The sequence below is a fragment of the Parasteatoda tepidariorum genome, chromosome 8 (genome assembly GCF_982258835.1).
Source record: "Parasteatoda tepidariorum strain Cologne lab strain chromosome 8, Ptep-v5.0, whole genome shotgun sequence".
NCBI lineage: Eukaryota > Metazoa > Arthropoda > Arachnida > Araneae > Theridiidae > Parasteatoda > Parasteatoda tepidariorum.
Window position 1 is genome coordinate 13,308,870 of NC_141762.1, and position 288,358 is coordinate 13,597,227.

The 288,358-nt window shown below is 29.1% G+C and overlaps 9 protein-coding genes and 1 non-coding gene across 16 annotated transcripts; 4 read left to right on the plus strand and 6 right to left on the minus strand.

Annotated features, from left to right (window-relative positions):
• Positions 1-7,198: 7,198 nt before the first annotated feature.
• Ada3 (transcriptional adaptor 3) lies at positions 7,199-42,071 on the minus strand. Of its 5 annotated transcripts, none has more exons than XM_087149857.1 (11): positions 41,660-42,071; positions 38,458-38,588; positions 36,742-36,902; positions 34,380-34,481; positions 33,040-33,177; positions 29,846-29,966; positions 28,071-28,164; positions 27,309-27,433; positions 17,311-17,412; positions 10,886-11,079; positions 7,199-8,752 (listed from the first exon to the last, which is right to left on the minus strand). In XM_087149857.1, exons 1-11 carry the CDS (start codon positions 41,710-41,712, stop codon positions 8,618-8,620), a joined length of 1,356 nt encoding a protein of 451 aa, XP_087005983.1. In that variant the 5' UTR covers positions 41,713-42,071; the 3' UTR covers positions 7,199-8,617. The 5 variants fall into 5 exon arrangements, with proteins under 5 accessions (XP_087005983.1, XP_087005984.1, XP_087005987.1 ...); XM_087149858.1 differs by having other exon boundaries at positions 41,611-41,786; XM_087149861.1 differs by lacking the exon at positions 41,660-42,071 and adding an exon at positions 41,421-41,623.
• A 16,247-nt stretch (positions 42,072-58,318) lies between these two features.
• LOC107442180 (uncharacterized) lies at positions 58,319-60,851 on the minus strand. The gene has a single exon (XR_011636746.2). It is a non-coding gene; the product is annotated as an uncharacterized LOC107442180 (transcript).
• A 191-nt stretch (positions 60,852-61,042) lies between these two features.
• LOC107442181 (mitochondrial S-adenosylmethionine carrier protein) lies at positions 61,043-75,542 on the plus strand. Its single transcript, XM_016055674.5, has 9 exons — positions 61,043-61,225; positions 62,455-62,611; positions 64,222-64,331; positions 65,410-65,514; positions 68,955-69,047; positions 70,507-70,576; positions 71,701-71,765; positions 74,056-74,129; positions 75,250-75,542. The coding sequence occupies exons 1-9, from the start codon at positions 61,181-61,183 to the stop codon at positions 75,350-75,352; spliced, it is 822 nt and encodes a 273-aa protein (XP_015911160.2). The 5' UTR covers positions 61,043-61,180; the 3' UTR covers positions 75,353-75,542.
• A 4,655-nt stretch (positions 75,543-80,197) lies between these two features.
• LOC107442182 (tetraspanin-7) lies at positions 80,198-109,785 on the plus strand. Its single transcript, XM_087149863.1, has 7 exons — positions 80,198-80,452; positions 87,228-87,416; positions 91,921-92,091; positions 95,322-95,459; positions 99,546-99,629; positions 100,994-101,072; positions 105,345-109,785. The coding sequence occupies exons 1-6, from the start codon at positions 80,375-80,377 to the stop codon at positions 101,063-101,065; spliced, it is 732 nt and encodes a 243-aa protein (XP_087005989.1). The 5' UTR covers positions 80,198-80,374; the 3' UTR covers positions 101,066-101,072; positions 105,345-109,785.
• Positions 109,786-116,940: 7,155 nt separating this feature from the next.
• LOC107442185 (fatty acyl-CoA reductase 1) lies at positions 116,941-145,212 on the plus strand. 2 transcript variants are annotated; one of them, XM_087149864.1, is made up of 13 exons: positions 116,941-117,218; positions 121,632-121,736; positions 124,227-124,343; positions 126,353-126,528; positions 127,389-127,461; positions 131,295-131,401; positions 131,474-131,651; positions 132,994-133,038; positions 133,708-133,826; positions 136,217-136,492; positions 137,794-137,923; positions 140,166-140,293; positions 144,902-145,212. In XM_087149864.1, the coding sequence occupies exons 1-13, from the start codon at positions 117,216-117,218 to the stop codon at positions 145,056-145,058; spliced, it is 1,614 nt and encodes a 537-aa protein (XP_087005990.1). In that variant the 5' UTR covers positions 116,941-117,215; the 3' UTR covers positions 145,059-145,212. The 2 variants fall into 2 exon arrangements, with proteins under 2 accessions (XP_087005990.1, XP_087005991.1); XM_087149865.1 differs by having other exon boundaries at positions 117,213-117,352.
• Positions 145,213-150,827: 5,615 nt separating this feature from the next.
• Positions 150,828-156,040, minus strand: LOC107442184 (U6 snRNA-associated Sm-like protein LSm8). Its single transcript, XM_016055678.4, has 4 exons — positions 155,892-156,040; positions 153,594-153,634; positions 152,718-152,845; positions 150,828-151,031 (listed from the first exon to the last, which is right to left on the minus strand). The coding sequence occupies exons 1-4, from the start codon at positions 155,920-155,922 to the stop codon at positions 150,941-150,943; spliced, it is 291 nt and encodes a 96-aa protein (XP_015911164.1). The 5' UTR covers positions 155,923-156,040; the 3' UTR covers positions 150,828-150,940.
• Positions 156,041-156,110: 70 nt separating this feature from the next.
• Positions 156,111-156,897, plus strand: mRpL13 (mitochondrial ribosomal protein L13). Its single transcript, XM_016055677.5, has one exon. It carries the CDS (start codon positions 156,237-156,239, stop codon positions 156,786-156,788), a length of 552 nt encoding a protein of 183 aa, XP_015911163.2. The 5' UTR covers positions 156,111-156,236; the 3' UTR covers positions 156,789-156,897.
• Positions 156,898-159,660: 2,763 nt separating this feature from the next.
• mTTF (mitochondrial transcription termination factor) lies at positions 159,661-176,977 on the minus strand. Of its 2 annotated transcripts, XM_016055670.4 has the most exons (4): positions 176,682-176,977; positions 171,363-171,519; positions 163,203-164,173; positions 159,661-161,010 (listed from the first exon to the last, which is right to left on the minus strand). In XM_016055670.4, exons 3-4 carry the CDS (start codon positions 164,148-164,150, stop codon positions 160,798-160,800), a joined length of 1,161 nt encoding a protein of 386 aa, XP_015911156.3. In that variant the 5' UTR covers positions 164,151-164,173; positions 171,363-171,519; positions 176,682-176,977; the 3' UTR covers positions 159,661-160,797. The 2 variants fall into 2 exon arrangements, with proteins under 2 accessions (XP_015911156.3, XP_015911157.3); XM_016055671.4 differs by lacking the exon at positions 171,363-171,519 and having other exon boundaries at positions 176,682-176,976.
• On the minus strand, positions 168,691-176,682 carry Ocrl (Oculocerebrorenal syndrome of Lowe). The gene has a single exon (XM_016055669.5). The coding sequence runs from the start codon at positions 176,500-176,502 to the stop codon at positions 173,788-173,790; it is 2,715 nt and encodes a 904-aa protein (XP_015911155.2). The 5' UTR covers positions 176,503-176,682; the 3' UTR covers positions 168,691-173,787.
• A 107,474-nt stretch (positions 176,978-284,451) lies between the features above and the next one.
• On the minus strand, positions 284,452-286,179 carry LOC147805741 (uncharacterized). Its single transcript, XM_087149406.1, has one exon. The coding sequence runs from the start codon at positions 286,177-286,179 to the stop codon at positions 284,452-284,454; it is 1,728 nt and encodes a 575-aa protein (XP_087005532.1).
• Positions 286,180-288,358: the final 2,179 nt, after the last annotated feature.

A 288,358-nucleotide genomic window follows, 5' to 3' on the forward strand; every position in this document is an offset into this window, starting at 1 on the left:
TTCCACAAACCACAGAGAAAGTAAAAATAAATAAAACGTAAGAAACTAATTCTCTTCAACAGCAATTTTAAACATAATTTTCTTAATAGCTAATTGTAATTATTTTTTCATAAGAAGGACATTAAGTTCAAATGATAAGATAAATAAGCAATGATAAGATTAATTATTTGGTGGTTTCAGATTAAAAAAAAATTTAGTTTTTATGCAGGATCATTACTATAATTACTGTTAAATTAATGCTTCTCACACATTCGCTTGAAATCGCAAAAAATTGTGTTGGATACATTGCATGCTGATCAAAAGACTCAGATCATAGTTAATAAAACCAGAACGTATGATGACGATGAAGTTAAATACTAGAAGTTAAAAGCATCAGCGAAGTTGTATACACGTCGGTACATCTAAGAAATCGCTGACAATTTTGACCAAAATACTATTCGTTACAAAATAATAAGATTTTCAATGAATTTAACAAAAAGCAATCAGTTACTACATCATTAATTCTTTAAAAAAATCATTTAGGTAAATACAGACATCATGTCCCTGAAGTACTTTCTTCATTTTTTAAAACTTAGTTTTTAATACAGTTATACGAGTATGTATGAAAGTTTTGTCAGTTTAGCGTCTATTACCAATTTCAGCTTTTGTGGCAATTAACTCTATATTTCAATAACCGATCTCATATTGTTGAACTAAATCAATAATAAACACTTTAAATAAACACGACTAACGCTACGCTTAGGTAAAGTTCCATCTCCCTTTCAGTCAAACTTAGTTTAGAGTACCGTTTTAACAGCTCACCTCTAATGGGGATAGAGCGCTCGCCTCCCAAAGACATGACCCGCTTTCGATCCCAGCGACGGGGCACCCGGCTCGCATCAATCACAGTGCTGACGTAAAATATCATCAGTCGTAAACGGATCATGGGTTAGAGTCCCCTTTACGTTTTGATAATCGTGGGGGGTTTACATGGTTTTTTTCTTCATGTAACGCAAATGCGGGTTAGATCCATGAAAAAGCCCAAATGCAAATCTCTCCCAATACTTGATCCAAGAGCTCCCTTCTCCTCGGTATTGGGTTCAAAATTACAAGGCTAGGTAGTTGAACATTGATAGTTGTAAACTCAAAATTGGGTCGGCTGTTCAACAACGGTTCTAAAATAAAATAAATAACTATTCTGGGCAACTGAATTTTTTGTAATGCACTAATTGACTAACTAATGCAGGTCTTCAACAGCAATTTGTAGCAGGGTCTCCCGGTTGATTCTCTCCTGTTATGCAATCGGGCTGTTACTGTTACGAATTAATTCTATTACGGCGGAGCCAATCCATCGCCATTCAAAATATTCTTCGTTTAGTTGTTCTTGATACACTCACGAGGAAGGAGCAAATCGCGAAAGCTCCTCTTGTTTTTATTTCTCATGAATATTATTTTCGTTTTCAATTATTTCAGTCTAATTGTTATGTTTTTTTTAAATTATGTTTTGAAAATAAATATAAAAAGCACATATTGACTGTTTTTTTATACTAACCAGGGCAGATAATGGTAGGTAATAGATTGCGTATATCTTGGCAGTACGCATATCCGAACCTCGAATTAAGTTTTCTATCAGTTACTGCTCGCATAGCAGGTTCAGAAGAGATATACGTTTTGGCACACTGCGAATGGCCGACAGCAAGTTGCGTGCGCATACTAATTTTCATCATGCCCAGCGGCCAACTCCGAAGTTTTGAACTTCATCACTCTAACTGCTCAGAAGTTTGACGATTTTATATCATGTTGATCAATAATTGTCACTCGGTATTTATGATTATGAAAACAAAAATATTACTTGAATGACTATTTGGGGAATTATATAAAGCATAAGTTATCACAAAGTTAAATTACTGCAGTTACAGTCAAACCTCGATATCTCGAACTTGAAGGGAGAGGAGAAAAAATTCGAATTATCGAAAATCGCATGTTTCTGATGGTAGACTAAAGAAAAATGCTCTTTACATACCTTATTTACTATTCCATATTTATTCTAAAAGTACTTTTTACACTTTCATTAAAAAAAAGAAAGATTCAATTGTTGTTTGCTTTAAAGATGTGTCAGAAAGTTTGTCCATAACACTTTCTAAGTGGACTATAGCTTTAAATGTCTCCTCTGACATATTCGGCTGCCTCTCAATGAATCTCCTTACAGTGTCCACTGCAGAAAGTTTTTAGTGACATTGGGCAGTAAATCTTAAATTTTCTCATCCTCTTCTTCTGATAGTTCACAAGAAGCTTTCGTTTGAGCGATGATATCATTGTCATCCCACTGACCACACACTGTTACTGCATCATCTACGCTTACGAAGTCATGAAATTCCATGTCATCGAGTTTCACGAGTTCGGTCAATCTGTCCCAATAATTTTCGGTGTAGTTTTCAGCAGAATTAACGATATTGATTGTTTGACTACTTTCGTCATCTTTAATGAATCCAGCCTTCTTGAAACCATTCATTATCGTATAGAAAGACACATCATTCCATGCCACTGACGTCTTTATGTCCATTTTTTTTTTTAAAGTTTATCATTATGAGAACTGGTTTTCAATTCTTAAAATTTTAAATTTTTTTTTTGAATATTTTTTTTTATTTTCAGAAAAAAAATCTACACTATTTATGGAGAAAAAAAAATTCAAGTTATCGAGGGATTAGAAAAAAAAATTCGTGAAATCAAGTTTTTTTTAACATTGAGTGTATAGGAAATTTGAAGGGAATTTTTTTCCCTTCGAGATATCGAAAAGTTCGTGAAATCGAGGTTCGACTGTATTAGCAGGGTGCGTAGCGAAATCTTTCAACAAAAAATAAGTATCTTTTAAGCACTCAAAAAATATTTTTAAGCACTATATGCTTGAACAAAATGCAAAATAATTTTACACGATCGAATTAAAATAACTAGTTTCTGATGAAGAACTCTTTTCTTGATCATATTAGTCATTATAAAATTATCAAGAAATTTTTCGGTTCGATTTCAGAGGGTGGAAAATGAAGCCTGAAATTGAGAATATCTTGTAAAATGCAGCAGAGTTGCACAGGAGAGTGCTATAATCTCACCGAACCCAGCTTAGTAGACGCACATGTGGTTTCCCAAGTATTTCATCAAACATGTAAAATAATTGATGTTTTCATACGCTATGGACCGACGGTACGCCAAAATAGATTGTGGTTGAATGAATTGTGAAAACGTTGAACAATGTGAAAAGCACGCTTTTGCGTAATGTGTGGATAAAATCGACATGGTAAAAAAAAAATTCTCATTTCGGAAAAATCAAGCACTTTTAAAAAACACCCAAGGAAAAAAGCACCTTTAAGGGCTTTTAAGAACAAAAATCGATAATAAGCACATTTAAGTTGTACCTTTTTAAAACGCTACGCACCATGATTAAGTAAACAAAACTACTTAAGTTTAAAAATAAAACACAATTTTAAGTTAAATTTCATTCTAATCATATATGAAAATAGCATAATTAAATAGTATAATTTATTATAGAGGTATTAAATAGTATAATTTGATACAAATAATTACTTAGTTAGCAATAATATTATATTCAATGTAAAGTTTAACAGAGCATAAGTCCCAATTAGATTCTTATAAGTCCGATAAAATTTTCAGCAAATATTTCTTGAACAACCGATTTCACAGTTCTGTTGTAAGCTTTGATGGTTGATTTTAAGTGCTTACATTCTTCTCATAAGTTCTTGACAGTACTTTTAAGTGTAAAAGGTTGAAAACCTCTAGTTAAAATATTCTAGAATAACATAGCATTAAAAAAAAAAATAAGTAGGTCATTATAAATCATGTTGGAATAGAACAGTTTCTGATAGAGAAATAAAATTGTATGCCATTTGAAAATTGAAACTAATGAATTTATTAGCATAATATATACAAATGCAATAGTGAAAGTAAATCAAGGATTTGCAATGAAAGGCATAATTTGAATAATATACAACTACATGAATGAAAAATATATAAACAAAACACATAAATAAAATCTTACAGGAAAAAAACAAGCATTTATGATAGATAGTATAGTAGACTCCCTATTAACTGGGATTGGATTATCTGGGTAGCAGATTATCCAAAGGCTGATAAAAAATAAATAAATAAAAAAGAGAGAGAGAAATATGTATTGCCACCATGGAAATATGCAAAAAACACACATTCTTCTTGACATTTCCTTCCTATTGTATTGGACTCATCCATCTGAGCTTTAGTACTACCAATTGGTTTTGCTTTTGCTCTGGAATGCTGGAGGGGTGGTACGAAGCAAGATATGATTCAACTTTCGTCGAATTATGAGCATCATTCAGGTTAAAAAATTTCCCCATGCTTTATATTCTGTTTGTAACGTTAACATGTTTAAATACAAATGAGCCATTCTTAGTATAAATCAAAAGATGACAATAATTAAAAATTTGGAAAAAGGACAAACAGTTAAATCATTAATGTATGAATATTAGTTTGACGATCAAACTGTATGTGACATTAGATAAAAAAGTTTATACGTTTTCTATTATTCTTTTCCAGCGACATTGGTATAAATTACATTATTTGGGATAGACGCTTATCCTTATCCCTGACAAAGCATTTCTCGACCTCCCTAGTTAATCAAGAGTCTAATGAATTATAAAAGCATATCAAGGGATGATAAATACTTTACTTCAATTATAAGCCTTATAACATATCATCATGTTTCATAAAAATGTTAACTTATTCTTTGACTATTACTAGAAATTTACTAAAAGTAAGGAACTAAGAAAATTATTTGTGCTATTCTTGCAATTTGAAAATAAAATGGATAAAAAAAAAAAACTTTGTTATATCATTTTAACAAAACAGAATAATAACAATAAATGCAATTAATCTCTATTTCTTAGTGTATTTAAACAGAACTGATGTGTGATATTAATCATTAATTTGATTATCATTTACTTAATAAATTAGCATTCACAAAAAAATATTTATGGGGTTTATAAAGTTAGTAAAAAAACTAATACAACATAAAAAGTTTTACATCTGTCCTTATAATAAAAAAGTAAGATAATATTCACTGCATGCAAAATTTTTCAAACCAAAATATACAAGTATCAAAACCTTGATTGCCCAGTGTATAAGGCATATAGTAATTGATTTTAAATCAATTAAACTATTTTTTTTTTTAATTTAGAATAATTACAATAGCAAAATTGTAAATAGAAAAGCTGATGTTAGCACATTAAAAAAATTAAGTAAACAAAAAAATGAATAACAATTATTGCTTAAGCAGAGCAGGAATCTAACTATTATAAATAATAGCAAGGTTTATTTTTTTTTTTTTTTTACTGTCATGTTTTAGAAAGGTTTAATCAATTAATGCCATTTACATCCATGCAAAACTTACATAAATGGAAACATACAAAAAATAAAAAACTTGGCTATCTTTTGTTTAAAACTAATAAAAGACTTAAAAGTTTTTTTGTTTACATTGACTAAAGTTGAAAAAAAAAATGCAAATAATATATTTTCTGGCTGCTATACAAAGACAGGTGAATTCCAAACAGACACATTGATGTTAGTGTGATGTCACAGGAGAAGAAATGTACCACACTTGATTCTTATCTTTGCTTCTCGTTTCAATCCTGACACATATTTTAACCCTTAAAGGTCAGGGTAGCATTTCAAATTTACTTCTCACCAGTTATAATTACATTAATTAATCATAATTAATTATTACAATAATCATAATTAATTATATCAATAATCATAATTAAATATAACAATAATCATAATTAAATATAACAATAATTATAATAATTAATTATTATAATTAATCATTATAATAATTAAGTATAATAATTAATTATTATAATGATTAATTATAATAATAATTGATTATTATAATCATTAATTCTAATTAAATTAATAGAATATATGGCAACAATAAGATAATATATAATAAAATACGGTAACAACAATCAGCTGAGAAAATACACCTTATTATTATTCAGGATAGCAATGTTTGGAAAATTATAATGAGTATAATATACAAGGTCCGGCTATTAATTTCCAGGACTCATAGAATAACTCAGAAGAAAATAAAATTAAACGCATAGCCATTTAATATTATTCGAAGTAATCCCCATCAGCCGTAATGCACGTCTGTGCTCGGCTGTTCAAATTTCGGAAAGAAGTTTTAAAGTCCTCTTTCGGAATGCTCTTTAATAGTGACGTTACAGTCTTCTTGATGGCTTCGATATCTTGAAATCTTGTCCCCTTCAGCGAATTTTTCAGCTTAGGAAACAGTCTGCGGGTGCTAGGTCTGGAGAGTATGGTGGATGCTGCATCTCAACGACACCATGCTGGGTTAAGAATAGCCTCACAGGCAGCGCAATGTGTGGAAGCGAACTTTTTCAATTGCTTCGGGCGTGCGTAACGACTGCGGCCAACCTGTGTGTGGATCATCTTCCATGCTTTCGCGCAGTCCCGAAAGCTTTTAAACCATTCAAAAGTTCTTGAGCGACATAATGCTTCCTCGCCGTAAACTTGTTTTAACAATTTGTAGGTTTCCGCAGCTGTCTTGCCCAATTTGAAGCAACATTTAATGTTTATTCTTGCTCCATTTTCACTTCGACAACAGGAATTTAAGAGCTACGTTTCAATGCGCCTTTCTACAAGAACCACTTACTTCAGCATGGTGCTGATTGCACTGCACATGCGCAAGAAAGCACTCTTCAATATGCAATCATTAGCGCCATCTTCCGGCTTTTCGTTCTCCTACAGTTACGTCAGTCCTGGAAATTAATAGCCGGACCTTGTAATTTACATTAAGGTAAAAAAAATAATGGCGTTGAAGAATAGTGTCATTTATATTAATGTAAAATCCGCGATTGGCACAGTGGTCAGCTGACATTGTGAACTGGGTTTCTATTTCTTGTGCGGCTTAAAACCCATCGATCTTCAAATTTACGGGTACCAGCTTGTCTGAGAAAGGAAGCCGATTACATTACTACAGTTGGTTTGCAAATTGCGAAGCCATAATTTCCATTGACTGAAAACTGGCTGTTGTGAGACTTACTTTTTATATTATATTTAACTTTTATACAATATTTGCTTTCTTTGCATTAATGCAAAACTTGTATAGTTTGTAACAAACTATAAACCAAAATTTAAAAAATGTCACACTCTCTGTTGTCTTTACATTTGGATTTTATTTTATTGTTTAAATAGAGCAATATCACTGTGCTGTTGCAAAAATGACAGTAAAAATAACCTGAAAACAAATTAATAATAAAAATTTAAAATTTTTTTATTGAAGGCTCGCTCAGAATTGAGGCACTCTCTGTGCATTTTAATATAGAAATATTGTCTTCCTTTTAACAAAACTAACACTTTTCAATGAAAATTCTATTAACAGACAGCTTTTATTCAGAAAAAGTTGCTCTACAACTTAATATTTGCTTCCGTTAGAAAGGTTTCACAGACATTTTTTAAAAAAAATTACACAATACAGTTTTTATTAATCATAATATACATAAAAGACTACTCAGGAAGAGAAAAATCACAGAAGTGTGTCACCATATACAGGGTGCATCAGCAGATCATTGCCGAAATAATCAGGCATACAAAAAGAATTAAAAAAACATAGGGACATGGGATTGGAAATGCTACCCAGAGCTTCTAGGTAAGGATTGCAAATTACAGATAATGTATGACGAAAATAGACAAAATCCTTCAACATAGGTTACAGATTTACATCCCAAAGCTACAACAGGTGATGGTCAAAATTATTTTTCAACTGTTATGCCAATAGGATGTGATCCAGATATAACTTGTAACAGAAGGTGCACCATACTATGTAACATTGATAGCTATATAGTATGTCTTAAGGCAAACAGTTTGAACAACTCCGGCAGCACTGGTCGTAAATGAGTAGGAAAATATTAATGGAAAAGTTGATGGGTGTGGACCAATTCTGGGTCCAATGCCAGCCATTACTGAATCCTGGCTTGAGTGTAGGGCATTTCCTCCTATTCTACTTATAGACTGATTCAGGCCTTCCAACCAAACTCTTGATGCACTGATGTCTTGTGATGATTTTTTTTCTGAGGGTGACAAGGTCATTAACTGACAAGGGTAAAGCCCCAGGAAACTCTTGTCTCCCAAAGAAAAACAAAGAGTTAGAATATGGAACATTAGAATGATGTATCCATGATGAAAAGTCAAAGAGGTGCTCAAAACAAATGCAAATACATTTTAAGGGGTCAAAATTTAAAGGAATGGGGGAAACCTGATCAAAATCCAAAGACCAGAAGGGCATGGAGAGGTATGTCGGATGCTTTATGCACGAAACAATGTGAAGAACCTAACTAAGTAAGATGATGTAGAACATGTTTATTTATATTTTAGTACAATATATATATTTTGTAACCCCTCTAGTTATTCCAGACAACATTTGGATCCCTGTGCTCCAAGAAAAAAAATTTTTTTCCAATTCTTTTTATATGCCAGCTTAATTATTATTTTAAAGTACCCTGTATATTAAAAAAAAGCAAGGATGACACTTAAAAGTTAATCATGAAAGCTCTCAGCATTCAAAAAGGATCCTTTAAGTCATGTCTTCCAACTGCTTGAGAATCAGTTGTCTCTCTGATATTGTTTTTCTGATTTGTGCAGCATATTTCTTTGGTGGGGCTTTATTTTCACACCTTGCAGCATAGATCTCTCGATATATTTCCATCAACTAAAGAGCAAAGTATAAATTTGATTAACTATGATATCTCGCGAATAAGAAAACAAAATTATACAGTTTTTGGGTCAGGGAAAGTGTTCTACCTTGAACCAGTTTCACTTTTTTATTTTTATAAAAAACTAGTTCAGACATTTTTCGAATACAATTTTATCTGTTAATATAATTTTTCTTTTGTGAACAATCTCTGTCATACAATTGCTCAAGAATGGTGATATACTTTAGAACTGTGAAAGGATCACAAGGGTTCTACTAGTTATGAATATAATAAAATTATAATTACCAGTTATGATTATAATTAAATTTATATCCAACCAATTATCCATCATATTGTGCACAAATACGACACCAAACGAAGCCAAAGTTGTACTTTTCGTTCAATTATGACACCTATTTTAGAACAGCTTGGCACATTTTATAAAAATTATATGGCATTTTGGAGCAGAAAAAGCAGAAATTTTGTTTCGGAGCAGTTTGGTGCAATTTGCGTAGGTGATCCAACTCTAAATGTAAGGACTTTATTTTACCAGTATATTGAATGAAAAAATTACTCAGAAGCTAGAAATTCAGAAAAAGTTTTTTTGCACACACTTGGGAAACCATAAATGGTCACCGACACAGGTATCAACTACATATACCGATTGCAAATTTCCCTCAACTGGGTGGCACAAATACAGTGGAAAGTCTGGACTTCACAAAATTAAATTGATTTTTCAAAATAAAATTGATTTTTCCGGATAATTGACTTTTAAGGTAAACAAACTATTATATATAAACAGTATAAACTCAGGTGGTTTGATGGTTGCACTATTTTTAGTTCAGATTTCCATATGGTTATTAAAATATCGATATTTAATACACCAGAAATTTCAAATCACGCATTTCGCTTGGTTATAATTTCTCGATCCACTAGATCAGCGACGATTCTACAGTGAATCCGTATGGTTTTGTCAACCGTCTTTTCAGAGTTATTAAGATGGATTTGTACTTGGCTTTTTAATTTCTCAATGCTTTAATATGGTATTATTTTGTTCGGCAAAATTTGAATTTAGCATTTCGCACTTGTTAACGAATCACTCTGAATCCCATGGGGTTTTACGATAGCATTTTTGTTAGTTATTGTATGGATTTTCAGAGTTTTTTAATGTTCCATTATCATACATGGGAAATTTTGAATCTTGCATTTGAAGAATTACTTTTTGATTCACTGGATTTGTGATGATTTTATAGCCAGGTGATGTTGTCGATCACATTTTCAATAGCTTGGGATTTTCACATAGTTTTAAAATCTCAATTTTATTTTTAATTCGGATTTCTACGATCCACAAATTCCGAAACGCGCTTTGGAATAATCACTTTTTGACCCGCTCAAGTCGGGACGATTCCCTCACGAATCCTTTATTTTTCAAAATGTTAAATTTTTGCGCACTCTAAAATGGAGAGCATGATTCTTGCAGTAATAATCCTTTTATGTGAGACATGAAAAAAAAATACGCGATTTTTTTCGCACTAAAATGAAATGCCGGGTTTTGTTTTCGAGATATCCAATTTTTTTAAAAATATTATTGCAGAAATTGGCTAAAAATCATAAAGAAGTGGAAAAGCAGAGAACTTTCATCCGTGCATACTTTTTTAACAGGTCGAAAAGAAAAAAAATTATTTATTTTTTTTTCTAAAAAAGGAAAAGAGTTTTGTGTATTTTGATTATTGTGTCTGGAAAAGAGACCCTTCCGGTAAACAAACATCTGGATATGGGACTTTGTACTGTATTTACATATATTTGTATAAATTTTAAAGACATTTTTACCACTTAGACATTTTTCACCAATTAATAATTGTGCACAAATTCATGTATTCAAGTCCAATTAAAATTGAAATAATATTTTTTTTAAATACCATACAATTAAAATATTTAATAAAAAAGTTAACTCTATTTAGTTTAATGCAGATAAATTTTATGCCATAAAATAACACTGCTTGTCCTTTTTCATTTTTTTTTTCACCCTCAGTCCTAAATGTAGGTTTGGACAATCTTCGATATTAAAAAAACCAACTTAGATATTATTTAGTTATGGAAAAATGCTAGAGTGAAACACATCAAGGTAATGAATTAAATGTTGGAAGTACCTTTGCATCTATTTCTTTTAATTTCTTTTTAACATCTTGTTTCTTTATTTCAGCTTTCGCCATTGCTAAAAGGTGTTTTTTCTGTCTTAAATTTCTGTTGCATACCGGTATAAGCTCCTTTTGGAGTCGTTTCAGCTCAGCTAAAATTTCATCTTCTGGTTCATCTAAATTTGATTCACTAAATTCCATAGCACCTTTAAAACAAATAAAAAAGTTTTCACCACTCATCCATTGATAGAAAATATTCAAATATATACAATAAATGTAAAATTTTATGGGAGATTAAATACGAATGTGAAAACAAATATCAAGACAAAAAAAAAAAAAAAAAAAAAAAAAAAAAAAAAAACAGAAATTTTTAATGCAGGGGAGACTCAAAATTAACGTTGGGCTGAGATCACTGAAATTACACTAGGATATCCATAAAATAATTATTAAACTGCTGTTTGTAGAAAATGCAACACCATGAAGGAATCATCAGAATCAAATGAAATTCGCAGCAAATGTCAATTATAGGATATTATGCAAATTAATAAAGTTTCAGAGCCATCGCGCGTGCGTGGCGCGCGCAGCGCCCTCTGAATTGATGCTGAAAGCGTATAAATAAAGTGCTGTAGCGGGACGTTGAAAATAGTCTATGATTATTTGTTAGTGGCAAACGTTTAGTGAGACCTGAGTATGCCTCCACGACGGAAGAATAAGAAATTCAAGCAACTTACGGAGTTTGAACGAGGGAGGATAATCGGCCTTCGAGAAGGAGGATTTTCCTATCGCGCAATAGCAGCTCGTATGCAGCGGAACAGTTCCACAGTGATGCGAGTTTGGAAGCAGTGGACCGACGAGCACCGAACAACTCGAAAAACAGGCACTGGACGACAGAAGGTGACGTCAGAGCGCGATGATCGACACCTGCTCCGCATGGCGGTGAATGATCGCACAGCTTCCTCCAGGCTGCTGGCAGCACATTGGTCTACTGCTACAGGTGTACAATTGTCGGCTTCGTCAATTCGTCGTCGTCTGCTGCGCCGTGGATTGCGTGCAAGGGTGCCATTATACAGGATTCCCCTCACGGCGGATCATCGACGGCTGCGTCGGCAGTGGGCTCTTGAGCACAGAGACTGGCGAGCTGATTGGCACCAAGTTGTCTTTTCAGATGAATCACGCTTCAATTTGTGGACCCATGATGGCCGTGTTCGTGTTAGACGTTATGCCGGTCAACGCTGCCTTCCTGAGTGTATTATTGAACGACATAGTGGTCGAACACCCGGAGTTATGGTCTGGGGTGCGATTTCGTATCATGGACGATCCAATTTGATACGAATTGAGGGTAATCTCAATAGCAACAGATACGTCCGTGAAGTGCTACAGCCCGAAGTCGTTCCTTTCCTTCAAGGCATCCCTGGAGCTATCTTTCAGCAGGATAATGCACGCCCACATGTTGCGCGGACTGTTAGAGACTTCTGTTCAGCACAACGCATGCAACTTCTTCCTTGGCCTGCTTATTCGCCGGATATGTCGCCTATTGAGCACGTGTGGGATATGGTTGGTCGGCGTCTCACTCGTGATCCGCGTCCTGCAGTTTCCAAAGACGAACTTTGGTTGCGCATACAAGCGATATGGAATTCTCTTCCTCAAGCAGATATTCAACATCTGTTTGACTCCATGCCACGTCGTATAGCAGCACTTATTGCAGCGCGTGGTGGCTGCACCAAATACTGATTTCGGACGCTTAATTTGTTTCTTTTGTTTTGAAAATTTCATCATTTATTTGTATCAGTACAAGTCGTTTCTGCATTAAATTTCATTTGATTCTGATGATTCTTTCATGGTGTTGCATTTTCTACAAACAGCAGTTTACTTCTCTCTGTACAGCAATTGATGTAAAGAAATGGTATATTGTTTTGATTTTTTATATTTTCAATCAAGTTTTGGTATGTGTTTTTGTTACAAGATAGCATATTTAATCACAATTGCGATATTATAAATTCTTTGCATTGCAGTTTTTTTTTTTAAATACCTGTAGCTAAACCTACAGCTGTCAAAAAAAAAAAAAAAAAAAAAAACTGGATTTTGGATTTTAAGAAATTATAAATATAAAATATTTCAAATTGGAAATTAAAAAAAATAATTCTACATTGGAAATATAAAATAGTTCCAATGTAGAGAATTTATATATTTTTGTGACGGATAAAGAAAAATGAAATACAAAAAGTATGAAGCTGCACAGTTTAGACAAACAAGTGGCATTTTATCTACAATATCAGTATCGAATCTGCGAATTTATAACTTCTGGTGTACTGGCATAGCGGGTGTATCATCATTGACTGACGCAAGACCCTTTTGTCGAGGAATTACTGTTCCAGTTTTATCCTAAGAACCAAGAGCAACGGCAGAATAAAATAAAGGAGGGTGCAACCCTCTAACAAACCCCCCTCCCCCCCCAAAATTTTTTTTTTTTTACAAATATTCTGTTATTAGGGGAGAGTTGGATAAAACGGGATAGTCGGACAAAACCGGATATGTCGCCTAGGGACCAGACTATTGCACCTATCTAGTGGACAACGACAGAAACGTGTTAGTCGACCGTGATTATATCATTCTCGGTGTGTCACACCTCGAGATCACTATTTCATAGAAAGTTGTAGGTCTTAGAACTTTTCTACTCTATTTTTTGCCATTTTCTACATTTATGTGTGTTGTTTTTTACATTGTACTGCCTACATATATGGGAATAAAATTCCGGTGAGCATTAAATTTAATTAACCATTTATTTACCAATATTTTTCTGTGCAGTCTATTTAATTTTCTTTTCACATTTAGGCAGCAGCCATGTTTGTTTCAAAAAGTGTCGGAGTCGGACAAAACGGGATAGAGTTTTTTATGTCCCGTTTTATCCACCTATTTATTTGTTGGATTATTACATTTTAAAATAGCCATATATTAATGTAGGCCTATTAATGTAGACCAACTTATTTATATTAGCTATATATATTTTTGAAAAATTTAGTCTCTTTATATAGTAATGCAAAATTTGTTTATTAACGTTCATTATTAAGCATTTTATTTTCGACTCTAGGATTTCACATCTTTCTTTAGAACTAATTGTAATGTATTTCTCTGATGAAGACTTGAGCTTTTTTATATATAAACAACATTATTTATATATTTGCATTATTTATAATTATATATATGCAAAAAATTAAACATTGTAAACCCTATCCCCTTTTATCCAACCCAGGTATGCTAAAACAGGATATGTAAGAGTTTGGAAATAAAAAATTTTTTCTATTTCACAGTCATTAAAATTAGTTTAAAATATGTTTTGGTATGCTTCAGTAAATGTTGTAGCTACAAAAAAATAATGTATGGTTTTGCTTAAAAGATATTCCATAGTAAATAAACACAATAATGGTATCCCGTTTTATCCAACTCTCCCCTACATTTTGTTTGTTATTACATATACTTTCATCTGTTAATTTTTTTTTCCAAGATACATTTCTTCATTGTTAACAAGATATTTTTTAAAAAAAGTATGAATTTCTTGTACTTGCAAATTTTGCCATGAGAAACTGTATTGATGGGGCTGGCATAGCTACTGACTTTGAAGCACAAATAACTACAAACAATAGTTTCGTATACTAACATGTTTGTGCACGCTTAACATTTGCATATATTGTGTTGATGAAGTTTAACAGTTGAGAGAAGTCAGTTTGTGTCAGTTGTAACTAATAGAAAATATAATATTATTAATATTTTATTAATTAAATGAAATTTAAAAATATAGCTTAGATATCTGCCCAAGAAAAAAATCTTTTTTTGACAGTTTAGATAAAAAATTACTTTTGAGTGTTCGACTTGTGAATAGATTTTACAAATTAATTGCATTCTGATATTTTTTGTAGAAAAAAGTAACTTTACGTAAGTATTTTTTTACAGATTTATATATACAATTTTTAATAGAATTTTCTTAAGTATTTAATCAGTATTTACAATAATGAAATTCCGAGAGGAGTATTTTTTAATGCTGAATGAGTGTTTGTTCAATACTTAATTTAATTTTTTTCTTACAGGAAAGTATGGCATGCTTGTAAAAAAAATTAAAAGTGATATCAGAAGTTATTTTTGCAAAAAGCGTAAAGCTGACGATACTAGTCTAAACTCTAGTATAAGCACTAGTTCAGATTTTATTTCAAAGACTAATCCTGGTACTAGTGCAAACAGCAAACAAGACGATTACAAAACTTGTTTGATTAAACAATTTTTTAATTGTTATGTATCAATAATTACTTAATTATTTGTTTTTGAATAAAAATATTTTTAATAAAAATATTTTATAACAAAATTGTTTTTCTGTAGCTATTTAATTGTTTAAAAAAAAAAAGCCAGGGGGGTCACCCCGCTGCCGGCACCCTTGCTAGGGACATTTCAATACGTGAAGATGATGGAAAAGTTTTTGGATAATGAAATATTTGGCTCACCTGGATTGTTACATTATAGTTGGGATTTTGCGTAAATTGCAGCATGTTGTTCGATTTGTTTTCTTAGTTTATAATGTTATTTTTTATTATTTTAACAACCATTTAATGTTCCTTAATATCTACAAATCCTCACTTATAAAAGTCAGAGTGGACATTTTATCACTCCAAATGGTAATCCTTTTTTGATACATTAATTTACAAACTTGTGGCATCTGGATCTAATTAAGTAGTTTCATACTAAGCTAAACAAATTAAAGGAACCTTGTATATAGAGAAACATACACTAAATGATACTAATAACTAAAGAAACAATTTTCTACAAAAAACAACCTAAAAATTATATACTTTGAGAAGCAGCAATATTTATATAAGAAATAACCAGCATTAATTAAACTTATATTATTGTACTGTATATATATGGGTCATTCTCACGAAAACTGTCATTTTTCAGTTCATAAAATCCCAAAAAAGTAAAGTGAAAAAAAGCTCTGAAACTTTTTATATTAATAGAAATATGTAATGGCATTATAAAGAAAGTATATATCCTATAAATTATACTTAATATTTAAATAATTAATTTTTTAAATAATTAATTTATAATTAATTAATTTATAATTAATTAATTTATAATAATTAATTTAATAAATAATTTAATTAATTTATAATAATTAATTTAATAAATAATTTAATTAATTTAATAAATAATTTAATTAATTTAATAAATTAATTTATTAATTTATTTTTCAAGTTAATTAATAAGTAAATTAATTATTTTCACTATTTAAAAAGTGAGGGAATGACGCTAATAGTGAGGGAATGATATTTTTTTTTAATACATGTTTTTATCTAAGTTACATCTACCTAAAGTTTGAAAATGATAACATACTAAGTATATCTAATATTTATTATAATTTAGTCTTATATAATTAATAGTTTTTACAGGTTTGGGAAATAAAATTGACTGGCACGATTGAACAAAAAAAATTTGATAATATACTCATCTTGAATCATTCCCTCACTTCAGCGTCATTCCCTCACTTTATACACTAGTGAGGGAATGACGAATTCAATAAAATTTAAAAATAACAGTTACGCCTAATTAATTTCTGAAGTCAATCACATACAATTATATTCATACAAGAAAGCAGCATATAATTATCCACTTTCTCGATGAAGTTGTATTTTATTTTACTCTAAAAAATGACATGAGGGAATGATGAATGTAAAAAATTTTACCTGGTTTGATTCATTCAAATTTATTCCACAGCAAAGCTTCGTTATGTTGAAGATGGAAACATACTGCAATTTTGTTCTATGATGCCAGTTGTCAACTTCTGAAGTTTTTATTAAAATATTTTTATTCTAAGAAGATTGCAGGTGATTAGAACGTTGTTGAGAGGGAATGGCGCGAAACACTGGGGACAAAGTTTAAAATAGTGCTGTGTTAATATTTTTATCAGAAATTAAATTTAAAATTGATTTTCTGAATTCTATATTTCAGTATACTGAAATAAAAAACACGAATTTGTAAAAAAAAAAAAAATTTTTATTTCAGAAACAATTTTTTTCTTTTTTTTAATTCAGCAGCGGGGACAAGTGAGGGAATGACATATTGGTATATTTTAATTACCTAAAATAAATAAAAAATAAAAATTGATAATTTTATTTTTATTCTTTTGTTAGCTTTCATTCTGAAGGACACTTTCCCTGAATTTTTTTTTTTCGTAAGCTGTAAAACAAACATAAAATATACTGGGGACATGAAAATGACTGTTTTTGTGAGAATGACCCATATAAAAAAAAACATACACATTATGGCTAAATAGAAGAAAACATTGGAATTTTCTATATTAGTCACTTAAAAGTTAAAATTTTTTGGGGGGAAGCAATATCATTACATTATTAAAACAATTTAATTAATTTTTAATTTAAATAAAAATGACAAACCTATTTCATTCAATCCTCTGCATAATTTTTTATGCAAACTCTCTTTGGAAGGAGAATTCTGTTTAGAAGGTGTTTTTGGTTTAGATACCTGAGGTGCCTCATCTGCAAAAAGAAAATTGTTAATTAACATATTGGTTTAAGTTTTTTTAATTACAAATAATAAAGTTTCTTATAAAATTTCTTAATTATGTCTATTATTTAATATATACAAATGCAACTTTGTAACTTATGATTATAATTACCCAGCAAAGAGACAACTACAATCACTTTGATGGCATTTGCACTATTACTCTTTTGCTCAGCTCATTGCCCTAGCTCATTTTCCCTAGCTCATTGTTACGATTTCCTAAAATTTTATTACAGTTGTACCGTTTAATGCAGCACAGTTATGAAAAAAATATGACCCTTGTCCACCACTGAAAGCAGTGAATAAGTATCAGAAATGGACATTAAGAGAAGACAGGACACAAGAACATCGAAATTCAAAATATTTCCATAAACGCCTGTACTTAATGGGAAACTCATTCATGAATACTTAGTATCCCATATCAGCCTAAACCGTTGTAAATCGGTTTGGAAGGCTTAAGTGCAGTTGACATGCAGTTTAATGATAAAATAATACAGCATGTTTAAGAAAATTTTTACATTGCAACCCTCTATATCTTACAGCTTGTAGGAGAGTGCCATTGTGCATAGAGTGTTCGCATCCCAATGAGGTCCACAGATTTGAATCCCAACGGCGTCCGGTTGATACGCATCAAGTGGCTATCACTGACCACAGTAATGACGTAAAATATCCTCACAAGGTATCTGCTACATTTAAGACTTTCAAATTCCGAACTTTTCATGACTTTCCATGACTAATTTCAAGAACTTTTTATAGCTTAATGAAGTTTCTATAATCCCGACAAAAACATAACAATAAATTAAAAAAGGCATTATAATAACATTTATTGAAATGATAGGTATAATCAAAACTGTTATACTCTGCTTCTTCATATTAATAGATTTTAAATTTAAAAAACAGAGCAAAGAAAGAGTTGAAGCAATAAAATAGCTGGAAAAAAATACAAAAGCAAATAATTTTTTTTCTGCAGAATTATATTCTAAAAATACTTTTCCTCTTCATCGGAAAGGAAAGAAATACTCCTGATTTTTCTGTTCTCATTTCGGAATATAAAAAAAATGTGCCAATGACTGACTTGCTTCAGCGAGAATTAATTAATTGATAAAATAAAAAATAATAAATAATAACAAAATTTCTGAAATCACAGAAGTTTAAAAGATAATTAACTCTAGAAATGCTGTTTTTTCATTAATTTTTTGAAAGAACACCATAATTTTTAAAGAACCCGATAAAAAAATTTTATATTTTAATAAAATATGACTTTGAGTGGGGATTTTGTTACAAATTCGGATATTCGGAACACCACGAAATTGGGGGGAGGGGTAAATTCCATTTTAAAAATTTTATTTTTCGGCAACCTAAATCCATGACTTTCCATGATTTTTTTTAAAAAATAGTTAAAATCATGACATTTCATGACAAATCTTGTTCAATACTGAATTTCATGACTTTCCAGGTGTGCGGATACCCTGTCCTCAGTTATAGACGTATCATGAGTTAGAGTCCCCTTAGTGTCAGGCTAACCATGGGAGGTTTTCATGGGTTTTCCTCTCAATGTAATGCAAATACGGCTTAGTTCTATCAAAAAGTCCTCCACAAAGGCAAATTTCTCCCAATACTTGGTCTAAGAGTTCTTTTGTTTTCCAAATTGGGTTCAAAATTACAAGGCTACGGAGTTGAACATTGGTAATTGCACACTCAAAATTGGTTTCGCTGCTTAAAAACAGTTATGAAATAAAATACAGTGGAACCTGTCTAAATTGACCACCCTCGGGACCAAGTCAAATGGTCACTGTATAGAGGTGGCCACTTTACGAAGACTCTTTAAAAAGGACTCTTGAAATAAAACTTGTAGAAAATGGTCACCTTACTCAGGCCTTCACTTTACCCAGGTGGTCACTTTTACAGGTTCCACTGTAATATTTTTAAAAAAAACTTGCGGAAGAATATTTCTGATTTCCTCGAAAGTATGTTTTCTACTGGCACAGTAATTACTAAGTGAGCCACTACCGCTTATTAGTCAAGGTACTGAGCAGTAATAGTGAAAGACCAGGTTGTATCCCCTGTGGCAGCTAGAAGGGCACACAGATTCAGATAGTTAAGGTATTAGCTAGTCTGAAAAATAAAGGTGATCGGCACAATGTTCCCATATTGTTGAAATCACGGTGTCAAAATCGCTCAGCCTTGACCACCATGACTCTTGCGGCAGCGATTTACTTTTCTACATGAAACATAAGTTGCATTTGAAAAATAAATCTACTGTTACACAGTATATAAAAAACAATAAAAATACACATGCTTTTAAACTTATTTAAACAAAAAAGTAAGCATATCAACACTTGTTTAGACACAGAAACTCTTTCACAAGATCAAGGAAGGCATTACTATCTAAAGAATTATGTTAGGGTTTTTTTTCCTGCAGTTCCCTTTTATTTTAGCATTTACAATTCATTAAAATTTTATTGAGAATCACATCGCAATTTCTGTAAATATTTTTAGTTTAGTACAATTGTATGTTATATGAAAATTTAAAGGGAAAATATTTTAGATTGAAATTTTTGTTTAATAGTAAATTTTTTTTCTTCTTCTTGATATTGAGAGCACTTATTGATATTTTAGATAGTACTTTTGATGTATTTAAAACATTATTTATGCTATTAAAATCTGTGCTCAAACAACATCAGTGCAAAGAAAATATATCAACTAGCACGTTTAAAATAACAACAAGGCATTGAGCAAATTTTAAAAGAGAAAATTTTGTCACTGTTAATTATACTTAATAACATGAAGTGAACTTGAGAAAAAAAGATGCCTCATACTTCAAATAGATATCACTTTGAAAATTATATACTTAGCTGAAATTGTAAAGAAAATTTTAAAATTGCAATAACTTCCAATTGCAAATGATGAGTTTGGTTAGCAAAAATGTTTCTTTGTCACACATAAAAAAAAAATTAAAATAATAAAAAAATTGAAAGTATCAAATTTAAAAAGATAATAAAATATAACTAAATATAAAAAGACAAAAAATTAAAAAGATAATTATCAATTTCTATTGTTACATCAATAGCATTCTAAGAAAAGTTTGTTTCAAACAAAACAATAAAAAGAAATTGCTAAATAGTTTAATTTTTTTTTAAAGGAATAAACTGTTCATTTAGAAATAATTTAAACAAGCATGCTATTAAATACGGTGATATGATCTCAGATCTCGGGGTTTCAATCATAACAAACGCCTTTTAACATAAAATATATTTAATAACAAGAAGGATGATGATAATGGTACAGTGTCATGGAGGAAACTGATTAGAAACTGATTTTACATTACTGCGCAGAGCGCCATCTATTGAGCTTTAGAAATTATAATTAATATGGAGAAATAATATTAACAAACTTCCCCCCGATTCATAAAAATTTAGTCATTTCATATATTAATCAAAGTTATTTTTCTCAAATGTAAGGTACCAATATTTAAAATATAATATAATCCTACCTTTTTACAATATGAACCCTTCTTAATTATATAAAGATTATAATGCAATACTATTAATCGAATTCTTAAAATAATATGTTTCATGAGCATTAGTTCAAACCTTTAACAAATTATTACCTTATAAATGAAATCATTGAAATTTAAGTAAATATCAATTGATGAAATTAAATTATCATATCATGAATAATAAATCAAGCAATTTTCACAACACAAATTCTTTCACATGCAAAATATTTCAATTTTAAACAAACATGCATTTAAACAAGAAAATATATATGTATGCATATTTTCTTTAAATCAAAAAAGTTCAAATAATATCTTAAGATAAACTTAATTTGTAAGTTAAATGATTATCTTAAGTAATATATTAAAATAAAATGTTCAAATAATAATAAATGTGAATTTAAAGTTCAAATAGAATGTTCATATTAATTTAATTGTTCCCTTCTAAATTATATAATAAATTTATAGGACGTTTTATTATTGACGTATCTGTTTTCAAGGCACATGCTCTTATTTTGTTATCACGTCCTTGAAATGTTTCCACAATTTTTCCAAGTTTCCACATGCTCCTTGGAAGTTTGTCATCATGAATCAAAACAATATCATTTACCTTAAAATTTTGATTACCTTTATCCAAATTTACATAATTGACAGCTCTTAAATTTAAAAGATAATCCCTTTTCCATTTCTTCCAAAATAGATTTATAAGTCTTTCTCGATATTTAAATTTTTTAATTATCATTTTTTTGTCAATCATGCAGTCAATACCGGATAATTTGACTGACGGTAAACTTATTAATCGTCTTCCAAGTAGCATGTGGGATGGCGTTAGAGGAAAAGTATCTGGAGAGTCTGTAGTCACGTAAGTAATAGGCCTCGAGTTAATCACAGCTTCTATTTCACATAGAACTGTTTCGAGTTCTTCACTAGTCAAAGATGTTTTCCTCAGTAATTTCCGAAGAATGATTTTCATTGAACGAACCATTCGCTCGTAGAATCCACCCCACCAGGGTGCTCTTTCAACGATGAATTTCCACCTTATTCCCCTTGAGGAATAAAACTCACTCACTCCAGAACTGCTCAAAATAGTCCACATTTTTTTCAATTCAAACTCTGCTTGTTTGAACATTTGAGCATTGTCTGAATAAATAACAGAACAAAGTCCTCTTCTTGATATGAAGCGACGAAAAGCAAGTAAAAATGCTTCAGTTGTTAAACTGGAAACAATTTCCAGGTGTATCGCTCGTGTAACTGCACAGGTGCATAGCATGATGTAAAACTTACTGTCAGAATCTTTCACAAATAAGGGTCCAGCAAAATCCAGGCCTGTAACTGAAAATGGAGGTGACTGTTCTATTCTGTCCTTAGGAAGAGGTGCCATAATTTCACTTCCTGAACGAACATTGAATCTTTTACATAAGACGCATCTTCCAATTATTGACTTAATAAATTGCCGACCTTTCGGAATCCAAAACTTCTCTCGTACCTGCGTTAGTGTGTCTGAAATACCAGAGTGTAGGGTCTTTTCGTGTGCTTCTTTCACTATCAGTTCTGTAAATTTAGTTTTTGATGGTAATAGTATTGGATGTTTTTCATAATAGTTCAAATTGGAGTGCTGTAGTCTTCCACCCACAAGTAGAATCCCTTTGTCAGAAATGAACGGATTTAAGTCTCTGATTTTAGAGCACTTCTGTAAATAATGTCCTTCCTTTAAGCAATGTATATCCTTACTGTAGTTCTTTGCTTGTACGTGTCTCAACCAAAGGTTTTCAGCTTCTTCTAATTCTTCTGCAGTTAAAACATTTTTGATTCTATCTTCTTTCTTCAGTCTCAAATTTGTTATAAATCTTCTAATCCAGGCTGTTATTCGGAAAACCTTCTTAATAGAACTAAATTTGTGGATATCGAAAATTGAATCGTGAACATTATTTTCACTTGCATAATTAACTGCAATAAATTTCGATCTCTTTTCTTCATCTACATCTGCTCTTCTAAAATTTTCTTCATTTTTCGGCCATTTTTCTTCGCTTAATGTCAACCATGTTGGTCCATTAAAAATAATTGCACTTGAGAGCAAATCATTAGCACTGCATCCTCTTGATATGATATCAGCTGGATTATCATTTCCCTTTATGTACTTCCAATTAGAAGGATCTGTTAAAGTTTGGATCTCACTTACTCTGTTTGAAATAAATGTCTTCCACTGATTTGCATTTCCTCGAATCCAACTAAGGGCTATGGTTGAGTCAGAATATAGTATATAGTTATTTATTTGAAACACTTTCCTTAAAGTATCCAATGATCTGGAACCTATAAGAGTGGCCATCAGTTCTAATTTCGGTAGACTCAACTTCTTCAATGGTGCAACGCGTGCCTTTGAAGTAACGAAGCTTACGTAAAAATTTTGATTTTGAATTGCTCCATACGCCTTCTCACTTGCGTCACAAAATATAATTATCTTATAATTCCCTACTTCAGAACAGCTATCTTCTTCATGAAAATAATATCTTGGTAGTGAAAGTTCCTTTAATACATTTACTTCCTTATACCATTTTTCCCATTTCAGTCTTAAAATATCTCCGAATTCCTCATCCCATTCTAAGCCTTGTTCCCATATTTCTTGAAGAAGAATTTTAATTCTAATCGTGAATGCTGTTATATATCCCATTGGATCAAATAATTTCGATGATATGCGTAATACGCTTCTCTTAGTATTTTTCACATTTTCCAAAGAGTCAATTAAAGAACTTAAATCTAAATTAAATTCATCCTTTAAAGTATTCCAAATTAATCCTAAAACCTTTAAAGGTACTGTTTCTTCACTAGGATATTTTTCAAATTTCGTGTCTTGCCATTTTTGGCATAAGGCCTTAGAATTACTCTTCCACTTCCTAAGATTTATTGATGCATCCTTTAATATTAATTTAGTGTCCCTGGATAATAGTAGTCCATCTTCAATCGTATTTGTTCCAGTATTAAGATCGTCGACATACAAATTTTCATTTAAAACCTTACACGCCAAAGGATGAGATTCTTTATAATTTTTGATATGATACTTTATTGTTCCAGCCAGTAAAAATGTTGATGATTTTACTCCGAAAGTTACGGTTCTATTGCGAAAAACCTCAATTTTCTTGGGAGGGAATTGCTCTGACCAAAGAAATCTAAGATAGTCCCTATCATGTTCATCAATTAACAATTGTAGGAAAGCCTTTTCACAATCAGCAATTATTCCTATCTTAAACTCGCGAAATTTTAATAGTAAAATTAAAAGATTAGGGCTTAGATTGGGACCTGATAATAAGTTATCATTTAGAGAGAAGCAATTTTTTTCTTTAGCCGAAGCATCAAAAACTATCCGTAACTTTGTAGTTTGTTTATCATTTCTAATGACTGGATGATGAGGTAAGTAATAAACCATATTTGGAACTATTGATTTATCATTAACAGGTTCTATTATTCCTTCCAATAATTGTTCTTTAAAAATACTAGTATAATTATCATGCAAAGAAGGATTTTTATTAAAAAGCGATGTTAAACTAATTAACCTTCTTTTAGACAAATTAAAATTGTCAGAAATGTTTACCTCATCTTTAAATGGTAATTTAACTACGTATCTGCCATCCTGAAATTTTATATTTTGTTCAAACTGTTTTAAAGTTTCTTGCTCTAAAGGTGTATTCTGAATTTTATCATTTATGCCTAAGCTTTCAATATCCCAAAATTTCCGTAACTGTAAATTTATATCATCACAAGAATTATTTTCACTAGTAAATTCCTCACAATTAAATTTTTCCTTACAATAACACAAATTTTCAATGATAGAGTCATTTTTTAAATCTGAATGAGTAATCCCAGTTACGCTTCCGCCGAGTAATGTTTCGATATAAAACAAATCTTTAGTCAACTCCTTTATGTACCCAGTGTGGAGTTTCCAATAATAATCTGCTCCAATTAATATATCAATGGAATTTATTCCTTTTGAAAGGCATAAATCAGTAAGAGCAAAATCCTCAAGCAGCAACTTTATTTTATTATTATGCGGTGGGAAAGAAGCACGTGTTATGGTACTTGAAACCAATAATTCGAACTCTGACCTTCGAGTAGGATATTTTTTATTGCTTATACTCGCCTTTACTATATCAAATGTTTTTTCTTGCGGTTCACGGCTTCCAAAAGTATAAACTAATAAATTTTCTCTCCTAATTATCGGGAGATGAAGCTTTTGAGCTAATTCTCTAGTAATGAATGACCTCATCGATGCGGAATCAAATAAAATATTTATCTCCTGCGTTCTGTCTGCCAAATGCAAATTCGCAACACATGTTTGTAAAAACACTGATTGAAATTCCCCTTTTTGTCCCTCTTCGACATGAGAAACACTGGCTACAACTGTATTTTTCTCTGCGGTTTCTTGCGAACTTTCGTTTTGAGTTTTCGGAATTCCAAAACAAATTATTTCGTGATGAGATTTACTATTACATTTTTTACAAGGACTAATTTTACTCCTACATTGTGAACTTAAATGTGATTTTCGGAAACATTTAAAGCAACGACCATCGCGCATTAATCTATCTCTTTTTTCAGAAACCGATATTTTTTCACAAATAAATGAATCATGTTCTGATTTACAAAATACACAATTAAATTTTACATTAGTAGCCAATGCTGAAGCTGTGGGAATATTCGATCTGAACTGTTTTTTGTTATTTATTACTTCCCTGGGATTATAATAGTTATAGTGTTTATTTTTCTTAACATTATCATGGAATAATGTAGATGATTCGCGTACTTAAATTTCTTCCTTAATAAATTGAATTAATTCCGAAACATCAAATTCTGATTTTGATTTTCGTTTGCGGTTGTATTCTAAAGTTAAATCTTCTGGTATTAGTTTTAATAATATAAGGCATAATAAGTGTCCATATGTTCCAGAGACTACATTTAAGCTTTCTAAAGATCTAATGTTTACTTCTAAATTATCATATAAATTCCGTAATGCTCTAATATCGCTAGAATTTTTTACGGGATCAAGATTTAATAGACGATTCATATGACTATTAATCACTAAATCTTCGCGCCCAAACCTATCTTTTAACAATTCTATACTTTTCATATAATTTTCTTTAGTCAAAGCAAACCCTTTAATAGCATTTAATGCAATTCCACCCAGTAAGGTTTTTAAATAAGTAAATTTTTGTACCTCAGTTAAACTTTCATTTTCATGGATCGCGATTTGAAATTGATTCCAAAATTCAAGCCATAATGTTGTTTCGCCGTAAAATTTATTTATGCTTAGTTTTGGGAGTTTAACTGCATTACTGTCTTTAACAAATTTAGATTTTTCATATTGTGCGCTGTTAAATGATTCTTCTCCTCCTCTACTTTCTTTATTGTTTTCTTTCAAAAATCTTGCGATTCGAGATTGCCACTTTATTATTTTTTCAGAATATTCTTCAATTCCAGTAATTTCAGTTTCTATTTCCTCACTTTTAATTAGTGGTTCAATTCGATTATTTATTGCTTTCAAACTTTCATTTTTATCAATTAATTGTTCCTTACAATCAATTAATTCTTCGATCTTTTCTTTAGTTTCAACATTATCATCATTCATCAAATTTTCAATTTTTGTTATCAATCGAGTGGTTAAAGAGCGAATTGTTTTCCTTTTATTCTTCAAATCATCGTATGAATCCATTATTTAAACCAAGTGCACTCACCTTTAATCAAATTCTTAGCTCCAGGTTGGAGCGCCAATTTTAAATACGGTGATATGATCTCAGATCTCGGGGTTTCAATCATAACAAACGCCTTTTAACATAAAATATATTTAATAACAAGAAGGATGATGATAATGGTACAGTGTCATGGAGGAAACTGATTAGAAACTAATGATTTTACATTACTGAGCAGAGCGCCATCTATTGAGCTTTAGAAATTATAATTAATATGGAGAAATAATATTAACACATGCCTTTAATACAAAATTTTGATATTGTTATTAGTAATTTGCATTCAGTTTATTTTTGCTGTCGTTTTTGTTAAAAGCCCGTAAGTTTTGCTCTATCAAAACTATAAAATCGAATTCAAATAACAGAGCTTTTGACATTTTTATATTATAGTTTATAAACTGTTTTTTCCTTCAAAATAGTTTCAAAATAACTGTACAAACTAACAAGAAAATTAATTTTTTTCTAAAATTAAATTATAATCTAGTAACATATTTTTAATTTTAATTTTCTTAAATTATCAATACATTAATAACAGTGAAAAGCAATTAAAAAAATTATTTTCCCTTTAAACTAAGTTTCAGAATAATTGCACTAACTATGATTGACAACTCAAATTGGATTTTAGACTTTTGAATAAGTTTACCTTTGGAAGACTCAGACAAACATACATCTAGAGGTGTCATAACATTCTCCTGCACTAATGTTGACACAAGACGCTTTATCAATGAATTATTTTGATGGCTATTATTTTTCCTTTCCATCTGTTTGCTAAAACAGCAAAGAATAAAAAATGAGAACCACATAACACATAAGCATTAAATACATGTCTAACCTAATAAACATGCCTTAACCTTCTAGAACAGTGTTTCTTAACCTTTTTGCGCCATGGTCAGTGGCGTAGTTTAGGGGAGTGTTTTGGGGACAAAACCCCCTCTGAAATTATACATTACTTGATTAATGAGCTAATCGGGTAAGTAAGATGTAGACACAAAAAATGCTCATTATTCATTTTTTTCGTAATTTAAACATTTAGAATATATATATATAGCTGCAAACATGTACAGCCATTGAGAAAAACCTTCTAAGTAGTAGCAACATTATAGCAGTTTGACATATTAAATCTTCAATTTAAAGTTTTAAAAAAAAATTCAAATTAATGTGACAATTTATATTTTAAACTGTGTGGATGATGCGGCTCGCGCAGAAAAAAAAAATTATTTGGCAAAGTACTAGTCAGATGCAAATTTTATTGGGTTGCAGTCGCAATAAAAGTTACTTAATTGTCCTATTAATCACTACAGAAAATATATTAAGAAAATAAAAGTTTTGTTTTGGGATTCGGCAATTAAAGGCTGGATTATTAAAAACATTTATAACACTGTAAAAAATAATCAATAACCTTTACCATTCTTTTTCACCTAATTTCAAGACTTTTTCCTTAGTCATAGAAGCTAAATCTGTATCTAAAGATCCCTTTTGGTTTTCAACACTTTTAGAACCTAAAACAAAAGAAAAAATAATATTTACTTTTAAATGTTATCATACAGATCTTTCCCATTCATCACTATTGTAATGTGCTACAATTTCTAAACTATAAAACTTACATTTTGAAGCAACAATAATATACATATTAGAATAGACAATAATTATAAAAACCTTCAACTTTTGTAATGAGACACTAAATATAAAACCAGCTAGATCTATTTTAGAAATTGTCAGTTAGCCAACAATTATTATTATACAAATTTTTTTAAAAGCATTTCTGCTTAAAGCCAATAATTTCAAATGGTAGTTTATTAGTTCAATTTGTTTATACATTAAATAATTATTTGTTGATGGCAAAATTGTTCATTTAATGAATATGTGGAATTTTTATTACAAAAGCTAAATGTATACGATTTCAAACATATTTAACAAAAACTATAAAATGAGAATTGAATAATTGGATTCACTGGGTTTAGGTAAAATAAAAAAAAAAAAGCAGAAATTACTCATAGGCTAACAGTATTAAGAAAGAAATTGTTCTAAATATGAATTTAAAGCAAAAATAATCAACTAGAAATTAGCTTCTATAAGAAATTGCAATAAAAAATAGTTTAAAAAACATAAAAGGGAAAAAAATAAGTCAAAATAAAGATATTTAATCACAAACTCACATGAATTTATTTTAAAATAAGGAAAAAAAATGTGCATAACATAAAATCTATTACTGTTGTTTTAATAGAATTACTAAACATATTAAAACATGTCGTTTTAATAGATTTACTAATAAAAATAAATAAATATTTGCTATTGCATTATAGATTAAGGGACTGGTTTTGCTGTTTCACACTTTATTCATTGAATAGATATTTATAAATAAATAGCATAATGTTCTACTTTTACATTATTAAAAAAATAGATTTGTAGATTATATATATAAAAATAGATTTATGTACTTTAAGGTTCAATCCTTATTTTCCCCTTCTAAATCATATTACACGCAACTTGATTTAAAGTGTTTAATAAATACTACAGCAATTGCATATATCAAAGTCTCCATTAAACAAATCATGAAAGCAAAAGCTTAATATATATTTGTGTAATGAATAATTTCAGCAGTTATTACAATAAGTCCATTTAAGAAATAAATAAATTGTATTTCATTATGCAGCAGGAACTCTCAACTATCTGAAAAAACTGAGACTGACTTTACTTTAGAAAATGTACATATTCAAAGCGTTCAAGATAATTTTTTTAATTGCGATTTCAAATCAGCCATGACATTTTAACAAAACTACAGACACTAATAATTTTTTTTTAAATGTATCAACATTTATAGAGAGTTAAAAATCTGTAAAATACAGAAATTTTTTCAAACAGAATTTTTAACTTTCAGATATTTTTTACGCAAGGGCATTCTTCTATATATCAGCTAAAAAATAGCAAAAATGAAACCGAAAGCATTACAAGTTTAACTTTCATCTTCCAGCACATTAATTACAAAGTCTTTGAATTACTTAAAAATTAATTATTTGAAATTACAGTAAAATAACTTAACAATACTTTTCTGACCTAAATTATTTGTTTCAAATTAAAAAAGCAAAAGAATAAAAAACTATGAATAAATCACTTTGGATATCAATTTGAAAAACAATTCTACACAATAAATATTACAGAAGCAAATGAATTTTCCCATACCTTCTTTTAATTCTTCACTCATTTCATCTTTTGGCCACTGTTCAGCAAAATGATTTCCCAATTCAGGTATTTTTTGGTACTCTGCATCCTCTTCGTGTGAGTTAATCCAGGTTTCAATCGACTAAGAGAAATAAATATATAAATATGTCACTGTAGATAGTTGAAATCTTAATAGACTGCCTAAAGTTACCTGATGAAGTATAAAATGATTAATATTTTTAACATTGCCAAGGCATTCTATTGACAAACCATCTGAGAAATATTTCAGACATTGCCTAGCATTTTATAGACATGAAAATCCTACAGACTTTCTATACTATGAATAGCAAAGAATATAATAATTTTCATGATTCATTTTTTTTTTTTTTTTGCCTAACTATGATAGGCATTCTAAATAATGACTAGATATTTTGTAGAATGTCAACATCTCATACACTGATGTTAACATATAGACAAGGAAAAGCTTTTTAATAAAAAAAAAATTATTAACATTGTGTAAACAATTCAATAAATATTTCCATAAAAGATTTAAATGTTTGCGTTTATTGACAGATTTAACATTTCCTAGAATTACTACAATAGATTAAGTGCATTGAAAATACTTTCTAAAATAGCTAATGTAAAATTTTAATAACTGATATATGAAACATGATAAAATAATTTTAAAAAAAATGATATAAAGCCTTTTTAACAAGCTAAAAACAAGTTGTAAATATATTTAAGCCTAAGTGAGGCATTGTGAGGATGTTTCAGAAAAATATGCTAGTAATAAGGGGATAAATAAGCCAGAATTGCATTGTTGTGAACCAATAAATACAGTTTCATTGATAAATGCTAATTATACAAAAGTTTTAGCACACAATTGAACATAATATTTAAAATTTATTTATCTAAATTTAGCCCAGGCCTCATTGGGTATATGTCCTCCTCATTAATTAAAAATCTCTTAAAGCACCACTCAATATAATATTTCAGACAAATAAAGGAATTTGAGGTAAAATCACGAGAGCTAAAATCAAAAAAGATATTAATCTTTTTACAGATGTTTAGCAAATTGAAAAATTGTAAAATTTAGAGAACTAGTGTGGCTGTGTATTTTAATTTTGTCTTCCTCAAAAATTGGACTCAATAATTTCTTTTGAGTTACACATTAAAAAGAAAATTAGCGATAAAAGTCGTTCTAAACAATTGAATTTTGAAAAATATCTTCACTATGGAAATAATAATTTCAGCACAATAAAAGGAAGGAAAAAAATACTGTACTTGTTTGCAAAAATGCGAGCAAACAGTGATACAGCTGTAAAATCAACTGTAAATAATTTATTTATTTTAAAAAATAAATAATTTTTAAAAATCTTTTTTTTTTGTACTCCTCACACTATTGTATTGATATATTTTGCTTGGTTGCATCCAATATTAGAAAGTACTCTTTTTGTGAATATAATGGTGTGAGCTGACAACGAGATTACAGCTCTTCCTTATGTTGTTTTACAACTTTTTTTTTTTTAAATTTTTCAAAAACAATTTATTGAGTAATAATTTTTCCTCTTTAAATTTTTTTTCTTGTTTTAGTTGTATCTTTAACTTACACATGTATATATATACACACACACATGTATATGTATCCAGGAAGGTTTTGGTGCTTAAGAAATTACTATTTATTGAAGAAGTTCAATGAATTACCATGATTTGAAAATGTTGATGAATGTATTTTCAATTTCTCATATATTATTCCAGTGTGATGTAGGCAAGAGTGATGTGCATATTAAACAATAGGAATTGCTTTAATGAAGAATTAAATTCGATAAATAATGAAAGTATTTTATTTCAGAAATATGGAATTATATGGAACTCCAAAGTAAAAAAAAATATTCATGTACATAAAAACTAATATATTTTGAAAATAGTCCAGAGGGTGTGCCTGCAGGGTTAAACCCCACAGGACACCTCCGTCCACCAAGAAATCAAAAATATGTGTCTCTTCTGGCATGGTTTTTGCCAAGAAAAGTACAAGAATCCGTATTGACTATTAGTTGATTAAATCTAATGCCAAGGCACATTTTTTTAGCCTCACGCATTCAAATGTGTTGGCGTAAAAGAAAGCGTGAGAAATAATAGAGAGTTTTAATGAAATCAAGACATCAGCAACCATATAATGGTTTTCGAATTCTATTGTTTTAGGTAGATGTAGAGGAAATCTCTCAAAATAGATTTTATTCTGCACTCAATTCAAGGTTGTGGTATAAAAATAATAAAAATTATACTGATGATGATTTTTATTTATAGAAAAAAAAAAATGAAATAGGAAAATAATTTTGTTTTTAAATGTTTGAAATATGTTATGCATAGTTCAGCATGGTAATATATAAAAAATTTAATTGCTTATGAGACTGGAGCGAGGGGAGCAACAATAAAAAAAGAACTCGTGCACAGAGTAAGAAATAAGGATGAGTTCAAAACTTTAAAGGTCAAAAATATAGACATGTCAGATAATGCCTTGATCTAACCACTTAGACTTTGAAGTCGAAATAAGAAAAAGAGTAAATTAAAAACTTTTCCTACTATTAGTATTAAAAAAACTAGAAATTTTTTTTTAATGGTCCCAAATCAATAGGGCAGCCTGCTCCATAGAGGATGGTAGAACATTTATAGGCAAGCAAATACAGAAATTAAATGCAATATAGCAATCTAGACAGGATAAAGAACAATACCAAACATGTAGCAAGACTTGAGAATAAAAGACACGCTACTTATCTTCAGATTTCGCAAAGTAATCTCTCTTAAATTCAAAGAGTATACGGTTCCAAAAGCAACCCTATTTGTAAACAACTGGACCAATACTTAAGATCATTTTATCTGCATTTGGTTAGTCCATTTGCTTTTAAAAAAACAACCTAATTAAAACTACAGCTAGAAGCTACACAAGCATATCTTTCTAGTTCATAGTTTAATCATGTTAATATTTTGTTATAAACAGTTACATTTTACTTAACAAATGATCCAGTGACAATGACCTTGGCTTTCCAGAACACTACAGTACTACAAACTAATTTAGCTAATGAGTAACAGCAACTGACAAACTATTGTCAGTTATAAGATATACTAATTGCTTCAATAAGATATACTAATTGCTTCCTTAAAACATTAAAAAAATTCCTGATTTTATAAATATTAAAAGAGATGTACTTAAATACCTTAATATCATCCTCAGTGATGTCAGCACAGTAGGGTTCAATGAAGGACCAAAATCGAGAAGGACCATCATTTTTTGTGGGTTTAGGAGTTTCAACTAGGGCATCCGTGACCCCACACTCATAAGACCTTGGTGGAGGCTGTAATGAATTAGCTTTTAATCTATTTTATTAAAAAATTATCATATTTGAAAGAACAGTAGAAGAAAGATTAAAAGCATATGTACCAAATGACATTACCAAAATTAAACTATAGGGTATAGCCACGGTTCCCAAATGATGTTCCATTGAAGAGTTAAAGGGGTTCCGAGAGTTTTGAGTTAGTACTTTTTATAACCAGTGAGGGGTTTTGAAACCTCAAATTATGTTTAGATCCATCTTATAATTCAAAATTAATTTAATCTTTAGGTTGCCTTCATGAAATTCCTTCAAGCAAAATGCCAAAAGAAATAGAAATGGCACTTTTGTAAAAGAAAATATAATATTTCTAAGGACAAATAAACATTTTCAACCTAGTTCTGCAAAGTTTTCATTTTCAGACCATAATTTGCCTTATTTTATTTCTTCTCAGCTTATTTATGTATCTACACCAAAAACAAATTCATAACAAGACTAGATCTAGCACAATGATTGAAAATTCACTGCCTGATAGAAAACATAATTTAAGATTATTAATAATAAAACAGTTAAAAATCTTCATACCACTAATTAAATATTTAAAATAGTCTTTTATAAGTTATAATGTTCACAATTAACTTAATAAACTTTATTTACCAAATTTGTCATGAGAAGACTGATTATTTAGGGCAGTGTAGTTGAAAAAAATTGGGAACCTCTGTGGTATAGTATATACTCAATAAAAAAAAATTAAATACTTATTTTGCTTTTAAGCCTTATTTAGGCTACATTAATTATCTTATAAATTTATAAGTTAATTGTTATTATTATTATTACAATTATATTAATGTTATTATTATTATTACAATTATATTAATGTTATTATTATTATTACAAATTAAGTTAATTGTGATAAATTATATTATCACAATTAACTTAATAAACTTTCTTTACAAAATCTGTCATGAGAAGACTGATTATTTAGGGCTACGTAGTCGAAAAAAATTGGGAACCGCTGTGGTACAGTATATACTCAATTAAAAAAAATTCAATACTTATTTTGCATTTAAGCCTTATTTAGGCTACATTAATTATCTTACAATTCTCTTTTCTTAATTTAATTAAAAATTTGTAACAGTTAACCAGAAAAAGAGTAAGCTGTTTCATTATAACAATATAACCTGGAAATAAAAAAGCTTTTTATTGAGCAAAACTAAACTAATTACCTGAACAAATTTGTTCTTTGGTCGACAAGGAGTGGAAGCTTTTTTACCATTGCCTTTACACTTTTTTGATTGTTTGGCATTCTTCCCACCAGAATCGGAAGACTAAAAAGCAAGAAAAATTTAATTCATAAAGGAATTTGTTAAAAATAGTTAATTAAGTATTAAATACTTATTAGTAGGAGTAATATATATTCAAAGTATTTTTCTTTAGAAAAAGATTTATTCCAAAAATTTTTTCATCATTTGAGTAAAATATATTCAAAGTACTTTTCTTCAGAAAAAAAATTATTCCAAAAAATTTTCCTCTCCCTTCACATTATCTTCACATCTGCAACATGAATATTACTTTCCTAATGCAAGCAATCATTGAACGGGTTACAAAAATAATAACCTTTAAAATTTCAAGTAAAAAATGGAGAGCTAAGAAATTCTTCAAGCAATCAGGAACAAGCATTTAATTTCAAGTTTACCAATTTATTATCCAGAAAAATTCAGGAGACTTGGTATCTCAGCTAGACATAAAAAATTAAAATTTTCAGTTAGTAACCAGTGGACAGTAGACTTTAATGACTCAGTAACTACTTTTTCCTACAATCTAATGAGTTGGCGATAGGATCTGTTTCATTTAATAGGCAATTTTTGTAAACTTTCTTGCTTGGATTAAAATATATTTTTAAAAAATTTATGTTCAATTTAATCAATGGCTATAAAAAGTAAATTAAACAATAAAAATAAGATAAATATGTGAGAACATTTAATTAAAGATACTGACGTACTGAAGAACTTAATGCAGGGGTAGCAGCAAAGTTTTTAAAAATTTTAGGGTAATTTTAGGAGCTTTTTTCAAAAAATTTTAGGTAAATTTTAGAAGTAATATATGATTTTGCTAGGATAAAAACAGATCACACGGTAGTTTATTACATAACAGAAGATTATTACAATTCATCCACACATATCATAAATAATTGCAAGCCATAAAATAAAGCTCTGAAATTTATTAAGTCAAGAATGAAATCTCTAAAGTGTAAAAATGAAATTTCAACTTTACACATTACCTATCAGAAATTAAGTGCATAATTGGGTATAATATGAAAAAAACACAACTACTTCGATTTAGTAGGAACAACATATGACGCAATGCTAAACGAATGGAATTTAGTTGTTGTTTATTTAGTTATTGTTATTAGTAGTTGTTGTTATTTGTTTTAGTTGTTGTTGTTTATTTAGTTGTATTTAGTTTCAATAACTTTTCTTTATAATGCAATAAAATCTGGCGAGCAGCTATTTAAACGATCGAACACTTCGTTTGTTTATTTGTGGCTTGAAGTTAGGCTCGCAGAAAATGCCGTTCATGGGTTAAATTTAGTAGGAACAACACAACCTGTGACGTAGGCTATATTATACCCAATTCAGGAACAGGCAAAAGTGAGAATAAATCAAGAAAAAAAATAAATTAACACCAACTTGGATTTCTATATAATTTTTACCTTCTTAATCAAAACTTTATTATTACCCTTTAACTTACTTCATTAAGAAAAATTATTATGTCATATTATTAGATTTCAAATCAGCAATTTATATTAGAAGTTAGAGAAAAGCAAATTAATCATGATCATTTTTCTAAAATATTCTTGATATGATTTGTGTGATTCTTTTACTGCCCTCAATAGTGTTGTGGTGATATTCAACACTCCTCCATAATTTCGAATGGTATCTTTGATTAGTCTAAGAGACATAATAGTATTCTCATGGTGACTCACATTAAGCATTGCTTTATTTATCGAAAAACCTCTCTCAGGATCAGAATTCCCATGTGGCAAAATTAAAACAGTTTTAATTAATGTAGTTTAATTCTTATATTTCAGATTATTGCTTTCTTATTTATATTTAGCCTATAACTCTAATTTTTTAGGAACACCAACAAAATTTTATCAGATTTTTAGGAATTTTAGGGTTTGCACATAGTTTTAGGAATTTTATGAATTTTAGGGGGAATGCGACCCCTGTTAATGTAAAAATATTTGGGCAGGCAAAATACATTACAACTTTGAAAAATGTGAATTGTTCAAAAACTCTGCTTTCACGTGAATCTTTCCACCATGAATTCTCAAAATTTTGAATGGAAACATTTCACATTTTAACGAAAATTCTGCTTTCCAGAGTATCTTTCTACATTGATGTATTTTTCTCATTAAACAATTTTTTAAAATAGTGATGAGAAAATAAAAATACCGGTAGTTTATTTTATTTAAGGCACCACTTTCTTTTGTTGACTCGCCATGTGACCAGTGCTTAGTTTCAGGTCTAATCTCAGCTATAGGTAGCATAAAATCATTAGAATAAAATGAATGTATTTGCATACTCTTGATCTTTTGTTTCTTTTAGCTGCTGGATTTTCAAGATTGGAGATTTCAACCTTAAGCTTCTCTTGTCTCCTTAACATACAAACTTGCATGTATTCCAGTTCATACTGTAGAGATACTAAATCTTTAAACAGTACACCTTTGCCTTCTTTCTTCACGCCTGCAACATGAATATTACTTTTAGATACGAACAATCACTGAATGATTAAACATGCAAAAATAATAACTTCAAAAAATTAAAACAATATAAATACTAAATCATTGGTGCAGAATACGTCAAATAATATGAACAAGATTTGGGGGAAATTAAGGCAGCTTTGAACAAATTTAATTAATTTAAATAAATTGATGAAATTTTTTTATCATTAAAAAAAACATTTCTAAGAAATGTGTAAAATCAAAAAAAAAAAATTTTCATTGTTAAAGAAAAAAAATTATAATCAATAAATTTTAGCAATATATGCACAAACTTTACTTTAAAAAAGTTTAAAAATAATAATAATAATTCTACTTTCAGGGGATTTTAAACAAAAGAAAAACTACCTTCAAAGGAACTATTAAGTTCTGAGAATTTTCTGCCCCCAGCTTATAATTAAGGGATTAAAAAAATCAAGGTTTTAAAAATGTTAATATATCGTTTTCTTAAATTGGGTTTCTTCCTCCAAGTTGAACTAAAGGTTCTTAAAGTAATTAAATATTCATTAAATTTAACTAGGAGACCTAAATTATAAATTAAGTGATAATTTTTTTAATTAGGCAATTAACAGAATGCAAATTAGTAACAATAAAACATGACTTTTGTGTGGTCAAACAATTAGTAACAAAATACATCTAACTATAATTTCAATTTACATACTTTTTGAAGTTTTTAAAATTATCAATGTTACGATTATTGTTAGATAACTGTTTGTTTCCTCTATTTTCCCAATTGCAAACTTCAAATTATCCGTAGGTTGAACTTGTAAAGGATGTAAAACAAGCAAATTTTAATGGAACTTTAATATTCTTATCAGTATTGTGCTCTCCTATTAAGTGTTACTGATTTTATTGTAATTAGTCTCATCTACTTTAATGAAAACATTTCATTTCATCCAGATCATCTGCAGTTCTTTCCATTTGTAATTTTTTTTATTCATATTATTATTTTCTATCATTTATTCCAAAAAATATAATTCTATAATGAACATTACCTCTGATTTCCTTTTATTTAAAACACAAAATTGGATGGATCTAGAACTGCAAAAAGGAATATAAAATGGATCATATTTAAGTGATTGATTAGATTATTTGTTTTATACAGTGTTATCTATTGTTAATCAAGATATTTTATAAAAACTTTGGTTTATATTTTATAATAATTTCAATATACTCCTGCTTTTTTGTGTGGAACATAGATTTTTTTTCCTATAATTTTACATCTTATTATGATTATGGCTTTAAGGAAGGGATTTTACTCATGCATAAAATTATGCAAACAAAAGAGTGCTTAAAATTCTGTCTGAATTAGAAAGGTTAAGTAAATCATCCTAGAATTCTAAAAACTGTAAATTCTAATGTAGAATCTAAAATTCTAAAATCAGCAAAGCTTCTAGTATCAAAATATGCAGATTTCAGAGAGTCAACAACATATGATAAAAATATATTTTACATAACATAATTTTATATTTCATAAGGGAAAAAAAAGGAACAGTATTGTAAGTACTTCTTTTTATTACCTGCATTATAAATCGGACAATTATTGATGTCAGCAATAGGAAGCTCAGGTGCTTTAGCTGGAAGATCGTAAACAGCTTCTGTTTTGACTTTCACTTCACTCTTGCCTTTTCCTTTCCCCTTCATGGTTTTACTTATAAAATGTAAATAAATAAAATTAAAAGTATTTGGCATTATTTATAACTTTTGTTTCAAATCAGGGATATCAACTTTCACTTTCAGTGCATATGTTAAAAATTATTTTTAGAAACAGAATTTACACAGTGATTCTCATTTATTATATAACTTTTAATTATATAAAAAAATGTTTGACGTTTCTTTGAATAAAGGGTTGATTTAGAGTTAAAAAAATAATATAAAACTCTCTTATTACAAACATTACATGAATTTATAGAGAAACTTTTCATAATATCGTCATAGAAATTTTTTTCCCTATCTAGAAAGAATAAAACATTTAGTAGTCGATATGATGATCAAGACAAAACCCCTTTTGTCCCCTTCCTTTGAACGCCCCCTAGCCCAATGGTATAAAACTGTTACATGTAATCATGGTTATATGTAATTATGGTCACATATCATTATGATTACCTGTAATCACATTACTTTGATTACAAGTAAATTATATTTTTGTATAACTTTGACACCTATGCATTAATGTTTAAGTCAATAATTATTTAAAAATCATATACTTCAAATATGCATAAAGCATGAATAGGAATTCTCAATTAAACAGAAAACAATTCAAAGCTTTTAAATATTTATAAACACTTAGCAGCATTTAGAATTGCATCGAATTTCTTGATCAGATTATTCTAAATCTGTCTTTACATGCACAAGAAATGTTCACTAGAAAAAGACTCTTGAGTATTATTTAAAGTAATGCAATAAATTGGGTGTAAAATCTGAGAGGTTGAAGAAAAAAACTGGAATAATATGTAAATATTTGATTACTGAATTACCATCCTCATTATTTTTGTACCTTTCAACATTTCATTAAAGCTTAAATTATTTCTTTAACATATTTTTTTTTGTTTAGTTACATAGTTGTTGTTAATTTATTGCTCATTTTTAAATTTTTTAATAAAACACGTTACTTCTCATTGATGGATGCTTTAGCCTTCCCTTAGCAAATTCTTGTTTCACATGATCAATTCAGCATAGATGAGTCAATGATCAATTCAGCATAAATACATAAGTGTGTAGATATTAAAAAAAAAATTGTGCATCTTACTAACATTGGGAAAAATCATCTGATTTGAAAGTTTAAAAACAAGTGCATGGATATTTTGGTTATAATTATTTGTCAAATTATTACTAAATCAATTGATTATTGTATTTTAATGATTTTATTTGAGCCATAAAGGATAACTTTTCATGTAAAAATATTTTAAAAATAGGATTTATATTATATTAAAATGGGACCCACTTTAGGTGAAAAAAAGTGCACAAAATTAAAAGTTATGAGTTCCATGAACCATAGTTTCCAAAGTCTAGTGGAAACACTGGTTATGTTGGATAATTTCAATGTTATCCTTTTGAAATGTTAAGTTATTGAAATTGATCGCTATATTTTTGTATTTGATGTTTGATGTATATAGTTATTATTAAAGATAGCAGTATTATTTGATACACTTATATGAAATATCACTTGCCAGTGACATTTGTAAACCAGAATCTGGTGTTGTTTCTAAATGTTGTCGAACTTGGCTTTATGGTTCCGATAACCAAACAGTACCATATTTATTATAAAAATGTTCATGAATAATATGTGTAATTCACTTTTCATTTTATTAACACATAACTTTATTTATAACAAATTATAAAGTGGATGCTATTAAAAAATATATATATATATATAAAAAAAAAAAAAAAGAATTTTGCGAAAAAGAAAAGAAAGCAGGGTTTCTATTGCTCAACAAAGTATTGCTTTTGTCAATAAGTATTAGTAAATGATGTTTAACACCTTGAGTCTAGAATTTTCAACATTTTTTTGAAAAAAAGGTGAATAAAAAACAAAAAGCATTTTATAGCCCATTTATATAGTTTTCATTTTTGAAACTTTTGGCAATTTTGAGTTTAAAAAGCACTCTGATTTAACATGAAAATTGTCTAGGGAAGATTTTCATATTTATACCTGGGCAAAATAACCACCAAATATTGGCGGCTATAGTGCAGTGGCACATCATATTCATAGAATAGAGCCAACTCCAAGGCTATAACTAGTAGTCAATACCAGGCAAACTTCCATGCATTTATTTTTAATAATTTTACTAAGTTTAAAATCTTTTTAGCACTTTGTTGATTGTAGTGAGTGTGCAACAAATTTTCAAGATAAAAATATCCCTATAATTTTGATCACTATTATTTCTCCATTTTGACAAAATTATAAATTTTAATTGCAAATAAAACTATTAACTACATCCAAATAATATTTGCCTTCAAAAGTTTTTTAAATCCTTATTTTGTTCATGTTTTAGTCTAATAAGTTTAAATAAAAAAAATTAAGGAAAAAATCATAATAAACATTACAAGATAATGTTTGTCAATTAATGTCAATTGGGGAAGAGAAATATATAAAAAATCTTAACTTGAAAATGGTAAATACATAAACCAATGAAAAAAAGAGAGATATTTTGATCCGTCACGCCAAGGTATCAAGTGGATTTTAAACTTGCAAATTAAAAAAAGAAAAAAAAACATGTGGAAGTCAGCCTTCAGGTGGTTACTTTCCCACAAAAAAAAAAAACAAAAAAAATTGAACTTAATCACCCTTCCAAAGATCGCCAAATTCTCCGCGCACCGTGTACTAGGATTAAGCCAAATTATTAAGCATATTTCAGAATGATTTGAAAGTATGAAGAACAGTATTTTTTGCGATATCACATGATAATCAAGCGTCTCTACCAATGGTATATGATGATCTAAGCATTTTAAGCAAAATAAATAAACATAGAATTTTACCAACACAGATAAATAAAACGTTACATTGCCGTATAAATGTAATTTCTGATTAGACCCTATAACAGATGCGCCAAAATAAACTATGATTTCATATTCGCTACAATAGGGGGAATAGATCCAAAAAAGTTCAGCTAAATACGATAATTAAGATTATAAATATGTCAATAAATTAAGAGAACAAAATCATAACTCACTTTAATGAAAATCAACAAACATCAACAACTACAAACCACCAACACTCACCTCACTAACAAATTTTTCGAACTTTTGAGTTGATTTCGTTTGCTCCTTGGCATACAAGCTGAATAAAAGGGAAACCTGGAAAGCTTTTTACGAACTTGTCTTGTTAAAACACATCGTTTAGAATGTCTTTCTTGATGAAAAAAATTCCCTGCTTGAAAAGGAAAAAGGAAAGGGAAATTGTGTAAAATTCCCTACTACAAGGAATAGGCGATCCATGGCCAAAGCATGGAGTCATGGATCCATGAGGCGATCGCAATGCTCGAATACGCCATCTGGGGAGAAGACCGATTCCATGACTTTGGCCCATGGATCCTAAAGCGGTAGGATATTCAGCTCGCGCTTAAAAAACGGAAGCAGATCTTTTTCACCCTCCCAAACAAACTTTGTACCTAGCTACAGAACTCCGCCTAACGGCCAGAGTAAAAGCTCTGGCAAAAACAAGTTCTGGGTGAGGGGGAAGAAAAGTCTCCGTCCCTCTCCTCATCAGGGGATGATTACTAATTTTAAGTACTGTAAAAACGTTTAAAGAAATAGTCCGTTTCATTTAAATAATAATTAAAGAATCTGTTGATTTTCTTTTTTACGTAATTGATTCGATTGATTTTTCAGTGATTTCAAAGAATTTACTTAAGATTAAGCAGGCCAATATATTTTTTTGAGATACATTTTTTGATGATTATTTTATTGAAATTTTTTGAAATGAACCTATAAAATCATGTGCCAATTTCATTTTTATTATTTCAGACTAGTCAAAATTATTATTAAATATTGCTTGGTTTTTAGCTTTGAGACTTTGTTTTATAGTGATGTTATAGAATTTTCTCAGGGCATACATCATGCAAAAGCAAACATTTATTAATTTAGTTTTTTGGTAAAAGAGAAGTTATCTTTCAGACATTATTTCCTTTTTTTTTTACATTTTTCTAAAACAAATTCACAAAGTTAAATGCTATTTTAGTAGTTCTAAAATTAATTAAACGTAAAATAAAAATTAATTATAAATTCAATTGGATAGCTATTGATTTTAATTAATTGAATGTTAAACTTTGAAGGAACTGTATTAAAATTGTTTTTCCCTTAATACTTTTTAAATAAAAATTATGCTTTTATTGCCCTTTGATGCAATTTTTTAGGAAACTCTGCCTCTGTTCAAATAGTTAATTTTAGAAACTTTTTTAACAACTTTTAATAAACTACTTTGTCAAAAAAATAATAATAAATTTCTGTATAATAAAAAGGCAAGCATAAAAAGTTTAGGAAAACATGACTGAAACAATTAAATACCTTTAACAATAATTAAAAAAAAAAAGAAATATCAATCTTTAAATTTGGACTAATATGCTGGATAACTACATATTAATAGATAAAAAAAGTCATACCGTGGCAATTATCATCGGAAGAACACTCTTGCTTCTGCTTCATTAACTCTTGGCCAAATATGACTGACCCCAAAGAGCTGCATAGTTTCACTAAACATCAGCTTCAATGGAGTCAATTATTTAGCAATACATTTTTTGATGATTCAAAGGATGATACTTCACACATTATTCATGAGGAAAAAAAGCTCTAGGATCCAAAACATTTAGAGTAATTTCAAATAAACTTAAGAAAATATATATTAATTCACCACACTATAATTTCTTCATCTTTAGAGATCACTAGCTATAAAAATAATTAATACTTCAAACATGAAATCTATGAATGGAATGGCAAAAAATAGAAAATATTTAAATTTCAGGGCAATGTCAGAAAAATCTAAAGAAGCAAAAAAAACTGCAGGTTAATATATCCTATTACAATTTATTCTTCACGTTTAGGGAGCACTAGCTATAAAAATAAACAACTATATTGATTTAATTTCTGAAATATATCTTTAAAGAATTAATTAATAAGTCAAACATGACATGTAAGAAAATGAAAAAAAAAAGTTCCTGGCAAAAGCCAGAAAAGAAATCATCTGTAAAGACTATCAGCTGGAAACGGAAATTGATTAATACTTCAAGCATAAAATTTATAAAAGCCAAAAAATAATAATGATAAATAAATTACTTATGCCAGAAGAAAATTTATACACCATATTACAATCTCTACTTCATCTTAAGAGTAGGTATAAATTAAAACCAGTAAATGTGTTAAACAAGAAATTTATGAAGGGCAAAATAAACATGAAATGTAAAATGTCCAGGCAAATGCCAGAAATTTTTTTTTTAACAGATTACATTACAATTTCTTTTTCATGTTTAGAGACCATTAGCCATAAATTAAAATTAATAAACACACAAAAATATGAAATAACACATTCTTTCTGTTATCACAGAAGAAGAACACATGAATTGTATTAAATTTGGGAAATACTGGAGAGCAGCAGGTTAATAAATCCAATAAATAAATTACATAAATCAATGAAATGGATTACAGGGTGCAGAATAAAAAACCTGGCAACTATTTTCAATTTTGGGATCAAGGATAAATCAATTAACAAAATATAAGTACCTAGAAAAAACACATTTTGACATGAAACATTCATATTATATCTTAACGATTGACATATCATTACATGGCCCAAAATTAAACTAACATGAAGCTTACCCCGCCAGGTAATGTAACTTGATAATGGGCCTTTCGATAGGTACATTAAAAGAAATTAACATTAATATGTGATTAAAAAATTATTTAATTTCTAAATACTGGCAAAGAAGTCATACAATGGCAAACAAATACTTTGTCATTCAAACAAGTAAAATTATATCTGATATGAGTTGATAATAACATTACTTTGATGAAAGAATGATAATGTGAAGTAAATATTGTTACACACAGATATTTCATTAAAATATATAGAACATTAACTATATCTTTAATTTCTAAAAATCGTAATAATCTCTTCTACAACAACAGAAACTCTAATGTAGTATTCTTTAATGGATAACATTATCACATATTATTGAACAATTATTCGTTTAACATACACTTTATTAGCACGCAACAGAACTATATCTGATTCCTCATCGTAAATTAGAATCTTCATTTCATAAATAATACAGAATTAATTAAAATAAATGTCATTTACTTAAGTAATACAAAAAAACTTGCTTAAAAAAATTATGATCAAATTATTCTAAATAGTGATATCACACTTTAATTTTGTATCAAAACTTATGTGAACACTTTCTTAAAATATTAAACAGACTCATCTGAATTACTGCATTTAATTATAAAGCAGATAAGTACAAAAATTTCAAAATAGAAATTATCATAAACAATCTTCATCCTCAACGATATAATATTTTTTTCTGCTTAGAAAATAAAAACAATCAAACATTCAAAGGGCAATAAATTCTACAACAATAATTGAGTTGATTAAATATAGTGACCTCCCTCAATAAAATATAAATTATGTAAACATTCAACACAATAAATTCTTTTCAGATAATCTCATGTAATTTTTTGGTGTATAAACAATATACATGAAGTGTGTTGATATTTACAAAATATTTTTTAATGAAATAGATGAAATGATAAGAGATAGAGTTAACAGTATTCTATATTACAATTAGCAACTATAACAATAAATTTTACCATAACATAAGGAAAATCAAAAACCTTAGATCCTTTACCATAATTAATAAATAAATGATATCACAATATGTTTGTCTGATTCAGTTCATTTATTATTAAGTGAAAGCCATACAAATCCATATAAATGAATGTTCCTTATAATTCAAATTAATGAGTATAATTATTCTATTTTTAACAATGTGTTTCATAACTTTCAATCTGTTAACTACCCATATAGCAAAAATTCTTCCGTAGTAGCTCCCACGGAGGAATCGTTCAACCTCCCCCGGAGCTCCCGACTTTTCCCGAATTCCTCCCGCGGAGCTCCTCAGTAATGCAAAATGTCCGCACCTTTCAATTCCTCAGTTCCTCCGGCGGGCTTCCCGAAAGTCGCTCCATAGGAGGAACCGAGGAAGAATGATGAGGAAGTTTCAAGGTCTCATACTTTCCGATGGCTTTCCCCGGGCAGTCTCCTAAGGAAGAACTGAGGAAGTTTCAAGGTCGCATACTTTCCTCGGGTACTCTCTTTAGGAAGTGCTAAGGTAGATTTGAATCTTATGGCTTTCCCTTAGGCTACTAATACATATAATTATACTTACTAATACATCTACATTATTAGATTCCCAAAAACTCCAAGTTGTTTGTGGAAATCAAACGATGCGGCTTAGAAGAGGCAATAGAAGGAAAGACTTAATATCAAAATAATAAACAAGTTCCCTCACTAAAGCCCCACTGAGCCAAACAAAATAATAAACAAAATACAAACAAAACACATACAAAATAATAAACTATCGTATCTTTAAAATAATACTCTTTTTATTAACAGACATTTCTTATTATATCAAAGATAAAATCGGAGAACAAGTATGTTACTAGGCCTAACTCAGTAACGTGGAAATCATTAACTACTTTAACACAGATAATTAGAATTATAAAATGTGGTAAACGTTTAAAATACATAGATACAATATTATAAACTGAAAAAAATTGTTCAAAACGATTAACTTACTTTATTTACTGAATCATAAATGAAGAGCTCAAAATTACAACAGTCAACATAGCTACACTTGATTACACCTGTAAGCAACAAACTATGTATACTTCCGCGCAATTTCTTCAGCAGAGTTACTTTTCAAAAATTCTTTGGTGAGAATTAAATTCTAGTCAAGCACATCTAGCGCATGCGCAATTGCTCAGCCGGTTGCACGCAGAGACATAAGTAATTGTGATGCTCCTACGGAATAACCAGGGAGAAAAATCCATTGGATTGATTTCTAACGGATGACCGGTGGAGGAATATCCGTAGGCGATGTTTCCGAAGGACTTCCTACGTATCGTTATCCGTAGGAATGTTAGAATGGAATTTCCCTCGGCTTTCCCCTATTTATCCGCGCCTTCCCTCGGAAGAAAGGGATGCATTTGGGAGGTCCTAGGGAAAGGTTTCGGAAGATGAGTGCTATATGGGTATATGTTCTAATAAAAATCTGCAAGTATTTAGAATTACTTTTTATAATCTCTAATTGTTTAGAAATCACCAACTGATAAACAAATTAAATAGATAAGAAGGAAAGAATACACTTGTGGATCAAATTGGAAGATTTAAAACAAAATTTATTTACATTGATGTTTAAAAAACCATTCTAGAAGAGAATATCCTTACGATGTTATTGAAAGCATAAAATAAGTAAAAGTTTAATAGCATAAAAGTCAAACAAACGAAATCATAATTAAAAACTTACATTTAGGGACTTAAACAAGCTGATACTAGGATGCTGCTAAAAAACAATATTAATATAAGCGATTAAACAATAAATTTATAATTAACACGTGCAGTAATAACATGCACGTGTATTAACAACAAGTGAAAAATTCCAACACCTGGGGATTGAGATGCCACCTAGCGGCAGTTTTGCATCCGCTATCCATAAAATTCTGACGAATCACATTGTGGGGGGAATTTTACATTAAGCTGGGTCTCCATAAGATACTCTAGACTCCATGCTTTGGCCCTTCCTATTCTTTTCAGTTGTATAGGAATGTACTATGATATTTTTCCTTTTCTTAATATTTTTCATTTTTAATTAATAAAAATATTTTTTTAAATTTCCATGATGCTTTCTTTCAGGACAATTTTAATGTAGTTTTCAGTTCCATATAGTTTCACAACTTAAAAGATTTTGATCTATATTAAAATCAAGACAGAAACTTACGTACTTCCTTCTTCTATGACTCTCCACACGCTAGTGGTGAAAGCAGGTGTTGCCATAGGCAGAGAGTCCTGCTCTACGCCACATGTAGCCCATTTCGATTGCCAATAATCAGAGGGACTAAGTTGTCATGATGGCGTACTAATATATTTGTACTCCAATGTATGTTAAAAGGTGTACTGTGGGGTCGGAGCGCACCGGAAAGATGTCCCGTTACTATAATTCGAGTATTACACGTTTTTCAGTATCGTGATCTGTGGTAGAATTTTTTTTTAATGAACGAAATTTTAAGTTGAAGGTTATGATCTTTCGAATTAGGGAGCTAAAATATGCTTAATAATTACTATTAATTAAATTATGTCATCTGTCAGAAAAGCATGACATTCAAAAAATCCTTTCAATATTAGTTTAGTTTGGAGAAAATTTAATTATTTACATTTTGTGTAACATCCCCAATGCTAATTATATGTGAATACAAAAGCTTATAAAACTCACTCGCTAATAAAACTCATCGTTCACTTCTTTTTTTTTTACCTAATTTCTTTTTAAAAAAAGACTCTTAATAACTATTTATCATTTTTATGAATTTAATTAAATTATCGATTTTATTTATTTATATTTTTGAATCACAGAATTCAATTTTTCTAACTTCATTTTTGCATGAAAACTTTTTGCACACAATTATAAAAAAATCCAATCCAAAATATCCGAGATATTCCAAGCAAAAAAAAAAATTTTTTTTTCAGTAAATATTTATTATTTTATTTAATAATAGTTGAAAAATTTTGAATTGTAAGGTAGATAATTTTTTACATCATTACCAAATTTGAGCGAAATCGGTTGAATAGTGCCGGAGAAATCGAATTTTAAAATAATCGTATAATTAAAATTCGATTTCTCAGGAACTATTCGACATATTTCGCTCAAATTTTGTATTTTGCTGTGTAAAAATAGTTATTTTAAAAAAATGTAAAAAATTGTATACTTCACAATTCAAAATTTTTTCGACTATTATTAAATAAAATAATAAATATTTACTGGAATTTAATTTTTTTGCAAGGAATTACCTTTGGATAAACGAATTTCATTATTGTGTGGCAAAATTTTTCCATTCGATTAAAAAGTTCTCGAGATATGGCGAAATACTCAAAAAGTAAAATTAACATTATGGGGTCCGGACTTTGGATCGTTCTCCTGACCAAAGTATGGGGGGGGGACCATATTCATAGTCATATTTCCCAGAGTGAGGCTACCACCTATGTTTTGGGAATCAGAAATCCGAATCAGTCGGGGAAAAAAAAAGAAAAAAGATATTTTTATTCAGAGAAAATACATTTTGTTGTTGTCTGATTTCGTAACTTTAAATATCGTGTGCACTAATTAATTAGCATATTTGAGGTCACCCCCTAGAGCCATCAAGTTTCGGTCCTAGAACGAGAAGATGCAATCGTTAGATCAAAAGTTATTATTAGTATTATTTTTTTGGCATTCTGTACACAATTGTAGTAAAAATTTAGAAAACTACACTTAGTTTTAAAATACTTCTCAAAAATAAATTCAAAATTAGATTAATTTTCTTTCATTTCTTGACTAATCTTATTGTCATTTATTTATTTTTGCACCCACCAATTTTGTAGGCGAGGAAAAACAAAAATGCTATTAAAATCTATTATGCGATTGCCTATTCTGTAACTTTCTACAGCCCAACTTGATAAAAATTTTAATCTTGAATAATTTTTTATTTTTACTTTAAGAAGACGAACAAAGCACATACTGCATTGCACGTGGAGTTCTTTATGTTCTTATCACCTTTTCTGCTCTTGTTCTACAAGAACGTATTATTCCATCATTTGCAATATGTCATGATTTATGACATATGGCTGAACAAATATTTTCTTTTGATATTTCACCTCAAACATTCTCACTTGCTAACCTTCTTGTTTTTTTAACAAATTAGTTAGAATAAAAATTTTTTTAAACAAACGTTATTGAGACTTTTGACTTTTCGGGCCTCCTGATGAGCTAGGGTCCACTGCGCCCATCCTTAAAAATGGCTCTGAGTTCAACTTTTTTTAAGTGTCACTCATTGGTTTTATTCTTGATATAATTCAGGAAACGTCTAATAACAGCGAACTTTTTGATGTTGCTTTTTTTTTTCAGTCTTACCATTGGTTGCGAAAATTGGGAAGAGCGGCAAAAACTTTCCTCAAAAAGATTCATTTACGGCTATTCACTAATATTCACCGCCATTTTTTTTTCATATTTAGTTTTCAACAGCATTTGTTATCAATGTTTTATTTGTTTAAAGTTAAATTACATTAAGTTAAATCGTTTATCAGTGCTTTATTTACACACAAATTGTTATTCAGAACAGATCCTGAAATATTTTTATTTTATGTATTTCTATTATAATTTTCTAACCATTAACTAACTTGTAATTGCAAATCTATAAAAATTTATTAACCTCGTAGAATTGCAGTTGTCTTAAACTACATTAAGTATGCTGACACATAAGTTATAAAAGAAACTTTCAAAAACATAATTTTACTGTAGTTTTAATAAATTTAATTAAATTATCTAGAATTGACACTTATCTTATCACCAATTCCACAGTTAAAAAAAAATATTTGAGTGAGCTCACATTTTTATTGCGTTAATGTCTAAGGTGCTTAAATTTTTAAAGCTATAAAACTGCAAATTTAAATAATTAGACAGCTGACATTTATAATTTTTATTTAAAAATAAACTTTCAATTTTTTTACAAACTAACGAAATTATTTTAAACATTGACCTGCTGAAAGTATTTAACACCTAACTTGGAAGTATTGGAACCTAAAAACGAAAGTATATGAATTAATAAGAAAGTCATGTTTTGAATAAAAATGGCAGATTTTAAAATATTAGAATCTTTAACAGAGTTAATTAAACAAAATAAATTGCATTTTTTTTATGAATTAAATTAACTGTTTGCAAATTCTACGTCTTTTTCAGGTAAATGACATTCCACTTCTGTCATTTCTATTCAATCCTCATAGCTAGAACTAAAAGCGTTTAAAATTGTGACAGAGGTACCACAGCAACAAAATATAATACACTGAAGAAAGAACTATCACTAACAACCTTTACAGCGATTTAAACACATAATTCCGATCTTATTAGGAAATTTTACCACATTTTTTCAAATAATTGAACCTACTATCCTTTTAATACGGTACTAAGAAGTTTGAAAATTAGATTTTCTTACAAATCCTTACATAAACTAAATAAGATTATTATATTTTTAAACTTTTAGTTAGATTTAAAAAAAAGAGTTCTTTAATCGATTTTTGACGCTGATTCTGAAAAGGACTTCTGTTATGGTCAATCACGTCAGGTTTTCACGAAAATAGTAATTTTTATTATTTTAATTAATGTAATCAAGTATCGACTATCGTTTAATAAAATAAAAATTTTAAAGTTAGGCATTCTTTACACCCAATGACCCAATCGATGGAATAAAACAAACCACAAGTTGATAGGATGATTTGTCTCAAAGTTATGAGCAATTTTAAGAGAGGAAAATGTCTAATAAGAGAGAACGATTTGAAATAATGGTTTGAAAAGAGATTGAGTAAAATATTTATGCAACTTTTAATACTGAGTAATAATAAAACTAATTGCTAGTTGATACAATAATTTGCTTAAATATAAAAACATATTTCGTAAGATGAAATTCAACTTATAAAAATGCATACAACTTTCAAACAATAAAAGCTTTTACTTGTAATCAGGGCTGAAAGCACATATATATCAAGACGGAAAAGAGAAAAAACTGGTAACAAATAAATTAGTATGTATTTTCGAAATTTGCTTACTTTTTAAATAGTGAACCACAAGCAGCTGCATAAATATGCTCATCATAACCATAGGCATAACGTCGGGGGGGGGGGCACCTGCCCCTCAATAAGTTTTCATCAGAATTTTCTTAAAAATTATTCTTTAAAAGAATACACCAAAAAAAAAAAGAAACTATTTTTGATTTAACAAAAACTTTAGATAGTTTATTAATAGTTTAATGAAATTATTCTATATTTATCCCTTTTTTTAAGATACTATAGTATCTTAAAAATCATTTAATGAATTTTTTTAGAATTATTTCGATTATTACTTACCGATTTTATTGTTGAAATCAATAAGTATTATTATAGATTATAAACGTGCTTATTAGTTATTTAGTTTAATTTATACACAATAGAATTTTTTTTAATTACAATTGTTTTCTATTAACGTTGTATAAATTTTTTAAAGACATTTATTTTTTGTAGTTGTCAAAAGATTTTCGTATCATTTGAAGTTACTTTTGTCTTATATAGCATTAAACAGCTTTTAGCATGTTTGGAACTTTAACTTTAGATTCGGATTTATTTGAAGTATAAATATTTAGGTAAAATGTGATAAAATACTTATGTTTATTAAACTTTCTAATTTTTAACCAATAAGTTTCATTTCATACGAAATATTCCTTTTACATTATTGATCAATTTTAAATGTAACGAACTAATTTTCGGTATGTTTCAATGGAATGTGTTTTAAACTACCAAAATACCAGACATGCAGAAACTTGTACTTCTTATTTACGTCGTACTAGATCTGCACAATGGGCTATTGGCGACGGTCTGGGAAACAACCCTGGGGATGATCCAGAGACAACATACATACGTCACATCCCGTTTTACAGGAAAGACCCATTCACACACCATCCGACTTTTGGTTCAGAGGCCCGCAGTAAACTTCATTCCAAAGTCCGTAAAATCTGTGGTGTTCCGCTTTTATGTACCAATCCTGTAATTTTGTACCACCCGATTTGCGACTGGAAGGCACCGATTTTATCCCTACAATGCCATCTACAGAAAAAAAGACTAAGCATATTTTAAACTTGATGGGACACCTGCTTTACTAATTTAAAATATAATTGCTAAAAATAGCATCTGCATTTGATGAGCACTTGAACCTTCAATCAAGCAATTAGAAGCTACGTAGTAAAATCGTTGGGATAAACATTAAAACTTTTCTAATCAAATTTTTTAAAATTCAGTCGTTGATAAAATAGCTCTCATTGTCTTTAAATCGGAAAAACATACTGAATATTTACAACTGTTTTCGTGTGATTTTTGCTAAATAATAGTCAGAAGGTCAAATTCAGATTTTATTCACTGACTTAGATCTGTTTAACTATCTCCCATTACTTAATCAGAAGGGTTATATTCTTTGTAAATAGAATAGGCGTATCAAGATTAAGCAATTTTCCCACTCTCCACATTTTTCCTTTATCCGTTTCCATGGTTGCCGTAAATCTTATCTCACCTCCCCCTACTGCATTTATCGCAACTTGTTTTCACGTTAGTAATAATTTTTTTTCTTCTTTTTTAAGAATTAAATTTAGTTTTAAATAAGTAATTTCTGAAGCATAGATTGCACTGACATATGTGGAATGGACTTAATACATCTCAAGATGCATTTGAAACTGGCTCCATATGGAAGAAAGGAAGTCATATTTTCTAAAAATTACCTGTACGCACAGGTATTTAACATTAAAACATGCGCATGTTTAAAAATATTAATTAAAAAATTGAATTTTGTTTAAAATAAGAGGACGTTTCTGCATAGGTTGTGCTAACATAGTAACAAAAACTAAATGTTATTTTTAAACCTGGTTCAAATATTTAGCGCCAATTGCAGCATATTCTTCATTTTAACTGATTTACACGTTTAAAAATATTCATTAAAAAATTGAATTTTGTTTAAAATAAGAGGATGTTTCTGCATAGGTTGTGGTATCATATTTGGGAACAAAATAACGAAAACTTGGTGATTTTTCTATAATTTTGGCTTTGCAAGACACATTTAAAAATGATCTCATCTGAAAAAAAAAAAAAAAAAATGAAAGTTAAAATTTCTGAAAACACCCCCTGTCCCGCAGTGGACTGGTCGTTAAGACATGGTTCCCAGCAGATCACCGAAGTCAAGCATCACTGGCTGCGATCAGTCTGCGTAGGGACCGAGGGTGTGCGGTATTGGTCCTCGTTAAACTGTGCTACCGTAAAGTGCTCGACTTCGCGTGCAGGTCGTTGGGCTACCGAAGCAGGGGTGCCATCCCCTCTGCTGAGGATCAAAATTGTGATGGCATGTCTTCGGATCATCCTCAGGGATGTTTCCCAGACCGTCGCCAATAGCCCATTGTGCAGCTCTAGTGCGACGCAAATGAACTACAACAACAACAACACCTGAAAACACCCACATCTAAAATAATTCAACTCAAAAAAATGTACTTTCTCCAAATATACACTTCACGATCTCGTAAATTTTTGTTAGTGAACCAAAACATTTTTGCACGCAATTATAAAATTAGCTTATTTAAAGATAATTCCACGTAAAAAATAATTTTTTCAATTTATTAATTTTGAATTGTAATTGAAATTTTTACGCCAATTCAATCTGTAATTTTAAACAGCAAAATACTAAGTTGGTCCAGTCATAAATTTTAATTGAATCGTATTTCTCTTCTTCTTCCTATTTTGGTCGATTAAGAATCAAGCCAAAATATTTTTTATCAAGAAAATCATGATAACTATGAACTTTGATATTTATATACAACAGTATTTTAAATAAAATACTGAAAAAAAAAAAAAAAACACTACATACATTGACTTTTAGCATAACTTTTTAACCAGTTTTCCATCCAATTCTTAATGCTTTTCATTTTGATATCAAAAATAAAATCCAGCCTAGGGATAAAAGTTAAGAATTCTGACACGCAGAAAATGGAGCAAGCTTTGAATTTGATAGTTGACAGTCAAGACTGCAGAACTATTGAACATTTCAGTTTCTCTGTTCCCTGTGGCATAATTTTTTCCATAAATTAAAAATTCATAAAATAGTTGGCAAATATTAATCTAATTAGTAACAAAAACTAAAGGTTATTTTTAAACATGGTTCAAATATTTAGTGCCAGTTGCAGCATATTCTTCATTTTAACTGAGTTTTTGTAATAGTGAAAGAGAAATATAAAATACAACAGTCAGTACATTGTTATAAAACATATATCATTACAAATCAAAACTTATTTAACAGGCTTGGAAAAAACTGAGTTTTTTCTATAAAAAAAAAATGTGGAAAAATATTTTAAGCCCGTAATTGAAATTAACCAAACCATTCCGCGGAATTTGGCTTTTAACTAGTAATTAATGTTTTCATTTAACAATTCAAAAATATCCTCTCTTTTTTTTAAATACATTAACAAAATAATAAAAAAAGAAGAGGAACTGAATACAATAAGTATGCTTTTATGATACTTTAGAACTAAATTTAACATACAATAAGCACTCAACATTTAAATTTTATTTTAGTAATGTAAGTTAAAGAGTGATCCGTCCTTGCTTGTGTGTAACATAAAAATGCTTTTTTTTTAGTATTATTTAATTAATATCATTATTTAGTTGTATATAATTTATAATAGTATTTAATTACATTTTATGAAACATACATTTCTTAAATCCATTGAATCAATACAAATTTTAACATATTTAAGGTAATATATCACATATTTTATATTAATAATTGATTTATATTAAATTGATGAAACGATGCAGAAATGACAGATTGCATGTATAAGTTTTAATACCAATGGTTTAATAACAAATGAAGTATAAACTACTTTGATTTATTTTAACAAAATAGACGCTTAAGTTTAATAATATCAGAGGGTGTAGCTGTCTTGAAATTTCTTATTTTCCTGATGAAAAATATTTCATTGTAATTTGACCTTTATTTTTAGCTTCTTGCCCGGATATTTCTGATTTGTATGTGTCAAGAACATCTCATTTTCTATGAATACTAATGTAGTTCCTAAAATAATCAGCTTGAATAATCGAAAGATTTGGATTTTCCATTTAATATCTTTGTTTGAATTAATAGTTCATAAATAAAATTTCTTTCGAATACAAATGCTAAAATGCATAATTACAGTGATTTCTTTTCAAAATTATTGAAATCCCACTTTAAAGCAATTTTTTGACAGGGTGCGTACTCAAATCTTTCAAAAAAAAAAAAAAAGCACCTTTTAAGCACTAAAAATATATTTATAAGCACTATATACATTAGCAAAATAATTTTTTTAGACTTTACATGATCATGATAAAATAACTAGTTTCTGACAAAGCATTATTTTCTTAATTATATTAGCCACCATAAAAAGATAGGGTGATTTTTCGGTTCAATTTCCGAAGGGTGGAAAATGAAGAAGGAAATTGAGAATTTCTTGCAAAATGCAGCAGAGAGAGCAAGAATCTCACCAAACCCTGCTCAGTATACGTACATGTGGACCGCCAAGTATTTAATCAAACATGTAAAATGATTGGTGCTTTAATATGCTACAGTCAAACGGAATACATCATGTTACAAGGAATTGTGAAAATGTTAAATAGCTTTTGAATAATATGTGGCGAAAATCCACATGGTGAAGAAAGAAACCCTCAATTTTGAAAAAGGAAAATTAAGCACTTTTTAAACACACCCAATAAAAAAAAAAGTATCTTCAAAGGCTTTTAAAAAACAAAAATAAGCACTTTTTAAAAAGGCTACACACCACGATTGAAAAATTAATGAACTTAATTGCAACTTTTTTAATAAATATTGGTATGAAAGAATAATAAATAATTGATACTGATTATTTTTAATGCAACAGTACCAACCAATAAAATTTCCTAATAACTGATACTCAAACTGCTATGAATTGCTTATTAACAGAATTCTACTGGAAAAATGGTCAAAACTTTTTTTTTTTAGAAAAGTAACTTTGGAATCAAATATATATACATATTATTTTGTTGTCTGTTTTCTTTTAAAGTAAATTAGTACATGTATACTGTACCAAAAATGTGCAGGTTTCTTTTCTTTAACCCACATGTATAATGCGCCAAAAAATTTGGTCGATTTCTTCCTTAGCACACATGTATACTGTACCAATAAATGTTCTGGTTTTTCTTCAAGGCCTGCAATTTGGTTATTAACATAATGCAACAATAAATTAGTTGAATTCCAGGATTGGCAAAAATTATGATTTTTTTTTCAATACTCAACATTATTACAGCTAAATTAGTTCATATTTCCTACTCAAATGGTTAAAATTACTATTAAATTAAAAAGTAATCATTGAATAAATAAAATCTTAATTACACTTTTCAAGTTCCACTTACTAATAATTGGGATACTATTTGTTTGATATCTAATGAAGATCAAATTAGTTTAGATCAGAAAACATTGCAGTAAAAAAAAATTTACAAGTTACTTTGGACTAAGGTAAATATGCTTTCTGGCTGCAAGCTATTTTACATACATTTAATGGAAAATTATAATATAAGAGATTAATGCCACTCTTGCCTACATACTTTGTGTTTCATTTATTTAGAAATTTAATAATTTACTTGCATATCCCTTTCATTTCTTAGTAAAATACCATCATTATCACTGAAATTAGACTTTTAATAATATTTAAAAAAAAAAAATCTAAGTGATTTAAAACATTCTGAATATTTTTGTTAGAACTATTATAAACAGGGTTGGCAAGGTTTAGGACAGAATGGTTTAATCCATGGCTTAAACCGTCCTGTCCAAAACCCCTTTACTCTAATTATGTCACAATTTTATCTGAACAATATTCAAGAGGTAAAATAAACATAGAACTAATAACATATTGATAATTAAATATACTAGAGAATATTTGTTTTTAAAAGTATAATGTTTCATTAATATTGTTTGACTCTTCAATTTAAACAAAGGAAGATTAATCAGTAATCAAGTTCAATTGGTCCTCTCATTCAATAGTACATAACTGAAGTTTGGCCTCGCCATACAGGTTAAAATATTAGGGACTAAGTGCTTGGTTACAAATATTGTGAAAAATAAAAGGTTAATTTTTGAACAAATTAAGTATTTTTTTAAGAAAAATTATTATTTTTTAATATTGCCATATTTATCCTTATGCAAAAATATTATTTATCAGTATTAAAAGCATATTTATATTTAAAGGATTAGGTATTCACTTTTGTTGTTCAATGAATTGTGGAGCTTCAAAAATTATAAACCTTTTCCTATTATATTATTTTCTTTTAATAAGTTATAGTAAATTGTATAAAAAATATCAAATATTTATTGATACATGTAATTATTATGTGTACAATGGTTACACCTATAGAATTTTTCCTTTTACCAAAGTTCAAGGTTTTGGACACTTTAAGACAGTAAAACCAACGTGTCCTGTCCAAAACCAGTTTAGGAGGTCCAAAACCCCAACCCTGATTATAAAATATGAAAATTTTATTTTGAAAATATTAAAAAAAAAAATTCATAAAAAGAACATAACTTTTTATTTTAACGTGATCAATAATTACATTATATAACTGAATGTCAACTTATCTTAAGTGATTAGAAAATTAATCTGGTGATGCTGTTTGTTAAATTAAGCCTTCTTAGAACATTTTCACACTCATCAATTTATTTAAACATATTTAAAAGAATGTTATATCTAAACATTTAAAAATTATATATTTATTTAGATAAAAATAGATTGGTTCGATTCAAACTAAAACTATTAATATAAAATTAAACCTATCAGTTTAAACCAATCAACAATCGTTATTTATCTCAAATCAAGTGTTTATATATATAAAAAAAAAGCAGATCTTTCTTTTCTTAGATATTATAAATAATGAAAACAAATGCTCTGCATATGATGTTGCAGAATTAGTTTTGAAATAGCTGTAAGCATAATTTGTAAGGTATAAGTGTAAACTGAATTTTTAAAATAGTTGATATAATTATAAGTTTGCAAATATTCAAAAGAAATATTCGGAGAGCGTAAAGCAAATGCTAGTTTATTGACTTAAAATGAACCTTCTTCAAATGACATTATGAAAATACACAGATATGTTCACAATCTTAATTATCTATATCCACAATAGTATTACATAAATAATAATTCACCATTCAGTGTAACATCAAGAGAGAGGCGAAAACAATTTGTCAACTCCCAATCATAATTCCTTCAGGTAAACAAATACATACTAAATACTAAAGTAGACAATAGAAAGTAATAGATACACTAAAAATAAGTACAAATATAAAAAATATTTAGTAAAAATAAATCAATTAACATCTTTATGGTCTGAAACTGGTAAAACCGTGTTTAAAAATGTGACTATGATTAAAATTCAACTTTAAAGTTCAGATGATTTGAAATAAATCTTACTAATATGAAGGAACTATAATAGAAAGTTAGGTATATAGCCCTAACGTAGCACAAATTTTACAGCATACATCACTATAATTTCAAAAGTTTAAAATGCGCTTATCCTTATTCAACAAATTACACAAAAGGTAGATTTCTAATGTAAAGCATAGTTTCTTTATGATGTGAAGATAAATATGTTATTTGGTAAAGTTAAAATTAACTAAGCTTAAATTTGGATAGTTAAGATGAATAGTGTAACTATTTTAATCTAATTATTGCACTTTCAAAATAAAGAGCTACATGCTTTAATTGTACATTCGTAAAATTTTGATTTAATGATCCTTTTTAGGCCTAATATAAACATAATATTTATATTAGTGAGGAAAAAAAGTTATGTGTTAATAGGACCGGTAATAGATTAAAATATGTATGGAATTTAAAAGATTTCTTTAATATCTTAGCAATATTTGTCAACAAATCATAAAAAAATGCAATGCCAACAGTTATTGTTTACCATTTGGTTAACAACACTGCATATAATTAAAAGAAGTTTAAATTAGAGTCGGGTCTTTAAATACAAGCCAGTTGATCTGGCTTTCTCACAACCATCTTTATCACATTTAGCTGTACATTTTTCATTTTTAACATTTATGAATACTGAATAAAGGCTTCCTTAAACACATTAAAATCAAGCTTTTACATATATTGAAAAAATGAGAGTAAAAACACAAATTGTCATCGAACGACTAAATAAAATGAACAGTAAAGATAAAATTATATCTTAGCACTCAGACGCTTGATAATTTCTTCATGATCGGGAAACTTAAGTTTTCGAGGAGGACCCAATTTTAAACCACTCCACAATGTAATTTGGTCCTTTCCTTGTATTAAAACACATTCAAAACTACCACGAAGAGGCTTTTCCGGATTTATCTTTACATCCAGATTTACAAAAACTTTACACAAAGCCTCTTTTAAAGCTACAGCATTGCGACGATAAACTTGTCAGGAATTGCAATGCTGCAAGACAACACTGCAATCTTTCATGTCATCCTCAGAATCCTTCACCTTCTTGCTACTAGTTTCTTCTTCCTCTTCATCATCATCTTCTTCCTCCTCTGATTCAGAGGCCTGCTTCTTCTTCGGTGGTTTGGACGATTTTTCTTTCACTCCATTCTGGGCAGCCTTCTTTGGAGGCAACTTCTTCACTTCTTTCTCAGAATCTGACACTTCCATGACTTCAGAATCGGAGTCTTCGGCATATTTGGTTGCTGACTTTTGTCGACCACTCTGCCTCACAGGAGATTTGGGAGGTTTTTTTGATTTGGCGGCTTTGGACTTGACAGGTTCCTTAGCTTTCCGCTTTGGCTTACTCACTTTCTTAACTTCAGGCTCAGAATCTTCTTCAAAATCTTCCGAATCAGTATCTTTAGCTTTACGACCCCGCTTGCCTTTCTTTTTTTCATCTTCGTCAGAGGTATCATCGGTGTATTTGACGGCTTTCTTAACTCGTCCTCCGCGACGAACAGGAGATTTGGGTGGTTCTGCAGCCTTCTTCTTGGGTTTAGCTTGTTTTTTACCCTTCTTAGGTTTGGCATCTTCCTCTGAATCCACTTCTTCATCCTCAGATTCTTTCTTAGGCTTCTTTGCTGCCTTACCTTCATCCTCTTTGTCAGAATCCTCATCCTCCGAAACTTCCTCAGCTTTTGCACTCTTCTTTTGACGACCTCTCTTGGCATTCGCTTTGGTTTCAGGCTTCTTTGCTTTCTTTTCATCAGCTGATTCTTCATCACTTTCAGATTTCACATTTTTTTCATCCTTAGCTACATCATTAGAGACTTTCTTTTTCTTCTCATTCGTATCTGATCCAGAATTGACATCATCTTCAACATCGGAGAGAGCTTCTTTTTGGTTGACATCTTTCTCAGCTTCGGCTTCTGATGCTTTGCCCAGTTTACTACGAGCACCTTTTTTAGTACGCATATTTGCGAGGGAAATAAAACTGTTCAACTAAGATAAACTTTTGAAATAAAATAAATTAAACTTTGTACTAAAATTTTAGGAAATATAATCCGCTTTCTCAAATTTGTTACTGTACAATGGCGGGAACGCTAAAAACCAGAGCTTACCGGTTTTTAGAAAGCGGCATGTTTAGTGATGCCAAATTAATTTTACAAAATATTCATTACAAAAATGAAATTTTTACATAATTAAGAATATAAAAGGTTTGCGTTTTAGATATCTGTTGTAAATACATAAATATTTTCTGCATGAACTAATCCAGTAAAATTTTTTTATATAAATTGTATGTAAAACTGAATTAGTGAAGAGAAGTGAAACAACTTGGAAATATTAGCCTTGTTTACAAACATTTACTTTTGTTTTCGGCAGAATACGAAGATGTGATGAAACATGCTATAATTTTTTTAATAAAAATTATTATGCTTTTCTTTCTTTTCCCCCCTTCAAAATATTGAAGTTTTCAGCAAAATGCAAACCAAAAAACAGAGACATCCTTTTGTTTCTACATTAATGGTTAATATTAAGTACTATTTTTTGGAAGTGTTTTTAACAAAAATTTAAGAAACACGTGAATGCTTTCATAAGAAAGAATATTGAGAAATTAGGAAATAGAAAATATAGTTTTGGGACATTTAAAAAATATGAACAAGTTTTTAAAGCATTTATTTAATTACAGCAATTTTTATATTATGAAATAGAAGTAATATTTCAAAAACTCCTGAAAATTTAAGTTAACTACTGTAAATATCTAGTTTATTTGTTTTAAGACTTTCAGTCTTGTAAGAGAGTTTGAATAGACTAATCGTGCTCTTTAAAATTTTTAATGAATAAATAATGTATAGCATCTAAGGGCAATCTAATAAGAAATATTTGTTTATCCGATATACATTCGGACACACTGATGTATTTGTAATAGTGATGCAATGTTAAAAATAGGTCTCAATTAGTCCCGTAGTGGACTGATCGTTAAGACACTTTTCCCAGCAGATCACCGAAGTCAAGCATCACTGGCTACGGTCAGAGTGCGGGTGGGTGTCCACTTGGATCAGCCTGCATAGGGACTGAGGGTGTGCGGTATTGGTCCTCGTTAAACTGTTCTAGCGTAAAATGTTCGACTTCGCATGCAGGTCGTCGGGCTACCGAAGCGGGGGTGCCATCCCCTCTGCAGAGGATCTAAATTGTGATGGCATGTCTTCGGAACATCCTCAGGGATGTTTCCCAGACCGTCGCCAATAGCCCATTGTTCAGCTCTAGTGCGACGTAAATGAACAACAAAAAAGATCTCAATTGAGGTCTTATAATTAGCTACTTAAGTACAGCATAGTAAATGCCTATATTAGGTGACGAGTTCTTTAAATAAAAGATATATTTTTAACTTATTTTTCCTAAAATTCTATTCCTGAAAAGATCAATGGTTGTCTCAAAATTAATAGAACATTTTTCACATACTTTTTAGGACCTGGTTTAAAGCTCAATCTAAACCATGGGGATATGTCCCCATGGTTTAGATTAAGCTTAGATTCTCTTATTAGCTTTCAATATAAATATTTGTTTTAGTTTTTTTTTATGCCAATTAAACTCACATTTAAATGATTAGACTAGATCGTAGTTTTAAATTTTTTTTACCATCTCTTGAAATGCAATACTATACTTTTTTTGTTGCCATATTGCATATATCTCATTTGTTAAAAAAAAGTGGCTTGCATATTTCATCAGCAATAATTGTCTGCTGTTTTTTTTAGGCTGGAGCAGTGGCCGGTTTATCTGTAGATTTATCACTTTATCCTCTAGACACAATTAAAACGCGCCTACAGAGCTCTAATGGTTTTTGGAAGTCTGGTGGTTTTCGTGGCATTTATGCAGGAATCGGCTCAGTTGCTGTTGGATCTTCACCAGGATGTTAGTTAATCTAAAGGGTTTTTTGAATTAATATTTTTGATGTGATCATGTCAACAGATGTGATAATTAAATGCAAAGTACATTAATTTGGAAGTTTCCACTATTATGCATTCTTTGTCTAAAGAAATTTGTTTTTATAATTCGGAGTAATAATGAGTAACCTAATGATGTCCAAAGTTAATTAATCTAACATCTATTACAAGAATAGAAATAAAGAAAATGTAATCATTAATCTAAATAACTAGTAACTAAAATATTTCACTAGTTCCTTGACATTTTCCCAAGTTTGTTCACATGTTTCCATTAGATATATATTTAGATATATATATTCCATTAGATATTGCATATTTATGAAACAAAATAAATTAAAGGAATTGAATTAAAATTTTTGTAAACCAATTAAAAAAAGTAAATGATACTTTATACAGAGTGCTTAGGTTTTTTAAAAAGTGCTTAAAGGTGCTTATTTTCGTTTTTTAAAAGCCCTTAAAGGTGCTTTTTTTTATTGGGTATTTTTAAAAAGTGCTTAGTTATCCCTCTTTCAAAATAGGAATTTATCCTGTACTATGTTGATTTTCACTTCGAATTATGCACAAAGACACAGTTCACATTATTCTATTCAACGTTTTAACACTTAATTTAACCTTACTCTATTTCAGCGTATTGTCAGTTCAAAGCGTATGAAAATGTCATTCGCTTTACAAGATTTAAAAATTTCCTGATTTTTGACCATTGTCAAAAACAGTGCCAAAAGGTTCTTTGACGTGACAGTTAAGACGAGATAAAACTGTCACTTGTCAAAAACTTTCCGACCCTGCCTAACTATCTTTTTTTTTAAAAGTGCTTAAAAATATTTTTTGAGTGCTCGAAAAGTACTTAAAAGGTGCTTATTTTTTGTTGAATAATTTGGCTATGCACCCTGCTATATAAATCAAAAATTTGTCATTGCATTTTAATAAATAGATTAAATGTTACATATTTACTATAAGTAGATCATTAGATTTAATATTAAAAGTAAAGTTCAAGCAAAATTCAATATGCAGATGTGTATTTTTCTCAATTGTCATGAAGTATACTATTTTGTGTCAGAAGCACAGAACAAAGCATAAAACCAAGTTAGCATATAATCTCTTTACACTCCATTAACCATGATGAGTTGCATCTCTTACTGTTCCCAACAAACCATCATTAATTTCGAGCCCTGTATTATAATTATTTCTTATAATAATTTTACTACTACATTGTTAAATTTTCTTATATTTATTAAACCTCGATTATAGATTTGTTATAATATAACAATTTCTTGCTTGAAATGTTTTTATTAAACATAATAATCATGTTTGTAGTTTGGCAATATTATTTGAAAGTTCGGTAGTAATTTATTTCGAAATTGAATCTTTCTCTTCTGTATCAATTAATTTCGGTGCTTAATTTAATAACAAGTGATATTTGATTATTTTATAGGTTCAGTGGTATCTAGTTTTACAATTTCTTATTAAATAGTGATATTTATGAATTTTAAATTGCAACTACGAAATTATTGTTGTCACGATAATAACTAAACATAGATTTGTTGGCAAAAAATGTTTACATAATTTACTATTTTACAGCTGCTGTTTTCTTTTGTACCTATGATGCCATGAAATGTTTATGTCATCATTTAGGAGCAAGTAGTAAGAATAGTTTTGTGCATATGTTTGCTGCCTCTTGTGGTGAAGTGGTATGAGGTTGCTTTAATATTTTTTATTGTATATTTATTCATTTTTTTTTTAAATTATAGAAATGTTGTAACTGTGTTTAAATTTGCATTTATTTCTTTTTAACATTTTTCTTTAGTATCCCATCTATTTGAGTCTTACCAACTAAGCTAGTGTTGCCATCTAAATATTTCTTAATTATATTAATATTTTTGTGTTAAAATTTAATCTTGCTCAATTAAAAACTATGTTTGTTAGAGGATCATTTCATTATTCTAAAATCATTTTAATATTTTTTTTAAATGCTTTATTTTCTGACATGTTTTGATCTATTAGCGATATGTTACTTCTATTGTCTTACAGTAAATTATTGAAAGCAAAAAAACTTTTGGTAAACTATTATTACATGTATATAAGTTATATACTTTTTTTATTTCATGAAGTAGTATTTGACAAAATGTATCATTAGTTAATACGAAGTGAGGTGCATTTGCCCATCAAACATGATGTTTGATGTCCATTGCCTGACAGATTAATTTGTTAGATAACTCACTTGCCCTGCAATTAAGAAGACTTTAACTGATTAGCATATAATACTAGTAAAGATGATAAATAACTTATTAAAAATAATTATATGTTAAATATATATACTATGATATAATATAAATCTTATAAACAGCAGTGAGTAATATCTAAACATTATTAAAAAAATTATAATCTCTAATGATCTACTGAAAAATATTTAGAAAAATGAGAATTTTGCAAATTACAACGATTAGTAACTTGCTACCATTACAAAAAAATCTATGCATATTCTTACCTCATATTTTTCTATAATTTATGTCTTAATGTACTATTATCGTTGTACTATTGTAAAAATGTACCTGTTGACAAAAATATACCTCTTCATTTTCTCTCATGTTTGCTATTATTTTAAGGGTAAAAAATCAAATTCATGTTGGAATAGTTTTTCGAAGAAAATATATTTTATGTCTAGTTTTGTAACTATATTTAATGTTGCTAATTATTTTGCATAAACTCTGCTTAAAATTATATTTTTAATCTTTTTGTAATTATATTGAGAGATATTTTATTATACAGGCATCTTGCATTGTGCGTGTCCCCACTGAAGTTGTGAAGCAGCGATCTCAAATTAACTTAAATCTCTCAAGCTGGGCGATTTTGAAAGCTACTTTACAATCTGAAGCAAGTTGTCTTTTAAATTTTTTGTTTAAAAATACAGTAGAGAACCAATTATCCGGGATGCTCGGGACCATCGCTATCCCGGATATCTGAATTTCCCGGTTTTCTGGATCGACCAAAAAGTGTCGTTAATCGATGTTTTATCGAACCCGAAGTACAAGGAAAAAGTGTAATGCATAAAGTAAGAGAAAAAAAAAAGGTACTCCTAACTTCAAAAAGAAAAAAAAATGGTAGAAATATAACATTTAAAAGAAAAAAAAAATTTGCAAGTTTAGACAAGAAAATCAAGTTTAAAAAATACAAAATTCTCATATTTATTTTTTAAAAATAATTACAATTCCTAAATTAAATAATATAAACAAAACCAATGATTAAATAACGCAATAAATTTCATACCTAATTATACGGGGAGAAACGATAAAATAAAAAGAAAACTTATTAATCTAAATAAAAACACTTGAAAATTATCGAACCGAAACGATAGTTAAAAAAGGCAGTAGCATAAATATTAAAACCCGGAACAAGGCAAGATCAACGGAATTCGAAAAAAAAAAAAAAAAACCTAATGATAAAATTTATGAATAAAAAGAATTAATTTATTGAGTGCGAAATTTATCGCGAAAAGAAAAAAAATCAAACGTAGTGGAATCAGAAAAACAAAACTGTAATCTGCTTCATAAAATAATCCTATGTTTAAATTAATAAACAATTCTCCTTTTATTTTATTTTTTTTTGTTGATAAAAACAAGATTTTTAATTACAGCAGATGTGATTCCACACCAAGAAAAACTTGCAATTGATACCGCACTTCCAAAGAATGAGAATTTATTCAAAAGAAAAAGATTTTATTTTTATTAGTCGATGTCAAATAAATATATTTTTCTCTTTTCTTTTTCTGTTCACTGATATGCTTGCAATGCATTTTCCCCACCCCCCTCGTAAATCAAGCAGAAAACGAAATCAGCATGCCACACCCTTGAGTTTGATTGACGGCCTAAAGTAAAAAATAAAGCATTTCTCCCTTCCCTGCCTTCAAGGTCACGGAGGAAATGACGTTTCTCTGGGAAAACGGGGAAAAAAATTTTTCCCCTTCCTTACATTTTTTCCTCTACTCAACTTCAAGGAGGAGTCCAATTTCCGCTTTTTTCGTTCTAGATTAAAATGGCGGGAAAATCGAGCAAAATTTTTCCCGGTTTTCTGGTTTCCCGGTTATCTGGATACCGGATAAATGGTTCTCTACTGTATATTACCATTTTAAATAAATAATCCCAATAAACTGCGGAAGTAAAATATTACCTGATTAAAATTTTCAACCGCTTCAAAAATATACAAATAGGAAATAATAGTCGACGGTATCAAGCTATTCAAAAGTAGGCGCTCTTTTTCAAGACTTGCTGGAAGTGAAGGGTTGTTCACGCCTGGTAACTCTGGAAAATAGGTGTCTATTTTTGAAGCGCTTGAAACATCTCACCTGTTTTATCCATCTTATTTGTATATTTTTGAAGCGAATGTAGTTTTCAATCAGGTAATCTATATTCAGTGGTTTCTCATTAATATAATCTGTCATTTTTGCTATTTTCTGATTGTAATTAATAAGAAGAACAATTCCATTGGTGTGTCTCAGACGTTTAAATTTTGAAGGATGTGAAATTGAAAAAAACACAATTACAATAATTCTCAAAATTTTTACCACCTGAAAAATAAATTTTTTCCGTCTGATAATTGTCTGCAAAATTATTATTTTTTTTCCCAATTTTTTAGTTTGTTTGTTAAATTTGCAAAATTGAAATTGGAGAAAGTGTATGATTTATATTAATTGTCACAAATATTTCGAGGGGACTTTTTTCAGATTTCTAATTATTAAGTAGACAAATACGCACAATCCCCCATGCTGCCCATAATACAATTCATTTTAATAATATGGATGCATTTCATGGTACTTTACTAAAGTTATTTTTAATTGTTATTTCTTTCCATAACAATTGAAGAGCTAAATGAATAAAAAAAGTTCTAAGCAACATTTTATGCAGTTTGAATAATTTATTTTTTTACGTTTTTACTTTAACTATAGGAAATAAAGATTATGCCATGTTTTATTTCGTGTTTGCAAGCTTCTAAATAGGGAAATATCTAACTCACATTTAAACTGATTAAATCATAGTGTTCATATGTCTCGGTGATCTGAGTTTAATGGAAGTACTAAAGGACATTGTATTACACGTTTTTCCGGTGAACACTTGAGTTTCTCATGTGAACAAGAGCAGAAATTTTTAGAACCGGTATCAAGAGTAAGGCATTACCTATAGATAGTTTAAAATTCCTAAGTTTTATCTTCTGAGTCTAAGTTTTCAGAATCCCTTCTTCTTTTAGAGGTATCTATATTTATGGTTGCATGTAATTGAAGAATGTCTTTTGAAGATCTTTTACCAAGCAAAATAAAAAAAGTAACTTAAAATCAAAGTAAAGCTATAATCTTAAACAATATATACTCTTTTTCCATCAGAAATTGCATGGACAATAGCTTAAATATTAAAAAAATGACTAAAATATGACTTATAATTATTAAAATTGATGAATAATTCTCAATTTTTGCAAATTTTTATAATCTCAAGTTAGGCAGCATTAGATTGCAGCTTTTCATTTTCATAAAGTTGAGGTTTTTCTGCAAATGGACTTTTTTTTAACCTTTTTTCTTATTTATGTGAAAAACGCTTGCTAAACTTAATACAGCGATCATGAATAATCGTTACAAACTTGCAACAGTTAAAAAAATAGCATATTATTCGCCCAAAAAGTGTTATTTCATGAAATGACATAGTTTTCAAAAAACAGCCATAAGTAGATCATTTGAGGGATTAGAAAGAACTGCAACAATGCATGACACTTATAGTTTTTTTAGAGTGGAAGAAGGCTAAAGTTTAGTTAGTTTGTGTTTAGTTACAGATTTGACAACAAACAATTGATGAATGACCATAGATAGAAAATCAGTGATTTTATCTGAAATTCTTTTTAAAAATGTTTCCTAGTTTATTTGACACAAAATTAATCTCTTTCCTGGTGAGGAAAGTTTCGAGATTCACGCCCCCCTTCTGCACCACAAATTCTCACAGAGACTTGCATAGTTTGGGGCATATTGGAGAAAAAGAAGAGGCAAGGCTATTTGAATTCTTCTGAAATTCTTTGAAAATAGTCTCAAAGGCTTTATTGTGCTCCAAAGCTATGGGAGTAGTTTTACCGATAGCAGTGCATAGCAAAGAACATTGCGTACTTCAGAAAGGCGTATATATACACCAGGGGAAATTTAAAAATTGGCTTAGCAAATCATGTATATATGCCAGCACTAGGCAAGGAGTTAAAATAAGACTGCTTTTGAAGTTAAAGTCTTTAATTTTGTTTGGCAGTTATTATAATTTTTTTTAAAAAAATTATTCTTGTATTTTTAGGGAATTAAAGGACTATATAGAGGCTACTCTAGTACTGTGTTCAGAGAAATTCCCTTTTCACTCATTCAGTTTCCCATATGGGAAAAACTTAAAGTAAGATTTTCCAAAGTTTGTTATTAATTATTGTAAATTTAATAAATAATGTGTTAATTTTTATGTAAATTATTACAATAATTGAAAGTGCTGATCTAACTTTTCAAAATATTATTTTAAAATGTACAACTTTCCCTAGTTTATTTGATACAAAACTGAAAATGACATTGTTTTTTGAGTAGTTTTTAATTTTGTTATGCAGTTATTATTTAAAATATTGATCATAATTAGTTTACATAGTTGTAATATTTATTTTACTTAATGAAAAGATATAATTTTTCATGAAAATTACAATAATTATGAAAGACTTTAGACACTTTTCACTGCTTCAATATCTGTAACCATTTAAAGTTAACAACTCTGTTCTGTCATTGTAATTCAGTAGAAACATATTATATGGATTTTACTTAAAATGAGAACCATTGGAATCAGATGCTAAAATGAATTTACTTTATCTTTTAAAGAACTAGAGTTATCGAAATGAATATTAAATATCATAAAAAGCAAGATGCTTGAACACTTAAAAATTTAATTAAGTTATAAAATATTCATTTATCATGCTTATTTTAGTGCATGTGTGTCAGAGTTGTTCAGTCATGAATCTTTGTTAGTGTATTATTTTCTCTTTATTCTATAAAAAAAAGGAAGAACAGAATTCATTGTCTTGTTAATTCTGTTAAAGAAGTTATTTTCACTTAAATTTCTTTAGAAAAGAAAGTAACTGCTCATAGTATTATATATATTTTCAGTTTATTCATAGTATATATTCATAGTCATATTCATAGTCATAGTATTATATATATTTTATGATGCTGTTGCAAATCTTAGTAAGTGTCATTTAATTTCTTTTTTTAAGGTAAAATAACTTTTGTAACTAAACTTATTTTCACTGTTTAGAACATTAAATTTTTATCTGTAATCATCAAGGTTTAAAATGCAACATAGTTAGCATTTAGCATCTTTTATTATATGTAATAACATGTTAAATCTGTAAAAGAAGTTTTTCCATTTAAAAGTAAAAAATTCTGGGCATTAGATGGCACATATATAATTTCATTACAATTATCTTGAATATCAAGTTTAGGCACATAAATTCTCTTTATTTAATAATAGCTTACTTGTTCAACAGAAAAAAAATGATCAAGTTTAATTTAATTTTTTGTTTTTATTTACTAATGGATGTATTAACAATATGCTAAGAAACAAATTTAAAAAAAATATTAGCAATAAAAAATTTTTTTTTTAAAAAGGAAAATATTTTATATATAATATCATTTTACTTATTATCATTCTTGATTTTTCTACTCCTTTTTTTTATTTTCAATGGTAAAGTGATGAATTTTTCCATTTTTGATGTTTTTCTCTAACTTAGATACTTTGTATATTTACAATAAAATTAGATTTAAACTATTTTCACGAAGTTTTAATTATTGTATTACTTTTGAATTTTTATTTTTAGGTTGAATGGTCAGCAAGACAAAAATATCCTGTTAAACCATGGCAATCTTCCTTTTGTGGTGCCATTGCTGGTAAAAATAAATATTGTTTTTTTCTATTTAAATGGTATAATAATATAATACATACCATATATACTGGATACTGGAAGGAATTATTAGCCAATATGAGAGAATTAAACTAATTGTCTTCAATAATAATGATCACTTTTATTCAAATCTAAGTACGGTAATAATGTTTTTGTATATGACACATTTATTTTCTCTATACTGTTGTCAAACCTTTGATTTTTAAAAAAAAACTGGTTTTGATTAATTTTTATTATTATTGTATTCTGCTAGATTAAAAGTTAAACTCTATTTGGCAGAAATTTGATATTGGTTACCTTATTTTTTCAAAAAATTACCAAGTTAATAAAAAAAATGCTGCATTATAACATCAATATTTAAAATATGTTAGCTTCTAGGAAAGTTGCAATAATGGTATTGTTACTTAAGGTCCTTTTGAATTAATATGATTTTTTTTAATAAAATAAATCAGAAAAAATTAAATTGTTGAAACATAATTAATTTACTTTCATTATAAATTATTTGTATTTAATAATTTCAAATTAGAATTTTTGAATCCTGGGAACATTTTATTAAAAGGAAATTCTGTAAATTATAAAAAGCTTGAATGATTATAACTAAAACTTTGTTTTCTTATTAATATGATACCATATAAAGAAATTTAAACTATGGTACTTTTAACTCGTATTTTGAGAACTGTTTTAGGTCATCTTAAAGAAAGAGAAAAACAAAGTTGAATTTCATAATATAAAAAGAATGATTTTCATCTTTTTTTCTCATTATTGTTCATATTTTCATTATCATTACTGTTTTTGATATTCCAAATCTTTAATAATTATTTTTGTTGTCAAATTTAAAAGAATATTTCTTCTTACTCACTGTTTTTTTTGTTTTATAACATGGAAAGAACTGGTTTGCTGTGCAAAAAAGTAAAAATATGACACGTGTGTTGAACAAGAGGGTAAAATGTTTGTTATTTGATTAAAAAAAATTCCTAGTTTCTAACCGCCAGAATAGTTTTGCATAAAATATTATTTTATCATAATAAATACTTTGAAAAAAATTATAAAAATTTATGTTGTATTTTTTTTTTTTGTGAATTGTAAATAATGTGTATCTTTAATTTTTAGGCTCTGTAGCAGCAGCCATGACCACACCATTAGATGTTGTTAAGACAAGAATAATGCTTGCCAAAGTATGCATTTGTTTCAGTACTCACAATTATAAATGGTTAAAAAATATTTTAATAATAATAATAAGATAATTGCATTTGTAGAAATTTTAATTAGGATCTTGTAAATATTTTTCAGAGAAACATTTTAATACATAAAAAATTCCTTTAGTTCAAAGTATACTCTCTTATAATCATTTCACTCCTAATCATGATAATCTTACTTTTAAATTTACACATGAGCTTTTAATTCTTATTAACTTTTTTTAAGGGGTCTAAAAGGAGAAAACCCTGAATAGTCAGAGAATTTAATTTCGCCAAAAAATTTAGAGAACTGTAAAAGAATATGGAGTTTTTTAAAACGAAAATCTGGAAATTCCAGTTACGAACCAGGAAAATAATAACAAGGCTTAAACTTTCATGTTAGTGGCAAGTGAGGTTGAGGAAAAATTTAACATCTGATATTTTATTTTTCTAAAAATTCTGCTTCAATCTGGTTAAATATTCTTATATATATATTAAAATTATAAAATTAATTTGCATGAAATACTTTTTTCTAAACTCAATTTTTTTAGCAGAAGTAAGATATATGATGGCTATGTGACTCTAGAACGTAACTTTATGACATAATGAGTTTTTAAATTGTTTTAATTTTAGTGTAAAATATTGTTTCTGCTTATAAATTTATACTTGTGTTTATACTCCTGTTTATAAATTTATACTTGTGTTTATACTCCTGTTTATAAATTTTAGTGTAACTCTAAAAAGTAGGGAAAGTTGCAATGTTTTACAAAAAACCTGGAAAATTCCTTTCTCTGGAATTTTTCCTCTCTCTGATTTTAATATAAATTTCGGTTTGGCATAAATTTATTTTGTTCTTCTTATTCATTGTTTATCACAGTTAAAATTAAATTTCAGCCTAATAAGTGTTTTCTAGGCTGAATGATAAAAACTTAATCAATTTTAAAAGTTTTTTATTAATTAAAAGAATTCCTCTTCAAAGATGTTATCCTATTTAAGTTTCCTTTGTTATTCACGTTATTCCTATTTATTAAAATTATACTCTTTTTTATTGATCTAATGTTAATCATAGTTTAAATTTTGTGCAATAAAAAAAAATAAAAGTTTGTTTCGGTAGCTAAAATTTATTCTTAGCAATTCAATTTCAGGAAGTTCTGAATTATAAAAGGTTATAGAACTTTAAAGAATTTTTTCTGTTATAAATTCATATTATATAACTGATCAACTTTTATATTCAACTTAAATTTTTGTTCAAGTTCTAGAATACTTCTTTTATTTTTTCATGCTTTGTTGCCATGTTTTTTTTCTTTCCATTCTCTTGTCTTATTCTTTGTTTTTTCTACATTTTACCCATTTAAGAATTAAGAATTATGCACTAAGAAATTATGCATTAAGAGTTAAGAATTATGCACATAAGAAAATTCTGTGAAATGTTTGTTATATATGTAATTTTTAAATAGGATTGACATGTATATAAATCAAATCAGAATATATATAAAATGAAATAAATGGATAGAAATCAAAGTATAACCATGTATGAAGTGTATATCAATCGAAGGTTTCACAGGATGCATATTTTTATAACATTAAGATAAATTGATTGCCATCATTCATGCAAAGCTAGACTAAAATATTGCAGATTGTGAAATGATTTGAAAGAAACTGTTTAAGTAGCTTAGGGTCTGGGAAGCACAATTTAATGCCTCTTAGCCTTTTTAACCTAAAAATATATTTTATAATGAAAATTTTGAAACTGAAAAGAGTTTTATGTTTTTGCTTATTGAATTTGTAGCATTTAATTATTGAATTTTAGCCTGTTGACACATCTAAAATTTATGGGAATATTATTACTTTTTATTCATTGAGCATTATTTTATGAATGTGCATTCACTATTAACCAAAGTAAACATTATTAAATAGCGTTCATGGCTTTGTCGGTAGAAATTACTACTATATTTAAAATTTAGTTCTGCTTCTGGTTAAAGAAAATTTCAATAACAAATAATCTTTATTGTCTGAAAACAACTATTTTTGATTAGATTAAATGCCATAGAAGAAAAGGGTTTCGCTAATGTATTAAAAAGTTTCTTTGCAGAAGTTTTTAATTTATTTAATTATCATTTTTCACCATTAGGAATGTAAATGAATCAAAATTATTTATTCTCAAAATGATTTAGACTTATTATTATCATTTCATATCAATGAATTGTTTAATAATTCACTTTTAACATTTCATTATTTAGAAATAATAAAATATTTATATTGAGTGAATAATTTTTTATTTTTATTTTAGAAAGGTACCCATACAGCTAAAGGCAGTATAATTTTGGTAATGCAGGATGTATGGGTTGAAAGTGGAATTCGTGGGTGAGTTTCATATCATGATTAATCATTATTATCCTTTAATCGTTTTATAAATGTCATGCTAATTACGTATCATCTTTATCTAATTTAAATTTATGAAAATAATATTAAATAAAAATCTTCCATCTTTTGTACTTTTTGTAATAGTTATTATCTGTACAAAAAACTTGATGTCCAATTTATTATGTGAAAAGGAATCTAGAAATTTTTTTTAATTTCCAATGGCAGAGAACTTGACATAAAGGGGAAAAAAGACATGAACAAAAAAAGAAAAAAAAAAAACTAAGAACAACCAACTGCTGAAGAGCCATGCAAATAGCTGAAACTTCCTTATCAAATGCGGTTTGGAAACTTCCGATTGGGGCATAAAAAGAAAACAGTTCGCTAAAGACACCCGCTCCAGCATTAGGTTGGTTATTTGAAAAAGAGCCATCAGTATAAACCCGCAGCCATTCAGGTTCTGGGAATCTGTTATCTAGAGTCTCCAGAGCAAGGGAGAGAAGAACTTCAGGAGCGGTATCGCGTATGAGGACCGAGAGTTGCAGGTCCAGATACTTCCTAATCTCATGGACTAGTAGTGGGTGGCTTCATAATTTTATTCACTGTTACAGGAAGTTGAAGGGAATCTAGAAATTAGCTGCTGAAATGCATCAAATTTTTAATGTAATTTTGATTTTTAGTTAAATTATCAAAGCTAGACTGTATTTACTGATAAATAACAATTATCGAGTCAAAATAAATTGTAATATTTCATTTAAATTTAATTATAAGTTTCATTTTAAGTAAATCCAGCTAATAAGAGTTCCATATTTGTTTGGAGTTTATGTAGAATGCAATTATTAAAAAAAAATTGATATGGGATAAGGTAAGTATTTGTTTATTTTTGATGACAAAGAAATGTGCAGGATTGAAAATTCCCCATAGCATGCTAAGTAATATTTGAACTCCCTCTATTTATTTTATGAACATGGAAATTTTGTTACACTTTGATTAAATTCCGCTAAAGCTTGGACTTCAACTTCCCACATAGAATTCTTATTTTATTTCAAAAATGTAAAATATAAACTTTTATTACATTTGTAATCAATGCTTAGAGATACCAGGTAACAAATTATATTTTCAGATTATTCTCTGGAATATGCCCTCGAGTATTGTGGATTTCTATTGGAGGAGCAGTATTCTTTGGTGCTTATGAAAAGTCAAAAGAAATATTCTCATCTTTATGATAGTCAATGAATATTAGGTTTTCTATGAATTATAACATATGTGATCAAAGAAAAGAATAGTTACTTTGTGGTGTCATCAAATATTATGGAAAGTTTAGACAATGTCATGAAATGTATACATAGTTAAATAATTTATCATATTGTTCAATCATTTTAGGTGACAAATAAAATTTTTTATTATTCATATTTATTTACTAATGAGTGTTTTATTCTAAATTTAAACTTATAAAAATTTGCATGCTTTGTGTTACATATTTATATAATGCATTAAGAATTTACGTATAATTGAAGAAAAATTATCAATCAATTGTATTAATTGCGAATTTAATTAGAAATAAGTTTGTGAATTATCAGGGTTCCCATTCAATTTCAGAAAAAAATTCCCCTACTTTTTTCCGGCATATTGGGTACATTTCAGTGAAAATCCAGACACTATTTTATCGATACCATTCAATTTTTCATCAGAAAACTTTGATTTTTTTAAAATTTGTAATACCAAATATTAGATTTTGCGAGCAAAAAAATATCATCGAATGAGGATGAAACATGTCAGCTCGACTAAAATTTGGAATTTTACAACAAATAATTTTAATAGATATTAGAATTTTTTAACTCCAATCTCAATAGCTAACTACGGTTACTGACAGTTCTGAAACTGGTTGTTTTCCTGGAATAATATTGGAATTTTCCAGGTTTTTGTAGAAAATTTTAATTTTCCCTAACAATCCTTTGCTTTTTAGAGCCAAAATAAAATTCGCTGACAATTCCAGGTTTTCCGTGACCCATGGGAACCTTGACATGCATTAAACCTTTTACTTATATGATGACCTAGCTGCTTTTCATCTTCCAGTGTGTAATCAATCAATGATTATCTCTAAAATTTAAAAATTATAAAAAGAAACAACAGACTTAGCTCATTATAATTTTTTAGATTTTGTGAAAACTCTAAAGATGTTCCTTATAAATAACATAGTGTGTATGAGATAAAAATTAAGAAAAAATACTTATTTAAAAAAAGCTCAGGCAAAAAAGGGTTAATCTGACACCACATCAATTTCCTATAAAATATCTGTGTATATATATACATATATATTGAATTTATACTTCAAAATTTATAATGATTATTTTATGAATTTATTATTATAATTATTTATTTTTTTTAAAAATTTATCTTTTAAAATTATGATAACCATTCAGCAAAGATATTCCATTTTTGAATAAAAAAGCCAATTTTATAAAAAAATAAAAAACTTTTCTAAAGTAAAAATAAAATTATTTTTTCCTTTTGAAAAAACAGTGAGATAACTCATGCAAATAACAGGTCGTGCAGAGGTAAAATGTTTGTTTTTTGTTGATAATTTATTGTTAGTAAAAAACTGAACTGCTCTTAAGAGATTAACTAATTTTTAGATTCACTTGTCAAGAATTATCACCATCACACTCTAGGCATTTCTGACTGTCCTCTCCCTGTGTACCTCAGGAGGAGCTAGGAATTTTTATTACTTGACAGTTTGTCCATCCCTAAGCAACATTAATAATTCTTTGAAATAAAATGGCCAATGCAGCAGGCACTTCAACGTAGGAAATATATATGTCAGGAAATCACCCTAAGAATTACAGTTTAATGCCCGAGACAAAACTTCTCCCAAAACCTCTTTCCATTCCATAAATTTGTTCCAGAGACATGTTAATCAATTATAGGTATATCAAACAGTGGTGGGACGAATTTGTTTTTAATCACACTCCAATTTTAGTTCTCTTTGGTTGCCTAATCTACAAGATAATATATTGAATTATTTTATATTATAAGTACCTCTAAATCACTCAGGTTTCTTGCATTTTCCTTGACAAAATTTAGAAAAACATCAATTCTGCCCTGGTGCAGAATTATGTCTGATTTTCTGAGCAAGACCTAATAACTACAAATACTCTACAGTTTACAAATACTCAATACTTAGCTGCTATTTTTTTAAAATTATGATTATTTCAGTTTGTTACATGAAATTGCTAAAAAAATAATCTTAGTTAAAAAAAATATTGAATTATGTGTAGATGCACACGTAATGAAACAAAAATTATTAAAACATATACATTTTTATCGGGATTTAGATTGCTATCTACTGAGATGGGTACATAAATAGTTCTGTGACAAACTTTGCAGCTTTAACAGGAGGATGTGTATCTTCTTTAAAAAGTGCTTAGGTTTGATTTACGTTTTTTAAAAGCCCATAAAGGTGCTTTTTTTTTACTCGGGGTTTGCAAAAAGTGCTTAATTTTCTATCTTTTAAAAAGACATTCTTTCTTTGCCATTTCTATTGTCGTTTTAAATTACAAAAAATGCATGGTTTTCACAATTTTCTCTGCACTAGTTACTAGCACAGAAACTAGTTATTTTATCATGATTGCATAAAGTTTTCGAAAATGTTTTTGAATTTTATTGATTTCATATTTATAAATTAAGAACTTTAAACGATAGAAATTTTTTTTATTGCTGCATAGATCCTAATTATGATTTTCTTTGGAAAGTGATTAAAAATATTTTTTGAGTGCTTAAAAGGCGCTTTTTTGAGGAAAAATCTGGCTATGCATCCTGTTTAAGCACTTTCTGATTTGTGGCAATCTTGAACATCATTTGAAGAAGTACAAAAATGAATGCTATGTTTTAGCCGTCCCTTTCTGCTGACAGATACTTTAACCTTATCCACGTAGAAATATTTTCTTCTTGAAACTTATTTAAAATTAGATTGAGAGCTCAATTTATATATTTCAATCAAATAGGACTTGATATAAACATTTAAAAAACTAGCTTAGGTTTCAAATGAGTATTGTTGAAATTGGTATTTTTTGCCACCTAGTGCTAAGTAAAATGAGTTAATTTAATAATTTTCTTTTTTAAAGTAAATAAAAAAGTGAAAAAGTAAATTTTTTCTCTCCCTTTTATTTTCATTGATGAATGATAAAGGAATCATCTGTTCTTTTGAAATCTGACACACAAAACAACTTCATCAGACAAGTACAGTACTTTGATAACACAGCTGCAGATACTTAAGTTTGAAGATAAAGTTTTCATAATGGACATTGGTATAATTTAATTCAATAAAATATATTCACAAGGGACAAATGCATATTTAAAATAAAAAAAGAGGAGAAAAATATTTAAATGCTAAATTTTAAAAAGCTACTGCTCTAGTTTTGAATCAGTGATAATCTGGTTTGATATTCTAATCTGATTTTATATCTGGAATAATCTGATTTGTTAGATAGAAGCTTTACCTTTGGGTTTGTTTATTTTTTTTATATAGAATTGTAAGTTTCAAATTAAATTAACTTTTTTTTTATCTATCCTATTTTTTGTTTACAAGTGCATATAATGCTATCAGGGCCGGATTAAGCGTACGCGGGGCCCTAGGCCATTCAAATTTTTGGGGCCCTTCGATTACATTTTCTTTCTTGTATATTTTTTATTTATTCAAATATAAAAGTATTTATATATCTTTTCACTTAAGAAAGCATATTTAAAATAAAAAATAATTAACTAAATTTTACTTTATTTTGTTAAATTAGAACTAAAAATAATCATACCAGTTTGAAAAAATTCGAATATATATTTGAAATTGATTTTCTAAAAAAAAATCATTGTTTTTCTTAATTTTTTAAAATTTATTTTCAAAAAATCCATTTTAAGGAGGCACTTAATCATTGGGGGCCCCAGGCCATGGCCTAATGGGTAATCTGACACTGGTTGCTATGTGTAAAGTTTGGGTTAAACTTTTCCAATAATAGTTTTAGAAAGTTTTATCTTGAGTGATATATCATAAACACATTTATTCCATAAATCCTGAACTTTATATCATTTTTTTTCCACTTAAGTTTATTAGATGTTTAAGCTATGTAAGATGTTTAAGCATCTGTCTTTTAGGCAACATTAAATTGTCAATTTGAACACACAAGATATGTATGTTTAAATTTAATATACACATACATTTCTTGATTTAATTTTTATCTACTATTTTGCAAATTCAAAATTTACTTTAAGTATGGGTAAGCCTAATTTGTACGATATTAAGTCTTACATTTAATTGCATTTAGGCCACAGAGAAATTATGATTTTGAAGAATCTGCAGCAGATTAGATCTGAAAATTCTGCTGCTGAGCTGATGAATAGAAATTTTTACCCAGTTTTTTAACAGAAAAAAACATTTGTGTAATATTTTGTCAGTGGTTCGGTTTTATCATTTAATTAAAACAAGAACTGCAGAAATAACATTTTTCTCTCAATTTCATATTACATTGATAACCATTTTTAATGTTTCCCTAATTTTAAAAATCCTAAATACTATAAAGTGTATTTTATTATACTTTCTATTCACATGACCAAATCATTAATTTTTAAAAAAACTTGATCTTATAAAGTGAAATATTTTTTTTAAAAATTAATTTTATTAAATAAATTACAAACTAATAACAAATCTATGTGTCTCTGTCCTAGGGAATGTACAACACATATAGTAAGAATAAAGTTGTTCTCAAGAATTAACACGACAGTGATATGAAAGAATAAGGAAGTTTTACAACATTCTATGCTTAATTAAGACTCTCTTTCAGTTAGTTCAGTTCGATATCATCATATATTTATTGATAAAACTATCCTTTTCAATTTTGATTTGGATTCCTCCATTATAAGCAGACGACAGAGTGCGACCAAGATCTCTATCTGTGAAAATTAATTTTATTATTTATGCTGCTTAGAGCTTACATGGTAAAAACACGTCCCACCCCAATTCAAAAATTTCAATTTTAGAAAGCTACAAGCTAAAATAAACTGTTCTGCACTCGAGAAAATTCAATTACGAACCATGGTCATCGACCAATGATATCGTTACGTGAACATCTGGCTGAAACTAAAACTGTTTTTGTTATCGCTAGAAGTGATTAATTTTATAGATCAATAATTTTATCCTCTAGGAAAATTATCAAAAATCTCAAGTATTTAATAAATAGGTGCTGTTAGCAGATTTTAAAATGAGTCGAAGACTTCAAACTGTTGCTGCTGTGACTTGTATGAAACTGTTGCTTCTTTTATTTAATGTGATATTTTGGGTATGCGCAATTTTCATTTATTTAAATGACGTAATTAGAACAGCTGTGTTTGCGTTTCCTTGTTTGTTATTATATTAAATGCTACGCATAAAGTCATGTTAATTATGAATAACTGTATTTAATCTTATTATTTTTAATATAAATAAGTTTTGTTTAACGTAAAAGGAAATTGATTTTATGTTTGCTATCTAATAATTACAAGCAGTTATTAACGTGACATATTTTTCTACTTTTACTTTTATTGATTTTTTATTTAATCTAAACTACTATCACATATCATTTAAACAATTGATAATATTTAAGTCACTTTTGTTTTAAACAACAACGTTTAAATAGTGAAACCAGAGATTTCATTTTCACTTTAATTTATTTTCGATTTTAACGCAAGTAGTTTACTTAATAAATTTCATTTTTGATCTTTGTTTTTATGAAATTACTTTGATTTCACTTATGGCTCTTATTAATATATTTTTCACTTATCTTTGCACAATAAGCTTTTATAAGGGATGTGATATATTTCTTATCCCAATCTAATTAAAGATATATAATTCATATTTACTTATTGAATATTAATATAATTAAATATTTTTCAGAACAGAGAACTTGACAAAATGTAACACTGAAACACAGAACAAAAAATAAAGAAATAAAAAAAGTCATTGTCTCATAGGCTTCTCACCTTTCTGAACCATTTGACTAAGGTAGGCCATAAAGCAGTCAATAGAAAATATTGTGGCCATCTTTCATATTTACTACCGAGTCTTTCATGGGACTACTTTCTCAAGCAATATTCGTTGGTGAGAAGTCTTATTAGGCAATGACTATTTATACAGGGGTTCTTAAAAGATGTCCAATCAGACTGTCAGGTTGAGTAAAAAGTCTAACTATTGCAACCACCTTGTGAAGGGGCTAGTTGGGTACAATGTTGGGTGTTAGACATCAAAAATCTGGTGTAAAGTGGTGTCATAAACTGTCAAAATCCATCAAAAACTTAGGACATAGGAGACATTTTATCAGATGCTAAATCTTGCTCAATATATATCATTATATACCAGGGTTGGCAGGTTTTTGACATGTGACAGTTTTTGACAGTTTAAACCATGGTTTAAACCGTCACGTCAAAAACCTCACTGTCGAAAATGTCAAAAACCTATATTCATATGTGAAATTAATTAATACATAAAATTTATATATTTTTTATAAAGGATAGTGTTTCTAAATATGTTCTAGAAAAAATAAATTTTAAAGAAACACTTATATTTTGAATAGTAACCTAAATCTTGTACTTTTGAAAACTCACATCTTGTGTAATATTATGTTTTCATTTTCATGTGTTATTGAAAATCTGCAGTGTATTAAGAAATTTATTTAAAACCAAATTTAGTGTATAATATAGATTATACTAAAAATTAGACATTTTTAAAGATAAACATTAGCAGTTTTGTACATTAGACATCTTTTAAAGAAAACTCTTTTAAACAGGTTGGGCACATGCAACATTCACAATCAGGTAATTTTTGCCTATTTTTTGCTCTTCTAAAGTAAACTGGGGGGAGGGGGATTAGTGAACTGCTTTCAACATACTTTGTTTGGTGTTGGAAAAATGTTCAAAACTAGTTAAGTGCTACCGCATGCTGCGAGGAGCAAATGAACTAGACCAGTGATTCTCAACCACTGTGCCGCGGCACTTTTGTGTGCCGCCAAATTCTTAAAATGTGCCGCCAAATATTAGAAATGATACAATAAAAATTATAATGCTTTTTTTTATTATGAGTAAAGTTTAAATTAAAGTGTATAGATATATATATATACTTTTTCTAATTTTTCCACGCTTTAACCGCGTGAACATCTTTGTCGGCGATTTTCTTGTCTCTGACAATCTTAAAATAAGATGGAAGTGTTTAAATTGTATATGACACACTATTTTAAAAAATGTTATAAGAGCTAATCATTATAGTAAGCTATGCAATTAATATACAAATTAACAAAGGATAACTAAAAAAACAAATATATAAAAAAAAAATTAACAAAGGATAACTAACAAAAATTAAGATAACAATTAATAATTAGCAAAAAAAACTAGTTAACAAGAAATCACAAAAAAATAACAGTTAATGTAAAAAAACTAACAGTTAATAACTATAGAAAACAAGCTAACAATTAATAACTAGCAAAAAAAATAAATAACTGTTACTAACTAATGAAAAATTGGCCGAAAGAAATAATTAATCCCTTAATAAATGTGCTTTTGTAGTAAATATTACTTTATTTCACATTCAAAATAATTATCACAAACTATTTAACACACTGTAAAATAGGTAATTAAACAACTTTTAATTTAATTTTTTTCATTGTGTGCCGTCAAATTTCGAAATCGTTAAAAGTGTGCCGCAACAAAAAAAAGGTTGAGAATCACTGAACTAGACTATTGAATTTTGAATTAAATTTCTACTTCCATCATTTTCATTTTGATTATGTAGTGTGATGCATGTTCTAATTTTTAAAATTATGTATTTAATTAGGACAATTAAAAAATTTCCATAATAATTTGTTTAAATATTTCATGGATCAGTGACTGTAATGTTCTTCTGTTTAGTTTGACTTTTGTGATTGGTTGTTAGTTTTTCAGAAAAATCAGTAATTCTGAATTTTAAATCTTAAATTTTTTTAATTCATAGTTAACATAAGACAATACAAATTTAAGTGCTTTCTGTTAAACACACAGAGCAGTTAGTGTCGATTTACAGTATATTCAGCCTATTCATTTACTATGCTGAAAATTTAGTTTATCCAAATACTTGTGAATTTCATTTTGCTGAATACTATATAGTTTTGTTGAATATCTGAATATTCAGCTGTTGAATAATTACTTCTTACTTTCAAGATATACATTATTTGTATTCTTAATAGAAGTGGAGAAAAAAAAAAAAGAGATAAAAATTGTTTTAAAATGATAAGTGTAATAATTATAAATAAATATAATAAGCAATATGAATTATATTTATCATTATTCATAAATATAACTACTTTTAAATTCAAATTAACATACTGGATAATAAAGATATTCAGTCTAACATTAAAAATTTTTTTATACACTTGTATCAAGTTTGTATTTATACAACATAACTTGTAAGCTCCTTATAAATATAAATATTAGTTATATGTTTCTTATATGTCAAAAATGCATCTTAATAAACTTTTAATTTTCTTAAATATCAAAAAGAATTTTTTTTTTTTTTCAAAATATAAATATTTAAACAATTTTTGTGCAAAATTTTTCTGCACATGCATTTGAGTATAAATTTCTGAGATTTTTAATCTGTTATTTTACCTTAATTTTAATAAAAAAATATTTTAAAACCTGCTGATTACTTATAGTATAATTAAATTTCCATATAATGCATGGCAACTGTTGGTAGTTTTGAAGTTTATATATTTTCTTGGCAAACTTCAGTTTTTGACGTTTTCGACGGGTTTTTGACAGTTTATACCAGTATTATACCCTTGTCATGTCAAAAACCACTTTTTGACGTCAAAAACCCAACCCTGTTATATACTACAATAATTATGATTTATATTATATATCACAAATAAAAATATTGCCAAAATTATTAAAACTATCGGTTTTTCTAATAATAATCTTAATACTTTAAGATCAATACTATAACTATTCGGCATATATTACTAGCAATAACTGTGAGTTGTTAATTATTATGAATCTAAATATTGTTTTTTATTCTTTTTATGTTACAGTTGAGACAGATTTTTTAGATTTAGTAAAATTGAATTGTTGGCCAATAGTTGTCTGATTTCAACTTATAATTTTTTATTGATTTATTGTTACTAATTATATTCAGTAGAATATGTTAGACCGTGCGAACAAGACTTTAGAGAAAATGCAAGCAGTCATGGAGAAATTTTTTAAAAAAAATATTATTTCTTTACAAAACTTTTCTTTGATGAAAAAAACTTACATCAATTTATTAGAAATATAAATGTAATATTTTATAAAAAATATAAATGTTTGTTTAAATGAGTTAAAATTTTTTTCAATCAATCTATTAAAAGCTCAATCAATCAATCTATCAATCTATTAACCTTGAGGTACCTTTTAAATTAATATTAATATTTGGTACAGTTGTAAGAATGAATTTCCTAGTTATATGTTAATTTATTATGTTATAATAGATTTAGTACTTCTACATACTAGTCTATGCAGCTCAGCATCAGTCGAATTTCAGTTTTATTCATGCAAAACTGAAAAAGTGAACTTGGAGTTAAGAGAGCTTCATTTTTGTTATCGCATACTTTAGGGGAAGCTTTAACTCAAGCCATCTAGCTTTGAGCACAAGCACCCGTCTTAGCCCATACATCAACCTTTCTATTACCACTGAGTCCACATTGGTGTGGATTCACTTAAGAACAATAATCTGATCCATCGATTCCAACTTTTTTATAGATTTTGGATAATCTAAGATATCTCAGAAGGTTGGATCATTATTTATGTGTGCAACGAAGATTTTTAAAATTTTTTTTATATATAACTAATATCTGGTGCTGAACCATCTTCATCGAACTCACATTTCATTTCTGAGCAGTTTTAAATTGCCATATAATATTACACATGCAAAATTCATGAGTTTATGACTATTAAAATTAGCTTATTTTTTTGCTGAATTTTGAACTTTTAAGTGAGTATGACGTTTTCATCTGTCAATTTTATCATCATGCTTGTCTGCTTTTCGTTTGTATTCTCTATAAAAATAAAATGTCTTGTTTAAAATTTTTTTCTCGCATTTTTCATTATTTTTGATATTTTCACTGCAAATGAAAGAGATTATATGCTTTTGGTGTCATTTGAAAGCACCTGTTAAAAGTTGGAGACATTTTCTGTCTTCAAAGAGTTTAAAAACTTTTGTGGAAAATTAATGAAATTCAGGACCGAAGCTTCCTCATTGAAAAGCTGTTTGCTAACTTCCAAAGATAGAATGAGAAGTAAGCTGGTCACAAAAAAAAACTCCTTCCACCAGTATAAGGTTGGTGATTAGAAAATGTGTCATCAGCATAGACTTTTTATCGGTCCGGTTCAGAGTTATATTGTTCCTTGTATTTTCTTTGGATAGGTAAATCACATGGTATGATCCAGGTTCTATGGTTGTCATCAGCTTAAAAATTAATGAAAATAATAAAAGTGTTCACTTGTAAAATATTTATCTCTTATTTAAATATTTATTTAATGTCCTTTCTTAATGTTCTCTGCTATTATTATTATTTTTGGCTTTGATAATTATTCTGAATTCACGTAGTGCTATATCCAAAGTGCAATATTCTGAATGACTTGAGATCAAGACCTCAAAATACTTAAAACTATGAACTGGAAAGGCAACTCAAAACTGAAATCTCTTCTTGAGAATATATGAGATCCACACCACATCATCGCTTCACTAAAAATTAACTTTATTGTTCAACATTTTTTTATACAAATCTTAAATCAGTATCTAAATTTATCAGCTGTTCTACTATAAGGAACAGAAAATAAGATCTGTAATGAAATATATTTAATTTTATTATTAGCTCTGTGTAATACTGTGTTTAGTTAACAAATGTAGTTTAAAACAATGGTCAGAAATTTGTTAAACATTATTAAAGATTAACTTTTCACACAATTATGGAACAATCTTATTGGGCCATGGTAGCTCAGTGCTCACAGGGTCCAGCATTTAATCCTCTACTCTGCTAAGAACTACTGATTATTTGTGATATACATGCTTGTAAAATCTATGGAATCCAAAGTCCTGTGGTTAGTCGCTGTGAGCAGTGCCATAGGTAAAGGGATCAGGAGAAAGTTTTCTTCCCCTTCAGTCCTCTGACTAAATTGTGAAAGTGTCCTTAAGAATGAGTGGTGTTACCATCTATCTGTAAGGTTCTGAGCTGAGATATACTATTACCCTTGGAGTTTTCTCTTATCAAATGAAACGTACCCTTCCTGACTTCTCAAAAAACTAATGGCTGCCTAAATTGGCTTGTGATCTCGTCTCATGGTCAAATAGTGTTATTAGAAACAACCACAATTTTATTGGCAAAAAACAACAATAATCCTTGGATCCTTCGTTAAATAAATAGTTTTATTAGGTCATTTAGGGTTTTAGAGCAGCCGATAAACACTTCGTATCACTTCGAAAATTTTGTCTCCCTTTTATTCAGTTGATTTAATAAAGATAATTTTTTTTATAAAAAGTAACTAACAGGAATTTTAAGGTGAAATTATTATTTTTTGCATGATTGAACAAAGTAATTATTTGCTTAAAGAGCAAAATGAACAATTCCACATTAAATATATTTTTTAAAATTTGTATAAAATGTTTTTTTTTTCTTTTGGTGGCTAATAAAATTATAAGTATATTATTTATCATGAGTCTGTAAAAATTGTTAATTTATAAGAAAAACTGTCAATAAAAGGATCTAAACATTCATTATTGTTGTGCTGTTTAAAGTACCGAAAACTATTTTTGGTGAGCTTAAAAAGTTCTTATTTTATGTTTAAAAATGGCTCAAGTACCCTCTTTTTGTTTTTATTTAGCTTATTAATTATCTATGTCAAAATTTTTAAAATATCTGGGCATAGGATTTTTTAGGAAATATTCTAGATATGAATAGTTTGTTTTTAATTGTTTATAATTTTCTTTTAATGAGAAACGTAATTTTTCCCCTTTTCTTAAAAAATGTGGTTAATATATTTTAATTGGTAACTTATAAAATTTTTATAATTATTTAGGTCGCAGGAATAATATTATTAGCCTTTGGACTATGGATGAAACTTTCTCTGCATTATCTTCTGGATCTTTCGGATGATTATAACGATGCGGTTCCTTACATTTTTATTGGAACGGGAGCCTTGATTGTAGTTGTTGGACTGTTTGCCTGTTGTTGTACTGTTAAAGGTCAACCCATTTTATTATATGTGGTAAGATTACTTCAGATTTTTAAAATAATATAAGAAATTTAATTGCATAATTTTTTTTTCCTGTTTCTAAACCGTATGAGATGCAGGGTTGTAAAAAACCTGGGTATATTTGAAAAAACCCAATCCCCTGGTTTTTTCCCCAGCGTTTTATTATCCTATTCTTTCCGAGTTCAATTGAGTTTTTTTCAAATTTGAGTTTTTCATTATTTTTTTAAAATTCTTTATATTCTTAGCATAAGTCTTGCAGCATTAATAAACACCATTAATTTAATTCATAACTAAGCCCTTAATAACCATAACTGTTAATACATTTTATTGTTAATGTCATTAACATTGATAAATTAGCAATAATATTTTTAACTGCAGCAATAGGGTCTAATTACCTTTGTAGGATTAACCTATTCTGTTTTAGAATTATGAAAAACTACTAAATGTTTAAATGAAGAAATATATTATACAAATTTAAGTGAAAGGCATCAAATTAATTTTTAGCATGAAAACTGTATTTATGCAATGGTGTAGTGCAGTGGTCGGCAAACTTTTTAGCCAAAGAGCCAAACATGAACATTACAACAATTTTTAGAACGAATTGGGAGCCAAATCTGCTTGTTTAGTAAACTTTTATTACACTAAATAAGTAGTACACTAAATAAAACTAAATTTCATACTTAATAAATATTTATTAATGCGAACAATGTGCTTGCATCTCCTTGGAAAGTTTGAGCAATTCAGGTTTGTATGCTGTTGTTTTTAATTTTAGGCATGATTCCAAGTTCTCATCAATAAGAGGACTTCTCAGTTTACTCTTGATAATGTTCATGCTTGAAAAAGATTGTTCGCATATATATGTAGAACCGAAAAGGGAAAGAACAGCAAAAGCGAGCTTTTTCAGCTGATCGTAAGAGTCAGGAATACTATTCCAAGCGTTGAATATGATCATGTCTTCCTTCTCCAGGTCATTCAAAGCAGACCACTTGTGTTGTGATGCCAATTTGTACCCCCACTCATTTAGAAAAAGTATGCGCGCATGCTTGTGGTACCTTTGTATCACACCGGAGTACGCCGAAAACATACGAACAATTTCAGCCTGTAGCTTGTACATGGTTTGTGTTTACGTTTACGAAAACTAATAAACTTTGGCTCGATGTTCGCTACGTATTTTTACAACAATATAGAATTTTAATTACCTATCTGTCTTTTAACTTAAACAAAAAATTATACATGCTCTCGATTTACAGAGGAATTTTAATTTATCAAAATAAGATGTAATTTTTTTTCTTATCAAGTTTTTTTTTAAATAAAAATATAATTGCGCCTTCCGTGGATATTTGTGCCAGAGCCGCACTTAAGGAGCCAAAGAGCCACATGCGGCTCCGGAGCCGCACTTTGCCGACCACTGGTGTAGTGCATTACTTATCCAACTGTGTTATTGTGTCCTATGTTATGTACAGTGAAAGAGAACTTCTAGAATAAGCTTTAGTTTTTTAACAACAAGGAATGCACCTGAACGAAAATTCTAGAACAAGTATTTCACCAGTTGTTAAAAGGTGCTACATATTAAAAGTATCATGTAACTATATGTATTAAGGTACGGAAAAAAGTAATTCCATTTTTACAATATGACTAATTTCAACTGTTTTGTGAGTGAATTAGTTTCTCAAATTTTTGTGAGAATACCTTAGCACATTATTTGCAATTTCTAGTAATATGTGTCTTTAAAAAAGTGAATTAAAAATTTTAAAACACAGAATATAGAAATAATGGAAATGTAAATATTTCAATATATGCAGTTAAGAGTTTATTCTATTATAAATTTATAATAATAAAATGCAATTATGATAAAACCCACCCATATTTTTTCTGGTCTTGGAGAATTATAATTTTGATGATGTCAATTTAATATTTTCATTTTATTTGCAATGTTTGTGAAATGTTTTTTTAAAAGTATAATTTTAAGATTAACTAAATATTTGTCAGAGCTTCCACTATACTAGGATTTTTAATAAAATGCCATAAAACTATTTAAAAATAATTAGATAAAACATGATATATAAGCTTTTTTGCTAAAGTACTTTACAAGATTTTTGAACAAAAAAAATTTCATAAAAAAAAAGGTCACGACAAGAATCGCAGCATTAAATCTTTTAAAAAATTCTTATGATAGATTCTGCCTTTGTAAGCAGGGAAAAATTGCTCAAACAAATTTAAAAAAAGCGATTCTAAGCTACGATCAAATAATTATTAGCAAGAAAAAATGAAACTCTACAATTAAAAAAAATCTTGTTTTTTTTTTTAATGAAATTTTAAAACTTGTATTCAATTGAAACACATCAAAGCTTCTAGAATGGTAAACGAAATTCTATTCATAAGGCCTGTGGCATATTAACATTTTGTTCCAGATTTTTTATCTGATTTTCGCTTTTTTGCTAAAGAACTTTTGATCAACACTTAAATCCTGATATTTGTTTGCTCTTTCTTTTACTATCCATACTGTGTAATCCACTATATCTATAGAGATAGAATAGATGCTTGAAAAAAATATCTATTAAAATATGAAAAAAACGCACTTACATTGATATATATATACAGTAAAACCTACGTTAAGCGGACATTCTTGGGTTCGAAAAAATTGTCCGCTTATGAGAGTTGTCCATTTACGGGAAGGGTACACTAATAACAAAGTTTAGCAGTGTAAATTGTTTGTAGAATATTTTCAAAGATGTAAAAATAATTAAATAATCTACAATAACTATCTACAAGGATATTAATTTAACCTTTAAGAAAGATAAAAAAGAATATATAAAGAAATTTGATATAAATACATAATTCTAGATGTAACTACAGACAAATAAATATAATTTTCCTATTAGCATAGATACGCAAGCTAGACATATGATACCGAATTGGAGCTTTCAGTCCTCAGTCGGTTTCAATTATTAGGTTTACACCCCCTTACACCTACCTACCATTTAAAAGGGAACATGGTTAGTACATTCTTGAAAGTAAACCTTCCACAATTCACAGAAAAAAAAAGCAATGCATACCTGTAAGTCATGAGGACCTATGGAGTTGATTATTCACAATTGATCAGCTATCAAGTGTATGAATAAATGTTTCATTTATATTAACAACCTTGATTATACTTCTGTTCTCTTTTTTATCCCAGCTGTGTTAAATACAGTCTTCAAATTTATAAAAAAATTAAAGAAATTTTCAATGGGGAGGAAGCATTGAGAGCATTTAAGATGTCATTTCAACTTGAGGGGTCACATAACCTGTGTGGTTTAGATGAAAAGATCCAAAAATGCTGCTGTCCGAATTATTTCAGGAGAGCAGTATCATTCTCTCTCCTTTCTTTAAAAAGATAAGGCAAGGTGACAGGAGAAAGATTGATTCTTCAGTAGTAAAATAGCTTAAGAAATAATTTTAGTTATGGATAAGGCAAAAAATTTACATGCTTTAAAAATGGTGAAAAGTTGCATTTTTTCCCCTTGCAATTTAAAGCAGAATTGTTTTTTTTTCAAATTTAGGAAAAAGTAGCGTCTTGTTTGAGGAGATAGAAAATAACGTTTCAGGGCCAAAATGACTGCCCGTGTCCGGTTAAGGGAGTGTCCGCTTTGCGGATAATGTATATAATGATTTATTCTTTGAAGATTCCCGGGAATTAAAAATATGTTTGTATTGAGAGGCGTCCATTTTGCAGGAGTGTCCATAAGAGGAGGTTTCACTGTATATATTTTTTTGAAAATCTGAGTCAAAAAAGAAATTTAGAAACTCTGAATAAGAAAAAATATTTTAATTTAATATGCTTTTATTTGAATTATTAAACTTCAGTTTCAGTATTTAATGCTATTAGATCAGTGTTTTGAATTTAAATGAAAAATTAAAAGGTTTAACACTTGAACCACAAAATAATATGAAATTTTTTTAAAACAATTCTATTTAAATTATTTGAAGTGTTCTAATAAGTAATATAATTTTTATTAGTAGTGTTGTAGTACTTTTATTATTTTTGCTTTTTTAAATTTTGTATTAGAAGTTAAAGTTTTGCAAGATTCATGCAAACATTATTCTTAATCTTGTTTTGAAACAATTAAGAAATTGAAGAATTCTTGAGTAATTGAAGTTAAGTAACCAGCTGATAAAAATTATTTTTAAAATAAAAGATTGGAAGGTTTCTCTTAATTTTTTTAAAAAATTCAACTAACTTTAGCACTAACTTAACATAGTATTTTCGAGAAGTTGAGTTCTGGACCTCTGTCCTTGATTACAGGCTTAAATTGTTCTTATACCTGTTTATTGCACCATTTTTTGTGATTGTTTTTAAATTTGTGCATTTAATCTTTATCAGTGATTTTTAGCAAAATGATTAAAGTTTGATATATTGCTATGCATTTGTTTAACACACATTCTTTTCGATATTATCGAACCATTAAAAATGTAATTATTTTTATTTTTGCACTCTTTCAATATGAACTTAAAAGTGTTTTAAATTTTGATTTAGTTGGCTATCTTTTTGAGTCTTGTATTCATCTGTGAAATTGCTGCTGGCATAGCTGGGTATGTATACCGTAACAAGCTTCAAAATGGATTTGAGACTGGTTTAAATAACAGTATAACACATTATGGCAATGGACGAATTCGAGATAGAGATGTTGATATGCTTCAAAAATATGTGAGTCTTTTTTTTACATTTACTTGAAATTATTTATTTTATTCTTTTTTAAAGAGGCTTCGTTTTTTTTCACTCTTTATCTTGTGATAGTTTTGTTTTATAAATTTAAATTAAATTAATGCAAATGATTCATTGTCTTTTGTTTAGATGTGATATCATAATTGTTAATAGTTAAATATTATGATTAGTCTACAAAATACACAATTTAATATAAGTTTTTTATTAAATTTATATTGAATAAGTTTAACTGCTTTTCATATATTTTATTCACTTTTGTATTGTTGTGTGTAATTACTTTATTTAGTTTGCAAAACTTGCCATTCGCAGTATTGTTAGGTAAAATTTATAAATTTGAAAGCCTTTCAAATACTTATTTTGTTGTGCTATCTTTATTACCTTATTTAGTTAACAAAATGAGAAATTCCGCATTAGTGTTTCATGATATTTAAATTTAAAAAAATTCAAAAGCTTTAAAAATATTTTATTGTTTTTTTGCAGGTGCGTAGCATTTTTAAAAATGATTAAAGATAAAAACATACACATTAACTAACATATATATATAAAATAGTTTTCATTTCTTAAAGATTTTTTTAAATCAAATTGCGTTTTTAATCATTTACTCACCATCTTTCCTATTTTCTTAACTAACATATGCATGTGATAGTATGCAAATTTTATTTTTCAGCCACCATTAATTGGTGTTATTGATATTTCTTTTACAAAAGTGTAAATGAAAGCATACAGGCTTTTAAGTCATATAAAATACTTTCAAAACATTATAGTTACACTTGAATGTTTTTGCAAATGAATATTAAAACACAATATTGAGATTGTGGCATCCTGATAGAATATTTGAATTGTGACCCTAAACAAGAATAGTGTCTAATTTTCTTAAAATTCACTGTATTAAAATTTTTTAAATCGTGCTCTAACCATATATACTTATATATGAAAGGAAGTTAGCTCACATAGACATAATGTAAACCCGACTTGATGTTTAAAAGAGAAAACAAGATGTTCAGCAACAGAGGATCCTCTTGAAACAGTTGGTTTGCACTCAAGCCTTCCCTTACTCTTTTGAAATCAGTGGTTTCCAATTTTTTTCAATTAAGGAACCGTGAATAATTAATCTTCTTTTGGCAGAATTCCAACTTTATGAATAAAATTTATTAAGATAATTATGAATGTTATAACCAATAAAATACTATTTTTAAATATTTAATTAGAGGTATGATGATTTTTAATAGTTTTATTATTACTTATCATCGAAGTTTCAATTGCTGAAACAAATGCTTCCATTGATTTTTCGCTAACCGCGATCCGGAAGTTTAAGGAAATTCAAGGTCTAGAAGTTACAAGAAATCATTGATCACATTTATGTCTAAAAATTCTTGTATATTTCATTTAAAAGTATTAGAACTAGAATTTACACTTGGCATCTCTTTCATTTGTAAAGATTTTTTCTTTTTGAATAATAAATGTTATTAGACATAAAAGTAAACTTATACATAATTATTCATTTAAATTATGCTGCACATAATTTATTTAGAATTTCGTGTTTATGAAATATCAGTGATTTAAATTGATGAAGACATGGATTTTGAAATGTGTCATTAATGATTTTACTCGAGAAATTTTCAGAATTTTTAAGTCGGGGTCACAATCACCCCTGAAATATTAAAATGCAAACTAATTATTAGAAGAGAACTCCTCCATTGCGTAATCCTTAGTTATCATCTTTTAATTTATTTTCATTTGTATATTTTAAAATTTTCTTTTCAGTATTTAAAACTTCATGGCTTACTCTAGGTTTGTCTGAACCAGGGTTGGCAAGTTTTTGACACATGACGGTTTTTACCGTCACGTCAAAAACCTTGGTAAAACTGTATTTTTATTTGAGTTCAACTACTTATAATTTAAAATTAATTCCTTTTTGGGCAATAAAATTAGAAAAAAAATTGTTAAAAGATATTTAAGAACAGATTCTTGCATTTTCCCAACATGATTATATCAAAACATACTATTTGAAGTAAAATATTGGAATACTAAACAAAAATTTCAACATTTCTAAGCATCATTTTGTTTGGCATATTACATTACTGAAGAATGTCAAGATTGATTACTTTCATTCATAAAATCTTGCTTTGAGAAACACATGTACATATAAAAAGAAAGCCTCATAAAATAAACTTTTCTTATCAATTTTGCTTTAATTCAAGTGCTTATGTCTCGCCCATCCAGTTCTGCATCCATTGACAGAATCTTCTTGAATTTAGGACTCATCCATACTAAACTCAGAAATTGACTGGGCAATGAAAAATGCACAAAATTAGTTACTTGCTATCGTATGCTTCAGCACAGTGACCCCGACTACTGAACATGTAATTTTGTTTGTAATTAAGTTTTGTTTAATGTGCTTTTTCAACTGAATGAAAGTTTTTAACTTGACAAAATAGCAGTAATTCTTGACTTAAGAGTTTGTTAGTAGTTACAAGTTTTGAAAGTTTTGTTTAGCTTATTTCTAATATTTAAGAAATGCCAAATTTTAAATTCTTCTTTTTAGTTCTTGAATTTATTAATAGTTCCAAGCTTTTTTGTTTGTTTGTTTATTTCTAACAATTAAGAAGTGCAAAATTTTGAACCCTTTGCAAATCAAGCTATAATGATAAAAGTAAGACAATTTTTCTGTATGAATGTATATCCTTCTATAAGAATACATGTATATAGTTGCAAAATCAATAGCAATCATTTACAACATTCATTTATAAAGGCAATTATGTGAAAATAATATATTGTCCGCTATATACCATAAATTAAAGAAAGCAGTGGGTTTTTGATGGTTGTTACCGGTAAAAACGCGGTTTTTACCACTGTCATGTCAAAAACCAGTTTTTGACGGCAAAACCCCAACCCTGGTCTGAACTCTTTGTACACATTTAAATTTCAAAATGAAGGAAAATGAAATTTTGCAAGGAAAATTTCTTGGTAGGAAGCAGTATACCTGACCAACAACGACTGGTTCAGGTTGTCTAGCTCCTGACTGGAACTTTGCTTCAAGAGCTCATTCATTGAATTTAAATATATATTGTATACTTGCTTTCCCTGTAAGTTATACCATCCCATTCTGATAGCATTCATTCAGATATAGCATCCCATTCTTTGTCTTTTGAAGATCTGGACTTCTTCTCCCTTGGGTATACTTTTGTTTCTAACTTCATTATTTGTTTTAGCTAAAATGTTGTGGTGTTAAGGACTTTGAAGATTGGAATGCCGTGTGGAAGAATGATTCAGTTCCTATCAGCTGTTGCAAGGATAGCAATGCTTGCCAGTATGCACCACTCATGGGCACGGATGATATTTATGTTGAAGTGAGTATTGATTTATTTGTTGCAACCATTTAGGTAAAAAAAGTTACACCTTGACAAACAAGTGATGTTTGAATGTTAACCATTTAACACTTTGATTTAATCAATATATATATATATATATATATATATATATATATATATATACACACACACAGTAGGGAACCGATTATCCGGAACGGTCGGGACCATCGCTATTCCGGATAACTGATTTTTCCGGTTTTCTGAATCGCTACAAAAAGCCATTTTTTTATTGTTAAACCAACTAAAAAAATATATATATATATATTTGGAAATAATCTTAAAAATAAGAAAATACGATGAAGTAATGCACTAATGAGTATTTCCATAATGATGGTAAGGTAAACATCTTTAAAAAAAGAAAGAAAAATCTTAAAATCTTATGAGGAAAATTTTTTTTTTTTTAAAATGGCAAGAAAATTTATCGAATTTTGTTCCGGTTTTTTGGTTTTCCGGTTTTCTGATTTCCGGATAACGGGTTCTGTACTGTATATATATATCTATATATATATCTTATTCAGTTAGCTGTTGAATATATTATCCGTAGCAACAATTTTACTTTGGCCCCAGTTTGGTCCAAATGTGGCTCAATTTGGGTCCTATATGAACATGCACCAAGAGACCAACATTGGGATGTCTAGAATTTTTAACACAGGTTAATATAGGCTGAATAATGACTATAAAATAATGGGCGAGTTTTACAATTCTATATAAAGCTCTGATATTGGTTGTAAAGTGGCTGTAAGATATCGGGTAAATCAGACAATTCTATATGGAACCAATGTTGGAAAATTACAGCCCTTTGACTCCTGAGCCAAGATTTGTGAATATTGATCCAATGAGGGCCCATATTATTTTGTTGCTACAGATACAGTACAGAACCCGTTATCCGGAAATCAGAAAACCGGAAAACCTAAAAACCGGAACGAAATTCGATAAATTTTCCCGCCATTTAAAAAATATTTTTTTTTTTCTCCTCATAAGATTTTAGGATTTTCCTTTCTTTTTTGAAGGATGTTTATCTTACCATCATTTTGGAAAAAATCATTAGTGTATTTCATCGTTTTTCCTTCTTTTTAAGATTATATCCAAATTTTTTTTTTTTCAGTTTGGTTTAACAATTAAAAAAACGGCTTTTTGTAGCGATGCAGAAAACCGGAAAAATCAGTTATCCGGAATAGCGATGGTCCCGATCATTCCGGATAATCGGTTCCCTACTGTACTATTTCTTACCACTAGTATGGGTTAAATATATTTAAAGATTGGTCATACTTTTTATCCAAGCGTGAAACAGCGAGTTAACACTAAACATACCAACACTTTACAATACAACATGCAATAGCCGATCTTTTGACCAGTTATGGTATGTTTAGCATTGAAGAAAATCTTAGCTGCATTGAAATGATATACGCTAATTCATTTTGGCAGATCGCAACTCTGATATTGCATTCATCATTCAAATAAAACTTTTTATTTCTTAAAGAAAAAAAAACAATCTTATTGTAATAGAGCTACCATGGAACCTTTTTTTCAAGTCTACTTTAATTTTAAGATAATTATAATGTCTTAAAACGAGGATTAGGAAACAGTTACATATTATTATGAAATAAAGGTGCTCAACTTTTTTTGGAAGAGGGTTATAGGAAGAAAAAAACTTTTTTGTAGCTAAAATGAATTTAGCTTTTATATCAAGATTATTTACACATTGTTATAGTGTAATATATTTTCGAATTAAAAAAGCATTTGAGTTGAAATCTTTAAAACAGAATTAAATTTTTTGGTGGAAAAATTAATTAGTAGGTATTTTTTTCATGTTTATAAATTACTTAAATCTTTTTTAAACAAATTTTTGAATTGCATTTATTTTTTATAAGTTTTAGCTGAAGAAAAAGAATTAAAAAGAGCTGAACTAAATATTTAAATACTGGCTTAATATAGATAAACTAAATCTTCCTTTAATTAATGATTAATGATTAGACTAAAATTTAGGAAAAAAATAATAAAGTATCATCTAAATCTAGCAGATTATATAAAATTTTTTATTAAATTGGATACATTGGTTAAAAAAATATTCAGTTTACAAGATTAATTGCATTCAACATTAAAATGAAAGAAGGAAATTAAAGTTAGTTTAAACTTAACATTTTGAATGCTAATTATTAATTGAAGAAAGATTTGTCACTGAACACAATATTGCACGCTGATAAAGGAACTTCATTTTCAATAGGTTAACGAAATGCTATAAATTTATATTTAAGAAATATACAATGGATCTTCAAACTATATAAATTTTCCATCTCCAAGTTTTCGACTGCTCTTTTGACAAAACTATTAGGATCCTGTTTTCCATATTGCAGCTACTCTTCATATTTTGAGGGTAACCATTCAAATCAGTTGAAAATAAAAGTTGCATTTACTCTGAGAAAGTATATTTCTATGTTTAATTTAGTAACTTCTATTCTTATCTGCGCAAATTAATTAACATATTTAAGTTTGGATCTTCAAAGATTCAGATTAAATCTTAGTACAGTACAGAACCCATTATCCGGAAATCAGAAAACCAGAAAACCAAAAAACCGGAACGAAATTCGATAAATTTTACCGCAATTTTTTAAAAAAATTTTTTTTTCCTCATAAGATTTTAGGATTTTTCTTTCTTTTTTGAAAGATGTTTACCTTACCATCATTTCAGAAATAATCATTAGTGCATTACCTCATCGTTTTTTCTTATTTTTAAGATTATTTCCAAATATTTTTTTCTTTTTAGTTGGGTTTAACACTAAAAAAACGGTTATTTGTAGCGATTCAGAAAACCGGAAAAATCAGTTATCCGGAATAGCGATAGTCCCGATCGTTCCGGATAATCGGTTCTCTACTGTATGTGAAAATTAGAGATCTGAGACGTGAAATCTTATTTTGAGTGTTTACTTTTTTTTGCACACTTTACAGCTCTTCAAGATTGATTTCTACAATTTCATATTCATTTTACGAAAACAAGAAAAGTAATTCAAGCATTGGGATGAATTTACTTTTGTTGAAGACTTTTTGAGTAAAACTAACAAATATTTGCATTACGTTGGAGAAGTAACAGTGTTTTCATCTCAGAAAAAAAATGGGTGAGAATTTCTCACCCTTTCTCAAAAACAGGGTGAGATTTCAAAAAGTTAAGTGAGACTTCAAAAATTAAAAAAAAAAAAAAAACACCAAGAGACTTGAAAAAAAAATCATTTCTTTAATCATAATGCATTTTTAATAACTTCTAATTTTTAAAGCATTGAATATTTTTGCAGCATCATCATATGGAAAATGTTCTACATCTACTTTTTCATCAGCTATTTTCATTAGGTTGCTCAAATGCGTATTTGTTTCGTTTTGATCGTTTCTACCCACATTTGTTTCATTTTCATTTGTCTGTTTCGGAGTAGAAGATATTGACTTTACAAGGTATTTGTCCATCTTACATTAACGAGCAAAAAATTTGAACATCTTACATGAAGAAACCTTACCTACGGTAAACACGTGGTTGCAGAGAAATGCGCTCTGAAAGAGGTTCCGTGGTTCGGAAGGATGGTGTTCTTAAAGGTTCTGAACAATACTGGTAAATAGGGACGCTAGATAATGGGGCAGATGTGGAAAATAATAAAAGATTCATTAAGAAAAGTGAAACGGATTTTATTCTAAATGGTGCAAATGAGAAATTTTTTTCAAAATGCGAGAAATTCGGCAATTTCGAAATTGGCTTATAGAATACGCGAATTTCTCAAGGTTATAATTTTTTAATACGAGAATATAAAAAAATATGCGAGATTCTCGCGTTCTCGCGCTGTGGTGAAAACACTGAGTAAATAAATTATAACCATCTGCACTTGACCGAAGAGTGATTCTTGTTTTGGTTTTAGTTACTGTGCCTTTAACGTATTTCTTAAAATGGCATTTGCTAATTGTAAAATAACTTGCATAAATCTAAAATTTTTTGGTGAAAGTATAAAGTTAAAAATACCTTTCTGCAGAAAATGTTAAATGATGTGATAAAGAATGTGTTCTAATGTATAATTTCATTTGATTTAGGGCTGCTATAATAAAGTTGTTGACTTTGTGAATAGAAATTTGGGTGCTTTGTTTGGTGGCCTAGTTGGATTGGCATTTTTCCAAGTAAGAATAATCTGGAAGATTTCCTACATTTTCTTTAGTGTTTCATGATATTAACATTTGTTAAATGTTGTCTGTAAAATTCGAATAATATTGCAATTCAAAATTACTTCAATATTTATGAGCAAAGTAAATATAAAGCAATTTTTTTTATTAATCTTGTAAAATGATACTTAACTAACAATGTAAAATTGTATTAATAGTTAGAGAGGTTTTATAAAGGTCAGTCTTTTTACAATTTTTGTAATTAGGTGGTTAAAACTATGCTATTACCATTAGTTTGTCCGTCCAATTGTGTTGCTGTTTCAAACTACAAAAAACACCTCAGTTTTAAGATAATTTTATTTGGCAGGAACAATATTCTAAATCTGAACAGAAATTGATTTATATTTCAAACATTTTTGTTATGTTTTGTTAAAAAAAAATGAGAATGCCCTTTTCGATAGGTGACAAACTATAATTTTTAGCAAGCTTTTATTTTCACAGTTAATGGTTATTAAATTGGTTTTAAAACTTTTTTTGTAAAGTTTTTGTTTTTATTTCTTATTAGTTAATAAGAAATATAGTTTAGTAAAATAGTTTTGTATTAGATTAATTTGAAATTGTAATTTATAAAATAATATATATGACATAAGAAAATATCATGTTTAATAACTATTTAAAAGTATACTTTTAATTTTATAGATTTATTTTAAAAAAATGACAATGGTAAATACTTAAAAAATCAATTTACTTAATTTAATCAGTTAAACTTTCTACTCAATGAATTTTATGGGAAAACAGCTAAAAAGCTCTATGAATATCTGTTATATATCCTTATTGTTTTGTTCTTAAAATTTAGCATATAGTTAATGTTAATAGTCACTGAATACTGTTTTTTTACTATATTTTTCTAATTGTTGTAAAAAAACTGGAAAATAATTATATTTTATACTTAGATTTTAAATATTATAAATTTTAATGTTTAATATTTTGGCAAGTTACGCAGAATTTATTTTTTACTTCAACGGCAGCTTCCTAAGCAGAGCAATTCAATATTATACTTTATATAAATTTATTTTGTAATTAAATTAGATTAACTTAATAGGTGTCTTAAAATATATATTTATTTTCTTGTTATTATGATGGAAAAAAAACATTCAAGCAAATAAAAGACAAAGTTAATTCTATTTTTAGAAAATGAAAGTGTCTTTAACTTGGATAAGAAACTTGTCTTTAAGTTACTTTGAAAAAGTATTTCTTGCTTTATTAAAAAATTACCAACATCATATTAAAATTTTAATTACATTAGATTATAAACATTTGTTTTTATATTTTAAAAAGTTGATTTATGTTGCATTTTAAACTATCTTTTCTTTTTAATGTAGCTTTTGGGAGTAACACTGGCATGCTGTCTAGCTAAATATGCTGATAAAGCCAAATATGAACCAGTGGCTTGAGCTTCTAGTAAGTTTACATTGTTAAATATTACACATGCTTATTAAATTTTTTTTCAATGCTATGTTATTTAGTTTCATTTACAAACCTCAATTCTTAACTGTTGTTAAACTTCAAGTAGTATATTATCTGAGTCATCTTTTAGAAGAAACAGCATCACTTTTAATTAAAAAAGAAAAACTTTTGACATAATGTCTTTTGTTTTTAAAAACAAGCCCTTTGTGGAATAAATTGCCCTTTTTCACTGAAGTGTGATCTTTATTGAAAATATAAAACTCTTTTCAGTTGTCTCTCCGTTTCTATTTCTAGAATGTGTTCTGATATATATTATTTTAGAACAATTATAGATTAATATTAAGGGACTAAAAACAAGTTCAATTAAAGAACTAAATATATTTATGTGGGTTATAATTGTATTTTTGTCTAGAAAATTTTTAATTTATGGCACTATCCCATGTTTCTGGAAAATGCTTCTTTTTTAATTAGGTGAGGTTGGCAAGACTGTAAACTGTGTTCTAAATAATTATTCTGTCATTAAATAATTTATTATATTTTGAATTCTAATAATAGTTAACTATGTAGGTTTGAAATTCTCAATAATAAAATAGCATATTGATTTTTATCTATTTTTTATTGTACTTTTAGTGAAAAATAAAATATCAGCTTTTACAAATTATCACAAAAAATGCTATTTCCCATTTTCTGACGTTAGCAGCAACAAAGTTGAAAGTAAGGCATGTGATTTTTTCCGTGAAATTTTGCAAAATTCCACATATCATTGGTTCGTGAACTTCCTCTCAAACGAAAATTTATAATCTGACTAAATTTTCCCAGAGTTCAACAATCTGCTACTCAAAATTTTGAAACTTTCGCTTAAATCCTGTTTACGAGATATTTAAAATTCATCAGGGGACACACAGGAACCTCTTTGTCATCAGTGGTAATACCAAAAACTGACTGTGTCCCGAGGCCCCATAATGGATAGACAAATAAGAAAAAGTAATTTGAAAAATTGGAATGTAAATTCGATGAAAAATTAATGGCATAAAACACTATTTAAAAGTACACAGTAAGACTTAATAATGAAACGCCCACATATAAGAAAAATAAATAAAGATAAAGCTATGATTAGAATAACCAAATAAAAAGAAATATAAATTGCCAAATCATTAAGAAAACTTTAGAAATATATCAAGTGCTGACCCCTTTTGAAAATCTTGAAAAATAAAGCAAAAAACATTTAATGAGTAAAAATTTTAAAAAAAGTACTGCCATCATGTTTCAGGAACAAAAAATCCTAAATTTCACCGCATAGGCCTATTTATGCGGGCTTCAATATCGGCCGAATTATTTGAACGTCTTTAAAATACTTTGAATTAAAATACTGTGTGTTAGCAGGCAGTGTGTCCCCAGATGAAGTGCTTCCTTGCTAACACACACATCTTAAAATATTTGTTTTCTGCTAGAATTGTGTTTCTGACTTTCTAAACAACAAATTTTGGATAAGTAATAAAGTGAATTGAAAAATAAGACAAATTTTGTTTTAGCGCTTTTCCATTTTGATTTATTATTTTAAATGTTATTTACTTATTTTGTCTTTTTTTGAATTTGTGTAAATCAGTTTCATTCTTTTATTAGATATTTACAAGCATATGATTCTTCCACTATTTGGCGAATTTTCTCCTTTTTGAATATTTAAAACTGTGCCGGAATCCACTAATATTGTAATACATTATCACACTATTTTAATATCAAGCATCAATTTTCATATTTATCTGATTTAAAAGTTACATGCTGCGATTTGTATTCACAAGATTTAAAAATAGATATTGCAATTTGTTTTTACGCGTTTTTAAAAATCATCCTGATTCATATTCACGCATCTTCAAAATTTCAATATCACGATTCTCATTCACACGAGTTCAAAATTCAGTCTCGCTTTTCATGCATTTTTAAAATCCTATATTCCTTGTATTGATATTTGATTTGTAATAACTTGTTTGTAATATTGAGCATCATTTTTCGTATTTATTCATAACGTAAAAGCTATGCGTTGCAATTTGAATTTTAACAATTTAAGAATCACATCTCTTTTTCCTATTAATGCAAATTAAAAATTTAATATCGCAGTTGACATTTTCGCTTTTTTAGAATCCAGTATCTCTATTTGTATTTTCGCGTTTTTAAAATCCGATATCGTGATTCATATTCAGGCAATTTAAAAATCCAATATTTATTGCAACTCAAATTCATGTGATTTTAAAATCCAATATCGTGATTCGTGTAGAAAGTAAGTTTTTCTTAAATTAGTTACTAGTATATACATTGGTTGGTAATTTAAGTATAAATCTTAGTTCAAAAAATTATATTAAATATGAAAAATGTATGGTATCTAAATTATTATCTTTATATTGAGTTTTTCCATTTAAAATTTCCAGGATCTTTAACTTTGTGTTACAATTAATATTGAATGAATTGGTATTGGTATATAAATTGCCATTTAATTTTCCAAAGCTATAAACTCTTTTCTAATTAAGGAATTTTTAAATTTTTTCATGTGGGTCATCTATTATCTTAGGAAAATAACATTAGTTTGGGATAATAACAATTTATAAGGAACCTACGAACTCAAAAGTTAACCAGTGTTGAATGTAAAAATTATAACTCTAAAATCATTGTGTTTTATGTCAAATTTTATGTAACTTGCATTGCTAATTTCCTATAAAAAGTAAACAATATTGATTTTTCTAGGATTATTAATTTATTTTTTAGATTTCTAACTCAATTTACATAAATTTTGAGAAGTATGTTTATTTTTGGAAAATTAATTCAGTATGTTAAATGAATGAATTATTTATTCAGTTAAAATAATATTTCCTTGTAATATTTTGAAATTTGTGCTTGAAAAATTATAATCTATTATAAGCGTAGGTTGAAATTAACAATAGTCCGTTGACCACCATAAAATAATTATTAGTGGTCTTCCAGACCAGAAATTGATGTAAAATGATTGTATTTTGATTTTCGATTTCTTGTTTTGGTCAGGGTTTTCTCACAGAGTAGCATATTTTATCATTATTGTGACATCACAGCTTCTCTGTATTTTTCATGGCGATTTAGTCCAAATTCTTTACAGTATAGTGGAGGCAGTTTCTTTGTTGAACTTAAGTACTATAATGTTTGGCCATGTGAGATACATCCGAATTTGTTTGAAGAATGGATATTTATCGCAAAAAAATTAACAAATTGATTTGAGAAAAATTGAGTTAATATTTAGAGAATTTGGCCATGCTCAGAATTAATGAAATAAAGTCCTTCTAAGGGATCAAGAGAATCATTCTCAAGTTAATCGACAAGTATTTCTGTAAAGATAAATTCAATGTTCTTATCGCAAAAAAATTAACAAATTGATTTGAGAAAAATTGAGTTAATATTTAGAGAATTTGGCCATGCTCAGAATTAATGAAATAAAGTCCTTCTAAGGGATCAAGAGAATCATTCTCAAGTTAATCGACAAGTATTTCTGTAAAGATAAATTCAATGTTCTTATCGCAAAAAAATTAACAAATTGATTTGAGAAAAATTGAGTTAATATTTAGAGAATTTGGCCATGCTCAGAATTAATAAAATAAAGTCCTTCTAAGGGATCAAGAGAATCATTCTCAAGTTAATCGACAAGTATTTCTGTAAAGATAAATTCAATGTTGGGATTGAGTCTGAAGCCCTCCTTGTCCAATCGCCAAGAATTCCAAATTTAAAGTAAGTGAATTGTTCTTAACAGACAGTTAGGAGCATGGGAAGAGGAAATATGTTATGCCTATTGTGGCATCATAGTATTCTGAATTTCTTTTAAATTTTTTTTTAATCTTCAAAAAAATATAATTAGAGGCATGTAAATGGTCAAAGAGAATGAATATGAGGGCAGATTTGTATTATGTTTTATTTATACTGAATCCTCAAACAAGTAACTAAATTATCTTAATTTCTACCTCTGATTATAGCTTTAAATTATTCATTTTATATAAATGTCAATAAATGAATAAATATTCATAATTATGTTCTGTCATTAAGCATGTTTACTATGTTAGACAAAAGTGTTAAATAAACAATAGTTCTAATTAAAGTCCCAATTAAAATATTATATGAAAAACTCAATGTTTGTGGAATTATAAATGAAAACGATTTGTTCATTATAATATGCATCTAATTTTTCTTAACAATTGCTATATATTTTAAAATAAAAATATCATAATATATATTTTTTATTATTATTTTTTGCAGGTCTGTAGATGAATTATTTGGCATGGTTTACTTTTGCTATATGTTTCTTCGCTTTGTCACAATCTCACTAACAATGTTTTTGTGCTCTCAATTTGTAAAGCATTTATTCTAGAGCCTTTCGAGAATTTTATATACATATCTCATTTTAAATATATATTTAACGATCTTGTCAGGCTTTTATTTTTTAAACTATTATAAAATATATTTATTCTATAAAAAAAGGACTTATGTTTCTGATATTTTATATATGCATATGTTATTCTTTTATATATTTTACTATAAAGGTCACTTAAATATATTTCTGAATGGTTTGAAATAAATTAAAATTTCCCTCCATAAAATATAACTATACACAAAATTTTTAAAGCCTTTTAATATTGCACTTCTGTATATTCGTACACTAGAAAAGATATAAACTTATACCCCTCAAATTTCTAACTTCTGAAAAATCCACAAGTCTCGATAGATAATCATTATTTTTTATTGGAGGTATACCTGTTATAGCAGAATTTACGGAGTGAATCTTCAGCATTATCTTCCGAAGTTTTAAGTTTTTGGCGATCCCATGGTAGCTAATCAAAGACTATTGTAATAATTGGACTTAATCTAACATGTAACCTTACATATCTTAATTTAATCTTACTTATGCTAATTTTGCTCTGAAATTGCACATGTAAGATTGATAAAATTTATACACAAAGAAATCTTTGGTTTAATTTATATTTTAATTAGAATTTCGTAAAATAAAAATTTGAAAAAAAGGAATAAATTCAGATATGACATGAAATTAAGTAATAAAATGTTGGAAAATTATTAAATTAAAAAAAAAAACCTTATTGTATTTCTTATTAAATCCCAATCAGTTAACAAAATTAATTTTGAAAATCAAATATCTATATCTCTTTAGCTATATACCGTTAGATTACTAGTTTAAGTTTATATTTTATAAGTTTTGGGGGAGTTTAACTAAACTTTGCAATAATGAAAATAATAGTTTTTATCTGCTGTTTTAATGGGTATTCAATAAATATTTTTTGTCTGATTTCAAACAGAAAAGCTTGTCCAGGGTGCGTAGTATATTTAAGACATGCTTAAAGGTGCTTATTTTTGCTTTTTAAAATCCCTTAAAGGTGCTTTTTTCATTGCGTGTTTTTGAAAAGTGCTTAATTTTCAAATTTTTTAAATGAAATTTTTTCTTTACCATGTTAAATTTTCCACGAATTGGGCAAAAAGCGTGGTTTTCACATTGTATTCAGTGTTTTCAAAATTCATTCAATCACAATGCATTTCGACGTACCGTCGGCCTGTAGTGTATGAAAGCTCCAATAATTTTACATATTGGATGAAATACTTGCGGGTCCGCATGTGCGTATACTGAGCTGGATTCAATGGGAAGGTTTCTTGCACTCTCATGTGTAACTCTGCTGCATTTTGCTAGTGATTTTCAATTTCAGGCTTCATTTTCCGTCCTCTAAAATAGAATCTCTTGAATTTTCTCTGTTTCCTTCATTTGCTTAACTCTTTACATATCTTTATAAATTCAGTATGATCAATAATATTAATCTTGTTAATGTATTGTTGAATATGCTTTTATAAGTAACTTTTATTTAAATCTAAAAATACACTGGATAGTCTTTTTAAATAATAGTTTAATCAATTATAATTTTGAATAATTTTTTTTGCATAGTTAAATGAAATAATTATTAATTTAAAAAATAGAATAAGCTACTCAATATTAAATAATATTTAAATTGTGTATAAATTATTTTTATGGGGGCTAATATAATAAAAAAAGGAGTTCTTTGTCAGAAACGAGTTATTTTATCATGATCATGTAAAGTCTTTGAAAATTATTTAGCATTTTGTTAATGAATATAAACTTTCAACTATAGGAAATTTTTTTTTCTTTAGTGTCCTATTTCAAGTGCTAGATTTTTGTTGAAAACTTTGGTTACCCTGCAGGGCTGCCATTGGAGACTAAAAAGGCGACTAAAACGACTATTTTAAAGCAATAGCAACTATGGCGACTATTTTAGTAGAAATATGAGTAAAACCAACTAATTTGCAATTATTTGCGTAAAATCGGCGACTTTTTAAAGCCAAAACGACTAAAATGAGGAATAGCTTCATGAGTTTCCCCCTTCCCCCACTTTTTTTTTTTACCGCGCTTTCGCTTTATCCTAACTTTATTATTTCTCACTGTTTGATGTCAAAAGCATGACAGACATATTTAACCAATCAGACTGATGGAATTGGAATTCGCACTACGTGAATGCTCCTCCTGCTTTAGAAAGCTAATGTAATATCTCTGAGGATTAAGTTTCTTCCTATCTTTTAATTTGAACGAAGTAGCAAAATTAGAAAAATTGTCTTTAATTACGCAAAATGTGTGGTTAATTTTTTTAAAGCTATTTAGAATAGAAAAAAAGGTACATGGTGATATTCGTTTTGTCGAGTTGTGATCATAATTTTTTTGATAAGCATTAAAATTTGGAAATGTGTCAGTTATGAAAAATAAACTAAATAAAATGGAATTAAATTGCAATATTTATTTTTTTAATGCCTAAACTAAGCAGCTGCAAATTAGAACTGAGAAAAGAAATTAAAGTTTCAAATTCAACTGTTCTGTAACAGATAAAAATAAATGCTGTTTTTATGTGTAGTGTGAAAGAATATATTGTTGGCAAATCCACAAATAAATGTACATTTTTTATAAAATATGAGTATCTAACTGCATGTTATTTGAATTTTATGCTATTACAGCACAAATAATTAAAATTATGTCAGAGGAGAATATGATGTTAACAACTATTTTATATATCTTGGAGACTATTTTTCATATATGACGCAACTGAAGCAACTATTTTTCTTGTTTTCATCCAGTGGCAGCCCTGACCCTGTTGTCCCTAATATTGCCTCAATGAGGATAAAAATTGTTGCCTTTTTCTTTTTTTCTTTCTTTCCCTCTTTTATCCTGTAGCTGAAATGAAAAACATTCTGCAGATGTTGTGATAATCTGCAGCTCCTGGTGCTGTTCTGGGAGGGTGGTATTGCTGTGAGGGAGGTATTTTTTTTTTTTATACATCTAATAATAAAAAGCTATGGAATCTTTTGAGGATTGTGAATTTTTTAGAAGTTTGATATTTAGAAAGTGATAATTGTGTCCATCCTTTCCAATTATATTACAACCAGGCGTGCCAACTCTGCTATTCATGTTCATGGAAAGTGATAATATTAGTATGCTGATCTATTTATAGATCAGCATGCAATCCTTGAACTCATAGATGATTGTTCACTAATTTTTGTTCCACGTTGGTTTAGGACAGTCTATAATGCAGAGCTTCGTCCTTTCAAATTAGAGTCTATAATTATCTTTAATTATTATATGTTATCTTATATATCTTTGATTTAATAAAGAGTTAATTGCAATTGTAAAATTGCAATGTTTATAATAGAAAGACTGTCCAACAATTATTTTTAAGGAATTATAATGATACTAAATTTATACTAATAGCTCTTGAGTTAATTTATGAAACTCAATGATTTCATATTCATAGGATTTTAAAATAAAATGTCAAAGCAGGGGCCCTAATATTATTAGCAAATGCTGTGATAAATCTTGTAATGATTTATATTTGTCTTACTCATGTTATTTAAAAACAAAATGAATAAAAATTTTAATTATAAATACTTGTTGAATTGCCAATTCAATTTCAATTAACATTTGTTCAATTTCAATTAAATGTCAATTCAATTAAATCAACAATTCAACTAACTAAATGGTATATTTAGTGATCATATACGGATTTTCTTACAGCAAAAATGTTAAGCTGCACTGCCCACTGTATTTTCTTTTAATTATTAAAATTATTATTTAGTTATTATTTAAATATTGAACATTTAAATGAAAAATTATTTTATCCAATTTCAAATTTTAACAAAATATTGAATTTTCTCTTCAAATTGGGAAAAAGTTTTCTAATCAAAGTTTTATATTCAAAAACATTTCAACAACAAATGAGAGAGCTAATCACTAACTTATGTATGTATTACTACTTACACATATTATTACACTAATTAGAATCAATAAGCTTATAGGTGCTTTTATTTAGTACACATTTATAAATGTTTTTATTTAAAGAGAATGTACGTAATTTATTTAAATTGCAACTACCAATTATTGATTAAAACAATGCCACACATTTAATTTTTTTTTAAAAAATTCAGAATCTCCTGATTTTTTTCGAGAAATCTTTTGGAATTTCACTTTAGACAAGATGGCACGTTTGTTAAACTTTTAAACACTGTCTTTATGCATTTTTTCTTATAATAGTGGCTTACTGCTGTACTCGCTGTTCTCTTCTTCAAACTATGTATCCAAGTTCTATATTTAATCTAAGTGTAAATGTTTTAAATGATAATAAAGAATTTTTTCTAAGCATTTGATTATAATGTTTTATTTAATAATTGTTGTTCAACTGTGAATTTGTTTCCTCTATTTTCTATCAAAGTGTTAATATCCTGTTTTGGTTTTAAAGCTGTTGTTAGCCTATAATTAAACCAATGCAGTATAGTTTGCCGTTCGGGGTAGACTGTTTGCCACGTTGTTATTACGAAACCCTATTCTTGTCTCGTTCAGAGGTATGTATTTTTGTTGTTGGCTGCCGAGGTATTACAAACATTTTTATAACATATTCTTGCTTGCTATATATATATATATATAATATATATATATATATATATATATATATATAGTGGACACACTGAGTTCTCAAGGCACTGGAAACCAAGGGAACTTTTAGGACATTTTGTTTTGTTATCTCATGTACAATGCGCAAAAAAAAACAAAAACAACCCTGAATAACTTTTGATCTAATGATCGGATCTTCACGTTCAAGGACTCTTATCTTAATGGTTTGAGGGAGTGACATCAAATATGCTAATTACACGATGCAGTCGATATTTTAAGTTACGAAATTCCACACAAAAGCCTGCTTTTTCTGAATAAATATATACTTTTTTTTTGACAGATTCATACATTCGACCCTTAAAATATAAATGTTAGCCGTAATCTGAGAAATAGGGTCCCCATAGTTTGGTCAGGAGTGCGATCCAAAGTTTGAACCCCCTAATGTTTATTTTACTTTTTGCGTATTTGTCCAAATCTCGAGAACTTTCTGAGCTAATTGAAAAATCTTTGCTTACAATTATAAAATTCGTTTATCCTAAGATAAATCCTAACCAAAAATAAATTTTAGTAAATATTTACTATTTTTTAAAAATACAGTCAAACCCTGCTATAGTGAACACGGCTTATAGTGAACTCACGGATATAGTGAACGAAATGCTCGGTCCCGTACCTTGCTATACACGTATAATGTTATTTTTAGTGGATATAGTGAACCAAAAAAGTGAGGAAGTTGGATATAATGAACTTTTTTCTGTCTTCGACTGATTCCCCCCCCCATTTTTTTGCAATAATTTTGAAATTTGTACTTCAAAATAAATACATATACCGATTTTTAAAACCATCTATAGAAACTACTTTTATGTGCTCGAATGGCAGGTTAGACAGATTTAAAAAGCGGAATAACAGAAATTCAGGAAAAATTATCTGAGAGTCGGGAAGTGCTTCCATATCTGATGTTAAGGATTGCTCATCAGCTAAAGATTACTAATTTTTATTTGTACGCAAGACGAAGAGTGATGAACAATAATAAATTTTTTGCTACTACATAATAATTTTCAGTCATTTATATGAATCTAATGTAATAAAAGGGGGGAGTTTGGGAACCATTAGTGAAATTGCCTGCGTAACGGATATAGTGAACTCCCGGTTATACTGAACCGAAATTTCGGTCCCTTGAAGGTTCACTATAGCGGGGTTTGACTGTATATGTACATATATTAGAGTAGAAATTTTTTTGAATTGTATGGTATACAATTGTTTACATCATTTTAAAGAATCTACTTTGAAATGGCGAAATACAAAATGTGAGTGAAATCGTTCGAATAGTTGCTGAGAAATGGAATTTTGTATTTTGCCATGTAAAATTAGAATTGCTTAATTTTTAAGTATATAGTAGCAGATTTGCAGTTACTCACATTTAAATACACATGCGTGAGGCCAAACCGTACAAGTACTGTCAGTGCTCCAAAGCGTTTGCAAACTCCTCACTCCCGTCTATATATATAGAACGAAACCCCACTTTACGGAGCAAAGAGGACAGTCATTTATCCCTTGAAGAAACGTTATTTTTTATCTCTTTAAACCACCGGACATCAATATTTATGAATTTGAAAGAGAAGCAAACGGATATTTATAGATAGAAAGCATCTAAACAACAATTTTCACCGTTCAATGCATGCATGGGTGGAAAGTAAGCGGTGAATTGCTAGATAGCGCTGTAATTTAAAGCATAAGGCGCACTCATGCCCTGGCCATCATGCTCATCTGATCTCTTCTGTGCGAACCTTTTCCTGCGAGGCCACCTGAATGGTCTCGTCCACGACAGTCCCGTTGACGAGAGCCAATGAGGTGACCCCGGTTTGAAGCCCAGCGATAGTTGGTCAATATGAAAACTGCACCGGGCTCGCACCGACCACAGTGCTGACCTAAATTATCATCAGTGGTTACTAGCCCCCTTGCTGTCGGGCTAACCGATTGAGGTTTTCGTGCTCTTCATGTGACGCATTTGCGGGTTACTTTCCTCAAAAAGTCCTCCACGATGGTTAGTTTCTCTGGTTGATCCAGGTGATATCCCTTGTCTTCTGAGTTTGTTTCTGAATAACAAACTTCTGAATAATAAAGTTGAATATTGGTAGTCATAGCTCAGAATCGGGTTGGCTGTTTAACGCCGGTTATATATAAAAAAAAGAAAATTCCTTTGATGAGGATTTAGTTACCTGGATTTTTTATTCGGTCCGCGTTTGATACATTCACCGATTGCTGCGTCACAGGTTTAACGCCTGCTTCACCGCGGGCGGTCCCACTTTTGTGTAGTTTCAGTAATTTTTCCGCACCTGCTAACAATAAAATTAATCTAGTACTTCCTCTATCCGTTTGGTGACACTCTTTCATGTGACAGTAACGGATACCTCCAATAATCGGATATAACGGATCAGCTTGATCACCGCCCATGTATCGTATGGCAAAAAGTGCTTGTTAAATGTTTTTTTTAATTTTTTATCTCCCTTTAATTTTTTCCCATGAGTTTCGAAATGCCCTATTTTTAGGGTGTGCCGGATAGACAGCACTTACATGTTAATTTCATTTTTCTTATACAAGGGAAAGACTTTGCAATTTATAATTTTTCTCGAAGTTCAATTTTTAATCCTGTAAAACTATTTTGAAACTGGACTACTTAATGCGCGCGAAGTGAAGCGGAAAAAGTACTTTTAGTGAACGAAGAAATATATAGATATATAAAATACAACATTCTCATTAGTTTGGAATTTCAACCTTTATTGACAAAATGAGATAAAGCGATTTTTAAACTTGCTCTTTAATATTTCTATTTCCCTGGACCACTCCTATTCCTCAGGTCCCGCAGTGGACTGATCGTTAAGACACGGTTCTCATCAGATCACCGAAGTCAAGCACCACTGGCTGCGGTCAGTGTGCGGGTGGGGGACCCACTTGGATCAGTCTGCGTAGGGACCGAGGGTGTGCGGTATTGGTCCTCGTTAAACTGTGCTACCGTAAAGTGCTCGACTTCGCGCGCAGGTCGTCGGTTTACCGAAGCGGGGGTGCCATCCCCTCTGCAGAGGATCAAAATTGTGATGGCATGTCTTCGGATCATCCTCAGGGATGTTTCCCAGACCATCGCCAATAGCCCATTGTGCAGCTCTTGTGCGACGTAAATCAACAACAACAACCTATTCCTCAGTTCTCATAAATTAACAATTGATAATTTCTTATGAATGTTATTGCAATTTGTGCAAAGCAAGCTGTGCAAAACAAAATGTAACTTAATAAAGAAAACACGCAAAATAAAAAAAGATTATAGTACTTTCGATAATTAATTGGAGAATTATTAACAGTTAAACTCTTAGTAAAAAATACCATGCGATCTATGCTGTTACTAATGCCACTTTTATATTTTATTTTATAACCGTCGTTGAACAGCCGACGCAGTTTTTGGATTTACGACTACTAATGTTCAAGTCCGTATTCTTGTATTGTTTAACCAATCCAGAAGACACGGAAATTTCTGGATCAGTATTCCCAGAGGAATGATTTTTTATGGGAACACGGAGGACTTTGTAACTCGACATATTTAAAGTGCATCAATCGCCATTTACTTCACGGCGAGTCTTCGGCCTGCGGGGACCGAACCCATGACCTCTTGGACATAAGCCCTGTGCCCAACCAACCAGGCTATCCCGGTCCTACTAATGAAACCTGCTAATATCAGAAAGCCTGCTTGGTGAAACCTAGCGAATTTAAGGCAGAGGGAACATTTCTGGTCAAGAATACGACTTCAGTCACACATTCGTCACAGTTTGTTTATCGGGCTGACCCATCCATATATTCATTCATTCATCCACAGATCGTAATTTTGAGCTGAACCAAAGAACGACCAATCTTCAATTCACCACCAGTAAAGGTATAATTTGTTATGGGAACAATGGAGGACTTGTGACCCGACAGATTTGATGTGCACTAGTCACCATTTGCTACATGGGGATTCTTCAGCTGGCGAAGATCGAACTCACGACCTCTGGGACATGGGCCCAACGCTTTACCAACCATGCTATCCCGGCCTTTGCGATCTACATAACGATGAGTTCGATTGTAGTTTCAGAAGTTTTGTACTATGTTTTATCTGATAATTAAAGTTTAATACTTTAACATAATATTCGTGTATTACTTGTGCAAAAATATTTAAAGTTTCAAAATAATTTATTTCTTTATTTTTTCACATAATCATGTGCTCATTACAAACACGACTTATAAGATCATGTGAAGTTGAAAAACAGATAACACAAATTAGGAAAGGACCTCCCAAAGACTGCTGCGGAATTCGAACGCATTATCTCCACTCTACAGAGCGTTTTCTAATCAACGAAACCACTCAGTCAGAGTGGCCCCATCAATCTATTGAAATTGAGAACAATGAGTTAATTAGAAGAATTGAAATTGCATTTAAAGTATGCTCTTTATTCTTATCATTATTTACAAGCTTATTGAGGGACACCGTAACCAGTCTTGCCGTTCCGGCGAATGCTCTGTAGCCTGGAGGTAGGGGGTCCGAATCCCTCCGTTACCTTGCCTGTATCTTTGTGCTGTTTTTCCTTATATTGTGCTATTTGTTCTTTAATTTGATATGGGTTTATGAGCTGTTCTTTGTATTGAGCACTCAAGCATAAATATGTATGTGTGAGAATAAATTTATACAAGAAACGGCTCATACCTGCTTCTTAATTTGCAAAACAGTGACTGAAAAATATAAATGGATATCACAGAGAGAGTTACATTGTTACATTCAGGGTTACAACTGAAAACAAACTTACTACTTCTAAGTTTTAGATTGTTTGTTGTAATAACAATATTTTCCAGCTTAAGAACTTTGTAAATAAGAAGTCTTTTCAATCTTTATTATCTTTTTAACAGCGCGTATGTTGCTTCCAAGTTAACAATTAATTCCTCCTAAATATCCAAGGAAATTTATTTTTGAATTCATAAGGAACAAATCAATCTTCGGAGTAATTTATCTGGACAATACGTCCTGCAGTGGACTGATCGTTAAGACACGGTTCCCAGCAGATCATCGAAGTCAAGCATCACTGACTGCAGTCAGTAAGCGGGTGGGTGACCACTTGAATCAGTCTGCGTAGGGACCGAGGGTGTGCGGTATTGGTCCTCGTTAAACTGTGCTACCGTAAAGTGCTCGACTTCGCGCGCAGGTCGTCGGGCTACCGAAGCGGGGGTGCCATCCCCTCCGCAAGGATCAAAATTGTGATGGCATGTCTTCGGATCATCCTCCGGGATGTTTCCCAGACCGTCGCCAATAGCCCATTGTGCAGCTCTAGTGCGACGTAAATTAACAACAACAACGTCCTGCAGTGGACTGATCGTAAAGTCACGGTTCCCAGTAGAACACCGAAGTCAAGCATCACTGACTGCAGTCAGTAAACGGGTGGGTGACCACTTTGATCAGCCAGCGTAAGGACCTAGGGTGTGCGGTATCGGTCCTTGTTAAACTGTTCTACCGTAAAGTGCTGGACTTCGCGCGCAGGTCGTTGGGTTACCAATGCTTCGTTGGGCTGATCAAAGTGTTCAACCACCCGCACACTGAGCGTTGACTGAATTGACTTCAGTGACAGTTCATGGGAGCTGTGTCTTAACGATCAGTCCACTGCAGGACCGTTTAATATGGCCTAAATGTTTATTTGTATTGAGTACACAATCCTGTATTTATTTATTGTTACACATATGTTTGCAGCCTTTTGTGTGGTCATTACAATTATGGGTTATTGTCCCTTATTAAGTTGAGAAACACATAACACAAATTAAAGGACATGGCATTAATACATCCAAAGTTAAGCAAGGATTCGAACCCGCTACCTCCATACTACAGAACGTTTGATAGATCGGCGAGACGACAGAGCCAGGGAGATTTCCTGCAACTATGTAAGAATATATTCTAATACTAAAAATCGAGCGTTTGTTTTCTATTCCTTTGTTTGAGTTAAGATAATTCAGTGACTTCGGGTTATGAACTCCTGATTTTCTTTAGAACCTACCAAAGTAACCAGTCTCTAGGCTACTAGATATGTTTGAAATAATAGAATTCAGCCTTTTAAGTTGTAGTATTATTTTATATCCGTCGTTGAACAGCTGACCCAATTTTTGGGTTTACGATTACTAATGTTCAACTCCGTAGCCTTGTAATTTTAAACCAATCCAGAAGACAAAGAAACTCCTGGATCAGTACCCCCAGAGGTATTGATTTGTAATAGGAACATGGAGGACTTGACGACTCAACAGATTTAACGTGCATCAGTCACCATTTACTTTACGGGGAGTCTTCGGACCCAGGAACTGTTGGACATGGGTCCAGTGCCCTACCAACCAGGCTATCCCGGCCCTTAAGTTGTAGTATTAGTAGTTTATTTTCATCGCTCTAGAGCTTCACAATGGGCTATTGGCGACGGTCTTACAAACATTGCTGAAAATAATCCGAAGACACGCCATCACAATTTTCATCCTTTGGAGAGGGAAAAGCACCCCCGCTTTGGTAGCCTGACTACTTGGGAGCGAAGTTCACCACTTTACAGTAGAACAGTTTAACGAGGACCTGTACCGCTCACCCTCAGTCCCTACGCAGGTTGATCAAAATGGTCACCCACCCGCTTACTGACAGCAGCCAGTGATGAACGATCAGTCCATTGCGGGACCAAGTTTTAATACGAAGTTGAATAAAATATCTTAATAATGTCACTAAAATACAAATTTATATAAATTTAAGGAATAAAATATTGTACTAAATTATATTACCTAATAATGATTTATTTTAAGTTCAACGAACAGAGAAAGCTTATTCAAATGTAATTTCCGTGTTTGTTTATTTATTTATTTACTTTTACACATGCATAGGTTTGTAAATTGTATTTTCCGTGTCATACTTAGACATTATTGCACTCTTTTGTTGCTTTCAATTTTACTCTGTTTTCACCTGTTCTAACACAAATACAAAAGGTAAAGAGCTCAATTTCTTGTAAAATAGATCGCGGCTGTAATTTACAACTTATTTAGATCAGAGAGGATGGCATCAGCTTTTTTCTTTCAAGGGAAAAATAACTTTTGCCTTCATTAAATGGAATGAAAGTTAGAATTTTTGAGATCTTTCTGTAATTGTGTTCACTATGGTAAGTATAATATTTCATAAAACATAGAGTATTCGAAATTGGTTTGATGTTTTTGCCTACCAATATATTTTTTGTATTTTATATAAAGTATAAAAATTGCACAGCGTATTTCTGGATTTTTAATATCTTTGTTGGTAAACTTCGGTTTTAACATTTATTGTTTTAAAATTGCCAGTGATATTTGTGCTTTTAATTCTGTGAAATATATTGAATTTAAGAACTCTATATTTAGAAATTGTGAATGTTGAATTCCATCGACAACAATTTTTTCTTTTGAATATAAATTTTAGATTTTGTTAAAAATTAGTATTTTATTTTTCCAGGCTCTTTTATGATACTTTTTAATTTTTCAAATTGATTAGAGTAATTAATCGTTTTTTATCTTATCAGAAATCATTGAAAATAAAAAACTCAACAGAAAATTCTTGGAAAAATTTAGGTATTCGTAAAAGTTTTTAATATTTTAAATACTTAATGTTAAAAACTATATACTAAAGTTTTAGAGACTAATTAAAAAGATAAAACACTGATTTTAGAGATTCCTGAGCAAGCTCTTAATTTTTATTGTTTTAACTTTGAGTAAATTTTACTAAATATCGCAGAAAAATGTTTTAGCACTCTTAGTATAGAATAATACCCTGTATATACGTCGCTCATCGGCTGCAATAGCGGCCCAACTAAAAAAAAAAAAAAAAAAAAAATCATGTTTTGAGATAAGTGGGTTTAACGTTTTCATTGCTAAGGTAAATGCATAGAAAATGCTTTAGTTTGCTTAAACGAAGATTAGTTCAAAACGCGTGTTTTTTCCAGTTGTGCCACTATTGCAGCCTATGAGCGAAGTGGTCATTATACGCTTTAATTGAAACTGAAAACTTAAAAAAAAAAAAAAAAATGGAAACAAGATCCCTTAGATGGCATTGAACATTCGAACTATTTCAATAAATGATTCAAATCGTCTAAACTAAAAAAAGTAAAGATTTTAATTGAAATATATACATGTCATTGTATTTATTTTTTGTTTATTAAAAAAGCTATTTATCATTTTCAAACTGAAGTAATTCAAATTCAGGTTAACTTTTCGGCCTGTGTCAAAATTTAGTGCAAATTGTCTACCAAATCAATAAAAATACATTGCATAAAAACTCATTACTTTGTTACTTTTTATTGGAATAATATAACAGAAATTCAATAAAGAGATTTGAATTTGAACACGTAGCTTATTTTGACGAAAGTTAAACTACTACAATAGGATTACTAAAAAAAAGTAAACTCCTCTGTTGATATATGAAAGCTATCGTATGTTTTTCTATATTATGTTGCTTGCATTCCCACAAGGATTCTCTTCAGTATGCGTTTTCAGAATACTTGTCAAAAATGAAAACAAAAAGATGGGCTTGCAAATTAAACTTAAAATTTAATCGAAAGCTGACAAATCACAGTGGAGGAAGGCAAACGTAATAAACATCTAAGAAGGAGTCTGGGTGTCTCAGGTGATGAAGCGTTCACCTCCCAATCAGGTGACCAAAGTTCGAATCCCAGTGGTGACCTCACAATATGAATTCTGCATCCGCCTCTGCATGAACAAACCACAGTGCTGACGTAACATATCCTCAGTGGCAGATGGATCATGGGTTAGTCACCTTGCCGTCAGGCTAACTTTGGATAACCGTCGCCAATAGCCCATTGTGTAGCTCTAGTGCGACGTAAATGAACAACAACTACTAATACCAACCTATCGAAAACTTATTTTTCTCAATTAGAAAATATTTAAGCCAAACCGAGAGCAAATTGTTTTACATCAATAGTCTTAGTCTTGAGGAACATGGAGTTAATTTTAGCTTTCTTGTAGTAAAAAAAGGCGACTGACATTTCTTACAGTTTAAAGGGTTAATGAAAACAATCACGGTTTTCAAAACATAGTTAAATCACATATTTAAACAACTGATACCGGATTTAAATATAAAATTTAATTTTAATTTCAGAGTTTACACTTGACTTCACTCTTGTACACTTCAATATAATTTCACTGTAAAATGTAAATTTCAATGTAAAATTTAATTTCAATGTAAAATTTAATTTCAATGTAAAATTTAAATTTCAATGTAAAATTTAAATTTCAATGTAAAATTTAAATTTCAATGTAAAATTTAAATTTCAATGTAAAATTTAAATTTCAATGTAAAATTTAAATTTCAATGTAAAATTTAAATTTCAATGTAAAATTTAATTTCAATGTAAAATTTAAATTTCAATGTAAAATTTAAATTTCAATGTAAAATTTAAATTTCAATGTAAAATTTAAATTTCAATGTAAAATTTAAATTTCAATGTAAAATTTAAATTTCAATGTAAAATTTAAATTTTAATGTGAAATTTAAATTTTAATGTGAAATTTAAATTTCAATGTGAAATTTAAATTTCAATGTAAAATTTAATTTCAATGTAAAATTTAAATTTCAATGTAAAATTTAAATTTCAATGTAAAATTTAAATTTCAATGTAAAATTTAATTTCAATGTAAAATTTAATTTCAATGTAAAATTTAAATTTCAATGTAAAATTTAATTTCAATGTAAAATTTAAATTTCAATGTAAAATTTAAATTTCAATGTAAAATTTAAATTTCAATGTAAAATTTAAATTTCAATGTAAAATTTAAATTTCAATGTAAAATTTAAATTTCAATGTAAAATTTAAATTTCAATGTAAAATTTAAATTTCAATGTAAAATTTCATTTCCAATTTCAATATTAAAATCGTTACTTAGAAATTAAGCTAAATTCTATATTGAAATAATTTTAATCTTGTTATAATTTTAATTTTAATGCCGTTTGCCAATACTATCAAGCAAGCTATGAAAACTTAAGTGATTTTTAAGTCAGAGGGTGCGTTTTCTTCAAGTGGCGCCTTCTATGGCCAAGAATGCGACTTCAACGACACACACATCACAGCCTGTTTTACTGGGCAGTCCCAGCTGTGCTCTATAGATTCATAGATCGTAATTTGACCAGAACCAGAAAATGATCAATTTCCAATTCATTATTACCCCCAGAGGTTTTGATTTGTTATGGAAACTTGGAAGATTTTGTTACACCGACAGATTTAACGTGCACCAGTCACCATTTAATACATGGGGATACTTTAGTCTGTGGAATTCGAACTCACGAACACGAGCTCAAAATTTTTATTGTCTAGAAATATTTTTCATTAAAGAAGATGCTATACAGTGGGAGCATAGCTGACAAAACGGAATCTCTAGCTCTCGACCTTTATTTTAAATGGTAGTTAAATAATAAGCAAGCACAGGTTTTTAAAATTTCCCTATCATCTAAAGAAAATATTGTTTGTTTTTCCAACATTTCATGTATAGCTTTTAATTATTTATATATTGTGGTGATCAAAATATTTTTATATGAAATATTGAAATTAAAATTCTGATACCACTTTAAAATTCTGACTTTCCGAAAAAAATTTCGACTAAAAACCGGAAAAGTTGCCCTGAATAATCTCTGCTCTTATGTTCGGATCTTCACGTTCTAGGTCTAAATCTTAATTGTTCGAGGGGGTGACTTCAAATATGCCAATTAATTAGTGCAGACGATGTTTTAAGTTACGAAATCAGACAAAAGAATGTACTTTCCCTGAAAAAAGACCCCCCCCCCCGCCTGATTCGGATTTAAAGTTTTTAAAATTTGATTTCTCAGGATCTATTCGATCAATTTTGCTTTAACTTCGTATTCTGCTATGTAAAATTGCATTTTTTAAAATTATGTAAGAAAATGTATACCTTTAAAATTTGAACTTTTTTAATAAAAAGAAACAACGTGAAGATCCGATTTTTAGATCAAAAGTTATTCAGGATGTTCTGTTTATTTTTTTTGCACTGTGCATTCAAATCAAGTGTAAACCATGAAGTTTCAAGTGCTGAAAATGATTTTTCAAAATATGGAAATTATGGCTGGGTTACTTTCAGAGTAATTCTGTCATAACTTGTTTGTATTTTGATAATTTGAAGGGAAAAAAAGCAGCATTACTGTACTCACCTAGTACTGTACTTGAATAATCTGTACTCACTTCTGTTCGTTTAAGATAGGTACTCGAACCGCCACTAAGTCTGCGGCAGTCTGGTGCTATGGAAACAAGAAGAGGGCATTTTAGGGAGGGTAGCTTCGATGAAGAGGTCTCCTTTTCTCTCGCCGAAATCAGTCCTAAAGAGGGACCCCGCGCCCTTACTTAAAATAATCATACCTCGTTACCATAGTCACCGCCACAGGTCCAGTCGAATGTCTGACAGAGTATCTATCTTAGACAACAGTATTTTCTCTCCTTTAAATTTTAAAATTACAATAGATTAGCTGTATAGTGTTCTTTTGATTGAACCTGAGAGTGTTATTTTAATTTTTATTTTAATAGGAATCAAGCATGTTCCAAGGAATTTCGGGGACGTACCGAAACATAAACTTTATGTTTAATGAAAAATGTGTTTTTATAACTGGAGCAACAGGATTCTTAGGCAAGGTAAGCATGAAAACTATTTCTTCGTCTGTATCAACTTCATTACCTTGGTCCACTCATGTGGACCTTCGCTTCTTAGCTTCTAAAAAACACGCTGTAAAAAAATTTTGATTTTTTCTCCTCGCGTAAACATTCGTGCACGTTTAAGCTTACTGGGGATTCTAATAAATATAGAACACGTAAGTTATTATTCCACATAAACACAAGTGATTTTCTAAAAATGACAAATCCACTTGCTCGAAAATTTCAGTCATTTTAAATATTTTTGTTCCAATGCCCACCCGGTTGACTGACACTCGTCATTCAGGTGTCAGTAGGGCAGATTTGTTGGCTACTTTTTCATGGTCACCATATTAGGTGGGCCAATGTTGCTCCAACCGTAAGGACAGATAGTACATAGAATAAAAGAACGTCCATGCCTTGTCAGGGATTCGAGCCAAGGACCTTTCTTATGTGAGTTCAGCTCCCTGACCACTACACATTTCGATCGGCAATTTCAAATATTATATAATTTAGTTATTCTGAAAGTAATATTTTTTTATTTCGACTTAGTAGTTCTGTGGTCTGTTTGAAGCGCTTAAATTTATATTTACTTAATATTGAAAAATAATACAGTCAAGAACATGCAGGTCCATGCATGTGTACGTATAGCGAAATTTATGACATCGTAGTAGTTAAGTGAAATACTGTATTATTGTGAAAGTTTAATTTCATATCTATTTAGTAATATTATTATGTGTAATTTAATTAACTGTTTTATTTTAAGATACGTACATTTAATAAATTTATTTCTTTGTATTTTCTTTCTCTATAAATTCGAAATTTCACCTCCTGGTATTAAATATTTTTATACTTAATGCTAGATTCTTTACAAATTTTTTTATTTTGTTTGTTTTGCATAATTAATGGTTTTGAAACTGAGATTTAATGCAATATATTGCATTGCACTTAAACAAAACTTCGTATTTTTAAAATTTTTTCCCCTAAATTATTAAATCAATTCATCATTGCATTTAAATAGACCATTATATAACAAAATGGATGTTTTGCTCTTACTTTAAGTGCAATTCAACATTGGAAATATTTATATCCTCTTACTTGGTTAAAACCTGAGGTCTACGTATTTTTACCTAAAATTATTAGCCCCCTGGCAGCATATTTTGTTTATCTTATGACACTAAAATAGAAATTTGGAACAGTAAAATATTTTTTTTTGCTATAATCAGTAGTGAAGAGGTTATATTTAATCTTAACCAACCTCTTAATCTTAAACAACTTTTGCTTCTGTTTAAGCAAAGTAAACAAAGCTAAGGGCCGTTAACAAATGTTTTTCAATGTTTTTGATCCCTACTCCCATTGTCACATGTCACGTTATTAAACATGAAACATATAATTGCAGTTCAGAAACAAAAAATCTGTGGTAGAACATGTTTTAAATTTTTGTCTTTAAGCTTAAACTAGTTTGTTTTAATGATATTTGTAATCGTAAGAATAATAATTATTAAATGTGAACCTATTTTCTTGATAAAATTATTTTTCTGATTTTTAATGTTTTTTTATTGCATGAAAAATGTGGAAAGTCACACTTGTTGCCATCTCGCTTTTCCTCGACACAAACCGTCACAAAATCACACACCTCTCTCAGGCGTCGCATTTACGAACGGTATCTTGAAGTAATTTTGTTTTGAATGCGTTTTCAGTTATGTAAAAATGGTATCAAAAATTCATCCTTTTAATCTTATTATTCTGTTTAAATATCAGTAATACAAATATGCTTCCTCACCTTGATTATAGAAACGTTTTAATATATTGCAAGATCTATTAAACTGGATTTTAAGTTAATATTTAAAATTTGCGAAATAAGTTGCAGTATACAACAGGGTGTTACGTAAAGACCGAACTTTATGTGTGTTTTAGAATCTTTACCAGAAAAAAATATGCACATAGGGAGTCGCAAACTTCATAGTTTACCCGACGAGGAAACAAAAAGGCTATCTATGTTTCATGATTTATATTAAAGTTATATGGAACAGAGAAACAGGTTTGATTGGAGGTTGAAACTTAGATTGTCTCCTCAGCAAGCAATAAAACCTGTCTAATTTATTACTCTCGTTTTCCTGTACCGTAATTTGTCAGATTTCGCAACTGTATTTGTTTTTTGTTTCTATTAAACATTAATTAGCCACCCCCATTGTGCACACAATTTTTGATTTTATCTTTGATAAGGACTCTAAAAATACATATTAAGGACAGCCTATAAGGAACGCCCTATACAAGCTGTGTACAGAGTTTTCCATATAGGCCGTCTAAAAGAAAATTTGTCTATATTCGTATAAAAGAAAACATTTGTCCGGATGTACTTATGCGTTTAAAAAATATTTGTATTCAGAAATCAACACGAATGATCGTTTTTTTTTCTTGCATCCATCTTATTAAATTTTTAATAGCTTTAAGCAATTATCTATGCAAATGAACATTCAGTTGCTATTTCAGGTTCTCTTAGAAAAGTTAATTCGGTCATGCCCGACTCTGTCCAAAGTGCTTGTGCTGATACGGAGCAATGAAAAGTATACATCCGAAAAACGACTTCAAAAGTTGTTTGAAAGCAATGTAAGTGTATTCGACTTTTCGTAACTGTATTATATTTGTAAATACAATAGGGGTCTCAACGTTACGCGATTTCCCCACTATTCACACTTTCTACCTATTTCTAATCTTGCTTTGTTAACCCGCCAGTACCTTTCAATAGATAGAATATTTAATAGTTGGAATAGTGTTCGCCTTCAATGAGGTGATCCGGGTTCGCATCCCAGAGATGGCTGATCGATATAATTTCGCACCAAAGTGCTGTCGTGAAAGGTCATCGGTGGTATACGGATCATGGGTTAGTCCCCTTGCCACCAGAATAACCGTTGGTGGATTTTCGTGGTTTTCATCTACGTGTATCGAAAATGCGGGACAGTTCCATCAAAAAGTCCTCCACGAAGGGGAATTTCTCCCAATACTTGATACAGGAGTCCCCTTGTCTTGTGGGTTGGGTTCGAATTTGCAATTGAACATTGGTATTCGTAAACTCAGAATTGGGTCGGCTGTTCAACTACGGTTATGAAAAAAATTACTGGAGTATACTAGAGTGGGGTAAAAGCAAGAATTGTCGAAACCATGGTAACGGAAGGGGTAATTACGTACCTTTGAGACACCTTTTCTATTTGTAAAGCGTATCAAAATGAAGCGATGTTCAAACTTGTTACTGATGCAAACTCGCAAAATATTAAAAATTGTGAAATATCAATGCCCATTTAGAAAAAGTTTGAACTTATAATTGCAGCCATTTTGTAAAAACACAGTAGTTCGAAGAATATGCCATTTATGTCACTGATTTGGTATCTATCCTGTTTTTTTGATCACGTGTTCTAACTCTGATTATTTGAATAAAGCTTAACAATTTACGGATAATCTCATATTTGTTTAGATGCGATTTCAGCTTGTGCTATATATGACACTGGCTATGAGAAATATTGGTAAAATGAATCTGTTGCAGATAGCGTCCTACAATTTACATGTTAGTGCGTCACGGGTTATAAAGCCTCGATATTTAAGTAAGGTTGAACTCCGACCCACCCCAGGGGGGTATACGGAGATAAAAGTAAAATTATTACAATAAAATTTCTCTAAAAACTAAAGTTACAGTAAAATTTCGCCAAATGACAGTGGTGGTGATCAGTTAAAAGTGGATTAACAATAAAGTTTGACAATTAAAAACATGTGTTAAAGGCAATGAAACCCAATAGCGCCGGTGTAAATGTCGAGAATTAAATGATTATAATAATAAGGAAACAAGAGATAAAAAATCTCAAAACTAAAATCAATGAAAGCTAAAAGTCCAAATAGTAAATGTCTAAAAGTAAAAGTCTGACTAGAAAGTCTATGAAGTCTAAAATCAAAAGTAGATAAAAATTCAAAATGTAAGGCTAAAAGTTGATTAGTAAAAATTAACGATGACATGCTCTATTGTTGGTTCATGACTGGGGCCAGTTGATCTGGGGCTAGAATGTCCTCGAGGGTTTGTTTAATAATTTGAGTCACAATTTTCCTGCAGGCCAATATAGCGAAGAATTGATGTTCCTCTTCGCAATTATTCAAAGCCTCGATATTTAAACAAAACTGAATGCAACTCTAAAATTGAAGTTTTTGTTCGCGTCTCTTTACAACTAGACCACAAACACACCCTTCACATCACTTCGTAAAGACTGTAAACATCACGAAAACTTTTATGACTTTTAATGAGAGTTATAATGAAAACTTTTAATGAAATGCTTTAATGACTTTTTTTTTTCTGGAAAATATTGGAAACTAAATCGAACAGGGTCTGATTATCCCATGGGCAGAAGGTGTACTTGCCCAGGTCCTCTAAACTAAATACCCCCCTTTATATTAATGTTTAGATCTCAATTTATAGTTTTAGCAATTTTTTAGTCTTATGCTTAATTTGCGGTTGTGCCATGCTGATTCATTGCACATTGTTGGTGATAGTTACCAAAAGTCATTCTCTACACCGTAATGCTTGTCAAATGTGGGCACTTACAATAATCTTAATTATTTTTTTAATTTAAATTCAGGTGTTTGACAGAATCAAAAGCGAATGTCCTTCAGTCATGAATAAAGTTCATGCCATAGACGGAGACGTAACGGAGATAGATTTTGGGCTGAATGAAGAGGATAAAAATACACTGCTTTCTGATGTCCACTATGTGTTTCATTGTGCTGCTAGTGTTCGTTTTGAAAATAATTCAAGGTAAGATTATTGAAAATTTTTATATTTTTCCAGAAAAATACATAAGTTTGGTTTCATATATACTACTCTTAATAGATATTTTTATAATCCTTATCAAAGAGGAAAACATAAAAGTATGCCCATTGGTAGTTTCCGAATAATATTTAACCAAAGAAATAAAACTGGTTTCGAAATTTGACATCACGATACAGGAAGAAGAGAGTAATAAACAAAAAGGCTTTGATTGTAGAAGGAAACAGGGAAATTAAAGGATGGCTATAAGAAACACGTTCAAGTTCCGTCCTCCTATTAAACCTGTCTTGATGTTTATTACACTTGCTTTCCTCTACTGTAACTGGTCCGATTTCTAGAGCGTTTTTTCCCCCTCTGTTAAGTACTAATTCGTCAAATATTAATTAAAATATTAATATAGTTTTCATATGGATATATGAAAACAATATATACTAATGTATATACTGTTTTCGTTTTTAACCAGGTACTACTAACTGTTTTCATACTATTTTCACTTTTGATAATGATTCTAAAAGTGCATGTTAAAAGTAGTCAGTACAGAATATTTTGTACAAGCATTATCTATAAGCATTTTACGTCTATTTCAAAACTTTAGAAGGATCCTTTCTGTTTTTTCTAAACTTCAATGGTATCTCTAGTACTTAGAATAAAGTTAGTTATGAATGAATAAAGCTTTATAAAAAATAAAAAAAAAATGGCCGATCTTTTTTGATGAGTAAATTTTTTATGGGGTAGAAACTAAGAATTTACGAAATATTAATTACCTTGAATCAATATTTCAAAGGTTTAGTGCATTTTTTTTCCATGTATATTTCTTTGCTTTTGTTATTTATGTTTTTTATTTTTAGGAACACTTTAAAGATAAATTTCCTTGGTGTAAAGAATATGATAAATCTTTGCCACGAAATGAAAAACCTTTCGGTAATACACAAAATTACTAATTTATTATTTTCTAACAATTGTAAATAAAACCTTACTGTATCTTAGATTTTTAAAGGCAACTGCAAGCAAATGAAAAATCTATATATTTTATCCCCTTCTTGACCCAGTTAAAATGACAGGTGAGAGATTCGCACCTTATTTCTCATGCCCGTGATATATCCGGACTGGAGAAATCTAATATAACGCACCAAAAGGTTGCAAAAAAATGTAATTCCTATGCTCGGAATCGTGTTTTCACAATTTATACACCAGATGATAGTACCAGACTATTTGTAATGTGTAAAGAGATGGTTTATTTCAAGCTAGATGCTAATAGTTATCAAACTTGTAAGCTAGAAGATTAGCATGAGAAGATAATTTTTAATCTTAGATTTCTTAGTGTTTTTAAAAAGCTAACTCACTCATTTTTTAAGTCACGCTCATTTACTCATTAAATTTTTTTTAGAATTTTCATAAAAAATGAAAAGAAAGTATAGATAGTATATAGTATTGGTTTGCTTGCAAATAAGTTATAATAGTTATTAAAAACAAAACACTTTCGAAAACTGAGAAATCTTGACTTAGAAACAGATCAGAAATCATAATATAGAACCTCTTTAGCACGGCAGAGGTCGCTGCATATTATTACAGCTACTGCAGATAATTTTTAATCTTTTCTCTGTATTTTTAAAAAGCAAACAAATGGGGGGGGGGGATCACTGGCACTCATTTTTAAAACATCTCTTAACTTGTTTCTAGTTAAAAAAAAAAATAAAATAAAATAAAAAGCTGCGTTGAGAACTTTCAAAGAGCAAAAAAAGAAGGAATTTTTTTCCTCTGCTACCTGATTACAGACTTCACTGTAAAATTTTTTAAATCTTTTTTGCATCATTGAATAAAATTAAACGTAAATTTAAACAATTTAGTTTTTAGGTATGTTTGCTAAAATGTCAGATTAAGCTGAATTTTTACAATAATAATTTGTCCGTGTTGAGGTCGCAAACAAGTATGAATTATGAAGACAGTGCTGCAGATTCATTTCGTGAATTCTGCTACCGGGGGAGAGAGTAATTAACATCTAAACAGGTTTGATTGCAGGAGGAAACTGGGCAGTTTTAAGACGATTAGTAGAAACACTTTCAAGTTTTAAAAACCAGTTAAATCCGTTTTGATGTTTTATCCGTTACATCTGCCTTCCTTCACAGTAATTTGTCAAATGTTGAAAATGTTTTTCTCTTAGTATACCTTGTTTTTATTTTTACATATTAAGAACGACTTTTACGTGACATCCTGTATAATATCTTTGGAACCGTAGTCTGAAAAAGTCCATTTGAAGTTTAATTTTCTACATTAAAATTTTTGAGCATCCGGATTTTTGTGATTATAAAATAAAGTTTTTGCCTACAAAATGATCAAATAAATTATCGCATCAAAATGTACTAGAATTTACAATTCTGCCAATTAGTTTGACGATAATTTTCCGAGGTAAGGCTGTCTGGAGACCACAGAATCCACCAATTGGGTACTTGCAAATTTTTTGTTTCTGGTACTTACATGTGGTTGTGCATGGTGTTATAAAGTTACAGTTTTGAGACTTTAGTTCATTATCACGCTGAATCAATTTCTGGAACAGATTTATTTACATACCTGCAAATGATGTCACGCATGTGTATCGAAATTGATTGGCTGACCCTTGCGTGACGTTGCTTGCAAATACCCTATTACCACAGATCACGCTTATTACACAGTTGGCATAAAAACTCCTACCAAACAGACTTCAGAATTTGCCTCTCGCTAAATTTTATTCTTTGAGTTTGTTGTTATCTATAAACATGCTATTTTTGTGATCTTTATTTTGGTTCCCAAATAGAGACTACAAAAATAGCCTGACGCCCTATGAACATCCAGGTATAGTAGCGAGTGACATAGGTTATTTGCAAAACTCCCTTCATGCTTAAAAAAGCATTTATGTTTCTATTGAGTTAATTACTCAAAAGAATCATCAGTGAAAAGAGCAAATTTCGTAAAATAATACTTTTGAATAATCTGGAAAATTTTGTTGAATAATCTAGTGTTCAAGAGAAATTTCTTTAAATAATCTAGTAATCAAAAGAAATTTCTTTAAATAATCTAGTAATCAAGAGAAATTTCTTTAAATAATCTAGTGTTCAGGAGAAATTTCTTTAAATAATCTAGTGTTCAGGAGAAATTTCTTTAAATAATCTAGTGTTCAGGAGAAATTTCTTTAAATAATCTAGTGTTCAGGAGAAATTTCTTTAAATAATCTAGTGTTCAGGAGAAATTTCTTTAAATAATCTAGTGTTCAGGAGAAATTTCTTTAAATAATCTAGTGTTCAGGAGAAATTTCTTTAAATAATCTAGTGTTCAGGAGAAATTTCTTTAAATAATCTAGTGTTCAGGAGAAATTTCTTTAAATAATCTAGTGTTCAGGAGAAATTTCTTTAAATAATCTAGTGTTCAGGAGAAATTTCTTTAAATAATCTAGTGTTCAGGAGAAATTTCTTTAAATAATCTAGTGTTCAGGAGAAATTTCTTTAAATAATCTAGTGTTCAGGAGAAATTTCTTTAAATAATTTAGTGTTCAGGAGAAATTTCTTTAAATAATTTAGTGTTCAGGAGAAATTTCTTTAAATAATTTAGTGTTCAGGAGAAATTTCTTTAAATAATTTAGTGTTCAGGAGAAATTTCTTTAAATAATTTAGTGTTCAGGAGAAATTTCTTTAAATAATTTAGTGTTCAGGAGAAATTTCTTTAAATAATTTAGTGTTCAGGAGAAATTTCTTTAAATAATTTAGTGTTCAGGAGAAATTTCTTTAAATAATTTAGTGTTCAGGAGAAATTTCTTTAAATAATTTAGTGTTCAGGAGAAATTTCTTTAAATAATTTAGTGTTCAGGAGAAATTTCTTTAAATAATTTAGTGTTCAGGAGAAATTTCTTTAAATAATTTAGTGTTCAGGAGAAATTTCTTTAAATAATTTAGTGTTCAGGAGAAATTTCTTTAAATAATTTAGTGTTCAGGAGAAATTTCTTTAAATAATTTAGTGTTCAGGAGAAATTTCTTTAAATAATTTAGTGTTCAGGAGAAATTTCTTTAAATAATTTAGTGTTCAGGAGAAATTTCTTTAAATAATTTAGTGTTCAGGAGAAATTTCTTTAAATAATCTAGTGTTCAGGAGAAATTTCTTTAAATAATCTAGTGTTCAGGAGAAATTTCTTTAAATAATCTAGTGTTCAGGAGAAATTTCTTTAAATAATCTAGTGTTCAGGAGAAATTTCTTTAAATAATCGAGTGTTCAGGAGAAATTTCGTTAAATAATCCAGTGTTCGATGCATGAGAGTCGCTGGTTTTTAATTTTTCAGGGTGACGAAATTAAAATATAATATTTCTTTACATTTTACACGTAAGAAAAGTCTTATACCTGTTAAATTCGAAAGATTTTTTTTGTTTGATTTATAAATCTATGATGATTCATGAAAATTTTCTTTATTTGACTGATATATTGAGGGGCATTTTTAGAGACTTCTAATTATTAAGGTGGCCATCCGCAATCCGCAGACGTCCATGGTTCAGAGGAAATTGCACCAAATTCCTTTCCGTTAAGGCAATTGAAAAATTTGATTACAATTTTTGATTTCCTTATCTTTGGTTTTCCTCTACGGCCTCCATTTTTGCCGGAACAACGTAGTGTTCTCTGTCAGTAACAATGTCTTTTTTAATTTGTTGAACCGTATAAAGAATTTGATTTGAATTCTCTGTGAAAAACCTTTTTATAAAAAATCAGTAATTCAATGATTTTAATATTTTTATTAGGCTGTTATCCATGTGTCTACCGCATATAGCTTCTGCAACCAAGGAGTTATTAGTGAACAATTATATGACGAGGAAATCAAAGTTTGTGATCTTGAGAAAACAATAGAGTAAGAGTAATTTTGTTTTTTAAAATTTAATTTTTCTTTATTATTCAATAGTTAACATACTTACATTTCTAGGGAATTTGACGATAAATCATTGGACATGGCATGTCAGAAAATGGCCAAATCTCGGCCTTCTTTGTATCAGTATTCCAAAGCAATGGCTGAAATTTATATTGCTAAAAATTGCGGAGAATTGCCTGTGGTTATAGTTCGTCCATCAATAATAACAGCTGCGGCAAAAGAACCTTTTCCAGTAAGTCTTTTAGAATTTTTTTTCCAACTTATTGGTTATAGGTGCCATGAAGCCAAATTCGCCAACCCTAAGGAATAACGCCATATTCTGGTTTACGCAGGTGACCGGCTACGGATTTGCATTTGATACATAGGTGTATGAGATAAAATATCATGATCACTAACAATAACAATACATATTAAATACGATATTATCACAATCGTTATTAATAACTATTGTTATGGAAATCTATCATTATCAATAACATGTAAAGAATATTACGATCATTATATATAACAATAATAACTGACTGTCATATTATTGAGTGATGATAAATTTAATTTGAATAACGAAAATATTAAATATGAATTAGTTAAAAGGAAAAAATCTCATTTTATTGTTAAAGAGCAGTAGTGGCTCAGGAATAGAGAGCTCGCCTCTCAATGACTAAGCGAATTACACAGCCGACTTGCACCGATCAAAGTGCTGACGTAAAATATCCTCAGTGGTAGACGGATCATAGGTTAGTCCCCTCACCACCAGGCTAACCGTAGGAGTTTGTCTTTGTTTTCCTCTCCATGTAACGCAAATGCGTGTTAGATCCATCAGAAAGTCCTAAACAAAGGCAAAGTTTTTGCCAATATTTGATCCAGGAGTTCCCTTGCCTTCTGGATTGGGTCCAAAATTACAACGAAGTTGAAAATTGGTAGTCGTAAACCCAAATTGGGTCTGTTGTTAAACGATGGTTCATTCATTGTTAAACATCTGATTTCTTAAAAATGTGCCGTGATGTCTATATTTGTATTTGTCGGTTATGGTGTCCAAGGTTCGTGTTGGTAACAACTGAGAAACAGTCTCCAACAAATTGCCCCTATTACCAATACTTACCGCTTTTCGTTTTACAATTATCTGATGAATTTATTCGAATGTTCTTTTCATTCTATGATCTGAAATATCATTTAAATATAAAAATCTAAAACTACAGAAAAGAAATGGTAGTAAACCAATTTAGAATGCAAAAGGTTTTGATTTTCGAGCAGCAAATTCTATTTTAACACTCTGTTTTCGTTTGGATTTCTTCTTTCAACCCTAGTATATTGTTTTCTCTTGAATGATATTTAAAATCGGTTATTAAGAATGTATAAGTTTTTTAATTATCTCGCTGGAAATTCAATCTTAACCATTCTCATTTTTGATCTCTGGTACTTTCTAATTTACACTTCTAATTTTATAATATTCAATTCTAGGATTGAAACTTTCGATTGGATTACTCGTTTCAATCCTAGAATTGAATATTACAAAATTAGAAGCATGTATCTTTTATAATAATTTTTTTTAAAATTTTAATTCATTTCTTTTATAGGGTTGGATTGACAATTATAATGGACCAAGTGGATTCATTGCTTTGGTAAGCATATTATTTTCCAAATTATCTTAATCCTGTAGAGTGTTGAGATACTCGTAAAATAGAGCCAAAAATTTTCTAATGCCGAGCACTGTTTTTATTTGAAATATGTATCGAAAAAGATTCACTGCGAAAATTCGAAAGTTTTGGTACAGGCGAACTAATTGTTAGTACAAAATAATCCAAAGCCAAGCATTTTGTTTGCATGGAAATGTGTAGCAAGAATGATTCCATTTGGAGGATCTGAAAGTCTCGATTCAGACTAGCAACTTTATTGGCACAAAAGTATCCAGAGCCAAGCATTGTTTGAATGAAATATGTAGCAAAAATGGTTCACTGTGAGATTCCAGAACTCTTGGTACAGATTAGCTACTTAAATGGCACAAAATTGCGTAAATCAAAGCATTGTTTTTATTAAAATTTGTAGCAAAGGAGTCATTCTGAGAATCCCGAAGTCTTGGTACAGAATAGGCTACTAAATTGTTCAAAAATTATCCAAACATTTTTAGAACTTTTTCTGTTTTTTCCTCGCTTAAATATTAATACGAAATTACCATGTGTGCACTTTATTTTTTGATAATTTTACTAAAAATATAGGCTTTGTTTTTAAGAAACGTACTGTAGATTCATTCGAATAAGGTTTAGAAATTGATTTTAGGCTTTATTTTTTAGAGTAGCAAAGGCTTAATAAAAACGCTTCAAGTGAACCCCACTGTTAACGCTGATTGGGTTCCAGTTGATCACGTGGCAAACACATTGATTGTTGCAGCCTATCACAAAGCCATGGTGGAGTGAGTATCTTTGGTTTTCTTTTAACGTTTTCTTGTTAGTAACCTTAGAACAAAATTCACCATGCTGTCCGCCTTTATTATACCTGTTCTCAAAAAAGTTCAGCAAGGATTTCATTTAACACTATTCTTCGTAGCTTTGTCCCCAAAGAAAATAAAAGCCATAGTTTAAGTGCCTTATACTTAAAGAGCTGCGATGATTTTGAACTATATATATAATCTTGCTGTGGAGAATTATCTGGGCTCTAAAACAGACAAATAACTTAAATATTTCAAAAGTTATTAAAACTTTTTTAAAAAGTACCAATTTGGCGACATTTGTCCATCTGGAAGAAAATTATCAAAACCACTGCCTTGTTCTCAGTTTAGGCAAATTTTTATGAGCCCAAATAATGTCGCATTGGAGTAAGTTTTTAAACATCAAAAAACTATACCACAAACGCTTTTGATTTTCACAAAACTGTGAAAACTTTTCTCTCTATTGACGTTATGCGCCATTTTCAAAATAAACGTAGACAGCGCTGACTTTTAGATAGGATAAACTTTATCAAAGAGTCATGAGTAACAAATGCAAACTCACAGCACCTATAAAAATAGCATATTATTCCCCCAAAGCATTTCATATTACAACGGGCCCTCGAAAAATACCCTTAAGGGTGACAGTTTCTGAAAGTTAAGACAGAATTTTTGAAGCAAACGATTATATACTTATTTTCCTTTAATACTGAATTAATTATTTAATAATTCGGTTGCAAGCAAAAGAAAAAGGATAAAAAATCGCTTTTAACACTATTGAATAAATTAGGAAAAGGATACGCATTTATTACATTTCCTTAGTATTTCTCTTCGAGCTATTTAATCTATACATCTATATCTATACATAATAATAAACGCGGCTGTGTGTGTGTCTGTAATCACAATATATCGCCCCAGAAGCCTCGCCCAGGCACGAAACTCGGCACATAATTGTGTTTTGACATAATGAAGTATTTTTTTTTTTCTTTTTCAAAAATTTTGATTAGTTTTTTAGTTTTCAGTCATTTTGTAAGAAAATCTATGCTTTTTTGTTTTCAAAGAGCCATATTCAAAAAACTATTAAAAAATGCATATACTTTTCTCCACTCTTATAAATGTATGCTAATGCGAACCTTACAATTGAAATATTAATTTTCGACAACTTAAACCAATAATATACGAAGGAATTAATAATTTAATTGTAAGGTTCGCATTAGTTTACATTTATCAAAGTGAAGAAAAGTTTAACTTTTGTATTAAAAATGTGGCAACATATTCGATACGTAAATTGAACGCTTCGCTTTGGTATATTTGTCGCTGTTCATAATTGTTATAATAAGTTTTTCTTCTTTCCACGCTCTATTTTTGTTTCTTAAGCGAAGACGATAATTAGCGATATAGAAATAGAAATTGATACCATAAATTTTTTTTATAGAAATAGAAATTGATACCATAAAAAATTAATTCGTTTTCGTGTTCTTTTCATGTATTTAGCATTTTAGTTTTTTTTTTCTTAAGCGTTGTAGCTATATAATATATAAAATAGGAATTTAAGACAAAATTGCAGGACAGGAACACTTTAATTGTCCACTAATCTTCAGATTTCCTACTATGTTTTCAAAAACTTTATTTGTGAAAACCTTTAGCGTGGCGGACAGCTGGCCGACTTGGCCGGCTAGTTTGAAATAAAGTAATTAAATTCAACAATACGGAGGTATTTTTCCTTGATAACCATTGTGAACGTTTATAACAGTTTGTTTTTATTTCAACAAAAACCATAACTCTATTTATTAATTTTAAGCTTATGCGTACAGTGTGCGAAGAAAGTTATTATTTTTAATAAGTTTTGAACTAATGATCGGATTTACACCCTAGAAGACTCAATGGATCGAGGGGGTGATCTCAAGCATGTTAATTAGTACAGGCGATATTTAAAGTTGCGAAATCAGACACAAAAAGGTAATTTCTTCAAATATATATATCTTTTTTTTCAACGATTCGCTATATATGTCAAAAAAAGGTGTATTTATACCGAAAAAGAACGTTTTTGGGTTTGAAATCGTAACTCAAAATGCACTAATTAGTGTATCTAAAATTACCCCCTTGAACCATTGCGTTCAAGAACGTGAAGATCTGACCTTTAGATCAAAAGTTATTCAGGGTGGTTCGTTTTTTATTGTGCACTCTGTATATTTACTTTTCGATTTTTACACGAAGATTTAGTTAGATTAATTCTAACATATTGGCTCTTTCTATTTAGTATGCTTAGGTAGATATATAATTAGAATAGAATAATGTAGGAAGTAATTTTGATTGCATTATCATAGATGTATAATTAGTGTTTATAGGATTCATGTCGTTTGAAATTTTTCTTACAGCCAATATCCAAAAGCATTCTTGTTGCCGTTGTTTAAGAAATCAGACGTGCCCATCGTTAACTGTGTTTGTCCTCATGCAAATGCGATCAAGTGGTCAAGCGTGGTACAAATTTGTATCCCTCTTCTTCGTAAGTATCCCAGTATGCATGTCTACAGAGTACCAGGAGGTGTTGTAACGTCAAGTAAATTCCTGCATGTTCTGTGCAGGTATTTCTATCATTATTTACCTGCAGCCATATTGGACGCAGCAGTTTTTCTGATGTGGAAAGAAAGACGGTAAGTGTTTTAGATATTTAAATTGTAATTAATTGTTTAATTTGGAAAACTACAGAAACTCAGCGAGACTTAAATAATTAGAAATGAAGTTTTAAAAGCGTGGCTCTTTGAAAATAATTTTAATTCGCAGTCACTAATTTGCTACCTAAACATTCAAACTGTCTTATAATTCGCATCATTGCATCAAGCTCTCTTAAATGATGCCGTACTTTTGGAAATGGACGAAATGCATGCTTAAGAAAGTGGACAAAATTCAAAATGCGTACATAAGAAATGCATTTCTCAAAATAGACGTCGTTAAGAAATCGACAGGTCTCAAACTTCGCTTTTTCAATGTTAAATCCAAATTTAACAACTAAACTAATTTCAAATTAAAATACGTCTATTAGAATTAAAATATATTAAATTATATATTTCGAATTAAAGTATATTTGAAATAAACGCCATTCATACGAAATTGTCATTCCATACGAAAATTTCGCATATTCGAGTTCGGGGTAGCGAACTAGAACCTGATTGGTGAATATTTCGTGGGTAAATTTGTTTTACCAATCAGGTTCCTATTCACTAATGCGAATTTTTCGCATGCAGTGTGAATGTAACTTTAGAAAGATTAGCCGCTTGAAGTGACCGACTGTCGTTCCACATTAAACTTCATCTGCACGAACTTAACGCTTTGCGGCTGAACTATAGTTACTGCTGCATTTTGACGAAGAAGCATTGGTTGACTTCTTCATCAAATCAAGAAGTGTTACTTATCATTAAGGTTAATTGGAATATTTACCTCTAATTGCTTCTAATTAAAAACATCAGAACAGTTTTAGTTTTTCTTTATACTTGTTAAAAATGTATCATTGAGCATTAGTGTCAATTATATTAACCCTATAATTACAAATAGGAAAATGAAACTTTTATAGTACAACTAATGAAGAATCTATTCAAACTTTAGCTTTCTAATTTCATGAGAAAAGGAAGAATTAGTGAGCCAGTGAGTAAAGGCTTTGCATTTTATATAAAAAGGGGAGAGATTAGCATTCCATAGCTCTGAATATTCAGATAGTGATAAGATTTCAGATTAATTAAATGCTTCTTGTGGAAACAAAATGTGATTCGCATTTTACTGACTTTTTATTCTTTTATTTTTGCTTCATACTTAATCAGTCGCAAGTTTAATTTCATTTTCTTGAGTACATAATGTCATTAAAGTTTAGCGCAGTATAGCAACTCCCGTTTCTTCGTCCATTAATTTTTACACTCAATCAAATGCTTTTCTGACTCAATTCATAAATGTATCTTTTCAGATTTGTCAGAAACTACCAACGTATTCATAAAGTTTTGAACTTCTTGCAACACTACACCATGAATGAATTTAGGTTCAAAACTGGAAATATGAGCATACTCATCGAAAGTATTCACGACACTGATAGAAGTGTAAGTATACATCTGATTTGAAATTGGATTTAATCGCATAGAATGGAAAGATTAATAATTTTTTGCGTGCATGTATCACAATATTGTACTGAGCACAGGGGTTCATCTCGATTGGAGATGAGTAAAACAGTCTTAAATTTATTTTGAAAATCTTTTAAGAAATACAGCTCCTTCTAGTACTCAATTACAACTCAAATAAGTGTAGCACGCAACAAGGCACAGGGTTCATGAACTCAGAAGCTTTAATGTTATAACTCTGTTCAGAACACTAGTCCAAGCAGACTATAAGTTTCTACTCTACTGCTTGGCACTCTTCTATTTATATAGGCTTAACGACGAAATCCCGGAAATTTCAGCAAGTTTCTAGACGATTCTCGCAAAACTCCGTAAATATTTTTTATCCAATGCCCACTAGACTGATACTCGTCGTTCAAGTATTAGTAGGACAGACTTGTTGGCTACTGTTTCAGAGGCACCCTATTAGGTGGGCCAACGTTGCTCCCACATTAAGAATATAGTACAGAGAGAAAGCCTAGTTCGGGATTTGAACCAAGGACCTTTCTGATGAGAGGTCAACTCTCTGACCACTACACATCCGATCGGCACTCCGCAAATATTGCTTTTATCGCTTTGAAACTCTTGAAAGTTACCAGAACTATCGCTTTTTAGCAAAAATGATTGCCAAGTATCTTCAAATCGCCAAGTCGGCAAAATTGCTGCCTAATCGAATCTTAAATAAGAAATAAAATTAGTTTTTCACTCCAAATGTTACAATTATACGACTTTACAGCAAAATTTCCGATTAAACTGTCCATTTAGTCTGTCTGAGATATTCAGTCTCACAACAAAAGTCACAAAATTATACAAATGTTTACGAATAGATAACCATATTACGTCACAATCTTTTACATGGTTTGACTTTATTCAGGGCTCAAACTACACCTTCGCAACACTACCTCCACAAAGTTGGATGCCAATAGATTCCTAAGATTTATCAGTTAAAAAATCTCAAATCATTTTTCAGTTTTCTTTTTAAAAAATCGAGAAGGAGTAACCTTTTAATATTGTTGCAGGAATAACATCTTAATAAATCTATCTGCATGAAGCTAACATCATTGCTGCTTTGAATATCCTACTTCATATTGTTTTGATACGAAAAAACTATTAGACTTGAAATTACGAAAATATGCAAGAAATTGATGTACAGTGGGCAAAAAAAAAATTAAAGGGCCATCCAGAATTACTTTTGATCTAACGATCGGATTTTCACGCTCTAGGATTCAATCTTAATGGCTATTAATTATTGCAGACTATATTTTAAGTTACGAAATCAGACTGGAAAACGTTCTTTCTCTGAATAAACAAACCTTTTCCCCCCGACAGATTCGGATTTCTGACCCCTGAAACATAGGGAAAAGCAGCAATTTGGGAAATATAGTCTCAATAGTTAGGTTAGGAGAGCGGTGCAAACTTTGGACCCCTTAATGTTAATTTTACTTTATGCAAATTTCATCATATCTCGGTAACTTTTTAAGCGAAATAATAAAAAAAATTGCACGAAATTATAAAATTCGTTTATCCAAAGATAATTCCATGTAAAAAGTAACCTTTAGTAAATATTTTATCTTTTATTTATTAATAGTAGAAAATTTTTTAAACTAAGGTATACATTTTATACTTTTACCTTCAATATTAATCTGGTTTAATTTTGTTCTCAATCGAATTTTCGTTTCAATCTATTAATAATGCGCTTCTAAGTCCCAGTGCATTTGGAATGACAGGAATTTTCTTTAAAATACAGAGCTTATTATACTTTCAGTAATTTGAATAAGCGTCTTGACTTTCCTCTCTGAAAATTGCTTCTTCTACTCTAGTATATTCCAACTTATTATTAAAACATACTGCAAGATTGCAAAAAGCAAGATTGTGTGAAACCATGGTAACGGAGAGGGAAAAGATATAGAGAATGGGGAAATCGTGCAGCCTTGACGCCTGTTCTTATTAAAAAAAATAAATAAAAAAAAAAGAGGTTGTATTGGCCATTATATTCCGAGTATCATCAACAAGTATAAAATTAGAGATTTTAAATCTAAAATGGATATTTGTTACTTTTTATAAATAAATTTAAATTATTTACGATCAACTGTTGTCCCCTGAAGTATTTTATTTGGCAACTGCATATTTTAACATATTTTTTCTGATTTTACGCAGATGTTCGCTAACAGGCAAGTTTTTTTTCCAGACTTTTCCTATTGATCAAAATCTTCTGAACTGGAGGCAATATTTGGAAGATTATGTTCTAGGCGTAAGACGCTTTTTCCTAAAAGAAGATGATAGTTCTTTGCTTCAAGCACAGAAGAGACTTGCAAGGTAGTTTTTTAAAAATTTTTATGAACTTGCTGACGTAAAATAGCCTTTGTGGTAGACGGATCATTGGCTAGCCCCTCTGCCGTCAGACTAATCATCAGTTTTTATAGTTTCCCTCTCAATGTAACGCAAATGCGGGTTAGTTCCATCAAAAAGATCACGAAGGCAAATTTCTCTCAATACTTGATAGGAGTACTGTTGCCTTCTGAAATGGGTTCCTTATTACAAGGCAATGAAGTTGAACATTGGTAGTCTAAACTAAAAATTGGATCAACTGTTCAACGACGGTTTAAAAAAAAAGAACTGTAACATTTTCTACTTCGGCAATATACGCATATCGATAAGGTATCTGTTTAAAATAAGAGCAGCTTTCTGTTGAACACGAATGAAGTCTTCAAGATCCATAAGTTATTTGGTCACCGCAAATCTTTTGATTTATTTAAAATTTTGTAATGTAAGTTTCGTGCAGCAGTGCTAAAAAATGGCGAAATAGGTAAAGTTCAAATAGGTGCATCGCTTTCGGAGGCCCTCTATCTCGTATTTAAGGTTAAATTTTTATGTTCGTTAACTAGTTTTCGCCCTTGATTTCATTTTCGAACCGGCGTTTGAACATTCGTTACATTTTGAGTTTTACGGCTGTCAATGTTGAACTCCGTAGCTTTGTACTCTTGAATCCAACTCAGAAGAAGAGTTTTTGGATCAGGCATTTGTGTAATCTAGCCTTCACGAAGGACATTTGGATGAAACGAACCCATATTTTCATCGCAGGAACATTTAAACCACGAAAAACCTCTCACGGTTAGTCCAACGCAAGAGGATATTTTATGTCAGCACTGTACTGTGGTCGGTACGAGACGAGAGAGCAGCTACCGCTGGAATTCGAACCTGGGGCACCTCATTCGGAGGTGGGCATTCTATCTCCTGAGCCACAGCGACCCTTCTTACACTTTTGGTGTTAGAATATAATTCTATAAACATTTTACCTTTCAAAATGAAACGTTGCTTAATTAGATTAAGAGAAATACAACTAGATAAATTTTTGAACTTCAATATATTCTCAAATTTAAAGCAATAAATGTATAAGGTTATTAATTTTGAGTAATTTAATATTATTTATTTGTCCTGTTTTTAGATTTTTAAAATTTTATTTTTTATTTAAGCAAATGAAAACAGGTTTGGTAGATGCTGAATAATTGACATAAATTTATCAAAATCTTATAACAAATTTATAAAACTAAACTGCCTTATTAAAAAAAAAAATTTGATTGTAGAATTGGTATAATTTAGAAATAACGGCAGCTATATATATATTCCAATTTTAACTAGGTGACTACATAATATTTTACGAATTTTGAAAGACACTGCAAAATTGGGTATAATTACTTTAAACATAAATAAATATGATGTTTATTTATACACCATGATTGTATGCTGTAATTTACGCAGCATAAGATTCATTATAATTAAAAATTGATACGAAAATAATTTAATATTCCCCTTTTTGACTGTTGAGTTTGGTCGGAAAGAGAGCTTTTTTGAGTCACGAATTACTCTTATAAAATAAGACTTTTTGAAGGTTCTGTCGCCACAAGAAATATTTCTTTTTTTATGATTTTATTTTAAAACCGTCGTTTATCAGCCGAACCAACTTTGAGTGACTCCTAAAGATCGACTCCGTAGCCTTGTAATTTTGAACCCAATCCAGAAGACAAGGGAACTCCTGGATCAAGTATTGGGAAAATTTTTCCCTCGAAAGAGACTTTTTGATGAAACAAAACAGCATTTACGTTACGTGGTGAGGAAAACCATGGAAACCTTTCACGATTAGCCCGATGGCAAGGGGACTCTAAGCCATTATCCGTCTACCACTGAGGATATTTTACGTCAGCAGTTACGTATTTACTCTGGTCTGTGCGAGCTGAGTGCGGAATTCGTATCAACCAGTCACCGCTAAGATTCAAACGCGAATCACTACATTGGGAGGTGAGGGCTATGTCCTCTGAGCCGCCACGGCTAATAAGTTTTTATTTTTTTAAGCACTTATGCTATATTATAACAAATGCGAGTTTGCAACAGTTAATTATGACTGTTAGGTCAAGTTTTGCCGATTTAGTTACCACTTTCTATGCAAATTCTGGAAATTGCGTAAAATGTCAAAATAAAGAAAAGTCACATTTTTTTAGAAAAATGAAGTCTTTGATCTAATTCAGAGGTCGCCAAAGTGGTCTATATAGACCCCCAGCGGTCTATTTAACAAAAGCGGGGGTCGATCTGAGACAAAGGGGCGAATGGGGGTCGATCCGAATCGGAAGGGTCGATTGTGGGTCGAAAAAAAAAAGTTCTCAATACGCAAATCACACACATACCAAATTAAGTATGTAAAATTTGTGAATTTTCTTTATAATTGACTCAATATCAGTTTCCTAATAAAAAAAAATTAATAAACGTATATTTATTGGGGTGAAACAAGTATTTACGTACCACCGCGCAGTGGCACGAACTCAGTGCAGTTTATAAGTCATATGCATATGTGCGCTTGTCCAAATGTCACGTGTGACGAGCATTGACGTTACAAATGCAAATATCATACGCAGTTTCAGCTATCTTTGCAAACTGTGTTGAATATTTGCAGTGTCATTATTAAAACTTTTATAGTTTTGGATAATTAGTTATTGTTTCGATAAAACCATTCGTTTAGTTTAGATATCAATTTTGATTATCAATGCACAAAAAAGAAGGTAAGCATTAATAATATGGATTAGTACAGCCCGCGACAAAACTATAGCACACTTTGTATTTTTTTACGAAAATTACAAAATTGACCAATTTTGACGAAAATTAAAATTGACCAATTTTGGACCCAATATAGCGAACCTTGCAAAAAAAAAAAAAACACCAGGCACACCCATCTCATTGATCAAGAAGCAGTAAATCTTTAGTTACTTTAGTTAGTATATCTACTTATGCATAATTACTTATTATTTAATAATAAGGTAATTAAATTTCAATGTTAATATATTTTTCATAAAACTATTGTTACACAATGTAATATTACTTTAATAAATGTTTAAAATCATAAAATAAATGTACAAGCACAGTATCTAATAGTTTTATTTTAATTAACAGAAAATTACTATTGTGGGGGTCGATAGAGATTACGAAAAATTATATAGGGGTCGATGATCAAAAAAGTTTGGTAAACCCTAATCTAATTTATACATTCAAAAGGCAACTACAACGCGGCAATTGTTTCGGCTCATAAAAAGTTTTAAAAACTGAGACTCGTGTCTTTATATTTGAAAGTGGAATAAATCCATTTGATAAGTGAATCCGAGGCTTTTAAGAGTTAGTGTTTGAATGAGTTTAAAAATATTGGCAAAAAGTTTTCAGTGATATTTTTGACACTATATTTTGATGAAACATCAAAGTGCAACGATTATTAAAATCGTAAACTAAACATTTTGGACTCCAAAAGGTCATTCCATTTTTAAAAATAACTGCTCAGTTATTCGTAATGTTGACAAGTTTAATTTAGATGGAAAAATATCGACAGATAAGCTATTTTTAAAAAAGCTTAATAACTTTTTTAATATTAAATGACACATTCTATTATCTTTCCAAAGAAAATTAGGTTTATTTTTTACTAGCAAAAACAAGCACAAAGCCATGTAGAACCAAAAAGAAGCTGAACATGAATGGAAATTGCCAGATGCTTATAACTACAATAGTCACGACACAATTAAACAAATAATGAATTTAGGAAAAATAAATGACGTAGACAAGCGAGAATTATATTCCAACATTTTAAAATAGTTTTCAGTTGTCTGTTCAGAAGCCCAGATAATTCTTAATGCAAGAAGGCATAGATTGTTTAAAATTTATAATTTTAACTCTGGAGTCGGGCACTTAAATTGTGGGTTTTTTTCCCCTTGGCAAAACATTATTAAATACAAATTGTTCGAAGCTCTTAACATTTTCACCTTTTGTTGCTCCACAATATTTTCTACTTTCATCGCTTTAAATTAGGTACTGGCACTTCAAGAAGATTCTGAAATACTCACTTTAAGAAGATAGACACACATTTGACCTATGACGTCACCTAATCGTTTATAAGCAAAATGGCGTGTTAAATTTCTCCATATAAGTTGGATTGTTAATTAACGTGAAGTTAATTAAATACAGCACAGTATCGCACATCGAATTTGCTGAAATATAATTCTTTCTAGTCTACGTCTTTTGCTAAACTTAAATTTATTAGTTTATTATTCGTCTACTTAACTTAGATTTACTATTTGTTTATATATTTTATTGTAACTCTGATATATTTTTGTTTTGTCCACCTGGCAACTTCGATGCATAATTTATGATCTACATCGCTTCGTGCCTGTCTTTGCGTTAAGTAAGAAATATATAGTGAAAAGATTGTGAAAGAATATAGAATGTGTCACTTGAGAGAATTTATACTTGACGCGTTTGGCTGTTTCGAAATTGAATGGAAAGAACAATTGCTAACGTAAACAAATACCACGTTTCAACAACCAATCAGAATCTAGATACTTACACTACATTACTTGAAACTATCTCATTCTAATTTCTTATTTTTATCGTTAGAGTGCAGATGTTGGAGTTTTGGGGCAAAGTGACGCCTGTGGCCCTTATTTTGTTGCTGGTTCTGAAGAGACGAAATGGAATTCCAATTTCTCTCGCCTTAGCCAAGTTTGGAGCAATCATTTGGAAACCATTTGATAAAATTAGTTGGAGAGTTTAAGCGTTTGTCTAATCATTTTGTGTTCAATATTCTAATGAGTTTTTAAATTAACTATTTATTGAAATAGATTGTAGTTCTTAAATTTTAAAATATGATATAAGTTATGTTTTTAGCCTGTATGTTTATGAAATTAAAGTACTTTACTATTGCTTCACTATTGGTTATTTTTGCATACTGTTAAATTAAATCAAGGACTCACACGCAAATTCAAACCTACAAAATTTTGAAGAAAATGAAGTGAAATAAAATGAGAAAACAGACTGAACCACACGAGATAGGATCGGTGTTACATTTGCGTCTGGTTGATGTACTGATTCAAATAGTTATTTTAAGGGGGAGGTTTAAATGCAAACTTACTTGCTTAATGCATTGAAGCCTCCAATTCAGATTGTCAGAGTTCCAAATTTTATTTATAATAAGTTCATATATCAGAAAAAAAAAGTTCTCATTATAAGCATTTTATTCCATGAAACAATTGTTACATTATCAAGAAGGAAAAAATAAGGTTCGTCTTATATGAATAGAAATTAATGTTTTTATATTAAAATTCGTCTTTCTTTATAACCGGCGTAAACAGCGGACACACCAATTCTTGGGTTAATGACTGACAATGTTCAACGCCGTTGAACATTGTCAGTCATTAACCCAATTGGTGTAATTTTGAGCCAAAATCACAGGACAAAGGAATTCCTGGATCAAGCAAGCCTTCGTGGAGGACTTTTTGATGAACTAACTCCCATCTGTGTTATATGAAGAAAACCCTTCCACGATAAATACAAAGGAAAAGGGATTATCCATAATCAGACTACCACAAAGGATATTTCACGGGAACACTGTGGTCGGTGTGAGTCAGGAACACAATTTGTATCCAACAGTCACCTCTGAGATTCGAACCTGGGGTTTTCATTGGGAGACGAACCCTTTATCCTCAAAGTCACCACTGTTCTGCCAAGGAGATTCAATGTTATAACAATTATTGAACAGCCGACCCAGCTTTGATGGTACGACTATCAATGTTGAACTCCGTAACCTAGTAATTTTTAATCACATTCATAGGACAAGGAAACACTTGGATCAAACGGAGAAATTTGTATTCTTGGAAAATTTTCGCAAAATGTGTTACAGATAGAGGAAAACCACAAAAATCTCCCACGGTTAATGCGACATCAAGGATACTCTAACCAACACCTCCTAGAAAAGAGTAGGCCTCTGCACGGGTTACCATAAATATCCTTTAGTAGTCCAAACGTAATGACTTATTTCGTATTTTCAACCACTGCGCAGCTTAGTACCCCGAACGTAATGAAATCTTTCTTATTTTTCATCAACTGCGCAGTTAACTTCGTCACATCGGACTACTAATTTGATCCGTGTTGAGGCCTTCCTTATTCTAGGAGGTGTTGCTCTAACCCATGATCCGCCTGCCACTGGATATATTTTACGTCAGCACTGTAGTCTGCGCAAGCTGGGAGCAGAATTCAGATAAATCAGCCAACCCTGGGATTCGAATACGAGCCACCTCATTGGAAGGTTGCGCGATCTATCACCTGAACCACTTCGGCTCAACAGTTAATGGGAACAAAAAAGTAGAATTGGGTCAAGTCTCACAACTGTTTCGTTTTGTCTGTAAATATTTGTGTCAATTTTTGTTACTTGAAGCCAAAAAAGGGGCGCAGTTTGCTTTGCTTCGTGTAACAAGCCCTGCATCGAAAGTAACAATCTCGCTTTAATGCTCTAAGGCATTTAATCCCGCTTTAAGCACGGGTTACCATAAATATCCTTTAGTAGTCCAAACGTAATGAGATATTTCGTATTTTCAACCACTGCGCAGCTTAGTACCCCGAACGTAATGGCATCTTTTTTATTTTTCATCTACAGCGCAGTTAACTTCGTCACATCGGACTACAAAATCGATCAGTGCTGAGGCCTTCCTTCTTCTAGGAGGTGTTAGATTTCGAACAAAATTGAGGCAAATATTTGATTTGGCTGAAGGCTCAGTTAACTTCGTTACGTTAGAAAATTAAAAGCTGTCTACTAGAGTTCTTATATTTATTATTCTTCTAGTTGTTCCGCTGATTGCGATTCCTACCATCACCCGGCGATGCTGTAAGTGAGGGCTCGCTGATTGGTCTGTGACCTTCTTTCGGCACCATGCGATGCTGTAAGCTTGCTGATTGTTACGTGACCTTTTTTGTTTTATGACTGATACCTTCCCTTGGGTTCCCGACTTTCCTATGCTCGTGCGCCCTTGCCTTGTGATTCTAGGCAGTTTTCTGCAATAGCGACGGTCATTTTACAAATGGGCAGCACTGAGGCGGACTTTGAATTTCTAATATATTTATTCTGTCTAGAACAATTAAGAAGCTCTCACTTAATATCAACAAAATCGAAAACAATAGTCTAAGGAAAAGCTGTTATTTTTTATGGATAATTTATTTCAGTCTATGGTGAAATTACTGCAGTATGTATATAGTTATAGTCATAGAATCGACGACTCTCGGTAAATTTAAGACGTCATTCTCGGAAGTGCTATACGCGGTAATCTTATTTGTATTAAGAGAAAAAAAAATTATAAATAATTCAAAGATTTTTTGAGCGAAGTAAAATATTTTTGCTTAGCTAATTTACTAGGTCTTAAATAATTTCAAATGGGGAAATTTCAGTTTTTTATTCAAATAAATCAATGATATTTATCACGTCGTAACTCAATAAAATGAACATGTTTTTGTTCTATTTCATATTTTTTCTCAAATTATAATAATTTTATTCAAATTTCAAAACTTGCCTAAACATAAAAATATACAAATTTGATTTTAACTCCCCAATGATTAAGGGGTCAAGGTAACATCAGAACAATGATTCTTTATTTTGTTATAAATAAATCCCTTTCAGTAGCATAAAGTGCACATTAAATAAAATGATTATTTTAAAAATAAAATTTTTATACTTCTTAAAAATCTTTTTTTAGCATAATGGTTACGGCTAAAAATCTGGGTATTCATTTGATGAGATATCAATTAGAAAATTACTTTAAAGTTTTATCTTCAAAAGAAAAAAAATCCCTAGGAATTCAAATAACATGTAAATACCAAAGAAGTAAACACTTGAAAAAAGTTTTGTTTTTCCTGAAAAAACCACTATTTTTGCCAAACAACCCTCAAAACTTAATAAACAATCCAGATAAAGATAAGATTAGAATTATTTAAAACTTTAATGTAAGAAATTTTTTTTTCCTCGATGCTTTTGTCTAAATTTGGTTATTGTGGCACCTTAAAATTAAATTACAAAATCCAATAAATTAGATTTAATGCCATAAACAATTATTTACGACTTCATAAGATACATTAAAGCAGTTTATCGGTGTAAGGAAGAATCATGCAATATAAAGCATAAGCAGCAGTTCATTATAACTAATTTAAAATTGTTACAGAAAACAATTTAAATGACTAACAATGACTTAAAGTCATTTTTTATTATTATTTACATTAAATGCGCAGGAATTTTTCTGCATTCAAGTATAAATATTTAGGAAATTTAAATCATATAAGAGTAGGGTATTATTGAGAATAAATAAGCTTCAACTGCCAAACATATTTAATTTTTATTTCTTTCAGTAATAAAGCTATGGCGTTTGTTTTATTTGTTTTCAAAATAATACAAATTTCAGCTTGTTAACTACATCTTATATTTATTTGCGAAGATATCGTTTTATACTTGATCTCGATTAATCAAAATTTAAAAAAGACAAATGTTTTATTTAAGTACGAATCTTTTGTTAATTTTATAAAGTACGAATCTTTTGTTAATTTTATTGTATAATATTCGCTAATGGACAATACATGAAACATTGTTATTCCTAAACATGACTTCTTTTATTGTGTAATTTAAAAGCTTATAAAGTCAGCAAAAAACAATAATTATCAAAAAATAAAAGAAAATTATTAAGAAATAAAAGATGAATAACACTTACTCGACTATTAGCTGTTATTTGATTTTAATTTAATATATCCATTCATAGTCACGTTTAATTCTTTCAGTTCCATGTTTTTAGGGAATTTATAAACTGGCACTTATATAATAACCTTTAAATCTTGGTACATAGGTCATTATTAAAAACCATAAAATAATGACATAGAAAGAATTCAATAATCGATGGTCAAACGAAGCTAGCTATTCTGGTGATCAATGACAAATATTTAAAATTGCCGGCAAGTCAGAACCACTGTGAGTGTCGTCACAGACCTTGGTGATTCCAACAGCCTTATTTTTCGGTGGTTATGCTAGTCGATAGTCATTTTTATGACTTGTAATACATCCCAGGGACCTTTCCTCTTCTTTTTATCGCACACTTTGGATATAGCACAGTTTGATCATCTTCGCTAGAGGAGGAGTATAGTCTTCTCGGAGTATATTCAAGTTCGTATTTCGTTTAAATTTACATTCAGTCTAATTCTTAACCACTTGAGGAACATGATCATTTATATATATATATTCTGCCGAGGGATTTTATTATGTATAATCCAATGGAGCTTAAAAAAAACAACAACATAGTTTTGAAATTTTATTAACTTAATCACTACCATGTTTAGTAATCGAGTACTTCCTTCAAGGTAATTATTTGATTTGTAACAAAAATTATATCTTTTTCAGAATTTGTATTATTTAACAAAAGTTGTACTTTTTACAAATGATACAGAAAAAGCTTATACACTTATTCATAAGTATGGCCTATTACAAAAGTCCATAAGTACAAGTCTCCAACTCACCTTAAAAAAATGCTAAAATTAAAGATGCAAATAACGTATATTTATAACAGGCTGAAAATCACTAATCTTTTTCAATAGCAGTTTTTTTTGTTGTTGAGGAAAATACATTTTTCTGTTTAAGCTTATTGTTATGGCAGTCCGTGCTGCTAAAGTGACGCCAGTGGATGGCACACCACGCAACAAAGCATGCACATTGCATGTCGGTAAGCAGAAGTTTAGATTTTCTTATTTAAACATTACAAAACAATATGTTTGGAGACCTTGCATATAAATAAAAATGCAATAGACTTAAAAACTTAACTTATATTATAACCCTCGTTGAACAGCGACTCATTCTTGACTTTACCACTACCAATGTTTAACTTTGTAGCCTTGTAATTTTGAACCCAATCCGGAAGACAAGGAAACTTTGAAATCAAGTAATGGGAGAAATTTGCCTTCGTGGAGGACTTGTTGATAAAACTAACCCGCATATGAGTTACACATAGAGAAAACCATGATCCATCTATTATTGAAAATATTCTAGGTCAGCACAAGCCAGGTATGGAATTCATATCAACCAGTCACCACTGGTATTCGAACCCGGTTAACCTCATTGGGAAGCAAGTGCTCTATCTCCCGAGTCACCACAGGGCTTACAAAACACACTTTTAGAGGTAGTAAGTAGAGTCAATGGAAGTAATAGGGTCAGTGGACAACTAGTCAGTGGCAATTTAAAGCATATGGGGCCGGTTATTTATTCATAACACGCTGATGCCAACTAAATAAGTCATTCATACACATAGGTCATTGAATACGGTCAATATTCAGTGACACAAATAACCATTGGACATCATCACACTAGTTTTTCCCCCAGCTAATTTAACATCAAATGTGAGTAATCGACTACAGCAACAATCTTGCTATAAGGACAGTTCCATCTCACATAGTGAATTGTGGTTATAAGACTTAATTATTTGTATTTTTGTTTGAGACATTTAACTTTGAAGCAAGAAATCAAATATTCTCATGCATGAAACTTTTATTGTGAGATAATAGCGAGTAATACAATATCTACATGGATGAGTTAAATGAGTTAGTTAAAAATGACATAAAATTGTTCGATTAAAAGAGTTATTAGTGAACAACAGGATTCAGTGGCTCGGCTTTAATATTAGATAAATCTAATCTAGCATCTAATTCATCATCCACTTCACCCACAACAGCCCTGTAAAAAAGTTTATGATAAACTCATTTCTTTTTCACCAGACAAGAAATTTATAAATCTTATTGAATTTTACATTCATTTAAAATTCATTTTAATACTGTTGTTAAAGTTCCTTTTCTAAAATAAAAAATCAAACAAATTCTGAAGGCTCTCAAGCTCAATTTACTAGTTTTTATGTTTATCCCTAAGAAGCAAAACTAAACTATTTGTAAAACTCATCACATTTTACTTAAATCAAAATAGTTAAATAAGGATATTAACTAAGTTCTTTTTATAATTATTTAAAATTCATTTTTAAGACAGATAAGAATCAAAGAATGTTTTTTTTATATCATCATCATATATGAATAAAGAATTAATTGAGCTTATTCAATCTAGAGTGTTCTTAGATAGTAATGATCTAATTAACAGATCATTAAATAAATATTTGTTGAATTTTTAGAAATGCCGATGAATTAAAATTATAGGGAATTAATGCCTGATTTTAATAGGTAAATTACGCATGTTAAATTATTGTAGCAATAACTATAAATTTAATTTTTACTGGAGTCTCACAAAACTGGCTTAATATTGCTTAAGTAGCAGAACTGAAGTTAAATAGTAAACTTTATTTGATGGTTTATGAAAGTTGTATTGGTATATGCCAGCTGATTTAATTTTTTTTAGATAAAATGACTAATTAAAGGGTTAAATACTGACTACATGGGAGCCACTACAGAAAATTTTCAAGACTTCACTTATTTTTTTAAACTAATTAATGCAGTCTAACATTGTTTACTGGAATTTTGAAAAATTTATAGCGTACTGACAGCAAAATTTACCTTTTTTTCTGACAATAGCTTAATAATTAAATCAATAATTTGGTTATTTTTTTCTTAAAAAAAAATATATATATATATTTCTCTCTATTTTATTAAATTAGTTTTTGACAGCAAAAAAAAAAGAAGAAAAAAAGCCAACCTTGTCTATTTTTTTACATCGTTCACTGAATAATAAACTACACATTTTTACCTGAAACCAGTCATACCTCCTTTTAACTCCATCCTTCTCTATTTTTGGTCCAAGCACCATTTTTCTTTTGTAAAAAAGAATCTTGGTTTAACTTTGGCTAATATTTGAATATGTTGGGAGGGGGGGGGTGAGGAATGCAAACTCCAGGCAGATTTGGACTCAGCTATAGTGCAAATTTTGTTTATACTAACAGATGTTGAAAGTCAATCTATCTCATTTGTCAGGACTTTGAGAATAAGATTGACAAAAGCAAGATAAATAAAAGTTCAGACACCATTCTTTCATTGCAGTGTGAAATCATTACTTGATCATTTCACAAGCATTTGTAAAAAATAACAATTTCAATAAAACTTAACATTTATTTTTAATTTTTAACAGAAAATATGTTACATTTTTTAGAATAAAAAAAAATAATTAAAACAAATGTGAAAGTGATATTAATTAATAGAATTTAAATTTAGTCCACTGATTTTTCTCAAAACTGATTTCAGTGTGGCACCCATGTGACTAGAATTAAAAGAAATTTGCATACAGTTAAGACTTTTTTTTAATTTTTTAAATTTAATCATTATGGAACTATTTAACTACTGCATGCACAGTATGAAGTTATGGCTACAAAAAATGCTATAATTTTTTTACACAATCAAAATGTAAAATATTTTATAATATACTTACACATTATCTCCTCTGACAATATACAGGCCCAAAACCACCTGCTCAATTCCTTGGGATGAGCTGTACACCCGCTCATGGCTTTCATCGAGGATTAAATTAATGGTCTGATCAAATCCTTTCAAAGTTCCCTAAAAATGGAAAATCATAACAAGAACAATTAGTCATTAATGAAACAAAAATATCAATATTTTCTCTGCAAATTTTCATTTCTAACAGAGATTGATCCAGTTCCAGGGGTCTGTCCAGGCCGAAGTTACTACCGTTTAGCGGTACCTTTACAAATTCAACTTTATTAAAAACGGTAGTTTCACAAATTCAATTTTAGGAAAAAGGGTAGTTTCACAAAATACTTTTTCTTAAAATTTTATTTTTGTATCCCTTAAGAAGCGATAAATCCATATTGTGTTGATTATTTAATATGATTTTTAATTTTTCACAAATTATGTCTAAATTTTCACAAAATAGGTAGCTCTCAGAAAAACCTAGACAGACCCCTGAGTTCAGATTTTTAAAAAAATATTAAACATTTCTTTTTGCTAGCACATTTATGCCTACTACATGCATAAACAATAAGAATAGTATATTTTCTATTTTAATATGGAAAATATGTAAATGTAATAGGAATGCTTGAATGTAGTTGAAAAACAGCTTCTTCATATTTAGATGGATGCAAACCAAGAATGGTGTCAGATAATCAAGTCAAATATCTCTTACAAATCGGAATTTTATCACAAATAAAAAATACTACAACAAATATTATTCAAAATCCATGATTCAACAAATAATTCAAAATATTTATTGAATTATTTCAATTCCATACATAATTTAAAATAAACTTATAATTTTGAAAAATGAAGTAAAAAACAATTTACTTACTACTATATTCCGTCCATCAGCAGTTATGATAGAAACAGTATCTAAGTAAAAGTTAAAGTGTATCGCCAATATATCTCAAGAGTAAAATATAATTGAAAAAATAATAAATAGTAAGTACTCATTCTCTAATCTTAAGAGTGCTGAAATGTTTTTTTTTTTAAACAAAACACAACCAGGTGCTTTTCAGTAAATACTTCATTTGAATCAATTCAAAAGGAACTTTAAATCTTGTTTTTTATACTCACAGGCTTAACAATTCCAGTTTTTACCAAATTTATAGATTTTAAAGTATGTAGGGTGACCCGGGGTAATTCACGATCACTCTGTTTCTGGGGTAAATAATGATCATCTAAGTTTTATTTTAAAAAAATAATTTTTTTTAAAATTTGAGACATGGACAAGAATGATTGTACTCTTTACTAAAGTATAACTACATTTAGTTAATAATAGTTTTTTGTTTAATCTAACAAAATAAGTATCTTTTAAACTGCTCTCTGTATTTTCCATTTCAAAGATGGGTTTCGAAATGTGCACATTTCTGCAAAGATCCCCCTCCTTCTCTTAATAATAAATATTTTGAGTTACTTTCTTTTTCTTTGATATAAAAATAGTGTAAGCTTTTGTTTAATTGTTTCACATCTACTGTAAACATTATAATTGATTATAGGAAACTATATCAAATGTTGCCCCCTACAGATGGGGTAATTATTGATCACTGGGGTAATTCCTGATCATTGTCATTTCTTCTTATAAATAGTTTAAAAAATAGCTAATAAATAGTTAATTTTCTTTTCTTAAATAACAGTTCATATTTATTAAGTGGAACAACTATAAAATATATTTTAACTATAATCACAAAATTTGTTTTTAACTGTATACAAGACAAATGTGCTCTGATATGCACCATTTCTAGCTTGTCTTACCTTGCTTCTATCTTAATTTTATGTGTGTACATTGTTAGAATAATTTTTAAGTTGATAAATTAACCTAATATAAATATGGTGAGAAATTATAAGCCTAAAAAGGATACTAAGCTTCTAGAAAGCAAAAATAGTGAATTTCTTTTAATGATTGAAAATGAAAATTTCAGTGTGAGAGCTGCTGCCAGAGCTGAAGAGTTAATATTTATTCCTGCTTTTAAATAAAACGTTTTATTAGCAGCTTAAACATATCTTTTTGGTTTATTTGTTTGATCTTAATGTCTTATTTGTTAATTACCATTGTATAATTATTTTTAAACAACCCATTTACTATAAAAACTGGTGATCAGTAATTACCCCAGAAATGATCAAGAATTACCCCGGAAATGACCAAGAGAAGGGGTAATTCCTGATCACTAAAAATTTAAGATCTTTCAAATTCTAATTAGATTTTCAAACAAAAGAAGGTAGAATAGGACTCATCTCATATAGCTTCAAACTTGCAGTAAATATTAAAATTCTATCTTGAATAGTTTTTTCACAAAATAGATGTTTGCATTTTTTGATCAATAATTACCCCAGGTCACCCTATGCTTCAAATTTAGTTTCTATTGTTACTACATGAGACACAACAATTTAATTAAACAATGGCCGGCACAATAATATAGTATAACATATGTTGAAATACATAACTTTGCAGTTGATTATGTTGACAAAAAAGAAGTAAAATCTCAGTTGTCTTGAACCAAATGATTTTGAATTCTAATGAAAAAAAAAAGAAAATAAATTTCAAGCAGGAATTTTATAAAATTGCATATTTTTTGGAGGATATATACATCCAGAGAAAATTTCCAAATCAGTATCTGCACCAAAATAATAGCTAAATTTTGACTATAAATGCGCAGTGGCATTCCATAAATTAATAATATAGAAGGGAACCACATCAAAGAGACCTGGTCAAACCACATTTAAAAAAAAGATTTGCGAGTGCAAAAGCCCTTAAGCACCTTGAGGATATCGTTGGTGTGAAAAAGTACCGATACGGAAGCATTCCCTACTGGTAGAACTATTTTAATTAAGCCTTGCTTTGATAGTTGTAAGTTACAAATTAAAAAAAATAAAGAATCCTCATGACAAAAATTTTAATGCGGCTTTATTTTAATGACTGAAAAACAAATATTCATAAGAAAAAAGCTACACATACATTCTGTGTGTGATAAATTCACTAACTTTAAATATACCAATAGTTTTAAATATTAATGCTTATTTTTATATTTCAAGGGAAACTTGATGATATGATATAAAGTACTTTTCCTTATCCCAATTGATACAGTTAAATTAGTTTCAAGTATCTGAAAAGGTAAAATAAAAAGGATACGATTCACATAACTATCTAAGGTAGAAGCCATTTCAAAAGAACTGAATAATAATAATAACAACGTATTTTTTAATGAAAAGAAATCGTTTGTTTATCTTATTTTCTTGCTTTCGGGTGACTATTTCTGCCTAATTCAAATCGACAGATTTACGATCGAAACCTAGCTCGCTTAATGCGCTTTAAGCTTACACTATGAGAAAATCGCTTTATTTAGAGAAGTATATTAACAGAAATAGACAGCTAAATGCGTATAGACAGTAATCAAAATAAACATCTTCGAAATGTGATTTTTGTATTTAAATAATTATAAATTTATCCGTTAATAATCGACGAAAATCTCTCATAATGTCTAAAGTACTTTTGTCAAAGCATAAAAGAGCTAAGCAGTGGGCTGTTTTTTGCCGTTTGTGGCATGTATACGATGCTAAGTGGCAAAATCCATTTGACTCAGCTGATTTAATCGCTAAGTATCTCTCTGGAAAGCACAAGCCTATATTTCACACTCTCAGTGATTGTGGAGATCATGTTGTCGTGATCAATACATCTGAAATTGCTATGCCTGATACTGAATGGAGGTACCGGATGTATCAGCATCACACAATGCGTGGCGGCGGAGAAACTTTTACACCTGCATGGGAGTTACAGAATAAAGATCCAACTAAAGTAATGTGGAAAGCCTGTTATAAAGCTTGTGGTCCTACTTTATTGAGGGGTACAAGAATGCAGCGCTTGCATCTTTTTCCAGATGATGTTATCCCTGAAGAAATTAAAGTGAATATTTGTTCTCAAATAAGGCAGCTTAGACCTGTGCCTAAGAAATTAAGTCAATATACTCAGGAAGAATTGAACGCATTTCCTAAATTATTTGAGTGGCCTGAAGATTACTGTAAACAATAACCAAATTAATTTGTTAAATCATTTAATGTTTATTCTTTTTAAAATGTACTAGTTATGTGTTTGTAGAAATAACGAGTAATTATTGAAAATAAATCTTCCTTAATACAAATGCAGATAATTATTTTTAGTGCTTGTTATTTTGAAAAAAATGTTTAATCCAGGTTCAGAGTTAGCATGATCTAAATCACTTATATTTCTTTTCAAAAATAACATTAGGTCAAAATTCTTTTTTTACAGTATTACTTATAAATAAATTCTTATGATTGTGCTTTATTTTGAACTCTGATTTCACCGAGACTGTAGGGTTTTTTCCTGTGAAATTATGAAATGGGATTATAAATGAAAATTATTATTGGTCAAAATTGATTAAAAGAAAGAGACCTATATGGAAAAAAATGTGAAATTTATAAATTAAAACTTTTGATCAGTTGTACAAAAAGTAATTTGTTGTTTAATAAACATACTTCAACTACAGCCGTTTAAATACAAATTTATGAAATTGATTCTTCCCCTTCCTTTTCAGATGTAAATAATTTTTTCTTTATTTCATATCTTACTGACGAACTGGGCCTTTGTTCTTACAAATTTATGAGGGTGTGCTTGCAAAAAATAGAAAAATCTTATGCAGAGCTCATTCTAAGCAGGGTAAACAGGGAGCAGCACCCTGCTGCCCTTTTAGTCAAAAGGATCCACCCTGTTGCCCCTGAAGTAAATTCATACCCTTTTTGCGCTTTCTTTCCTCAACCCTTCTTTAATTGCAACTCTTTTTATTTAGTTTGTCAATACATACATAGTTTGTCAATACATAGATTTATATGGGAAAGGAAAAATAGCCATCACACCCACTTCTTGCACTTGTCTTTGAAAGTTTGCAGTTACTTCCACTATCTCTAAATCATAATTATTATTAATCATTTTAATTATTAATTCATAACTACAGACACTTAAAAACATACATTATTTTATTAATATATGCTTCCATTTTAAATAAATTACTAAGCTAATTAGCTCATTAACTCGATATATGTTAATGAAAATTAGTAATTAATATGATTGCTTTGCTACTTTTAGTAAAGTAAAAAAAAAAAAATTTCTTTTACTAATTGACAATGTTTTTTAATTGAACGTGTAAAGCCCATAAAAAGAAATTATTGCCTTTTTAGAATAATAATACCCTTTTTTTAAACTTTTGCAGCCAGCCCTTTTTTCTGCTTAGAATGAGCTCTGTCTTATGGTTTTACTTATTTAGTGATCAGTTTGTAATAATTATTTAATCATTTCAAAATCACTTTAACTATGTTGTTAAATAATACTAAGCATTATTATTAAATATAATATTTTATCAGTGTTTAATTGAAATAAATGTAAAAAAAAAAAAAAAATCAGATTTTTTTTTCTATTATGATTTTTGTTTAATCCTAATTCAAGTCCAATATCTTAATTTTATGTTGAGTAATTTTTTTTATATGGAATAGGTAAGGTCCAGGTAAATACCTAGTTAGTAAGGTATTTATAATTTGGTATTTACCCCATAATTTTTTATATGGAGTAATTTTTTTTATATGGAATAGGTAAGGTCCAGGTAAATACCTAGTTAGTAAGGTATTTATAATTTGGTATTTACCCCACATCTCTCTCTCTTCTTCTCTCGATAAATGTTCGAATTCAAAGTATTTTTAGTTTTCAATTATTATTAAGGCACATAATGTTGAGTTGTCTTGATTATTTTTCTTAGAATATAAGGTAAATTTCTTTAATTTGTACAAATAAACTTGTCATTTAAAATATAACATCTACTGAAAAAATAAATAAAATATTTAACTATCCAGTGTAAAAGCCAAATTTGTTTAGGCCTTATTATATTAAAAAATTATGGCAAAAAGATTTATAGAGTTTAATGTAATCAGGTAGACATTAAAATAAGTCTTTAAAACTATTTTTTACAAAAAAAAGTGAAAACTGCATAAAAATGAAAGAAACCCCCAAAACATACTGAGATTTTTTTTATTTAAAACATATAAAATTTTTGTAAATACAGTCTTAAAGCAAATTATAACAGAATTTGCTAATATAAATAATTTTATAAATCTCATTTAAATGTTAAAATCTGTAAGAGAATATATATTGAGGCTTAATATTAGTTAAGAGAAATTTGCTAACTTTTTTTATGCAAAATGTTTTTGTTTATGTGTTTATTTTAAATATATTAGTTAAACATTTTATTTGAAATTAGTTGATATTTTTGCATTTTTTTGAATCCATCCTATTTTTTGAAAATAATAATTTTATTTTTAAAATTTAATTATATTTTTAACAAATTCTCCCTTTTGATATAAAAGAAGAAATATTAAATTGCGCAATTTTATTTTTACTGTAATCAGTTATTTTTAAACTGTAAGCAAAACTCAACTAATGTTCCTAAATACAAATTAAAACTTTTTTAATGCCATGTTTAAACAAAAAGTAGCTATTGTTAAAAAAAAAATCTGCGTTTTTTAAAATTTACTAATGTTCTGTTTTCTATATGTCCTTCAAATTTATAATTACTTAATTTTCAAAAAAAATTAAATTCCAGGAAGTTTATGTGCTTATAATTATATAATACTAATTTTTTTTTCCGATAGTGTACAATGCATAAAAAAGTGAACACCGTTGTGACAACCATGGTAGCCGCTATCTTAAAAATAGAATCACAATAGTTTAGTTAAGAGAGCAATGTAAAGTTTGAACCACTTAATGTTTTTACTTTTTGCATATTTCTTTTAATCAAATTGAAAAATTTTTTGCATACAATTTCAAAATTCTCTTATCCAAAGATCATTCCATACAAATAATAATCTGTCATTTCTACTCTTATATTTAAGACCAGAAACACTGTTCAATATCTTTTATTAACAGCAAAAATTTAAGTTTATTAGAAAATATATTTGTAATTTTCATACATATATATCACTTATCAGTCAGCTTATTAACATAGATTTCAGGTATGACAATGTTTTAACAATTGGCAAAATAGTCGTTACGAGTTTGAGATTCCTTATTATTGAGGGTCACTTAAAATCAGCAATTCCCATGTTAAAATGCATTTTTTTCATACTTATTAAACCAAGGTTTGTAATGACTTAACCATGTTCATTATTAGCGAGTATCAGAAACAGTTCAGGCTGCAGCACTTTCTGTTGTAATCAATTTTGAAACTCGGAGAGAAAAATAATTTGCTTCCTAAGCAGAACGCAGCATATTTTTCTGTATGTAGGTCAATTTTTTTGGGCATTTGGTATAAAATCCTAATTCTCCAAGTGTTTAAAAAAATGATGCAGTTATAAAGTTTTGAAACCATGTACTACTTCTTAGAGGTTTTTATCTCATAAAACTTCTAAGAAGTCCTCTTTAGTCACAGGGTCATGGAGCACATATTTATAAAACCTAATAAATATGAGTTCCATGGCCCTGTGGCAAAAAAAAGTGATATCATTCATAAAATCATTTTAATACTGCTAAGTTAATTATGATATTTTAGAATTTTTTAAAAATATTAATAAAAGAAAATAGGAATTGCTTAACGTGAAATTTTTTTGGACTAAATAAGCTAAAGAATGTTTGATGTAGCAATTTATAGAAATAATAATTCATAAAAGTTTCAAAGGGCTTGGTTTGTTGTACACGAAATTTAATATTAAGAACCCACATACATGTACTGGATGTGTATCATCTGGTCTCCTCACAGCCAAGAGGTACTTAACTGATATTCCATCCTTTTACATACAAGAGCTAATTTAAAAATAAAGTTTGATATTACAGTATATAATATAATTTGCCTTTGGTATAATATTTGATACAGGCTTTTGTAGAATTAAAATCTACATCCAATTAAACTAGGCTAATGCAAACTTCATTTTTTTCTAAACAATTTCCAAACTACATGAAGAACGAAAACAAAATTATAACAAATTGTGTATTTATGATTATTTTAAATGCAATCATATTACATGAAACCAATTTTGTTTACTTATACATCTCCTTCACACTTTTTATATTTTTTGAGATTATTTTGAAATTTTTCTGATACCGCACATAGCTGTGGTATTGGCGGTAAAGTGCTTCGAACTTTCTGATATTCTTGAAGGCGTTGGTCCAAGGTTTCAATTTTGGCACTAAACACTCTGGGACAAAGTCTTACTTCTTGAGGAGTGTATCCTTTTTCAAACAAAAAATGGATGATCTATAAAGTAAAAAAAAAAATTGCAAAATAATAAGTTAATAAACAAAAATAAAATTAATCTTATTTCTTGTCTTTAAAAGATACAATTTTCACATGATTGGCAATAAAATAATAAAGAATTTCAAAATTTGTAAGAAAGAGAAAATGAAATCAAATTTTTAGCACACATAAAAGTTTAAAAGTTTGTTAAGGTCCATTATCCCTTTATTTTTTAGGTACATAAATATTGGTTTTGATTATTTTTTAAACTAAAATTAAACCAAAATTTGTGCAATTATAATGTATGCTATAATATAATTCATCTTAAAAGAAAAATAATTTAAATTATAAACATGTGACTGAAAAAATTAATAGTATGAGGAAAACTTGTTAAAACAATAAAGAATCTGAATACAATTTAAATATTTAACAAACATCACATAAATCAAATGTACCTGATTTAAACTACATATTTAACAAATTTTTGCCCAAAGGTGTGCAAACGCACCATTTCAATAGATATTTTTTTATTAAACGAATATTTTTCACTAATATTATTTTTCTGCTATTGTCAAGGGTTCTGAAGACATCGATAAAATATTAGTAATTCAATTAGAGGAAACACTTTCTGTTGATAAATTGTTAAACTAATCTAGCTTATTTACTTAAAACGGTTATTGACAAATGAAGTTTTTCGAAAATGTTTAATTATTCATTTTGAGATTTAATAAATGTTTTTAGGATGTATTAATGTTACAAGTTAGTAAGTAAAAAAAACAAGTATTAAACTAAATGGTTTGTTCATTGATTTAGTGAATGGCGCTTATGTGTACCATTTTATTTCTTAAATAAAATAGAATTTTTTATGCATGAATTTTTTTTGGTGTCTTAATGTAACGCAAGCTTATTTCAATTAAAAAAACACATTTTATAAAATTTCTATGCTTTGCCTAAAATAAAACTGTTTGTGAAGTCTTATTTTTATTCAATGAAACTAAATTTTCCCTTCCATTTACTGCAAAACAATTTTAAATATCTTCATTTGCACAATTTTTACTTTTTCTTAAAAATCAACTTGCAATAAATATGAGTTTTTAGATTAATAAAAATTATACATCAAACAGCTTTAAACAATTTTAAAAAATTTCCAGCTGAGTTATGCTTTCTATTTTATGAATTATATTCCTAGAAACAGCTATATAATATATCATAGTTGCAGTTTAAAAATATAAATAAACATAATAGAATATAAAATATAACATAATAGAATAAAATATCATAGTTGCAGTTTAAAAATAGAAATGTATGTAAATGGTTATTTTCGCTACTGACCAATGGCCAAAATCTAGCACATTTCTTTAACACTTAACACATTAGCAAAGTTATCCTTTAATTAGTATTGCAAACAGGTTCTATAAAACTTTTTTAATAAAAAATGTAAGATTATAGTTTCAATACTACGTTCTGCCTCACTAAAAAGTATTGAAACATTGTACACATACATTTCTACAAGCATAGGGAATTTCCCCCCCCAATAATCATGTCAATGAAGATAGTTAAAGTCGATAAACAGAATATAATACAGGGGGGATAGCCACCTTTTAAGAGCTAAAAGAATATTTTTAAGCGCTATATATGTTAACAAGATGCAAAATAGTTTTCAAAGACTTTACATGATCAAGAATAAAATAACTAGGTTTTGATAAAGAACTCTTTTCTTGATTGTGTTAGCCACCATAAAAAGATAGAGAGATTTTTGGTTCGATTTCAGAGGGTGGAAAATAAAACCTTAAATTGAGAATATCTTGCAAAATGCAGCTGAGTTGCACATGAGAGTGCAAGAATCTTACAGAACTCAGCTCAGTATATGTACATGCGGACCCACAAGTATCTCATCAAACATGTAAAATGATTGGCGCTTTCATACGCTACAAACCGACGGTACCTCGAAATGCATTGTGTTTGAATGAATTGTTAAAGCGTAGAATAGAACAATGTGAAAACCCTGCTTTGGCAAAAACGGCATGGTAAAAAAAATCTCATTTTCGAAAAGGGAAAATTAATCACTTTTTAAAAACACCTTTAAGGACTTTTAAAAAACGAAAATAAACACCTTTAAGAACTTTTTAAAAACAATATGCACCATGTAATATTCACATAACGTTAAACAAGTAGTGAATTTTGTTATAAAAATTAATGACTACCAACCTTACCTGATTGATTTTAATGGTATTTATTGTTTTTAGAAGTCTATTCTTTGCCATTAAATGCTTCACATACTCTTCACTACAATCTAGTTTAGTAGACAAATACTTAACAATATCATCTCCTTCTAAGATACGTTGAGTTTCTGTATCTTTGTTAAGTTTGGATACAAAAAACTTATTGGAGCAACGAAGCATCCACGGTTTTAATTTTAAACCAGCCTTTTCAGCAGCAGATATTCGATTGGACAACAGCATTTCATTATAATTAAATATCCAAAGATCTTTTACTAAGTCTTGTGGGTTTATCTCGGCACTTTTCAATACATTCATTTTATGATCCAATCTACTGAATGGCATTGTTAACAATGATGAGTGCTTTGCAAGGGCAGGAATCAATTCTTCGATGGGAGTTTCCAGATGATGAGTCAAATATAAAATGCGATTAGGAAAACCCGTAATCTCATGCTTGTCTTCTTTTGCCTGCTGGGCAGCATTACGAAGCGATTGAAGTGAAAGGTTCATAAAAGGTATCAATTCCAAAATATCTGAACCTAACTCAGCAATTTGCAGAACTTTCATGTATGAGCTGTTTGAAGGTGTTAAAAAGTTCAAACATTTGTCCTTGATATCACTTATTTTGTATCCTTTAGATACAAGGAAGTCTAAAACTTTGATCAATTCTTGTTTACAGAGTTCATTAGAATTTTCTGTCACTATGAGATCTGCTAAATGTTGAATTTCTTCAGCTGCACTTTTTTTATTTAAACTCTGAGATGTATGCATTTTTTTAATGTTGGTACATCTCTCAAAAGAAAGGTAAGAGTTTATGTTCATGTATAAAAGTACTTTTCTTGGCACAAAAAAGGATTGAAAACAATTGCTTGTTCTTTGTTTTACAATATTACTAAATATATTATTTCTTAAAATGAAGTTAAGAGACTTGTAGAAACCCATTTTACAGTCAAATTAATTATGTTCTGAAAAAAAGAAAAGAAAACATATAATATAAAACCTAATTTATTAATTAAAACAAAACAGACACTAAACAAATTAAAGGATAAAGCACTATTGAATAAATAAAAAAAAAAATATCAAAGTCAATATTTGTAATGTGACTAGACTTTCTGATTTTTATTAAATTTCCCAGCTTTTTGCAACTGTTATTTTAAATTTTTCAGTTCTACTTAATCATACATATAAAATATTTCACAAAACTTTTTCACCACTTTTGAATATGAAAATAAACAATCTTTTTAAACATTGTTACAAAAATAAGTATATAAGTTTTTTATATTGAAGACTAAAATTTATGAATTTGATAGTGATTCAACAATAAAATCTAACTTATCTTATACAACCTTTTTATATAATTTTATAAGTTTAATAAAGGCATAAATTAGGCAAAAAATATTTATTACATTTATATTTATTAAACTGAACTAAAATCAAATTTTAGAAAATACCTTTCTTTCATCAATCATCAAATCAATCTTTGCAAAAAAATTAGAGTTTAAGATTAGGTACTTTAAAATTAGATTGAGGTACCAACTGAAACTAATTTCTTTTTGGTGATTTTTTGGTAGTTTAAGTCAATTGTTTGACATTTCTGTTTTTTAGATTGACAAAATTGTAAAATTTTCCCTATTTTATTTTAAAATTTTAAACTTTTTAAACCTACCTGATTTTTTCCCGTTTTGTGGTCACCGTATAAAGTGATGAGAATGAAATCATTCTTAATAAACTAATTTTGTAATTTAATTTTAACTAAGCAATGTAAAATTAACCTAATTGTTCTCACATTAGTTGATTTTGAACAAATGATAAAATATAAGATATTTTTCTTTGTAAAATACACATAAATAAGAATAGGCTATGTTTTTGAATTATACTTAAACAATAATCAGATTACATCACAGTTGTAATTTAGTTAATTAAAATGCAAGTGAAATTGAGAGAAACTGAAAACATAGTGAAAGTAATTTCAAACACAATCTCAACCTGTATGATAATAATTTTAACAAGTAATGTAACATAAATCGAATTGTTCAAACATTTTTTTTTTTCTTCTGTGAATATACTTAAATAAGAACAGAATTGAAGCTATAATCTAGTTTGGTGGTACACAAGCGAAAATTATAGGAGACATAGAAAAAGAAATTTGAGCCATACAATTTCAAAATTAAAATGAAATAGTATAATTATGATTTTAACAAAATGAAGTAAAATAATTTAAGTCAATGTACTTTCACAGGAAAAAAAGTGCAAAATATACTTGAGTAATGAGAGAACATAAGCTATCATCTGGTAGGAAAATTACAAATATTTATTCTAGAATGAAATTGTGAGAAAACACAATGAAAAACAATAGCAAGCAAATTTTGAAGTTGACACGAAACTATATAAATTATGAAAAAAATAATAAAAATAAATCACTTTGACATTAGCTGATTTCAAATTATTAAAAAATAATAATTTTCCTGGGTGAAATATACTTAAATGATGATAGGGCTAAAACTATCTTCTGGCACGATTTGAAAATCTAAGCACAAGAATAAAATTGAGTCAAAATATAAAAGAAGAAAATTGTTAAATTTTTTCCAATTAAAAAAAATTCTTAAGATGTTTTCCATTGTAAAATATATTAGAATAGGGTTTGAATCAAGGTTATCTGGTTTAAAAATCAGAATAAAAGTATCTTGGTAAGAATGAAACTGAAACAAATATTTTAAGAATTAAACATGAAAAATGCCATTAAACTTAAAAAAAAAACACTACATTTATGACAAAATAAAGACATTTTTTTGGAACAGTATATATGCGTACCATACTACTTATAAAAATGGCTAACTAAAAAGTATAATTTGCTTTACTTAAGTGTAATAAAAGTCCCTAAATTGGAACTAGCAAATTTTTATTTCTAGTAACATTATCAATTAAAATAAAAAGATATTGGATCAAAAATCCAAATCTTTTAGCTCTACAAATATAATTTTTAAAAAATACATATTTATATTCTTAGATAAGAGTACATGCCAAAAATCAGAAATATCAAGACAAAAAAAAAAAAAAAAAAAAAAAGCAAAAAAATAGGTCAAAATATTTTTATCAAGAAAATTAGGACAACTATGAACCTTGTATTAATCAAGAAAAACAAAAATTTTAAATTGCAGAAATAAAAATATTTGAGGACAAACTTGTGTACTAAACAATTAAATCTTTATCGATGGATTTAGAGAAAATCATCAGCTTATTTAATAATCACATTTGCTGAAGTAGGATCTATTTTAAAAAGAATAAGTTTTTATTATTAAACGTATAAAAATAAAATTCCTTAAAAAGAGAAACTTTATTGATTATTATCAAATAGAAAAGTTTTTTAGAGTGTTTAACAGTTTAAAAAAAGTCAATTCAATTAAGCTATAGTTTTTGTAGTGAACATTAATGAATCAATTAAAAATAATTTTTTAACACTAAACTCATAAGCAGTTTATTTATTTTTTGCATTTCCCAATTAATATATGTAGTATTTTACAAACTAATTTCTGGAATGTAGGGAAATATTTAATTAACTATACTACTGATGTTTTATTGATATATCTTATAATATGTACTCAAAATTGTAAAATCAGTGTTATAAACTACATTTGAGAAAAATTAATAAAAAGAAAACACAAAGGAGGTGGAAAGATTACTGTGGTACTTTTGGATCACAGTAGCAGTGTAACAACATTATGAATGCACACAAGATGTAATAACTTTATGAATACAAGTACACAGTTTTATTTTATTATTATTACTTTTTTTGTAGCAAATATTCCTGTTGCTTTAAACATTTTCTATAGAAATAAGTAATTGAATACTTTCTTTTAAAAAATCGGACTTTTATTGCATTACCTTTTTTTAACATTGAACTGAATTGACTTAAATGTGGGGTCTAATGACAAAATGTCTAAAAATTAATCAGTAGTTTGGAAATATCAGTTGTAACAAAGATGAAATGTGTGCCAGGATAGTTTTAACATGTGTTGAAAGAGGCATTGGATAACCGAAAGATCAGGTGTCAGAGTTCTACTGTATTATTAAAATTCACACTCTTAAAAATATCTTTCTTAGGAAATATAACAGCTTTTAACAGTACTTTGTCTGCCGGTGACAAAAATGGAATAAATAATATTTCTTCCTTTTTAATATTCAAGGTATTGATAACCAGCTCTATTTTGGACTTCCCATATCACTTTTAGGTCATTTGAGCTTTCCTTCATTTCATTAAGTGTTGTTTACTGCTGTACGTGCTTTTAGAAAAATGATGTTAGATATGAATTCAAAGAAAAATTTTTTCCAACACAAAAATAATCAACCATACATTGACTGACATTTTTTTTCCAATTATTGTAACATATTTTTTTTAAAGTTTTTATTTTCTATTTTATTTTGTGACATGAAGAAAATGACACTAATATATAATTTAAAAAGAAAAAAAATTAAAATTCAGATGAGAAAATTTTTTTTGAAAAGGAACACCAGAGCGTTGTCACTCTTATTGACACAAGGCACACATCTTTTAAGATAAATTTATTTATTTATAGCATTGTTCTATAATACATTGTGTTCTTTTATTGAATATGTATTAATTACAATATAACCATACAGTTTTTTCTGCTTTTAATGGTTTACTCATTTTTCTTCAATTGAAGAATATCAATTAAATATTCACATCAGATTTAATTTGACCGCTAATTAGGTTAGTTTATAAATAAGCCTAATGCATTACTAATATAATGTTATCATATAATATTTCATTATACAATTAAGTATATTTATACTTACAATATAGTAATGATAACTACTGTACACTATCTGTACAGATATGAAATGAAATAATCATAGTTATTTTATGCATCCTATAATACCTTTCCAAAAGGTATTAAAGTATTACACATTTTACTGAGAACCAGGAAAAAATGGATGGATATGATTAATTGGAAGCACAGATTATAACAGGAAAACAATTACGCTGTAGAACCAGGACTAAATGAATCTCATATACCGAAGTAAAGTTAACATAACTATAACATCACTTAATATAATTTTTGCTACAAACAAAGTAATTGTCAGGAATTCTTAATTCCATCATTAATATAACTTCTTAAAAAGGTTAGGTAAAAAATCATCTAATCATTATCAACTTTGACAGATAAAAACCAAACTTTAAGAATGTTTTTTGAAACTCTTCCACAAGAAAAAATAAAAAATGTCACAATTCTGATCAACTTTTGATTCATGTAATAGCATTTAAAAAAAAGAAGTTTCCCTTTCGATGAAAATTATTAAAAATCAATGAAAAATACTCGATTTTTGCCAAAATGAGCTCATAGTTATCCAATAAGCTTTAATGAGCCCAAACTAATTTTTAACTCGAAGACTCTTCATAATCCAGGTTCTACTATATCCACTTTTACAAAAATTATAACATTCTAATTTAATAAAAGAATAATTGAAAAACAAAACATAGATAAAAATTCTTTATAGTAAAAACATTAAAGTTTTTCAAATTATAAAACAGCCCAAAATGGTAAATAAATCTATAATATAAAATAACGAAAAAAAGTAAATAATGAGTTCCACAGTTCATATCATAGTAAAATAAAATATACACCAAGTGAAAAATAATATTTTTCTCATAAAAAATATGGTTTTAAAAAGAAATTGTAAATAAAAAAGAACTTCAATTATCTGAACTCTAATTATCTGGATAACCTTGATGAATAAAATGAAACAAACAATGGGATTTTAAGGATAGATATAGTAAATTTGATGCAGTAAGTTAAATTTGAAGTGGTTAGATGTTATCAAAAGAACTAAAACCAGTGAAAAATGTAAAAATGGGAGAAAATCAAGTTTTTGAAGTCATAACTTATTAGATGAGTAAATTGAGACAGGGTAGGTGAAAATATTTACTTTTATGCAACTAACTTAAATAATACTACATATTTAATAAAAATAGAGTCTTCAGCCTTTATTAAATGATAAAAAATTATAGGCTACAGAACAATTGATATATAAATATAATTAACATTAATATCATGAAAGTGAGTTTTGATTATCATATAATATATAATGCCATTTAATCAGAGCATAGCAAAATTATTCCTGCTCGACAGTTCAAACTGGGACAGAGCTGGGGCCAGGGTGGGTCTGCTGCTGGTCCGACGTGTGTAAGCTGCTGATCATACACACGTCTGACAACTGTTGGTAAAGTGTTAAACTACATTAACAAGGCAAGAAAATCGAACAGTATTATAAATTAAGTCTGGTAGAATAAATAACAGAAAAGAGTAGGCAATATAGTTGGATATCTAAAGAGAGCAAGCTTCTTGAGGAAAGTAGATAGAAGGCAAGTATAAAGGCAGCTTTAAAATTCCGAGGCATCTTTGAGTTAGATTTCAGTGGTGAGAAGTTATCAGTAAATCCAATGCAGAAGAAAATATTGCACAATTAAAAAAAAAAAAAAAAAACCTCTTTCAGATATTTAAATATCTAATCTAATTAATCCATAATTGGAGTTTGACCACATTATAAAACATAAAAAACTTTTATATCAGTACACAAAATGCATAATTAAAATTAACAATAGTACTAACAATAAAAAGTAATATAAGATTCTTTTGAACTTCGGTTTTCCAAAATTTAGATAAGTATTTAATAAATAAGCAAATGTTACATATTACAAAAATAAATAGAAGAAACATTTACTTTTACAGTAAATTTAAACAAAGGAAAAAAAAATGTTCAAGTGCTTAATGTATATTTTGAATTTACTTAATATATGTTTCTTTAAATACATGAAAAAATATCATAAAATGGGTATCCTTTTAGTTGAAATACGTTTTTAATGTAATAATGAAAGGAATTGCAATTGATTTTTAAACTTGGCCATACTACTAAGATACCTGGAGATCTTTGAGTGCAAATTAATAAATTTTTCAATCAGTTTAATAAATTAAAATAGGATTTCGTCTTCTAGTTGAGCATGATATAATTTGTAAATGGTTATAAAATTAAGATGAACTTGCAAAGTGTTATTAACTAAAGCTAACATCAAGTTAAAAAGGAAAAAAAAAAAAAAAAATCATTTAAATAACATTTGATTGAATGGTTTGATTTTCATTTATGAAGTTGGAGTTTTCTTAACTAAAATTGAAGGACTCACTTTGGATATGTTAATTATGTTTTATTAAGTTTTAAGTAAATTCTGAAATTAGATAAGATAATTTCTCAGAATAAACAAGTTTTCATATAGTTGTCTATTTCAAATTCAAAACAGTAAAATAAATGGAGGTGTAATCATCATTAGATTTCATAATAGCAATAGCACTTGAAAGAAAAATCAGTTGGGAAAGGAGATAACATGGTAAAATCTATTTTCCCCCCAATACTTTATAATTCTATATTTAAAAATTTTAGTTAAAATAAAGATAAGTATACAAAATTAATTTTTCTTGAAATTATTTACAGGAAATGTACTACAGTTACACAGCCAAACCACTATAAGGCTTGCCAGTAAAAATAAATAAATAAAATCAGATTGAGACATGCAATTTTACCATTGATTCAATTTGTTCATCATTGTTGGTTAGTAGAAAACTTTGGAAACTGAGCGAAGGCACTTTAATTTCATCGAAAAAGGATTCTTAGAAATTTATTATTTTTAAGAATTGAAAAAAAAAAGATAAAAAATAAGAAAAGGAATAAAATAGTCATATAACCCTGATTTCACAGGCTTAAATCCTAAATACAATAACAAAAATGTCACACATAATTAAGCACATAAATTGTGCTTGAAAAAAGAAAGGAATAGTAAAATCGTACTGGAGAACCTATTTATTAGATATCATACAATATAAATTATATGATAAGAGATACAGTATAAATATGAATAAAATACCAGTATTATTTATTACAAAACATGGCACAGATAGGAAACAAAAGTATTAAATGAAGAACAAGTAAACAATGCATTTAAAGCATTACCCTAAAAGCATTTAACAATATATACATGTTTTAATAAAAAGTGAGAAATAAATATAATATTAAATATAAGAGTTTGCATATTAAATATAACAGTTTAAATTTTGGTAGCAATGGAAATTTAAAAAAACAGCTCACCTCAACGTTCTTGATTTAGTTTAAGAAGGGTAGTCAAACACTTTTTTTCTAAATATATATCATCTAATCAAAATCATCAAATTTATTGGAGATTTTGCATCATTAGAGAAGGAAGAGAATAAAAGACACTCATCACTCTTTTTATTGATTTCAAAACCTGCAAAATTAGCTTTTGTAAATTGTCAGAAAAATATAAACCACTATATCGAAAGTGATCATTATTTTAAAAATAAAAATGAGAAACATGCAAACATAATCCTCATTATATAATTTTACACATTATGTGTTCTGCAGAGTAAAAAAAAAAAAAGTTGTAAAGACAGATTTTGGCAGCAGTAACTAAAATGTTTAAAAACTGCATCATAGATGAAATTTTTTGTTTTAAAATTTCTTTTAAAGCTTGTGATAAAAATGTGAAGCAAGCACTTGGGACAAGTGAAATAAGGTTTTTCTCAAAAAAGAAATAGGCAAGATTTACACATGTCCAAATTTTATTTTGATAGATTAATAATAAGCAATTGGAAAAATGGACAGTGAAGCGAAATGTATTTTTTAACTTACATTTTTAACTTTCACTTTTTAAAGTTTCAACTTATCACAGGAATTTAACAATCATATAAAGAGATTGCTTTTGTTTTAGCTCCAATTTTATAGAAATTAATGCTATTTGACAGAAAGCTGTAATTTCTTTCAAAATAAATACTAATACTCTCTTTATAGTAGCAACATGTAAAGAAAACAGTGAGTTTTTAAACAGCCACATATTAATTTCAACAATGATCAGCTTGCAAATGGAGGTTAAGATTTATAATCAGACTATTTAATAGACTCTGAGGTACTAGACACAAACACTTTTAAGAAAAACTAAAAATAGGAATCTAAATATCTATTTATTTGTAATTCAGACTCGTAGCTAGGTGATAATATTTAGAATGGGGGGTGTCTAAATATTTGTAAAAAAAATTTCTGACTGTATAGATATATAATTTTTATTCTGAAATAAAAAAAAATTTGAAATGTGTGAACCACGTTTTAGTTACGCCTCTGCTTATAATGTTAAACGCATATTTAATGGCACAAATTAAGAAGTTTTAAAACTATCAATTTTGTTGTAAAACATGTTGTGAGAGATGTAACACAGATTTATTCTATTTCCTTAAGTCTCAAAATAAGTCAGTTTTTAATAAAAAAAAAGATTTATTGTATTTAGGTTTCTTATGTTAACATACATTGTGAACTATATTTTTTCCAAATTTACAGAAATGTCACAATAGATAGTCTAATACAGTAAACATATAATATTAGTCAGCAAAATGTAAGAATTAGGCAGTTTTCAATAGATGTGCTATAAAAAGGTCGATGTTTACAATACATTTTAAAGCTCATTCTTCCAAATTTATAGTCACAGAACAAGTTAATTCAGTAAACCTTCTTGCAATATGTTGTTTTTAGTAAATTTAAAAATAAAATGCTTTAAAATTTCAGCTTTAATACATATAAATAGTTGCTATCCTCATACGATTCTTGCTGTACATAGTTATCAATAATGTGGCAAAAATGTTGATTAATTTAAAATGTCAGTTGGATTAATAAATATATTGAATAACCTAATTAAATTGTTATCTGCAACCTAATTACACTTATATTTTAATATATACTAAACTTTTTCAGAAAATGAGACTTCATAGTTAATACAATGTATATAGCTATTAGATTCTTTATATGTTTATCAGAAATATTAATTGTTTAAGTTAATATTAGTTTTTAAATCATTATTTCTCAGAAACTATACATTCAATTGATTTCTATAAAATTTAAAAAATAACCAGCATAAATATATAGAACTTTGTTAACATATCAACTTAAAAAAATACGGACAAATGAAAAAAAGACATTAGATTAAGGCTATCTCTAATAATGTTACACTGGAAATAAAAATTATGCATATTTATTTCTCACATTTTAATAATTTGAAAAGTAAATAAATATACAATTTCACCAATACATTAAAATAAATCAAGTAAAAATACATATAATTTTCCCTTATTTTCCAAAAATTATTAAGTTATTTGTTGTAAAAGAAAGTTTTAACTCACTAAACATTTGTTCATACAATAAATTTCTATGCAGACTAGATAAACATAGGCTCATATTGAGATTTATGTTTTATAGCAAGAAACAGTGTTAAATTATAATTTTGTATTAAAATCAACAAATGATTTAGTAAAATCTTAAGTACAGTTTGTTTTGATATACTTTGACAATATATTTTTGTAGTCTCAGCTCATTATAGATTTTTTAAGCACAACCTTCACATTTATTTAAACTGGTCCCATTTGAAATAGGTATGTTTAAATTGTCATTAATTACAAGTTTTCATCAAAATCACCTTGCTTTATTAAAACGATTAGCAATACATTGAAAGTTAAATATCATCCAAGTCATTCATGAGAAAATGGAATATAAATGTAGCTTTCTTTCGCTCTGCTGCTTGCTGATTGATTTTTTTCGCGGATGTCGACGTTTGGCTGTCATTCACGGGTTCACGAAGCAAAATTTCGCCAAAGATTGTGGCCAGCAACTTTCCATCCAGTCTGTTCGATGTACCGTGATGAAGAATCTCTCTCAAAAATGATATTAAATATCTGAAAACACTACGATGAACTCGAGGGATTTCGTTGACAACATTTCTACAGCTGATAAAATTATTCGAACAGTCCAAAGATTTGTAATAAAACTCGTAAGGAATAACAGGCTCCGCAAGAGCTTCCAGAAACAAAAGGAATGATTCAGCCACTGAATGAATCTGACACTGTCCAAGCTCATAAATACCATTATCTAATTTATCTCTTATTTTTTGAAGCTCATATCGAAGTCCAGGCTGCAAAAACAAATCTTCCTGCGTTAAACCAAACTTATACAAATGGTCGATGAGAACCCATATCTCCTTAGGAATTTCAAATTGCTGTGGCTTGACTTTGGTATTTGTAGCTATGCTATTTTCTAATTCAAATAATTCCTCTGTAGATACTTCTGATACAGGTACTGATAATCTTACTAAAGCTTCTAATGATGCACCAAAACAACCAGGGACATAAGTACCAGAAACGGTAATAAACAAATCTTTACCTCCTTCCAGATGAAGAACTAATATATCATAAATTTTATCTTTACCAGCGTTTAATTTGTAAGCTATTCTCTTGTCAACAAGCACTTCTAAATCTACATCACATTTTTCTCCAGGTTTTAGGAAAGACATGTATGGTTTGATGCTAAGCCAATCTTTGCAGTATCGAGTATCATTCAACTTTTTCTTAAACTCGAATTGAACGGGAACCTGGCCAGTATTAGCAATTGTTAATGATTGCACCTTAGGTTCGATGAAGTGAACCTTGCCAAAATTTATTTCCAATTTATCGAGGGTCACCTGAGGAAGAAATTCGTTCTCTAGCTTATCCAGCTTTTTCATTACTTCTTCATAAATCTTTCTGTATTTGGCAACATCAACAACTTTCACTTGGGATTCAAAAACAGAACTGACACATTTATGATCACTGTTAAGTAAAGTTGGATGGCTTCTGTAAACCAACTGTTTTATGTTGTTTCCTTTCCACAGAATTCGATCACACCAAGCTGGTGGCCTATTTTTTTCACTTGAATCCCAGCTGTTTGTACCTGTATCATATTTATAAGTAGGGTTGAAAGTGATTAGGCCTTCCGTAAAACCAACAAAAACTTTTTTCAATTTATTTTGGATAGTGAGTTGATCGTGCTCGAGTAAAACTGAATAAGCTTTTTTCTCAACGAGAGCCTTAACTTGCTCATTGTCTAAATCCATAATTCTGTAATTCATATCCCCCATCCAATAAATATGATCATGGTCCTTGATATATTTAGGAGGTTTGAACTGATTGAATGTTATTCTTGAGCAAATGTCGTTGTAATCTTGATTGCGTCTTTCGCATTCATCCATGTGGGCAGCTAAATGACAGTTAACAAAGCAAATTGGAGTTCGATGGAAATCTAAGCGAACCGCAACACCGCCTTTATTGCCTAACCTTCCCATGATTCCAGTCCCTACAGTTTCAGCAGCAACATTCTTTATGTGCTCAATTAGTTCTTCCTTAGCAAATACGATCATCATCATCCCGACTAATCTGATTAATTTAACCATTTTGTACTTTGCTTTTTCGTGAAGACCAGCTTTTACTGCTTCTAACCATTCTTCTTCTTTTGGGGTATCAGCAAAAAGGTAAGCTTCTTTACTGAGATCCAACTCCTGAAATCCAACAACACAAAAGTCTGGAGGATCAGGATCTACTGCAAGCCAGTCTTGTAGATTGTCTTTAGGAGGAAGACCATTAACATTCCAAGTACCCATGAATACAGTATAGGTTTGCAGGTACACATAGTCGTCTTCTCGCATCGTCATCTGAAGACGAATAACACTTTCTCTTGCTGCTAATGGAGTCACACCAAGAGCAATGCTTTGCCTAGGTAAATTACCGAATTCAGGAGACTGCATCGGGCCTTTCGAGAGATCAGACTCGCTGTGTGCTGCCATCAAGTGTGGAAAATATGTATTTTCAAAATCAGACTGGCTGTCATCACAATTCATGGAATTTACAGATTGGGTATCAAGCGAAAGATTGTTTAAGCTTTCTACTTCATCAAGAAAAAATGTAGACTCTTTGATCAAAGGTATTGGTTGATACCTCTGGAGCCACTGGTAATCAGGTGCAGGTCCGATTCTAAGAAAAAACGATTCAGATGCTTTAGAAATTTGCGAAAAGAATGCTTTGGCTTTAGGGTTATAAGGTAGTTCGAATAATAACTTATGTTTTCCGTTGGTAATTTTCAAATAAACATTATCATCTGAGCTAGAGTCACCACCCGTAGTTTCAATGTCGCACCTAAATGAATCATTAACTGCAACAACTTTCTCAATGCGAAAATAATCTTGATTAAGGGTTGAAGTTCGTGTTTGCACAAGAACTAAGATACCATGTTCATCTGAATGTTGTACAAGTGCAACAACACGACTTGATTTAACCCAATCTTGAACAAGACCGGCTTCGATAGCACAAACAACTTTATCACCGTCACACAAAAGCGCTTGTATACCTTGAATCAGATCCATGACTATGTCAGTTAATATATATCATAAACACACTTATAGATATTTAACTAAATGAAAGTTTCAAGATACGTTTCCTTAACATGAAATCTGAAGTGCTTAAAAACGTTTCTTTACACGATCACTAAAAGAAATAAGAAGTTAATAGTACACATACGAGAAATATATTATTTAAAACTCACACTAAAAGACACATTATTTCTAAATATGCATCACATCATTCGTTTAAAAGATTGAAGAACGAAACAAGTGCCTATTTACAAAATATTCGATATCGATTCCACCCAACCGACCAGAGAATAGTTGTATTTTGCTTTCGGGTGGCGAATTTGTGTGCTTTTAAAGAAGTAATAACAATACATTTAACAATTTTCGATTTTAACTCGTTCCTCCAGTTTTAATCTTTTTTCTAACACTTTTGTACATTTTACGAAACACAACGCGTTGAAAATTGATGCGTTATTATTCGCTATCCATTTACCAAAAACAACCTTTTACTTTACTTTAAGTACTTTAAAAATTAGAATGTTTCATTTTCAGAAATAAAATTATTATTTTAAGCGTCATTTCACTATTTGAAAAGGTTTCTGTTCTTTTACTTTCCTTTCCATTCCAGTTAGGGACCATTCACACTGAATGCGAAAAATTCGTGATTGCGAATTCGGAGCTGCGAATGAGAATCTGATTGGTAAAATATATTTTCCCTTCAAAAACTTCTCGTTTGCAATTTATCTCTATTGTTTATAATTATTTTTGAAATAGAAACTACTGCGTGACATTCCAACTGCTAATGAAAGTTAGGGAAAATATCTTGTATGCAAAAAAGTTAATTTATTTTTTGCTTTAGAAGAAATAAAACTCAAAATTTATGTTGTTGTTGTTGCTGTTAATTTACGTCGCACTAGAGCTGCACAATGGGCTATTGGCGACTGTCTGAAACATGAACATAACAATGCATGATGAATTTAAAAATCAATCGCAAAAAAAAAAAAAAAAAAAAAAATTCCTATTTATTTTTCAAAAATAAGATGAGTGCAATTTTTTTCCTGAATAGGGTTGTACTTTTTCATCAGAGAATTATAAAAAAAAGGGAAAAGTTTTTAAGCAAAATGTAAGTTTTATTTTTGATAGAAAGTTATAAAATGCATCGAAAGTTAGGAAATGTGTCAATGTTCAGAATATTCATGGAGTTACAAGTAAGCATCTTGATAGAAAATACATAATACAACATGAGGTTGCATTTTCAGAAACTCATAAAATTTAAATATCTTATAGGGTTGAAGCAGAGAAAAAAGTAGCAATCTAATAGAATAATAAGCAGTATTAAATTAATTAATATTGAGTTAATTTACAAGTAATTTTATTAAGGTTTAAATAATTGTGGATAAAATAAGTGATCGAAAAATTTTAATTATTGGTTAAATTTAATTATTTAATTATAGGTTGTTGGAAAATTAAAATATTAGCATACATTTCTGACAAAACCTTAGATAAAAACTTTGAATAATGCAATAAATGAATAAATAAATTAAAAAAAGAAGAAAATAAAAGTAAATTAATGAAACTTTTTTTCTATGCTGCTGAGTAGTTTCCAAAAGACGCTGAAAATTTTTGTTAAGTTTTATTATAAAAGAAAAAAAAAAATTAATAGAAAAATAGAATAATGCGATTTTTATAATTTATAACAAAACCAATGCTATTCATTGCAATAACTATTGCATTTCAAAGGCAGCATATTATTCAATACTCTAATTTCGAGAAGTACAATAAGAGCAATTATCAGCATTATTTTATAGTAACTACTCACATAGAGAGGGGAGGGGGAACTGTGAACTTGGAAATAATTCGCTAAAGCAAAATATTTAAATGGTCGATATAGTAAAATTAGGGATTGAACCAATCTAGCGGTCAATGAATGAAAACGAGTGCTATTCAATCGCCTATTTATTGACAGCAACACAGTGTATCTAATTTTCGTTTGAAATGCCATTTATAATTACAATGTAGTAAGCAAGGTCTTTTAGAATAGATTATATTTCATTTAATTTCTCATTCCAGCAAAAGTTTTTAAATAATTATTTATGTTTTTTTAAAAACGTTTACAGCTTTGTGTTTTGTGATGTGTTACTCATTCTGTCAGACTTATAAGAAACGTATTTCTACAAGATGGCTTTTTTTGTGAAAAAACTATTAGCAAAGATGCCATGAAACCAGTCAAATTGTCAAAATAAAACTAGTAACTGGCAATTTTTTATCTTTGTTTCCGTCAGTTTTTATAGAGGGGGCCGATCAGAGAATTAAAAAATTTTTGGGGGTCGATGATCAAAAAAGCTTGTAGGCACCCGTATTTATTTGGTAATTACACTTTAAATATTCCCTGAATTTGAGAAATTTTTTTACATCTGTTAGAAATACTTAATTTCTTACGATAGAATTTACGTCAAAAAGTTTAAATTATTGATTTAGATTTTTATAAATATCTATCATTCCTATTTTTTTTCTAATTAAATTGTTTCTTTTTCTCCTTCTTTTTTAGGCCCCCTACTCTAAGTATTCAGGAGCACCTATAGACGAGTAAACTCTGGATATTCACACTCTTTTTACACGGTGTGTGGATTACTATAACTGCCATTAATGGATTGAAACTCGCTTTTAGAAAATATAGAAATTTAAATTTATCAGGCTATGTAATCCTACTAATATAAAAATAATAAGTAATATTATGAAGTTTTTAATTGCATGTGCTAATTTTTGATAATTTAATATAGTCCATTTATAAAGAGTGTGTGCGACTTATAATGTTTAGCAACGTGCTCAAGCAATTTTGTACCCAACCCAGAAAACCAGGGAACTCTAAGTTCAAGCATTGGAAGAAATTCGGCCTCATGGAGGAGAGCAAGTTCTTTTTTTTACCGGGAACTTTTATTTGAATTATGCATGGCAAAGAATATATGAAACTACGGTTACCTGGAAAACAAGGAGATAAACCACAATCCAGGAAACGTGAAATATAATAAGATTATACGGTACAGGGCTATGACCCCAACTCCTATTCTGATGCTCGTAAAATACATATGATATTTTTTATAACCATTATTTAACAGCCGGCCCCAAATTTTGAGTTTATGGCTACTAATGTTCAACTTCATAGTCTTGTAATTTTAAATCCAATTCAGAAGACAAGGAAACTCCTGGCACAAGTATTGGGAGAAATTTGCCATCATCGAGGACTTTTTGAGGGAACTAATTTGCATTCACGTTACATGGACAGGAAAATCACGAAAACCTCCCACGGTTAGCCTGACGGTAAGGGGACTCTAACCCATATCCGTCTACCACTGGGGAATATTTCTACGTCAAAATTTCGTAAGTTTTTTACGAGCCACCGTGACTTAAAGTTGTTTTTAGGCAAAATTTGATTTTAACGTTAATTTCAAATTGCTTAAAATAATGAATTAATAATATGGGTGTGGCGGATGAATTAATAATGCGTATTAATACAAATAATATTTTGGAAATAATAAATTATTATCATTATAATTATATTTGTGGATTTGTTTCTTCCGCGGTAGCAAAAAGCTTTGCGTAAATAAACACGTTTAGCTAAATAAATATTTTGACATTCAAAATCAGCAAACGATTACTAAAATATAAATAGCAAGACTTAAGAAAATATCTTTGTGATTTATAATGAAACCATACAGTTTCATGATGGGCTTTCTTTGATAACTTTTTTATTAATTCATTAATAATTTTTGTATGTTTTGTACGGCCTCGTCAGACTTGAAGTTATTTAGAGGTTAATTTGATATCAACGTTAATGTCTTATTGCTTAAAACATTAAATCGATAATATGGATATATTAGGGGAATTAATAATGCGTGCAAATCAATGAGTTAATAAATACTAATATGGTGAAAAAAAATATTTGTTACATTCCGCATATCATAATAGATGAAATAAAATACTTTTAGTGAATTTTTTTCGCTTTTCGAACTTAAGATTACTTTAAGAAAATGAAAAAAAAGACATGAAGATCAAATTTTTTTGTGTGGATATGATTACTTTATTAGTATTTTTAAATTGATCCTTAATTTAAATTAAATTTCTTCTAGACAAAAGGGATCGATCGTACTTTGCAAACATTTTCCTCCATTAAGTTTTAAAACAGTAATCACAGCGAATTACGTAAAATGTAATAGCGACTTTATTTCTTTTTTGAAATTTACTTTCGATACGAAATTATAATAATCCTAAATTATTTCGTGGATAAAGTGAAATTTTTGTCAGCTTTTTGCACTGTTCACCAAAAATATCAGAATATCTATTAATTTTAACCATCAAGTTTTGGTTCGAATAGACTCAATAGACTCCTATCACTACCTTAGGATCTTTCTAGGTAGCAAACTTCGGTGAGGGAAAACTAGCTGAGGAGCTGGCGCGAAAAGCCGCCAACAGAATAAAACTTTTAGAAAAACTTTTTGGTATTAACTGGGACTCCTCTGTTGATACATTATCCACTACATATAAGGGCTATGAGCCGTGGTGGCTCAGGGGATAGAGCGTTCTCCTTCCAATGAGGTAAACCGGGTTCGAATCCCAGCGATGGTTGGTCGATACGAATTCCGCACCCAGCTCTCACTGACCACAGTGCTAACGTAAAATATCCTCAGTAGTAGACGGATCGTGGGTTGGAGTTCCCTTGCCATCAGGCCATGCAACCATGGGAGGTTTTTGTGGTTTTCCTTTCTATGTAATGCAAACCAGGGTTAGTTCCATCAAAAATCCTTCCCAAAAGCAAATTTCTGACAATTTCTCCTGGCTTTTGGATTCGGTTCAAAATTACTAGGCTACGGAGGTTAACATTAGTAGACGTAAACTCAAAATTGGGTCGGTTGTTCACCGACGGTTATCAATATATATATATATATATATATATATATATATATATATATATATATATATATATATATATATATATATATATATATATATATATATATATATATGTGGTCTGTGTTAGACTTGTTTTGAAGTATGGAGAACTCAACGCCATTGCCACAGAAAGCTCCTCTAAAATAATTGATTTGACTCAAATCTCAGACTTATAATTGGTGGACACAGCTCTTTCCTAATCAATACTATGGAAATTCAAACCAAAAGTGAGTTTTTGAAGTTGAGAAGGGAAAAATAAACTTCAGTAAAATTACAAAGGACTTGTTTTACACCACCTCCTTTACCCTATAGTTAAAAACTCAGATGATATTTTGGTCAATAGCTGAGAAGCTCGTAAAGGACTACAATCTGACACACTCAATTCATGTCAGCCCTTTAGTGGTAGTCTTCTGGATTGAGCTCAAAATTACAAGGCTACGGAGTTGAGCATTGGTTGTTGTAAACTCAAACTTAGGGTCGGTTGTTCAACATCGGTTATAAAATAAAATTATGAAACAAGAGTGCTCAGGGGCTCAGGGGATAGAGCGCTTGCTTCCCAATGAGGTGAACCTGGTTCGTACTCAAATAATTCGTTTAATTTTAACGTATATTCCTGCAGTTAAAGTAAGAAATCGTAAAGAATAGTTTTTATTTATTTATTTATTTTTATTTATAAAAATGTCCATATTTTTATAAACATTTAAGCTAGGCTTATGAAATTTTGTGCAGTTGTTACAAATTGTAATCAAAATAATTGATGCAAGTTTATTTCCATTTTTTTGGCATGGTGTGTTCAAAAACACTATTTTCCGTTCGTTATTAATTATTGATTCTTCAAACCTCTAAAAGCTTTGAACTTCTTTGATATGTATGAGAAATCGCGTAGTCTTAACAGTTTTGAGATTTCAAAATAACTCTCTCTAAGTATTTCTTCAGAAATAGGAAAAAATGAGTCAGCATAGAAGTGTTTCTGTAATTTTACGCATCCCCTGCATTTAAATAGATTAGTCACACATTTTGTACTGAAAGGAAAACTTCAATAAAACTATTAAGTAGTTTAAAATTTTCTCATAAAGGAAAACAGATAAAATAAATAAGTATCTGCACATTTGTTCTTTTAAATTTTAGTATTTCGTTATGAGTAAAATTTTAATTACGCAATTGCTCAAACAATATGTTTTCTAGTTCAAAATCCATTGCTTCGAATAAGATTAATTTTTACTAAATGAAATTGTCATAAAACTAAGGATGATGAATAAAATGTGGCCAAAAATCCTTTACATAAAGGAGCTACCTAATTACAGATATTGCGAAACTTTATTATTATTTTTATGTGTAAAATTATAGTTTAATCTGGAATTTTAAAATAATTATGCAGAAACATAAATTATACATAAAATAATTATACACATTGCATAGTTTATGCGGGATAAAGAACTTAGCATATCTTCAATATTTGTGAGATTTATATTGTATATTTTGGAGACCCGGTGGCTGAATGGTAGAGCTTCGTGCTTCTTTGTCACGGGTTTGGGGTTCTATTTTCGAATGGGGCAAGGTTGACTCACTCTTTTCCTCCCTTCAGTGGGCCTATAAAATGAGTACCGAGCATGCTAGGGGACAAAATGCAAGGGGGGTTCCGTGTTCGGATGACCACCTAACCGGAACATCTGCCTCTGCATTTCAGAGCCCAAGCTCAAGAAAACTGGGATGGGTACAGTAGGCCTTGGCCCTTCACGGGCTGTCGTACCACTGAGTTTAGATATTATATACGTATATACTTTTTAAACATGCTATTTTTTTAAAGATAAAATTTTTGGTTTTATATTAACTTTATATTGTTATTAAATTTGATAGATTCTAACAAAGCGGTTTTCACAGAATGGAAATCAAATAATGGTTTTCAAATGAATATTTTGTCCTATTGCGCAAGAATTACATTTACAAGAAATATTTTAATTTTTAAATAGAATGACGATCGCTCTCAGTTTACATTGTTTCAGATTAAAATGCTATCTTTAAATGTTACGACTTCTTTCAGTTCCTATTGATAATTGTTGGATAAGATTAGGATAACTAACTCAAGAACAATCAATTTCGATCAAGAACAATAGATTAATAATAGTGTATTTGATCCCGTGAGACATATGTATGAGTACTTAATTTAATTGAAAAAAAAAGTTAAATAGCCCTATCACCAAAATATTTATTTAGGAATAAAGATAAGATAAGCTAGCTAAAATAAGTAAGTTTAAAGTCTTTATATTTTTCGCTGTAAAAATATGATTTTTTCAAAATTCGACTTCTCAAGAACTATTAGACCGATTTCGTCCGAAATTTTGTATTTTGCCATTTTTTTTTTTAAAATTGCATTTTTTAAAATGATGTAAAAAATGTATACTTGACAATTAAAAATTTTAATAACAATTAAATAATAATTAAATTAAATAATAATTAAATAAAATATAAAATCTTTACTAAAAGTTATATTTAATAATTGTGGGCAAAAAATTTTCATCTCCTTTAAAAAGTTCTTGAGATACAATACGCAAAAAGTAATAAATACGCAAATAACGTGATTGAGATGAAATACGCCATTGAGATGAAAAAGTAAAATTACCATTAAGGGATCCAAACTTTGGAACGCTCTCCTGACCAAGTTGTTGGGACCATATTTTCCAGATTGTTATTACCCCCTATATTTTGGGAGTCAGAAATCCAAATCCATCGAAAAAAGGGTATGTCTATTCAGAGTTCTATTCAAGTGCGTTTTTGTATGTCTATTCAAGTGCGTTTTTGTGCCCGATGTCGTAACTAAAAATATCGGCTGCACTAAGTATTTAGCATATTACATAGCCATTAAGATTTATTCCTAGAGCATGAAAATCCGATCATTAAATCAAAAGTAACTCAGGGTGGTACTTTTTTTGTGTGCATTGTACATAATTTTTCGCGATTTGGACATATATTTTAAATTTATTTTGTTGTGATATGGTTGTTACTGAGTTAGTTGCATCGTTTTTGTTGCGAAGTATAATAAAGTTGACAGTATGAAACGTCGTGATCAAAACCAAGATAATCTGCACCGTAAGCATTTCAAAAGTTCTTTATGCAACAAAGTATTAAAAAAAAACTAAAAATAAAAAATTATTATACTAATTATTTAAATGATTTCTTAAGAATATAATATGACTTTGTTGGGATCTAAAACAATTTTTTTACATTATATCTCTCTTTAGAAAAATTAAAAAACAGAGCCCACGAACGGAATTTGATCCCAAGATAATGAATAAAAGGTGAATAAAAATTTCTTGAAGTACATATTATAAATATATTGATCCAAAGTCAGTTTCAATTAAAGCTCAAGTGAATTTTCAATTTAAGTTTGATGTTAAAGTCGCAAGTTTCTATGAGATCTGTTTAAGTTAAAATATTTTATGCATAATTTCCTAACTTTTTATTACATGTTACTGGAAAAGAAAAACAGAATATTATACTAAAACATTTATTTGTTACTTTAGAAGTTAAAAGAAGTTTAAGTTAAAAATCAACTTTTCGTTATAATTCCTAAGTATAATCCTATAAGTATTTCTCTCCCAAAACTAAATATTATGCAAGCCCAAATTTTTTAAAAAATAAAATAGACTTATTTGTTATAAATCTGTGAATAAATAAATACCAAAAAGTCACAGATGTATCAGGTTTTATAAATTTTGAAAAACTGCAATTTGTCTCGCTATTTTCAGTTTGAAACCATAGAGTTACGCATATTTAACTTCGTTAATATTGACCATATTTCTAAATATTTTATCTATTTTTATTTCAAAGCAAACGCGTCTTTACACAAAAAGCATATAATGTTTTCCGCCAAATATCAAAGTTTTAGATTTGTATGAAAATTTACATTATTGTATAAAAGTTTAGATTATCGTGATTATGTAAAAAGATATAATAGCGTTTCGAAAATATCTGCCCAAAATGTAAAAGCAGGTCGCAATTAGATGATAAATAAGTTCGAATTCTATGCTAAAGAATAAAAGACACAAGATAAAATGTAAAGCTGACGTTAAACGAAGTTTGAAATGCTCAAAAATAAATAAATAGCTGAACAGTTTTATTGTAAATTAACAACTTAAAAACAAAGAAAGAGTCAAAAATTGATAGATTAATAAATCATTATTTCTTCTGAACATTCAAAATTTTTTTTTGGAGTTTTTTAATTTGAAAAACTTCTAAAAATTAACAATTTAATTCCATTTAATTTAACGAAACAACAAAACTGAACATCACTGTTTAACTTGTATTCATAATAAGATTTTTATTTTATTTGAATTTACTATCAAAGAGCTATCTTGGGTGAAGCAGTTGTCCTTGGATTTATTATTAGCGGCCCGTTATTGTTCTGCAGGAAAAAATTCATATGTCATATTTTCCATTTATATCTTATGACGTGTTTAATTATAACGACTTATTTATGATATTCCGGCGAAAAATACATCTACTTTTACATATTCTTTCACATTATGCAGCTCCTTGTATATGCATTGAATTAATAAATAAATTACTGCCTCGTTCAATGTCCTTGTTAATCTTAATGGTTTCATAGACTAATGGTTTGATAGACTTAAATATCCTAATTAGTTACAGCAAACGGTATTTTAATTTATGATATGAGATACAAAACCGTACTGTGAATTGTAAATTGGGGTATTTTTGCGACAGAGAGGGACTTGGTGTCACGTCTTTCAAAGTTAAATGGCTTCAAGCAATAGCTAAAATTAAGAAAATTGTTCCAAAAGCATTCGCCAATATCAGGAGGTGTGTTAGGTTGCGAAACAGCTGTTATTTCTGTGATAAGTTGTACGAGTCGTTCAAAAAAAAACAACAAAAAAAACCCAGTCAATTACTTGTGTTTCTTTTGCTGTTAGCGATGAACTTCGTCAAATTTTACCTGAAGTACACATTTATTATTATCAATGAGCTAAGATTTTTGGATCACAATTAAAAGCTAAGCTTTACACTGAGAAAAAAAGTATGGTCAAAACTACTAGAATATGGTAAAATTTACCGTATTTCACGCTCTATGTATTTTCTTTGATCACGATATGAGAGAAGGAGGTTTAGATAATTGAAATAGTCTGAGCCAAAACAACTTATTATGTTGTACTATGTTGTTGTACAAATCTTAGCGAACTGTATCCTAAAATGATGCTTTCAAATATATATGGGATTCAAACAAAAGATTCCCAACAAAATTTCTAATAATTTGTTTGATGCCGATTTTAAAGAACGGTTATAAATTATAGCCATATAATCAATAATAGTAATAGATTTGATAATGCTTATGAATAATATTAAAATATTATTTAATTATGTAAACGGAATCAATAATAATTATAGAGTTAGTCATACCTAAAAAAAATACCAATTACTTCTACTTCGGAACTGTTTCAAGAAACAACATAAATGTTTTTTTTAATATTATATTCGATATCAAGAATATATATATATATATATATATATATATATATATATATATATATATATATATATATATATATATATATATATATATATATATATATATATATATATATATATATATATATATATATATATATAAGTATAGTCAAAAGTTGACCCCAAAAAACTTTACTTTATGGCACTTTGTCTGAATAAACATATTTTTTTTTTACAAATTTTAATTCGTAACCCTGAAAATATGGAAATTTGGAAAGTATGGTACCAATGGCTTACTTAGGCAAAGGAGCGATCAATAGTTTGAACTTCTTAATTTTAATTTCAAAGATTTAACGTGTTTTGTCACATCTTTGAAAATAATAAAGAAAAAAAAAACAAATGCGACCATGTAGCAAATTAATTCTTATAATTTGCTATAATCTTTCATTAGTTTATTGTTCAGTTTGCTAATGATCAAAGATATTTTGAATTGTAAGACTGACAGATAATTAGATCAAAAGTTATGAAGTTGTACTTTCGCTTTCTTTTTTTTCACTGCTCACTGTACAGTCCGCAAAAAAAAAAAGATATCACCCTGAATAACTTTCGTTCTAATGATCCGATTTTCACGAACTAAGTGTCAATCTTAATGGTTCCTGGGGGTGACCTCAAATATGCTAATTAATTAGTGCTAACTATTAATTAAGTTACGAAATCAGACACAAAAACGTACTTTCTCTGAATAAACATGTATTTTTTTTTACATATTTGGAATCTAGACACTTGAATTAGGGGGGGTAGACAAAATTTTAAAACAATTGGGTCGTAAATTGGGTTGCAATAAAGGTTTATATATTTGGCGATAGTCCAGAAAACCGCCAAAAAAAGTCGCCTGCGCAAATAAATATTTTAAGATAAACCTTGACTGATTCAAAAGAGAAACGCTTAATTTTACTAGGTTGCTAGGCAACCAATTTCTGACTGTAAAAAAATTGAAATAATGTTTTGTGATTGCTCTGAGAGTTTTAATTAATAGTTAATAGAAAACACCTCGAAATTTCTAGGCAATAGACAATTTTTAAGTTCATTTATGTCCAAAAAGCAAAAATAAATAAATAAATAAATAAAATAAAAAATTATTTTAATCTCTTTTGAAAAGAAAATTTGAATCGATTTATAAGTTTTCAGAATTTAAACACATGAACTTTTTATCTGATATTATTTAGATTATGATATTTTTGCTATGTTTATTCGAGGATTTCATACTAAAATCAAATTAACATAACTTATAATAGCTATATACAAAATTTTAGGGATAATGATTTTTACAGCTTTAATCGAGTCTTCTAGGCATGAAAGTTTGAAGAAAAAAAAAGTGCATGAAAAATAAAATGTAGATTGTATAGTAATTCTAATGCACACAAGGTTTCTATTCACAAGGTTTTCTGTAATTTACGATTTCTTTTTTCTATAACTCAATGAATTGCTGAATGTTTAGTGGCATTTTAAAAACATTGAAATATGTTATGTTTAAGAATAAGATATTGAAATAATATGTTGCATATTGTATGATTCATTGTTTAAAAAATTGCTTCCTTTTGCTAGATATTTACGTTACATGGTTTTCTTTGGATAAAGATGATTAGCAAATAGCATCCACATGTTTCGATACATTCTGAAACTTACGTTCGCATATTCTTCTATTACGATAAGCTACATTTACCACCAAATACTGCTACTATGATTATTTTTGTTATATATATATCAGATATATATATATATATATATATATATATATCTGATATGATACTCTCTTTTTAAATAGAGCTCGTAAGGCCCTTAAGATACTGAAATGGGGGCACGAAAACTTAAAAGATTTTCTTTTTCCTAATGCCCGCCTGTGTTAACATCAGTCAATTCAGGCATCTACAGGGCGACAGATATCTGTGTGGCCTAAGGATTCCTAACGAGCATCAAACATTCTCAAAATTAAGTGTTCATTCACTGGAAAATTTAGTGTTTATTCAATTTAAGAACTGTTCCTTCACTTGGTTATCTTACTACTTATTATTTAAACCACCAAAAGCTTAAAACAATATTATGTAAGTTATCTAAATTTTTTTTACATAATTTGCATTTAATAACAAATATGTCGACATGCATTTAATAACAAATACGTCATTTAGCTAAAATTACAAATTTTGAAATTTTTATGATTTTTTTTTAAAGACAAGCTAAGCTTAAGTATTCCTTCACTGGTTAGTTTACCCTATAAGATTTTGAGAAATTTGCGATGTTGTGAGAAATGCTTAAAAATGTTGACTGCGTATTTTTATTAATATTTATAAAATATATATTCAAGAAATTGATGAATATTTTATTCCAAATTTATTCATTCGTATGTATATTATTGAAATTTTATCAGTTATTGAGAAAAAAAAAAAATCACATTAAAGAAGCACAATCTGTTGTATAATCATATTCTATCAGAAGCATGCTTTTATAAAACTCCACATTCTCTGAATAAAATGTATTTTATTCAATAAAATGTTTTATTCAAATTTCTTTACTAAATTGCAAATAGAATTTTAGACGACTAAAGAAGAAACATCATATTTTATAGCTTAAAAAAATAAAAATGAAAAGATAAGCAAACGATTATTAGCGAAAAAAATATGAATGAAATTTTATGCTAAGCGCGCGAAGTCAAGTTCCTCGCAAGTTTATCACATTTTAATATTAATCGCTCCATTTAATCATTTCTTCATTGTCGCCAAATTATTTTTTTAAAAATAATTAATTTTAATTTTTCTCAGCTTCTAATAAATAAAAACAGTTGAAACTTTAGATTTTTCAATTGAAAAATATGTAGATTAATATGGTATAAAAAAATTCATACCTTATAATTCAAAAATTTTTCATCCTTAATTTAATTAAATAATAAAAAATAATTAACAATTATTAAAAATTATTTTTTTCGTGAAATTATCTTTGGGTAAATGAGTTTTATGACTGGGTGAAATTTTCTTCGAATTGCTTTATTAGTTTTTAAAATATGACTAAAAACGTAAAAAGTGAAATTAACATTAAGGGGTACGAACTTTGGATCGCTCTCCTGACCAAACTATGGGGACCATATTTCCCAGATTGCGGCTACCCCCTATATTTTGAAGGTTAAGAATCCAAATATCTAAAAAAAAATACATGTTTGTTCAGAGAAAGTACGTTTTTGTGTCTGATTTCGTAACTTAATTAATAGTTAGCACTAATTAATTAGCATATTTGAGGTCACCCCCAGGAACCATTAAGATTAACACTTAGTTCGTGAAAATCCGATCATTAGAACGAAAGTTATTCAGGGTGATATCTTTTTTTTTTTGCGGACTGTACATATAACAAATAACTAAAGGAAAAGGAAAGTGAATTATTTTTAAGATATCAATAGAATTATTACATCTACCAGGTACGAAATGACAGATTAGAAATCATCACAGAATTTTATTCAATACCTATTGTGTTTGAATGTACACATTTCCATCAGCTTCTGTCTTCAAATTTATACATAACACAGCTGCATTCAAACAGCTGGTGAATAAGAGTTACACATCTTACGCAATTTCTGAAAGTCAGGAAAACCGTGAAGAATTAAATTATTTTTCATCGTTTTGAAATAATAAAAACCAGAAAATTTCTCCGTCTGGAATTCGATAAGTTTATCTATTAGGTTACCGTGAGTGACAGAAATGGGTGGTTGCTGACTTCCACCGCTGAATGTTGACAATCACATAGACGCTTTGGTAAATGTCCGATATATATACTAGGTCTAGTTAAGTGTCACTGCCCGGTATATCCTACACTGAAGTTATTTTAAGGTTCACAGTGCCACTGTCCGGTATACATTTGCCCGGTATGCCCTACATCGATGTTTTTTTAAGGTCAAATGCCACTGCCCAGTAGGCATTTAGCTGGTACACCAAACACTGATGTTTCTCCTAATCTATCCTCAGCATATATATTAAAATATCGAATAAATATAATATCAATGAATAAATTAATATCAAATTGGATTTAACAAATATTTTGGACATTCACCAAGTGACCATGTGATTGTTGATATTCTTAGAAGATATATATATATATATATATATATATATATATATCTTCTACAAAATTGTATATTCATATTTATTTTAATACTAATAAACTTTGCGTAGCTTATTTTCTTGTATTCGAAAATTACGTGATTTTAGGAAAATAGTTGCATATCTCAAATATATGAAGATGATTTAAAGGAATATTCCTTTAGAATCATCTTTCTATACTTGAACCATTCCGCTATATTCATACCATTTTTTGATATTTAAACCAAAGAATGTTCCCGGAAGCAAATTTTACAACACAGCGGCCTTTAACAAACTTTAACTTTTTCTCTCTTTTTTTTTTTTTTTTTTTTGGAGATTTTTCTTTTGGCTGTCGTTGTTCCCATTTACACTGAGGATTTTAATTTCTTTTATAACTTCTCCCTGAACTAACAAAAAATTTAAGATTCGCGTTTCTATTTAATTAAGGATAATAATTCAAAACGCGAAAATAAATTATTCACGTTTTTATTAATGCCAAACAAGAGATCGGTTGTTTAAAGGACGCTGGATCGGAAAATCGCTTCCTGGAATATTATTAATATGACAATTAAAATGTTTTCAAATCGATTTTAACGAAACGAAGATAATGAAATTTTCATATGAAATTTATTGATGTGAATTTAATACTTTTTCTGAAGAAGCACAATACTTAATTTTTCTTGATTGCGAATTCATTAATTATTTTTTGAGGAAACTGTAATAAACACCTTTGAGAAATACACATTTATTTTGTTAAGTTTTTGAAAAAGCAGACGCTCCTTTCGATTGTTAATTTTATTGATAAGATTGTAATAATCTGCCGGAGGAAATACGTAATTCTTCCCGGAAAGCCTTTTATCCTCGACCAAATGACAAACATTTGAGTAGCCAAATAAGTTTTACTGTTGATTTTATTGTTTTACTTTCCCTGATGAAAAAAATTAATTTATATTAAAAAGCATGTTCATATCGACAAAAACCTTCATTTTCCCACGTGACTTCTACTTATGATACTTCGTTTTATTGATTTATAACAAACGTTTAATTTCATTTAAAAACAAAATTTATTGCATTATTTATTATTTTCGTACTTGTTTCGAGAGTTAAGAGTGTTCATTGTTGTCGGTCTAACCTTGAGATGTTTACGTGATTTCTCCTCTACGTCATACAGTTGTGGTCAATGAGTTTTAATTTCATACAGATCTGATTTCTGGCTTGCTTCAAGAAAATATCTGAAAGAAAATTCGGTACTTTTCAGTTAATCGGACGCAAGAATTTTCAAGCATATTTTTAATATATTTTTTTATTTCATTAATTTTTTCGCGAACATCTATTTTGCTCAGTGTTTAAAAAATAGATCAAATAAAAAAATAGTAAGAAAATAAAATAAAATCAAAAAAATAGTAAGAAAATAAAATAAAATAATGTTGGCGGAGGTCTACATTTTTTGGCGACTTTTCGGTTAAATAAAAAGTACCGAATTTTCTTTTCGTAGATTTTGAATCTTTAACTTTTTTAAATTCATGTTTATTAATGGTATTTAAGGGTGATTGGACACCCGGGGCAACTCTTTCATTAAATGCCCTTGGAGGGAAAAAAAGTAATTTTATTATTTTTTTAAAGAAAAAACAAGCAAAATCCGTGGGAGAAATTTTTTAATGTAAGGTAAATGACAATTATTATAAGGTTAAAAATAATTCAAGCAACTAAATATTCTTCATTTTTGTAAAATTTAAAAGAACATTTTAAAGTTCAAGAACTTAGTTATAAAATTTTATGCTTTATAAAATGTTATGCAAAAAAAAAAAAAAAAAAATAAAAATAAAAATAAAAAGAACTGTAAATAAAGTTAAAAGTTTTATTGCCCGTAAACGTGAAACGGGCCCTTAAAGTCGACTTTTATAGCTAATAGAGGCCTGGGCCCGTAACCTTTTTACTCGTAAATCGATTGATTCTTGTAATAATTACAATTACTAATAAAAGGTAATAAAAAAACTGACGCTTTATCGTTGAAAAATGAAATTTGTTTCCAAAAATTGGTTAAATATGATAAAAAGAATCATTCAAAATGTTGCAAATTATCGAACACGTTTTTTCCTATGAATCAGGCATGAAGTCAAAGGTCAAAGTTCGCTGAACAACGGAGATAGTTTGTATGTTAGTTGCGCTAAAAGTTAGATGAGTTTCGCAGGTGAATGTATGCGTTAATGCGTTTCTCATTAAAAAGTGCTTCTCAGGTGTTTGTCATTTCTTTTCTGAGTGAATAAGGAACATTTTTATTAAGAGTACAATGATTTGTAATAAAATTATAAGAGCAATGCTAAGAACATTTAATAAAGTATATTTTGGGGAGAAATAGTTGTTCTTTCCCTTTAAATGTTAGAGAGATTTAAGTGTGAAGGTATGTGAGAGGTAAAGTGTGAAAGCACGTGAAAACTTAAAATGAGTTATATTTTTTAACGTAATAATAAAGAAGCTCATGTCCAAATGAATGACCTTGGGTTTTAACAATGCCCTTAGTAGTAAAACAGCGATGATTTAAATATCAGAAGACCTGGTTTTATGTTGGATTTACGCTATAACATGCAGAAAAAAACACTATAAAATAATTCTAAAACATTTTTCTGAATCATAAAAATCTTTATGATTCAGAAAAGTATTTTAGAATTATTTATTTCTCTTCTCAAATTAAAGAAAAAGACAAATATTTTTGAACAATTGTTTTCGTTTGGAAAGATGAAGCTTCTTTTGATAAATGATTCATTAAACCTACTAATATTATGTATCGACAGGTTAACCAGGAACTAAACGACTGAAAGTTACAGGTTAACCAGCTATTAAACCATCTGGCTGTTTTATAATTACAGGTCTATAAATTATTAAATCGTCTGCATAATTGCATCTACATGTTAATCATTCATTAAAACGTCTGACTATTATATTTTACAGATTTATCTGTCATAAAATACCATTTGATTTACAAGTTAGATCAAAATTTATAAAATATAGTTATTAAATATTTTAACTATTATATCTGTCTTAAAAATGGTGAAACTATAGCTTTTCAAAATATGCATTTTTCTTTCTCAATTGTATTGCATTTATTTTTTTTTATCAAAGTGAAGTAACTTTAGAAATCGCATTAAATTCCCATAGAAGATAACATAGGGGAGAGGGAACTAGGGGTGGATATGGGCTTTGTTGGTCATACGAGTATATTGGTACGTATTTCTTCTGCGAGATATTACAGATTTGCAATACTGATGTACAATGCGCCAAATACAAAATTTGGGGAAAATTAGTTGAATAGTTCCTGAGAAATCAAATTTTAAATGTATGACTTTTTAAAAATTTGATTTCTCAGAAATTATTCAACTGACTCCGCTCAAATTTTTCATTTTTAATGCAAAACTAGATACTTTAAAATTATGTAAAAAATTATGTACCTTATAAATCAAAATTTTTTCGACTATTACTAAATAAAATAATAAAAATAATAAATATTTACTAAAATTAATTCTTTGCATGGTTTAATCTATGGATAAATAAATGTTAGAATTGCGTGTAAAAATTGTTCAATTCGCTTAGAAATTTCTCGAGATATGGCGAAATACGCAAAAAGATAAAATTAGCATTAAGGAATCCAAACTTTGGATCTCTCTCTTGACCTAACTATGGGGACCATATTTCCCATATTGACTATCCCCTCTATTTTGGGGGTCAGGGATCCGAATCCGAAGGAAAAAAAAAGGAATGTTTATTCAGAGAAAGTACGTTTTTGTGTCCGATTTTGTAACTTTTAATATCGTCTGTACAAATAAACTAGCATATTTGAAGTCAACCATTTGAACAATTAAAATTGAGTTTTAGAAAGGGAAGATCCGATCATTAGATCAGAGGTTATTCAGTGCGGTCCGTTTTCTTTGGTGCTGTGTATACTCTTATGTGCAGTAGTATAATTTCACTGTGAATACTTTAGTAGAAATTGGTAAAAGAAGACTTTTATGGCTCAAAAGTAAATTTAAAATTTTCTCTTCACTCTTTTATTAACATATTTTATTTTGCAGAATTTTAATTAAAGGGAGACGATAGTATGTAGTAAATTATATGTATTTTTTACCTGCAGATGAGGTTATATTGGGTACCTTTGAGAGAAGGGTCTTGAGAAATATTTTTAGAGGAATTAGAAAAAATCGTGTGTGGCTCCGAAGAACAAATTTAGAGTTTTATCACTCATATAATGAGCCTGACATTATTAACTTTATTGAACGACAAAAAATAAAATGGACAGGTCACGTTGTAAGAATGGTTGAAGACCGTACCACGAAAAGAGTTTTCAATGCCAGACCAGTTGGCACACGAAAAAGAGGCAGGCCGAATTTGAGATAGATAGATGGTCTAGGAAAATACCTTTTGGTTTTAAAAACTAAAAACTGGAAAACGCTAGCAGGTAAAAGGTTAGCCTGGAATAAATTTTTTGAGAAGGTATAGTCCCACCCTGGGCTGTCGAGTCATTGATTTTGAAATTAACTTTTGCTCTGTATAATTTCAATTAACCTGCATTTGGCAGAAACAAATACATGTTATCGTGAGGCTAGTGTAGTCACAAGGTGGTGGGAAAAGTGTGAACATGCATACACTGACCTCAGTCAACTTCCAATGAAAGAAATATGAATTATTTACAATTGTAACGCTTTTCATTTTATTTATTTTCGAAATTAGAAAGATTTTGTCGAATAATATGCTTTTACAAATAGTGGTTTCAATCTCAACTGAAAAATTTAGCACGGAACCTTTATATTAATCCATTTTTAAAGAGTTTCAAGAAAATTTATGGGATGTTTCATAATTTTTTTTTTTACAAATATAATTCAATAGGGATGAATAAAAGAAGAAATCAAAGTTTTAATATTTATTAATTTTAAATTTTTTGTTGTACAATAAACTAAAACGAAACAGGGAAAGACACCCTCTTTCCTTTTGCCAGTTGTTTACATTGATCTACTGCGGAAAATATCTATGAACCATGCAGATCGTGTGTTGTCCTTTCGGATCATTTCATCATTAACTCTATCATTTAACGAACTTCATAATTCTTACATATCTACGGGAATTTTATTAGTTAGATGCATTGCTTTTGATTTTTTAACCAAGATAATTTTTTTATTATCGTTATAAGTTTTTTTTACAATCAAATTACTTAACTACGGATTTTCAATAGGGAAAAAAGAAAACACTTCTTTTAGTTCATGCGTATATTGTTGGTTTTATAGAGAAATTCGAGCTGCAAATATTAGGTTAACGTTAAAATAATTTTATGTTCAAAAATAGTACAAAAACATGTAAATTATTAAGTCCTAATTTTGAAAATGGGTACATACATTTCTTGATATGTCTAGATAATATTCGAGATAAAACTAAAAATACAAAAAAAAAAGTTTGAAAAAAAAGTTAAAAAAAAAAACAAAAAAACATAGGGGTATCAAACTTTGGATTACTTAACTGAAATTGTTTTTTAAACTGGTATATTTTCCAGATTGCGTTTGCCATAAAGTAATTATATAGATCTGCTAGTTTAATAGTTGAAACACAATTTTTAAAGCAATATTATTAAAATATGAATTTGCTTGGTTTTGAACTTTTACGTAAAATTCCTTCTCAATGATGTCTTAAAAGGTTAGTGAGAGAGCGTTATTTAACTTCTTTTTATTATCAATATAAACTGAATCTTCATTAAATTGGTTTACGACTTGCTTAAAGTTAGTTAATATTCATCGATTTGAAGAATTCAATTTAGGTAATAGTTTTCTTCAAATGATTATTTAACTTCAGCTTATTTCTCTTGCGCTCTTTTCTCCAAACAACCAGTTGTTTTTCCAAGAATCAGGAATCCTCTTCAATTAACAAGATTTTTTCCTTGATACATCGGTAGGATTTTGGAGTGGAAATTCATGATCACCCTCAGTATTGACCTGATTTAAGCTCTTAGAAATACCATTTAAGTCTCATAGAAAACTTAAAAAGCAAATCCATAGATTATGAAAAAGGTACAACAGACTAATTAACTTTTTTTAGAGAATTTGAAGCAAAATTTTGAATTAAATCTGACCTACAGCATTAAAAATATTTTTTATTAACAGCTGTTACGTTTCCTTTTCCAATTATTCCCCTTATATTTTCCTATGTATGAATTTTACACACCACAATTTTGTTACCCTTAGTGTTTAAACAAATTTTTATCCAGTATTTAAATATAATTTGAATGCTAAAGCCTATTTCATATTGAAACGAAATGTTGATTTATTTAATTTTCAATTAGCAAGCCCTTTAACGTAAAACAAAAATAAAATAGAAAGATAAAAGAGTTTTTTTTAACAGCTTTGTATTCATTCTGTTTCTTAAATAATTTTAAACTGAAGTGTTTTCATTGTATGTTTAATTTGTTATAAATTGGATGCATTGAAATTTATGTTGCTCTAACAATGCTCGGAAGCATGTAAATTAATGCCCATTTCAAAGGCTTGAGTGCTTCTCTTTAAGTATAAAATAAATTTAAAATAAATTTTAAGTACACAAAGAGCAGTCACAGAGTTCTTTTTTTTTTTTTTTAAAGAATTCTATTAATTCTAAATACCTTTTGAAGGAAAATCAAGCTTTGATGACTGACTTAGTAACATCAAACTGCCTTTTTGCTTTGGAAAGTTTTTTTTTATAAAGAAAAACTTCTTAGGATTTGCGGGGTTAACTTATATTATTCATAAAATTGTAAAGATGGCAGCACTGTTAAGCATTAAATACCAAAACACGGAGAGGAATACTTTCAGATTTTGAGAAGGAAGAACAATACAGAAAATGTATAGCAATAATAATATGATTTTTAATTTTATTTTTAAAAATTGAACAAGATTTCTTCGATTTTGGTTACATAAATTTTTAAAAAAATCGTTCAGTTATTCACATGTGAAGGAAATTGAGTTTTTAATTAGCGTTCATAGATGGCAGCAGCATGTTATAAAAGGCTAATTGAAAAAGTTATTTTTTCTGAAAAAGTAACAAGGAGTTATTAATTTCTAAAAGGTTTGTTCAGGGCCCGTCGAACTTCGAATTTTGATTTTCAGGAATGGGGAAAATTCCGATTTTGCTGAATGAAATTCTCATTTAATCGTATCATAAAAAGACAATCATTCTTTTTTTCTTTATTTAATAAATTTGATTCAAAATGTTCTTGATCATCATAAATACCTAATTAAATATATTTGCTAAAACCAAAGTGATATCAATTTTAATGCATAAAAATAAACAGAACTTTTTATACTTTCATTCATTTATTAGTCGAAAAATGAACAATGAGATGTTAAATTCAGCAAACGTTGCTATAATATTGAATAAATATTTATTGAAATCTTTCAAATTTTATATATATATATATATATATATATATATATATATATATATATATATATATATATATATATATATATATATATATATATATATATATATATATATATATAATAATAAGTAAATAAATAAGTTTTCTATTTTTCTTTGTTCTATTCTTTATTTTGAATTTATATATATATATATATATATATATATATATATATATATATATATATATATATATATATATATATATATATATATATATATATATATATATATTATAAAAGATCTAACCTCCTCAGCCAAAAAATAAAGCTAAAACTCCATAAGACACTCATACTTCCTGTACTACTTTAATGAAGCGAAATTTGGATCCTAAATACAGCTGTCACAAAACGACCTGGAAGTGCCTTGCGTTTTGGGGGACCTAGAAGCCAGCAGACTTGTTTGTCTCGCTTTGCAAGTGGTCACTTGAGGTCTCGTCTGTTCAGGGGCAAAAGACTTTTGGACTTTGCACTAAATGTAAGACTGTTCAGGCTTCGCCTGAGCATATTCTAAACTGCATCGATTTCAAGATCGACGAGGTTTTTTCAAAACCTCATCTGTTTTTAGACTTTCTGGACATTTTTGGACTTATGGAATTGGTCTAATTAGGATGGACCTCTTGGGGATTAGAAACAAGAACGCAGCTGTGACTGGGCACCTTCGAAAGAAAGATCCTCAGCGCCATCTTTGGCGCAATTCAAGAAAGGGAATGCTGGCGAACCAGATATAACTTTCAGCTCTACTGACCCTATAAGCAGTCCAAAATTATATAAATGATCAGCAGTAATAGGCTGAGATGGCAAGGCCATATATGGAGAAGCCCTGAAAATTGAGGCAAGAGAATCGTCATCTTTAAGAACCCCGAGGGGTCACGTTCCAAAGGTAGACCCCCAACCAGGTGGCGCAACGACATCGAAAATGAACTGAAAACCCTAAAGATCAGAAATTGGAAGGGTGTTGCCATGGATAGGAGGCGCTGGAGTATGTCAGCTGTTGAGGCAAACACGGGGATGTTGCGCTAACAAAGAAGAAGAAGAAGAAGAAGATATAAAGATATGAATGACTCTGTATCAATTACCTGCTCAGTTACCTCTTTCAAAAACTATTTTCAACATATTATATACAATAAATTTTGAATTTTCTTTCATCAAATTTCCTATACATTCAAAGTTTTTTCAGAAACAATACTTTAAGTTATGTTCAGAAAAAAAAAGTTAAGGCTAAAAAGAGTTGAGATAATTTATTCAGGAGTATTTAAAAAAATATCTCTTCAAAGTAAAGCCTGAAGATAAGTTTTTATGTTTTTATCTTCTTACCGTAAAGCTTTTAATTTCTGTATGCCTATTTTGATTTCTAATAACATACATCCAAAAGATCATGATAGATACCACATTCGCAAGGGTAAATTTAAAATCATTAGAATGATTGTAAATTAACATATCAGAAGCTGAAATGTCAGTTGGGTATTTGCAATCAATCCCATAGTTGTGCCGAGTCATATGATTGTGCATGGTATGATAGCGTAAAGTTTTAAGGATTGGGTTTATTATCACGCCGAGTTAATATTTGGATAATATTTAAATGGATACCAGCGAGAGACCGCGTGTGGATTGAACCTGATTGGCTGACTAAAGTATGACTTCACATGCAAGTATCCAATTTAAAGTACCTTGAAATGTATTGGAAAAATGAATATTTTTATGATAATTTAAACTGATATTTCTAGTTTATATCATATCTAGTATAGAATAGGTATATCTATTCTGATAAATTTAAATTGATATGATATCCCACTTAATGCAATAAAAGTACCAATAAATTTCTCATCATAAGATACACTTTTTAAGCGCTTAAAAGATTGGTAATTTTTTAACTAAAGGTACTCTTTTAAACATTTCTATTGGCCAATTTTTTCTGAAAAAAAGGGCTAGAACTAAACCACAAAATATTTCAGTTTATTATATGAATAAATAATAAGAATAAATGATACGAATGAATAATTAATAAGAATAAAATATTTGTGACTAAAATTGCCATGGTTACCTGGTAAAAGTAGAATTTGAAATAACTTTTATTTTTAAATGACTTTTTGTGTGAGTGATAAATTAAAAAGGACATAGGCTTAATGGATTATGTAGTCTAACACAGTATATAAATCGATTGAAACATTAAATAAGATCTTAATCGAATTTTAGGTGACATGTAAATTTCTCGGTTTTAAATCCGTTTTCTAATTAATATTTCAGTCACCTGAAACAGTGAAAAAGGATTTTGTAAGTGAATAATTTTTTAAGGTTTAAAGGTTTTTGTAAATAAATTTTTTATTATTATTTCATTTTATTAATTTCCTACACTTTAATTATTTTTTAAAAAAAATGCAAGCTATGAAAAATTTGATGTTGAAATTAGCTGTGTTTTTATTGTATGCGTATTTCATCAGTTAACTTTAATTAACAAGCGATATTGAATTCAAGGTCTGTTGGAGAACTAGAAGCTAATATGGTTAAGATATTAGTTTTGTTGAGTAAAATTTTTTTAAGCGTCAATCTTTCTGTATGTTTTAATGTAACAAATTGGAATAGTGTTTTTTTTCTAAGCATTTTTGATTTAATGATAATGAATTCAAAAGTTACTTTATTAAAAACTATATATTTAGGATCATGTTGGATCGATAATGTTGTTCAAATTCGTAGCAACTTTAATATGATACTAAGTTGAACCACATTACGTAATTTTTAAACTTTATTATATGATATAATAGACCAGGTAGAACGGAAAATATGGTTCAGTTAAACACCTTAATAAAGTAAAGGCGAATATGTTTTGCATTATGGTTCAAGGTACGGATGTTATGGTTCGAAACAGTACTAATTTTTTAAAGTTGGATTTCAGTTTTGATTTTTGTTTCTTCTTCTTCTTTCGTTTTTAAATTTTTGTGTTCGGAACCCTGTTGGTCTTCAGAACGACTTTCATATTTTTATTTTTACAAGGGAGGAAGGGATTTGATGAATAGTATACAAAAAAGGAGGGGGAATACTTATTTTGATATTGATATAATTTTGAGTTTGTAATCACATTTTTCCTTATTTCAACAAAAACATTTGATATATATAAAAATAACTAGACTGTGGAAAAAAATATGGTCAAAATTGCCCGAATATGGTAAAATTTACCTGGTTTCTGGTTCCATAGGGTTGACAGAGAGCTCGGTAATTTTTACAGAAGTGCTCTGGTAATGAGTTTGTTGAAATTAACAATAAAATATGATTTTATAACGTATATGATAAAATTTGGGAATTTTATCATGATACGTTAAAGTGGTATAAAAATAATTTATTCGGTTAAATGTACTTTTTACTCCTACATTTGTTACTAAATGTGCGGTAATAAGAATTCTTAAAACCGAAATTTCTGGTAAACCGTTACTATATGAATGGAAAATTTACGAAATAAATGGTTTAAATACCGTATATTTTGGTTTAATTGACCAAAACTGTTTCCGTAGATGTCATTACTATATAGTAAGGTAATTTTACTTGAGTTTTTTTTCTACGCTATTATTTAAGTAAATAAGGAAAGCTTGATACAAATAAAGAACAAATTCACTAATGTATTTATATTTAATAATTTACAAACAAAATTAATGAATAAGAAGCGGATAATAGAACAAGTAAAAATTAACAACCTGATAACGTGAAAAATTTGAAAAAGAACCTCGAATAAAAAACAGTTATAGAAAACTAGTGGTTGTCATAATAACATATATTATTACAGGATACAATTCATATAATAGATAGCATTCGCTCTCAAACTTTTTATTTGTGTCTGGAGATCAAAATCAAGATCCCTATAAATTATTGTCAATATTTTTATTCATTGAGTAATATATTTTTATAAAGATATCGCAAAATTAATGGAAAGGGTGACAATCAAAGAAAAGAAGTAATTGCCAGCATAACGGTTGAAGGTGCAATAAAGGGGAAAAAATGGGAAGTTTGATTACTCTTATTTTTTCATATTTAAATATTTATTCGGCTAATGAGCGCTAAATTGCAACAAAGTATCAGGCAGAATTTCTTGCTCTTTTTTATCCTTCATTTGCAAGTAAAATTAAGGATAAATCAAATGTGATATCATTTTACTCAGAAAAGTAATTTTTTATGCTTTTTTTTTCTCTTGCGACAAAATAAAGATATAAAGAGAAAATTAGCATTCTTTATGTCCTTAGCTTACTAAACTAAAATTCTACATATAACTTGTGATTCCAATATAAGCTATTACACATTTCTTAGCTTTTCAAATTTCTTTAATTTCATGAATTGAATTCTTTAATCCAATGATAATTAAATTAAACCAATTATTAAATTTTTTATCGTATATTATAAAACGCGAATATAAATATTTTTATGCTTTTCTTAACAATCAAAGCAACAGTTAACTTTTAATTCAATAGATGTATTATATATGTTAATGCATGTTACGGTTGCTGTTACAGTAATATATCCGGTTATTATTGATAATAACCGGGCATTATTAATAATAATCGGTTCTTTTGGTCGAAGTGAGAAACATCGCAAATTATTTACTTTTACCGGTTATTATTAATAATAACCGCTTCTTTTGTCAAAATGAGAAACATCGCAAATTATTTACTTTAACCGCTTATTTTTGACAAAGTGAGAAATATCGCAAATTATTCACTTTAACCGGTTATTATTAATAATAGCCGCTTCTTTTGGTCAAAGTGAGAAACATCGCAAATTATTTACTTTAACCGCTTCTTTTTGACAAAGTGAGAAATATCGCAAATTATTCACTTTAACCAGTTATTATTAATAATTACCGGTTAAAGTAAATAATTTGCGATGTTTCTCACTTTGACCAAAAGAAGCGGCTATTATTAATAATTACCGGTTAAAGTAAATAATTTGCGATGTTTCTCACTTTGACCAAAAGAAGCGACTATTATTAATAATAACTAATGAAGTTTGGTCAATGTGATCAAATGACTTATATAGCATTGGAACATGGGCGCGCCTCTTAGTATATGTGTTACGGTTAAAGTGATTAATTCCATTAACCGGTCAAAATAAATAATAACTGCTTATTTTGCTAACTGAGAAATTAAAAGGGGAGATTTCCGTATCGAGATTGGCATAATTATCAAGTTTTGGCAATTTCCGGGCAGTGGTAGTCCTAAAATGAAACACCATAGAAAGGGACCAACTCGTAGCCAACCACGGGGGCAAACATCTACGTGTTTTTTTTTAAAATTTTTTTTAAAGGTTTTCTTATTTAAAATCAATTTGGCACCTTTGCGATTGCAGTTGGTGTGGCAAATCACGATACGGAAATATCCCCAATAAAAATGCGAAAAAATGACATTGACTAAACTTTATTGGTCATTATTATTGTCTTAATAATAACCAATAAAATTTAACAAAGTATATCATTATATTTTATAATAATCGGTTAATGTGATAAATTCGCTTAAATTATTCACTTCAATCGGCTTATTTGGTTATTATTAATATTGATCGGTTAGTGTTAATTAAAACCGACTACTCACATTGATAGTAACTTATACATCATTAATTCACATTAGCGACTGTATAAATAATATATAAACCGAAATAGCGATAATACATAAACCGAATATTTAAAAAACTATTTATAAGTTATTTTTTATTAAGTTACTTTAGTTCTCTAACCACAAAAATTTTTTCAGTTATAGGGTTATATTATATCCTCACTGTCATTTTGGCGATTGAACTGTAACCAGATTATTTAAAATTTAATATTAATAATGTGGGGTTGGCCTTATTTTTGGCTACATTATCTATTGCCAACTTTGAATCTCTTCTCATGCTCCTAAGTGTCCTAAGTTGACTATTCTCTTAAATGACTCTCCTTTTTATATAAAGCAAAATGTTTAGAATCAGTTTTAATATGGAATCAAAAGTGTTGATGATTAAACAGAGTTTTAAATGCAGATTTTCTGCAGGTGAATCTTTTGCCAATCTCTTGGATTTTTATAGAACATTTATATCTAGAACTATAAATCGATTATTGAACCATGTTTCTTTTATATTTAAAATAAGAAAAATATAATTATAAAAAAGGTCGTGGTAATAAGTAAAGCTAAAAACAAGAAAAATTAGGAATTAATTCTTTTTTTTTTAAATGAGCAGTTGATCTTGAAACGTTAATAATTTTAGTAGAATTAAATATGAGTTTAAATTAAAAATATTAAATGAAATCCGTAAATATGCTCTATCTTAAATAATTACATTGAATTATATGAATAAATTATTAAAATGGTTTTTAATAAAAACCTACCGTTGAAAACATTTTATTTCATTAAAAAATCAAGGAAAATGATGGTGAACTGAATATTTTCATTTTGTGTTGTCACGGAATGAATATGTTTAACGCAATGAAGGCTTACATAAATATCAAAAAAATTATTTATTTATATGTCTTCTTAATTATAATGTTTGATATTGGAAAGCTACAGAAGTTATATTTCATCTCGTTCATATCACGCATGCTTGACAATCGAATTTGTGTTTCAAGCGTACAATTTTGAAATTGGAAAAATAAATGGCAAAATTCATTTTTAATAATTTTCATGACACGTATGCTTTGAGATTAAATTCATTATTTCAAATCTTTTAGAAGTTAAATGCTGTGAAATATTTTCTAAATATCTTAAGATTCAATTCATTATTTCAAATCTTCCAGAAGTCAGTTGCTGTAAAATATCTTCTGAATATCTTAAGCTGAAGTTCATTATTTCAAATCTTTCAGAAGTTAGTTGCTGTAAAATATCTTCTGAATATCTAAAGCTGAAGTTCATTATTTCAAATCTTCCAGAAGTTAGTTGCTGTAAAATATCTTCTGAATATCTAAAGCTGAAGTTCATTATTTCAAATCTTCAGAAGTTAGTTGCTGTAAAATAGCTTCAGCTTAATTAGAAATACTAAGTGTGTGAGAATATTTAAATATTTTAAATAAACAAATTTAGCGAGTTTAAAGTATTACGATAGTGTAAAGATGCAACTAAAGACTGGAAAATTATTGAGTATAGTGTTATACTCTTTTGGTGTCGATTTCAACTCAAATGAATCCCATATAAAAAGAAGATTATTTTTCTCAATTCATTTCATAGTTGCATTGATAGATTCGATGGCTCTATGTTTATATACTTATCACAAAGACATAAATAATATAAGATCAGTCATTGCTACTTTTGTATGTATGGCATTAACAGTAGCCATGTGGATCTCTGCTATCAAAAACCAGAAACGTATAAACCATATCAACAATTGTATTCAAAGAATAGGTTTAGTTTATGGGATAAAATATCAAAAAGGGTTTAACTTTTTTGATATTATTATTGCTTTTATTTATTGCTTTTCATTGATAAATGCGATTATTTATGTTTATTTAAACTGCTGCGAAAATATGGAAGTTCTTCTTTTTGGTAATAGCAATCATTTACCAACTCCTATTTTGGAAATTTTATCAATAATACAGAGATTTGTTTTAATATACGTTTTTCAAATAGCAACCGGAGCATATTTTCTTCTCTATTGTTCTATTTGCTACAATTTATGCAAAATATTATCGGTTTATAAGACACACCTGGACATTTGCAAAGACGAAAGTGAGAATATTTTGTCGAATTATTTTGAAAACTTTCTCTATTTGATGGACTGTATTGAAGACTTTCAAGACATTTTCTCTTGCTCGTCTTTCATGTTTGTTGCAGCTGAATCTTTGACTATATTCTGTGATATTAACTTTGCTTTGTCTGAAAAACTTCTGGCGAATATTATGATTAACTCGGAGAATATTTTTATACACGCAGCATACTTATTTGCTTTCATTTTTGCTGCATCTAATGTAATCCTTCATTTGAAAAAGTGTAAAATTTCTACATGTAAGTACCTTCAGTTGTCCCAAAGCGAACATACTATGCTGAGTTCGGATGTTATTCGCAACATCAGAATGATATTAAACAGATCTGACATTACACTCTCAGGTTGGGAAACTGTTTATTTCACGAGGTTTTCAATTTTCTCTATTTATGGATTAATTTTAACTTACAGTTTGCTCATTTTTAATTTGAAAATCGAATAAATATCCTGAATTAAAATGGAATTTAATAATACAGTAGAACCTCGATCGATTGTTTCACAAGGGACTGTTCAGTAGGAAAGATAGATGCGGGAAAACGACGAGTGCGGGTAAATTTAATTTATGAAGAAATGACTTGAAAATGTATGAAAATCAAATAATTAACAAGTGAAAGTTGTAAAATAATAGGTATATTAAGTATGAGCATAGAAAAATTTAATAAGTATGAACTTTTTTAATTGAAATAATCATTTACTTCCTGCAAAAATTTTTACGATGCAAAAGAAGGCGAAATAAATATATTAATTTATTTGAAATATTTGGAAATAGTTCTGGTTTTCTTTTTTCTCAACGCAAACAATAAAGTTTCGACATTTGTTACAGATTGCTGTTCAGTTTCTGAATCTTCGTGTGAATGTAAAAAAAGTTCATTATTGTTTTAAAGTGCTTCGGGGCCTTCCGCAAATGTTAGCACTAATTGGTTGCGTTAAGTTCGGTTTTCATCGGTATCACTTTACCCACTGCAACCGTTTCTGGAACCGATTGACACCACAAGTTTCAACATTTTCATCATCTGATGCATAAACATCAATTGTTTGAGGCGTTTCGCCCAAGCAGTTGCAAACGCACATTTCCTTCACCATTACCATCGAGAGTTGCTGCTTTTTCTTAAAATAAAATAACTTCAATATTTGTGTTAGAGTCGTGATAGCTGAAGCAATAGAGCGTTCGCCTTCCAATATGGTGAACCGGGTTCGAATCCCAGCGACAGCTGGTCGATACGAATTCTGCTCCCGGCTTGCACTGACCACAGTGCTGACATAAAATATCTTCAGTGATAGACGACTCATGGATTAGAGTACCCTTTCCGTCAGGTTTACCGCGGGAGGTTTACGTGGTATTAATCACCATGTAACGCAAATGCAGGTTAGTTCCAGTAAAAAGTCCACCACGAAGGCAAGTTTGTCCCAATGCTGATCCAGGAGTTTCGTTGTCTTCTAAATTGGGTTCAAAATTACAAGGTTATGGAGCTGAACATTAGTAGTCGATAAAACCTAAAAAGTGGGTCGACTGTTCAACGACGGTTATAAAATAAAAATATACTCGTAAGTTTATTTGATAAAATTTCAGAACAATGGACCCGGGAGGCTGTTAGTTTCAAAAACGATCTAAATAGGTATTATTAGCATTATAAAGTACAGTATTTGAGACGAGACTGTTAAAATAATACGATATATATGTGCGATGCGAATAAGATATATGTACAATACATACGGATTGTGGTTTTTCTGATAAATATGATTATGAACCGACGTCTTTCTTGAAGACGCGGAAACGATGGATCGTGGTTTGACTGTATTAAAGTAATGAGGTAACTTGCATAGTAAAAAAATTTCTCACAATATTTAACTAGAATACATATATTAAGCTACAAATAATACAAATTATATAATAAGCAAAATACTGAAATATATTTTAAATCTGATTTTCAAGTTTAAATATTTACTATAGATCTAAGAGAAAAAGATAATAGACCTTGTTTGAAGTCATTTATAATAATATATTCTTAGAATATAATAAAACATTAATAATACCGCACCATTTTTTTTAATGATAATAGACTGATTTTTACGAAAGGTCTATGATATATCTCAAAACTTATATCTGTGCACCAATCTATGTACTCATTAACGATAAAAATGTTATCATACTAATCTCTTCAATATTTAAGTGAATGCACACCAGAATTTGAACTGAAATTTGTAATATTTTGTCTAGCTGAATCTATTTTCAGAAATTTTAGAAGAGATTAAATAATTTCTTTCTCCTAGATAACTGAATTTGGATAAAAAGCTCACTATTATTTAAAAATAGTTTTTAATATCAAAAATATTAAGTTTTTATGTAAATTAAAAAAAAACTCTTTAAATCAAGTTTGCTTTAAAAGTTTGTTTCATTAACTCTTATAAAGGCATAAATTGAAAAAAAAATAAACACCAGAATTGTCAAATTTAATTTAATTTCAATCCAGTAGAACGACTTATTTTAAAGGAATTTCTACATTATTTTCACTACTTTGTCATTGTTAAAGAGGTAAACATTTGATAGAAAAAAGAATGAAATGCACTTCTAGGTTGAGTGTTGAGACCACTTAAACTAATAACAAAAATCATAGTTTTAAAATGATTTCGAAAAATTATAATATATTAACTAGAAATTCTTTTAGCATTTGTATTTGTTATATATTTGAAATATTTTAAAAATTAAACATAAATTATATAAAATATTTAATTCAGAATTTCAAAATTTTAGCATTACTTAAATGTTTACATAGATATGCAAATTTGAGAAAAAAAGTAAAATGTTTACCAAACAATTTAAATAATGAAAGTCAGTTTTCATTTATCTTTGTTTAAAATGATAAAAATTTAAAATATTCATAAAATTTAAAAAAAGAGTTTCGAAAAAGACAAAAACCCAACATGATAATCACCTCTCATGATTAAATTAGTTATGAAAGATTTTACATCAAACAGCAATGATGTTAAAGAAATATGTGTATTTTCAATTTAGACAAATGAGTGATTTCGATATACTTTCAAAATATACAAAATCAAACACTTTTAAAAAGCGCAGCTTTAACTCATCAGTAGACTTCAAAAGCAAGAATGTATAACTTAACAACGGTATGATATTTGAAGCTAACAATCTCAAGAGATTTTTGAAAAGATCATTGACTCAATAAATTTTCAAAGGAACTGATTGGGATAATTTTTCAGACTCAAAACTATCAGGTAACTGAAGGATTATGCACATGAATTGGAAAAAATATTTCAAACCTCAGATACGGGAAATAAAATCGAGAGCCCGAGTGGCATTTGCAACTAACAGTTAATCATCGTATCGAGAGACTGTTCAAACTCAGTGACTCAACTTGGATCAGTGACTCAATTTGAAAATCAGTGATTCAACTTGGATCAGTGACTCAACTTGCGAATCAGTGACTCAACTTGGATCAGTGACTCAACTTGCAAATCAGTGATTCAACTTGGATCAGTGACTCGACTTGCAAATCAGTGATTCAACTTGCAAATCAGTGACTAGACTTACAAATCAGTGATTCAACTTGCAAATCAGTGATTCAATTTGGATCAGTGACTCACTTGCAAAAGGTGACTGCAATAATCTTCTGATTCAAAAGTAATACGAAAATAAACAAATAAGCAAGGTTTGAAAAAAATAGTTTTCTATAACTTTCCCAAAGGAACTGATGTAAATGTTCTACATTTGTTTTTATAATACTCGCCAAACATAGTACATAAAAAGTTGATTTTTAATGTTTTTATATTTGAAATGAAAATGGAATGGCTTTCAGTTGAGCTCCTTGAGGCACCAGATTTGAGTGCTGATAGTTACTGTAGTTACAAAGATAAGTTGTTTCAAATAGGGATGTAGGATTTCTTTAATTTTTCTCCAATATATAAGTGGTTTTGCATCTGTTTTGACAGCAACAGAAAGCATACTTTCAGTCAGGAGGACTTCTTGTTAAAGCTGGACAATATTCTAACTTCAAAACACGAGAGAGTCGACCCACATTTTACAAAATTTATGTCCATATGTAACATATTTTCAATTAAGTTCGTGAATAAGTAAATGAATCATATTACCCCCATAGAAGATAGATAAAACAGACACAATAACTTGATATACCTCAGTTTAGGAGACTCTGTCATTCACGGCTATCGTTCTTGTCCTTTCACCCCAGTTTTGTGAAACCATAGAAGTGTAAACATATTATTATCATTCTATTTGTAAGAGGCATAGATATCAGAAGGTTAAAACTACCAAATGAATGATAAAAGAATGACAGTCCTAAAGAACATTTTGGAACAATTGAATGTGATACTTCAGAGCATGGCATAAAAACAATTCATTTGGTAAAAAGTACCTTTTAGTGTTTTATTTGTTACTATTAAATGAGTAGTAATAGGAACTATAATTTTGAAAACCAGAATATCCGATTAACCGAATGGTAAAACTACAAATAAATAGTTTGAGTACCGCAAATTTTGGTTTGATTAACAAAATTATGTTTCTTTATAACCAGGAGCGTTTTTACTGTAATGGTAATTTTACCAAAATCTTTCTCTTCGTTGGAGATTCTGATTTACACTATGCTAAAATCTGCAACTCATCCACTAAAGGAATTTTTAAATATGAAAAAGACAGGATGGGTCAAACCTCCCTTGTTTATTTACAATTATTATAATACAATAGATAGATATCTATATATACTTTTTATCTATGCAGATTAGATAGTCTAAAATATAATTTTTTATCTAGTTTAATAAATGTTTCGCCTTTCAACTTAAATAGTTTTTAAAGCAATTGTGTGTTTAAGCAGGGGTCTGTCCAGACATTTTGTGAAAGGTCCGTTTTTCGTGAAATTGTGAAAAAATTACTCGCATTCTTTCAACCAGGGTCCGCTTTTATGAATTTGTGCAAATAGGGTCCGTTATAGCAGGAAAAAAAATTTTCAATGAGTTTTTAAATTGTAAAGACATACAAGATTATGCTCAACACTGTAAAATTATAATTAAAAAAATTAAATTTTAAAAAATAAACAACAATTGCTGCTTCTAAATTAGAGATGCAACATACAAATATTTGGTATTTAGCCTATACTGCTGAACGCAGAATATTAATTTCGGACGAATAATGGAAGAATCGTCTGCCGAAGACAAAACTTAATTCGTTTACATCCATCTTCCTTGTTTTCTGGAGTCCTTGTTTTCAGGGTTTATTCGATTCCTTGTTTTCAGGGTTTATCAGTTCCAGGGTTTATCAGTATTCAGTTCCTTGTTTTCAGGGTTTATTCGATTAATAAAATAATAATGAAGATGAACAAATTTGTGAAGGGTCCGATTAAAAGAAAAATCATTTTGTGAAGGGTCCGTTTTTAAATTAAAATGTTTTGTGAAGGGTCCGTTTTTATGAAAAGATATTTTGTGAAGGGTCCGTTAACGGACCCAAATTTCTTCTAAACAGATCCCTGGTTTAAGTAAAAAAAATATTTATTTAATAATACATAAGTTTGGAAAATCTTCTTTGCTGGAATTATATTTAAAAAAAGTTTGTCAAAGGAAATCAGTTTCCATGAACTTTTAATTTCTCTCACTTATTTGAAAAAAAAAAATTGACTTTCTGAATAAATAGGGAAGAAATAGGGAGATGTTGTATTTTTACATAAACTTCCGTAATCTCCCGTTCATAAGATTTAATTGTGCATGCGTTTTTGTTAGATGCTACACATCTTCACGTTATGTTGGTGTGATTTACACTTCAGAGACAAAGCCCTGTGTTTATCGCTGTTAAATGTTATTTTCTGTTTAAGCCTACTTTCGAACTAAAAACATGGTTATGGAATGAGAATTTGAAGAAATGTATTGATGGGATTCAGAAATGAATCGTGTAATCTTACAACAATTTCGTTCAGTAAATAAAAAGATAATATTGGTTTTTGTTTAAAATTATGGTTGCCTATCTGCATTTGATACATTTTCGCTATTTTAAAATGTTAAATTATATTTATATTTTAACCACATTAACTTAAAAAGAGTTAAATAATCAATAGAAGTTCAGTAATATTTTTTAAAATATTAATAATAACATTAATAAGAATGAGCTGCATTCTTTATTCAGGGTGCGTCGCCAAATCTTTGAATGAAAAATAAGCACTTTTTAAAAACTTTTCAAGCACTTTACAAAAATTTTCAAGCACTCAAAAAATTCATATTCAATCAATGATATTATTGAAAAACAAGAACTTTTTATAAACAGTTTTAGAGTTAAAAAAATAACAAAAAGAAACGGGCGTAAATCGAAACAATCAGTACTTTCTCACATCACCGAGTGAATTCAACTTGACCCTGAACTCAGAACAAAAGTACCCTTACCCCCTACTTCAAAAAAAGTGTTAGAAGTAAAATAAAATAAACAAGAACAAAATTAAAATAAATTAAAAAGAAAAACATTTCATAAGGATCTGATATTCTCTATCCGAATTGGAGCACTCGGGTTTCGGTTTCAAATGTGCAAGTCATAACGCGGGTACATGAAGTCCGCGTGAATGATTACGAAGCAAACTCCCCATTGTTCGAGAAATGCATGGGATCCACCAGATATCACTGAAGGGAGAAAAAAAAATATTCGGAAAAAAAGCACTTTTTAAAAACGCCAGCTGAAAAAAGCACCTTTAAAAGCTTTTAAAAACGAAATCCCCAGAAAAGCACCTTTAAGTACTTTTTACAAACGCTACGCACCCTGTTATTACTATCATCATCAAAATCTATAATCTGTCAAATTTTACAGCTCACAAACTCGCAGTTTTACATAGAACTTGAATTGTATGCCACAGCTTTAAAGAGATAGTCTGCGTTCATTGTAAATGTTTGTTTTTGTGAAGTTAAAACGATATGCTAGGGTGTTTAACCATAGCCACCGAGAGTCAAGGCCTCTCAGTAGATTTGTGACGTCATCCTCTGAGGGGCTAGTGAAGCATAAGATAACGCGGTATTCAGATTTGTATTAAGAGAAAACTAAAGTAAATACTTCAAACTTTTGAGTCACGTAATATATTTTTGCTTTAGTTAATTTAATAGCACTTAAAACAAAATGTAAGTGGTGAATTTTTAGCTTTTTAAGATATGTTTAAAGTTATAATTCCATAAAATGAACATGTAGGACTTCTTGATGCTTTTCAATAGAAATGAATGAATAGAAATGAAATTTAATAAGAAATTTTATACTTTTAATTTTAAAATCTTGATTCTTCATAACTATTTTTAATATCAAAAGAATAAACCTTATTTAAGTGTATAATTTATTATGTTCTAATGTGTAATTATACATTAGATTTAATCATATTTGAAAATAAGAAATGATACATTTTAATCATGAAACGGATGCGAGACAAATAAAAATATGTTATATCATGGCAGAAAAGAGACAAATAAAGAAATAATAGATTTTTCAAAATATACACACTCGCAAGTAACGGCAGATTTTTAGGTTGGTTAGCTTTGTGGAAAAAATTTAAATGTCCGGGTTATATATATATATATATATATATATATATATATATATATATATATATATATATATATATATATATATATATATATATATATATATATATATATATATATATATATATATATATATATATATATATATATATATATATATATATATATATATATATATATATATATATATATATATATATATATATACTAACTTTATACGTAAATTTATCAAAACATAATATATTTGAAGAACAAATTTTTTTTTTAGCATTTTTATGCATATCTTTATTGAATATTAGTCTTACTTCAAAGCACCTAGTTTTCTTTTTTTCTGTTTTTCAGCAATTTTTGATTGTTTGCTTATTTCGTGTTTATCATTCTTTTCTCTGCAATAATTGTTTAAAAATATATTTGTTGAAGACCACAAAAGAAGTTTAATTATTTTAGACTCATCGTGCCCATTATCACAACAATCATCCACTAAATTTTGCGACTCCAATAACTTTTCAGATAGTTCAATGGCAAGTAATCTGGGATTTTCACATTTATTAAAGTTTTCTTCATACTCATAACACAATTTTTTTATAACTATGTAGTTATATACTACAACATTAAAACAACCAGGGGAAGGATATAAAAGTTTACCTCTATCTAAATTTAAAAAGTAAGTATTATTACAATCAATTTCTAGAGATTTATCAACTGACAATTCCTCTTGACAAATAGCGCATTTTAATTTTTTTGAAGTAATGTAAACACAATATCCGGCAATGTATAGTAATGCACCAAAAAATTCTTTCACTCTATCAATATCATTATTTTCGACTGACAAATCAGGATAAAAAGAAAATACAGCATGTTCCTCAAAATTATCCGGTTCAGACTCAAAAGAAACATCTGTAATCAAAATTTTACCTTGAGATTTAGACATAATATTTAATTTCATTAATGATTGCATTCTTAATTTCTTTTCCGATTCATATAGCTGCCTAATCGATATGTGATAATGGCTTTCCGGCATTTGACGGTATAAACCAAACCTGCTTTCCAAATGGTCCGTTTGAAACTTCCCAGGTAATATGTAATTAAGTTTAAGCTCGTCTTTACAATATGAGGCTAATTCTAAAATACCATTTGTTGTTATTTTGAGGGCTGAGTGTGTTTCCTTGGTAAACATACCTGTCGTAATTGCATTTGTTCCCACGACTCTAATCAATCTAAAAAATCTTGCAAAAATATATACCTATCATCATCATCAGAAATAGTTAAAGGAAATTTAAATTTATCATTATTTTTTGTACCAGCATTTGGAGTTTTAACATTCATAATCTTCCACCAAGTTAAAATTATTTTTATGAATAAAGAAGTGTCTTCATAGTGTGGAATATCATCTTTTTGGCCCACCTCTAACAATGCATTTTTAACAAAATCGTTAAAAATTTGTAATACCAGCCTCACATTTTGTCTCTCTAAGCTAGAAGGAGAAAGTGCTTTTAATGTGAGTTTAAAGCCATATTTGGCGAGGTTATTTAGTTCAGAATTGTGAAGCTTCTTTAAGGACGTAAAAGATGCTGTGTGAAATGTTTTATTTGTTAATTTTGGAAAACTAGGAAAAAACATGCATTTACCTTCATTTTTTTGATTTATCCAATTATTCCTGATTCCTTTAAGTTCATGAACAGAGTCAATTAAATAAAACAATGTTCTGCTAAAATCACAAGGATGAGGATAAACATATTGTAGCTTTGGACGGTCTAAAAACTGAGACATTGCTTTTCTATTAATAGAATTATTATCAGTTATAACAGTGATTAAAAAAAATCCTATGCTTTCTAATTTTAATATTACTTTTTTAATCATATTATGTAAATCTAAATAATTAATGGATTTTACGGGCCATATATAAGCAACATCCTCGTAGGAAGATGTTACACTCTCTATCATGAAGACATGCGCTGATGTTGCTAATGTATCATTATTTTGTGACAAACCAACAATATTTCCTCCTTTGTAATCCAAGAAAGGTTTAATGTGTATTTCATCCAGTAAAAGGGCGATAGTTTTATCTGAAAGTAATAAATGAGGAATTTTTTGTTCCAAATAATGTAAAAAATATTTTTCTGTCTGTTCTAAATTAGGAGAGACATTACTGGCATTACATATGTTTCTAATTGTAGATGGATGGGGTAGGATCAGATTTTTACTATTACGAATAAAAAGATAAGCATGAGGCTACAAAGTATAAAGTAAAGTACAAAATATTAACATTTCAGGTGAATATGACATCTTTTTCATTGATTTGAGTGAGGTTTGCTCTCTTAAGAATTTAAAAAGCTGATCATTCTTATTAAGTTTGATTAAATTTCCAAAAGCATTTTCGATTATTTTAATATTATCATATTCTAAATTTAAATTTAAATTTTTACATTTTTGAAGAATGTCGGATAAAATATTTAGGTTATTACATATCAGGGGGACATTGAAATTTCCAATTTTATTTTGCTTGACATTAACACAAAATACGTTGATTTGTAAATCTGCACTCAAATGTATGGAATATTTTATTTGAGGCACAACATCCATATTTATGTGTATGAAGAGAATGGAGTCTTTTTTAAAAATTACATCCCAAAACTCCCCTAATTCTAAGAAATCTAATTTTGATTTTAATTCGTCAAGCGAGGAAAATTTTATTCTTTCAACGTACTCTGATTTAGTCGAAATACTGTCTTTTATTGCCTTGATAAACGTTTCCTGTTCTTTTCGTATTTTTTTATCTTCTAAACTTAGTCGATTTCTTTTTCCACCACCATCTAAGTATCTGGGATAATCTGGAAATACTGATGGAATGGCATCCAATTTAAGCCTTTTAATTTGCAATGGGACCACAATTTTCCGGCCCAATTTTTCATCGAATCCATGGGCTTCTCTTATAAAATCTTCATCACGAAAATGCCTTTCACAAACCTTGTCAAAAAAGGACAAAATTTCGTCAATGTATTTCACAAAATGAGGGAGAAAATGATACAGAACGAAACAGTTTCAGGTACGAGTTTTAAAACGAAATTCAACATATTAAATAAAATATATTAGTTAACAGAACTTTCCTGAATTGGTACGAAATGTTAATTTGCAGCAATATTTAATATATATATTAAAAACTTTTGTTGATAATAAAAAAAAATTTTTCATTAGAGATGTTAGTCAATTATTAAGGAGGAATAAGAAAATGTTATCGAAATCTGCCTAATTACTTTTATATAAAAAAGTCAGTGTATAGATTTCGATAGTTTTCATTTTTATTTGCCATCAATATTTGTGGAATACACTGTATATAAAAATGTGAGAAAAAAATTTTTACAAATAAAATTTCAATTTTCAAAACTTCAGAACACAACCAGTACGTAATACAAACGAAACTACTTTTTCATTTACATTACACACATAGTCAAATGAAAAATCAATTAATTTTCAAAAATTAAGAATATTGCTCAAATGTTTTAAGAAATTAAAAAATTTTATACAATTTTCCCAATTTTTAAAATTGCAAGTTTCAGCAACATTTAAAAAAATTATTATCAGCACAATATTTACTACCGTAAATCTGTGCAATAAATCTGATCGAATCTATTAGAACGATTTCTATGGTTATGTGCAAAACCGAAAAAAAATATACATATATATCGAATGCACGCATGTAACATGCTTTGAAAAGTTTAATAATTTTCAAAACGCCCTATTTTATAAAGTAAATTAGGCTGATTCTAAAAAAAAACTATTACCTTAACAGAAGTAGGATTCAAATAACATGCAAACACGAAAAAAGCAAGTACGTAAAAAAGTTTTCGTTTTTGCTTTAAAAATTACAGTCTTTTTGTCAAAAAATGCACATTAATTTATAAAAATTGTAGTCAAAGATAAATATTTTTCAGAGTGTTATTTGAAAATTTTATTCAAGCAATAAATTATTTTTCAACACTTTTGGCAATCTTTGGGTAATGTGACGCATTAAAATTAAATTACAATATTTAATAACAAATTATAAAATAGTAAAAAAAAAATATGTAAGGCAACAGCATAAGATAACACGAAAACAATTCATCTGTATTCGAAAGATTTATAACATATTTAGCATGAACATCCAAAACTTAAAATGGCTAACAATGAATTAAATTCCTTTTTTATTAATATAATCTAATGTATCGGAGTTTTTTTACCTTCAAGTATGAATATTTATGAAATTTTACTCATATGATCGTAAGCTATCGTTAAGAATAAATAAGCTTCAAATGCCAATCCACATTGTTATGAATTTTTCTTTATTTTAAAAGTATAACTAAAGCTTTTTTGCTATTTTTTTTAAATAATACAAATGCTAACTCTTAATGACATCTTATATTTGTTTATATATACATTTAAATACGACAAATGATGTTTAAATTTGCTTTATTTCACGTCAACGAGTTTTGCAAAAGTACGAGTATATTGCTAGTTTCATATTCTAAATTTTGCTAACAATAAACAATACCTTAAGCAATATAATTGTTAAATACAACTTATTTCATTATTTAGTTAAAAAGCTTATTATTAAGTCTGCAAAAAAGAATATTAAAACATGAATGCTAAATAACACTAAACTCGACTATTAACGGTTATTTGATAACTGTCTCGTTTGATGGAATTAATCCATTTTTTTTTAAATTTCCTCACATTTTGGAAACTAAATACGGATACTTTAGGCCCATTTTTGTAGTTCCCTTTACATCTTGGAACTACACACGTAAGGGGCATTGTTAAAAGCTGTAAAATAATGCAACATATATTTTTTTGAAATCGTTTAAAACGACACACCCGGCGAGTAAACGATACTGCTATTTAATGAAGAACAAATATTTGAAATTGGCGGCTAATCGCATATCCCCACAGTATGTGACGTCACTAAAAGACCTTGATGATCTCAGCGGCCTTATTTCTCGGTGGCTATGGTTTAACTTACGGAGTTTTGCAAAATCTCTTATTTCACTTACCTAAGTTTGATATTTTTTACGGACGCATGCGCATTTTACCAGAAACCTCACGTGCAATTATTAGAAATTTACCTCACGTGCAGAAATTTACCTCACGTGCAATTATTAGAAATCTTGCGTACGGAAACTAACGTAAAGTTGCGAAATCTCCCTAACAAAGCTGCTACAGCACTACACGTTTTTTTTTTAAACAACCGTGCAGTGTGAAAAAATTATTTAACTAATAAATTTTAATTTAATAATAAGATTCTTAGTGGTTAGTAACGCCTATTTTTAAATTGTTAATAATTCAAATGAAGCGATACTTTAAGTTACGAAATAAAACATATTTACGCACTTTAGAAATTTTTTTCATGCTTTTTTTAAACTTGTTTAACGGATTCGGAGTGAAGTAAAACTATTTATTTTATACCACATTATTATAAATTTTTTTAACTGTACGGAAATAAATAATAATTAGCTAAAAAATGTTTTTCTTTTTTGTTTTGCTTCATCTTCAAATTAAGAGTTTTAAAATTGTGTGTAAGCAGTCATAAAATAGCTATATAATAATATTAATACTTTTAAGATTGGCTGATTTAATGGAACATGAGCCTAAGAAGTTAGATTTAATTGATTTGATTAATTAATTGAGCAATTTAATTGTATTTCAAAGTATTTTTTTTAAATTTGTGCTAATTACGTTTATGAACTGTAAACAAGTGAATTGTTTCATTAAGAGTTAAAGGCTTTAAAATTCTGTATCAAGCACAATTTTAAATCATCTCTTTAAGTACAGCGCGCCAAAAAAGAGGACGACTCCGAATAACTTTTGATTTAATGATCGGATCTTCACGTCCTAGGACTCAATCTTAATGATTCGAGAGTGTGACCTCAAATATGCTAATTAATAAGTGATGGCGATATTTTAAATTACGAAATCAGACACGAAAACGTACTTTCTCTGAATAAACATATCATTTTTTCGACGGATTGGCATTTCTGATCTCCAAAACATGGGGGGGGGGCATGGGAATTATGGTTCCAATAATTTGGTTAGAAGAGTGCTCCAAAGTTTGAACCTCTAAAAGTAATTTTACTTTCGTTTATCCGAAGATAATTCCATGCAAAATGCAAATTTTAGTAACTATTCACTATTTTATTTAATACTGTTCGAAAATATTTTGAACTGTAAGGTATACAATTCTTTCACCTCTTTTTAAAGAATGTAACTTTACATGGAAAAATGCAAAATATGAGCGAAATCTGTCGAATAGTTTCTGAAGAATTGAATTTAACTTTCTGACTTTTTTAAAACTCAATTTTTCTGGAACTATTCGACCGATTTCACTCAAATTTCGTATTTTTCTATGTAAAAATACATTCTTTATAAAGATGTAAAAAATTGTATACTTTACAACTCAAAATTTTTTCGACCATTTCTAAGAAAATAATAAACAGTTACTAAAAGTTTTTTTTTACATACGCTTAGGTCCGTTTACCTTCGGATAAACGAACTTTATAATTGTGAGCAAAATGTTTTCAATTAGCTTAAAAAGTTTTCGAGATTTAGCGAAATACGCAAAAAGTAAAATAAGCATGAAGGGGTCCAAACTTTGAACCGCTGTCCTGACTAAACCATTAGGGCCATATTTCCCAGATTTTGGCTACCCCTTTTAATTTGAGGGTCAGTCTAAAAAACGGTATATTTATTCAGAAAAAGTACGTTCTTATGCCTCATTTCGTATTTTAAATTATGATCTGTACTTATTAATTAGCATATTTGAGATCACCCCCTGAAAGCATTAAGATTGAGTCCCAGAACGTGAAGATCCGAGAATTAGATGAAAAGTTATTCAGGGTGATCTGTTTTTCTTTTTTTTGCTCTTTGTACATTAAATCGGTTCTACTTACCCAAAATAAAATGATAGTAAGCAGGGCATGATTTCATTTTTCAAAATCAGCAGCAAAGCTTTCTAGGGCTGAAAAATACTACTAGCAAAATCAGGGTTCATTCAATTGTTTTTTATAGTTGGTATTGCAATACATTTTGTGATGCAGAGAACTCAACATAATCATTTCTGTGGGAATTATTGCTATAAAATGATCATTGAATAGAAAATATTAAATATCTATCCTCGCATGAAAAATTAAAAACCTAAATGCAAGGTTCCGAATACGTCGGTAGTAATAATATCGTATTTAAAAATATCGAAATTTTAAGAACGATTTGGAAGACAATTAACTTTAACTATTGAGAAAACTATTGAAAAATGACGTTGATTTACGACCGCATAGTCTCGAATTAAGCACATAAAAAAGTGATTTGTCGAATTTGAAATTAACATGTCGCAATGACATCATATTAAAAATATCGTTATTCAGGAAATGATATGGATAAACGATAGAATAGTCGGAATTAAGAGCGTCAGAAATTGATTACTAGAATTCGAAATTAGAGTGCCGCAATCTCGAAAACCCAAAATTTATTGTTGTTGTTTTTAAAGCGACTTGCCAATACCAGCAAGCCTGCTTTCTGAAACCAGGCGACATTCAGGCAAATGGGGCGTTTCTTGTTTTTATAGTGGTGCTGTTTATGGCCAAGAATACGACTTCAGAAATACACACGTCACAGCCCGTTTATTAGGGTGGACCCATACATAAATCCCTTCATTCGTCCATAGATGGTAATTTTGACCTGCTCCAGAGAACGATCAATCTCCAAGTCAGCCTCCCACAGAAGTATAATTTGTTTTGGGAACATGGAGAGTTTGTGACCCGACAGATTTAACGTGCATCTATCACCATTTACTACACGGGGAGTTTTCGGCCGGTGGGAATCGAAGTAACGACCTCTTGGACACGGGCACAATGACATACTAATCAAGCTATCCCGGCCCACCGAAATTTAAAAAATGACCGGAAAGTTGACAAACTACTCCCCAAAGAACAATTGAAAAATGAGATAGATTTACAACGGAATCGTCTCGAATTGAGTACTTTAAAAAATCATTACTTAATTTTGAAATTTGCGTGTCGTAATAACATAATATTATAAATATTGGAATTCGGAAAAAAATTATCGAAAATCCAGGCCCTCAGAAGTTACTAACAAATTTTGATATTGCGTTTTTGTGTAACAAGCACCTGATTTTTTTTAAGCTAGAAATTTGGTACTTGCCAGTAGAAGAAATCGCCCCCTGACCGTAAGTACTTAATGTAGACTATTGTACTTATTTAGTCTAACGAAGAAACGTAAGAAAAAAGAAGGAAACAAACTAACTAAATGAAAGATAAATCACTGGTGTACTTCAGGGTCTAGGAATTCGTATTGACTCGAACTAAATAAATCCCCAAGTTGATTCAGTAATTTAATTGAGTAAGTCTAATGTATGTACATTCTCTAAGTTATATGTCTTCTAGATATCAAACAGAAAATGATTATAAAAAGTCCAGACAGATAAAATTTTATTTCTTAAAATTAAAAGCATTAAAGAAAATTATATATAAAATGCTAATTAAAATTTTAGAAAAAAAAATTCCGATGAAAACGAGATATTAAAGAGTAGGAAAACATCCTGTGAATATGCGAATAGTTTTGTAATTATTAAAATTAAAAATTCTCTAATTAGTAACATTTGGGAACTAATTCAAACAGAACATAATCTTGTGAATCGATAAAATCTTAGTGTTCTACTTCAAATATGTCCGAGCGTGACAAGAAAACAGTAATTAAAGCCTTTACACTAATTAGTGCCGTTAAAATTCTCTTACGAATTCTTTTCAATCGTTAATGCATATTCACTAAATTTCCATAAAAAGATTTAATCAGTATACCATTCATGGAACCTTCTTTGGTATAGAACATCTGTGGACGTTTCGAAATATTAGATTAAATTGCTTAAAATAATGAAATTGGAGCAATTAGCATTTTTTGAAATACGTGTAATTTCATCACTTTTAAGCGAATTTTCTATACTTAAATTTTAAATGACTATTAAGTCCTAAGCTAAGAAAATAAATATTCAATTTAGTACTAAAAACATTTAGAATAATGCATTTAGTAATTTTTTCTTTAAGAATTGGTTACGTATTTAATTTCCTGTTTGTGTAAATTAATATTTTATGTATATACTTTATTCTAATTTTATTTTATTTGGTTAATAAATTGTTAACTTTAGTTTGTTTTTTAAAAGTGAATAGTTGTTTTAAGGAGATGAAATATTTATTAACAACAAAACAAAACAAAACAAAACATAACAAAACAATGCAATACAATACAATACAATACGATACAATACAATACAATACAATACAATACAATACAATACAATACAATACAATACAATACAATACAATACAATACAATACAATACAATACAATACAATACAATACAATACAATACAATACAATACAGTATAATGCAATACAATACAATACAATACAATACAATACAATACAATACAATACAATACAATACAAAACAAAAACAAAGCAAAAAATAAAATATATAAAATTAAATAAAATTAAATAAAATAAAATAAAAAAATAAAATAAAATAAAATAAAATAAATAAATGAGGTTTTTTTAATGAATCAGCTAATAATAAGCATTTTCGAAACTGTTTGCCGTTTTAAGGTGCTCTTTTTTGAACTTTATATTTGATTTATTTTGATCAGCGGTAAGCTCAACTTTGAAATCTGTAAATTTTTAACCGACCCCCCAAAAAGGATATCCTGGGTCAAATATCAGACTGACTTCGTATATTGATACCCCCTTGTACCGACTTGGTTGTTTGCTTAGGATTTCATCGGACTGACCATGGTAGGTATAATGATTTCCTTCTCCATGTAATGGAAAGACGGATAAGGGTTAAAATCAGTAGAAAATTTTTCCACAGGAGAGTTTGGTGCTTTAGATACCTTGCGGGCTAATAAAATATGCATATATCCTCATAAAATTCTGTTAGCAATTTGATTTACCGTCACGTGAAAAACTCTCACGACAAGCCTTACTATTAAAAAAAAAAAAAAAAAAACTGATAGCAAAACCTTTCCTTTCCATCTTGTTATACTTGAAGAGGACAATATTCGTCATAACGACGAATTTCAAATTTATATAAATTATAACTGTTGTAAGTTATTGTAAGTATTTTTCACTTATTCGAAAAATATCCTAGTAATACGATGATATTTTCGGGGTAAGGATGCCTTTGGGAGCTTTTCTTCAGACAGAAAGCCAATTATCCAATCATTTCATTTTGAGACTTCTAAAATTAATTGAAAGAAATTTACTAGTCAGGAAAAAAACACTGTCTTGTTCAGTGAACAGCATTTAGGTTTTATTAAATTGAACTAAAAAAATAATGCGAAAAAGTCAATTTGAAAAAATTATTATTGAGAAAAATAAAGCATCCGAATTTCAATAGAATGATTCATTGCTTTTTGTGAATTTTTAGTTCTAATACAAACAAACTTAATTGTACTGAAATAAATCAATGGACCGGTAATTTACATGGAGTTGCAATTTTATTAAATTTTATTTGTGTATAGCGTTCTGCTAAACTATGAATTAATACAAAATAAAAAAAATACAGACAGTTATTCTTGCTCATGTAACAATAACATTTTATTTTAAGAAAAAAATTAAACATAATAAATGCTTCGAGTAAATAAAATATCGCTTTATCATGTCTGAAAATAAAAAAAAATAATTATCCCATTATGTTCTGAAGCAATTCTATTGAAAATTAAAAGTCACTTGTACATATTTTTCAAAAATAAATGTGAATAATATTTATCAATAATTGAACTGTTTGAATGCTTGGATATAACTACGATAAATTAAAAACGTTTTTCCATTGGTTTTTTAGTTTATTATCGACAAATTCTATGAAAAATCCGATATTTTTTGACTTGAATATACTTATTTGTTATTCATTAAAGAACAAATATAATTAATTGCACAGAATATTTTTAATTTTTTGTATTCACGAAATAATAACAACACTAAGATTTCCAATTAATGCTCACATACTGCAATTATTTCAATCACATGTTTTCGAATCACGTTCCTATTCGTTTTTTTTCCAACTTCTCTAATGATATGACATATTTTTATTCCATAAGCCAAACAGTTGATATCATTATAAGGTAAAGGAAAAATCGAAAGAAAATTTATGATAAAAAATGAATAGTTGGGATTCTGTTTAATGGCAAATAATCATGAAACTCATATACATTATAATTTCAAAACACAAGGGATTTTTTAAAAAAAGACGGTGTATTTATTTATTCTATTAAAAAATGAAATCTGATGTTTAACAGAGGTAGCATGCAAAGCCTAGGCCAGTGGTCGGCAAACTTATTGGCCAAAGAGCCAAATATGAACATTTACCACAATTTAAAAAAAATTTAGGAGCCAAATCTGCTTGTTTAGTAAACTTTTGTTACACTAAATAAGTAATACACTAAATAAAACTATTTCATACTTAATAAATATGTATTAATGCGAACAATGTGCTTGCATCTCCTTGGAAAGTTTGAGTAAGTCAGGTTTGTATATTGTTGTTTTTAATTTTAGGCATGATTCCAAGTTCTCATCAATAAGACGACTTCTCAGTTTACTCTTGACAATGTTCTTGTTGAAAAAGATTGTTCGCATATATATGTAGAACCGAAAAGGGAAAGAACAGCAAACGCGAGTGCTGGTCTGCAACTGCTGGTCTGTGATGCCAATTTGTGCCCCCACTACTTTAGAAAAAGTATACGTGCATATGCTTGTGGTACCTTTGTATCACACCGGAGTGCGTCGAAAACATACGAACAGTTTCAGCCGGTAGCTTGTACATGGTTTGTGTTTACGTTTACGAAAACTAATAAAATTAAACTCGATGTTCGTTACGTATTTTTACAATAATATAAAATTTTAATCACCTATCTATCTTTTAACTTAAACAAAAAATTATACATGTTCTCGATTTATAGAAGAATTTTAATTTATCAAAACAAGATGCAATTTTTTTCTTACCAAGTTTTTTTTAAATGAAGATATTATGGCACCTTCCGTAGATATTTGTGCCAGAGCCGCACTTAAAGAGACAAAGAGCCACCTGCGGCTCTGGAGCCGCACTTTGCCGACCACTGGCCTAGGCAATGACTGAAATTTGCGTTTTACATAACATTAACCTTTGCTTATATTCTACACCAGTGATTCCCAATTATTTTCGGCTATGTAACCCTAAATGATCGAACTTCCTTTTGCGGAACCCTGACATTATAAATAATAAAGTAAATAAAATAATATAAAATAAAGTATATGAAAACAATTATGAGCGTATTAACCAATGAAAGAATTTTATTTTGAAAATGTTTTGTAAGAAGAATTAGATTTTTTCCTCGTTTTTCAGTAACGATCTTTAGTTATAGGTTTTACATCCGACAGCTGAATTCACACTTTTAGGGCTGATCTAAATTAGTTTTAAATTTGTTTTTGGTGAATATATATTTAAGATGAAAATGAAACAGATAAGTCGAATTTTAAAATTCGTTCAAATGAAAAATTAAAAAGAAAACTGCGATAAAAGTTTAAAACGGATACCAGGGGAAACATATATCTTTATTACTGAATTCATTTATTTTACATTGATTTGAAAAGCGCGATGGGAATTACCAAGGCAATTTTTCATGAAATCAGGTTCTTTTCATAATTTATTCCAGATAAGGTTACTTGAAAAATAATATTTAAAAAATGCTATTTTTTCCATTGGCATTTTATTTCAAATAATTTTAAAAATAATAGACGATTAATTAGATCTAAAACTAAATGCAAGTTTCAAAAATCCTTACTGTGAGGTAAAAAAAGAAAACATTCGGAACGGAACACCATTTGGGTACCGCTGTTCTACACTTACCTAATCCTTCATATCCAAGGCTATTACGATAAATATTTAGAGCGTTCGCCACCCAATGAGGTAACCAGGGTTCGATTCCAGCGATAGCTGATCATACGAATCCGAATTCCGCACCTGACTCGTACTGACCACAGTGCTGATCTAAAACATCATCAGTGGTAGACGAATCATGGGTTAGAGTCCCCTTGGTGTCAGGCGAACCAAAGGAGGTTTTCGTAGTTTTCATCTTCATGCAACGCAAATGCGGATTAGTTTCCTCAAAGAGTCCTTCAGGAAGGCAAATTTTTCTCAATGCTTGGTCCTGGAGCTCCTTCGTCTTTCGGATTGTGTTCAAAAGTACAAGGGTATGGAGTTTAACATTGGTAGTCGTAACTTAAAATCAGGTCGATAGGCAGTTTAAGGAACTCGCAACGATGGTTATAAAATAAAATTTAATTACGTAAAGCCAAAGGGGTGAGCAGCAACGAATAATGAACAATAATAATTGAAATTATTTCGGCTTTGTTATGTGTCGGTACCGGTCTTTCGATTTTGTGCGTGATTTTGTTGCGTTGTTGATTCATTGAATCTTTCCTTTTTTTTATTCACTCAGTACGGAGAATGGGTATTCCTTTAGTGCAGGGGTGGCGAACCTTTGTGCACCAGCGTGCCATTTTTTTCTAAACAATTGTTTAATGAGGTCATAGACGTGCCGTCAAATAATTTTGACTTCGTGATTATTGGGAAAATAATAATACTAAATACTATCAACTCAAAACTCTTTATTTACTATGAAAAATAATACATTTTGCAATGTTTCAGTTATATACGTAATTCAACTTAAAGTAACATCAGTGTGACTTCTGTTGTTGCAGATTAGATGACAAATAACTTATATTAGGTTGTAAGATTTTAGTTCAAGCATTACTGCTAATTTTTTGCTAGTTATTAATTGTTAGCTTGTTTTTTATGCTTATTAATTGTTTTTTTGGCATTAATTGTTAATTATTTGGTTAAAAATTGTTTATTCTTTTGTTTGTTTATTGCGAATTTTAATTTAATTATTAATATGCTTCATAATGAACTTTGTGATGGGTGGCGTGCTCAAAATATTGTGTCGCGTGCCATTTAGGGCACGCGTGCCATTGGTTCTCCATCCCTGCTCTAGTGTATAGATAAAATGAATGTTTGTCTTTTATAGACTCCTACACTATCCTACCGAGAGCCATGAAATTTGGCACACTGTTAGTTTGAAGCTCGGAGAAGGTCACAGCCGACATTAGAAAATTCGATTACGCACTATACGAGCAGGATGTGCGAAAAAGAAATTTTCTGACTGGCTAAGCATCAGCCATTGCTTTAAATTTAACTCTAGACAATTCTATTTCTCCGATAACATTAGGGATATTTGCAAGCTTTCAGCTCTGTTTAATAAAAAAGGAGTTGATTTCAAGTATTTTAATATTGAATTAGTTATAATTTTGACTGTCATAAGTTGACCGCGAGAGAAATAGAATCATATCAAGTGATGCTGAATAGAATTAATATCCATTAAAATAGAATGGCACAAAAAAGCATATTTTGCTTTATTAATAAGCGTAAAGCCACCGAGAAGTGCAAGAAATAATAATAAATAGAAGAATAATTAGGAATTACTTCAGCTTTATTAATTGTGTCGGTATATGTCTTTCAGTTTTGTGCGTGATGTCATAGTGCTATTCAGAACAGATTTATTGATTAGTTTATATTTTTTATTCACTCCGAACAAAGAACAGTCATTAAGCTGCAAACTAAATAAAAAAGTTCTGAAGATTATACAATTAAATCAATTATTTTTTTAAATTGTAAATAAATTAAATAGAATATGATGTAGTTCGATTAAACTTATTAGTCTATGAATTATAAATAAACTAAAAAGAGACATACTACAATCTTAAATTCAATATCAATTTTCGAATTAGCATAATGATGCTAGTAATCTATATAAAGTCGATGGTATTAAGTATAAAAAATATTCGGCAATTTCAGATCTTCAGATATTGACTCGACGGCTCAATAATCAATGCAGACAAAAGAATTCGAAATGCTAATGAAAAATAATCATTGAACAATAATCATTAGTGTAAACGAATTTGAAAGAACGCCTTTATTTGAACAAAAGAAAGTTATTGAGTAGTTTTTTTTTTAAACATAAAACTAATATACGGTGAAATGCGTAAATATTCTATTAGATATTGTTTCTCACATTTCGTTTGCATGTCCATGTAGTGATTTTTTTGCTCTATGTTTGTAAATACTTAGGACTGTTTTATTGACTTTATGGAAAATTTCATGCTTGAAAAAATGCTCGTTTTTCACGACGCCATTATCAGTGAAGCAGTATTTTAAGACGGTAATAAAAATGTATACAGAAAATCGGGGATAAAATATTCCTAATTTTTAATTTTGATATTCGAATCTTAGCTTTGCATATAAATTACTTCTAACTAAACAGGAAGATTACTTAGATTATATAATGCCACTGGAACTTTCTACCAAGCTCCTTGAATGATCTGTTTTTAAAGAGGCGAGCATTTTACTCTATCAAGCTATAAACTGTAATGATTGTTAATATTTTCCTTAATTCTATTACAACTTTTACTGCACTATATTCAAGCTCATTCGGTAGGCTTAAACAAACTGCTTTAAATTAATTTATCGCAATGCGTTCTGATGCTTTTCATGAAAAAAAAGGAACTATGCAAATAGGATTTTGAGGAGGAATAGATGAAAAGTTCTGTAAGAAGAACGATAAGAGAAAAGAAGCGCCATTTTAATCTATTGAGGAGTAATCTATTCTGATTGGTAATCATTTCAATTCTAACTTTTACAGCATTATATTGAAACTCATACTGTGTGCAGAAACTACTGAGCAGATTGTGTTGCAATGGAGTCGGATGCATGTCATGAATAGAAATTGAAACTATCAAAATACTTTGAAGATGAATAGATGGATTGTTCGACTTTTGTGCATACGGTACGATTAGAGAATTTTCCAATGCTTTTCATGAAAATGAATTGCAACTAAGTAAGTTTGAATCTGAGAATGAGTAGATGAAGACTTCTATTAGTTATACGATTAGAGAAATGTTCCAATGCGTTTGATGAAAATAAATTGAAACTATGCTAATTTGACTCTGAGGATGCTTAGATGAAGATTTTTATTAGATACACTGTTAGAGAATTACGCCAATTTTTATCTATTGATGTGCAACCTATTCTGGTCAGTTAATCATTTGTTCTGATTACAACTTTAACAGCATTATATTGAGACACATACTGTGTGCAAAAACTACTGAGCAGATTGCGTTGTAATGGAGTCAGATGCAAGTTATGAATGGAAATTTCAACTGTTTAAAGAAGACTTTGATGACGAATAGATTAAATGCTCGAATTTAATACAGTACGCTTAGAGAAATGCTCCAATTTTAATGCATTAAGTTGTAACCTATTGTGGTAGGTTATCATTTCAATTACGCTTTTTACACCATTATATTCAGGCGCCTTCTGTGTGCAAAAATTCCATGAACTTATTTTATTACAATGCATTCAGATGCGTTTATTGAAAAGAAATTGCAATTAACTAAAGATGACTAAAATGATAATTACATGAAGTGCTTCACATTTGGAAAGCTGTACTATTTGAAAAACGTGTTAATTTTAATCTGTCCTGTTTGGTAATAATTTCATTATTTCAATTACAGCTTTTACTTCATTGCATTCAGCCACTTTCAATAAATACAACGTGAAGGCACGTAATCAATAACCATACATTCAGATCCGTGGCGGGGACTAAAAACACTCAGAAGTGGGACAATGGATTAAGTGTGCTAAGTGTTTCGAGGTAGCATTTTAATCGCTTAATTTCTTTAATGTAATTACTTTTTTACTACTATAGTTTTACAGTGAAGAAAAACTTATAGAATTCGTAAACACTTCTCGAATATTCTTATAGAATACGTAAACACTCACAGAATCTGAAATAAATATACCATAAAAAAAGTGTTATAACATAGTATTGTGTAAGCTGAATTCTTATGAATTCCAGATATTTTAGTATTTTATACTTCAACAAGGTCATTATTATTGTGGAAATAATTACCATCAATACTTTATAGCAGCTTTTATCATTTGTTTTGAGAGTTTTTGCATGCCTAAATATTTTTTTATCACTGAAACAAAAGAATTTTAGATGAGAAAAAATATTATTGATCAGATTAATCTTATTTAAAGTTATTATAAGATAAGATAATATTATTAATAGATATTATTATTAAGAAAATATTATTAATGACATAATACCGGAAAGTGAAATTAATAATTGTAATAAGTATATAAACATAAATTCTTTCGAAATGAAAAGTGCTATTTTTGGAAAAATATTTCGAATTCTACTTTTAATTTTTGGTTTTGATATAGCAAATGAAAAGAGAAAGTACTTTAAGTTTCCAATTCATTGTTTATTAATTTTAATTGATGGTTTTACCATGAGTATTATCTACATTTGTAATTACCCAATGTACTATAAAGCCACTTTAGCTCAAATAGTCTGCGGCACGGTAGTTATATCAATGTGGATAAATATATTTATCAACAGAAAGAATATAAGATTTATAATAGACAATATCATTCTGTTACAAAACCATTTTTGCTTAAAAAAAACTCCAAGTATCAATGTCTCTAACGTGATAGGAGTTTCTTTAATTTCTTTTTCATTTCTGTATGCTATGTTATCGGTTTATTTAGATCCTAATTCTAAAGACTCTGATGTTGTTATATATACTTACTGCACAGATTTACACATTCCAAGTCCACTACTCAGTGTTTATTTGGTTATTAAAAATTTCTTCACGTGTTGCTATCATCCAATTTTCACTGGACTATTTCTCACAGTGTACTGTACAATTTGCTATAACTTTTGTTTGATTTTATATTCGTATCGTGCAAAAATTACTGAATTATTGAAAACAGGAGAGCTGCATTTTTCTCCGGATTTTTTTAAGCACTACCTTCGCGCTTTAGATTTGAGCGAAGATATCCAATCGGCATTTTCAGTATCTTCACTGTTGTTTGTAATTTTAATGAGCTCAGCTATTTTTGCTGAAATAACTTTTGCATTAATGAGCACGATAAGCCTCACTAGTGCAGTAACTGAAATAAAAAGGATACTAGCTATAATTACTGAGGCATCCTTTATGTTTGCGCTCATTTGCTTTTGCTCTCGCATTCCAACTCAAATGCAAAGAAACAGACTTGTTTCTTTAAAACTTCTGGAGTACATGCAAGAAAACTTTATGATGAAACACCCTTTTTTCGATAAGCTTCAAATGATTATTAAACGTCCTGTTATTACTCTTTCAGCGTACGAAATGGTATATTTTACAAGAAGCACTTTCTTATCCCTTTTTGCATCGATATTAACTTACAGTCTCCTAATATACAACTTAAAATAAGACCACTCTTTGAATATTAAAGAAATAATTCCAAAAAAGCTGAAGGGAAAGCATTGGAAATCGTTGAGGCATTTATCACATACTTTACCAGTTTTACCTTAGCTACAACGGACAAACCAGACGAGCTTTGAAATGTAGATTAAGGCTGTTTTTAGAAGTCTCCGTCGTCATATGAAATGATGCTTTTTCTCTTGCGAATAACATGCTATTTTCGTAACTGTTGAAAGCTTGTGACAGCTATTCATCATTGTTAGATCAAGCTTACCCCATCTAATGCCAGCAATGTCTAGGCTTATTTTGAAAATGATGCAAAATGTAAACATAGAGAAAAACCACAGTTTTGTGAAAATGAAAAGCATTTGTGTTCTAATTTTTTAACATTTAAAAACTTACTCCAATGCTCATAACAATTTGCAAAAACTGAGAATAAGTCAGTGATTTCGATAATTTTCATCTGGGTAGAAAAATATCGCCATATTGGCGATTTTTAAAAATGCTTAATAACTTTTAAAATATTCAAGATATTGGTCTGCTCTAAAGCTCAGATGATTCTTTACGGCAAGATAAATTATGTGTTTAAAATCATTGCATTACTTCAAGCGTAAGGCCATTAAACTATGGCTTTTTTATTCTCCTTGGCGAAAGAGCAAGAAGGAGGAAATTGGACAAATTTTCCTCGCAAAACATAGTTAAAGAAATGCGTTAAATATGTCCGCTATTCGATAAATCATCTATTGTTGCACATTGTCGGACACTTAGGCATAAATTTAATTTTGATAGTGCAGTAATTCACATCAGGTTATCTTGATCCTCAGGAATCTTGTTTCATTCATACGACTGTCGATTCTTTCGTTAATGGCATGAATTCCTCATAATCTTTCCATAACGTCTGGGGAATAAGTCCGCCCTGATCTCTCTCTCTCTCGGCAACTGTGGTTTATTTAGTTTTGTTTTTTAACTTCCGTTTATTTTTTATTTTCGTTGTGGCTACTTTATGTTTTTTGTGTCACTCTTGGCAATTGCGGTATTTCCAGTTTTGTTTTGTTTCTTTATTTTCCATTTTGGGGGCTAATTTTGAGCTCTCTAAACATGTCGACTTTCACCACTTTTATAAATTCTTGAAGCAAATGAAGTTTTATATTATCAACTAAACTCTTTGAACTGTCATTGAATTTCAATGAATAATATTCTGTAGGATATTATTCTTCTGAAAAATGAATAGTATCCTTCTTCTGAATTCTTTCTTTATATCTCGTATTTGTGCTTATTATGATTACACTAATTTATTCTTGATCTCGCATTGCCATGTGAAGTAGTAACTTAAAATGTTTTTTAAAATCTTTTGGAGTCTATGCAAGTAAATTATGTGCAGAAGCACCTTTCTTTCTATTGAGTAAATGGTTCGTAGTTTTACGAAAAGCAACATTTTATCTCTTTTTGCATCGATATTAGCATAGAGTCTCTTAGTTTGCAACTTTCGTTTTAAAGACTATACTGTTAGAAATTTTTGAGTGTGTTGTAAATAATATCGCTCAAATTTTCCACTAATCTTCATATGGTTGAAAAATCTATGGTTCAGCCCTAAGGATTGCTAGGCTCGATTTAGCACAAGGAATTTGCTGCAAGTTACACAATATTATTGCCCAATGTTGAGCTCATTTTTCTAAGAATGTATTTTTTAATTTATTGAATTTATTCTATGTATGTTTCTTTATATACTATGTATACATCTTAAAATGATTACTTTCCGTGTATATAGCTTTTTGTCATTTTTTTTTTGGAGAAAGAAAACTGACATAAATATCTCATAAGGTTTACAACTAATTTTGCTGTAATTTTTTTCCTTTGATAAAATTGACAATAATTTCACAAATAAAGGTTTGCTTTTAAAGTAATGTTTTTTATTAGATATTTACCGAATAAAATTATAAAATTTATTAAAATGAATTCAAATTAAGCTTAAATTGAAACTCATATTACAGATTTTATAATGCTACACTAACTCATTATTGCCCAAGTAGTAAGTTTTTAATAATATTCTTTAAATTAATAAAAACTAACTGTATTATTTTAAGGACGCTGGATAATTACAAAAAAGAAAAAAAAAAGCAGAAAAAAAACAAGCAAACAAAATTCTTCCTGGAAAGAAGAAAAAATTTTAAAAATTTGAAAACTCCAAAGAACTTTAAAAAAAAGTATTTTTATATTTTCATTTACTGAAATATTTTATGAAACAGATTGATTTAGCAGTAAAAATTAATCACTCCATTTTTTAGGATATTACAAAAAATTGCGTTCAAGTCAGACTTGAAGAAAAAGTTTGATTCACATTGCTTGTTTCATATTGTTATTGATAAAATTTAAAAGTTAAGAGGCACTTTTATAAATTTTTGAAGCAAATGAAGTTTTTATATTATCAACTAAACTCTTTGAACTGTCATTGAATTTCAATGAATAATAATGAATAATATTCTGTAGGATATTATTCTTCTGAAAAATGAATAGTATCCTTCTTCTGAATTCTTTCTTTATATCTCGTATTTGTGCTTATTATGATTACACTAATTTATTCTTGATCTCGCATTGCCTCGCACATGTGAAGTAGTAACTTAAAATGTTTTTTAAAATCTTTTGGAGTCTATGCAAGTAAATTATGTGCAGAAGCACCTTTCTTTCTATTGAGTAAATGGTTCGTAGTTTTACGAAAAGCAACATTTTATCTCTTTTTGCATCGATATTAGCATAGAGCCTCTTAGTTTGCAACTTTCGTTTTAAAGACTATACTGTTTGAAATTTTTGAGTGTGTTGTAAATAATGTTGAAAATAACTTATGTTGAAAATAATGATAATATAGAGAATAAAAAAATAATACATTATTATATATTAGCACTCTTTTTTTGGGGATATAATCGTGTGGACTGATGAAAAGATTATACTTTTATTTTCCAGATTTAAAAAAAAAAAAAAAAAAAAAAAAAAAATTCTTCTTCGGATTTATTTTAAATTCTCCCCCCCCCCCCAGTTGTTTGTTATTTTTTATTTTATTTTTATTTTTCTCCCTTTCTTCATATGTCTGTAATTTTCCTTTGTTTTATCTTCATTTTGAACTTATTTTATGAGTTCTATTTACTTGCAGCTTATGCGCAATAAATTAAACTTATTGTTTTTCTTAATTTTTTTCCTGTTTTTTTTTGTATTTATTTATTTTGTATTTATTTATTTTGCTCTCTCTCTTTCTCTCGTAGAATTAATCTCTATTAAATAGAATTAATCTCTATTAAAATAGGATGGAGCTACAAAAATATATTTTGCTTAATTAAATAACGTACAGCCACCGAGATGTGCAACAAATAATAATAAATAAAAAAATAATTAGGAATTACTTTAACTTTATTAACTGCATCTGTATATGCCTTTCAGTTTCGTGCAAGATTCATACCGTTGTTTAGAACTGACATATTGATTAGTTTCCATTTTTATTAACCAATTACAAGGAACGGCTATTAAGCTAGTAAGAAATAAAAAAGTTCCGAAAATTTAAATCCTATAATTTTTTTAATAAACTGAATGGAATATGACGTAATTTAATGAAACTTATTAGTTTATGAGCTATAAACAAGCTAAAAAGTGATACATTACAATCTTAAATTCAATATCTAATATTCAAATTAGCAATTTGTCGCTAATAATCTACGTAAAGTTGATGTTATTATTTTTTAGAAAATATTCAGTAATTTCAGATTTTTAGACATTGACTCTAAGATCTAATAATCAATGCAGATAATGAATTAGAAATGAAAATGAACAATAATCATTGAACAATGATCATTATTGCCAACGAATTTGAAAGAGCGGCTTTCTTTGAACAAAAGAAAGTTATTGAGTAGTTTTTTTTAACATAAAGCTAATATACAACGAAATGCATTAATATATTAATAGATACTGTTGCTCGCATTTCGTTTGCGTTTCCATGAAGCGATTTTTTTGTTCTATTGATCGTTTTATGAACTTTCAAGAAAATTTCATGATTTAAAAATTCTCATTTCGATTACGCATTATTAACGAAGCAGTATTTTTAAGATGGTGATAAAAATGTATACAGGAAAAGGAGAAAATATTCCAAATTTTTAATTTTAATACCTGAAACTTATTTTTGAATGTAAATTACATCTGACTAAACAGGAAGGTTACTTCAATCATATATTGCAGCTGAAACTTTCGACCAAGCCATGAATGATATGTTTTAAAAGAGGCGACCTTTTAAATCCATTAAACTATAAACTGTGAAGATTGTTAATAATTTCCTTAATTCTATTACAACTTTTTTGCATTATAATCAAGAGCAAACGGTCGACATAAAACTGCCTGAAATTAATATATCGCAATGCGTTCTGATGCGTTTCATGTAAAAAAAAAAAGAAAAAGGAACTGTGCAAATAGGATTTTGAGGAGGAAATAGATGAAGAGTTCTGTAAGAAGTACGATAAGAGAAAAGCGCCAATTTAATCTATTGAGGAGTAATCTATTCTGATTGGTAATCATTTCAATTGTAACTTTTACAGCATTATATTGAAAATCATACTCTGTGCAAAAACTACTGAGCAGATCATGTTGCAATGGAGACGAATGAGAGTTAAGAATAAAAAATTGCAATCATTTAAAGAAGACTTTGAAGATGAATCGATGAAGTGTTCGACTTTTAAACTAAGTTTAGATAAATGCTCCAATTTTAATATATTAAGCTGTTACCTATTGTGTTCGGCTATCATTTCAATAACGCTTTTTACATCATTAAATTCAAGAGCATTCTGTGCGCTTAAATTTCTTGAACTTATTACAATGCATTCAGATGCGTTTATTGAAAAGAAATTTACAATTAACTGAAGAGGACTAAAAGTATAATTACATGAAGTGTATCACAATTGGGAAGTTGTACGCTTTGAAAAACGCGTTAACTTTAATCTGTCCTGTTTTGTAATAATTTCATTATTTTATTTACAACTTTTACTTTATTGCATTCAGACACTTTCAGTGAATACAACGTGAAGGCACGTAATATATAGCCATACATTCAGTTTGCGTTTCAGGAATATAAACTGTAGCAAACTAAAAAAAACTTAAGTATGACAATGGATTAAGCAAGTTAAAAGCTTTGCGATAACATTTAATAATCGCTTACTTAATTAATTACTTTTATACTAATCCTTAATTTTATTAATTTTTTAACTATAGGTTTACTGTGAACACAGCATTTGTAAATACCTCTTCTAGAATTTGAAATAGATATACTACAAAAGTAGCGTTATAAAATACAGTCGTGTGCGCTGTACTCTAGACATTTTAGGATTTTCTGCTTCCGTTTGCTCTTGATTATAATGCAAAAAAAGGTTGTTATAGAATTAAGGAAATTATTAGCAATCTACACAGTTTATAGTTTAATGGATTTAAAAGGTCACCTCTTTTAAAACATATCATTCATGGCTTGATAGAAAGTTTCAGCTGCAATATATGATTGAAGTAACCTTCCTGTTTAGTTGGATGTAATTTACATACAAAAATAAGTTTCTGGTATTAAAATTAAAAATTTTGAATATTTTCTCCTCTTCCTGTATATATTTTTATCACCGTCTTAAAATACTGCTTCGTTAATAATGCGTAATTGAAATGAGAATTTTTAAATCATGAAATTTTCTTGAAAGTCTATAACACGATCAATAGAGCAAAAAATCACTTCATGGAAACGCAAACGAAATGCGAGAAACTTTATCTATTAATATATTAATGCATTTCATTGTATATTAGTTCTATGTTAAAAAAAAACTACTCAATAACTTTCTTTTGTTCAAACAAAGCCGCTCTTTCAAATTCGTTTGCAATAATGATTATTGTTCAATGATTATTGTTCATTTTCATTTCTAATTCATTATCCACATTGATTATTAGATCGTCTAGTCAATATCTGAAAATCCGAAATTGCTGAATATTTTCTAAGAAATAATAGAGATTATAATTTAATAGAGATTAATTCTACGAGAGAGAGAGAGAGAGAGAGCAAAATGAATAAATACAAAAAAAACAGGAAGAAAATTAAGAAAAACAATAAGTTTCATTTATTGCGCATAAGCTGCAAGTAGCTGCAAGAATAGAACTCATAAAATAAGTTCAAAATGAAGATAAAACAAAGGAAAATTAGAGACATATGACGAAAGGGAGAAAAATGAAAATAAAATAAAAAAATAACAAACAACAGGGGGCAAAAATTTTTAGATAAATCCAAAGAAGAATTTTTTTTTTTTGTTTTTTGTTTTTTTTTGTTTTTTAAATCTGGAAAATAAAAGATATAATCTTTTCTTCAGTCCACACGATTCTATCCGCAAAAAAAGAGTGCTAATATATAATAATGTATCATTTTTTTATTCTCTATATTATCACTATTTTCAACATAAGTTAGATTTCAGTGCCTCTTAACTTTTAAATTTTATCAATAACTATATGAAACAAGCAATGTGAATCGAACTTTTTCTTCAAGTCTGACTTGAACGCAATTTTTTATAATATCCTAAAAAATGGAGTGAGTGATTAATTTTTATTGCTAAATCAATTTGTTTCATAAAATATTTCAGTAAATGAAAATGTAAAAATACTTTTTTTTAAGTTTTTAGGAGTTTTCAAATTTTTAAAGTTTTTTCTTCTTTCCAGGAAGAATTTTGTTTGCTTGTTTTTTTTCTGTTTTGTTTTGCTGTTTTGTAATATTCCATCGTCCTTAAAATAATTCAGTTAGTTTTTATTAATTTAAGGAATATTATTAAAAACTTACTACTCGGGAGTTAGTGTAGCATTATAAAATCTGTAATATGAGTTTCAATTTAAGCTTAATTTCTTTAACTTATCTTATTACAATGCCCTCAGCTGTGTTTATTGAGAAAAAATTTACAATTAACTGAAGATGACTTAAAGTATAATTACATGAAGTGTATCACACTTGGGGCGTCGTACGCTTCGAAAAACGTGCTAATTTTAATCTGTCCTAATTGACAATAATTTTATTATTTCAATTACAGTTTTTACTTTATTGCATTCAGACGATTTCAGTGAATACAACGTGAAGGCACGTAATCTATTTCCATACATTCAGTTTGCGTTTCAGGAATATAAACTGTAGCAAACTAAAAAAGCTCTTAAGTATGACAATGAATTAAGTAAGTTAAAAGCTTTGCGATAGCATTTTATAATCGCTTACTTAATTAATTACTTTTATACTAATCCTTAATTTAATTACTTTTTTAACTATAGGTTTACTGTGAACACAGCATTTGTAAATACCTCTTCTAGAATTTGAAATAGATATACTACAAAAGTAGCGTTATAAAATACAGTCGTGTGCGCTGTACTCTAGACATTTTGGGATTTTCTGTTTCAACAAGGCCATATTATTGCAGAAATAATTACAAGCAATATTTAATAGTAGCTTTTATCAATTGCTCTGAGAATTTTTTTCCAAGTCTAAATATTTTTTTAATACTGAAATCAAAGAATTTTTGTTAAAGAAAGGTATTACTGGTAAAGTTAATCTTTTTAATAGCTATTAAGATAAGATTATCTAATTAATAGGTACTATTATTAAGAAAGTATTATTATTAAAAAAGTATTATCAATAAGATAATATCGGAAAGGTAAATTAATAGTTGGAATTAGTATATAAACAAAAATTCTTTCGAAATGAAAAGTTCTATTTTTGGAAATATATTTCGAATTCTTCTTTTAATTTTTGGTTTAGACATAACAAGTGGAAAGAGAAAAAAACTAAAGTATTTTAAGTTTCCAATTCATTGCATTTTAATTTTAATTGATGGTTTCACCATGAGTTTTATCTACATTTATAATTATCCAATTTACTATAAAGCCGCTTTAGCTCAATTAGTCTGCGGCATGGTAGTTATGTCAATGTGGATAAATATATTTATCAACAGAAAGAATATAAGATTTATAATAGACAATATCATTCTGTTACAGAACCACTTTTGTTTAAAAAATGTTCCAAGTAACAATGTCTCTAACGTGATTGGAGTTTTTTTATTTTCGTTTTCATTTATGTATGCTATGTTATCGGTCTATTTAGATCCTAATTCTGAAGACTCTGATGTTGTTATATATACTTACTGCACAGATTTACACATTCCAAGTCCACTGCTCAATGTTTATTTGATTGCTAAAAATTTCTTCACGAGTTGCTATCATCCAATTTTTACTGGATTGTTTCTCTCAGCGTATTCTACAATTTGCCATAACTATTGTTTGATTTTGAATTCGTATCGTACAAAAATAACCGAATTATTGAAAACAGAAGAGCTGCATTTTTCTCCGGATTTTTTCAAGCACTACCTTCGCGCTTTGGAGTTGAGCGAAGATATCCAATCGGCATTTTCAGTATCCTCCCTATTGTTTGTAATTTTTATGAGCTCAGCTATTTTTGCTGAAATTACTTTTGCATTAATGAGCGGAATAAGAATCACTAGTGCAATAACTGAAATAAAAAGTGTACTGTCTATAGTTATTGCATCATCCTACATATTTGCGCTCATTTGCTTTTGCTCTCGCATTCCAACTCATATGCAGAGAAACAGACTTGTTTCTTTAAAACTTCTGGAGTCCATGCAAGAAAACTCTATGACGAAACACCCTTTCTTCGATAAGCTTCAAATGATTATTAAACGTCCTGTTATTACTCTTTCAGCGTACGAAATGGTATATTTCACAAGAGGCGCATTATTATCACTTTTTGCATCGATATTAACTTACAGTCTCCTAATATACAACTTGAAATAAGACCGCTCTTTGAATATTAAAGAAATAATTCCAAAAAAACTGAGAGGAAAACATTGAAAATCTTTGAAGTATTTACCACATACTTTATCAGTGAGATCTTAGCTACAACGGACAAACCAGACGAGCTTTGAAATTCAGATTAAGGCTGTTTTTCAAAAGCTCCGTCGTCATATGAAATGATCTTTTCTTTTGTTGCGAATAACATGCTATTTTCATAACTGTTGAGAGCTTGTGACAGTTATTCATCATTGTTAGATCATGCTTAGCCTATCGAATACCAGCACTGTCGACGCTTATTTTGAAAATGACGCAAAATGTAAATATAGAGAAAAATCACAATTTTGTGATAATGAAAAGCGTTTGTGGTTTGATTATTAAATATTTAAAAACTTAGTCCAATGCTGCATTGCTTGGGCTCATAACAATTTTCAAAAACTGAGAATAAGGCAGTGATTTCGATAATTTTCATCTAGGTGGAAAAATGTCGCCAGATTGGCGATTTTTTTTAAAAAAAAAGTTCAATAACTTTTAAAATATTTAAGTTATTTGTCTATTCTAAAGCTCAGATGATTCTTTGTGCTAAGATGAATTATATGTTTAAAATCATCGCATTACTTCAAGTGTAAGGCCATTAAACTATGGCTTTTTTATTCTCCTCGGTGAAAGAAGAAATTGGAGGAATTTTCCTCGAAAAACAGCGTTAAAGAAATGCGTTAGATATGTCCGTTATTCGATAAATCATCTATTTTTGCACATTGTTTGAATCTTAGACATAAATTTAATTCCGATAGTGTAGTAATTCTTCATACCCCTGTCACATCAGGTTATCTTGATCCCCTGGAACCTTGTTTCATTCATACGACTGTCTATTCTTTCGTTAATGACATGAGTTCCTCATAAACTCTCCATAACGCATGGGAAATGCGTCCGCCCTGATCTCTCTCTTGGCAACAGTGGTTTATTTAGTTTTGTTTTTTAACTTTCGCTTTTTTTTTTTTTAATTTTCGTTGTTTCTGCTTTATGCTTTTTGTGTCACTCTTGGCAATTACGGTATTTCTAGTTTTGCTTTCTCCCTTTATTTTCCATTCTGGGGCTATTTTTGAGCTCCCTAAACATGTCGACTTTCACTACCTTTATCAGTTTTTGAAGCAAATGAAGTTTTTATACAATAAAATGAACTGTTTGAACTGTCATTGAAATTAAGTTTTATTCTTTTTAAAAATGAATAATGAATAATAAATAGACGTTGATGAATCGCGAAGTTAGTTTTTGAGTGCTCGAAACATGCCGACTTTTATTTATGTTTTCATATTTTTTGAAGATAATGAAATTTTTGTCTTAACCCTTTAGTTTCATTGGATTATTTATTTAATGACACAGTATATTAAATTATAATATTTAAAGAGATATTAAAATAAGTTTTGCGTAAGATAATGGTTATGGCTCTTACATCGAAAAAAAACTCCATAATAATATATAATTCATCAGACTTTCTGAAAAATTCAAAGCAGTACATTTTCTACTTCATTTATTTTTATTTTATTTTTATTTCATTTTTATTTTATTTTTATTTTATTTTTATTTTATTTTTTATTTTATTTTTATTTTATTTTTATTTTATTTTTATTTTATTTTTATTTTATTTTTATTTTATTTTTATTTTATTTTTATTTTATTTTTATTTTATTTTTATTTTATTTTTATTTTATTTTTATTTTATTTTTATTTTATTTTTATTTTCTGACTGCAGCTCTGAAAACACTTTTTAGGATATTAAACAATTCCGTCTACAAGTGAAATTTCAAAAGTCAAATGAAGCAATATAATGATCCCTCTCCCCTGGAATTAAAGTTAAGTAGTTGCAAGTCAATTATTTCAAACAAGCCAACTTCTCTATTCTATTCAAAATTTTGTTAAATATATTTTTCCTTCATCGATCCAAAATCTATTCTAGATATGATTTAGTGTATACTTAAGAACATATTTCAATAGAATTTATATTTTACACTTTATTTTATTTTTTTTCTCAACTAACTCAAGTAATATAATTAAATGTATGAATGGTAAGTATGATGGTAAACGGGGATTTCCCTATTTTTTCTCATTTTTACTGCCTCTTTTAAAATATAAAATAATAATTTTAATTTCTAACAATTTTAATGAGTTTAATTGTTTCTGTAACTGTTTCAAGCAATCAAATGTTACGTCCAAGCAGATTTCAATTCCGGCGTTAATTAAATTATTGTTACGTTTCAATTGAGCATAAAAGAAACATTAATATTTTTGTTTTTTTTACGGTGAAATGAGAGAAAAATTTATATTTATAATTTCTAAAAAAATTGTACATTAAAACTATTTTCTAAACATATTAATTACATCTGTAAAATAACTTAATATCCAAAAATCTTTTAATATATCTTATCTTAGCATTAAGAAAATTATAAAATTAGAAAAAGAACAATTTTTTTGGGATGATGATTCTAAAAATAGCATGCAATATTTTTTTGTATTCTAATAAAGTTGGGAAGTAATATTAACAACTTTTTAAGCAAGTTTTTTTTAACATCATCCTTTTTAAAAGGGCAATTTTCTTATTTTCTCATTTTTTCTTCATTTTTCGAAAAACATAGTAGTAAATTGTTAGTTGTTCTGCATCGAATTATTTTGAATTTCTAATTTTTTTAACAAGATTTAATTCGCAGCTAACTGGCTATAATTCTAAGTTTTTTTTAATAAAACTGGACAATAATTTAAAAAGGAATTTTATTTTAAATGATAATATAAATTCAAGTACTAAAACAATTGATTAGTATATTAACGGAAAAATAATATAAGTGGCAGCGTAAAGAAAAAGATTTTGAGAAATGCTAAAATTTAATTAAATAGTTCGTAAAATAATTCTGCAAAACACGCGAAGACAGGTAATTAACAAATTTATTTTAAGATTAAAACGATATATAAGATTTTGAGAGAAATTTTAAGATGCTTAAAAATGTTGACTAAGTATTCGTATTCATAATTACAAAATATGTATTGAAGAAATTGATAAGCATATTACTCCAAATATATGCATACGTTTGTATATTATTGAAATTTTGTATCAGTTATTGAGAGAACAAACTGAAAAATAAAATTAAAAAAAAAGCTGATGTATAATCACATTTTATCAGAAACATGCTTTTATAAAACTAAATATTCACTGAATAAAATGCTTTTATTCAATAAAAAGTCTTATTCAAATTTCTTCTTCAAATTACGAATAAACTTTTAGAAGACTAAAAAGGAAATAACGTTTATTATAATTAAAAAAAAAGATTAGCAATCGGTTATTAGCGAAAAGAATATGAATGAAATTTTATTCTACACGTGCGGAAGTCAAGTTCTTCGTAAGTTAACAATATTTAAATATTAACCACCCCATTTAAATATTTCTTCATTGTTACCAAATTATTTTCTTAAGAATAATTAATTTTAATTTTTCTCTGCTTCTACCAAATGAAAACTGCTAAAACTTTAGATATTGCAATTGAAAAATACGTACATTATAATGATATAAAAAAATTTATACCTTGTTATTCAAAATTTTTTCATTCATAATAAAATTAAATAACAAAAAAATAATAAATAATTTTTAAACATTGTTTTTCATGTGAAATTATCTTTGGGTATATGAGTGGGTGTAAGTTTTTTCAATTTTAAGAATATGAATAAAACGCAAAAAGTAAAATAAACTTTAAGGGCTCCGAGCTCTGAATCGCTCTTCTGATCATATTATGGGGACCATACTTCCCAGATTGCGGCTGTCCCCTATATTTTGAAGGTTAAGAATCCAAATACTATATGATATAAAAAAATTATTACGATAAATATTTAGAGCGCTCGCCTCCCAATGAGGTACCCGGGTTCGATTCCAGTGATAGCTGATCGGTACGAATTCGAATTCTGCACCTGGCTCGGACTAACCACAGTGCTGATGTAAAACATCCTCAGCGGTAGACGGATCATAGGTTAGAGTCCTCCTGCTGTCAGGCTAATCAAGGGAGGTTTCCGTGGTTTTCATCTTGTTTGTAACTAAAATGTGGGTTAGTTCCCACAAAAAGTCCTTCACGAAGGTGAAATTTCTTTAATACTTGGTCTTGAAGATTCTTTGTCTTCTAGATAGGGTTCAAAATTACCTAGTTACGAAGTTTAAATAAGGGGTCGACAGAATCTTCAATGAACTCAAAGTCAGGCTGTTCAACGATGGTTATAAAATAAAATAAAACTACTATAATAAATTAAAAAAAATAATTGATATTATTTAAGTTTTATTAACTGTGTCGGTCGGGGCTTTGCAATTTTGTGTATGATTTTGTAGCATTGTTCAGTACTGGTTTACTGAATCTTTATTTTATTCACTCCTTACGGAAATTGGGCATTCAGCTATTGTATAGATAAAACGAATGGTTGTCCTTTACAGACTCCTACACCATTCGACCGAGAGCGATGAAATATGGCATACTGATAGTTCGAGACTCAGGGAAGGTCACATTAGATATTAGAATATTTGATTACGCACCATACGAGCAAAAAAGAACTTTTCTTACTGGTTAAGCTCCTGCCAATTTTTTAATTTAACTGTAGACAATTCTATTTATCCGAATATTTTGCAGATAACACCAGGGGAATTGGCTAGCTTTCAGCTCTTTTTGATAAAAAGTGAGTTTATTACAAGTGCTTTAATATTTAATTAGTAATAAATTTTGACTGTCATAAGTTGGCCATGAGTAATAGAATCATGTTAAGCGATGCTGAGTAGCATTAATCTCTATTGCAACAAATAATAATAAATAAAAAAATATTTGGGTATTACTTTAGCTTTATTTATTGTGTCAGTATATGCCTTTCAGTTTTGTGCGTGATTCGTAGCTTTGTTTAGAACTGATTTATTGATTAGTTTCTATTTTTTATTCACCTGTACAAAGAACGGTTATTAAGCTAGTAGGTAAATAAAAAAGTGCTGAAAAATTAAATCCAATAATTTTTTTAATAAATTACATAGAATATGATATAAGTTAATGAAACTTATTAGTTTAAGAATTATAAGCACGCTAAAAAGCAATACATTACAATCTTAAATTCAATATCTAATTTTCAAATTACCATGTTGACGCAATGGTATTAATTGTGAAAAATATTCAGCAATTTCAGATGTTGACTCGACGGCTCAATAATCAATGCAGATAAAAGAATTAGAAATGCAAATGAACAACAATCAATGAACAATAATCATTAGTGAAAGCGAGTTTGAAAAAACGCCTTTATTTGAACAAAAGGAAGTATTTGAGTAGTTTTTTTTAAACAAAAAACTAATACTCAGAGAAATGAGTAAATATTTTAATAGATATTGTTTCTCTCATTTCGTTTGCATTTCCATATAGTGATTTTTTTGCTGTACTACTGTGTACTACTGTGTGTGTTGTACGTTTGTGTATTGTAAATACTTGGAATTGTTTTATTGACTTTATGGAAAATTTCAGGCTTGAAAAAAAGGCTCGTTTTTTACTACGGCATTATCAGCGAAGCAGTATTTTAAGACGGTGATAAAAATGTATGCAGAAAAGCGGTGATAAAATATTCCTAATTTTTAATTTCGATACCTGAATCTTATCTTTGCATATAAATTCTTCTAACTAAACAGAAAGGTTACTCTGATTATATATTGTAACCGGAACGTTCTACCAAGCCTTGAATGATGTGTTTTAAAAGAGGTGAACATTTTACTCTAATAAGCTATAAACTGTAATGATTGTTAATAATTTCCTTAATTCAATTACAAATTTTATTACATTATAATCAAGCGCATTCAGGAAACATAAACTGCTTGAAACTAATTTATTGCAATGCATTCTGATGCGTTTTATGAACAAAAAAATGGAACTACGCAATTATAATTCTGACGATGAAGAGTTCTGTTAGAAGTACGATAAGAGAAATGCGCCAATTTAATCTATTGACGTTTAATATATTCTGATTGGTAATGATTTCAATTCTAATTTTTACAGCATTAGATTGAGACTCATACCGCCTACAAAAATTAATAACCAGATTGTACTGCTTTGGAGTCAGATGCAAGATATATATAGAACTTGAACTATTTAAAGAAGACTTTAATGATGAATTGATTAAGTACTCGACTTTGTGAATACGGTACGCTTAGAGAAATGTTCCAATGCATTTCATGAAAATAAATTGCAACTATGTGAATATGACTCTAAGGATAAATAGATGAAGACTGTCAGGTATACGATTAGATAAATGTGCCAATTTTTATCGATTGAGGTATAGTTTTTTCTGATTGTTAATCATTTCAATTATAACTTTTACAGCATTAAATTCAGACTCATACTGTGTGCAAAAACTACTGAGCAGATTGTGTTGCAATCGAGACAGGTGCAAGTTATGAATTGAAATTGAAACTATTTAAAGAGAACTTTGAAGATGAATAGATGAAATATTCGACTTTTATAAAGAATGCTAAGGGAAATGCGTATATATATATTAAGCTGCAACCTATAGTGATCGGTAATCATTTTAATTATAACTTTTACAGCATTATATTGAGACTTATACTGCGTGCAAAAACTACTGAGCAGATTGTGTTACAATCGAGTCAGATGCAAGTTATGAATTGAAATTGAAACTATTTAGAGAGAACTTTGAAGATGAATAGATGAAGTGTTCGACTTTTATAAAGAGCGCTAAGAGAAATGCGAATATATATTAAGCTGTAACCTATAGTGATCAGTAATAATTTCAATTATAACTTTTACAGCATTATATTCAGACTCATACTGTGTGCAAAAACTACTGAGCGGATTGTGTTGCAATCGAGTCAGATGCAAGTTATGAATTGAAATTGAAACTATTTAAAGAGAACTTTGAAGATGAATAGATGAAGTGTTCGACTTTTATATAGAGCGCTAAGAGAAATGCGAATATATATTAAGCTGTAACCTATAGTGATCGGTAATAATTTCAATTATAACTTTTACAGCATTATATTGAGACTCATACTGTGTGCAAAAACTGAGTAGATAGTGTTACAATCGAGTCAGATGCAAGTTATGAATTGAAATTGAAACTATTTAAAGAGAACTTTGAAGATGAATAGGTGAAGTGTTCGACTTTTATGTAGTACGCTTGGATAAATGAGCCAATTTTAATATATTAAGATGTTACCTACTGTGTCTGGCTATTATTTCAATTACGCTTTTTACACCATTTTAGTCAGGCTCATTCTGTGTGCAAAAATTTCTTGAATTTATTTTATTATAATGCATTCAGATGCGTTTATTGAAAGAAATTGCAATTAACTAAAGATGACTAAAAGGATAATCACATGAAGTGTTTCACACTTGGAAAGCTGCACTCTTTGAAAAATGTGTTAATTTTAATCCCTCCTGTTTGGTAATAATTTCATTATTTCAATTGCAACTTTTGCTTTATTGCATTCAGACACTTTTAATAAATACAACGTTGAAGCACGTAATATATAACCATGCATTCACATTGTGTGTCATGAATATTATTTGCAGAAAACTAAAGAAAACTCAGTGCGACAATGAATTAGGTGTACTAGATGTTCTGCGATAGCGTTTTAATCACTTAATGTCTTTAATTTAATTACTTTTTTACTACTATAGTTTTACAGTGAAGAAAAACTTATAGAATTTGTAAACACTTCTTGCAGAATCTAAAATAAATATACCATAAAAAAGTATTATAACATACAATTGTGTACGCTGAATTCTTATGAATTCCAGATATTTTAGAATCATATATTTCTACAAGTTGATTATTATTGTGGAAATAATTTCTATCAATACTTTATAGTTGTTTTTATCATTTGTTTCGAGAATTTTTGCAGGCTTAAATATTTTTTTAAGCACTGAAACAAAAGAATTTTTGATACGAAAAGATATTATTGATCAGATTAATCTTATTAAAATATATTATAAGATAAGATAATCTTATTAATAGATATTATTATTAAGAAAGTATATTATTAATAAGATAATACCGGAAAGTAATTAGTATTGTAATTAGTATATAAACATAAATTCCTTCGAAATGAAAAGTGCTATTTTCGGAAAAATATTTCGAATTCTTCTTTTAATTTTTGGTTTCGATATAATAAATGAAAAGAGAAAAAAGCGAAAGTATTTTAAGTTTCCAATTCATTGTATATTAATTTTAATTGATGGTTTCACCATGAGTAGTATCTACATTTATAATTATCCAATGCACTATAAAGCCAATTTGGCTCAAATAATCTGTGGTATGGTAGTTTTATCGATGTGGATAAATATATTTATCAACAGAAAGAATATAAGATTTATAATAGACAATATCATTCTCTTACAAAACCATTTTTGCTTAAAAAATGCTCCAAGTAACAATACCTCTAATGTGATTGGAGTGTTTTTACTTTCTTTTTCATTTATGTATGCTGTGTTATCGGTTTATTTAGATCCTAATCTTGAAGACACTGATGTTGTTATATATACTTACTGCACAGATTTGCACATTCCAAGTCCACTACTCAATGTTTATTTGATTGTTAAAAATTTCTTCACGTGTTGCTATCATCCAATTTTCACTGGATTATTTCTCACAGTGTACTGTACAATTTGCTATAACTATTCTTTGATTTTATATTCGTATCGTACAAAAATTACCGAATTATTGAAAACAGAAGAGCTGCATTTTTCTCCGGATTTTTTCACGCATTACCTTCGCGCTTTAGATTTGAGCGAAGATATTCAATCGGCATTTTCAGTATCCTCACTGTTGTTTGTAATTTTAGTTAGCTTAGGTATTTTTGCTGAAATAACATCTGCATTAATGAGCACGATAAGCCTCACTAGTGCAGTAACTGAAATAAAAAGGGTACAGGCTTTAGTTACTGAGTCGTCCTACATATTTGCGGTCATTTGCTTTTCCTCCCGCATTCCAACTCATATGCAGGGAAACAGACTTGTTTCTTTAAAACTTCTGGAGTACATGCAAGAAAACTCTATGACGAAACACCCTTTTTTCGATAAGCTTCAAATGATTATTAAACGCCCTGTCATGACCCTGTCAGCGTATGACATGGTATATTTCACAAGAGGCACATTATTATCTCTTTTTGCATCGATATTAACTTACAGTCTCCTAATATACAACTTGAAATAAGACCACTCTCGGTCGGGATAGCCTGGTTGGTAGGGCTATGGGCTCATGTCCAAACGTTCGTGGGTTCTATCCTCACCGGCTGAAGACTAAAAAGTAAATGGTGACTGAAGCACGTTAAATCTGTCAAGTCACATAGTCCTCCATGTTACCCTAAGAAATCATACCTCTGCGGTTACTGATCCAGGAGTTTCCTCGTCTTCTGGATTGGTTCAAAATTACAATAATACTGAGTTGAACATTAGTAGTCGTAAACCCAAAGACTGGATCTGCTGTTCAACGACGGTTATAAAATAAAATAAAATAAAACAAAACCTTAATATGGTTGAAAAATTTGTGGTTCAGCCCTAACGATTGCTAGGTTCAATTTAGCACGAGAAATTTGCTGCAAGTTACACAATATTACTGACCAATGTTGAACCCATTTTTCTAAGAGTGTATTTTTTTACTTATTGAATTTATTCTATGTATGCTTCGTTATATACTATGTATACATCTTAAAAGGATTACTTTCCGTGCATCTAGCTTTTTGTCACAAATTTTTTTTATAGAAAGAAAGCTGACAAAAATATCTCATAATGTTTCAAACTAATTTTGCAATTAATTATTTTTAATTTAATAAATTTGACAATAATCTTACAAATGAAAATTTTCTTTTTAAGTAATGATTTTTTGATAAGTATTTATCGACTAAAATTGCAAAATTTAATGGAAAAAATTTAATTTAATCTTGAAAAGTTGAAACCCATATTGCAGATATAATAACGCTTCATTAATTCATTATTGCTGAAGTAGCAAGATTTTAATAATATTCTTTAAGCTAATATAAAGTTAATTGGATTAGTAAACTGCTGTTTGTAGAAAATGCAACACCATGAAGGAATCATCAGAATCAAATGAAATTCGCAGCAAATGTCAATTATAGGATATTATGCAAATTAATAAAGTTTCAGAGCCATCGCGCGTGCGTGGCGCGCGCAGCGCCCTCTGAATTGATGCTGAAAGCGTATAAATAAAGTGCTGTAGCGGGACGTTGAAAATAGTCTATGATTATTTGTTAGTGGCAAACGTTTAGTGAGACCTGAGTATGCCTCCACGACGGAAGAATAAGAAATTCAAGCAACTTACGGAGTTTGAACGAGGGAGGATAATCGGCCTTCGAGAAGGAGGATTTTCCTATCGCGCAATAGCAGCTCGTATGCAGCGGAACAGTTCCACAGTGATGCGAGTTTGGAAGCAGTGGACCGACGAGCACCGAACAACTCGAAAAACAGGCACTGGACGACAGAAGGTGACGTCAGAGCGCGATGATCGACACCTGCTCCGCATGGCGGTGAATGATCGCACAGCTTCCTCCAGGCAGCTGGCAGCACATTGGTCTACTGCTACAGGTGTACAATTGTCGGCTTCGGCAATTCGTCGTCGTCTGCTGAGCCGTGGATTGCGTGCAAGGGTGCCATTATACAGGATTCCCCTCACGGCGGATCATCGACGGCTGCGTCGGCAGTGGGCTCTTGAGCACAGAGACTGGCGAGCTGATTGGCACCAAGTTGTCTTTTCAGATGAATCACGCTTCAATTTGTGGACCCATGATGGCCGTGTTCGTGTTAGACGTTATGCCGGTCAACGCTGCCTTCCTGAGTGTATTATTGAACGACATAGTGGTCGAACACCCGGAGTTATGGTCTGGGGTGCGATTTCGTATCATGGACGATCCAATTTGATACGAATTGAGGGTAATCTCAATAGCAACAGATACGTCCGTGAAGTGCTACAGCCCGAAGTCGTTCCTTTCCTTCAAGGCATCCCTGGAGCTATCTTTCAGCAGGATAATGCACGCCCACATGTTGCACGGACTGTTAGAGACTTCTGTTCAGCACAACGCATGCAACTTCTTCCTTGGCCTGCTTATTCGCCGGATATGTCGCCTATTGAGCACGTGTGGGATATGGTTGGTCGGCGTCTCACTCGTGATCCGCGTCCTGCAGTTTCCAAAGACGAACTTTGGTTGCGCATACAAGCGATATGGAATTCTCTTCCTCAAGCAGATATTCAACATCTGTTTGACTCCATGCCACGTCGTATAGCAGCACTTATTGCAGCGCGTGGTGGCTGCACCAAATACTGATTTCGGACGCTTAATTTGTTTCTTTTGTTTTGAAAATTTCATCATTTATTTGTATCAGTACAAGTCGTTTCTGCATTAAATTTCATTTGATTCTGATGATTCTTTCATGGTGTTGCATTTTCTACAAACAGCTGTTTATAAGAGCACTGGATACTTCCTGGAGAGATGAAAAAAATTGTAAAATTGTGAAATACAATACAAGACGTCAAAAAACTTTAAAAAAACTTATTTTTATATTTTCATTTAGAGAAATATTTGGCTGAAACAAATTGATTTCGCAATAAAAATTAACCACTTCATTGTTTTTGGATATTATAAAAAATTTCGTTCAAGTCAGACTTAAATCCGATTGCTTGTTTCGTGGTATTGTTGATAAAATGCAAAAGTTAAGAGACACTAGAAAACAATATATGTGGAAAAATAATGAAAAAAATGAGAATGAAAAAAAGCTACCTTATAAACTGAACTCCTTATATGTGCTATCATTGATAAAATTTAAAAGATAGGAGCACATAAAAAGAACTTGTGCCGGAAAAATTACTTTATGTTTTTCCATAATTCCGTCAGTTTATAATGACTTTCTCTGAAAAAAGGATATGGATATCAATAGCTTAAGATACAAAATTTAACACAATCTTGTTTAGATATTTAATGAATTAAATTTCATAAAATCTTATTGATTTGGAAAAATTTTCTTAGCAATGAGGATCCAAAAATTTCCTAAAATTATTTTGACCACCTTATCACCTTGTATGTTTCCAATTTTACACCTGTTCAAAATTATTTACACCCTTGATAATTTATGAATCCTATTTGTATTAAATTTGTGTATTAAGATACAAAATTTAACACAATCTTGTTTAGATATTTAATGAATTAAATTTCATAAAATCTTATTGATTTGGAAAAATTTTCTTAGCAATAAGGATCCAAAAATTTCCTAAAATTATTTTGACCACCTTATCACCTTGTATGTTTCCAATTTTACACCTGTTCAAAATTATTTACACCCTTGATAATTTATGAATCCTATTTGTATTAAATTTGTGTATTAAGATACAAAATTTAACACAATCTTGTTTAGATATTTAATGAATTAAATTTCATAAAATCTTATTGATTTGGAAAAATTTTCTTAGCAATAAGGATCCAAAAATTTCCTAAAATTATTTTGACCACCTTATCACCTTGTATGTTTCCAATTTTACACCTGTTCAAAATTATTTACACCCTTGATAATTTATGAATCCTATTTGTATTAAATTTGTGTATGTATTCTTAATTGCATTCATGTATCTACTAATAATTATAATAAAATATTGTAAGCCTTTTTTGTGCATTTTATGGCGAGTTGTACAGCATGTTTCTATTTCCAGTGCTCTGTATAAATAAAGCGCAGTTCAGGACATTTTCATTATAATAAATGAATAATGAATAATAAATGAATAATGAATAATAAATGTATAATGAATAATAAATGAATAACGAATAATAAATGAATAACGAATAATAAATGAATAACGAATAATAAATGAATAATGAATAATAAATGAATAATGAATATTAAATGAATAATTAAATTCAAACATAAAATTCCTTCAGGTATTAAAAATTTCTGGTAAAACTACCACACTGAAAGGTAATAACATCCCTGGTAAAATAAAATTATTTTTGAATTCTGGTTATAAAAACCAAAATATTCGGCATTTATAGCATTAATCTTGTAATTTTTCCCTTCATATGATAACTGTTTATAGGAAATTTTGGTTTCCAAAATTATGGTCCTTATTAACAAACATTAGGTAAAAAATACAAAATTGAAAAGTAAATTTAACTACCAACTAAATAGTTTTTATGCCATACTCTAAAGCAGTGCTCCCCTACCATTTTTATCATCGCGGAGCGGTCAACGTTTAATAACTTCCCTGCGGCTAGCTATGTTGATTGCTTATATTTAATAATTTAATTAAATTGTACTTATACATGCCTTCAAAATAAAATACGATTGCATGCGTGGTAATGGTTCAGCGTTAGATGATGTTTCTCAGCTCCAGATTAAATTCTCGTTCATGGAAAGTCGCACAAACCCGGGAGAAATATAACCACAGTAAAGAAACTGGAATTAATTTAATGTTCTTTCTAAGGCCCGGTACCATATCCCGGTAAAATTGACGGATCCATGGACCGGTACTTGTCCGTTTGCCCAAAGGTTGGGAACTACTGCCATTTTTTAAATTATAAAACCGCATTTTATTGTTATTCTTATCAAACCATTGCCAAAGCGTTTCAGTAAAAGCTACAGAGAATTTTAATGTTCCCTTCGAGCCAAAACTCATTTTGAATTTTATCATGCACTGGTAAATTTAAACACTTTTTTTCTCACTGTTCACTGTACACTGTTCACCTTTTTTCTCACTTCACATAAGATTCATAGATTTTAAAATGTTTAAAATAAAAATTTTAATTGAATGCAAAACAAGGAAAAGCGTTTTAAATTGATTATGGACACTCAAAATAATAAAATTTTTTTTGTGTGAATTAATTGCATTTTTAGGGCTGTTTGGAACAAAAATGTTTTACAACTGAGGAAAATATACATGCTTTAAAGTAATAAAAGCTTCCAACTCAGAAACATGACAACTCAGAAACATGACTGAAACTTTAAAACATGACTTTTGGCTTCTTGACGATTTCTTAAGTAAAAAAAAATGGAAGATATAATTGTGTCATAATCGAAGAAATGATTATTTCTGCTTTTTTTTATTTAGGAACTTATCAAAATATCAAAAATCAAATTTTAAGAATCTAAATATATTTGATCCATATGGTAAAGTCGCACCAGGTCTTGAAAAGAATTACTGCAGAAATTGTTTTTTGCTATAAATTTTGATTTGAAGAAAGCAAACACAATTTCATACCATTAAATTCTAATACCATACATTCTAAATTTCAAAACAGTATTCTATAAATTATTAAAACTTTTTAAAAAAAATAGCATTGATAAAATACAACTTTTAAAGTGTTTCTGTAAAGATTTTCAGACTTACATCAAGTAATAAAGCAAATATGTGCGAAAAAAATAAAACTTTTACTAAAAAAGTAACCGAGAAACTATGATCTTAATAATGGTACGTTGACTTTTTTTTCTCTTCCTTGGAAATTTTTTTTCCTCAAATGGTACAAGATAAAGTTTCCTTAAATATAGTTTCCTTAAATATAGTTGAAGAAGAGAAAATACGTTAGTTCATAATAAGAGATAACAGCAGATAAAGTTTCTCTCTAAAAAGTACCACCAAAAATGACAAAAAGGAGGCACCAGGTCCTTTTTTAAGCCTGTAACATTGCAACATTATTTGGCGTATACTTTTTGGAAAAGATAGAACTTGCTTAACACCTGCATTGTTGACCGTCGAGCGGAAACGAAAAAGAGGAAAGCTCTCCCCAATTTCTTTAGCCTCAAAAGAAAGCAAGAAAAAAAGTAGTCACAAAAAATAAAAGGGACGAACAAAAGCGAACGCACAAACTGTTCGAGAATAAAGTTTTTGAAGCAAGCCCAACCGTTAATTCCCTTAATTCCCTTTTTTTTCACGTTACATTATTTTTCTTTCTACTATTCTAAAAATTGTTTGAATGGAAAAATGTTGGAAAATATTAAGTAAAAATGTAACAAGTTCAGAGTAAAGATAGCATCACAGCCGATGGTTAAAGATAAAGTTGAGAAAAACTGTAAGAAAAACTCTGAATGGGAAAGTTTTTTAGTTATCAGGAGCTATTTAAATGCAAAGAATTTTCAGTATTAAGAGTAAATTATTATAAAAGGTCAACATTTTCAAAATACTTTCTTCTAAAATTGCTAAATAATTTTTTTTCTTTGTATTTACATGAAATAATCTAAAAATATCTTAACTTTATAGTAAATTAGTTATTAAAAAGGTGATTTAATTTAATGTTTAGAGAGGTAAAAGAAATAATGTCATTTGTGGTTCCATTGTATTAACTAAAGCTATTTTCCTGGGTAATTTGCTTGGTTCTTACTTTTCAAGCCATAGTTGCATGTCTTAAATGCTATCATGCACTCAAAAACAACTGAAATCTTAATTTTTAAATTTAGAAACAAAAATTAAAATCTTTAAAACACTATGCTCTATGGCAATTTAAGGAAAAACCATTATCCCTATGTAGAGAGCCTGTTTGAACGCCAAATGGATGCCAAGCTCCCACTGCGAACGTATATCAACATCGCCAAACAGAAAACGAATTCTTAGGTAAACATTCCCAAAACAGTAATTAAATAATATGATTTACAATAAATTCAAATCAAAAGTTGTAAACGATAACAAGCAAATAACTATTAACAATAATCAATCAACAAGTAATAATAATAAATAAAAATGATACCTAAAAACCGTAACAAATACGTCTTTCTGGGAGTTCGCATTTAGAGAAAATGATGAAAGAATAATAAATATTATTTCTTGCAGACGATTTTCTTCTACAGCAAAACAAAAGTAAAAATTTCTAACTCGCATTTGATTCGTTAAGGGCGTGTCAACATATGATGCGTTTGATTAAGTAGTCCAATCAAATCCAATACTCTTGCAACGTCATATAGTTTCTTTTTAAATAGCGATTGTTCTCCTTATTTAGCCAAATATGTTGCTAAGTCTAAGATTCCAGTTAGACTACGAAGCTATAACCTTTTTTTTAAAAATAATTCTGTGATACACATTGTAAAAGATAGCACGAATTAAATTTCTGATTGACGTATTTTTAAAAGTTTTTATATTGTTTCGAAGGCATATTTGTATAATTTGATAACAAAATAAGACTGAAAACGGAACTACATGTAGTCGCCGATTATTACTGAAATCCTATACCGCAATAGTCTTTTCTAAACTTGCAATAGAGTATAATTTGAACTATTCTGCTTTATGGGTTGATTTGGACATATATTCAGATCCGATAATACTAACCCAGTAGAAAAAGCTCACTTTTATTAATCCCATGGGAAACAGTAAACGGGGAGGACCACTAATTTGGTGGCTTAATTCGGCAGATGACTTTCAAGGGAAACTAGAAGAGCCTTGCTGCGCGGATCGGATTAATTGTCAAACAATACTTGTGATGGTCCAGGTCTGTAACAGGTAGTAGTGCCTTGAGGGAAGATAAATATATAAATACTTTATAGAAGTTTTGCGTCGCATATTTTATAACTATTTGTGTTTTAACTCTTTCAGAATATGTGATGACATGAATCTTCCTTCACGTTAATATATCGCTTTGCTTCAATTTTTAAACAACATTAGATGGCGATTTAAGTCTGATTTAACTTCAAATAATGTTTCATAAAGGGTTGACATTCAATATGTGTTCTCGGTTTCGAATATTTTTAAATATTTATTTGATCCGGGGTATTTAAACATGTACAAAACTGCTCGTGTTCGACTCTTCCGAGATGATTGAGCTCTTGAATTACTGTTTTGTTCATATTATGAAAATATTGTCCTGTCTAGATGCATACTCTCAGAGCGTGCATTGCTTCTTCTCTTTGGTTCTGAACTTGTCAACAGGTTTAAAAGCATCTACTTAAAATTTAAGATATTATACACTTACCTATAAACTTTTTTAAAGATTATATAAAACAGTACTTTTAGGGTTGGTTTAGTTTATTTCATTAATTATATTTAAATTTTGATATTTCTTCCTGTTTTAAATTGTTGTTTCCTGTAGAGGACAACAAAGAGCACTAAAAACCTCGAAGGAACGATATACTTTTTTGATTTTAACTTGTTTAATTTAATGTTAGAAGTTCGGCTTGATTTTTTGAACATGATAACATTGCAAATTAAATATCTGAAACACAAATACTTTCCTACACAGTATAAAATAAGTACTCAAATATCACGAAACTTTCTTTTTTACGAAACCGTTTCCTGGTATATGCTCCGAGCGAACTTCTCGTCAAAATGACGGAATAACTATCGTCACTTCTTCGAGGAAACGAATTTCGCAAAATTGAGTTAATATTTCGTCATTTTTACGAAAAAAAAACTCGTTGTGCATAAAGCATCTAACTTTTCCAATAATCCCTTTTTCGTGGGCTCCATATAGGTGAATTGTGAATTAATGTCTCCCTGATAACACGTGGACAGATACAACAGTTAGATACACCTTACCTTACACTTTACAATCATACCGGAGGCGGGATTTGATCCCGGGTTCTTGACAGGAGTCAAACTCCTCGTAGGTTTACTTTGTCGCTTAATTTTTGATCTTCTAGTCTTTATTGTAGTTTCTCGCAATGCGATGAAGTTCGAGTTGAGGAAACATTTTTGTCCTATATTTGAGAGTTCGCGTTTCGTCACATATCGCGTGATTTCGGGACGAAATTGCTCTCAAAATCAACGAAATACAGCTCAAGGATTTCTGAATCGTCAACAGTGAGAGTTTTATTTTTGAGAGTATACATCATGTGTAACTCTTAGCCCAAGGTTTTCAGCAACGATACCATATTATTTTCTATAATGACCTTGATTTGGTGGACATCTTAAGCCAAAAAGTGGCGTAAGTATATGAAATAACGATATAATGGTAAATTATTATTACCTGAAAACCATCCCCCCCTTCCCCCCAAAAATTGTGATTGTTAAAACCAAAATCGTAAATAATTTTAATGTAATAATTAAACTTTTTTTTGTAATACATGTAAATCAAAAAATTATTAACATAACATTTATCATTAACTTATTATCACAACTAAAATTGTTGTTACTGTATTATCACAATAATTTAAATTTTAAGGAATGTTTGCAATGAAATTGTTGTTGCTCAAAATATTTAGATTAAAATAAGCACAAGTTAAATAGTTTTGACATAAAGTATCATGCGGAAATAAATTAAGAAAAACAACATATATGTACTTCTTGAAGAACAATAGTCTAAGTGTGTATAACCGAAGTATAAAAATCCCAATAATGAAATATAAAAATACTTTTTTAGTGCTTTTTTTCACTCTTGAAATATATATTGATTACTGTTAATAATACTTTTTGTAAGTACATATTAGGTAAAAATTCAGAGTATACTTTTCGCTTCGTTAAAAGTTCAAGGATAACCTATATGTAATAAAAGGCAATAAATCGATAAATATAAACAAACATTACGTACCTTATTCCCCGATAAAAATTTTAAGTGACAAAAATTTAGCTCACTATTCTCGCTTTCTAAAAAAATCAAGCAAGAAAAGATTTTAAGAAAGTCTCTGAAGATAATAATAGTTTTTATAGCCTCTTTTAACCATTATTCGGGGAGAAGAAAAAAAAATATTTCAACTAAGTAAACTCGATAGACGTAAGTCAAACATCAATAAACTTTTTTCTGCCTCATTTACGAACGATACGGTGTTTATTTTACAATGAAAGGTTTGTTATTAAAATCTAATTATTGATTTAATTTTGTTACGTGTGGTGTTTGGTGTTTTGATAGAGTAAAATTTATGTATTAAACGTTCGTTACTTTCGTTATATAATAAGTATAATTACTTCAAAATTATAATTTCTTTAAAAATGTAGATTATTAAAAAAGACAATAGTTTTCAGATATTATAATTATTACACAGCAAGAAATATGCTTAATTAATAATTAAATTTTTTTTTTATAACGGAGGTATTGTGTAGTTCTCTATAACTAGCCGTCTTTGGTGATCAGTTTGATCATTTTTCAAAATTATCTTGTTCAATAAATAAATTTTAATGGTAACTAAGCCAAATGCACAGCACGGCAGTATTTGAATACTCTAATTCTTTAACCCCTTCTCCTATCCTAACACCTTCACTAGTTTTAAACAGTACTTTAACCAATTCTTTTACGTTTTAACTATTGTTCACAGCTTGGCCCGAGCGGAAGTACTTAGATTTCAATTTTAATTATTTTCAAAAGACGCCCGTGATATTTTAAAAGTTCTTCATGTATTGAATTTTAGAAATAATTTAAAATCTGCCCGGTTGTTGTTATTACATCACACAAACCACCGTAAATATGATTTCGGAACAGTTCAGCATAGTAGATCGTAGAAGTATTAAAATTATTTCCATCTCTGTCGTGAGGTAAGAGAAAAAACTCTTCCCAATAATCCATTACGTGCTCTACTACTTCCTTACGCACGTATCGTATGATCTGATTGGTTTATGAAACGTGGCATCTGATCACGTTAGCAACTGCTCTTTCCTTTCTAATTCGAGTAAGTCACGCCCATCAGGTATCAATTTTCTTATGTGGCACATTCTATATTCTTACAAAAAGATTCCTTCATTATATTTATCTTACTTTACACAAAGACAGGCATGAAGCCATGTGGAGCACGACGAAACTAATTATGCATCGAAGTTGCCAGGTACATAAAACAAAAACAAATCGTGGTTATAATAAAATTCATAAACAAATAATACATTTAGGTTAAGCAAAAGACGTAAACGAGAAAAAATTGTATTTCAACAAATTGATGTGCGATACGGAGTTGTTTTTAATTAACTTCACATTAATTAGCATTCTAACTTAATAGCTCAGAAAATATATGAAGACCTTTCACTCTAATTCTAAAACATATAAAAAGGCGCGGTTTTTTTATTTCATTTAATTTTTTTTTATAAATGCGAGAAAAAGTTGAAACAGTCTGGTCCTCACGATTTTAGCGCCAAGTTGCGGCAAAAAGCTTAACTATTTGTAAGATTGATGACTTGATTAGTTTATCGTTTTCTTTTATTATATTTTAAATTGAATTTGTAAAGTTATCTTCATAATCGTTTGGTCATCTGTTTTATTTTAGTTGATTCCTTATGGATGTCGTTTGTTAATTAAGACAAAAATACATTTTGTGAAATAAATTTCGATTTATTTTAAATGTTTCAATTTCTAATCATTTCTCTTGTTCTTAAATTTATTTCTGCCATTGGAAATAAAAAAATATTTATATATTGAATAAAATACATATTTATTTTAATATAATGTACCATTATTCCTTTTAAACTAAAGAATAAATTGGGAAAAGTGTTAACGTAGATTTTTTAGTTTGCCTGTTTACAGCTTAGAATTTATAATGTGAGAAATTGAAATAAACAACAGGAAGTGAAATTATATCAGAAATACCTTTTATGTATTCTAGAACTAAAATGCAAAGTGTAGGATTTATAGTTGATTAGAAAATTTTATATTGCTATATGAATTCACATTTCGAAACACTAACATAAATTCACGCAATCCAGTCTTAATTCAATAATTTTGACAGAAATGAAGCATGAAAACATAACTTTTAAACAATAAATCATACAGAATCTTACAGATTATAGTCTTACACAAGTAATCAAAAATATTACAAAGACACTATATAATATACCGTAGAGTGTCAACTATTCACATTTACGTGAATTAGCTGTTTCCGTAAAGTATTGCTAGAGGAGGCTGCATGCAATTGGGGGAGGGGAAACTTCAAGAAAACGCGTCGTGATGACGTCTGAGTAGATCATCCTTAAACATTATAGTTCATAGTAAAAACATAATACTTTAAAATTGCTCATAAATTTTTTGTTATTTTGATATTTCTTTTAAAATTTTTTAATATTATTATGTCATAGTAAGTAGTTTATTCATTTGTTATAAACATTTCAAATGTAATATCTGATTTTTTTGCATGGATGTATTCAGCAAAATTTTTAATTTTGATGAAAAAAAAATTAAAACTGGAAGAGGTGTTAATACTTTACTTTTGCTGGCTACTAAGACTTAACAATTTTCCTAATTCTTGCAGCTTTGTACGTGCATATTATTTTTCATTGAGTTTCAATTAGCTCCTTAAATTACTGAGGAATCTTGCAATCGAACTTTTGAACACTTTCCGACACGGTAGAACACTTAAATCACTATTGGGTCCATGTGCTTGAATGCAATGCAAGGTTCAATTCAATTTTGAAAGATACAAACATAATCATCAAAAAAGAATATATCGTCAAGTAAATTCCCATTCCTTTACGACTAGCTACAGCGTTAAAAATTCAATTGGGGTTGTATAATAAAGCAAGTTTCAGCCCTTTTCTAACTACTTCAAGAATATTTCCATTAAACTATCTCGTAAGTCAAAAAATTGACAACTTTCTGACTTAATAGAGTGCTAAACTTCAACAAGTTCAACAACAGTTTACAATTTTTTCTTAAATGCCCAAACAAAATTTATCAACCCTTTATTTCTAATCAAAATTTCTACCACTTTCTGGCATAACCAGACACGAAACTAAAAAGAAGAAAATAATAAAATAAAGGGAAATTTTACAAACTATGTTTTTAAGTGCATTGAAAAGAAGAATTCTATTCTTATCGCATCTAAGACGAATGATATGTAGTAAAACACTATCGTAATAAACTTTTATTAACTATTAATATTAAATTATTAATATTAAAGAATTATTAATATTAAATTATATCAAAATATAATTATTTCTTCATTTTAACATACTTGAAAAACGTATTTTTTAAATTTTTAATTTCTGTTAAATTATTATTTAAACAAATAATCATAAGAAGATAAGTTATCACAGACCTAAATTTTTTACGGAATGTGAACGTAAATTTTAAAATTTTTTCCATTATTTAAATACTAGGGGTCAAAGATCATGTTCGTTGATGCTGACCAACCCCGATGATTGCTTCGCAATAATATCTGTTTCTGAGCATTAAATAGTTGAAATTATTCAACTAAAAATATATGTACAAAAAAGAGCACTTGTCTCGCCGCTTCACACGTCCAAATATTTCCCTTATGATACCATTAAGTTCTATTAGTGAACATAAATCATTTTTCTAAGTAATCATTTTTCGAAGTAATCATTTTTCTCAGTAATCATTTTTCTAAGTAATCATTTTTCTAAGTAATCATTTTTCTAAGTAATCATTTTTTAAGTAATCATTTTTCTAAGTAATAATTTTTTGAAATAACATTCAAAATTAAAAGTATATTGTTAAAACAAATTTGCTGAGTTCACAACTGTAATTTAATATTGTTGCATCCCAAATAAACGTATGCAAATTTTAAATACAATTTTTGCGTTCATCACTTTGAGCATGAACCTGAACTTCTAAATGATTCAGCGAATCTCTTTAACTGTAGTTCATAACAGCATATTAATGTTGCACCAAAAAATAACAATTTCAAAATGGTTAATGAGATCAGACACTGATTTAAATAACTTTATCTTGAAATGTAACATAGAATTACGTTATTCTAATTATAATAATTAAAATTAAAACAACCCTCTTACACTCTTAATTTAGAAAAAGGAACAAAATCAAATAAACCAATATGAAAACTGGATTCTAACAAGTGATTTTCCGACCATTAAAAATGCACTGACTACAATGGAAAACTTTGTTAAACCATTATTTTTTAATGTTATATAAGGAAATATTTATAAGAAAATAAATGTAAACTTTTTAATGGAATATTTCATACTAATGTTTGTGAAAAGTTTTTACTTTCTTGTTAGCCGCCAAATAAAATTCACTAAGCTTTCTGAACAAATTTTAATTTATCCCAAAGGCCTAAAAGCAGAAGGGAAAGACAAAACCTCTAGAGGGCAAGTAACATACTTTAACTGCTACACTTTAAAATTTTATGAGCTATCACATAGCTCGAAGGTAAGTCACACGTCGATACCTAAACATTAATTAACTTGAAGTTAAGTGTCTGACAGTTTCGATAACGGAGGTACACTGTTAAACAGCAGATTGTTATGAAAAATTTAGATACCAATAAAAGTTTAGTTAATGAGCTTGCATTAACTATTTTATGCATATATTGAAAATATTAAATTGACAGTTTTGATAGTCAATCCATTATCATCTGACTAATTCTTTGCATGAACTTTTTCATTATTGGGGTAAGGAAATTTTACTTTTAATAAATAATTGCTTTATTTTAAACTTTTACTTGTAGCTTTTAAAAGTGCATGCATTGAAATGAAATAAAAGATTAAGGGGTTCTTAATCATTCCGATCTCAATATTTAAGACAGTTGAATGTTTAATAACATCGTAAATATTCAAGAAACAAAACTTGTAAAGTAATACACGAAAATATAGAAAATGTATTGCAAGAAATGTATAAATGCAATAAAAGGATATCCCCCTAAATAACTTCCTTTCTAATGATCTGATTTTCACATACTTAGGGTCAATCTTAATGATTTCTTTGAGTAACCTCAAATATGATAATTATTAAGTGCTAGGCTTTAATTTAGTTTCGAAATCAGACACAAACGCTTTAATTTAGTTTCGAAATCAGACAAAAAAAAAACTTTATTTTTGTTGATTCATTCCATAATTGATTAAATTTTAGTAATGTGCATAAGTATGCATAGAAATAGAATAATATATTTCTCAATTATTCAATATATACTTTAATGACTAAATAATTTAAACTGAAATATTAGTTTTGTAAAGGGTATCTTTATATCTTCTAGAATAAAACACTTGCAACATCAACAATGTCTTACTAAAATAGCCTTTTATTGTTATAAGTCACTACAAGGAGCGTGGAGTTGCCAAACATATATCTGCATTATTCTACAATAATAGAAAAGACACTTTCAGATTTTGATATTTTTTTTTTAATTTCTCAAGAAATGATTAGAGGAATATTTTGTAAATTTAGAAGTTATTTAGTTCGAGCGCTTTTTCTTTCTTAGCAATAAAGTTTAGAGCTTTCAGAGGTTTGAGAGACCGAGAATAAATTACGAAAGAAAACAAGTATTTTTGAACACCCTATGCCAAAAAATCATGAAATAAGTTTGTAACTTGTATCGAATATTTTAGTTGTTATTCGCAATGACTGCATAAAATTTCGTTAATATAGCTTAAATATTGTTGCTTAAATATTAAATGTGAACATTTTTATAAAAACTTATCTTTTTTGTTTCATGTTTTTTTGCTATAACTTTAAAAATATTAAACAAAAGTAAGTAAAATTAAGTCAAAGTAAAAGTAATTAAAGTAAGTCATTAAAATTAAACAAAATGCTTGGAGCAATTTAAAATTTATCACGAAATTATTGATTTAAAATGCGAAATTTCTTTTGAAGAAAATGTGCAAGATGTGACTATTTAAAGTAGTTCTTTTGTACTACGCTTGTGCAGACAAAATTTTAGATCATTTTTTCATAATTTTGCAGCGAATTGTACTCGGCAACAAATGGAAAAAGATTATTAGAAAATTTTAAAAATGCAAAAAGTTTCTAACAATTTTTTAAGTAGTTTTTGCACTTTTTTTTAAGAAAGCACAAAATTAGCAGGGGTTTTCCACAAATTTCATTATGTAGTATTGCAAATTACACTAGCCTATAATGACTGGACAGCAAGAACAAAACTAAATGTGTGGAAAACCCCTTATCCATTTAAGCTTTCTTTTAAAAAGTACGAAAACTACTTATAAAATTGTTAGAAACTTTTTACGTTTTTAAGATATTTAAATCAAGTTTCTTTCATTAGTTGCCAAATACGATTCACGATAAAATTATGAAGAAATAATTATAAATTATTTTCCAGCATGAGCAATACAAAAGAACTGTTTTAAATACTCATATTTTGCGCATATTTAAAAAATTTTTTTTCAAGTTTTAAAGCAATAATTTTATATTTTAGTTTAAATTGCTCAAAAAATTTTGTTTAATTTTACTTAATATTAGTAAAGTTATAACAAAAAAACATGTATTTTCAGTTAACATTTTTAATCCTTTCCCCACGTGCTAAAGAGAAACGTGGAGGACGCGCGGGGATGCATTTACCCCGTCTGTGGTTTCCCCTTTTAACATGGTTTTTCGAAGCCCTGTCGCCCAGGGAAATAAAAAAAAAAAAAAGCCACAGTTTAAGTGCCTAGCACGTGAAACGTTACGATGATTTTAAACCATATATATCATATTGCTGTGAAGAATCATCTAGGCTTTAGATTGGAAGAATAATTTAAATATTTTAATCTTAAACTTTTTTAAAAATCGCCAATTTGGCGACAATTTTCCACATAGAGGAAAATTATAAAAATCACTGCATTGTTCTCAGTGTTGTTTCGCAAACTTTTAAGAACCCAGATAATGCAGCATCGGATTAAATATTAAAAAAATTAGACCACAAACGCTTCACATTTCCACGAAACTGAGGCTATTCTAAATTTTTACGCTTTTCACCATTTACAGAATACGAGAAGATAGTGCTAGCTTCAGATAGGCTTAATTTGTCCTTACACTCATAAATAACTCTTGCAAACTCACAGAACTTATGAAAATAACATAATATTTGCAAAAAAACATAATTTCATTTGACGACGGAGCCTTAAAAACAGCCTTAATGGTTCCATATTGGTTTTTCTGTGATGCTTACTAATTATTCAGATCTGGGAAACAGACGGTGTTAGTTGTCCCTATTTCTGCAAAATATACAATTTTGTTTTGCAAATTTTGAGAGTACTTTTTAACGTCCGTTGAAATTTAGTATGATGAACCTCAAGCCTAGTTTCGAAATTTATCATACCAAACATATAATAAATGTTAAATAATTTATAATAAATGTTTCATAAAAATTTTATATTATTTCATTCTTATATACTTTTTACGTGTGTATATTTTATAAAATAAATGTAGCCTAGATTAATTTTTAAAATTTTGCTTTGTATGACTATTTTTTAATTTCCATTTTCAAGAAGAAATCTTTTATTATGATCTAATTCTGTATTGAGAGAAAAATTTTGTTACAAAATATACTTAATTATTTTAACACTGAAACATATGTAGATTTGATGTATGTCATAAAAAATGCTCAATTTTTAAACCTATTTTGATAAATCGCCAAAGGGTTAACTTACATTACAGAAATTATGAATATAGATTTTTCATACATTTCGTCTTAAAGAGACAATAATGCTAATGCTCCGACGAACAGTCTCAATATTTCCTTAATCCAAGAATTTAAAACTGTTTGAAGGTAACATTTCATTCCTTGAAAGTTAAAACTAGAAATGATTAAATGCTTCTTATTTATTTAAACTTATTCCCTTATTTTATTGATAGTGGTATTAAGGATAAAGAAAAGTGCCGTTTACCATTATACTATGAATACTTTAAATAATTTAGCTTGAATAATTTTAAAGAAATAGGAAATAATAGAGGTTGTGAAAAATAAACTTTATCGATGTACGTCTTAAGTGTATTCTAGAACATAGCTATAATAAATTTTGAAGTCGATAAATCAAGAACAAATTTTTAAACAATTTCGAGCAGGACAGAGGCGTTAACTTGTTCGAAATAAATGTTCTTGTAACTGTTTAACTTTCACTCCTGAGGCTAGGGGGCATTCCACTGTTTCATTCGACTTTTGACATTTCAATTGTAAACGAACGATTTTCGAAGTAGGTAATTTTGAAGTCCTTAAAAAATGTTTCTAAATGTTTCTAACAGTAGAAAGAAGTTTATCATTTAGAAAGTTGAGACAAATTTTTTCAATCTAAGAGGCTATGTTATTATTTTACGTATAACTAGTTTTAATACTGCGAAGTATTTTAATTTAATATTCTATGTGACTAAATAAATATTCCCAAGAAACTGAAGCTAAAAGATAAAAGCTCCATTGACTTAAAAAAAGGAAAATATTAATAAAAGTTGATAGTTTTGAAACGTTCAAAAATTTGCGTCTGAAATAATTCACACTTGGCAAGTCTTTAGAATCGGCGCTTATTTTTGAGCTCTCGAAACATTTCGAAACATTATCGTCTTAATATTTTCGCGTAGTTGGTAGGACACTGGGGCCATGACCAAGAGTTTGTGGGTTCGATCCCCGCTGGTCGAGGACTCCCCGTGTAGTAAATGGTGACTGATGCATGCTAAATTTGTCGAGTCGCAAAGTCCTCCATGCTCCCATAACAAATCATTACCTCTGGGGGTACTGATAAAGGAGTTTCCTTGTCTTCTGGATTGGTTCAAAATTACAAGGCTACGGAGTTGAATATCAGTAGTCGTAAACCCGATCGAAATTGGGTCGGCTGTTCAACGACGGATATAAGATGTGAATGAGAAAGACAAAAATGATTTGCAACAGAAAATGCATGGTTGGCAATAAAAAATGGAAAACAAAAGTGAAAAACGTAATTAGAAAAACTGTGGTAGCAGAGATACAACAAAAAAAAGAAAAGAAAAATAAATAACTAGCCAGTGTTACCATGCCTCCATCGGGCAAATCAGACCCAGACGCGCTTTAAAATTTTAACTAAAGGAGCACGATATATTTGTTCGTTATCAAAAATACTCCCTGTTATGATTAACCTATTACGTGAAAAACCGATCATTAAATCAAAGGTTATTCTGGGTTTTCCATGCTTCCTTTTGCGAACTGCACATGAAAATATATTTTTAACAGTTATCAGTTATTCCTAAAAATGCTCTTCATAAAAATATATTTCATAGGCTAAAACTTAATTAAAAAATCAGTAATCTCATAATTCTGCATGTTAAATTGAAACGTTTTTTCTGTTTTCTGTTAACTTTTAGAAGAATGAATATAATTTTTAAAAAAGAAGTATAAAGTTTTGTTTTTGTAAAACTTTTTGTGAAATAAAAGTTTTACAAACTCACAAATCAAACAAGAGTTATGTTCGTTTTTTAAAGAATAGTACTTTTGCATTTGGATTTGTTAATCGGGGATACAGTTATTATAAAATATATTAGGTTATTAAACTAAGTTTAAAAAACAGTAAAAAAGTAGAGGTTGTAATTAAAGTAGGCGATAAAACTTGTAGTATAGATCTTATTCTTCCCATTTTCAAAGAACAGCCAAGTATTTTATGTTGTGGTTGACGCAGATCTGAATTAGACTAGCTTACAATGGGCAGACCTGAATAGTATACGAACGATGAGCTTAGTTGTCATAGTTGAACATTAGTAGTCGTAAACCCATAAAATTAGGTTGACTGTTCAACGACGGTTACAAAAAAAAGCAATCTCTAATTCTTCGGACCATCCAAAAATCATATTTCATAATCCTATGTGGTAGTGCCCTCCATAGTAGTTAAAGAAAGTTAAACTATGCTAATATGAAAAGAATTTTTTTAGTCTGCATTCGGCACAACAGTTGTTAATCCGAAAGAAATATTGTTACTTAGAATCGATGAGATTTTTAGCAAAATTAAAATGCAACTCTCAGCTCAGACTACATATGATTGGCACAAGATTTCGCTTCATGATTCAATTAAATTGTCTTCGTCTATAAGTTACTATAAATTCATGTATTAAAAAAGTTAAAATGTATTTATTTTCGTATCGAGCAATATTTTTACTGAGCAGAAAATTGATCTATATGCTGTTTGGTTGTTATCATTATTATATGTTGTTATCATCCTCAATAATTACTTTTAAATAATTTTCTAGAATGCGACCTGATGTCTATTATAAGGAACTTATTACAGTAGTGAGACTGAAAAAAAAGTATTCCTTAACGGTTTGTAGTAAACTATTAAATCTAACCTCAAAAGCTTTTTATTCCTCAAACATTGTTTTTTGAAAAGCTTCAAAAAATAAATGTTTAACTTTATCTGTTATGTTAAGGGGACACATGACGTTCAAAACAGAAAAGTGAAATTTTATTCGATCATTTTGAAATTTTTACAGAATATAGGTCGCATTAATAAAAGTCTGAGTACAAAGTTTTAGAAAGAAATAATGATTAGTCTTAAAGTAAAAGCTAAAAGAGTAGTTTTTAATTATTGGTAATTTAAAATTTTCTCGCAAATGAATTTTAATTTTTTTAAATAAATTTTTTACCTAAATACGTTGTTTACGGGCATTTAAATAAATGTAAGTGGTTATGGTAGCCGTATAAAAATGTAACGTAACCAGGCAAGAAATTTTTATTTTGTCACTAAACATTTCTTCAAAAAGCACGATTTAATTAATTATGTTTGTTCAATTATTGAAAAATTAAATTAAGATATTGAGTTAATCAAATGCATTTAGAAGTAAACAAGACATGAACAGTATCCAAATTTCAACAACAATCAAACAAAAACTGTTGCGCAAGGAACTTTTTGAAGTTGTGAGAACATTGAAAAATTTCATTACAGGAAAAAACTTAGACAACAGGAACTACATATTGATGTATGAACCTTTACAAATTCATAATCTTATGATAGGGTAAAAAAAGTTCTTATCTAAACACGGTTTGTTGCTTATTACTTAGTGTAAATGTTTGCAATGTCACAAAAACCGAATAATTGATTTTTGAAATTTTTTTCTCATTTTTAAAGTTCATTATTCTCTTAATTAACGTAAAGATTACCTTGTTCCAGTTTTTAACGTAAATAATGCTTTTACTCCAAGGAAACCTTAAACTTTTAATGAAGCCAAATTATCTTTTTTCCAGTTGTTAATAAGGTTCCAGTTCAAAATGAATATTTCCAAGAAATTGATGAGAAAAAATAATTGTTTTTGGAGACATTTCATAAGCTTCAAAAATTATTGTAGGGGGAATGGTCGGGTGCTCAAAACAAAGGTACCTATTCCCAATACCCTCAAACGTAAAAGTTATGGACAATTCATTCACGCTGAGCCGCGGTGGCTCAGGGGATAGAGCTTTGCAATGAGGTAAACTTGGTTTAAATCCCAGCGATTTCTGGTCGATTCGAATTACGCATCCGGCTCGCAACGATCACGGTGATGACTTAAAATATCCTCAATGGTAGACGGATCATGAGTTTGAGCCCCCTTGCCGTCAGGCTAACCATGGGAGGTTTTCGTGGTTTTCCTCTTCATGTTAAGCAAATACGGGTTAGGTCTATATAATAGCCCTCCACGAAAGCAAATTTCTCCCAATACTTGATCTTGGAGCTCTTTTGTCTTCTGGTTTGAGTTTAAAAGTACAAGGCTACGGAGTTCCATTAATAGACGTAAACCTCACCGCAGTTATAATATTCATTCACGTTTGGTTTGTCTTTGTTTTGAGGAATGCACCTTTATAATTTTTGAAGCTAATGCAATTTTCATATTATCAAGATCCCAGTTGTTAGCATTACTATTTTAACGCATTTTGCATCAATATAATCGTTTTCCACTTGTTAACGAGGACTCAGTTCTTGAGATAAAATTAAGTTTTTAAGCTAATAGATCTCACAAAGATAACGTTAAGTAAAATGTTATTTTAAGAACTGCTCCAGTATTATAAGTGTATAAATATAACGGCCATGCTAAGCTAAAATCATTTTGAGAATAATCTGCAATTTTTTGCGGAATTAATTCGCAATGGCTTCACATTAATTTCAGAAACTGTTAGTACATTTAAAAGGTTGAAATATTCAGTAAAATATTGTGGATATTTTACTGTAAGCTTCAGGGATGCAATTCATATTGAGTATGAACTCATGCATTTAATTTGGAATAAGGTACAAACTTAAAAAAATTGCAATAGTACCTTACGAATTTCAACAAGGCCATAGATAAGCACTCCCTGGAAAAAAATGGCTTAAAAATTCATTGAGCTTCAAAGAAAAAAAAGGGGGAAAGAAAGAAAGTGCGATAACATATTTGAACTTTGTTCATCCCTTAACAATCAAAACTTTAAACTCAATTTTAGTATTGTTGGTTCGAGTTCGAAAATATCTCTAGAACTGATACTTAACACTTAAAACTTTTCATTTCATTTCATCGTTTTTAACAAATTAATAATATTTCAAGCTCCTAAGCATAGCTTTTGCAGAAGATTGAAAATATTACAACCCTTTGAATTCCGTAAACAGCAGAAGTAATTTGTTTTCTTTAATCAGCAAAATAGCTGGAATTTTTCTTAAAGAGAAAATCATCTAGCATAGCAAAATCAATGTAGATTGGATCAATCTATAGTCAAAAAGGAATTGAATTATACGAGAGATTGATTTTAAAAAACAATCGAAATTTAAACTTAAAAGTAATAAAAAAGAATTTTTATAAAACCAGATAATCGAAGTTTCTTTCCTTTGGCATTTATAATTACCGCCAAGAATGAGGAGGAAAATTACTTGTATGATTGAATTTCTAATTGGCTTCGCCAGTTTACTTGAATTTCTTTACAAACTAGGCAATCGATCTGAGCGAATCATTTTCATGTCAAGTTGTTTATTTGTGATTGTTTGTATTTGTTTTTCCCATTTTCGACAACAATTATTGAAGAATTTACTGTATCATAAGTTCAGTAAGGACACTGATTTTGTATAGAATTGCATCCGACGTGTAAGTTACGGTTGCTGATATTTATTACATTAGAAAATGTAATTTTTAGTTTTAATGAGGTTAACTTAGTTACTGGTAGGCTTGTTTTATATTATTATTGTGGAAATATGTTCATAACCCTGTGGACAATTGTTCTGTTTCCTTAGAATACGAACAAACTGAAGAGATGCATTTTAGTTTTTACCGAATATCAGATTGTTGTTCGATCAACGGACTGGATTCAGAAGAAATAATGAAAGATTCATAGATTGGTAAGTTTTTGTTATTTCTAAATATAAAAGTGAAACAAAGGGTTTTATGCTGTAAAAAAATCTAGCACCTTTTTTTAAACGGTTATTCAACCTGCTGCAATGAAATGCTGTTCGATTAACAGACTGTATTCCGCAGAAACAACAAAGCTTTCATATCTTGGTAAGCTTTTGTATTTTGGAATTAAAAAAATAAATTAAACAGTATTACGTGGCTTAAAATCTTGCATCCTTCTTGAAATGCGTACTCAATCTGCTGCAAAAAATATAAATTAGCATGTACTGCTCTTTCACAAACTTTTCAACGAATGAGCTTATTTAAAGATTAATTTCTTATAAATTTAGTTAATTTTGGTCAAAATGTACAAGTTTAAAAAAGTTACATATAACAGGGGATCGCGTAAATATTGGAATAAATTATTTGGGGATTTAGGGAAATTGAATAGGGACCTATGACGAAATTGTCATCGTTGATGACTACAAACTTTTCCCTATTATGACCTGCTTAGAAGCAGTTCCTAATAGTAAAGCGGCCGTAACGGCACGTGACGACATCTTTCCGGGCATGGTTTCCTTTGCAATTTGAATCTTGAAGATGTGTTGTAACTTGCCACGAAGTTTGTCGTAGCATTTATATAATCCCTTTTTATATATAACGTTCTTAAATTTGTACATTTCGACAAAAATAGTCTGAAAATGTCGTAAAAAAACTGTAGCTTGAAAGGAGAAACAAATTGCAGATTTGAAATCAGCAGTACGAAAGTATCTAAGATTTGATAAAAAATACAACGCAAATCAAAACAAAAAAATTATTCTACTGGGTAATAAAATAAAGAAACATATTTTCTCAATCAAATTTGGATGTTAATAGAATAAAAATAAATTGCCCATAACTGTTCATCACTTTATAAAATAAAATTCATCTTAAACCTCTTAATATTTTATTTTAACTAAATCAGAAAATTTAGTACTGCATAATTATTTATGAGCTGGAATTTTACATTTATTTATAATTAGAGTTGAAAAAAAAGTTTTTATAATTTAGATACTAATTTAGAGTATTATTACTCACATGTACTTTGAAGAATTATATACTTATCCTGTTTCAATTATTGTTATCACGCAAGGCAAGAAGCTGTTTTCTTGTTAACTGAAACAATAAATCTCCATGACTTTATTTAAAGTAACTATGGTAATGGAAACTACAATCATTGTACCTTAATGAAGCAATTGAACAGTGCATTAAATGTTGCTGAGAGTGGTAGCTTTAATTTAAAATTAGCAAAGACGTCATAATCAGTAGAATTGGTTGTCAACTCACACCAGAACGCAAATAATCTTCGTACAAAAAAAAAGCTTAGTTTTAGAATACAACCTTACGAGTTGGCAGAGCAGCTAGCCACAACGATCTAATTCTGAAAAATACGTTATAATGTATAATATAATTGGAAAAGTATTGGAATTTGGATTGTATTCCTTGGGAGTCAATTTAAAATCTCCCAAAGGTGAAAAATGTTTTAATTTTCCAATACATTTCATAATAGTTTCGATTAATGTTTCACTTATATATATAACTTTAATGTACAAGTATCCAGATACTCTTAAACCCCTCTTGGCGTATATTGTAAGTTTGATACTAATCACGTTCATGTGGATGTTTGTTATCAAGTATCAGGGCCGTTTAAGAAATATAGTGAACACTATACAGAAACTGAAATCTTTTTATAGAGCAGAAAATACTGATAAACTGAGTCTGTTTGACATTGTAATGGTATTTATATACAGCTTTTCAATATTAATTTCAGTTGTTTTCGTTTACATAGATTCGTTAGACAATTTTGAACTTAGTAATGTTTCGTTTTTTGGTATCAGTACCAAGTTACCCAGAGCAGCTTTGGAAATAGTTCTAGTTTTACAGAATTTGATGATTTCATATGTTTTTCATATCTGCACTGGAGTTTTCGCTGTTCTGTATTGCTCTTTATGCTACCATTTGCACACGATTTTGACTACTTATAATAATAAACTAGACTTTTATAGGAAAAAAAGACCGAGAGAGAATCTACCACCCACTTATTTCAAAAACTTTCTTTGTGTAATGGATTGCATTGAAGACGTTCAAGATGTTTTTTCTTTGTCCTCATTTTTGTTTATCATTGCAGAATCAACAGTGACCTTTTCAGAAATAAATTTTGCCTTCTTGTCGGAAGATGTTTTAGTACGATGGCTGTCAAATGTTGAGAAAATAATTTTCTCTGTTGTGTATTTATTTGTATTTATTGTCGCTGGATCAAATGTAAATTCTCTAGTGGAACAATGCACAATGTCTACACACAAGTACATGGAAATATCCAAAAGAGAACATCTCATGTTGGATTCAACAATAAGTCATAATGTTGAAATGATTTTAAGCAGACCCCACGTTACTCTCTCTGCTTGGGAGACAATTTATTTCACAAGAGGTTCTATTTTTTCTATCTTTGGGTCGATTCTAACGTACAGCCTCTTGATTTTTAATTTAAATAATGATTTTATTGAAACGCAGCATACGAGTTCTAGGATTGACGAGACTTCCATCTGGTAAATTGAACATTCAGGAAGTTTTCTTTCCCTATGTTTCTTTATGCTTACAGAGATTTTTTGAGAGATAAATTTTGTTTTCATGCAGCAGTACATGTTTAATACGAAAATATGTTTATGGCACTGTGGACACTTGTTCTGTTTGTAGAGAATATGAACAAACTGAAGAGATGCATTCTAGTTTTAACAAATTTTAGACTGTTGTTCAATGACTGTATTCCGCAGAAATAATGAAGAGTTCATATAATGGCAAGTTTTTGTATTTCTAAATATAAAAGTAAAGTAAACGGTATTATGCCGCAAAAAATCTATTTTTTAAACGCTTATTCAAGTTGCTGCAAAAAAATACTGTTCGATTAACGGACTGTATTCCGCAGAAACAACAAAGCGTTCATATCTTGGTAAGCTTTTGTATTTTGGAATTTAAGAATAAATAAACAGCTTAATATACGTAGCTTAAAATTTTGCATCCTTCTTGAAATGTGTACTCAATCTGCTGCAAAAAATATAAATTAGCATGCACTGCTCTTTTACAAACTTTTCAACGAATGAGCTTTTTTAAAGATTGGTTTCTTATAAATTCAGTTTCCCTTTTTGTCAAAATGTACAAGTTTAAAAAAGTTATATATGACAGGGGATCGTGCAAAAATTGCAATAAATTTTTGAGGATTTAGGGAAATTGAATAGGGACCTATGACGAAATTGTCATCGTAGACGACTACAGACTTTTTCATGTTATGACCTGTTTAGAAGCAGTTACTAATAGTAAAACGGCCGTGCCGGCATGTGACGACATTTTTCCGGGCATTGGTTTCTTTACAGTTTTAATCTTGGTGATGTGCTGTAACTTGTCAAGAAGTTTGTCTTAACATTTATACAATCCCTTTTTATATATAACGTTCACAAATGTTCACATTTCGATAAAAGTGGACTGAAAGCGTGATAAAAAGGCTGTAGATTGGAGTGAGAAATCGATTGCAGATTTGAAATCGGCGGTATGAAAGTATCTAAGATTTGATAAAAAAATACCATGCAAATCAAAATAAAATAATATTCTACTGGGAAATGAAATAAAGAAACATATTTTCTCAATCAAATTTGGATGTTAATAGAATAAAAATTGCCCATGACTGTTCATCACGTTATAAAATAAAATTAATCTTAATCATTTCAATATTTTATTTCGATAGAATCAGAAAATTTAACACTTCATAATTATTTATGAGCAGAAATTTTACATTTATTTATAACTGTGGTTGAAAAAAATGTTTTCATAATTTATATATTAATTTAGAGTATTATTACTCGCATGTACTTTGAATAATTATATGCTTATGCTGTTTCAATTATTGTTATCATGCAAAGCAAAGAAGTTGTTTTCTTGTTGACTGAAACAGCATAAGTATCCATGACTTTATTTAAAGTAATTATGGTAATGGAAACTACAATCATTGTATTTTAATGAAGCAATTGAACAGTGCATTAAATGTTGTTGAGAGTGGTAGCTTTAATTTAAAATAGTGTAATGTGTTGTCAATTCACTCCAGAACGCAAATAATCTTCGTACAAAAAAAAAGCTTAGTTTTAGAATACACTTTACGAGATTACGATTTTTTTTGTTTCAATTGACAGAGGAGCTGGCCATTACGATCTAATTTTAAAAAATACGTTATAATGTATAATATAATAGGAAAAGTATTGCAAATGGGATTGTATTCTTTGGGAGTTAATTTGAAATCTCCCAAACGTGAAAAATGTTTTCATTTTCCAATACATTTCATGATAGTTTTGATTAATGTTTCACTTGTGTATATAACTTTAATGTACAGTTTTCCAAATACTTTTAAAGCCCTCTTGGCGTATATTGTAAGTTTGATACTAATCACGTTCATGTGGATGCTTGTTATTAAGTATCAGGGCCATTTAAGAAATATAGTGAACACTATACAGAAACTGAAATCTTTTTATAAATCAGAAAATATCGATAAACTGAGTTTGTTTGACTTTGTAATAGTATTTATTTACAGCTTTTCATTATTAATTTCAATTATTTTAGCTTACGTCGATTCTTTAGACGACTATGAACTTAGTAATGTTGCGTTTTTCGGTATCAGTACTATATTACCTAGAGCAGCATTGAAAACAGTACTAGTTTTAGAGTATTTGATGACTTCATACGTTTTTCATATCTGTACCGGAGTTTTCGCTCTTCTGTATTGCTCTTTATGCTATCATTTGCACAAGGTTTTGAATACTTATAAAAATAAATTAGCTCACAGAGAAAAAAAACCAAGTGAGAATTTAACACCCATTTATTTCAGAAACTTTCTTTGTCTAATGGATTGCATTGAAGATGTACAAGATGTTTTTTCTCTATCCTGGTTTTTGTTTATCATTGCGGAATCAACAGTGACTTTTTCAGAAATAAATTTTGCCTTCGTGTCAGAAGATATTTTAGTAAGATGGTTGTCAAATTTTGAGAAAATAATTTTCTCTGTTGTGTATTTATTTGTGTTTATTGTCGCCGGATCAAATGTAAATTCTCTCGTGGAAAAATGCATAATGTCTACACACAAGTACATGGATATATCCAAAAGAGAACATCTCATGTTGAATTCAACAACAATTCATTATGTTGAAATGATTTTAAGCAGGCCCCGTGTTACTCTCTCTGCTTGGGAGACAATAGATTTCACAAGAGGTTCTATTTTGTCAATTTTTGGGTCTATTTTGACGTACAGCCTCTTGATTTTTAATTTAAAGAGTGATTCTATTACAACGTAAAATGTAAATTCAAAGATTGCAGAGATGTCCATCCGATGATTTTATTTATCTTTATTGATGCTGGATAAAGTATGGATTCTCTTGAAGAGAAATGCATGTACACCGAGGTATTCAGAAATATTTCAAAAGAGGCAACATCTTATGTTAGATTTAGCAAGTTTTCAAAAATGATATTAAAAAAGACCTTGTATTTACTTTTGCTGCTTGGGAAAATTTTTATTTCACAAGAGTTTCGATATTATTTATTGTTGTATCGCTTTTCTGTCTTTGATTTAAAAAGAACTTAAAAAGATATAATATTGGAAAAGTTATCGTGTGCAAACTAACCAGTCACGATTGCATATACAATGTCTTTATGATGGATTGCGTAGTAGAAGTTATCCTTTTTGTATTCAGTTGCAGGATCAACTACGTTTAACTTCATTTTGAAATAAATTTTGCTTCGTGTCAGATTTGCTTCAGCAAGAATGTTGTCAAATTTTGAGAAACTATTTTTTTCTTTGCTGTTGTATGAAATATGAATTATCTTGAAGAAAAACGCACGGACACGCAAGTATATGCAAATATTGAAAATGAAAACAATCTTAAGTTAGATTTAGAAAATTTTCAAAATGGACATTTAACAGATCTCTTATTTACGATAACGTATAGTAAACGATTTATATCCCAAAAGGTTCCCTTTTGTCAATTTTTTAAAGGATTCTGAGTTTTTGATAAATAATTAAGAAATTGATAACATGTTATGTTGTTACTTATGACACTTGCCAATGCCAGCAAGCCTGATTGAAATCAAGCGAATTTTTAAGGCAGATAGTGAGTTTCTTGTTTTCTTCTAGGGCGAATCTATGGCCAAGAAAACTACTACAGTCGCAGTCCACTCTATAGGGAGGACTCAATTATGGATCCATTCATTCATCCACAGATCGTAATTTTGACCTGAACCAGCGAAAGATCAATCTCCAATTCCATACTCCCAGATGTATTGGTTTTTTTTATGAGAACTTGGAGAAATTTGTGTATCCGATAGATTCAACGTGCACCAGTCACCATTTATTACACGAGAATTCTTCTGCCAGCGCATTCGAACTCCCGTTTCCATGAACACGGGTCCACTGTTCTACCAACCAAGCTATCCCTGCCTAAAAAGGATAATAACGAAACTGCTATATTGATTATAATATTGAAACTGTTATATGATTATAATATTGAAACTGCTACATTGATTATAATATTAAAACTGTTATATTGATTATAATATTGAAACTGTTACGTTACTTATAATATTGAAACCGTCATATAACCATTATAGAGCAAATGATACTATTGAAACTGTATTCATAGGCGAAACAACCATTAAGATTGCATATATGTTCTTCTGAATAAAGTGTAGAACAAGTAATCATTTTCGTTTATAATCACAAAATCAATACTTAATTTTTTTATGAAATTAGTTTTGCTTCTAAGAACATGTTTCAGCAAGAATGTTATTTTTGAATTTCGAGAAACTAGTAATCTCTATGCTGTACTTATTTGTCTTTATTGCTCGTAAAATTGAGCTGAATGTCTAAAACAAGTATATGAAATATCTCATTGAGAATATTCTACATGAGATTCAAGAGTTACTCGATGAGCTTTTCTAATCTGGACACAGCTTAACTGCCTGATTAAGATAATTGACACAAGCGTTTGATTCCGTTTTTCTTATAAAATTACACTCATGACGGGTCACCTTATTGCAAGGCGAGCGGCCTATAGCGTAGTATCTAAGTAAGGTCTCCACAAATTTTTGACCAATAGCAGGATGATTAGAACAGAGCACATAACCGTGGTGGCTCGGAGGATAGAGCGTTTGTCTCCAATGAGGTGTACCGGGTTCGAATCCCAGGGATGGCTGGTCGATACGAGTCCTCATCCTTCTTGCACCGACAACAGTGCTGAGGTGAAATATCCTCAGTGGTAGACAGATCATGGGTTAGAGTCCCTTTGCTGCCAGGTTAACCATGGGAGGTTTTGGCGTTTTCTTCTCCATGTAACGGAAATGGTGGTTAGTTCCATCAAAATGTCCTCCACGAAATACATTTGCATAAATCGTTTGATACATTTTATTACATTAATTTTTAAGTAAATTTTCTGAATGGACTTTAAAAGTAAATATAGTTATTTTTAAAAAGTTATTACGGATCTTAAAAATATATATGGTTATTTTTACTATTACAAAGGTTGACATTAAAATGAACCTTACACTGCTATTTGGGTAATACATGTTACGTTGCAAGCTGGAGGACCTTGATCAGGGCACTAAAATTATATTTCGTGACATGCCCGGGGTACATAAACACTTGATGATATATCTCAATAATGCATACACTTGATGATATACCTTAATACTTATTATAATAGTACTTCGTTGTTAATAATAATGCTCTGCATCAATTACACAGAGGAAAATTACTTTTGTTTTCTGTTGCATGAGATTTTTTAACAGATCTTAGGCACGTTCGTTAAATTCAAATCTGCATCAGTTTTCTCCCTCCAAGCAAAATTTTTTTAAAAATGGTATTTTTAGGCTATTTTTCGTTTATTATTTCCTTATTACGAACTAAATCTTCGTGTGCTTTTGAACAGGTCGTAATAGAAAAGCTGTTCTAAGCGCATGTGATGACATTTCCGGTGTAACGTATCATAAGCTATATCAAGAACTATTCAGTTTTTCTTTTAAATAAAAACTTTTATTAACAAACACAAACATTAAGAAATATGCAATACCCGTAACGGGATAGTGAAAATATCATAAACAACTAGAAAACCCGTAACGGGATATAAGGAAACTCAAATTCCACAATAAAACGAATCTAAAAAGAATCAACAACTCTGTCGTTCTAAATATTGACTTCTAATTTAATCGTCTGCTTTTATTTTAAGTTTATCTCTTTATGCGTTTACTTTATTTTAATTATGATTTTGCAAACCCATTATTTCTTTAATATTTTTAGACTTTACAATCGTCTGCTTTTATAAATTCTTTAATATTTTTAAACTTTACAACTCCTCTCCCCTTGGAAGAACTTTTCCATAGAAAACAGGGGAAAAGTTTATTATGAACTTTTTTGTGTCCTCTAAAACTTTAGGTTGAAACCAATGCATTATGTTATAATCAAAACATTTCACTTTTAAATTTAAATTTTCTAATTGTCAAATTAAATGCAAGATACAATTTTTACCTTAGAAGTGATGTACAATAATTAACTTTAAAACTTAAAATTTCTAAATTATTTTTAGACTCTTACAGTAAACATTAATAGACAATTCACTTGTAACTCAATTTTGATATCAAAGTAAAATATTCGAAATAAAATTAGAATGTAAATAAATAATATAATTTAACTTCACACAAAATAAGTACACATTAACATAACTATTTACATATATACAACAATATCTAAAAATTGAAGCTAACCAGATTTTTTTTCAAAGTGCTTATTATTTTTTTATCTTGGTATGACTATTTTTTTTTTATCCAAACAATATACTTAACATTTTTAAGCTTCACATAATTAGATTCTACTCAATCTTGTTAATATTTATATGCATAAAAAAATAACATATTTAAGAACACTAGCACTTTTCTCTACAAACAAATTCGCTTAACTCCTATGTTTCATTTTCAATATAATCATTTTTAAACACTTTCTTAAATTAAACTTAACTGGTTCAATTTCAAAAACTTTAATACATTTTTATTTTATATTTTCACTTTAATTAGAGCTTTAATTCAAACTTTAATAGCAACTACTTTCTTTACGAGTTAGTTTTTTAAAATAAATAAATCATACATATGAATAAGGAAATAAGACTAATCTGTATCAATATCAGTAAGAAAAACAAACATTATTTACATATTCCTCCCCATCAATTAACTTTTGTCTATTTCAAATCAAGAACTTAAAGATACTCTACTGAGACAATCTGCATTCTTGTTCTTAGTACCAGCTCTATGCACAATTTTAAAATTAAACGGTTGTAATGCTAAAGCCCAACGCATAAGTCTGGCATTTGAACTAGCATTTGTTTTAAGCCAGGTTAGCGGGTGATGATCAGTCTGAATAGTAAACTTTTGCCCATCTAAATAGTGTCGTAATTTTTTGATGGCAAAAATTATACTGGCGCATTCTTTTTCCGTAGTACAATATTTTTTTTCGGACTCATTAAACTTTTTACTCAGATATATTATGGGGTGTTCATGGCCTTCATTATCTAGTTGTGTTAATACCACACCCATACCAGTTTCCGAAGCATCTGTTTGCAAGATAAATTCCTTTTCATAGTTGGGAGAGAAGAGTATAGGTTGGCTCGTTAATTTTTCTTTTAGTTTCTTAAAGGCTTCTTCGCATTCAATCGTCCAGGTAATTTCTCCCTTTTTTGTTTTGCCTTTTAAAGAGTCTGTTAATGGTGCAACCAGAACAGAGAACATTGGTATATATCGATGTAATAGCCCGCTAGTCCCAAAAATGCTCTGATCTCAGTTTTGGTCTTAGGTACAGGAAATTCGGCAACTGCTCGTGTTTTTATATCAGAGGGTTTTCTATAGCCTTGTCCGACAATATGTCCTAGATAAAGAACATGATCTTGCGCAAAACGGCATTTTGAAGGTTTCATTGTAAGTTCTGCTTCTTTGATACGCTGCAATACACAATTAATACGTTCTAAATGAAGATCCCAGGTATCTGAGAAAATTGCTATATCATCAAGGTATGGCACTGCAAATTCTTCTGAACCCTTTAGTAGTCGTGCCATTAATTTGCTAAAAAAATAGGGGGCATTCTTCAACCCAAATGGGAGTCGTAATGGCCTATAAGTTCCGAAACTGGTAACAAAAGTAGCTAATCTTTGAGCGTTTGGACTAAGCTTAATTTGCCAATATCCCTTGGCGAAATCTAAAAGACTGATAAATTTTGCCTTGGTTACCTCTTCAACTCGGTCTTCTATGTTCGGAAGTGGGAAATATTGTGTTACCGTTATTTCGTTGAGACGACGGTAATCAATGCAGGGCCTTGGATCTTTATTTGGTGCTTCTACTAGGATCATAGGAGAAGTATAATCACTCTCACCTAAATCAATAATTTTTAAGTCCAACATTTTCTGTACTTCAGTTTTTAAAATTTCTGTTTGTCTGGGTGAAGTTCGGTAAGGCTTGGAAATAATTGGCTTATTTGTACTAAGTTGAATGTCATGCTCAATTAAGTTAGTTTTTCCTGGGTTATTTGAAAAACTTTTCGAATATCTTCTTAAAATATTCCTCAATTGGTTGATTTCATGTCCGTTAAGGCGATTATCTAGGTGACTGTCTTTAATCATTTCAGATACATCAAATTCATCTGGTGAAATATACACTTGTGGAAAGTCAATATCTTGTTCTAAAGATGAAGAATCGTTTTCTGCACATAATAGAAAATTAATTATTGCAGGCCGTTTATAATATGGTTTAAGCATATTTACGTGATAAATCTGTGAACTCTCTCTTTTTCCTGGAATATTCACTAAATAATTAGTTTCAGACATTTTGCTTTCTATCTTCCCCGGCCCAATCCATTGAGCAGACAATTTATTAGCTCTAGATGTAGCCAAAACAAGAACCAAATCTCCGGCACTAAACTCTCTCCTAATACTATTTTTATCGTAATACGATTTCCTTTTTAACGCTGCATCTTCCATCTTGTTAACTGCAATTTCTTGGCATCTTTTTAAACGGTTTATTAGGTGAAAAACGTATTCCGTCGCAGGAGATTCGTCTATTTCTCTTTTGGTTCACTGTTCATACAACAAAGTTTCAGGAGTACGCAAATTTTTTCCGTGTACTAACTCTGCTGGCGAAAATCCTGTACTTTCATGTGTTATAGTTCTCAAAGCCAAAAGGGCAAATGGTAAAAACTTCTCCCAGTCAGAACTAGACTCCAAACAAAGTACCCGTAAAATCCGCTTGATAGTTCTATGAAATCTTTCTACGGGATTCGACTGTGGGTGATGAACGGAACTATGCCGAACCTTTATGCCAAATCGATCAAAAAACTCAGTTGTTAGCATGCTCATAAAAGAAGTTCCTTGATCACATTGGACTTCTCGTGGGAAACCAGTTCTACAAAAAATATTAAGTAGGGCATCAGTCACCGACACAGATCCTATATCATTCACTGGGATTGCTTCTGGATATTTTGACGACATACAAATGGCTGTAATCAAGTATCTTTTTCCACTTGGCGTGGTGGGAAGAGGACCAACTGCATCAACGTTTAGTTTTGAGAATATTTCCTGTATGACCGGTACAATTTTTAAAGGAGCCTTTTTTTATCATTTGGTTTCCCCGCTTTTTGACAACTATCGCAGGTTCGTACGAATTCTTCCATCTCTTTATAGCATTTTGGCCAAAAATAATATCGCGCCAATCTATCTTTGGATTTGGTTACACCAAGGTGTCCGGAAGTACTTTCATGACATAACTTTAAAATTCGGCTTCTAAATTTGTCAGGTATAACTAAAAGTTTTTTTTCTTCTCCTAATCGTCCTTCTTGGCATTTAAAAAGAAGTTTTCTTTCAACCAGATAGCGATGTTTACTGTTTTGATTCTGAATAACTTCTTCCACAGTTTTAAAAACTGATTTTAACTCGGCACTTTCCTGTTGAGCTTTAACGAATTCATCGTGATCTACCTGTATTAAAGAAAGTTCATCAGAGTTGGCATTTAGAGTTGGTAATATCTCTTCCATTTCTGAACTGACGGCATCCGTTTCTAAAACTGGCTCGTCATCTTTCTCATCTAAAATAATTTCCTGATTTTTATTATCTTGTTCGGAAGAGTTTTCGGTATCGTTCGAATTTTGTTGCTCATATTCTTCATTTTCTGCTTTTAAACGAGCGTGCGATCTGGTACTAACTGCGTTTAACTCTGAAATTTGCATTGGCGTCATTTGCAGATTTGGCAATCTAGACGCTGTTCTATTCCCAAGGAGATATCGACCTTTATCCAACTCACTTCTAACCACAGCCGCTTTGGTTACAATGTTGCCAAACTGACCAGATAACGAAACTTTTGCTAATGGTAAACAAGTTGGGCCTTCATCTAATGGTTGTTGTACCCACACAGTTTCGCCAGTAAACATATCTGGAGTCACATATTTTCTGCATATGATATCAATAGTTGCACCTGAATCTCGAAGAACTGGCATCCTAATTCCATTTACTTTCGCCATAAGAGTGTACGGAGTTAGTAATTTGTCTTCTTCGTGTCCTGCTCCGATTCGATTAACTTGAGCGGGTGGCTTTTGGCACTTAAGCTTCGGGCACTGAGATCGTAAGTGATTAGTAGATCCACATTCGTAACATTTTAAAGGCGTACGTCTATCAAATTGATCATAAATTGCTTGCTTGTACTCATATTTTCTTTTATTTTCTTCATTTCGGCTATTCTTTGAAGCAGCTCCCTGTGAATTTTTCCGTGTGGCATTTTCTTCTCGCCAATTGAATCTCAGATTTTCAGAATTTACCTGCAAGTCAATTCGTTTGCGACTTCCACGTACATTCTCGTACTCGTCAAGTATTTCTGCCAGCTTTGTAGATGAAGTTATTTTTGACCAAGTGTCTATAAAATGATCACGCACTTCATTGGGAACTCTTCGTTTAGTTTGATCAGTAACCATTAGATCCAGCAAGGTTTCAAAATCTTTTACTTCCAATCCTTGAACCCATTCGTTTAAATAGTTCCTTAATTCAAAAACGAAATCTTTCCAACTATTATCGAACTTCTTTTGGTGCTGAATAAATTTGATCCTAAATTTTTCTGGACTTAGCTTAAACCTCTTCATTAAAATTTCCTTAACATGATCATAGTTGTACGTTTGTTCTTCAGATTCTCTTGCTATTAATTTTGTTATGTCAGGTGAAAGAAAAGATAATAAATGAGTAACCCACTCTTCTTTTGGTATTTCTGCTCGTTTTGCTTGACGCTCAAAAATTACTAAATAAAGACTGATTTCATCTTCCTTAGGATCAAAATTCTGCATTAACTTATGAATATCTAACTTATTCCGCAGAGTAGTGCCAATATTTTGATTTGAAGGGCCACTTAATTGGGCACTAAGCCTTAATTTCTCGAGTTCAAATTGGCGTTCTTCTTGTTTTTGCCGTTCTTGGCGTAGTTTTTCTTCCTCTTCTTCTTGGCGTTTTCTTTCTTCTTTTTCTTCTTGGCGTTTTCTTTCTTCTTTTTCTTCTTGGCGTTTTCTTTCTTCTTTTTCTTCTTTTTCGATACGATTTTCTTTAATTGCTTCTAATATTTCTTTAACTAGATTCACTTCGTAATTTTCAGATTTTTTTATAAGATTTATCAACTCACATACTGTAACATTTTCAATAATAGTTTCGCCCAATTCCTTGCATAATTCTACCAAATCGCACTTTTTTGCTCGTCCCAAGAAAGCCATAAGGAATAATATTTGGAACACAATTCCTTTAAATCAAATGGTAAATCGATCCCGACGCTGCCACCAATTAAATATAGCTGTAACGTATCATAAGCTATATCAAGAACTATTCAGTTTTTCTTTTAAATAAAAACTTTTATTAACAAACACAAACATTAAGAAATATGCAATACCTGTAACGGGATAGTGAAAACATCATAAACAACTATAAAACCCGTAACGGGATATAAGGAAACTCAAATTCCACAATAAAACTAATCTAAAAAGAATCAACAACTCTGTCGTTCTAAATATTGACTTCTAATTTAATCGTCTGCTTTTATTTTAAGTTTATCTCTTTATGCGTTTACTTTATTTTAATTATGATTTTGCAAACCCATTATTTCTTTAATATTTTTAGACTTTACAATCGTCTGCTTTTATAAATTCTTTAATATTTTTAAACTTTACACCGGGCATAGGTTCCTATGCAGTTATAATTCTGATGATATGCTTTAACTCTTCCAGAAATTTGTCATAACATTTACAAGTAACATGACTGGGAGAGAGCTCTAACTCATGATCCTTCTACCACTGAGAATATTTTACCTCACCACTGTGGTTAATGCAAGCGAGATGTAGAATTGGTATCGACCAACCATCGCTGGGATTGGAATCTGGTTCATCTCATTAGAAAGCGAACGCTCTATCCCCTGAACCATCACGGCTTCCCCTGATTTGTACAGCGTTTTAAAACATAAGACATAAATATAAGACAACGTTTAGACATAAATATAATTTAAACATTTGCATTTCGTCATAATTTAGACTAAGGATGTCTTTTTTGAAATAATCTGCAGCTTCAGACTCGAATCATGGACGAAGATCAAGGATTTGTAAAAATGCAACAAAAAATTTGTTCCCCTGTGTTATGATTCTTGCTTAATATTTTCCTATTAATAGCAGTTTTTATTTGTTATTTATAATGAAATAATAAAATTTTGACGTAGCTATATTGCTATTATTATTATTATTATTTATTCATAGTTTAACAGTAGGTATGTTCGTAAGTTACTTAAATTGAACATTTCATCAACCAAACACAATTTTAATTATTAAATCCTGTAGAATAAGATGGCTGGGTGACACCTATAGAAGAGATGATGGTGACCCAGTTAAGAAGCTGACTTTTGGAAAGTTCAGTGGCAACCGCAAGAGACCGAACATCAAATGGATTGATTCTGCAGTAAAAGATATCGAAGTCATAGAAATCAATAAATGGAGAAACCTAGCTTCTGATCGAGCTGACAAGTTGCTACGGCTCTGGCCTGTAAAATGCTGTCATGCTGATTGAAGAAGAAGAATGTTCGTGAGTTATGCATTCGAAAAAGATGTTTGAACAAATAAAAGTTTTACTCGAAAGCATGTTCTGTGGTTTTTTGAAGAAATTTTGTGGTTTTTTGAGATTGGACTGGAGTCGAATTGCATTTCCCATAAAGAATTTTGTAGTACCAACAATACTTTCTTGTGTTCGTTATCCATCAAATCTTTCCCTCAATTTAGAATCATATACATCTTTTTAAAATTGCAGATTGGATTAATTTTGAGGAACTACATAGTACAAAATTTCATAATGCATAATTTTCATTTTTTTAAAAATATTCTTTTTTTCCCACAATGCTTTTCGCATTTTATATAAAAGTGGATAATATATGTTGGATGCAATGCAGAACTCGACGATTCAGTATTTTCTACGATTACCATTCGTTATTTAGAAATTCTA

What these genes read in the sequence shown, in the direction of transcription:
- Ada3 (XM_087149857.1), bottom strand. Translation starts at nt 41,712, where the DNA reads ATGCCAAGGAGCAAACGAAATCAACTCAAAAGTTCGAAAAATTTGTTA. An exon ending in AAAGAAACAAAAGATCAAGA is followed by an intron (nt 34,482 to 36,741) that starts GTATGCAAATAC and finishes CTTGCTTTTTAG; the next exon opens with TCTTCCGATTCTGGTGGGAA. An exon ending in TAAAAGAAATAGATGCAAAG is followed by an intron (nt 8,753 to 10,885) that starts GTACTTCCAACA and finishes TTTGCTCTTTAG; the next exon opens with TTGATGGAAATATATCGAGA.
- LOC107442181 (XM_016055674.5), top strand. Translation starts at nt 61,181, where the DNA reads ATGCAAACCAAAAAACAGAGACATCCTTTTGTTTCTACATTAATG. An exon ending in CAAGAATAATGCTTGCCAAA is followed by an intron (nt 71,766 to 74,055) that starts GTATGCATTTGT and finishes TTTTTATTTTAG; the next exon opens with AAAGGTACCCATACAGCTAA. An exon ending in GTTGAAAGTGGAATTCGTGG is followed by an intron (nt 74,130 to 75,249) that starts GTGAGTTTCATA and finishes TTATATTTTCAG; the next exon opens with ATTATTCTCTGGAATATGCC.
- LOC107442182 (XM_087149863.1), top strand. Translation starts at nt 80,375, where the DNA reads ATGAGTCGAAGACTTCAAACTGTTGCTGCTGTGACTTGTATGAAACTG. An exon ending in CGGATGATATTTATGTTGAA is followed by an intron (nt 95,460 to 99,545) that starts GTGAGTATTGAT and finishes CATTTGATTTAG; the next exon opens with GGCTGCTATAATAAAGTTGT. An exon ending in TTGGATTGGCATTTTTCCAA is followed by an intron (nt 99,630 to 100,993) that starts GTAAGAATAATC and finishes TTTTTAATGTAG; the next exon opens with CTTTTGGGAGTAACACTGGC.
- LOC107442185 (XM_087149864.1), top strand. An exon ending in GATCTTGAGAAAACAATAGA is followed by an intron (nt 131,402 to 131,473) that starts GTAAGAGTAATT and finishes TTACATTTCTAG; the next exon opens with GGAATTTGACGATAAATCAT. An exon ending in CGGCAAAAGAACCTTTTCCA is followed by an intron (nt 131,652 to 132,993) that starts GTAAGTCTTTTA and finishes TTTCTTTTATAG; the next exon opens with GGTTGGATTGACAATTATAA.
- LOC107442184 (XM_016055678.4), bottom strand. Translation starts at nt 155,922, where the DNA reads ATGGCTTCTACCTTAGATAGTTATGTGAATC. An exon ending in CTTAGATAGTTATGTGAATC is followed by an intron (nt 153,635 to 155,891) that starts GTATCCTTTTTA and finishes ACTTTTACTTAG; the next exon opens with ATACTGTTTCTATCATAACT. An exon ending in CTGATGGACGGAATATAGTA is followed by an intron (nt 152,846 to 153,593) that starts GTAAGTAAATTG and finishes TTCCATTTTTAG; the next exon opens with GGAACTTTGAAAGGATTTGA.
- mRpL13 (XM_016055677.5), top strand. Translation starts at nt 156,237, where the DNA reads ATGTCTAAAGTACTTTTGTCAAAGCATAAAAGAGCTAAGCAGTGGGCT.
- mTTF (XM_016055670.4), bottom strand. Translation starts at nt 164,150, where the DNA reads ATGGGTTTCTACAAGTCTCTTAACTTCATTTTAAGAAATAATATATTT. An exon ending in ATACCATTAAAATCAATCAG is followed by an intron (nt 161,011 to 163,202) that starts GTAAGGTTGGTA and finishes TTTACTTTATAG; the next exon opens with ATCATCCATTTTTTGTTTGA.
- Ocrl (XM_016055669.5), bottom strand. Translation starts at nt 176,502, where the DNA reads ATGGATCTGATTCAAGGTATACAAGCGCTTTTGTGTGACGGTGATAAA.
- LOC147805741 (XM_087149406.1), bottom strand. Translation starts at nt 286,179, where the DNA reads ATGCAGAATTTTGATCCTAAGGAAGATGAAATCAGTCTTTATTTAGTA.